Source organism: Puccinia triticina, chromosome 4A (assembly GCF_026914185.1).
Source record: "Puccinia triticina chromosome 4A, complete sequence".
NCBI classification, from domain to species: domain Eukaryota; kingdom Fungi; phylum Basidiomycota; class Pucciniomycetes; order Pucciniales; family Pucciniaceae; genus Puccinia; species Puccinia triticina.
Genome location: NC_070561.1, coordinates 4,225,341 through 4,509,368, shown reverse-complemented (window position 1 = coordinate 4,509,368; position 284,028 = coordinate 4,225,341). Strand labels below are relative to the sequence as shown.

Here is a 284,028-nt window from a genome sequence, read left to right as displayed (position 1 = left end):
ATCCAGAGCCATATTCAAAAGTCCTCCATAGTCAATCAACTTCTTTTTTAGCCACCAATTGACTGCATTGACTGGATTGGATTTGAATTCATCCAAGATAATGTCCCCTGAGAGCCAAATATCTATTTGGTCCAATGCAGGTGAATTAACCACACACACAGTCAATGCCAAGTTGAGAGATGAAACAAGTTTTAGGCTGAAAAGAGAGTCAGCCCCATCTATATAGCACGCTAGTAAATAAATCAACTTACTTTTGCTTTAGCAACCTGTGGTCTTGAGGTTGTATCTTCTTGTGGTTTGTACTTGCTAACCCACAGCTCTTGAGTGAGCCTGATTGCCTTGTTGATCCATTCTTGTCTCCATCCGGCAACTTTAAAACATTGATCTTTAAACAAGGGATGTAGACTAGGACTGAGGGAAATAGCATGATTTTGAGAATCAATCCAAATAGAAAGCCAAGGTTTCAAACTAACTTACTCATTGCTATTTGGTACAGAGGGGAGCAGTCAGTTAAGGTGTAGTACTTATTTGTAAGCTTCAGACCAGCGCAGCAAGCCTTCCTCAAAGCAGGGTGGAACACCTTCTCAGATATGGTGGTTGACAGATGCTTGGTAATTAGGTTGATAAAAACTAGCATATGTGATGATTGCGCCAAGCCTCCAGTTGACACTTGAAGTGTTATCTCAAGAAAAAGCTGTAGGACAGCTGACAGTTCTATGGCCAACTTGATTTTGTTTTGGTTGATTTGGGACACTCTAGGAATCCCGTACTTTTTATCTCACTGCCATTCAGAACTGAAGAGAAAAGTCAGAAAAAGGAACTTGCTGATGTATATAAAATGCTTGCCTTACATTGCAGAGTGACACCCAACAATACCATTGAGCTGCAATAGAGTTGAATTCCACCTAGTACTGACATCTTGTTTGATATTGTGAGGTTTTCCCCACAAATTCTTCTCACACAATTTGACAAACAGAGCCTTTGAGTTAGGTAATTTATTAAGTTTTTGGGCAATCAATTGGAACTGAATTTTTCAGCAAAATTAGTGTCAAACGGCGGTCCACAACAAGAAGATCAATCAAACATGAGAGCTTACCTTTGAAAGAGTTTGCTGACAGATCTTTGAGGTGTATTGATTGTCCTTGTCTTTGTCACTTAGATCATCAATGTTGTTACATTCCAAATCCTCCTGGTCCACCGCTTTTGCCAGAAGCCCATGAAAATCTTCTAGGCTTCCTTCTTTGCCTCCTGACAGCACCGCAACCGCTGCGCTGCCACAGAGGGAAGCGTAGCAAAAGCGCAGCGGTTTTGGAACTGCTTTGCTAAGGCCCCATTTGGCTGCCGCGTTATACGTCATAAATGGTCAAATTTATGACGCGCGACCCCCGGGGGTTTCAAATTTTTGGTGGCAACGGGGGGCGAACTTTGGGTCGCGGCGTCATAAATTCAACCATTTATGACGTATAACGCGGCAGCCAAACGGGGCCTAAAGCTTTTGGCAGTGGGTGAGCTGCTGCGCTTTTTGCTAATTGACACAGGAGGAAAAAAAAAAAAAAACTGATTTCAGCAACGCGCAGCGGGTCTTCCCCTGCGCTAACTGCTGAAAAAGCGCAAAATTGCTGCGCCATGCGCTGAAAAGCAGCAAACTTGCTGAAAAGCAGTGAATTTACCTGAAATTCTGACAATCCTGCCCACAACCTAGGTAAGGTTTGTTTTTGTGCATCTTTTTTCTCCGCTCTTGCCGTTATTTGCAGCAAAAAGCGGCTCAGCGGGCAAAAGCGCCGCAGCGCTCTGTGCTAGAATCGCTTTCTGCAGCGGAAAGCTGCTAAAAGCGAAGAAAAGCGCTCCCAGCCGCTGTGCCGCTTTCGCTGCGCTATTTTGCAGCAAAAGCACAAAAAAATCGCTGCGCTATATAACTATGAAAATCCGTGCAGCGGTATTTTCGCTTTGCTGACGCTGAAAACAGCGTCTACCCGCTGATTCTTTCGCTTTTTGACGCCATGAAAAGCGGATGGCCGCTGCGCTTCGCTATTTTGGCGCTTTTATCAGCGAAGCACAGCGGTTGCGGTGTTGCTCCTGAGTTGGATAGCTCTTGGCCTCAGGGGTAACTGGGGGTGAGAGGAAAGAAGTTATCCAAACAATGGAAATGAAAGAGAGAAAAAGAACTTACAGCTGAATCTGCTTGTCAGAATCTTCTTCAACTTCATCCAAGTCATTGTTGGACACATCAGACACATCTTTGCATTGATCATCTGGCTCTCTGGTCCCGCGTCTCTTGCGCTTCTTGGGTCCAAATGGTTGTAGAATCACTTTGACTATGAGGTTCAGTACACTTTCAAAACAGTGGATCCAATGAGCCTCTCCTTTGAAGTTTGGCCACTTGAGTGTTTTTAAATTTTTTATCATCTCCATTTTGTTAGAAGCATTATCAGAAACTATACAATATATCTGGATCATATAAATCTGTCAGTTTCAGTCAATTAAGGTGTTCAAAGTTGAAATCATAAAATTTTCATTACATAAAATCATAAAATCATAAAACTTTCAAATGACGATTTCATATGTACCATTTTAGAAATGTTGCTCTATTTTGAGTGTTTGGGTGTACATATTTTTTTCACCTCAGAATTTTATGATTTTATGGTGTCATGGTTTTATGAAAGTCAACTTTGAACACCCTAAATGTACAGTAGCACCAATGGAAATAACATATCTTTTTTTGAATATCAAACTTTTCAACTATTAATTGGAGCCTTCCCGTCAAGTACTCCCCTGTGTGTCTCTGAGATAACTTGACAAAGTCAAGGGGCATTGCTTCAAACTTGGGATTCCTGCCATACCCAATGCAAAGATGGTATGTGACTACTCCTTGAATATTCTAGCCATTTGGAGATTGCTAAGCGTTCATGCCAAGATACAGCACTCCAGTATGAATCTGCAGAGTACAAAAATTAAAAGGATGGTTAGCCAAAAAGAGTGAAACAATAGGAGAGAGAAGGGATGATTAACCTGTAATGGTTCCAATCTCAAGGTTTCCTGAACGGCGGTGTAGTTGATGTATTAATAGCCTTGGAGAGCAATTGCTGGTGAGGTAGGTTCTTGAGGACTGTTGGGTGTAAGAGGCTCTTCAAACACCAAAAATGGATGTGCCAACTTGGCACGCCAAAAAGCACACATTTGTGTGATCTATTGAGGGGTGGGACAAAGGTTATCATCTGGTGGTCAGGGAACATATTGGAAAAAATCTCACCTCACGCAAGTAGATCTCACCAGTTCCTGTGATCAACACTGCAACAGCTGCGCTTTGCTGACAAAAGCACCAAAATAGCAAAGCGCAGCAGCCATCCACTTTTCCTGGCACAAAAAAGCAACAGCGTCAGCGGCCGGGCCCTTTTTTTAGAGTCAGCGCAGCAAAAAAACCGCTGCGCATATTTTGATCCTCAGGTAGTCAAGCTTTTTTATCCCGCTTTTGCTGCAAAATAGCGCAGCAGCTGGAGGCGCTTTTCTTTGCTTTTTGCTACAAAAAGCGTTTCTAGCGCAGAGCGCTGCAGCGCTTGTGCCCACTAAGCCTCTTTTTGCTTAGAATAGCGATGATAGCGCGAGAAACACCGCGGTTTTGTGTGCTGGGGAGTCCAAATTTTAAGTGGGAGCAACCACAAGATGCGCAGCAGTGAAAGAATTGACCACTTTTCAGCACTCAGCGCTCTTTTCAGCAAGCTTCACCGCTTTTCGGCGCTCAGCGCTCTTGTCAGCGATGTTGGCCGCTGTTCAGCGCGCAGCGCAGCGGTTTTCCGCTGCAGGCCGCTGAAAAAAGTGCGCTGAAATCTTGTCTTTTTCCTCCCTCAGATCAATCAGCAAAAAGCGCAGCGGCTCACCTGCTGCCAAAAGTTTATGAAATGCCAGAATGGTGGCAGTGAGCTACGGGTCCGAATGATGGGACTGAGAGGAGCAAACAGAAAAAGAAATTGTTTGATTTTGGAAACCAATAAAAGAAATTTTCTAATTTCAAAACTGGGCATCTTAAGAAAATTCTCGATGTCCAAGCTTGGGTGAGTTGCTACCTGTGGGCGTTTGGGGATCAGGGAACCCAGTTGGATGTGTGATTATGTCAGCAGCCCTCACAATTTTCTTCTCTTGACCGTCCCCGCCCACCGGTCGATCGGGCCCAGCCACCAACCACCACGCACCCACCATGAGCTCGACTACGCTCACCACGAACTCGGCATCAACCGTCAGCAAACTCACCGACTTCGTCAAAGCCAACAGACGAGCACTACTCATCTCACTCTCCATCGCCATCGCCGCAACTGCCGGAACAATCTACCTCTGCTCCTCATCGAACCTCAACTACTCATCCAGCTCTGCTTCCTCAAAGAACTCCAAAAAGAAGAAAGACTCCAAAAAATCAAAAAAGAACAGGAAAAAGAATACCTCTACTCCCGCTTCTCAGAAGAACGACCAGCTACCCCCGTCGAGTCAGCTCTCAAGTTCCCAGAAGAGCGAGGAGGATGATAATGAAGATGGTCAGTATTCTCAAAAAAACAGAAAAAAAAACAAGACCAGCTAACCCATATCTGATCTCTGCAGATCCGATCAATTTCACCAAGGAAGTGATCGAAACCCTGCCAGAAGAAACACGATGTCGATACGCATTCATCCTCAAAACAAATGGAAATAAGGCATACCAAGCAAAAAATTACCAAAGGGCGATCGAGTACTACTCCAAGGCGATCGAATGCGAACAAAAGGCAGTCTACTACAGCAACCGAGCTGCCTGTAAGCGCTACATATATGTATCATCCGTCCAACAATACATAAACCAAACTGCTCATCCTGCCTCCCCTCATCCTAGGTTACACTTACCTTAACGATCCAGAAGCCGTCATCAGGGATTGCACAGAAGCCCTCCAGTTAGACAAGCACTACATCAAGGCATTGAACCGAAGAGCATCAGCCCGCGAGCTACTGGGAGGGGAGGAAAACTTGTTCTTAGCCTTGTGTGGTTCGTCCAAATTGAAAATTACCTCTTTGCCTCGCTACTAGTCCTCAAACTGTCTCCCATTTTCTTTGTTGCAGATTTCACTGCCTGTGTGATCCTAGACGAATTCAAAACAGATAGCAAGGGTGCAACGGCCGATCGGGTGATGAAGCGCTACGCAGGGGAAAAAGCAAAATCGATCATACAGGTCTGTCATGCTGAGTCCGCACACATACAGCCTGCTTCGTCAGAGACATCTGACTCTAAATATAAATCCAATTTACTTAAAAATCTGCAAAGGAACGTGGCCCCAGGTTGCCTTCCAACATGATTATTCGGGCGTATTTGGATGCATTCCGACAGAGTAAGTTTCGCCATTCTTTCTCCTGCATTCATCTTTCCTTCCGAGTTTCCAACACAAATTGATTTTTGTTGCTTACACCAACCCAGAGCCTAAACCTTCACTACCACCCGAACCTAACCAAGCAGACAACACCTTAATGATGGCATATGATGCGCTTGCGAATTTTGATTACAACCACGCATGCTCGTTGTTCCACGAGGCAGTTGACCAAGTCCCAAGTACACCGGAGCTACGGGCCCATGGGTTTTTGATGAAGGCGACGTTCCTGTTCCTGATGAGCCAGTCGCAGGCCGCGCTGGAAGAGTTCAACCATGCGCTAGTCGAGAAACCGGATCTGATCCAAGCCTGGATCCGGAAGGCGAGTGTCAATATGGAGCTGGGCTCCCTGGAAACTGCCATGAACGACTTTTCGGAGGCCTTGAAGATCGATCCCAACGACCCGGACGTCTATTACCATCGGGGCCAGGTCTACAACGTGACCGAGCAACACCATCTGTCGATCGAAGACTACCGTCGATCGATCGAGCTCGACCCTTCCTTCATCTTCTCCCATGTCCAGCTCGCCGTCGCTACTTACAAGAACGGCGAAGTCCCTAAAGCTATGGACATGTTCAAGGAATATTTGACCGTGGATGGCCACGAAACTTCTAGCCCCGAAGTCCATAACTACTACGGAGAGTTGTTGTTTGCCGAGCAGAATTTCGATGAAGCTTTGAAACGCTTCGATTCGGCTATTCAACTCGAAGGGAACAGGTAAGAAAGCGATCAAAAGAAGAAGCGCGCTCGTAACGAAGTCCTGAATACGTGTTCAACTTTCTTTTTGTTCAGGACGGGGCCGAAGAACGTCCTTCCTTGGGTAAACAAAGCGTTGGTGTATGCGACGGCGAAGTCGGACATGCAAACGGCGATGGAGTGCTGCATGAAAGCCTTAGAGATCGACGAGAACTGCGAGGTGGCGATCCAACATGTAGCCCAATTCAAGCTGCAATCGAACGAGATCAAGGAGGCGCTCAAATGGTACGAGAAGGGCATCCAGGTCGCTATGACCGAGCTCGGCCTCTCCCAATTCATCCAGTTCCATGTCGCTGCTCAGGCTCAATTGTCCTTCATGGAAAACTATCCTGAGGTCCGTACTCTCTCTCCTTTCTTACTTCTCCACCCCCAAACAGAAATCTCATATTTGCTATGTTTTCCGGATGTCTCTGCCCCATTAGTTCGCTGCTCGATTAGGACTAAAATAAATGACGATATCACCGTTCTTAATGATGATGATGATGATGATGATGATGATGATGATCGCTCACCCACTGCATACTCACCTCACAAACGCCAGACCTCCTACCCCATCTTATCCCCAACACACACATAGAGCTTCCTTCGCCGGACTACCATCCTCGCCCAACCCCTCCTCCCATCCACACACACACTCGCCAAAAAAAATCTAGCTGCTCTTTGTCTAGATTATATACACATCCTTGTTGCGTTCTTTCTTTCCAGTTGCCATATATGAAACCAGCCAAAAGCCCCGAGAAAAAAAAGCATTCAAGTGACTTTGTCTCGCCCAAAATCGACATCAATATAGAACCTGAATGAATATATCCCTTGCTTTCTGCCCTACATAATTCATTTCCGCCCTTTTTGCTCAAGAAAATCTTTTTTTTGTGGCACTAACAATTAGTACATATTATTTCTGTGTTACGTGCCTATATGTGCAAGCTGTGATATCCATGGGATGGTGGGGGCGATACAGCTTGGAAGTTCTGTAAGATTGCTGTGGATATTTATCGCTTTAGTTTCAAGATGTGTTTTGACAGTGGATCATATGCTACAAGCTGTCAATTCTGGTGGTGTGGACAATCTGTCATCTCCAAAAACAAGACATTTTTGGTGGGTTAGTGTCAACAGATTTTTCTTTGATATCTATCTCACCATGCACATTTTTCATGTTCATTTTAATCCTAACTCATGTTCTACATCTACACCAAGGGTGCACTAAAAGTTTTCGGATGTGGTCTGAAAATAATCCGCTGGTTCGTGGAAATATTATGAGGAAAATAGGGAAAGATATTTTCAAAGCCCCTTTGTAAATATTTCCTCCCATTTTTACTATTGAAATCAAACTTTTCCCTGATTTCTGTGGGAAACCAATTTCCTAAATTTATGGAAAATATTTCAGAAACCACTCAGAGTGGTTCCTGAGATATTCTCAAAATATCTCAAATGCAGATGCTGTGACTCGTTCCTGGCGACGTCCGTACTGAATGAGCTGGAAAATATTTTGAAGCCGGATTCAATCCGGCTTCGGAATATCTTTTTGCACCCGTGGTGTACAAATCAACTCTTGCATCCTCAATTTCTTTTTACTGTGGTGTGAAATCCCTTTGTCAGATGGATATCACATCTTCAAAGGAACTGCCAATTAAAACCCTCTCTGGTATCAGCTACAAGCAATGCTGGACCAGCTATGTTCACCCTAGAGAATTCTGCTACAAATTGGTGTCAAGTAGCAGAATGGGACCATCTCTTTGCTTAAGCTACATGCAAAGGGCAAAAACAAGCGCCTGCGCTACAGAACTCTTTAGCCAATTTTAGCCTTCCTGTTTTTCTCCTGCAAGGATGGTTTCAGAGCAACATGCCTTAGCAGGGGTAGCAGCATGCTAACACTGCAAAAGAAAGGTCATGGTGCACTGACACACCAATGCTAAATGACCCTGTATTGACCCATCATTGTTACAAGACAGCCACAGAGTGGTGCAGTAACTGCTAGACTCATTCATGTGAGAACAATGGGAAGTTACAATAAAGTACAATCACAGCCATTATCTGTGTAGAACACTTACTGTTACTACACTCAAATGTTATTGGTATTAGTAACAACCATTTTTAAGCCTGGGAACGTATTTTAACGGGGTACATTTTTTCAGGCTTACTTGTGTTACGTGACTAGTAACACTTTACAAACTGAGTAACACAATAAAGAGGGGTAATTGGCCCCCTCTGGCCCATACATTTTCCAATATCTGCCCCTCTGCGCTGTCAGATATGGTAACTAATGTAAAAACGTAAAACTGCCTGAGGTGTGATATTGTAACACACTTCTGTTACTGTCAAAGGTAACAGTAACAAGCATAAAATTGTTACTGATAACCATACCATATCTACCCGCCATTGCATGTGACATGACAATTCTTTGGCCCCATTTTTATATTTTGAAATGTGAGATGTGACATCAATCCAAAACATATGAGTGAAATCAATTCTTCACACAATTCATCAAAAGTGGTCATAAATGATTTAAAGTGATAGGAGTTTCCTAGAATTTTACCACTAGAATACTATGTAAAAGGGGTGGAAGAACAGTTGAATTCAAGACTGGCTTTTCTGTTGCGCAGTTCAGATTTCACAACTGTTTCACATAGATCAGCCGCTCAGTTGTTTTTTTGTTTTTGTTTTTGCAATTTCCAGATGCATATGCACATGGAACTGTTTTATATTTTGCCAATGTCACCCTATTGTATGCGCGTACAATGGGGTGACAACCGGAGGACAAAAATTCCCTCAGATTGATGGGAGTTTCCTGGAATTGCATTCAAAAAGGGCTAGAATATTATGTAAAAGGGGTGGAAAACTAGTTGTAGTCAAGATTGCCTTTTCTGTGCCAGAGTTCATCTAGAGGTTATAACTGCTTCACACAAATCAGCCTCCTAGTTTTTTTTTTGTTTTTGCTAGTTTCTTTTGCAATTTCCAGATGCATATACACATGGACCTGTTTTACATTTTGCTAATGTTTGTGCGCACATACAATGGGGTGACAAATGGAGGGAAATGATTACCACAATCTACACTACACTGATTTGTAGTGGAACTGTGATAAACCACCCTAATTGATACATTGTTCCACTTGAGTTACACAGTGTTTGTTGGAGTGTAAGCTCAAAATAGTGGATGATTTTCACTTATAAGAGGGAAAATCAGACTAAATACTATCTACAAAGATCTGTGACATGTGTCACATTCAAGCTATCAAACAATGTCACAACAGTGGTTACAAAGATGTTTTATTTCTTTGCTCCAATTTAGTACCAATTGAGTTGCAGATCAGTTCCAGCTGAGTTTTGGATACTTTATGTATAGTTGTATATCATTTCATGTTTGATTATACATATGTTGTAGTAGAAATTGTTCCAAGTTATGAAAAAAGTTCAAAGTGAGGCACTCCCTGGGGAGTGCCCCCAAAGCTTCCCTGGTGTATACCTGGCTTTTGTTAACTTTTTTCCTTTTTTGTAGATCAACTGTCAGCCTGCTGAGGTTCCCCTCTGGACTTAAGAAGTGCTTGTGAGTGCACTTCTTCTGATGCAATTTAGGCCTTGTAGCTGCCAATATAAGGCCTGACCCTTGCGCTCAAAGTTTTTAACACCAAGAAAAGCAAACCATATTGAGAGAAAAAAAAAACATAAATTGTACATATGGCTTTGTATCAAAAGCTGTTTCATTCATGTTAGGAACCTCACACCGTGGCCCCCGGCAGGCAAGAGACTTGTGCTACACAAGTTTGGTATATCCAGTGATTTACATGAGGAGCATTTTGCAAAGAAAAATTTCGCCTGGATATTGTCTTTACCAAAAAGCTTGGACCTCTGTCCGCTTTTCTATGGATATATCACAAGTCCTTTAGCTATTTGAAATCAGTTTCTGCCTTGGATATCCCACAGCTGCCATGCTCCCTCTCTGTTCGGAAAGCGGCCCGGCTCTTGGTTGGGAGGGGAGCGGGTGAGCATCATGGGGGGCTGGATAGGACCCTGGAAACCCCGAAAGTAGGTGGGTAACCTAAATGTATGAATTTTTACATTCTTTTGCAAAATGTTAGGCACAAAATCTGTATGAATGGGGTTTGAAACCCAAAAGGGTACGCACCAAACATGGCATTTATGTATGAATTTCTGCTGATACTCAGTTAAATCTCCTAAAACCCGCAGAACCCCGCTTGACTTTGGGGAATTCAGGTTCCCCGGAGCGCTTTTGCCCCGGGCATAGGCACAAAAATGTATGAATCAGCCAAAAAAAGCCATTGCCTGGTGCCCCCTGATGTATGAATTTTGCCAAAATCTTGGATTTTTGGTTACCCGCCTCTATACGGGGTTTCCAGGGTCCTGGCTGGATCCAGGGTCTCCATACAAGCTGTCCTGGTTCCAAATATGAACTCAGATTCTCACTACACCACGGGTGCACTAAACGTTTTCGGATGCGGCCTGAAAATGATCCTCTGGTTTGTGGAAATATTATGAGAAAAATTGGGAAAGATATTTTTGAAGCCCCTTTGTAAATATTTCTGCCCATTTTTATTTGAAATCAAACTTTTCCTCCAATTTCTGTGGGAAACCAAATATTTCCTGGAACTTTTCCATAGAGGTTTCACAAAATATTTTTCAATCCGGCTTTGGAATATCTTTTTGCACCCGTGGTGTTGCTGTACTCCGAGATCATGTACTGGAGAATGGTGGCCTTGGGGATGATTTTAGGCTTTGGCCTTGTCTGACAGTGTCAGATGTCAGGATAAAACCCAGAAAAAAAAGACGGTACACGCCGGGGGTACTTCCTTGCAAGCAGGTTTGTGGATCCAAAAAGGAGCTGTTGATTTGATGGAAAATCAACTCGCAAACGGCTTCTTGAGTAGGTCAAATATTTGAAGACCAGAGGCCCTCACAATCTGGAATAGCATAGCCCCACTGCCAGCAAACGGGTGACATAAACCGGATTTTGTTGCGCTGACGTAATCCAAACGCAAATTCAAACTCAAGCCCCAAGTCAGTTGTCACCTGCCATTCTCAATGGCAGGTCCAAGAGGAAAGCACAACCCCCTTGATGGCCGGTGCTAACCGGTCATCAAGGGGACATACACACCTCCCTTGATGGTCCGTCTGTACTGGCCATCAAGAGGAACACACTACACTCTCTCAATGGCCGGTCAGTACCGGTCAACAAGATTAAAGCACTAGTTATACTCTTGATGGCCCCCACTGACCGGCCATTGAGAGGTGATATGCATACCCCTCGATGGCCCGTCAGTACACTGGCCATTGAGAAGAAAACATCAAACTCTTGATGGCCTGTACTGGCCAGCCATTGAGAGCAGGCCGTCAGTACCGGCCATTCAGACAAATATACTACACTCTTGATGGCCTGCGCTGACTGGCCATTGGGATTCCAGTGCTTTGCTCTTGATGACCAGTTGGGTCAATGTTATATGTACAAGGTGTGCATGTCCTCTCGATGGCCAATCATTTCAGGCCATTGAGAGTGTATTATGTTCCTCTCAATGGCCCGTACTGACAGGCCATCAAGGGTGATGTGTATACACATCAACAAGAGAGCTTTGCTCTCAATGGCTGGCCAGTACGGGCCATTGAGAGTTTCATGTTTTTGTCTTGATGGCCAGTGTACTGATGGGCCATCAAGGTGTATGTGTATTGCCTCTCAATGGCCGGTCAGTGGGGGCCATTTAGAGTGCAAGTAGTACTTTACTCTTGCTGGCCGGTACTGACCGGCCAACAAGAGAATTTAGGGTTTTCCTCTTGATGGCCGGTACAGAAAGGCCATCAAGGGAATTGTGTATGTCACCTTGATGACCGGTTAGCACCGGCCATTGAGGGGGTTGTGCATTCCTCTTGCACCTGCCACTGAGAATGAAAGGTGACAAAATCCACAACAGGTGACAACACACCCGGGGCGCAAGTTTGAATTGGAATCTGGATTAAGTCAGCGCCACAAAATACAGATTATGTCACCTGTTTGCTGTCAGTGCCACTAATCAACAATGCTGGGCTTGCCCTGGCACGCAGCTCTGGTTCAAATCCCATCAGCATCATTTTTGGGTGCAGGCCTTTTTTCACCAGCTCGGTAACGTGCTCCACGTGGATTCCACGGCGTGCAGAATTGGCATCCTCAGATGATCATCACAAGGAGCCCCCGTGATCAATTTGGTGGAGAGCACGTGAACATGTGGACCAGCAGCTGCTGGTCCAACCTTGCGCAGGGGCACTATGGGGAATCCTCGAGGATTCCTTGGGATATCCTTGTCACAGGACTCCCCGGGTGTATGTCTTAAAAAAATACCAAGTCAAGGCAAAATAGGTCCAAGCTTTTTGGAAAAGACAATAAGTGCTACATAAGGCGGCTTGGTACTGGTAGGGGCTCTCCGGGTCCTGAAGTCACCCGCTGAAATGTTCATAGTGTCAACAATGGGAAGTTACTTATGTTACGTTATCCAGCGGGATTTTTGTAACATAACTTCCTACTGTTACCAGATAAAGCGTTATCATTATCTGGTGAAATGTTCCTGTGCTTGTTTGGATAATGTAACAGAGGGGACTTTCCAAATAACGCCGATAACGCACTAACTGCGTTATCTGGCGTAAAAGCACCGTAAAATGGGAAAAAACCCGTGTTATCCGCATGTTATCCTCCTCAGATTGCGGGGGATAACGTAACGGGTCTAATAAAATAGAAAAAAAAATCAAAAAATAACGTAACTAAAACAACGCTGCTGTTAGTGCAACAATAACGGCACCAATTCAGTTACGTTATCCATTACTTTTTGTTACAGATAACATAACTTCCCATTGTTGATAGTGTGCAATGGGGGGGTTCATAGTTGACTCCTGCACTGTTTCAGGAGCTAATTCAGGAAAAAAAAAGTCCCAGCCAAAAATCTCCAGAACTTCCTGCAACTTTGAATCCCCCAAAATCCCAATATCTGTTGTTGCAATCAATTCAGGACCCACAAAAGCAGTCCAAAGGTAAGTCCAAAACTTGCCCATCTCATCATGACAGGATGGCCTGCCCAGAGTCTAGACTGGCCATCAATTGCATTGGATGGCTGGTAAACATTTTCCAAACATTGTACATACACCCCACTTGATGACCTGGTTGGGTCATCAATTTGCGAGTGGGTAACCAATACCCCACCACTCAATGACGCGCCTTGGTCATCAAGTGGGTACAAACCCCACTCAATGGCCTGGTCACCCGGTCATTGTGTGGATAAGACTCCACTTGATGACTGGGTGGGTCCATTGAGTGGAACTCAATGAACCGGTCAACTTGATGACTGGTTGGGTCATCGAGTGATGGATGGGTCAGGCCATTGAGTGGATACACACCCACTCAATGATCAACCAGGTCATTGGGTGGATAAAAATCCACTCAATGACTGACCCGGTCATTGAGTGGATAAACATCCACTCAATGACCGGGTTGATCATCAAGTGGAGTGGCCGTTTGGGTCATTGAGTGATGGATGGGTCCGGCCATCGAGTGGATACACACCCACTTGATGATTGACCCGGTCATTGGGTGGATAAAAATCCACTCGGTGACTGACCCGGTCATTGAGTGGATAAACATCCACTCAATGACCGGGTTGATCATCAAGCGGATTTTTGAGTGGCCGTTTGGGTTATCAAGTGATGGATGGGTCCGGCCATCAAGTGGATACACACCCACTTGATGATTGACCCTGCCAGTAAAGTCCATCCGCCAATTCTGCCGATTCTGCAGTAGTAACCCTGGATCCTCAGTTACTTTGTGATTACATCAAATTTGTCCAAATTTGTCCCGGCAAACGCAAAGAGGTTTTTGCAATCCTTGATTGAAAAGACATCACCCATCCAAAGTTTTTCAAGTCCAAGTGAATTACCGACAAGAAGATGCTTCAATGGGGTTTAAGTGAGGGGATAATATATCAATTAAAAGAAAATGTCTCAAAGTGAACAATATTTGGCCTCTCAATAGCGTGCTTTTTTGATTGTTGTAGCCTACTTTCTCCTTTACCCCTTATTCACACTAGCTTACCAACTTCCAATCTTGTTTTAGCCCAAATAACCCAACTACTCTTTACCCTACGCCTTATCAACACTAGCTTAATGACTTCCAATCTTGCTTTAGCCCAAATAACCCAATAAGAATTCCATCCAATGGCGCCAATGATTTTCATCTTGATTGTTCACAAGATTGACTTTTGTAGCTCTAAATATTACCTGGCTTGTCTGATTTTGGTTGAATTGTAATAGCCTACACAAGCCGGTATTCAGAATAGCAATCCTAATCAGTTTTAGACATCTTGTTGGTTTTTTCTACCAGATCCTGAGCGCTTTGATTGGACAAGCTTGCAAGAAAAAGAGTGTCTTGAGGGGTGGTACCCATCAACCAAAGGGCCAAGACTCCTTTGAAAATTGGCCCGACTATGGCAGGCAATTCAGACAAGTCTTGCTCACACTTGCTAGGATCCACCAAGGATTCACTAGAGCTCACTAGAAATCACCTGGACTCACTCATGCTCACTGAGATGGCTCAAGATGTTGTAACTGTTTGAGTTGATTTAAACCCTGGCAGCTGATTTTTTGGTAAGAAGAACTACAAGCTTGGTTATACAATTTAATATGGTTAAAATAATAATTTGATCACTGGGATCAGAGGATTAAAAGATCATACAAGAGTAAGATCAGTTGTTTGGAATGCAGTAGCCACAATGTTTGTAGGCATTGTAGGCCATCTCCGCGGTCAAAACCTCTCCAGTGATGCAATGGATTGAGCCTTCAGGATCCAGAGAAAAGTTGAGTTCTTCAAATGATCTCAACTTTTCTTTTATATTTGCAAAGCAAAGTTCAATTGGGTTGAGTTTGGGACAGTATGGCCAAAGGTAGAAGATCCTGACTCCCGCCTCACTACAAAGCTCTTGAACGTGATTGCCTTGATGGATTGCCGCGTTTTCACAGAAAAGAACAGAGTTCCAATCAGTATATTGGTTCATCCTGGGAAGCTGTCAAGTAGCGCATTAGTATTGCTACAAAGTCTAAATTGGTAGATTTGTGCAACTTACCAAGTCAAACTCAAGGAAATGTTCAAACTTGCAAGTGGTGTAAGTTTCCAAGGTCATTGTAATGGCCAAGAGTCCATCAATGGATATTGCAGGTAGGAGACTGAGGCGCTTGGGGTTCTGATTGACAACATGGTGGTCCGCAGGGGTCCCTATTTCCAACCTCGCAAACATTTGCAATAGATCATTGGCGCAAAAAAAGCTCTTGTCTGCAGGAATTGACCAGAGTCCGTTCAGTCTTTCAAATGAGAAATAAGAAAAAGAAAAACTTGCCGGTAAAGACAAGAAAATCAGCTGGGAAGAACTCCATCTTCTCCATATAGGAGTATTTGGCAGTGAGTGACTTTTGAATGTTCTTTGTCTTTGGTTTCTTCAAGGTTATCAACAATTGTTCAACGAGGTTTTGGTGAACAGCCTTGGTGCTGAGCAGAATACCAGACAAGTCATAGAGACGCTCCTGGATCTTGTGAAGAAATAGACCCGGTTCCCACCGGACCAGTTGGATCATGAAATCACACTCAACTGTAGTCAGGCTTGCCGGTTGGCCCCACCACTCATACAAGCTTGGATCCTTGACAACACATTGTGTTTCTTGGAAGAGGTGGATCCACCAACAGAGCAACTGCGGAGACACCGTAACCTCCAGTAACCGGCGGATGTTGGCCAACAAATGCCCTTGTTGCGCCAGGCGGTCCACAGTGGCCTTGATTTTGGGGGTGTAGGGCTGACAAACCATGATAGAAACCTGCAAGTTTGCCTGTCCTGTCGCAAAGGGGAGAGAAAACAGGGTCAGGACGCAAAAAAATGACCGTATTAAAATAGATTCAATCAGAGGAAGAATTCACACTTACAGATGTTGAAGTCAATCCACCTACCGGCAGCAAAGAAGCTGGTTGGTCGTTCTTGTGGGCTGGTGAGCCGTCTGGGGAATTGGCTGCTGGCTCACCTGCCTGATTTCTTCCTGGCAGGTGGGTTTGAGTGGGATTGATGGCGGTGCTGCATTCAGGTGGTCACAGCCGGCAAGCTGTGCGCGGCAGAAAACTTGGGTTTAAAGGGGTGCTGAAACCCCATAACTTTGTCATCATGAAACCATGGAGAAGTCCTAACTTAACTAAGTCGCTCTCTTTGTGGAGGGGGGGCGCCGTCCCGCATGGACCCTCCAAAGGAGGGACTTATACACTAAGTGGACCCCACGGCCTGAGAGAATCAGGAACTTGGCCTTTTTCAATCCTGTGTAACTTCATCAAATCACATCATGTGATTGAGTTGTAGGGGAACCAAAGATGCAGAACATCAAGGAGAATCTTTCCACCTATTGTCCTATTTTCAGGGATATAATGTAACAACATTCAAATGTCTTTTTTTGCAACTTCATCTAGTTGGCTATATCCCGTATCACACATGTTGCACTGTACAGAATCTGGAATCCATGATGTTACAACTCTGATTACAGCTCAACAAGAGGTGTTGAGGATGGGAAAAAATAGTAGAAAGATGGGGACAGCTTGGGCCATCCCAGAAATGTAAACAATTTCGAAAATGGTGCAGAGGCTCATGAGGGAGAGTGATTCTAAAAAAGTCCCCACCAAAAGTCATAATTCTCTCAGGCCGCGGGGTCCACATAGCGCGTAAGTCCCTCCTTCAGAGGTCGCTTTGCTCCCCCAAGGAGGGAATTAGCTAAGTTAGGGAGAAGTCCAAGCTTTTGTAAAAAGACAATACCACCCAAACACTCAAATTAGAGTGCCATTTCTAAAATAGCACATATAAAATCATATATTGAAAATTTTATAGTTTTATGTATTGAAAATTTCAGAGCATCCGCATCCGTGGCTAGATTAGCCTGGGCTAACTAGCTTGGATTACAATCAGAATAGGCTAATCTGATTGGCCATCCGCATGGGTGGGGATTAGCGGGTCCGAGGCTGTCGGAGGTTATGTGTTTAGGTGCCTATATGTTATGTGTTTGGCACCTAAACACATAAAGCTCATGCTAACAAGCATGATGAATATTCATTTTGGGATTAGTCCCAGGATTAGTGGGGGCTAGATTTATACCGAACTTAGCACAAGTCCCTCGCCTGCCGGGGGGCAGGGGCGCGAAGCGCCTTGCACGAAGTGCGACCTCCCGTCAGGGAGGGACTTGCGTGCAATCCATGATTCCTGGCGTGAGAGCCCCGCGTGCAGTTGGTGTTTTTTGCAGGTGGCCAACTTTGTGCCCCCAAATCCCCCACTTCCCAGAGGGCATGTTGCCCGCCTCTTGAACCGGTGAAAGACCTGCATCTCTTCTTCAAATTGGTGGTAGGCCTGCCACCATTGCCCTCCTCCCATGAGCTGGAGATTGGCTCAAAGGAGCTCACTTTCCAAGAATCCTTTGAGATGACTAATAGAGTTGTACAGTTCTGTACAGTAAATCTCACTCCCTACACAGCCACTTTTCCTCCATGATTGGAAATTTCAACCGGGAGGATCAGGCCTTATATTGGGAGCTACAAGGCTCAAATTGCATCAAAAGAAGCGCAATGCTGAGCACTCCTTAAGTCCCGAGGGGCAACTTCAACAGATGAACGGTTGATTTTTAAAAAAGGAAAATGTGAAAAAAAGCCTAATACAGGCAGATATTCCTGGGGCTCTCAGGCCAGGTACAGGTTTTTCCAGATAAGCCTCTCTGTGAGACAGAGACCCTGCGGGGCTTCCCCTTCGGGGCTCTCACAGTGAGGCTTTGTTAGGCTCGGATTTATACCCCACTAGCTCCAAACGGAGCTCCGGGTTAAGTTGATCCCCGGTTGATCCAACCCGATGCGGGTGCGGGGTCGAACTAAGTGCCCTAATCCGGGCTAACTTAGCACCCGGTGCGGATTTATGATTTCAACTTTGAACACCTTAAATACAAACACACATTATGAGAGACAAGATATATTTGTGTTGCTGCATGTCCAAAAGTACTCTCAGTCTCGCCTTTACTTCGACATTAAAAACCTCACGCAGCTGGCTCAAGATAAATCCCAAGCGACACGAGTGTGCTAGGGATCATAATCCAAAGAGCGTTCAACTGCCACCTAGTGGGTATTGCGAGTCAAGTAGGCCTTGACTCGGCGAGGTTTTTTGGAACAGACTACCAGTTTAACATCATCGAGTACTTCGGACATGACTGACTGGCGTAGTAGAGAGCAGCAACATATCGGGATTCGTAGGCTAGGAGGACTGGGGCGCAGAAGTGATCATGATTGGTTACTTGAGGATATAGAAAACAGTTAGTGGTAGAACGGTACAAAGGCCAGCTGAGAGAATGATGAGAAACGTCGGTCGGAGATGAAATGTGTGATCCATCAGGTCATCGCCTAAAGGATTCGCCAAGAAATTCAGAGAATTCAAGTCCCTTCCTACGGGGAACGAGGGCGCCTGTGAGCAATGGTTTTGGGGATCGACATAAGAGAAGTGGGCGAATCGGAAGCCAAGATCATCAGCGGAAGCCGACGGTCAACAGCACCTTCATCTACCCGGATCGTTCTGCCGCAATGTCTGGTCGCCCCCAGCGTGTGCAGCGAAGGCTGACCAAACGATCGAAAAAGCCTGATCAGCGATACTCTGCAAGGGTGCCAAGGGGGAGAAATTTGTTTGCGGTCTGGTTGGAGCCTCCGAGGCGGAGCAGTGTTGAATTTATACCAGGTGTGCCGGGGTCGAACTGTGGTTGGAGGTTTTGAATATTCATTTTACAAGGCTGTTCATTATCGATGACACCTACAGAACATCTCGCCTGCACGGCAGAACCATGTCAGATACATAATCGGACCGACAATCCCCTCTCAGCGTACAACTCACCACGGACCAGAATTTGCCATGTCAACATCGGCTGCGAGATTGGGGCATGTTCCGGGAGCGAAGTGAGTGACAATGCTTTCATAGATTGATTATCTCTATCGACGGCTGAAAGTAGATGTGCTGAAAGAATGTTGAACGAGTCTGAAGGGTGATAACCTACTATGCCGATGCCGATGGCCAGTATTCTTCGAATAAAATCGGTTACGATGTTGACTTGTTTGAAGAGGCCGTCCGTAACATCGCCTTCGGGGAGCTTCGGACAAAAAAGGATGAGCGCCAAGTCGATGATCTCGGCAAGCTAGAACAACTCAGTATTACTGAACCTGAAGGATCAACGCAAGACGTTCAGCCGGTCTCGCTTAAGAAAGAAGATGTACAATTCATCGTAAGTTTCTTCAAGAGCTTTTCGTTTGATAATCAGTCCGAACACTCTTGACTAACTACATTCCCTTCGATCCTCTCAACGCAGTGCGTACAGCTCGAAGTATCTAGCAAGGTAGCTGAGAAAGCACTCAAACATGCCAAAGGTTCTTTAGAAGATGCACTCCTTCATTTGATTAATCAAGCGGATCTGAGATGAAGCTCTCAATGCCGCCAATCCAAATCTTTGTTTTGATATAGTTTCCTGACCCCAATACCTCATTAAGACAATTGTAATATTGCACACCTTCTCTTGGCTAATGTTATTTTTAGTTAACACCCTCGAAGACTAAATTTGAGCGTCACCGTCTCGCAACTCCCATCAGAGGAACGTGGTTTCTCGTCTGTTCATTAAGAGATCCCGAAACCACTTGAGGGTGGGTTTCCGCTCATCAATATCACCCGTGAACCCGATAATTGTGTCCAAAGTCGAGTCGACACAATGGCGTAGAGTCCAGAGCCTCAAGGATCGTCCCAGCTCCGTTGGAGATAGCGTCGCACGGAAGAACACCTCCCCCGTGGGTTGCAGCCTGGTGTAATTCTGATTACTACTCTGTTCCAACCTTCAACCTCTTTATCGCGGGGGTTCCACTTGGTGGATTCTGGGATGGGTATCTAGCTATCTTACTTGTGATAGTGGTACACATAGTGCAAATTGCGTAAATCCTCTTTCTCGGCATGTTTGTAAAGTTCTTGCTTAATCTTCTTGGTCCCGTCAAGATCTTGAGGATTAAGCTTCCTCGCAGATTTGAAAAAGACTTCCTACTATTTGTTGAGTCCCAAGTCACACATTTCCGTTGGTTTAGGTTGGTTTGATTGAATTCTGTTCGCCCTCAGAGAGAGTGACGATCTCAAGCTTGTTAACAACCCTACGGCGGTACCAGCCGACTTTCTTAGGGCCATCGGGTTGTATAATGCGGTCTAAAATAGCTCTTTCTCGATATATTATGGGGTGGTTTCCCCGAGGGGATCAGGGGCCTTGACCTGATCATGATGCCTCTGCCAGCAAATGTCAATTTGCCACTACATACTGCGCTTAAAGCTGACGTTGTCTGGCAAATATTTCAATATAAAACTGATGTGAACCCCTTTACCTTCAAGTTCAACCACTACACGTCTTACATAGCTACCCCGTTATCAGATTTCAGTTGTGTTAGCTGAGACTTTGTAGTCATTTGTATTTACTTTCATCACCTGCATATTCATAGTACGCAATGGTATAGGAAGCACACTTGAAAAAAACTAGTAGACAACTACTAGACACTGTGTAAAAATGGTAGACAATTACTTTATTGCAACAGTTATAATATAAAACTCAATAAAAGAAAATAAAACTTTAAAGAATGAAATGTAAACAGATTAGTTTTTTAAGAACAAATGTAATAATAAAATGTAGATAAATACCTTTAAAGAAAACGAATTGAATCAAAGAAACCTCAACACAATGATAACGACAACGACGCGCAAACACCAGGAATGTCACAACAAAACAGTCTAAAAACGATTGATTATAAAAACAAAAAGATGTCAATAATGAGTTGAACAATGCTGGTTATCAACTAAGGAATAAGACTGTATACCTGCCCAGAGACTGGTTCTAGCTCCTCCTGAGAGTTTGAAGTTGGCAAGAGTTAGGATTGAGTTTTTGGTTTGATGATTGATTTGATGCGAAGAAGAATGTCTTCGAGTAAGGTTGAATCGATGAAGGTTGGCGGGTTGACAATGAAAGCGATGATGATTTGATAAGAAGAAAGGAAATGGAACAGAAAGGGGAATTTGAGTTATTGGCGAATAATGTTGTAGATGATCAAAGTTTTTGAGCAGGGTTCTGATTGATCATCATCACTATGTAGATCAGATCAATGACTCATGCAGATTGGTATGCATAGGCGCATGCATAAACTAACATAACTCAATATGCGCGTTTAAAAACCCGACACACTGAGGTGTGAACCCGGCTACTATCCACCACTAGAAAACCTGGGTATAGTTTGCGCTTATTCTTAAACTATTGGGATCTTCAAATTGGCAAAAATTACGGCATCGCCTTGAAGATGAAAGAACCGTTGTCTGTTGGCTAGATACCTGAACCATTTCAATTTTTGACATCTGGTACAGCTTCTCTATCTCCCAAGTCTTGTAAAGACTGCTGGACACAAACCACCGCAGGATCATGAGCTATGTATTGCTCAGAGGTCAAACATTAAGCAAGTCTTAGCTTAATAGGGGGTATCAAATATAAGGAATCCACAATTAGAAACCAGTCAATTGTCCAGAAGTGAAATTTGTCACCAGTGCATCCAAAAATGGGGTAGGTGGAGAAACAGAATGTTTTAAAAATGGTGAGTTTCTTCAAACCAGTCAATTACATGATGGTGGATTTGCTCATATTTGATACCCCCTAATAAGAACGTTTCTTTTCGGAGTAAATTGAGAAACCTTTTGGATCTCAGAATTCCAGAACACGTGAAGCAAGCTTCTTGCAAAAAGAATCATAAAGCGGGTAATTGATAGCCGCAGCGCAGTGGACGGGATTCCACGAAGATTTAAACTTTACCCAGTTCATACAAAAACTTTTTTGAAGGATTATAAAATGGTTTACAGCCTTTTACAGCTGCATTAAACGTGTGGATGGATGGGAAACCAACTGTATGTAGTATAAAGCTCGAGATGGGAGGCAAAAATTTTAAAAACCATCATCGACAGTCCAGCCGGCCATTGCTACCAAGTGTAGCTTCCTACATTGTCTCTAATGTATATTGGACCTCGTTGTTCCATTTGCCCATCGGACTCTTCTTCACTTCCATCAAGAGTATCTGTCAGGTTATCGCAGATCACTTTCACCCCGCTTTTTGAACCAAAGACTTTCAACCTTTCGATTTCATCGTCACTGAGTATTCGACCGTGCGTTTCGACCGTCAAGTATTTCAAATTAGGCCAAATAGGTTCACGATGGTCCATCAATCGTTTGAGCTGTTGAATCGAAATGTGCGCGTTGTTTCCCAAGAAGATTGACCTTATCGAGAAAGCATCCCGAAATAATTCTAGAGATTCGAAAGGAAGGCTACTGTCCGTTGCCAAGCATTCCAACCGTGGCAAGCAGAAATGATATCGAAGTTCGAGATGCTGCGAGCCTGAGGTATCTGAGGGTCCTTCTTCTTGTTCTTTCCTGAGGGCGGGTATACTGGAAACGCAGAGGCTCTTCAGGCTGTCTTTGAATAGCATACAAAACGAATGAAGGGTCCGAATGGTTGCTCTGCTGGAATTATCAATCGTAATGTGACACATTGCCGCCTTCCACTTTATTTGACTCCAGCTCCCATCAAAGCAATGCACGAAAGTGAAATTGATGGTCTTGAGGGAAGACAGAGAAGATAGATGGAGGGCCAGTGGTGATACATTAACTCCCTTCGAACATTCGTGAGACTTGAACTCTGGAATGGTTGCATCGATGCCGTTGCATTCAAAGTGGACTAGATGTACCATCCCTTTTATCAACCTGACCACAAAATCTTCTTCAAACCGGGTATCAATTATCGGAGGTCTTATGGTTAAGAAGGTCAGATTGGAAAGCTTAGAGATAGGCTTCAACAACTGCGATGATGGAAACTCCACGTTGAAGGCAAAGTCTCCAAGCTCATCTATTGAGATAGGTTGAGGTTCGATATCCAGCGTAAGTCTAGTCAAACTCGTGCAAGATTGGAGAATATCATAGACCTGAGAGGATCGGCGCTCCTGGAATATTTGATGGGCTTTTATTCTGCTTGGTTTGGACTCCGCTGTTCCAGAAAGGCGAGGGGGAGGGTCATCGAGCTCAAACATGATGTGCTTCACCCGCCCCGAATGTCGATAGATGATTTCATGGTTGAGGGTCGACAGTCGAGGTAAATTTGCATAGTAGAGGTCGAGATGCTATGTGATGGTACACTTTGTCAGGTTACAGGCATGAAAATGCCGAAAAGCTGGAGAAAAGCAAGGAATCAGACCCACCTCCCAGTTCAACTGACTGCAAATTTCATAGAACGTTCTGTCCACCAATGCCAGATTGAGGAGATCGCAAGAGCATGCTTGCCTTTCCACTATTAGCTTTCGAAGCCAGTCAGCAATGAGTGCTTTAAGTTCTACTGGGAGTTGAAACAGGCTGGATTTTTTTGTTGAACTCATTGGAGCGGCAGTAAAGTAGTACGATGATATGATGATGTATGATGATAGTGAGAGATTCCAAAGTGTTGATGGATTTTGTCATTTGGGGCGACTGGTTATACATCCTTATATCTTGATCTCAGGTCGTGCAAGTTAACTGAGGAAAGCTCTTGGGACGGAGCTGAGCTGCCTGCAGAATTAATTTCCGACGGAAAATCAGTGAGCAAGGTAGAACATCCACAGGTTTTCCCCAAACGTATCTCTCAGTTACGTCAACTCAGTCGCAGTGTCTGTTATATCGTAACTGTATCTCAATGGAGCTGATAACATAAGTCCCGTTTGTCCGTCATTTTTACCTTTGTGCCAATGTGACTAGTGTACCACCCGATGCTCAGTTCGGCACAATCACAAATCAGGCGCTCAGTTATGGACTCCCTCCTTAGCTAATATTGAATCCTCCCGACGCTCTCTATGGGGAGGTACGTAGCGACCTGCCACATGGGAGCAGGGCTTTTGTTAAACGGTTTTGTCGAAACTTAGTATTTTCCGCGTTGTGAAGATTGACAACAGTTGTGCGAGTGATTTATTTCAGATGACACCTTGAGACCAAGGGGATTCTACTTCGCACCGGCACCGCTAAAAAATCCCATCCGGTTGAAACGTCCAACACGGCATCGGAAAGAATGGTCCAATTGCCCGACATGGCACCGGGCCATCATGTCTGATGCCGTGTAGGACGAGTTAACCGGGTAAGCATGAGCGGTTAAGCAATGAAAATGGCCTCTAATGAAGGCCTTCTTCACCCCACAAAAAGTTGATGACAAGTAAAGTTACATTCCAAATATGAAAGGAAAGAAATAAACATTCAAGGACAGATATAAGGGGGCTGCAAGGAGATGATTATGAAAAAGTTGAAAAATAAGAATTTACAGCTTCCAAAGAAGTTAACCTTCGAGGAAAATTAATGGGGGCTTCTCAGAAACAAAGTATCATTGACAATCCCGTTGGCCACGATTACCAAGTATAGCTTCCTACCGCTTCCCTAATTTCAGGTGGACCTCGTTCTTCCATTTCCGTTTCGAACTCTTCTTCGCTTCCATCAAGATCTTCTGTTAGGTCTTCGCAGCTCACTTGAACCCCGCTTTTTGAACCATAGCCTTTCAATTCTTCGATTTGATCGTTACTTAATATCCTATCGTTCATTTCGACCGTCAAATATTTCAGATTAGGCCAAATCGGCTCGTGATGATCCATCAATCCTTTAAGTTCTTGTAAGGAAATGTGCGGGTTGATTCCCAAGAAGAGTGATTTTATTGAGGGCGCCTCTCGAAATAATGTCAGAAATTCGAAAGGAATGCAGCTATCCGCTGCTAGACATTCCAACCTGGGCAAGCAGAAATTATACTGAAGATCAGGAGGCGGTAGAGTGATTGCGGTTCCTTCTTCTTCTTCGGTACTGGTGGTGGGTAGACCGGAAACACAGAGGCTCTCTAGGCTATCTGTGAATAGCATGCAGAAAGAATGAAGCGTCCCAACGGTTGCTCTGTTGCAATTATCGATCGTGATGTGACCTAACGCCGCTTTCCACTTGATTCGACTCCAACTCGAATCAAAGCAATGTACGAAAGTGAAAGTGATGGTCTTGAGTGAAGACAGAGAAGATAGATGAAGGGCCAGTGGTGACACATTAACTTGACTCGAGTTCGACCATTCACGAGGCTTGCACTCCCGAAAGGTGGCATCGATGCCGTTGCAGTCAAAATGAACTAGATTTACCATCCCTTTTATCAATCTGACCACGAAATCTTCTTCGAACCGGGTATCAATCATCGGAGGTCTCAGGTTTAAGCAGGTCAGATTACAAAGCTGAGAAATTGGCTTCAACAACTGCGATGATGGAAACTCCTGGTTAAAGGCAAAGTCTCCAAGCTCGTCTATTGATATCGAACGAGGTTCAATATCCAGCGTAAGTCTGGTCAAATTCGTGCAAGATTGGAGAATATCATAGACCTGAGAGGATCGGCGTTCCTGGAACAATTCGCGGGCTCTTATTCCGCTTGGTTTGGGCTCCACTTTTCCGAAAAAGTGCGGAGGATGATCATCGAGCTCGACTATGATGTGCTTCACCCGCCACGAATGCCGATGGATGATTTCATGGTTGAGCGTCGAAAGTCGTGGTAAATTTGCGTAGTAGAGGTCGAGATGCTAAGTGGTACACACCCGTTCAAAAACGAGAAAGTTTCCATCAGTTCACCAAATTTGCGTGCCGAAAAGTCGAAGACACTGCAGAAATCATACTCACTTCCCAGTTTAACTGGCTGCAAATTTCATAAAACGTTCTGTTCACCAATGCCAGATTGAGGAGATCGGAATGCCATGCTTGCCTTGTCATTATTAGTGCTCGAAGCCAGTCAACGACAAGTATTTTGAGTTCTACCGGGAGTTGAGACAGACTGGGTTTTTTTGCTGGACTCATTGGAAGTAAACTACTGGAATGATAGGACTAGAATGATAGGATGATAGCGAGAGATTTGAAAGCGTTGATATATAATCCTGTCTGGGTCAAATGATTCCATTCTTAAATACACATATCGGACTCTTTAAGGCACTTGAGAGAAGCTCTTGGGAGAGAGCTGATCTGCCTTCAGGAATTGTTTTTCGGCGCAACATGAGTGAGCAAGGTAAGCACAAAGGCTTTTTCTGGGGTCTAGGGGGTTCAGCCTTTCCGACTATCTCAAGTATTCATTGGTTACGTTGACTCAGTCCCAGTGTTATGTCTTTCTGAGACTGATCAGTCCGGTCGTTGTGCGACAAAGCCTTGTGGCAATGAGACCAGTGTGAGACCCGCCGCTCAGCTCGGCGCAAGTGACAAATCAGGCGATCAATCATGAAATCCACGCAAGATAAATAGTCCTTAGCTCACCTTATCATGAGGATGCTTAACATTGACGAGAGAACGTTGAACTACATGTTATGTAGGCGGGAACTGAGTTATGCCGAACCTTTCATCCGCTCAGTGTCTGGCTCAACAAACGTGTCACCTCGGCCACAGGAGGGGCCAGCGCCACTGCTACACAGCGACCTCCCACAAGGGGGGACCAGTCAAAGGGTTCGGTTGAGGCTTGAAGCTGCTTGAAGTTTTCGTTGCGAAGTTGGATACACCACGGGTCATGGCCTGTCATGGCGGATGTCAATCGGACACTTTAAGGGAGGCGGGCGGGGTCCCCCGGACCCTCGGCTCAAGAGGCTTAGTCCATGTCTGTCGCGCCTAAGCTGTACATTTTGTTGAGTTGTCTGTTAGTCTGCTACCATGATGTATCACCACAGTATGGAGGGCTGTCGGATCGACCCATGAGCACTACCAACCAACCACCCAGCTGGCAGCCACAAGTGTCTGTAGCCTAGTTGGTAAAGGCAGCACTCTAGTATGTGTCTCAGCATAGCTGAGGTCGTGAGTTTGACTCTCACCAGACACATCTTCATTTTACAGTCTCTACACATTTTTCGGAGGATGCGTGGTATGGGGATTTATTTCCTCATACCCATGCAGCCTCCTAGGGTAGCCCAAACGTTCCACCACAGTGGTTGGCTCCAAGCTACACCACGGGCCGTCGCGGACATTGGTCGGACATGCATTTGGACATGTCCGGGGATGTCCAGCTCTGGCCCTGCAGGAAACGTCCGCTGGATGCCACTTGCATTGCACGATGGCGGACGTTTCCCCAGAATGCATCCGCCGGATGCTTGCGGGACGCCTATCCTCCATCCCAAACCATGTCCCCCGGACAGATACAATTTTCAACACCGCTTGATGTGGCTGTCCATGGGGCATCCATCCTGCGTCCATTGGATGCTTTTCCCACCAGCCTAATTTCACTCGCTTGCATCCACACTGCCTCTGCTGCGGCCATTTATTTTGCTCAGTTAATTATAAACCCAATTTTACTTGGTTAAACCTTTTTTTAATTGTAATTTCAATTTTAAAAAGCAATTAAAATAACCTGGGTAACAATTAAAGTAAGCTAATCTTAGGCTAGGATAAGGGATCAATGCTGGTATTGGTCAAAATTAAGACAACAAAACCAAAAATTGAAAAATCCCCAGAAAAATCACCATCAATAAAAGAAACACAAGAACCAAGAACCCCCACCGCACAAAAAACAGAAGGGACACATTAATTACAAAAAAAGAAAGATAAATTTGAACAATTTTAGTGGGAGGGGCCGCTCGAGCCGCAGGGCCTACCAGCTTGTGATTGGAGAAGTCTGTCAAGCTTAAGTTGCACATCGTGTTCGTCCGGCAAAGGGGTGAGTATGTCGTCGCCATGCCTAACCTCGCCAAATGTCTTGGTGCTCCCCTTGATCTTGCCAAAGATGGCTTCATCCTTAGAAAGGATTGCTTGGCCCCATCTAGAATAAGCAATTGGGTCAATTGTGTTAAATCAAAAAGGACACATGATAATGAGATTGAAGAAAAATGGACTGACGCTGCTCGATAATCGGCGCCACGGGTCGCCAACTCTTTGATTTTCTCACTAATGAGATCCCATTGCGAGGGCTGGCCAAGCGTAGGGTTCATGACGTTATCAATAGTTTGAAGTCGCATGTGAGCGACTCGGGCAACAAAGATAATCTGCTGATTCGAATTACTGGCTTGGTTGCCATTCGCGGACGCCCCATCAGGCTGCAGGTGGTGTAAAATTGAGTCCGCAAGCGTATGGCGATCAGGCACCTCAACGTCGTCGATGAAGGTAATTTTCTTGGCCTTGGGGGGCACAATGTTTGAGAGGAGAATCTCTCGGACCGAGTACCGGACATGCCATTGAATTTCGCGGACCACCTTCACCAACCGTTTGTAGGCGGCCTTGTCTTTGCCGTCAAATGCACCAGGGATCTCCCTCCTGCGGAACTCAAGCGGGAGTTCCTGCAAACTCTTCTATTAAAAATTATAAATTTCAGTGTTGTAATCGATTTGAATGATGAGTGAAGGAAGAAAAAACATACCAATGTGAAGCTGAGCATTGACTTGTCTGCTGCGCGAGGCTTGGCGCGTCCGCACGTGTAGGACAGGAGGTGTGGATGGAGGAAAGCCTCTTTTGAGAGGTCGCAGATACGATCCTAAAAGAAATAAGGAAGAAATTTAGTATTTAATCATAGGGGGGGCTGATGAGGACTGACCCTTAAAGCTTGGCTGTACTGGTCAGCCTTTGGCGCGGGCGCTTCATCCTCGGTGATTGTATTCATTTGCCTTCCGTTTGCCGCGGCTTGCGAGCCCTGCTGTTTGCGCAGCATTTCGTGGTAGACCAGGAAGATGACTGGGGCGCCTGGCGTCTTTTTGAAGAACATACTGAATCAGATCAGCCAAAAACAAATAAGAAATGACTAGTAATACGTACCTTTAAGATGTCCATAGCATCTTGAAAGTGTTTTGCGTCAAGCTGATTGGTCTCGCCGCCAAACTTGGTGAGTAAGTTGGCGAGCATTTCCCTCTCGATGGTCGCAGAAGAATCATCTGTTGTTGTTGCAGGAGGAGGCTGAGGGCTGAGCAGTCTGAGGCCCGGGTTGTCCTTGTGGAACTGATCATCCAATTTTTCGATCTCCGGGTCTAGCGCGAGACCAGATTGGTCGTTCCGAGTGATGCCATCGCTCGAATTTCTACTATGGTCGGAATCCGCAATCCTTAGATCTCTATTGTCATCATCGCTTCCTTCATCACTTGGAGAAAGCGGGAGGGGGGGTGTAGGCGGCGGTGGTAACGGACTGGCCTCACGGCGACTTCGATTTTTGCTGCTGGAAGCGTTAGGGGCTGAAAAAAAAAAAGGATTCAAGGAATGTAGGGTCATTTGTGAGTATATCGGACCCAAAGGAATAGATTGTTTGACTCTGGCCGTTGACTGCCTTGCCTGGAAGATTTTGAGATTTTGCTGATCTTGCAGGAAGCTTCAGCCGCGGGTTTCGAAGCGGTGCCATGTCAGCTTGGTTAAAAATCGGAAATTGGGTTGAGAAGCCGCTCAAGCACGGCGGCCAGGTGGATGTTGATGTGCAAGGGAAATGGTCAAGAGGGAGGATGGTGGTGGGTGGGCGAGCTTGGTGGAACTTAAAAACCACTCTGAGATCACTTTTGGAAGCCGAGCACCGGACTCACATGCTGAGCCCCTATCGGACCAAGAAACCGGCCCCCTGCACAGCCGAGTCCGCGCGAAATTGGAAAGAATTCATTTGCCGCGCCTGGAAGCATCCCGACCAATCCAATCTCAGGCCAATCAGAAGGAAAGTCAAAAAACCCAAAGCTTGCGAAGAAAAAAACCCGCGCAAAAATGGCTGAGGCGCAAAATAGAACAAATAATCGAAGGGATTGTCAGCCCCATTTCTCTTTCCTCTAATCATAGGAATTTATGCTGATTATTATCAGTTTTATAGGGCTCGTACCCACATATTTTCAGTCCAGATTGCGGCCAAGGGATGGGCGGACAGTTTGGCGGTGTGAATTGTGTGAGGGTGGTGATTTCTTGGACTATCATCGACACGCCATGGGGAGGGTTCATCGGGAGAACGTTCGTGGGCACGACGAGGAAATGGCCCAGGAACAGCGTGAAAGACACCAGGCCGAAATGGAAGAGAACTCCTCTCAGCCAGCGGTCCAAGATAATTATTGGGAGACGGAGAATCATGATCAGAATCCAGCGACTTACAATCATCAAGATGACCTTGATGCAATGGCAGCAACCGCTCGTCTTCAAGAATTACCCTTCTTCACGCGGTTGAATCTGGACGACGAGATTAGCCTTCAAGATTTGATTGATGCGGAAATTGAGGAAATCCTTCGCCAGGAAGATGCTGCAATCTTTGAAGGTCCCGATTACGAGGAGGAGGAGGTTGATTTGGGCGAAGCCGCAAGGTGGTTCCCATTTAAGAACAAGATGGTAAGTCCATGTTTTGAACGAAAATAACATCAATAAAATATTAAATGTCAAAATGTCCTTACCTATTAATCCTTCCTGAAATGCAGGAGCTCGTCGGTTCTTTGTTGATTGGGCACACACATTCGATGATCTCACGAGCAATCTACAACAAGATCCGGGCGGTGATGTCTATCTGTGACATCCGACTTCCAGCCTGGGCAACGGTCCGCGGGGCCCGAATCCGCATCCAAAAACTGCTCTGCACTCAACTGAAGACTGAGACCAGCGCCTTTGGGACCCCTTGCTTTTACCTCAGCGTCCAGGGGATTCTATCCCAGGTAAGGCAAGCAATCGGATGGATTGATGATTTATTTTCTTCATCTTAAATTAGATTCAAAATGTTGTAATGGGTGATCATGATGTCTCTTTCCACGTAATTGATATTTATTTTGCCCTCTGAAACAAAAAGGATCTGGCCAACCCCCAAGTGAGCCCCCACATCGATTATTATCCCGAAATGACCCATCACAGCCTTTTCAAATTTTCGCAATCCAAAAAGTGGCTCGAGGAGTTGGCGCCACAGCACCGGGCCCCAATGTGTCAAGTCAACCAAGAACATTTCTATCTGTTTGAGCCTGTAGAATTAACATCTGGCTTAATAATAATTCCAATTTTCTTTTATTCACAAGATTCCCAACTGTATTCCAAATGCATTGCACCAGACTTTGAAACCTACACTGAAGAGGAGAAAACATTATCTAAAATGAAAATCCCTCAAGATATTCAATTTAATCACCCAAGACTTCTCATTATCCCCACCAGTGAATTCAAGAAGTCCTACGCCCATATCGAATTCAACGGTAAAAAAATCTCTGAAGAATGTGGTGGTGCCATCTATGGTATTTTCTTATTTTTCCACCATTTTCTGCTTCATATATTCAATCAGAATCCCATTATCACAAATTCCTGATAAACAATCTTTTGAAAATTACAGAATTTGATGACACAAACAATTCACAGAAAATCAAGTTCACCAACCCTTGGCGCAAACCAGCAAATGGTAGAATCATTCAACATGTTCCAATCACCCTATACTGTGACAATACTTCTGGGAATGTGTCAAAGAAATTCAACAAACATATCTCATTTTATTTTACGCTTTCCGGTCTTCCACCAAACCTATCCAATCAAGAATACAACTGCCATTTCCTCTCTACCTCCAATAGAGCTTCCGCGTTAGAAATTTTGGAGCAAATAGTTGCGGAAATGAAGTAAATCTTTCTTTCCTTTGGGAATTATCTCCATTTATCTGACCCCAATTTTCTCTTTGCATTTATAGTGAAATTACAAGAAACGGTTTCACTGCGTTTGATTCACATATCATGGAGGAGGTTTTGGTGACTGGACTTGTCTTTTGCTTTTTGGGCAACTCCCCAATGCATGCTGAGATCACAAACACACCAAACCCTGGAAGCTCGCTGAACCCATGTAGAATGTGCACTTTACATGCCGAGGGAAAGGATCAGTGGAAAACTTTGGATTATGTGCAACAATTTTTGAGGATTAATCCCGATGGATCTGAGGCAAGTTATTACCTTTTTGGGATTGATTATTGTATCTTAATTATATTTTGGTTTCATTTTTGCTGTTATTCCAGGCAGCAGGCGAAGCCCGGAATTGGTGTGATACAAAGGAAAGGACCTACGAATTATACACTACCGCAATTGACGAAATCCAAGCAGCATTTATTCGAAAGAAGCGCAAATGGGGCCTCACCGACTCGCTCAACAACCGGTTTTTATAAGAATCCAAGAAAAATGCGCAGATCAGAGAATTGATGGAAGATCTTGAGGAAAATAAACCAGAAAGATTGTTCAACTCCATTTTGGAGCTTGAAGGTATGTTCACTGTGACGTGACTCTCTACTTGCATTGTGCTATCTTTTTCTAATTAAAATAATTGTGCTGCTGCCTCTATTTTTTCCAGGATTTGATGGTGTCAAGGATACTCCAGTCGAAATACTACATGTAGCGCTTCTTAGATTTGTTAAGTATCTGGCAAGGGATGTCCTTTCAGCAAAGAACATGAATCCAAATCAGAAATCTCAACTGGCAGCGCGACTTCAATCATTCAACACTCTAGGCTTGAATATTCCTCCAATCAATGGAAAATCTTTTGTCACCCACATCAAGAGTCTAGTCGGAAAAGAATTCAAAATTCTCATTCAAGCCGCCCCTTTTATTTTTTTTGATTTTCTGACTCCCAAACGCAAAGAAATCTGGACGGCCCTCTGTCAGCTTGTCCCGTTTATTTTCACTAGAGGCAAAGGCGGCTGCGCCGCTGCAGGGTTGTAAGCTCTCAAGACCCAGCAGCACCACCTCCATCCAAGTTTACTAAACACACCCAACCATGAAAACAAAGATCAAGGCTTCTCCCTAGATCCAGGTTTTCCCCTGCAGGCACGCATAATCCAATAAATTGGCCTCTCCCCGGGCCTTTGGAGTACAATTCGAGTTGGGGTCCAGACGGAGGCAATATGAAGAGTAATCTTCGGTGAACATGAGGCAAAAAATCACTTGGGGCTGTGTTTATGACTTGGGGAATCCAGCCTTGAGATTGGTAACAAGCAAGCCATGCATTACGGCAACACTGGGTGACTCATTACTCATAGCGGTAGCGCAACGATAAAGTAACAAATATCGGGTTGCTATTCTAGCCGCTGCAAGCTCAATGGGCCTTGACAAGTAGTAAAAAAAACTAAACATATTTAATAAGTACATACATATGTACTCATCTCGCCCGCAAATAAATCATGAATTACGGCCGACACGCGTTTGGGTCACTATTGCCGTTGTCCGAGAGACACGTTCTGGGTCAAGCTTCAGCCACTCGATGCTCGCGTCCCATTGCAGATCTGCCTGGCATTGCTGTATTACTGATTAACTCGACCATTCCGGTCGACACTCATCTTTTGATTAACCCAGGCGAACCCAAAGTTTACACATTGTTAGCCAAACCGGTCGTGCCACGCAAGCCAGATGAAATGACAATAATTCCGGAGGAAATCGTGCCACCAGTTACACTATATCTACGGCAAGTCCTCCCTCGATGACTTTCATCCATCGAACATACGGCAAAACATCCACCCTTGACCTCACACTGCCACCACCAACAAGCTTGCAACATTAAACCCCAAGTCATGCCATATCCTCAACCGGAATTGGACAGCCTAATCGCGGTTACGGACAATGAATCTCTTGATGAGCTGACTTTTGAAGGCGCGGTACAAATTAAGCACATTGTGAGTGATAAGCCCATAGATGCCGACGTGAGCTGACTCCAAATCATCCTACAGGCGACTGATCAATCAGCAATAGGCAAACTGAACAAAAATTACACAGTCTACATAAGACCGCCCCGTACCGTCATTTCACGTTACCTCAACCACCACCCCATTAACAACAAACAACATGTTGAGTTAACTGCTCCCTGCCTTCATGAATTTGGCCACAACTTAGAGGTGGACACAACTTATATTGTCCGCAGGACAATGCACGTTGACCATTTCACGGGCTTGTCTTGGCAGATAAACCCGCTTCTTGCCCGGATCCAATACCCGGTCATTTGCCGATATTTAATGAATCGGCTCATCATAACTGGCGTCGGACGCGTTACTGATGTTATCGAGCTAATGGACAAGGATGACACTGTTGTTGCCCAACATGAACTTGTTGTCAATGTGGGGATCAAGGTAAAGCAAATTCCAATGGTTGCACAATGTCTAGTTCATTGACAACAACCGTACAGGATTCCCCGTTGGGCTTGAAAATCAGAGTAGTGATGGCGCATTGTGACGCCCCATTGGAACTGAGAGGCGGTTTTGAGCCCGGTGTCCGAGTCAGGTTCCGAGGATATCTCACTTCACTTCAAACGGAAAATGAAATGATGAGGATCGAGGTAAGTCTTGGCCACCTTCCCATTGGGTTCATGAATACTCAAGTAAACACTTATTCGGCAGATTATCCGCCACAATCAAGTTCGTCGAGGATGAATCATCTTCCTGTCATGACCCCAGCACGATGGAGGTTACCCAGCTTTATAAATTGCATCATTACACCCCGCCCATTCGCCGCTGTCCACTATCTTTGTTCGCTTTGATTGCTTGTATAACATAATTTGACGCGAACCCAATGCGCCTTTTTGTTCTCCCCAACTATATGTATGATGAACTCCCTACACCTAATGCACATCGACAATAACCTTGCGTATCACGAGGGCATAATCGCCCTCATAACACGACCGGCTTTTTAACCAAAAGACGTACGCCACGACGAGAAGATGCCAGCGGTGTCATGGTTAAGGAGCTGGCACACATATTCTCCCCCTCCGTCCAACACCCGGCAAAAATTTAAGCACCAACTTTATCCGCACCCCCGAGCCGAGCCGGCTTTGACTTGGAAATTGTGCTCTCACCACATGCCATTGCACCTATTTACCCAGATGATGTGATCAGAAGGCCAATTATTTGCCGCATCTAAAGCTTTGGCAAGACACAAATGTTCTCTCACGGGAGAAATGAAACAAAGACGACTGTCAAATAATCTTAAGGTTTGCGCTGTCTTTGCGGCTGTAATCACCAACTCAAGGAAGTGTCCGGACGCCTCCTGTCAACCTGCAACATCTAAGGAACTAATCCCAAGGAGCATCAGTTGATCGCGCGGAAATGATAACTTTGGCAATTGAAAGCCTTACATCACAGTGCAAACATTGAGTTATGAACCACATTCATGACTCCGGCCCTCGCCGCCGGTTTAACCACCAGTAGGTTGCGTACATCAGACACGCGAGATAAGGCAACATAAAGTTGACCATGGGAAAAGACGTCGGTTTCCAGGTAAACACCAACTCTTTTCAGAGTTTGGCCCTGGCTTTTGTTGACCGACATCGCATAGGCAGGGGCAACTGGGAACTGATAACGGAAGAAAGAGAGCCCTGATCTTGCATCCCCTTTGTTATGCAGCTTTGCACGCGGTAGTGTCACGACATTCCCAGCGAACGGCCCCGACATCAGCCTGCCAATTATATACCCGGTCGAGACGTCCTCAACAACTATGCGCGACCCGTTGCAAACACCTTTTTCCATTGCCATATTTCTGATGATGACTAACGGCATTCCAACCTTCATGACGATTTCGTGTTCCGGAAATCCTGATATTGAAATTTTATTTAAACACTCCTCGGGTAGAGACCCAAAGGCGTCAGGGTCCGGCGTGTCAAGAGACTTGACAACAATTGATTTGCCAGGCAGGGCTTGCAGAACATCCTCGTTGATCTTGCGCACGTCGCGATTCAGCGGTGACAATATGCACCGCTTGTTCAGGTAGTTGACTGATCTACTCAAGCCCGAGTCGTGGATCGGCCTCAGATCGCCATATACAAAGGCGATCAATTCCGACCGCATTTCGGCCGCGGTCGCCAACGACTTCACGGCTACGCTGGATAAATCCACAACGCTGAAGTCGGCCTTTTGCCCCCTGCCCTCGCCAAGACACAGTAGATTTCTGCTGAAGGCAACATTCTGTGGTGTCAAGTTTCCCATCCGACCTTGGGCAAGCCGCATATTCTTCGTTAAGCCGTACTTCTCAATTGCGGGCCAGATGGCCGAAGACTTGATCGTGGCAAATTGGGCGGGAGGGAAATCGTTGTACTTCACAACAGGGAGTATCTGCCTGAAGTCGCCGGAGAAGATGACCACTTTCCCTCCAAAGTCCAAATCCGATTGACATAAGCGCTTCAAAGTTTTGTTGACCGCGTCAACTGCATTTCTGTGAATGGTGACAACTTCGTCCCAAATAATTAAGCGCGTATCCCGTAGCCAATCGCCCAGGTGCGTCTCCAATTCAACACTGCATTCAGCATCCTCTGCAACATCGATTGGAATGTTGAAACCGGAATGAGCCGTACGGCCGTTGTGGTGGCCCCTCTCGTGGCCAGCTAGTCAGGAGCATCTTCGCCGCCAGCAACATCAAGATCCTCAAGACTCTCAAGGCTCTCAGCTCTCCCCCATCTCTCCTCATCTTCCAACCTCCTTTAAGATCTTTCCCCCTTTTTCCTTCTTTCCACCTTTCCTTCTCCTCTTCCCTTCTCATTCCCCTTCTGTTTCTTGGTCCTAACACAGCACCTGCTGTGGGTTTACTCACTTGTTTGTTTCTGGTTTTTCTCCTTTTCTGTGTGTTTTGCCTATCTCTTCTTTTCTTTCTTCCTTTCCTCTCTGTGGCTCTTTTCTTTCTGTCTCCTCATGCTGTGTTTTCTTTTAGTTGCCTCTGTGTTGTTTCTCTTCTCTGCTTCTTTGTTTGTTTCTTTTCTGCTGTTTTGTGTGTGTGCGCGTGTAGCGCGCGGAGGATATGATGAAATGTATGTGACATGTGGCTCTCCCGGAGTCCAAGTTCGCCGAACTTGGATGATGGGGGAGGCATGGCATTCTGATCCCCAGAAGACGGTCCATCAAGAGTTTATAGATCCCATCTTCAGAGTTCCAACCTTCGAGCTCTGCTCGCCGATCCTCCTTCATCCAAAGTTCCGAGATCCCTTTCTTTCCCTTCCCTAAGATCACATATCCTTTCCCCTCAAAACAAAACAACCGCCGCCGAGGATCCAAAACCCCGGCGAACATCTCAAAACCACCCCACAACCACAAAAGCTATCACCGATCCCATCCGCACTCATCTTCACGGACCATCACCCCGAGGGCAGCCTAAACAGCACCCATCCCCTCACACGACTGCCGCCGCTTAGCACGGACAGGAGTCCCTCACCGTGTTTGAGCAATAACGCAGCCACGCCAGACGAAGCCACAACCGTCAATTTCACCCCAGCCAAATCCGCCCTGTCAATGATCGTGTTGAGCAGAAAGGTTTTGCCTGTGCCACCGGGGCCATCCAGGTAAAAACATTTAGGTTTCCTATTTTTCATAGCGTCGTCGACGGCATTGAAGAATATCTGCTGACGATGGTTGAATGACGCGAGATTCCGGTCTAGCCTTCCCCGGATCACGTTCGGGTCTTCAAGCCCGCACTTCTCTGCCTCAATCGTCGCAAGCAACCTCCGCTCCTTGCGCGTCGTCTTCAACCCCACCGTCGACATAGATGAACCCATCCCTGATATAAGCGTTTCCACGCGGAATAGCGCTAGTACCCGTCGTTCCGAGTTGTCGAGCTGACGGCTGTGGCGCTTGGTCATGTCGACCCAGCAGCAATCGTCCGTAAAGTTAAGGTAATGGTTTTCGAAGAGGACCATTGGCTCGGATGGCGGCGAATGCACACACATCATCGCGAAGTACATGGCAAGCTGGTATCCGGACTGCACAAACGATGCTTCATTCAAAGCCTCATTGTACAGGAAATCGTTGACTAAGAGGCCAAGCTGATTGCAAGTCAACCGATAATCGTCACACAGCAATCCGTTCACCGTCTTCATATCGTCATATGATGTGAAGGCCTTCCGGTGGAGCAATAAAACTCGAAGGTAGTATTTTTCCCCCACCAGGTAGGAGACGGAGAAGATGCGGCCCACTACGTCGACCTTTGTTTTCCTCGGAGTCCATTCCTTATTTGCCTTACTCCACGAAAAATACACAGGGATTTCTTCATAAAAAAGCGTTCGAGCCCTGCGTCCGTCTGCTCCAACAGCGTCTTCTGCGTTGAGCTTCATGAATTGGGTAAGGCTGGTTTGGATTGCCTTGCCGCTGTTTATTTGGCCTTCAAGTCCTTCTTTGCCGTCAAAGTAGACTAACTGCTCGTCCTGATCGTGGATATTGAGCCGGGTGACCGCGGGTGACCTTCCTGACAAAGGGAACTTGAATAACCGCCAGCAAGCTAATTGAGGTTCAATCAGTAAGAGTTAAGTGACATCGAGAAGAACATTTGCTCACCTTCCGGGGGGCTGATATATCTCCCATCAATATATGATTGGACTTCGTCGTCGCTGCTCAAGGACATTGAAAGCCTGTCATGTCCTTTTGTTATATATTTATATAAATATTTGATGGCTGCTACGTTCACAGGAACTTCAACGTTGATGTGGCAACAAAACGCCCGAGTGAGATAGGGGCAATACGGCACCACTGAGCCGTTGTCAAAGGTTGATGTATGCTTAGTTATCGAACGACCTGTATCCCGCTGGCGATAAGCGGGGTAAGCTCCGTCAATGTTAATTGTCCTATCCGAAAAAGGCTTTGGGAAACCATACTTGCAAGACTTTCCGTTCCAGCATGGTCGGCTTGTACATGGCCCGTGAAGCATGAACTCCGTTACCAAACCGTGCAATATTGGGGAAGATTTTGGGTCAGGAATCTCAGCAGAAACTATTTCGTCGATCGCCTCAGGCGTTGTTGGTCGGTCCCGCTTGTCCAATGTAAGCATCAAGTGAAGGTGAGGCAATCCGCGCTTTTGAAATTCAATAGTGAAGACAAAGGCAATCACTCGACCAAGACGATCCATCTTAATCAACACATAGAGCAAATAACACATTTTGAGGTAAAATACTCAAGTCACCAGTGTTGGATGATCAACCGGACTGTCACCCACCGGGATTTTGGCAATTATCTCCGGCCAGTTTGGGTTGGCGGTCATTGTGATGAACAGTGAAGGTGGGCCGAACTTTTGAGTGATTGCCATTGCGTCATGGTAGAGCTGTTCCATGCCGCGAGGACTGCCGATGAAAGTGGCGGGTAAAATTACGCATTGGCCAGTAATAGTAGCTTGGTTCTCAAGGCTTTTCAACAATCGGGTATAGGTCCCAACTTTGAGTTTTGCTTGGTTGCTAACAATGAACTTCAACCTTTGCCGTTCCACGCAAACGCACATGTCAACCAGGATTTCCTGAAGTAGCGATTGTCCGTACAGAATTGGCGAAAATTGCCCCTTCCTCTTGAATAGCATGAACGCAAACCATTCGAGCGGGCCGACTTTACGCTTCTTAACTATGGGATCAAAATAATAATTTAGATGTGTTGAGTCAAATCAGGCCTTGGAACATTTGACTTACCCCTTTCCGTTGAAGCACAGAATAAGTTATCCCATTGTTGTTCCCCAAAGGGGAAGAAAATTGGGTACCGCATAGGAAAGTAAGAAGAGTAGGTATCCGAGATGCATTCAAGGCTGTTGTCCTTACGGTGAAGCAGAATTTGACGAGGCTGAATAACGTTTCCGGCGCCCTGTACGACCATGGCGACTTCGTTAGCAGTAGGGCAGTTGTATCGTTTGGGATCTACGCCCGACTTCGGGAAACCTTGCAGCTTCAAAGTCATTGCGTTGCGGCGCTCAAGAATGTCATTTGCGGACCGGAACACTTTGGCGTACGGATTGTTCGCCGATAAAAATTGAACAAGTTTCAACATTAACCCAGGCTCCATATTTGACCCTCTGCCCGTGTTCCCAGCACGCCCTTGCGCTTTCTCAATACGATATTGGGCTTCTCCGAGTCCTTTATCGCCTACGACGTAAATTTGCGCGAACCCAGGATCGGTCCCTTTTGCCGGTTCGATGCTAGAGATTCGGTGGGTCAAGGCGCCAGATATTTTGAATACATTGATCCCGAATGGCCCTTGAACCGAGGGATCGACGTTGGCGCCAAGTGAAGTGAAGGAGAGCGCGTTGTTGTACATTCGCAGGGAGCCTTGGTAATCTTTCGACTCTGCTCACAGCCAAAAGTCAGTATAAATTTGTGCAATATCGAGTGGAGGAACTTACTCTTATCAACGGATTGCAGGAGTTTCTGCATGAAGCTTGGATATTCACGAGCTGAGGGGTCCGTCGACGGCAAAGTGACCTTGTCCTTTTGACAACACATCGAGTACGAAGTTTCAGCTTTCAAGCGATTGGCAATGGTGCACTCGTCCTTGAAGTGTAGCGCCCCGCACTTGGTACATTCATGAGTGCATTGTCCGAGACTATGTGGGACGGAATAAGAAGAACAGTTGCGGAGGGACGCTTCATATGACGGATGAGTACTGTTCCGAACTTTCCCTTTGGTTTCAATCATTTGATGCTGTTGGTGTTTCGGTCTCTGCGGTTCAGAAAGTTCGCTGGCGATGGATTATGTAGTTTGGGTAGGAAATCTGGCTGAATATGCGTGCGTGTAGATATTTTAAGTGCTCCCAAAACTGGCAGTTGAACGAGTGGGGTTGAACTTGCAGGTTTTTTTGAAGCAAAGCGCGGTCTATTCCACATTGCAGGCCCGTGCCCGTGGCGACATAGAATGTGAGGGCCGGTTGAATCGAGTGTATTTAGGCCAACGCGTTTGTCAAAGGGTGCAATCAATTTCGCGTGCGATAAAATATTGAGTTGATGATTTGGGTCAGGTCCTCGAGGCCCGGGCTCGTCATGCAATATTACGCCCAATCAACCTATATTGGTAAGGATCGTCATGCACAATTCCGGTCCAGTGGTCCTGTTTGAGTAGGAGCTTCATGGTAAACTTAATATGCCGGGTATAGGGGGCAATTTTGATGATGAGATCACCTTAGCCCCCGTGGCACATTGCGCATTCTAAAATCGGGCGAGGCAAGAGTGGAGTTTGTGATTCAACTCGATACCGCTCAGTGTGGCAGCCTGAGGACCAACAAGGACCCGATTGACACCTTATTCGCGTGCATTGGCGTCATCTTAGGCTGAGCTTGTGTAGGTGCCCGAAGCACAATCCTCACGGCGCACCAGTGAGCTCTGGCATTACGCCGACACCTTCCGTAAGGTGTGGGGCCGACTCCGTCTGTTAAGCATTAGTGGGTGTTGATAATTAGCCACCAGGCGAATCGAATTCGATGGCAGGAAGCATTCAACCATTGAGTACTTGGGGGGACACCAGCATATCGCGCTCGAGTTGTACTCTAAAGCGTTTGGGGCCACGTACATGCAATGCTAAAGCGCTGTGCTATTTACAAAATCTATATACATGTTTGGTGAATTCAGTCAAAGGCCATGAGACTGGATGGCTCATTCCGCCGAAAACATTCGGAGGTATATTTACAAGGGGCCCCGTGATACAAGCTTTAATGATGCCAACCCGTTGGGATTTCGGGTAGGGTGGTAATGGCCGGCGGTCCCTGCGCCATTCAGAACTTTTTCATGCTTTTGGCAGCGTCTTGGAGAATTGATTTTCGGGGACGGCCTCGTTTTGGTCCCGCCGGCGGCGGACTGCTTGGCTTGACGTCTTGCTCAACATCGTGGTCCGGGTCATCGTTGAACAAGTCTTCTTCCTCATCGTCGGAAGGCGCCACGGCTTTCTCTTTACCCTTGGTGGAGGTGGTGATTGGGTCTTGACGGGTGGGAGTTAGGGGCTTTGCCGGCCGACAAGCGAGGGGGACAGCTCCATTCTTTGATGTGCCTGCTGATGGCGACCCGTCCGAGGCAGGGCCGCGGAGGACCGCCTTTGGGGAAAACTTTGTCCTGTATGAACGGAAAAATTGTGTCAGTTTGGGTGCGCAGCTGTGTTGAGTTCAACGAACAATTTTTTTTTCGAGTCTCCTCCTACAGGCGAGGACAGGTTCGTCCCGGTAGGTTTGAATTTTCCAATTTGATGTCCGTTGGTTATGCTCACGTGAGACACCTGTCAGGTTGCAATGGTTAGGTTGTTGTGTAAGAGGTTGAAGAAAACCAGTGTGGTGGCATACCAAAACGACGGCCATGCTGTTCACCATATCAAAATCAACAAGACGGCCAATAATCTTGACCTCTCGTCTGACAACGTATAGACCGTGTGTTTTAATTAAATTTTTAGTGCCAAGGATGACATATTTCATGTCGAAGGTCTTCAGGCAACGGTTCTGATAGGAAGGCAGCAAATGGATATCAGAGTGCGGTAGTCGGTGAAGTTGAACGCAGGACAAATTGCTCACTTCGGAGTCCCAGTCAGAGTGAGATACTACAACTTCCAAGCTGGCACCCGTGTTTGGGACGTCCGAGACGACTTCTTGTCGCGAGGTAATCATGCCGAGGCTCGTGATGAAAGTCTTATTCGTGAAGCTCGGCTGATCCGGACCACTCGGACAGACTTGGGTCACAACCTCATGGTTGTAGGTGAGGGAGGGTGGTGATCCGTCATTAGTGGCAATCATCTTGCCGCTGATAGAATAGATGAACTCAGGCTCCAATATGTTAGTGAGAGTGGTATTCGTAATAAGCTCGACCTCAAAGTTTTCATCTTTATCTTCGTTGGTGCCTCCGCATTGAAAATAGCTCGGAGTTTTAACAAAACCGTACTGATTCGCGCGAACACTATCGAAGGTGGACTGCGCATGGAAATAAGTACAGGTCAGGTATGTGTTGGGAGTGGGGGGACATACCTCGGCCAGCGGTTCCAAATGACTTGAAAAGGTAACGGGGTGGTTGGGTGCCTGTGTGGAATTCATTGTGACTTGTTGAGCGGGGAGGTTTGTATGATGAGATCAATGGTTTAACCGCGTGGTTGATGAAGATGGTAGGGGAACGAGGCAGGCACAAACTGGAGAGGTAAGATGCTTGGTTAACAAGGGGCTGAGGGGGCAGTCATGTCGTGTCTTGCGTCAAAACAGCGGCGGATAGTCAATCACTGCGTGTGATGATTGGACAATTCCGAGTTCGAGTGCTGGGTTGAGGTGGAAGGTGTTAGCCCGGGATCAATGCGGATGTGGTCAATATTAAACTTTGGAACTAACAGATTTTGCCGAACGTTTGGGGCTTCAAGGCTTGGTGAGTTAGTAACAATAAGCAACGTGGTTGGTTTTGTGTGAGGTGGTTTGACAAGAAGGGTGTGTGAATAGTGGGGAAGGCTGACTTAGGGGCAATTTATAGTTGAAACGATGACGGGCAAGCAGTCCGGTGGATGCGCGCTTGCAAACGGGTATGTTGCTAATAACCGATCTGGCCGCTGGGGCCCAGCTGGTCCGGTTCGGCCGCAGCTTCAGGCTGGACGCATGGCAATACCAGTGTCTGGCTGCTGTGGCCCAGCTGGTCCGGTTGAGCGGCGGGTTTGGGCATTTTGGCGGGGCTCGTGGCTACGGGAGGCTTGCGTGTTGGTTTGGGGATAAGCCAGTTGATCTGAGTTGTTGGCATGGCGGCGGTTCAGGCGGGCAAATGTTAAGCGGGGCTGCCAAGGCGGTGTCGAGATGGCGGCTGGTGTACGCTGATACTTGATACTGGTGCTCGCTTGGGTCGGCCAGATACGTGGTGGTTTGGTGCACGATGCGGCGGCGAAATCGCGCGTGGACCCTGGTTTCAAGTTGAATGGGGAGCGTGACTTGACCGGTTACTAAGGGCGGCGTTGAACTTGCGCGTTGACCCTGGTGTCAAAGCAAATGCGGAGGTTGGCGGGCGCAGTTGGAAAGGGCCGTTAGGTGATGCGGAGTCTAGTGAGTAAGGGTATCTGGGCTGATGGCGTCTGGCCAGTTTACCATGGTTTCAGGCGTGGCAAGCCACGCCACGAGGAAGAGTTGGTCGGATGGCGAGGTAGCGAGGATGGGGTCGTCAGGGTTTAAGCATGATCTTCAGGTGTTGGCGGTCGGTAGATGATGCGACCTGGCTGGAAGGGCGGGTATAAAGCAAGGGTGGTTGCGTTAGTTGGTTAGGGCAGGTGATTCCCTCGCTGCATTTCCGGCAGGGGTCATGCTCAAACCCCTCCGCCGTTGCATTTGCACGGTTTGAGGGGCGATATGTGGTGGCCCCCCTTTGCAATTGCCCACGCGGCGCGCTGGGGGTCATCCGCCCAGTACTTTAAGCCTCGCTAGTCGTGGATGGGTGCTGGGCATTTGTCTGGTTGGGGGATTGCGTGATATACTGGGAATGGGGGCCCTTTTTTCATTTGTTATTATTATTTGTAGGGGAAACCCTTGATCTTTGTTTTTGTGATTGGCTGTCTTTAGTAAACTTGGATTACTAAAATTGATAACATGGATGAATACCAAACACATCTGAAGGCTCACATCAAGAATTTTCTTTATCACGCAATCAAGACTACTGCGCAATGGGTGAACAAACCCAAATTCCATCACCTTCTTCACCTCCCAGAATCAATCCTTCGATTTGGCCCCGCAAGTCTGTTTTCTACCAAAAAATTTGAATCTTTCAATGGCATATTACGAAATGCATCAATCCACTCCAACCGACAAAGCCCAGGAAGAGATATTGCTATCACTTTTGATAATTATTATGTCCTTCGATTTCTTCTCTCTGGCGGTTATATGTATGACAATTCAACTCAGAACTATTCACAAGCCGCTCAAGAAGTCCTCAATATTTTCTTATGCAACAAAATCATCCGCAAGTCTTTGGGTTACAACCTCTCTGCCACAAATCCGCTCCTGCCCCAACAGTATCCATTTGCAAAAAAACTCAAAGTCCCTGAAGAAGAACAGCTTGAAGTACCTCAACAATTGATTGAACACTGCTCAAGCAATCAAATCAGACAAGTTTTCCAGGTTCAAATCAACCAACATGAAGTTTTGGAGAGAGACTGTTTTGTTGTGGTGAGTCCTTATCTTGTTTTCAGATTTAATTGTCTATTTCAATCATTGACTATCATGCACGAAATCAATTGATCCTTCCAGATTCCCAAACATGGCTCAGAATTAATTGTGGGATCCGTGAAATCATTGTGGGAACATCATTCAGCCGCGCGGTCCAAGTTCTATATCCATTTTAACCATTTCGAGCTTCTGGAAATGGATGAGGTTTATTCAATGCGCGAAATACGCCGGACAAAGACTAATCAGTACTTTAATGTGAAAGTGAGTTTTGGATGTTAAATAATAATTTGATATGGAAAGAATAACTTGTGAAATTTTTTCCAGCATGTGCAAGCTTGCATCAATGTTCAGCATAATTGCAACAGAGCAAAATGTCGAATCATGAACAACAGACCGGCAATAATCGAACGCCAAGAAACCAAAATCCAAACCGCTCAGCTCAAACACACAGACAACCAACACTTTGTGATCAACACTGCCTCTTTTCACAATCCATTTCAGCACCATCAAATTTCCCAAACTACTTTGCCCCAGATTTCCAATCAAGAAATGGTCCAGTGTGTTTTAGATGGCTTAAAAAACTGGGGCTCACATCACTTTGAATTTGAGAGAAATACTGCAGGGGGAGAAGATGAAAATGATGTTGATGATGCTATTTAGCTTTAACCAATGTGATATTTTTCTAGCTAGTTTTCCTTTTGGTCATATTTTGATCAGAAATTGTGTTAAAGATGATGCGTGCAGTTGTAGCAAAGGCTTGCCAAGGTTCTACTTGTTTTCTCACAAACAAAATGATAATAATTGTACCAAAAAAATTCATGGATGGGTGCTTTTGGTAGACTCACCCATTGCAATGCCCACTTCAAACCTCAAAACAACCCTGTTCCGCTAAACTGTATACCATTATTTTTGGCTCAAATTAACCGCCTGGATCCCAACTTTCAATTGATCCCACTCTCAGATAATTCCGAAGACTTTCGCAGAAGTTACAGTGATTTCTGTCCAGCATTCCGTTCCTACGCGGGGGGGGGGGGGGGGGGGGGGGCGCCCCCGAGAGTTCTTCGGTGTCGATCGGACACTCTCAACTGAGAGCGTCCGGTGGACAGCTTGGTTTGGTGTCCATTGGACACTCTGGCTGGAGTGTCCGATGGATGCTGAGCTTTGTGGACCATCAAGATGTCCATCGGACACTCTCACTTGGGAGTGTCCGCTGGACGGTGTTCTTTGATGTCCAGTGGACATATCCGAGTGCCAAGCATCACTTGGACGCTTCCGGAAGCGTCCAAGTGATGCTCATTTCCCCTTGCGTCCGCTGGATGCTCCCCGGACATCCTCTGGACATTTCTCAGTCAGAAACGTCCGCGGGATGCAGCGCATTTCCAGGAATGCGCCCCGTGGTGTACCCAATGTGTGGGTCAAGTGCATGAGGAAACCTCTCAAGCTGGTGAAAGGCTCATAGCACTTTCCTCCTGCGCGGCGGCGGCTCTTGGCGCCGAGTGGTCTCTCCTCTGCGAGACAGCTTTGAGCGCATAGCAGGTTTCTTAGGAGGGCCTAATGTGAGCCCCAACTCCTCTTCTATTTCTCTGCTACCTGCTTTTTTCATTTACACCTTATCTTCTTTGTGATTTGTTTCACTCTTCTCTCCTTCTTCCCTTGCCTTCCCCCCCCCCCCCCCCCTCTCTCTCTCTTTTTTTTTTTTTTTTTTTTTTTTTAAGGGAGGGAGGGTGGTTGAGAAAATTTCTGAGGCAAGAAGTACGCTTTTGTCAAATAAAATAGTGAAGGAAGGACGCTGGACGAGTGGACAAACCTTTGGGCAAGCTGCTGGCTTAAATAGCCATGAGACTGCCTGTGACCACTTCCTTGAACGGAACTTCCTTCACAAGGGCTGTTGCTGGCAAGTTTGAAATGAGCCGTGCTTGTCTGTCGTAACTCTGGCGGTTCCGTGAGTGCGCGTATCTTGCTCTTGTGGAAAGGATCTGGCCTCGAGGTGCCTTTGGTCATACTTCTCAGCCAACGGTTTCGGACGGCGCTGTTCATGGACCTCGGCCACCTCTGCTGCGCGCCGGTAACCCCCAATTAAGTTAGGCCGCATCCACCCACCCCCAGGATTTTGCGCCGCGGACGAAGTTCACTTCAACAAATAGCCATGAGACCACTCATGACTCCAACATGTAACCTCGCCGGATGGAACCGCCACATCGTCCCAAAGAACACGCGAAGGGCTTTCACACCTTGGATCCGGTCGGCCCAACTATCCCATTCCAACACACACATCCCATCGAATTCAAACCAAAAGCCCAGCCCGAAATCTCAACTATTCTCATCCAACTCTAACTCCAACTCTCCAATCAACAAGAGGATCAAGTACCCCAGCCTGAAAAACCACCGGATCTTACTCGTCAAGAAATCCAATGATGAACGAGCCATGAAAGCATTAGATTCACTAATCTCGTCAGTTTATACTTGTTTCAACAGATAAAATGACTCTATGGGCACAGCAAGCCATTTGGATGCAGGCGGCAGCAAAAAACTGAATTTTCTTCTTTCAAGTGCACCCGATTCCAAAGGTATTTTGACCAACAGCGCCCTCAAATTAAAACGATAGTCGAAGAAGACCTCAATACGTTAGAAACACGGAAAGATATCGACCTGGTGATTGCGCTTGGTGGAGATGGCACGGTACTCCACATCTCTCACCTTTTCAAAAATACTGCCTGCCCGCCTATTCTTGGATTCAACTTGTGCACGATCGGATTTCTATTGCCCTTTTGTAAGCATTGCATTTCTACGCTTCTTTGCAGACCAAGTACAGGCGTTTATCGAATTTATCTGCCTTGTTTTGTCTGTCCTCATAGCTCCCGCTGATTGGTTTAAGGTCATCAACGAGGTTTTAAGTGGAAAAATCGGAGTCGAAGAAAGAATGAGATTAGATTGTTTCATTGGGGAGAGCGGAGATGAGCACAAACGCGGAGGCATGAAAGATACCTTTGAATCAGTTGAGAGGAATTCGACAACATCAAACTCGTTGGTGAGGAAAATTCACTTTTGACACAGCTGGAAACATGAAAAAAACAGCTGGAAACATAAATCTCAAACCGCCGAGTTTGGTAAACTGACAACAAGTTCGATGTATCGCTGTTAATTTGTCCAGGTTGACTTGAGTGCCATGAATGAAGTTAGCCTTCATCGTAACGCTTCTCCTCACATGGTGGCGATCAATATCTCGATTGAGAATCGGTTCTTCACTCAGGCGGTCGCCGACGGATTGATCATTTCCACCCCGACAGGTTCCACTGCTTACTCGTGTTCAGCTGGCGGGCCGATTGTCTATCCAAGCATGGAAGCGATGCTGTTGACACCAATCTGTCCACGTAGTCTTAGCTTCAGACCGCTGGTATTACCCGCTGATCTCCATGTCCAGCTGGCGGTAAGCTTCTTGTGCCAACTACAAATCGCTGTCAACTAATTGCTTTTTCTTTCCCTTCCACCTGCTATCGTCGCAGTTGGATCCCAACTCTCGATCAACCGCTGAACTCAGGGTCGACGGGATCAGTATCAAAACTATCCATCCTGGCGAATCCATTGAAATCCGTCGCTCAGATCACCCCATTCATATCTTTTCGCCCCCAAACTCTAACGCCTTCGTCCACGACCACTGGATAAATGATTTAAACATAATGTTGAACTTCAATCGTGCTTATCAATCGAAAGAATCTCCTTGAAGCAGATATTCAGAACCCTCTTAGCAAACAATCCGACTCCTTCGCGCAGAAGCTTTGCTCTTGAGTCTCTTCCGAAAAGTCAATCGCTATGTTCAGAATATTATTAGAATCGTCTCTCATGTAGAAACATTGGTTAAGACACCGGTCGCAGTAGATAGTGTACTTCATTTAATAAAGGATGTTTCTCTTGAAAAATGATAGTGTAGCTGCTCAACCTGTATCTCGTAACGATCTGACTAGAACTAAACACCCGTCAGCTTCCATTACCAGGAGGAAAGATTTATCGAAGCAAGTCCGGCAATCTCTTCGTTCCAAGACAGTAAGGCTGAAATGGATATGTACCTTTCTAGAAAAACTAGATCACGCACTTCTATCCAGTCTGCCAAATTCTCCACTCTCATGGAGACATTCCGGTTGCCCTGGCGGTCGAGTTAGTCCTGCCATCAACTGTAAGTCCAATAAAGGGAAAGACAAGGACACACCCCTTTGTCATCCAGTTCAACTTGCAAGGACCATTGAAGGTCAACATAACAACGAGTACTCGAAACGACTCCATTCCTATTTGATCTTGCTACGCTGAAACAAAATCAGAACATGAATTGCTTCGCGAGGTCAACGTCTAACTTGATCACCTCATCAAATTGGATAATCAACCGATGAACAGTATCAATGCTAATCTGCTAATCATGGAGAGTAAGGGTGTCGAGTAATTTGATGTCCTGATTGATAAACTCATTGAACCAGCTTGGCAAATTCAGTTGGAGTTACCAGAGGGAATTCCTCAGGCAACCCAAGCCGACCCAAGCCTTTTTGGATTAGCTGTAAATAGAGCCTCTTGAAAGCAAGAGTTTGCTTGACATTTCTTCCACGCCCTAGATATGGGTGTGCCACAATGCATAATTGTGGCATTTCCAGGTAGCAAATGGCTCTGTTTAATAGAATTAGATACCATTGAATACCAACTCATTTTTTCTTTGTGTCCTGCTGTCAGCTTAGAGACACGGACTCTCATCTGTTTCCACGAAAAACCAGATCTGGTATTTAACCAGCAAGTGATCTGCAACAAGCTGCCCCAGCTAATTGAAATCTATGAAAGTTTTCTATAATTTGAGATGCTAGAAGACAAAAAACTAGAAATGTGGAAAAAGAATAACAGAAATAACCCCAAAAAACAAGTAGCCCAACAAGCAAAATCTAAGAGACAAATTGGAGAGAAAATCTAAAGATAGTCTTAGTTAGTTATGAATCACTTTGATTTGGCTGGGATCAAGTGGTAGAAATGGGCTTCTCAATGGAACAACAAGATATCTACCAAATGGAAAGAAGAAAAGTGATTAGAAAAGAAAAGAAGAAAACAGGGGGAATACATTAAGGGAATGAGGAATGAAAACTGCCAGTTGAGATGATGAGAAGATTTGGTAATGAGAAATTAGATTGGTCATCAAGTAGAATGTATACAAACACTTTATTTGTATTATAACCAATCAGTTCTTTCAAATATATCTCTGAGAAATTTGTCCCCGAAGTATTTTTTGATAATCCAATTTGCTGTCCTTGGGCAGTTCAGGGACAACATTTTTACCAGTGTGGTGAATAATGTTTCTTGCTTGTGTTGATTCATATGGATTTGGGATTCTTTCTAAAAGGTCAAAAATTAGATTCTGGTAAGATATCACATTTGAACCATACGGAAGCTTATCCTGGTAAAAAAATGCCATCAATGATATTGCAATCTTGCACTCTTTTTTTCCTGAAGAATTTATTTTGCTGGCTAAATATTTTGAAAAATAAGTTGGAGCATCAAGCTCTAGTTTTACCGATTGAGTTGATGAGGTAGTAGTATCAATCCTTGACAAGAGACCTCTGAACCAGTTCATTAATTCTATTCCGGTGGTTGGCATGATTCTTAGTGTATCTCTGGCTAATTCATTTGAACTCAACATTATGTGTAAGATATTCAAAGTTTTATAGACACCATCAATTCTTCTTCCAAGAGTGGCTATTGAGACCCCTTTTCCTGGAAGAGAAGAAAGGATATCTCGAATAGAAATGTGCAATTTTTGGCAAACATTTAGCTTTGACACAGGCCCTGATGGTTCCAGAAATTTTTCTTTCTGCCATTTTGGAAGTGTCATATACCCCTTCTCAACTGCATTCTTTAAATCCTTTTTTTCTTTGGTAAATGGATGCTCAATATGTTGCTGGTCAGTGATATGTTTTTGATCCAGAAGATTCAACAAGACAGTTGGTTCATCTTCAACTGAATTCCAATGTATTTGCTTTCCAATTGGAGAATTCACTTCATCAATATCATCATCATTATGGCCCATGTTGTGACTGAGGACTGTAAACAGTGTCAAAGCCATATTCAATTACATTGCACCATTGAAAAGGCAATTGAATTTTGTGATCAATCAGTAGCTGGAAATATTCAAAAAAATATTCTTCACTAAATTTATATTCTTTGAAACTAACCTGGTGCATCCGGTGAGCTGCCCTGGCTTGAGTGAATGCTATGTTCTGGCACTGCATTTGCTCTACTAAAACATTGGTTATATTCTGTGTATGGAGAAAAATCAGGTTTAGATCCTGAAAAAAGGTGCACACATATGCCTCAGCCATCAAACTTTGGAAAATTTTAAATAGTTATGACTTGAGCTTACCATAAAAACCCAAACTTTTCACAGAGAAATCATGGTGTGGTATATTCATGGCATTCAATAGGTTTAGGGTGCACAAAGATGTTGTGAGGAGGTAAAATCCTGACCAAGTCATGGTGGAGAGTTAAACTTAAGATGTCAAAATTTTAAAATCTTCAATTAGATTGATATGAAACCTGATGAAGATTGAAATTGATGGAGGGATTGAAGAAGGCCAATTTTCAGCTGAAAAGACTCCATCTTATACCTTCAAAATAGACACTGTACTTCTTAGTTTCAAGGAAGCCCATGTTACATCTTTTACAAGTTAAATGATTTCATGCATACATATACAACAACTACTGCTATGTTATATGTATTGGAATCAGGTTGGCTTCAATGATAGAAGTAAACTGCTGAAATTGGAAACCAGAACTCTTGATTGTGTCCTAAAAATAAATTTAACCTGCCATTGCATCAAATTTACCTTGTAAAAATAGGGAAAATTTATGTAAAAAGGCTGTTTTTACAGCTAAAAGCAAGCTCCTGATGGCTGACAGCAGGTGTCCAGATCAGAAGATATGAGTGATGATACGGAAGCTTGGGTAAAACAGTGATGTGCCATACATGATTTGGCATTTGTTCCCACTCCAAAACAACACAGACAAAAAATTCAATTTCTGATTTGGAGTCCCTAAAACAAGTTTCAGGGCCTTTGTGCATACATACTGAGATTTTGGCGGGTCTTTGATTCACATATATGCACCTTGGTTGTACATGTCACACAATCACCTGAATTTCTGCCTGGCTTGCCAAAATGAAACACTGGGGAGAAAGTTAAGCAAGGCACAAAGTTTCCTATATGTATAATATTATAAGTGGCTTGCCTGTCCAAGAATAGTTTTGTATTTTCCCATCATTTTGTAGCCAATTTGTAAAAATGCTAAGGCTGTGTTTTTTGTGTAATAACTAGCAGACCAAAGGATGAGAGTGAGCATAAGAGGTGAAAGGGAATGGATCATGTGGAATCTGAAGAGCTAGAAAGAAAAGGGAATGAGGCAGAAGGCAATAAGAGGAGGCCGGAGAACAAGAATTCAACAATAAGATATTGACCTTAGTGGTTTATCTTGAACAAATCCCAAATAAGTAATAAAACATTAAACTCCTTGATAGCTCTAATGATTCAACAGAAGGCAGATGATGTATGACAACCATGTATCAATTTAAGATTTTTCTTCCTCTTCCTCTTCCTCTTATTACAAGTCACATCAACAGGGAAGCCGGACGAAAGCTTGGAGTAAGCAAAGGCGCACCTCTTTCCCAGTGCGAGTGCTGAGCAGCAAGCCCTTGGAGACCAGACGACCCAAGTACACCAAATGGCCCTCAGTCAGCGGGTCTGAATCCGCGCCCTTGCTCATCAGCTTCTTCTTGATCTCCTGCCATCCACAGTCCATGACCTCGAGGTGGCATTAGGACTGGAGCTGGTGGATGAATTGGATCATTTCCGAGATCATCAGTCTGGCCAGGTAGAAATTGCGGAATAGAAGTAAGAAAAAAAGGGGGATTTGGTTGAGTGCCATGGGAGGACCACAAAAATGATATAAGAATGGCCCAAAAGCTCTCATCAAATGAAACAATATGTATGGAGAGAGAGGGAGGACAAAAAAGAAATCATTCCATGAAGTACAAAAAAGAGGAGCCGATGGTGCGGGGTTTGCGTCACAGTTTATAGTAGACCACATTCTCTCAAGTATAGTTGAATGATCTAGGAATGCGGGACAGATAGAAATCAGTCCAGAATAAGGTACTTTCCTTCTTTGACAAATACTTACAATATCATTAACGGCGGATAACACAAAAAGGATCTGGGATGTGTCTGTTGCACATGTTAAGTGTACATGGACCTGTTGTTTGAGATAGAGATTGTCAACACAGAACAATACTTAGAGTTGGAGAGAAAAGATGATGACATACCTGCTTCCAAGGGTGGGCAGTTATCCAGATGAAAATCTGGCTGCAACTGACTGTAAAAAGCTGTAGAGATGTGCAACAGAGTTTTTGTTGTATCTTTGTGTTGCTTGATAGTCCTCCTAACATATAATCATTGGATTTACATATTGGCTCACTTGCTGCTTTTTAATTATTAAATCTAGGTCAAAAATTCAGTTATCCGTAACTATTTGGTTGGATAACTAATTTCAGGTTTCTTTTCAGGGATAATATTTTACAGAGGTAAAGCCTATGTCTCCAAAGTTGAAAAAATGATTCATTATAACCAAATAAAGCTTTGTTTTATTTAAATTGCCAATAAACAAAGATATAGGCCACCAAAATCTAACTTACAGATGAAATTAACAGATAACTTGATAACATAACTGCCCACCCTTGCTGCTTCAAGGGACTCTGGTTAACCCTAACAAACTTATTCCCAAAGCAGTCTGCGCCGGCTTGCCAGAGCTCTTGATTGGGGTTGGAAGGCGGCTGGAAGTTATGGAAGAAGTCCTGGATGGGAGAGTACCGAACTTTCTGTTTGAAGAGATCAATCTTGTTGAAGAAAAGGATAATTGAGGTCTTGATGAACCATCTTGAGTTGCAGATTGAATCAAATAGGTTGAGGGATTCCTGCATTCTGTTCTGAAGAATCACACGAGTCAATTTGTTTTGTTTTCCTGAGGGAGAAACAAAGGCTTACCACCGAGTCGTCCTCATAGAGCATCTGGTCGTACTCGCTGAGCGTCACCAAAAAATGATGGCCGTGTTGTTTCCAAAGCAGTGAATCCATTTCTTCCTCTTGCTTCTCTGTCCTCCAACATCAAACATCCAATACTTGAGCTCTCCAATCACAATCACAGTTTCGGTAATTCCGGTGGTTTTTACTCGTGGATGCAGTATGTCCTGATCATCTGGGACGTAATGAGGCTGTTTGATTCGGTCAATTGAATCAAAATAGTAGGCCGCAGAGTTTTTTAACCTGACAGAAGAATGGGACAAGATGTAAGCAAGCAAAGCTGGATAGCAAGGGCAACCCCCCCGCCCCCCGGATTAACTGGTACTCCCGACTGCGCTCAAAACATTGCCGGACACCTGGGTCTTGCCACAGTTGATGAATGGCTGCGACGACATGAGGTTCAAGATAGTCCTTCTCCATCTGGCTTGGTAGGGATTGGATCATCTGGCCGAACAAGAGCAAGGACTGGTTGTTGAGTTCTCCTTAACAGGGAGAGAGAAAGACTGACAGTGGAGGTGGTTGAGGGAACAGTACACGCCAAGGATGGCCACTTTTCAGGCGCGGTCAAGAGATTGTTTGAGCCGGTTTGTCTTCAAGAGAACTCTGGACATCCGGAGGTAGTTCTCCATAGCAGCTACGGAAAGGGTGAGGTCAAGGGGGTGTTCGGTCTTGTATTTGAGCATGAACACGTCCCAGCCAGACTCGTGGAGACTGGGCTCGAGCATGTGTACGTTGGGTCTGTTGAGCAGCAGTCGCTTGTTGCTGATGGGAGACTTGATCTTGAGTTGGTGGTTGAGATAGATCTGCTATATGATTAAGATAAAGCTACTGGTGCCGGTGCTGGTGCCAATACTGATACTGATGCTGATGCTGCTAATGCAAGGTTGAGGATGGAGGGGAACTTGATGTTCTGGCAAGAGTTGCTGATGAGATTCAATGTGAGCTTTGTTTGCTTGGGCGGACAGAATGCGTGTGAGCCAAATTGGGGGAAAAACAGTGAGCCAGCGCTGATCGTAATCAGGGCCAGTACCCCCCATGAATCTGTCAACAACAATTCAACGCATAATCCTTATTTGATTCATCTTGTGAAGGCAAATCTTTGTAACCAATTTGGGATAAATTAATCACATGCTATTTGCAAACCTGGACCTTCCTTCCCTCTTTACTTCATGAGCCTTGCCAGCTCTGGCCGCGCACATTTTGGGAAAACCGTTGCTTTCCAGATGCTGTGTTTGGCACAAGTCGTGTCTTCACAGGATGAGGCCTCAGGTTTATAATCCCCTACTAATCAACTTGTGGTCCTGCCAGATCATATACCCATCAAATTTATCCTTCCCCAGCACACAGGCAGGCCTGTCAATTTTCATACTTTCTCGCATACTGCACACTCTATGCCAACACGTTAAACTTACAACTTTACATCTCCCAGAATCTGTCTTGCTCCACCCGACCTCATGAAGCTCTTTCTCAAATCAACATTAATTTTCTCTCAAGTTTTGTGCTCTATTGATTCTTTATAATCCACCCAACCCCTGAAATCTTGTGGACCTCCCGTTCCAGCGTCAAATTTTTCCTTACAAACACGAAACACCAAGCATCATGCAATCAACCAGCTACCCTTTCATTGGAGATATATATGATCCCTTGCTTGCTCTCTCTCCCTCCCTCCCACTGTCTCCCTCCCACTGTCTCCCTCCCTCCCTCTCCCTCCCTCTCTCTCCCTCCCTCTCTCTCCCTCCCTCTCTCTCCCTCCCTCTCTCTCCCTCCCTCTCTCTCCCTCCCTCTCTCTCCCTCCCTCTCTCTCCCTCCCTCTCTCTCCCTCCCTCTCTCTCCCTCCCTCACTCTCTCTCCCTCCCTCACTCACTCTCCCTCCCTCCCTCCCTCTTCCTCCCTTGCTCTCTCTCAAGTTCGCTCTGTCTCTCTCTCTTGCTCTGTCTCTTTCTTGCTCCTATCGCCTGTTATGTCTATCTTATACACCTGTCCAAAAAGCTATTATACACGCAATGATATTACCAAGTGCTCCATATGGGGCTCTGAGCCATTTGAATGCTAGCAAGGAGAATGGGCAAAATGCGCAGGGGGGAGGGTTGGGGGCAAGGGATCAATTGCCCCAGTCTGCTTCCCAGTCTGCTCAAATTCATTTCGAACTGAGAGCACTTTCCGAGGTACTTTCGAGTTCCAATCGGCTTTGCTTCGATTGAAACTCCAAGGTATCCCGAAGACAACAATCAAATATAATTCGAACACCTCTGAGTTCAAATTATATTCAAATGTAATTCAAAAAATAATTGAAGAGACTTCGCGTTTTGTTCGAAGTCTCCACTCGATCAATATTCGAAGTCATGGGCCCATCGGATTACATCCGATGGGTGTTCGAAAGGACTTCGAACACTCAGTTCGAACTCACTTGGTCAACTAGTTTGACAAAGTTGGCGACGTCCCTTCTTGCTGGCGGGGAGTTCAAACAATCTTTGATTGAACTTTGGAAGGCTTTTGATCTTTTGCGTCTGTGGTGTATCAATCACCCTGTGGGCTAGTAATCTTCAACAACAGGGATGGAGCACCCTTCTCGCCAGCTCACGAGATTCCCCAGATTTCATATTCGCCTTCCAATCTCCGTGGCAACAACAACAACTTCTCGAGCACGGACAGGGTATGTACATGATTGACAGCACGCACAACACCGTTGACAACGCATTGCTTTCAGACGGAAGAAAGTTTAGTTTGTATACCATTGTCATCCGTGATCCAATTGTAGGCAAAGGGTTGCCGGTTTGCTGGGTGTTCACTGTGTCAGCGGCAGCGTAAGTTTACTATGCTGAAATCTACATGATCCGTGAGGTGTAGCTAATTCCATTCTATCTCCCATCCCTAGTGAGCCCGTCAAACAACTTCTGAGATGGCTCCGACAAACCACTGGTATTGTCCCATGTGCCATCATGAGCGACTGTGCTCTTGCTATCAAGAACGGGGCCACTGCCGCTTACGCGGACCTTGGTGCACAAGCACCCAAGATATATTGGTGTGTGTTCCACGTCTTGAAGGCCTTCAAGAGCAAAGCAATCTCGTACCTTCAAGATAACTCCGAAGATGCAATTACCAAGTTTCGCAATGTGCTCTACGAGCAGCGAGTCTGCCCGGAAATCCTTCTCGCACGACTATACGTAAAGTGGAGCCGCATCAACCCGGCTTTTGTCCGCTACGTGCAAATTCAATGGCACACTAATGTGACACATTGGGCTATGTATTTCCGCTTGGTCAGTCGCACAATTTTTTTCTACTGAAGTACTCTTGCAGCTAACTTACAGTCAAACCTGTCTAAGGGCATACCCTTTTAACTGCATAATCTGCCTAACAGCATAGAAAAAGACTTCCCCGTATTCTTGATTGCCCAGCAAAATCACCATCTCTAAGGGCATAACCTGCTTAAAGTCATACCAAAAGTCTTCTCCCAATGGGTATGCCCTTAGACAGGTTTGACTGTACATCCAACCTGACTCTTGTACATAGACCCCCCATCAGGGGACTCATACCAATAATTACGTCGAGGCGTGGCATTGAAAACTCAAAGGGCAATTCTCTGATTCTTGCGAGCGCCGACGGATTGACGAACTCGTACAGGTGTTGACGGACCAGGTGCACACATCGTTTGTGATGACACAGATTCAGGTTGCCCAAGGCATAAAGCGCCAGACGACCAACAAGTTTCAGTCTCTCGCGAAGGCTAGCATTGACGGGTACAGCCCAGCAGTCATGTCACTACTGGGAATACATGTCATAAGGCACGCTAATTATGTGGGTATCTGTGCTCTTTCCTTGTTCATGTTCTCCGAAAAAGTATCAAAACTAATCAACATGAAAAGCAGTTCCACATCTGTTCATTCACGGCTCCAACATCCAAGTCATACACTGTTTGATACGAGGAGGCTCAGGGGGGCACGCTTGGTCGGGTTGCAAGCTGTTCGTGTGAATACTTCAGACACTATGGCAGTGCATGTAAACGCATGTACTACCTCGCAAGGGAGTACTCTCTGTTAGTTGTTAAAAACCCGGTCAAGTTTCTAGCCAGACCGGCTTCCCACCAAACCCACTTGGCAGCGGTGCCCATTGACTCGGGCTCCTACCTGGCGTACTTAGCCATCCGAAGAGAGCCTCCTCCTCCGCCTGCACCCGCGCAGATGCCCGCAAAGAACTTGGACAGGCCTCAGAACAAGAGGAAACGACCAGCCACCAGTTCGGACATCGATGAACGCTTGATGACAGAACAGGAGTTGGCCGACTTTATCCGCCTCTGCGCAGAAGATTTCAATCATCCTGAGCCGTTGTACAAACTTCAAGAACGCCTCAAGACCATGTCTGCACAGGAACAAGATCATCACCGGTTGAATCTCTTGAATTCTCTAGTACGGGCACTCAAGAAAACGACTGACATCTTGAAGACCGTCAACAATCGCCGCCTCATCTCCACTAAATCTTCACATGAGTCGATCTGGTGGTTTCTGAACGCGAGCAAGGAGATAGAAAACGAAGTGTATGGAAGATGTCCAACGGCCTCCAAACCAAAATCGGCAAAGTTCATGGGGATCTCGGTTGTTCAATGCCTCCCTTGCGACGAAGTTGAGAAACTGGTTAATCACATGAAAGAAGCTGGCATCAAGGCGCTGAAAGGAGCTGAGAAACTGCTTAATCACACGGGACACATGGCGGAATTTCTTGCGCGGGCCAATGTGATGGACGTTGAACTTTTGAGGGTGAAATGCTGCGAGTTGTCGGGAAGCGTAGAAAATAGTTGTCCGGGGCTAAAAGCCCGGAAGCAGGTCAGGTAATACAAAATCTGATTTTTGGGTCGGGTACGAGTTTTGTTAATCCGGGAGTTGCAAGATTTACTCTTGTTTACTCTTGCTGTTTCTTCAAGAACCTGGCCCCTTGGGGGCGCAAGTTGGGTCGCGGCGAAGCCGCGTTTGGCGGCGGAGCCGCCCCCTCAACAGGAGGAGCAATTTTGCGGCGAAGCCGCCCACTCCGTTGGAGCAGCAATTTTGCGGCGAAGCCGCGGGGCGGGGTAGAGCTGATGCTCGGCCCCTCGAGGCCTGGTGCTCGAAGAAGTTTTGGACTGAGCTGTTGCTCTGGGTTCAGACGCCAATGCGCACAAACAAGTCTAGATGGGTAGGAAGGCTCACGCTGATGCGCTGCAGCCTTAGCAGACCCGGGGTATCTTGTGGTGAAAATAAGAGCCCTATTTAAGCAAATCAGAAAATCGGCGCAGCTGCTCTATCCCGGTCCTCCCACAGGAGTGGTAACATGGGGTCATCTCCGATGAAGTCATGCCACGATCAGCCCCAGGACCCCCAATCTGGATAGTGACCGCGAGTCCGCTCATCTGCTTGCACTTATTCACGGGCTGCCGATCTCAGCCCGGCGCTTTTCCACAAAGGAAACACACGCACCACCTTATGCGGAATGTCATTCACGAAGCGTCTGACACCACGTAGTTTCAACTGTCCCTAGCCAGAGAGCCAGGATGAGCCCATACATTAAAGACACTGGCCCTCAGAGCCAAGCGACCAAGCATGATTCTTCACCGGCGTGCTGGTGCATACAACAGCTTAGCAAATAAAATCCTGCTTGGCAAGCAGGTGCTGGGTAGCTGCTCTGTGGAAAGGTGTCCTCAACGGCGAGAACATCGCCGAGGAGGAGGCTGCTCCGGCAAGCGGGTCTTTTCACTGCTTGCTGGGGAGGAATCTCTGTTGGAATCATCCCCGGCAAGCGGATCCCCACTTGCCCGGGAGGATTCCTCATGTCCGAGGACCTTGCACCTGCTTGCTGAGAAATCTTCCTCAACAAGCAGGTACAAGTCATGGGGGGAATGGAACAAAATCCATCCCGCCAAGTACAAAGGTGTACCCGTTTGGAAAGCCCCCCTAGAAAGCAGTTACCATTTTTAACTTCTTGGAGGAATCTTCCTTGGAATCATGCCCCAGCGGAACAATCCCCAAGTAATATGTAAATGTACCCGCTTGCCCAAGATGATTCCCAGACCTTGGCAAGCAGGTGTAATTTTTATGCCCAAGAGGAAGCCTTCCGGGCAAGCAGGGGAATCCATCACAAGGTCCTGCAACATTTCACGTCAAAGGTATCAACAGGTTTGAAGCAAGGAAAAGACACACAAAAATGATGAGCCTGGTATATTTTCCCACTGTCAATAAAGGCCAGAAATATTACCTTTGTCTGCTACTGTTACACTGACAAGGTATCACTAGCTTCACAGACATGGACACAATCAACAGAGGGACCTATGACACTTACTGGAAAACAGCAGAGGTCCTCAGACTTGCATTGCTGCCAATGCTGGCACAAAATCGCAGGCTGGCAGACGGGCAAAGCCCTACATCATTTTTTCTGCATCCTACTTATCCACAGCCCACTCTCAAACCCTCAAGAATTGTTCAAACACATTGCTGTTGAGCTCTTGGATGACCTGCTGCACCAACTCCAAACAGTCTACCAGGTCAAAAACCCCTCAGATCAACTTCACATCTTGCTCTGCTACTACCTACTGGCAAGGAAGCCTCAGAAGAGTGGAAAAACTCTTGCCAGTTGGACTCCATACCCCCGCTGCTGGGGAGGGGCAATTATTGAAAACACTATGCATGAAGAAGATGTGTGCAGACCTATTCCAAAAAATGTGACAAACCCTGAACCATAAAAAATGGATCATTGTTGACTTAGCTGTGCATTTGGCGGAAGCAAATGCTGCCAGCATGCTATATGTAGATGAGCCCGGTGGGTGTGGCAAAACCTACACAATTAATACTGTTATCCATTCCCTGAAAGCCATGCACATCCCCGCAGTAGTGGTTTCATCCTCAGATGCTGCTTCCCTAATGTCAGTCAATGGTGCCACTGCCCACTCCCGGCTCAAATTTCAAATAGTAATCCACTCAACCAGCACCTTCATGTTTGCCCTTTGGTCTCAATGCGCTGAGGTATTGAAAGAGGCAGGTGTGAATTGATCATATGAGACAAGGTTTCAATGCAACATGACATGCTGTTGAGGTGGTTGCAGACCGCTTTCTTCAAGATCTTATGCAAGACGGCCAAAATTTTGGTGGCAAGTTAGTCATATTTGGGAGGGGGGGATTTCCAACAGATGCTCTTGGTTGTGCGCAATGGGACTATCTTTGACCTGGAGGCAGCCTTCATGGTCACCTCATCTCTATGGGCCCATGTTATCAAGTTCTCCTTGACCAAGAACTTGAGGCTGAGTGGTGGTTCAGACTCTGCACTGACAGAGCTGAATGCTTCATTCTACCTCTGGCTACTGACCATTGGAAACAGTACCAGGCAGCACAAATATCATACCCCCCAGACACTGGACTTTGGAGACGTATATGCAAGCCTGACTGAGACAGCTGTTCCCAATCATTTTATAACCACCATGTGCCCCAGTTCACCTCTGCACTCCCGAGATTGAGCCACCAACGTCATATATTACGGCTCACGTGTGATTTTGGTGTTGCTCAACCATCAATGATGTTTGTTCCCGGCACCTGCCCGGGAGATTTGTTGAGTTCCTCTCAATTGACGCCATGGCCACCAATATGAATGTGATCAATGAAGAGGAAGCAGTGACAGCAGAAGTCCCCCACATCACCAGGCAAAAAAAAAATTATCACTTGCCTACAAGTGACATGAAATAGTAAAAAGGCCCCTTTTTACTTTGCTGTGTCACCTGCAGACAAGTGATCATTTTTTTTTTCCTGGTGTATGTTCTTGATCCCCGGCCTGCCAGAATCAACCCTCCAAATCAAGTTTGCCATGCCCATAATCCTGCTCTGCAACCTTAACCTGGGAGCAGGACCAGACTATTGATAGATGAGATTGCCCCTGGTGGGCTCAAGTGCACCATACTTACCAGATTGCATGTCAGCTCTACGTGCACCATCCCCAAGATCAAACTTATCCACAAAGCTAATGCCTCTAATGGTGTATTGTTCAGTTGGTTCTGATTCCCGGTTGCAATAGCATTTGCGCTCACAATCAACAAGTCCCAGGGCCAATCACTTGCGTAAAGTTTATGGTGTACCTCCCATACTCTGTTTTCAGCCATGGCCAACTGTATGTTGCCCTCTCCCAGGTAAAATACATCATGGCTCTCTCAATAGGGATTGTCACACAGCCAACACAGCCCAATTCCAAAATCAATGTTTTTAACCTTGATGTGATCAGGAGGCGCACAACTCACCCAGCACAAGCTTGAGTGAACCAGAGATCAGGATTCTTTGCACATGTATATACAATATGGGCCTTCAATGCTATGTTATATGATTTATTTCTTTGGGGGCCCAAGACCTGGAGCCAAATTGACCCCAGTTGCTCTCATCCATACCCTCACCCCTTTTCCTATCACTGATCGCGCGGCGCTATTTACCACGGCCGGTTTTCAGTCACGGGCAACTGTACGTTGCCCTGTCCCAGGTAACGCCTGTCGCGGGTTTGTCAATTGGGATGGTTTGTGAGCCTATGGATGCCCCATCTGCGACTAAAGTCGTCAATCTCGACATCCTCAGACGGGCAGGCGACGGAACCTTACTAGCCAACCAAAGGTAGGCACACACGGTGAATCTCATGTCCCTATCCCATGATCAAACTTCCCCATTGTCTCTTATAATCATCATTCTTCACTTTGTACATAATGTTCTCAACCCTATGCCCTCTCCCAAAGATTCCATTGTACATTCCACTCAGGACCAATTCCCATTTCTTTCCCTTTCCCAAAGCTCGCGGCGGATACGCCGCGATTTCCTCTAGTTTGTAATAGCGTAATCAACTGTGGCAAGACCAAGTGCGATGAACATGAAGTCATTTAATTGAAAGGAGCTGTTGTTGCATCTCATTGTAGAATGTGAGGTTGCTGAGTGAGAAGAACAAGTAAGCGAAATATAAATAGGAAGGTAAGCTGCTAGTGACAGACAAGGTGGGGTCTTATAGGATATTGAGGCTACAGGGCAAACATCCCCTTGCGCATGTCCGGGGCATAGGGCAGGCTGGCTGATCCGCGTGACGAAGCGCCTGGTCATATTAGTACCAGGCAACCACTGTGGGGTGGGCTGATGCTGTTGCGCCCAACAACCAAACTGCCGGTAATCTTATGTACAGAATTTCTTCATTGTGCGTAACGGTTACATACAGATGGGCGACTTCATTATGTATTTTTCCTGGAATTGTTGTTGACAGATTCATGAATGCGCGCTGAACATGGCTGCAGTGACAGCGCGTTAACCACATAGTTTTATTCACCCAATCAACCTCCCCACCACCCTTTTGCCCCCCATTGGACCTCTCCTGGTCCTTATGACCATGCTGGGGCACCACAAAATCAGTGCGCTGACGCTGAAAAAGCAGTCTGCGGTTTTTCCGCTGCGCTGCCGCTGTTTTCAGCGGTTTTCCGCTGAAACTAGCATCAGCGCAGCGGTTGACCGCTGATTTTGCGGCGCTGAAATCTACAGGGTTTTCTGGTGAAAATAATCAGCGGTTAGCGCAGAGCTCCCAAAAACCGTTGCACTGACCGCTTTGCTGCGCTCCGCGCAGGGAAGTGGTTTCACCGTTGTGACAGCAGAGATTGTCTTTTCATCTCTCCTGAGATAGGTATAAGCTCCTTGTCCTTTTCTCCTCCCTCTCATTCTTCCTCATCATCTCTGTAGGTAAATAGACTAACGGAGATTGGCTTGTCATCTCCCTGAGCTAGCAATCCAGCCCTCCTTGGTTTTAGAAATTTGTCACAATGTGCCTCCCGTTCCCAGTAGTGAAGAGTCCCCCATTTAGGACTCTTATAGAAGCGCGGCATGTAAGAGCCGCGCTGCGCCTTATTGTATGATCAGTCCATAATTTGAACTTCGCTTTTGCTATCCACGCGAGATTAGAAGTGTGTCCCCAATGCATGCAGCGGGGCCGCGCTTGCGCTTAAGTTTTTTGAATTGGTTGGGAAGCATGGCCCCGCTGCACTGCACTATGCTTTCTGCAGCAAAGCACAACTCTTTCAACGGTGATAATATGTAAAATAATATCCAAAAAAAAAGGAACTTCAGGACAGAGCCTGTGGTACCCACCCATTTCACTTACATAATTCTCTCCATTCCCAGGCGGAGTAGACTTTCTTCAGGTTATAACCTGGGTGTTGTTCAGCGCTTAGAGGTCCCGCCCATGGCTCATGAACCCTGGGTTTCTCTACATACACAAACCAGCCGTCAAGGGGGATACTCTGTCCTTAACAGCATGCTCAGAAACAGGCCATATACCTATCAAAAATGAAATTCTGAAATTCAATTCCACCCAGGAAAAAAGTTGATATTGTTATCTTGAAAAAAAAAGTATAAAGAAATTTTGTTCTGCCTGAAATCAAAGTTTACAAGCTCCCAACCAAGAGATTTATCAACTAAGATTGTAAGAAATATAACCAAGGGAACTCCTTTTAATATCATGTTCCCCATGAGAAATTGTCAAAAAAGAATTTTTTCAATGAATATAGGAAATTTTGGGGCCTTTCAACATCACTTTCATGAGGTGAAGATGATTTTGATTTGAACCAATCTTTCATAAGCTCTTTCATTTCTGTGGAAATTGTTTTTCTGTTGTTCCAAATTTTCTTTATTGCTTCCTCATCTAGTTGGATATCTCTTTGATTTTGTATGTTTAATTCATAGCCTAACTCCCACATTGTCCGGGGATCCATATGGAATTCTTGCCATTCAATTAAATCTGACAAGTTCCACCATGCCTCCATCCTTTTCAACTTTGCATGGGATTTATTGTTTTTTGGATATAATTTGTCTTTCAAATCTGGGACATGTTGAAATATCTCTTCAGGTGTTAAATCCTGGTCTTTCCATATTTCTTTCAGATGTTGGTATCTATTGTTGTAGAGCTCTTCTCTTTTTCTATCTCTCAGAAGCCAAGTTCTCTCTGGTGAAGAGCCCCAAGGACCATTTGCTTTGGTCCCCCAAATTTTCCACAAAACAACAAAAGCATCTTGAGCTGAGGGAATTCCATCTGAACCTCCAGTAGTCCAGTTCTTCCTACCAAACTGTAACAGGTTACCAACAAGAATGATGAGACTTGTATTGAGGCCTTGTTGATAAGCTTCTTTATAATCAGATTTGCGCAGCCACTTGTAAGGATAATGACTGGTTGATAAGAACTCAATGCTTTTTAGCCTGTAGTTGAATTCTTCTTCCCCCATAGTTTCACATAGTACATTTTTAACCAGACGAATATCTTTGATTTTTGACAACCATAAATTATTCTCCATGGTAGAATCATAAAACATGGGCCAAGGTTCACTTATCTTGAGTACACTCTCTAGTTTCAAAACATGAACCTCATCAAAGATTCTCAAAAGCTTCTTGTTTGTTTCAGCCCAGGCCTGTATAATCATTGGCTGGTTGATTTGCCTTAGGATTGCTCTCCACCTTCTTTCAGCTTCTTTTTCCCCAATTCTTTTGGCCAACCATTTCAATTGCTTCACTGATATTGGATCTTCATGTGTCTTGAGTACAAGCTGAACAATAAATCTTTTGTCAAAACCTGAATCTATTGTGGCAAACAGATCTATTGGAACATATCTTCCAACAGAATTTGCATTCATGATTGTCCCAAAAATTTTCAGTTTTAGAATTTCAACATCCTTGGCAGCATCATTCTTTTTAATGTAATCAATAATGTAGGATGAATCTTTTTGTATGATTGCAGCTAGTGATTCAGGATTCATTGAAGCCTCCATCAATTTTTCTGAGGAAGAATTAATTGTAACCATATCTTCTTTTGTCTTTGTTTGGTCATTTCTGTCTACCAGGTTTATTTTAACAGTATCAAAATGTTTTTGATCAATATGTGAAGTATTTTTGTATCCTAAACTACGTTCAATTAAATTATCCAATGTTGATATGAGATTTTTCATATCTCTCAAACTGAATTTTGCCAGGGATGAGGAGGGAAAGTACCAAAAAACATTGTTTGTAAATTCTTTGATTTTTGATTTCAAGTGCCAGAATGAATCAGTGCTTGGGGTAAAGCTTGAAAGGTTGTTCCATGCATTCAAAATATTGTTCTTTGTAGATGCCAGCCATGCTATTAAAATTGGTGGATCTGAAATGATTCTGGGGGAAGAATCAGTAGCTTCTTCAAAGCAGCCAGTTGTCCCAAGATTGAGATGTGTTTTCTCTGTTTCAAATTTTTTTGTTTCTACAAGAGAATTGGCAACTTGAGTTTGCTGCTCCCCAGTCGTATTTTCATCCAAACCATTGAAACTAGAGAATGAAATAAAAATGGGAATCAGAATTCATCATTTGAAACATAGTGATGGCAAAATGTGTGAATATTGTTGGGCTGTATTGTCTTACTTACACTGCAAACCTATTCTTTTTCTGTGAACCAGAAAAGTTGCAAGCTTTAGCCGCAGCATTAGAAGTGGTTTGAGTACCTTTAAAGTTAGTTCTTGGATCCCTAATCACACTTTTCTTCTTATATGATGGAATGGAGTTGTTTTCTTCCCTTCCAACATTTTTATATTCCTTTCTTTCTTTATTCCTCTTTTGCAAATGTTGATTACTGGTCCCCTTTTGTAGTTGTTGAGTTGCATCCAAATTTTCATGGTCAGAGGCTGGTAAAGGTGATAAAACTGGGGGCTGAGATGCTTTTTCCAATGGCTCTAACCTTTTATCTTTGGAAATGGGGTGGTTTAGATTTGATAGTAGAGCTTCCTTGAATCTGTCAGAGTTTTCCATTTTCTTTGGTGATATGAGATTCTGGATTGACCCAGAAAAGGTTTGAATTGGGGAATCACCAGAATGTTTAGCTTGTAAAGCACCATTCATTTCTGATGCAGAATGTTTAGCTTGTAAAGCACCATTCATATTTTCAAGAATCTTGGGTGAAACTGACCCACTTGGTGTATCCACAGACCCAGGGAATGTCAACCGCAATTCCCCTAATACTGCCCCCTGATCAACAATTTTTTCATCAGATTTGTACTTAGATAGTGGTGTTGGCAATGACTCCTGGTAGAGCTTATTGGTATCCTTTGAGATTGAATTTGCTTCACTTGTTTCAGCCCGTGAGAATTTCTGCAAATGTTCATATAGTGATTCTGTTTTTTCCAATGCATGTTGTGATTTTTGATCCCAAACCTTTGAATTATTATCAGAATTCTCTGGAATGAAATTTTTTATGATACCCACAGCCTTTGGTTTGACTACTGCGGAAATTTCCACCATCTTATTGCAAAAGCTGTTCTTTGTTTTTGACTTGCACCCTGATTTCGCATCCAAATCCATTGAAAGCATGTTTTTTTCACAATCTGATGTTTGAATCAGTTCATCTCCTAAGGAATCGGAGGTTTCTTGAGATGGAATGGATCCAGAGGTGGAGGTGGGAAAGCTACTTGCTGAGTTGAATCTTGGTTTGCCCCTACGTCGGGTAGCTGCTTTTTTTGGCGCAAACATCTCTCTAGGAAAAAAATATGAAGAAGTCAGACCAATCAATTCAATCTAGCAAAAATTGTCTCAAATTATATAATGAAAAAGAGGCCAAAACATGTAGAGTTTTTTAACTTACTGGTTTTGATTTCTGATTTTGTGAAGACTAGAATCTAGGGTGGTTCTACGACCAGGAGGACGATTTGAAAGAGCCAAATTTCCTCGGGACCTACCTCGGCGGCTGGCTGGTGACGTGTACCCAGAGCTCTGCTCCGAAGAAGGAGGATGTATATACAATGATTCGGCATCAGTACACAACTCTTCGTGCATAAATGGTATATTTGGGGTAAGATCGTTCGAAACAGGAAGAAAAGAAAAGATCCGTTCTGGTTGATAGGCCACTACAGGTCGCCAGATATCGAAGTAATGTAATTGGTATAGGTGGAGTGATTGATCCGAAAGTTGTTGCGCGTAGCTCGAGCTCGCCGGATAATGATTATGAGCGAGAAAAGAAGGATGGAATTCTAGTGCATCGCGGCTCAGCTGATGTTGTGAACTTGGAAAGCGGTTTCCGACAGAGGGTATGCATGCATTGTCAGAGGGGCCATGAGTAGCAAGGTGCAGGCTCTTTTCAACGTTCCCAATAGCCACCAGGGGCTCTTCCACCGAATCTTGATAGGCCTGCATCACATCACCAGCAAGGTGCTGGTAGTTCCTGGTCCCAATAGACCCTTCACTGCAAAAATAACTTGGTCAACTGCTTGCAGTTGACATGCAGGATACTCAAGCCAAGCTGCCATTGTAACTCCACATGAATGCAGAAGTGCCTTTGTTGGCACAGTCACTGTGCAAGGTGCACAGTGACTGTGCATTGAAGCTTAGGTTGAGTCAAACCTTGAGTAAGGCTGGTGTAACACCACAAGCTTCCTCAGAGTTGCCGCATGTCAACTGCTCACAGTTGACACAGTTTTTTTTGCAGTGCTTGATTTGTAGAAAGACTTGTGGCTGAAGACACCATGTCGTCGTCCTTTGGGCTTCCCAAGGCCACTCCGCTAGTTGATCCGGATGCAAAGATGCTACCCATCAGCCTAGATCAACGAAAGCAGAAAAATTGAAAGTTAGCGTTGATAATGTGATTTTTTAGAACCAATTACAATGCTTACTCCTCTTTCTCCTTTTTTGGCATCTCTGCTGACTGGGGTACGCCAGAAACGTTCCTCATTTCACTATTGTCCTCAGTTCCTATGCCCTTAAATGAATGGATATTTGATGCAACCGAGAGATATTCATCTGCGAGTCTGTTAAAAACAAAGATCAGTTGGTGATGAATTTGCTTTCGGGGAATTCCCATCAAATGAAGTTTACCTTTGTGTGGCACCTTCCATGCGCTTGTGGTTGTGTGGCGGCAGGATATTGTCAGGCTGTGAGATTTCTTGAAATTTATTTTTGGTCACCTGAGAGCATCCACTGTTCTGAGCTATCATCACATTATCATACTGATTGTAAATCATGTGCGGGATTAATGTGCTTGCTCCGTCTGAAGATGTTTGCTTGATAGGAATTGGCGGAGCTGCAGCCACCGGGAAAACTAGATTCCTTGAATAGGCCAACAAGAAAGCAAGCCACAGAGCTTGTGACAGGCCTCGTTTAATAAAGCCGGACATAGTATCAGTACGATAACTAAATCAAAACAAATCCAACTTGATCAAGGACTATGAGGAGGGGTGAACGGAGGTTGGTCTAATTACGACAGGATGGGAGGTTTTGCCCTTTTGACCCTGGTTATGTGTATATATCTATTCCCTGGGGTGTGTATGCACCAGAAATGGTAGTATCAGTCTCTAAGACAAGATATGAAACAGCAGCGGTAATATTTTCAGTAGACAAAACATCCATTAGTACCAGTTGCAGTTGCCAGTGTCATCGAGTCTGCCAAATTGTCAGCACACCACAGGGCTCATTGATCAAAATTCTGGGGGGGGGGGGTTCCCTGTTGCACCAAGAAAATTAGGAATTTGAACAAGTTTTGCTTGCTTATGCCCAATTTTAGGAACATTTACTCTTGGTCAATCTTTGTATGTTGCTTCCAAAGGGGAACTGACCACCAAACCTAAGCACTTTTGGCAAGTTTGACTGCTGTTTTTGCCATCAGCAGCATGGGAAAACTGAGGTCCTATTAGTAATACACAGCTTTTTAGGTTGTACAGCAACATCATACTGATTCATACCATGCAATTGCCACATTTACTATCTCTTCACAGCCCCAAATCAAAATATTATGTAATTGAAACTTGTATTGTAGCTGCCATCCCTCCCCTTGTCTTTTCAGTCTGCATGAGATGAGACTCGCGAAGTGTAGATTACAATACGGCCAATTTAAATTTTATTCATTCTTGAGTTGGGATTGTGAGTGATGAAAACAGCTATACATATCAATACTATATAGTTCATGAAGGCTGTTTTGGGGTTTGCATTATCTATATCTCCAATATAGGTACCAAGAGTAAATGGCAGATTTATCATTGGCATGACACATTGGTTTTGGACCTATGCAAGTCTCCAAAAATGGAGTGAAGACACCCATCCGCAGGAGGGCTGGAGAGACTTCCGGGCAATGTGGACCATTGAGCTTAACTAAGCCTTGTGATGAGTGTTGAGTTACACATATGCTTATATATCTCAGCTTGTATGCTTCAACCAAAACACCAGGAATCTTGTATTGTCCTCACCAGATTACTGTAGTGTTTTCCTTCCTCAGTGAATTCAAACAATCATCTCTCACTCACAAAGAGTCACAGGCCTGTCAGCCATGAACTTTGGTTTTTCATCTTGCGTCCCTCGCAACAATGAGTGGGTCTGGTCGGCAGCCCAGTCTCATCAGAGAGGCTTATTCCCAAGCACACCAAGCCCGCGTGAGCGTGGCGTGATGTAGACGCCATTCTGTCTCTCCTGGCGGCTGTAATCCAAACCCATGCCCCAGGGGGGGGGTTCAGGGCTCGCGATGGCGCTCTGACATTCTCCAAACCCCATGGCATTGCATTTTCCGGGGTAAATTGCTCAGGACAGGTATTTGAGCAATTTTGTTAGTCATTTTTTGACTTCAAGTGTTTGTGCAGGAATGACCATATGTCATTCACATGTTGTGTTGGTAACTTAGCAGGAATAAAATCAAGGTTAGTTGCCTAAAAATCAGTGGAGAAGGCACAAAAAACACTTGTCCATCCAAGATGGCCAGTGAACTTGCCTAAAAAAGGAGGGGGGAGGCTTTGAAAGCCTTCAGATTCATCTATTGGGTGGTTGGAGGGTTCCTCAAGTGCTCCAGATTGCCGGGCCAGGCCGGGCCTGACCTGTCTTGGAGAAAATGTCATGCCCCGAGGATTGGTGCATATGGGCTTCAGGGTGCGGGCTGAGCACTCATGCCCCAACCCAAACCCTGGGTCCCAGCCTTACTACTGGGTTATATGCCAATATTTGTAAAAAAAAATTGTTTTGTTTTTCTGATGGGTTACCATCCCCTTGATTTTTCATTATTATCTTTATTGCTCTATTCCACCTCCTTCATTTTTCAAGCTTGATAACAAGACTCTTAAAGTCCCTCTGGTTGTGTGTCAGCCTTAGAGTCAACACAGCTGACCTAAAAGCTGCCTTTTCTACCTTTTTACATATGAATTACTTCATATCTTTTTCATCTTAAGAGATAACCTTGTTTTGACTTCATATTCTGTTTTCCCATGCAATTTTAACCCTAGTTACGACTTATCACTTCTTTGTAACTCTATTCCTTCCCTGAGTTCTTGAGTTATGGCGCGCATGCGCAGTTGTGACGTGGCAGCGCTACCAGGCGCGCCAACCACTTGTACATATGTAATTATGTAAGCAAACTCTGAAAATTTTCGAAGTCAGGATCCCCCACAGCCTGAGGAGGATCTACAGACTTCAGCACACCAGAACCATACCCCAGAGACACCCAGGATCACTAACCAGAGGCCACTTCACTCCCAGTATCACCACAGGATATTGACAGTAAGTACCCTCTTCTACTGACCTTGTTTATCTCAGAGGAAACTCTGTTGCTCTTGACTTCTCTCTCCCTGCTTCTGTTTCTCTCTTCTGCTACAAAAGATCCACAGGTTATCTCTTGTTAAGACCTTTAAAACCAGAGCAGAGTAGTCAACCTACTTCTGAATCCCACCACCGTTTCCTTGGTGTGAGTGGAGACTGTTGCATCTCTAGCACAGTTGGCAGCCTACTTTTCCAGGTAGAGCTTGGCCCATATTAAATCATAATTCAAACAGATCAAGTTTCACTCTTCTCAGTTTCTCTCTTCTATTCCTCTCCTCTCCACTGCTTGTATTTCTTTATCCCAAGGAATTCAATCAGTGTCCCCCTTTTTTCTTGTGTACTGCTGTCACATAAGAGACTCAGGCTCACATTGTGGAGGGGGGACACTGTCCCGCAGCCTCAGGGACCCTCCGCGCCAGCCACAAAGGCCCTCTGAAAATACATGTGTTAAGTTAGATAACAAGAAGTGGTGTTACTGCGCTTGGCCCTCACCAACGCTGTAACCAATAAAATACATGTATCTGTATTTGTCATGTATTGTATCTGATAGGGACCAAAAGTATTGTATCTGTATTGTATCTGTTTTACAGATACAATACACTTTGTATTGAATTCTTGTATTGGAATCTCAGATACCATACATTGTATTGCCTTTCATGTATCTGATTTACTGATACAATACAGATAGGTTACATATACATATTGAAATACCTGCCCTGTCCCCCATCTGTCACTTCCTGGCCAGTTTGAATCAGCAGCCTGGCCACAGAGTCACGACTCAGTCAATATCCTCTGCGGCACCGGCAGTCTTCCCCTCCTTCCTTCACTGGGTTTCTGTTCAATCATCATGGCTTGAGCATCTGCATCTCCAGCTCCCAATCGCCCCCATCCCGACAATCAACACATGCAATCACTCCTGTTTGTTCCAATCCTAACTTTGTCAGACCAAACCATGACGGCCGCAAATCCCTTGCTCCAACTCTGACTTCAGCTTCAAACCATGCCAAAACTAAACCCAGATCATCCGCCAGAGCAAGCTCCAAACCAACCAAAAAGTCCAAGAGGAAACAAACCAAAAATGATTCCAAATCTGACCTTGAAAGTTGTTCTCAGCGTCTTGAATTGGTTATGGACATGTGGCAAGACTCCGATAATGAAAACTTGAGATTGAAACCTGACAAGAAGAGGAGGAAGAGAAGGGATGAAGCTGTTGAATTGGATGATGTTGAGGAATACTTCCATAAGCCAACCTTAGCCAATGGTCAGGTATGTGTGTTTTGATCTTGTCATCAAGTCTGATCTTGTTTTACACTGATATTGCTTTAAATTTTAAATTTTATTCATTTGAAAAGAAATCAGGCCCGCCGGTTCTATACAAATGTTGATGGTGTGGAATCAGTTATAAACAGACACCAGGCACGCGCTTTAACCTATACAAGCATTGTGACGGGGATAAAACACAAGGGCCATATCCATCATGACTACAAGCCGATGCAATCAAACATGGTGCCAAGCTACCGTTAACTGCAAAAGAGGTGGAGAAGAAATCAAATGAGAAAGTAAAGGACCTGATTGAACTAATGCCCAAATCAGGCAGCTGCAACACTAGATTATTCAACCACTTGATGCTCTTCTGGCTGGTTCAACATTCCCTTCCCTGGAATTGCTTTGAAGATTTCACACTTGGTGTTGCTTTAAGCTACCATTGAAGGGGTAGTCCTCTGTACTCTTGCGGATTGGTTGCAAAGGAAGCCCACAAGCTTTATTTCAATTTTCAGAGCAAAGTCTTTGATCATCTCAAGGTATCTTCCTCTCTCTTCTCTTCTATTATGACCTTCATCATCTTGGATTTTGACAAGCCGCAATTTGTTTTAGAAGCTAAAATCAAAGATAAAACTTATACACAATTTTTGGACTACAAAGGGAAACCACCAGGCTTTCATGGGAATCTCAGCAGCTTACGTTTTGGACGACTGGCACTTCCGCATTGTCCATTTATCTTTGAAGTATATTTTGTGGACGCATGCAGGGAAGTATTTAGCTATTCCTTTTGTGAACATTTTGAAAAATTCAGGTCTTCATACAAAGATAAGTGATTCTAATCCTGAATTTCCTATATCATGTATCCAAGGATTACTTCGAGAACAAAAAAAGACTGAATGTTACATATTTGTTTTCAAATAAATACATATTAGCTCATACCACCAACAGTGGGCCGCTACGCTAAACTACGCTATTTTAGCCCTAACTAGAGGCCAAGGCGGCTTCGCCGCTGCAAATCCTAGGCTCAATTGCAACACTCAATTGTAAAACTAACACAACACAACAAAATATTGGACCAATTATTGGTATTGTATTGATTTGCCAATACACAAGAGCTTGACATGGGTGTATTTTATCCAATAAAAAAGACAATATCCCTGGATTTTATTTCCTAGTCCAACACAAAAATATGTGGAATATTTTATTGTATCACCACTGGGCTTCTACACTACACTACACTACATTGCTACAGGGGCATGTAGTGATAGCAAAGCCCCATGCGAGTCTGTAGTTTTGGAGCTTCTAAGCTGCTTTGTGGTACTCTAAAGCACCTTTAGTGATGAAAAACCACTGAATAACTCTACAGCACAGCTTAGTGGGAGCTATTGCTATTTTGTGGCCTGTGCATGTAGCGCTAGCACACATCAAGCAAAAATTTGCTACACTACAAAGTCAGATCAGAATTTTGCTACTTTAGGACACACTATTAATATCATTGGTGTAGCTGGCCCAATCTTGGTTTTATTAGGACAGTTAAAATCTAGTAATGGCAACTGCTGCTGGTTTTTGTATGTACTGGAGTGCTGTCTGTTGGTTTTGGAAATTCCTCAATTTCCCAGCCAAATTAGCTTGGTGAGCAACAGAGCTTCAGGTGCTGAGATCATAAAATGAATAAGTAGGTTTTTGGCTGCTACAATCACAGCAGATATTTTGCAGCCTTAGTTTTTTCTGACATCTTCAAAAATTTTCAAGCAAACACATGCACAACTGAACCATACTGAAAATTGGGAGTCCAAAGATTTATAACAAGCACACAAAAATCCATCAAGTGGAAATAGATCAACTGTTAGTTTTTAGGAACTTAAAAGATCATCATGTGTTTGCAAGAGTCATGCTTGTAACCACATGATCTCACTTGAAGACTTTGGGCCAATAACCTATGGAGCTTAGGTCTTAAATCAGGAAAAAAGGTTTGGGTACCCGTGCAACAAAGATACCATTTAGGTGTCATCTGCTCAATTGTGGAATCATGCAGGTTTCAACATCACTCAACATGAATGGAGGAGTTAGATCAAATTCAGTTGTTATTCTACCCCACAAAATTTTGGTGTCAAACACCCCAGGCGTGACCTTAGAGCGTATCCAGAATTCAGTTGTTATTCTACCCCACAAAATTTTGGTGTCAAACACCCCAGGTGTGACCTTAGAGCGTATCCAGAATTCAGTTGTTATTCTACCCCACAAAATTTTGGTGTCAAACACCCCAGGTGTGACCTTAGAGCGTATCCAGTTGAGATGCTGATTTAAAACATTTTTCAAGTTGGAGGTTAAATTCATCAGTCAGGTTTGTTGTGGCGCTTTAATCACAACATGTGAGTACTACTGACTCGTACTTGCTCAAGAAACTGTTTACAACACCAGCCAACACGTTTAAGCCATGATGTTATGAGAGGGAAACTTTTTAGCGGTGCTCGTTCAAACCCGCACAAGTTGCTGACATTCACTTGCCTGAGTTGACCCAAACTTATCAGGTGTGAGTAGGACGGGGGGCGCCTTGGGGTGAGTATGGCCCCGGGGTCGCCCGAGAGTCGGCCACATGCCTCCACGGCCGTACCGCCGGCCTGTTGAGGCGTAGGCCCAGAGAGGCCCCATCGGAGCCTTCGAATCGGGCGAGCCATGAGGGCAGCCCCGAGGGGTGTGGGATGCGGGCAGCGCATTCAACAACCCCCAGAAACACCTTGAAGAGACCCTTGGGGTTCATCATGGCGTTGCCAAGGCTGGCCGCCGGCAGGACGGGGGGCGCCTTGGGGTGATTATGGCCCCGGGGTCGCCCGGGAGTCGGTTAGCGACGGGCTTGCTGGCAGGCTTGGCGGCTTTGGGGGCTGGTTTCTGCGAGACGGAAGCGGAGTCAACAACGGCACCAGTGGGAGCTGCAGGATGAGGATGGACTTACGGGCTCTTTGACTTCCGAGACGGGTTTGACGGGTTTGGCTAGTTTGACCTTGCCGCTGGCGCCCTTGCCTTAGCGGCGGCGACTTTCTTTGTGGGGGCAGTGGGGACCTTCTTGGTTACCTTCTTGGCAGCGGCTGGGGCCTTTACTTTCTCGGCGGCGGGCTTCTTAGCGACGGGCTTGCTGGCAGGCTTGGCGGCTTTGGGGGCTGGTTTCTGCGAGACGGAAGCAGAGTCAACAACGGCACCAGTGGGAGCTGCAGGATGAGGATGGACTTACGGGCTCTTTGACTTCCGAGACGGGTTTGACGGGTTTGGCTAGTTTGACCTTGCCGCTGGCGCCCTTGGGCAGAGCGAAAACACCTTTCTTGGCCCCTCGAGCGATGGCTTTGTTCAGACGAGCAATGTTGGCCGGGGTGTCAAGAACCTTGAAGCGGAAAGCGAGATATCTGCGAACGTGGAGTAATGGGGTCAAAAAACATGTAAAGATCGCGGTGGGGGCAGAAAATTGGCTTACTTCTTGATGGCTGGTCAACTGACGCCACCCCGGAGGTTTTCCTTGTCGTTCTTGATTGCATCCTTGATCATGTCGTCCATGGTAAATTTGATTTCGGTGGGTGCGGCCTGCAGACAAAGATCGAAGTTGGTCAGATGTGCAATGCTTGGACTCTGCCCCGCTGTGTTGCGAATGAAATGCGCGAGGCGAGCGGAGTGGGTGGCGCGGCATGTAGCAACCATCGTGGCAAACCTTTGTAGTAGGGGCAACGCCTTGCCTTGGAGCATAGTGACTGGTACAGCCAGTACTCAACCCTCCATGGTACACACAACATACAGCATGGAGGGCAACGCCACCGCCACGCTGCTGCCTCGCGACTGCCCGCACAGTTCTTGTGGACATACATACCCAAAAACTCAAGGTGGGTGAGTTGGTTGGGGTATATAAACCTGGGGTTTGGATTTTTTTAACCCCAGGACGTTCTCTGCCACTGCACTTCCAGCTGGCAGCTCGTCCTCAACCCCTCCGCTGTTGCACTTGCGCAGTTTGAGGGTTAATTCTCAATGACCCCCCTTTGCAATTGCCTTAAATGCGGCGCGCTGGGGGTTATCTGTCCAATACTTGCAACCTCTCTAGAAGAGGATGGGTATTGGTTCTGGTGTTGTTGTTTGACTTTATTTTTTTTCTTGTTATTATTTTGTAGGGGAAACCCTTGATCTTTGTTTTTGTGATTGTCTGTCTTTAATAAACTTAGATGATAAGAGATATTCAGAGATGAATTTGGGTCAGCTCTTGCCCATGGAAAGCCCAAAATGTGGCAGCTACAGTCTCATGGGTCTCAAACAATCACCAAATTGCCAGGAGAGTTACCCTTCAATAGGTCCAGTATTTATAGACCTCTGCTCTGTGACTCTCAATTTCACCATTGCCTCAAGGTCATACTTGTCATCTTCACAACAACCAACGCCACAGCTGTGGCCCTATCACTGCATCACACTTCCCTGGCAGCCGCCTGCGCATCCTCCACAACATTTTGTCTGGTTGCTTGATATTGGCTTCCCTCCATGCGCCATGCCCCTTGTCATTCCGCATGGCCCCAGCAAACTCTTTACCAGACCCTTAAAACTGTCTAGACTACATACATCAGTTCAGCTCTACCACCACTGCAAAAAAAAACTGTGTCAACTGTGAGCAGTTGACATGTGGTAACTCTGAGGAAGCTTGTGGTGTTACACCAGCCTTACTCAAGGTTTGACTCAACCCAAGCTTCAATGCACAGTCACTGTGCACCTTGCACAGTGACTGTGCCAACAAAGACACTTGTGCATTCATGTGGAGTTACAATGGCAGCTTGGCTTGAGTATCCTGCATGTCAACTGCAAGCAGTTGTCCAAGTTTTTTTTGCAGTGCACCAGACAGTCTTTGCATCTCAAGTGGCACAGGCTACTGCAACCTCCAAGCCAAACAACTTCCCTCCATGCAAACAGCCCACCTCTTACTCGTCATCGCGCATGGCCCCCATGCAACCTTCTCCAGGCCCTCGCACAGTAGCTCAGCTCCGCTGCCAGACGGTCTGCTGTGTGAGGACTAGACTACTACTCAGTCTGCTATAAGTTGGCTATGAAACTATCCAAGAGGATAGTTCGCCAATGCTTGAGTAATAGTTAAGGTTCTAGTTTGATGCAATGCACAATAGAACTATCTTCACGATTATAGATATGTTTTTGCTTGTACCAAAGTGAATTTCTTTGGAGAGACAATTTTTAAGGATGATGATTGTAATGAAAAAGAATATATCAATGAGAAAAGGAAAAGAAAGGAGAGAAAGAAGGAAAACAAAAGGAAAGGTCAATCACAAAAAGGAATCAAAAATGATCAATGTCATCTGCAAAACGAAATACGTCATAGCATCCCTGAAGACAATAAATCAAACAATCAAACTGATTGTCAATCACAAAGTTCATGAAGATCCGATCACAATTAATCAACAGGATGATTAAGCATAAAAACCCCAATTAGCACGCGCCAACCGTTCACAAAATAAGCCTACCCTATTACCTTGAAGTAATATTAGACGTTGCTTCTTTAACGTTCCTTACCTTCATCTTCTTTTGATTTTCAGCTAATGTACAAAATTTATCTAAATACACGTTAGCTGCCAGTGGGGAATAGGTTGGTACAATTCTGATTTCATTGGCTCATAAAAGGGGGCATAGACCACCAGCAGGAACTGTGGTAGCACATCATCTTGTTCTGTGCTGCCACTGCGTAGCTCCAGAACCGCACCATGTTAACAATCCTATGGCAAGTATCAGTGGCCTTTTCTGGAAGAAAATTCCAGATTACTTTACCTTCTTTTTCCAAATAGTGACAATCTTTTCATATGTCTCCCTCCACGCGCACACCCAGCTGTCAACGGGCTCCAAGAGATGTCCTCAAAACTGTTGTGAATGCACTTCACAAAGTTGCTCCAATCGTTGTCAATAACCAGCAACCAAGGTTGCACCGGTGGCCCATTTTCTGTGCGCCGCAGGTGCTTCAGGGGAGCTTTCAGGGGTAGGATGGCGCACACATGCACATTTTAATCATTGTTGATGCGGAATGTCTGACAACAAACCACCCCCGCCAGATAAGACCCCATCTCTGGGCTGGTTGATGACATGCCGTCTCACCCTGATCAAATCAATCATGATCGCCACTTGTCAGATCAGTTTAAATCTTTGGCTGACAGCTTCTCTTGATCAATGTGGCCTTACTTTAAATGGTGTACATCAATCTTGCAGAGGACCGGTTGAAGGCAAGTCTGGGTTTTATATGGAAAATGACCATTGCTTGTGGAGATGTGATGTGTAATGGGATAAAAAAAAACATGGATTCAGTGAGTGGAATTCATGCAGATATCTGCCAATGCATATAAAATGACCCAGAGACAGAGGTATTAACCGTAATCCTTGTCTTTCATGAGCTGTAGGCCATACATCTACAGAGTGACTTCCCTTCACAGCGGAAGAAATTCTAGACCATCACAACAAAACCATTACCTTGAAGTTTTTGGCCCTCTGGGCTACTATGTCATAAGGGGACACAGTCTGGCGTGGCTATTTTTGTTGTCATCATGCGGGAAAAGAGCGCCCAATATGTAGGAGTCCCTCTGCTGTACCGCTGCATATGTTGGTGAAAGTACCTCAGAGACCACATGGGTGTAATGACTAGAGTTATACAGAAATCATTCAGACAGGCCAAAGAGAGGGGTTCTCACGAATGTCGGCAGACTAGCTAATGACAACAACAGGCACTAAGTTTTAACAAAAGTTCTGATGATTTCTGACAATTGTAGGACGGACTATGGTTTGATTTTCACTCTTAAGATGATGATACGAAAGGAACAAAAATATTACAATGAGGGAAAGAGAAATACAACTGGGGAAACTTCATTTTATATGTTACAAAAATCCTTTGCGCTATTCTTTGGTTTTCAGCTTAAACAACATATGAATCGCGGGAATACAAGCATTGTATTTCCTTTTCTTGATACTCAGGTCCTGTCGGAACTCCGAGTTGTTGCACCTCTGCTTATCTGTAAATTAAATGCTTTGATGAGTAAGGTTACGTGTCTTTTAATCTTACTAGAGGCCAAAGCGGCTACGCCGCTGCAGGGTGTAAGCCCACCCCACCCTCCCTTTTCAAATTTAAAGATGCCATCCCACAATTCTGCAGCCTCCACCGTGCAAACAGCAACTGCTGTCCAAAGCTCAACCCTCCTTGTCACACCCACACTCATGATCTGGGGACCGGAGGGGTTTCCGTCAACTAATTTTTACTCAAAATGTGCCCAAACCCGCCCCAAAAGCCATTCAATAATTGATTACCCTCAGAAAAGATGTTCTCAAGTTTGAAGTGACAAAAAACAATTTCCCTTGCATTCTCAAAAGCATATTTGTGGCAGTCTTATAATGTAGGATCACATCCAAATCTCTACCAAGACTATTGAGAAGTGGGAGGACAGGCAGAATTTCAGAAGACGGTTTGGTGAGTGGTCTGTTACTGAAGAATTTTGATTGTTAAACATCCTAATAGGGAAAAGGATCAAGTGTCCCTATTGAGATCTGTATATACAGCTCAATACACCCAGCCCTAATGCCTCATCCTGTATGACCCTTCCCACCTTGGAAGATTTCACAAACTCTCATGCACACCACAACCCCAGTTGGTTGACTTTCACCAGTCATTACAGCCCTTGCAGTGGACAAAGAGAATTTGCGTGGGCCCATATCTTTTTTGTGGCCCTATTTGATTATAGGGCCCGCGGCGTAGAATCTCTAACACTACATCATAATTGGGCTGCGACAAGCGCCGCTACGCTAGCGCGATGTGTCCGTTTAGCGCAGTGCAATGTAGCGGCCCACTGTTGGTACTGTTTGCTGGCATCCTTCACAGCTTATAATCCACATGTAGATCACCATGGACAATGATTTATTTTTTGCTTCAAGAAGACTCAGTTTGTTGTTCACATGGCCCAGGTGGTTCTCTATTTTTTACAGTGAAAAACATTATTTGGGGCTGAAAGTGTAATATTGAGACAAGTCTTGAGAAAAGTGGAGCAATTGATGTAACAGGCGGGGTTTTCTATGAGCCAGCTACTTAATTTGATCAGTTGAATAATGAGCTCTGTAGATCATATTGTTTTGGACATGGGATTCCCTTTGAAGAGATTTTGGGGGTGAGCGGAAGTACGAAAGGATCAATAGAAATTCAATTAAACAATTTTGATAGGAAGTATCAACGTTGCAGATGAATGATATGTTGAACAGACATCATTCTTTCTCTTCATTTTTCGGGTTGATTTTACCTCACTCGAAAGGAAAGGAAGAAAGTCATAATCTCCTTTTTTATCTTTCAGCAAAGCTGGCAAGAATCGGATTCTATCTTCTCCTTAGCTTCTCTTGCTGAGGCTTCTGAGTTCGGCGTCAGTCCTAGTGAACATTCTCCAAGTTAGCTTCAATACTTGGTCTATTTGCGCGCCTTGGGTTCCAAAGCTCACAAGTGCCCCATTCCCGCCTCCATCTTTGCCTTCTGTCTAACAGCAGCTTTAAGCTTTGATCTCCTATTCCCAAACCTGATGCCGAGGACAATCAGTCAAGCAGCACCCTACAGAAAACAAGAGAACGGGAAAGAAGTTAGGAAAGCATCCGCGTACCATGTCCTCAATTGACTTGTTGGTATTTTTAACTTCTCCGCGAGTTCTTCCATCTCACGTTTACTAAGATACTCTTGAACTGCGAAACGCCTCAAGAGTATCTGTTCCTGCTCGACAGTTAACCTTCTTCTCGGCACATGGTTCGTTAGATGATGTATATCAATCAGACTTCCTACTCGTTTTTGATTCGCTTGGTATTCTCGATTTCCAGTCATCTGTGGCGAGTTTTGCTTTTTTCCAGAACTCGTACTTTTATCAGGTTCTCGAGTGCCGCCATGAGCCACGATTTTGGAGGGAGAACCCCCTGATGTACGCAGGGACGAGATGAGAGCTGAGGAGCCGAGGTGAGCAGAAGTGTTCATGTCGAGGTATTTCGCAGGCTCACTCGGATCGTAAGATGGGGAACGGGATGGGGAGGACCGCGTCATCATATCCCATGAAAGCTGGGAAGAGCTCTCACCAGCTTCAGGGAACCTTTTGGTATAATAATTTGAGGTGGTTGAATCGGGCAAGCCGTTAAAATCAGACATTAAACTCGGGCCGCCACGTCCGTCGAATCCAAGCAAGCTTTCTTTGATCTCGTGCGCGTTATGGTTTATTTCTCCTTGATTCAGTATGGGTAGTGATCGTTTCTTTCAGGCGAGCTCCGCCGTGACCAGATGAAGAAGACGAAGAATCCCTTCCACGGCGCTGTCCATTCCCACCGCCCTCCCGGTCTCGAGAATTTCTCGAGCGGCCAGAGCTGCTCGAATCTGGGGTGGGGATGGCTTTGACTTTGGGAGATAAACCTTTGATGCGCCGGCGTTGATCCACTGCTGTGCGTTTTCCAGGTTGATCCCTCCGCCGACCTGGATCTGGCCCGGCCAGGATTCTAGTGCTCGCCGGGCAACCTCGTCGTTTGCTGGGCCTAGTTTGATCAGATGGGTGCCCGTGAGCTGGTGTTATCTGTACAGGTCGGTATAATATTTGATCGGTTGTCTACCCAAAAACAAGCTGATGATTATGCGTGCGTATTTCTTCTTGGAGGATGAGCAAACAAACAATGATTCAAAGTTGGTCTTGAGCTTGTCCGGTTCACGCAGGTCCAATGAGCCACCGACGATCTGCTTGACCTGGGGAAGAATCGGATGAGATATGGTGAGGAGGGAAGAGGGGGGAGAGTGGTGGTACTCAACTTGGCCGGCGTGGAGATCGAGGCAGGCTCGGAAGAGGGTCATCCTGTGCGGGGCTTGGCTGGTTGGTCGAAGTAGTCAAAGCGGGGTGAAAAAAAAAAAAAGAAAGAAAGAAAAAAGCCAGAATTAGATGGCCAGGTCGGACGCACACCTCATCCGCTCCCAGCAAGCAGCAGCCTCAGGCTCAGCCCAACCACCCCCACCAGCCCAGGAAACCACCAGCACCAATACCGAGGAACTCCAGCAGACCATCGACGCCCTCCTCTCTCAGGTCAGCATCCCCCAGATGGCGCAGGGGATGGAGTAACAAGTAACAACAGATATTTTTTGTTGGTCATTGCCAGTGTCTTAGCAACGGGGAGCATGGCGCAGGGATTAAATGGCGGGATTGCTTGATCAGATGTGAGGCAGGGACGTGGCGGTGGCGTTGTTGACCAGGCTGTAGCATTGAGGGTGGGGTTGGGCGAGAGTGGGCAACAGCTGGACGGTTGAGTCCGATGGGTATATAAACAAGGGGGTTGTGAGTGCTATACCCCCAGGGCGTCCTCTGCCGCTGTACTTCCAGCGTGCGGTTCGTCCTCACCCCCTCCGCTGTTGCACTTGCGCAGTTTGAGGGGCTAAACTCGTTGGCCCCCCTTTGCATAATGCCTTCAATGCGGCGCGCTGGGGGTCATCCTCTCACTGTTTTTTAACCCTGCTAGACAGGGATGGACAGTGGGCCACGGTGCATCAGCTTGCTGGTGTTAGGTGGCTGGTTACAGGTTACAGTTGTATTTTTTTGTTGTTGTAAAATTATGTTTTTTTGTTGAATTTGGAATTTGCAGAGGGAAAACCCTTTATGTTTTTTTTTCTAAAAGTTGTAGAGGGGAAACCCTTGATTTTTTTTTGTAATTTTTGGATATTTGTAGGGGAAACCCTTGAATTTTTGTTTTGTGATTCAGAGGCTTTAATAAACTTGGATTTGCGCGTATCACCAGGAAAAAAAAATAGTCACTTGATGACAAGTGACATCATGCCAGCTCCAGCGGGCGGGCTACCTACCATCTACCCACCATCTACCCATCATCTACCCACCATCTACCCACCATCTAACCAGTTTAAGAATTTCCACAGGAGATCCTCAGTTTTTGCTGGGCACCACTGATCCCCATTTCTGGTCAGCTGATACTCAGCTTTAGGTCCCAGCTTATGCTCAGCTTTGGTGCCCAGCTCATGCTCAGCTTTGTTGCCCAGATCAGAACCAGTCCTGGCCCAGCTTATTTTCAGCTTTATTCCAGTCATGGCTCAGCTTAGACTCAGATTAGGACTATCATTGGCCCAGCCAATGCTCAGCTTTGGACCAGTATTGGATCAGCTGATTTTCAGCTTTGGATAAATCTTGGCCCAGCCAATGCTCAGATTCTGAGTCTGACCACTCCTGTAATAGCTTATGCTCATCTGTGGACCAGCCTTGGCTCAGCTGATGCTCAGCTGTGGACCAGCCTTGGCTCAGCTGATGCTCAGCTGTGGACCAGCCTTGGCTCAGCTGATGCTCAGCTGTGGACCAGCCTTGGCTCAGCTGATGCTCAGATGTGGACCAGCCTTGGCTCAGCTGATGCTCAGCTGTGGACCAGCCTTGGCTCAGCTGATGCTAAGCTGTGGAACAGCCTTGGCTCAGGTGATATTAATCTTTTGAATAGCCTCAAAAAATCTGATACTCAGCTTTGGAACAGCCTTGGCTCAGCCAATGCTCAGCTTTGTACCAGCATTGGCTCAGCCAATGCTCAGCTTTTGAAAATTTTTGGCCCAGCTGGTGTTAATCTTTGGAACAGTATTGTCCCAGCTGATCCTAAGCTCTGCACAAGCCTTTTCCAAGATGATGCTCAGCTTTGGACCATTGTTGGCTAAGCTGATGCTCAGATTTGGAATATTCTTGGTCCAGCTGACACTTGGATTTGTTTCAGGCTTGGAATATCCAATGCTCAGCTGTGGCCCAGGCTCAGACAATGCTCAGCTTTGGCCCAGGCTCAGTCAATGCCTACTGCTCAGCTTATGATGAGCATCAGCTGTTCCTGGGAAAAAATTAGGATCAGCTGACTGTGCCACATTGAGTGCTCTGGTGCAGTCCTGCAAGCTCTACAAGTGCTGGTGGAGCAGACTTGGAGCAGCGCTGGAGTAGCTCTGGAGCAGAAACCAAAGCTGCATCATGTCACTTGCCATCAAGTGACTATTTTTTTTTCCTGGTGTATCTGAGTTGGACAGGATTAATAAAACCTATTGCGTAATGAAACGTATTTATAATTTTCACAATGGGTCAGTCAGAGCCAAGCAATGGCAATGGCAGGAGGGGTGGATGTCAAGTTGTGTCCCCCTCAGGACTGCCAATAATTGTTTTGTTCCACTATCTGAACTATGCTCTGTTAATTGGGAAAAAAGTAGTTGGATTGAGAATGATCAAGCCTCAAATATAGGGGGAAAACTGGAATTGATATCCTGGGTGATACCAGCTAACCAGAGTTTCAGAGGAGATAAAATCATAGGGTTAGTGTATTGCTGGGCTTCATCTGTTCCAGTGCAACATCATATGTGGGATGATCATTGAGGGCACTGTGAGGTCATTACTCTGCTCCCCAGCTGGATGATACATACACAGGGTTTCAATGTTGCATGAACCAGCTGACTTGACTAGAATCTCTCAAAACTTGATGAATTTCATCTTCCACATTGCAATGAAGAAATTAGGACCAATTAACAAAGATGAAACTGCAAACATGTTTTCTCATTGTGAGACAAGATTTGAAGAGTTTGGTTTTGACAAGCAGAAATAGGACCACATTGAAACCTTGAGTGGGTTTCACATAGGATGAGAATCAGCGAGCAAGGCAGATCAAGTTGTCCATGTGTATATCCACAGGCCAATAACATCACTGATGGGCATTTTGTATTCACTAAGGGTGTTCAAAGTTGAAATCATAAAATTTTCAATGCATAAAATCATAAAATCATAAAACTTTCAAGTGATGATTTCATATGTACCATTCTAGAAATGTTGCTCTAATTTGAGTGCTTGGATGCAACATATTTTTTCAGCTTAGAATTTTATGATTTTATGGTGTTATGATTTTATGCAAGTCAACTTTGAACACCCTAACTGGGGAATTCCCTGGCTCTCCACTGGGCAATTGATGAATATCAATCATGATGCATCATTTCCTCATTTCAATTGGCATTCATGGCAACCTCTGCAAACAGACACTTAAGAAAACAGAAAAGCACAAGATGCCTTCTGGATTAATACTCCTGTCTTGGACTTCCTCAGCCATTTAGGGTCTACTGCCTTCGATGGAATCTGGATGTTGCAATGAAAGCCACAGATGGATGAAACACTTCAAACCATCCAGATGTTGCTCATCTTGTGCATTGGCTTGTAGTATCTGTGTTCCATGGACCTCCATCCACCATGACTTTTGATGAGCTGAGCATTTGTACTCACACTAGGTGTACTTACCTAGAGTGAGTGAGTTTTGTCTGGTAAATGAAGCTGAAAACAATCAGGCATGATGTTATCCCAAGTTTGCCCCATGCCCTGGAAACAAGGGACCTCATTAATAGATAAATTGGGTAGCACCATCACCAAATTCCGCAATGGCTAGGACCTTCTTGCTCAACAACCTCTTTCTGGAATACATAGTATGTGTGGGTCCTTCTCCTGAAGTGATGGTACATGAGCAGCAGGTACAATCGCCCAACACAGTGGCCCCAAAGGATAAGTTTTGATAGTGGTTGAAAGATGTACTTAACCCTGTCAGTGGCTGTTCTTAACCCACCAAATCAAGCCAAAGTTATAGATAAGTTTTGTCTGACTTCAGCATGACTATATGTTGGGGCAAAGTTGAGTTAAACATGCGGAACAGCCCCGTTATGGCAGACTTACCAAAACAAGTTACCTTCTGGCACTCTCTGGAGAGTGCCACAGATTCCCCCCTGGTGTCTGACCGGTCGATTTATCGACTTACTGTGCATACTATTGGTGACCGGTATTCTATCAACTGACCAGTCATACTATGGGTGACCGGTCATTGTACCATCAATGACCGGTCATCCAATTGAATGACTGGCCATCCAATCATATGACCAGTCATCCAGTCAACTGACCGGTAATCCAATCAAATGACTGGTCATCTAATTGGATGACCGGCTATCAAATTGTATGACTGGTCATCCAGTCGACTGACCGGTCATCCAATCAGATCAAAGGTTATCTAGTCAAATGACCGGTTGTCCAGTATCCAATTGATGAATGACCGGTCATCCAGTCAAATGACCGGTCATACTACACCATGGGTGCAACAAAATATTTTGAAAACCATTTTGATTGGTTTTCAGAATATTTTTTTAATAGAGTCCAGACGTCCTGAAGAACAAGTTGGACTAACCATTTTCAGATATTTTTAAAATATTTCTGGAACCACCTGAGGTGGTTTTAAAAATATTTTGGAAAACAATTTGGTTTGAAAAATATTTCCAGAACCATTTGAAATGATTTTTGAAACCATTTTGATGCTCCTTCTCTCACGGCACGGTTTTTGGGACCTTTTTGGCAACAGAATTTGTCCACAAACGAGATTCAGACCAATTTGGTTCTGAAAACCACTATCCAATCAATTTGGTTTTGACAACCATCCCAAAAACCTTTGGTGCACCCGTGGTGTATCAATGACCGTTCAAACGGCAGTCTTTCAAGTGTGTGGTGGTCTTAATATTTGACCGGTCAACCTATTGAATGACCGGTCATGACTGGCCGTTTTGAGGACTGGTCATCCTATCATGACCGGTTGATTGATGACTGGTCATCCCATTGATGACCAGTTGAGGGGTGGAGAGCTACTGGCATGTATGTATTTATCTGCTGTGTATGTACATGTGCTGGGGGTCTTGTGGCGAGAGCAGTCGGCAGGCTCGCTAGAATGGTCTTACAGAGGCTCTGTAGCCGTTGGTAAATCTAGCAAGCCTTAAAGATTTACCAAACAACTATTTAGCTAAAGAGCCCTAAAGAGGGCACAGGGGTAGGAAATTGGTTTTATACTCGGTAAATATGCCTTACCGCGCGGGTTTACAGAGACGGGGGTGGATGCTCTTAACCATTAGACATTCAACTCACATTTTGTGCTTTGTTTAAAGATATAGTATTGAACTTGACAAATATACATGTTGCAAGCAAGATGATTCAAACATCAAAAATTTCACTGGAACTGAGGTTTAACTTTCTTCCCTTAAAGCATCCACATTGGTTGCAAAAAACTGGAATAATAGTTAATTTCAAACTTTTTCAAGACTGGCCACATTTTCAATAAGTGTGTTTAGATTGTAATGACATGAATATTTTGGAGCTGCCCAATCATATTTACTCAACATCTAATACAACTAATGTTGAGATATGTATGGAGGCCCTGACACGCCAATCATGCCAAAACAAATAAAAAACAAAAAAACAAATTTTTGAAAATGATAAATCCATTTTCGAATGAATCCAAGTGCCAAACTTGCCATACAGGTACAAAAACAGCCTGTAATATTCTGATCCCTCCCCAACTTCCAATGGTTTCAGCAGTGTACTGTGTATGGAAGGCCCCCTACCCAGACACGTATGATATATCACAATCATTAGTTGTGGCTGGCCATCATATACGACCTCTGTTGTATTGCAGTATTATATAACCCCTGTGGACGATGTTAACCCTCCCCAGAATTTATTAGAGCACCAATAAATCCAACACCATTGTCAAATCCACCAGAAGAAGCATATCACCAGCAAGATAATCCCAACCAATCTACTTTGTCATTGATTTTACGCTTCACACATTCCGTCATCCCTCGCTGCAACCAGTAATCAGTACCACACCCATCCCCTCCGCTCCCATACACGGAGCATGATACAAAATATACAGAATACAAGGCTATGCCCCCATTGCTAATGTTACCCTCGGCCCCTCATGGTAGGGCTGGACCCCAACCAAGGCCAGTCAGGTATACCTAACTACCCAACTGAGTCAGTGAGCAGGAGGATGTTTATATATCTCCCCCCGCACCACAGATGCCAACGCCGGCGCCAGCGTTGACTGACGCGTGTCCTGCGGCCCATCCGACTGTGTTGCATAGTCAGGTATACCCGACTGGCGGTCGGGGCTCAGCTGTAAACCTGGCTGCCTTGTCAAGAAGTCTTTCCGGCGAAGTCCTTTCGACGAGTTGGACATATGTACCCAGCTCGAGCTCGCTGGGATCCTTTCGTCCCACCCAGCGAGCTAGAATGACATCCCTTGCCGAGGAGTCCCCCCAGCAAGCTGAATGTGTCCAGCTCTTCGGGAGGACCTCCTTCGCCGAGCTGGATGCACATGCATCCTGCTCGCCAGCGGATCAATATGTATCCAGCTCGCCAGGACCTGACCGGACCTGACGTATCCAGTTCAGCAAGGGAGGTCCTCCCGACGAGCTGGACACGTTCAGCTCGCTGGGTGGACTCTCGCCGGGACCTTCCTTACCGAGCTGGGTGCATGTATCCAGCTTGGCGAGGGAGGTCCTCCCGGCGAGCTGGACACATCCAGCTCGCGGGTTGACTCACTTCTTTGACGGAAGGAATCCCTCCGGTCAGGCAGGTGTACGTACCTCTTGAACGGGGGAATCCCTCCGGTCAAGGTCTGGCATCTTGGGGGCATGGTTGTGGCACAATTGGCGGGCCAAACCCATGAAACCGCAGCGCATCCTGAAACTTGGCATGATTGGCGGTTGAGATCAGTTTGGACCTGGCAAGTATGGCGGGCCAGGGGCATAATTTGGAAGAATTTGAAAGAATTGTGACACTTTTGATGTTTCAGAGGCGTGAAATGTGGTTTTTAATTTTTTGTTGGCATTATTGGCGTGTCAGGGCCTCCATAGATATGCCTCCAATTTATGGCTAGCCTGGTTGAATTTTTTAACTGTTGGATGTTTGGTTGAGAAGGGAAAGGAGGGGCCGGCGTCCGATCGACCGGTCAAGAGAAGGAATGAGGGGAGCTGAAAATCGCATTGATCAATATAGGGTTTCATTAAAGATAACTGTTGCTTATCATCTCGACTCTCGAAAGCGCCCATAGACAATGATTTGAACTCAGTTACGAGTTCTACCATCACTTTGGCTTAGAATTGTTGCTTTGTTCCCGAAGTCAGGAGATGGGCCGTCATGCCAATGACTCCGTCACTGTTACCTTGTCACCGAATCATGGATGTCTTCCAGTTTGAAGCAACACGTATTGGTTGGATGGCATGACACTTAAATCTCCTATATCTGATCTTCATTCTACCGAACATTTATCAAAAGCCTAAGATATTTGATATTCACACTATTGAAGCAGCTAAAATTAAATTGAAAATTCGTACATAGAGTTTAAAGAAGACACCGTTGATGAAAAGCAGTGACTCGTGACCGAAATCCGAAGAGATTGCCCTCGACTGATTACTATACAGCAAATAATCGCCACCAAAATCCTAATTTTTTCTTCGTTTCGCATTTCCTCTCCACTCTGGAAGTGGATAGTGGATGATACACGCACTTAGTAAACCCCAAAAGAAACCGGTCTCACAAAAATCAATAATGGTGTTAACAAAACACACACTTCTCTTCTTAGCTCTGAAGGCTCTCCTATATTTGAGCGTCGTTGCTAAAACACCATCGCTTTACAAAAGAGCCCTTAAAATTGGTAATTGCAGTCCCAAAATAGAAATTGCCAATGGTACGTATAAAACATTCTTCTTTTAGTGTTAGTTTTTTTTCTAATCAGACCTTTCTCAAATCCTTTTTCATTACTGTGGGTCCTAATTACCTATTAACTTTCCTTACAGGATCTTTTGCGGTCACGGATAAGAATTTAAAAAAGGCGGTCGGGCCGCGAGGCGGGGGTAAGGAATTGTTGTAAGTAGATGACCTCACCCAATCGATTTTTTTGAACCCCTTCAATCTATTTCCCAGGCTTTTTTTGACAACTTCGAAATTGAAATAAATAAAAAATCTCCGCAGGGAAGCTATATGTAAAGCATTGGAGGACCCTAAAACGTGTGGTAAGGTCGCAGACAGTGAAATAAAAAAATGCAAGGCTCAAATCAACCAAGCAACACAGGGCGTTTCAGGCAAGGACCTCGTCAAGAAGTGGAACGCTTTGTGTGACAGCAATGGAAATCCAAAACAACAGGGCCAAAAGAACAAAGGTGGTGATCGTGGTAATCGTGGCGGAGGTGGTAGAGGTGGTGGCCGGCGATAAAACAATTCTCCGGGATAACGTGGCGCTCAAACGGAAGAAAAGGCAAAACCTACACAAACAGATCAATCAGAGATTGATTGATGTTTACATACATGCCACAAAAGAGTTAAAGCAATTTTATCATCCGTTTTGATGCCTGTATGTAGACTTTATCTCACTTCCGTGAGATTCAGCTATGCAAGAGGTTGTGAGTTGGACATACATAACTTGAGCAATGAGTTAGGTCATGAAATTTAAAAGGACACAGTTGTGCTTATAAAATATGAACATTAACCAAGAGTGATGTGGGTTACAAAATATTGGATTCTTCTGGAAAAGAGAGAAGTTATCATGTCTATTGTGACTCTATCAGCACCATGATCAGCCCAAGGATCCAAAATATTTGGGTCCTTGTGACATGCACCGAAACCTTTAACGTAGATCCAACCAGCTGATGAGTCACATGTTCTTTTGAGTATTGCTTTCCGCGGTTAAGGCGCCGGTCTGCGGCTTGCGAATACGTCACTTCTTTTTCGCCCAAGAGACGTAAATTGGAGATGATAGCCTTGGCGACTCCTGCGACGACTTTTTGGTTGGAAGGCGCGCTTTGTTGTTGCTTTAACAAGGTTGATAAAGCGCAGACGGACCGAAGGGTCGGAGGGGGTGAGGTCGAGAAATACAAAGACATACGGGCAACAGTATGGATTTGGTGGATAGCAAACTTAACTAAGTCCCTCTCTTGCCTGAGGCTTTGCCGGAGGGACTTATGACTTATCTGGAATTCTTGCGTGAGAGGACCGGATATTTCAGCCCTAATTTTGTTACATCTGCCGTATCTCATGTAATTCTCAATCATCATTCAAGACCAACTTTTTATGCATTGCATGCTTTTTCTCATATTTTACACATTTTTCAGATTCTCTATTTCTTAACTCACAGTATTTAAAAATTTGATTAAGAAAATAATAATTCAATAAAAGTACAGTGCTTTGGCTGAGCGTGCTCGGACGTTTTCTGTGTGATCCGGTTGATTTCTTCAAAAATGGGACTTTTCAAAAAATAAAAAAGGGATGAAGATTGAGGCAAGGGAGTCTGATATTATATGAGAAGGAGGGGCAGTGTGGGCCTGAGTCTCTATAGTGACAGCAGGACACAAGAAAATGGGGGGTAATATTTGAATTTCTTTGGATAAGGAAAATACAAATATAAGAGAGAGAGAGAAAGAGAGAGAGAAACTGAGCAGATATTCAAGGTTATTCTTGTCAGCCTGTATGTAACTAACCGTGTCTGAGAGGGTTGTTACTATCAAGATGATGGTGTAAGATGCCAAGGATGGGCCAATGGGTTCGTGGTAAGACCTGTAAAAGGTTTCACTCTATCAGTAATCTTGACTGAGAGGCTTGCTCAATTAAGGCGCATCCAGATCAACACAGGGTGTTAATAGGCATCCAAGGAATAACTCAACTTGGGTTCGTGGTTTTACCTACAGAAAGGTAAGGGTAATCAAGAGTTGAGAGTATTCCTGAATTGAATGATGGGTGAGAATGAAAGCACTGTTTAACTATAGTATGGGTTAAACTTTGCTGTAATAATATTCTGAGGGATAAACAGTCCTGAGGGGCGTGTTTATATAGAGGGGAAAGAGCAGGAAGGAATATGAGGCGCTTGGAGGCGCTTCAGGACCAGGGGGGAACTGGAAGCGCTCAAGGGAAGCAGATCCTCATGAGGATCAACATTGGAAATGATCAGAGCAGTGTAATGATCAGTACTGATCCTGGATCAGTAGCAGTGCACACTAGCTGATCATAACCAATCATTAATTCCATTCAGTGCTCTTTGAATTGGATTACATCATGTATTGTTTATGTAATTATATCATAACAAATATATTATGTAAATGGGGACTGAGGCGTAACAGGGGATAAATGAGTGATACCTGTCTTGGGGTATTTCACGTGTACAGTAATATTACAATGTATTGTAATCTTACTGTTGCACGTAACTTAACTCTCATAACAACAGTACATTATGGTAACTGTATTTAACTATGGTTATCTGTAATGTAATGTATAACAGGAGTACATTCTTAAGCTTGTATCAAATGATATACATATGTAATAAAGGTGTAAAAGGAATGTACTATATGTAATGTGAACAATTGCAGGTACTTGGTACGTGTAAGGTACTGTGATACGTACTCTGTGGCTGACAATTCTGGTGGGTACTAGCTTCCACTGGCAATGCTACCTCTTTAAGGGAGTGCTGCCAAGCTGTGCTAGAGAGTGCAACAGCCTCCTCTCACCAAAGAAACATGGAGGGCTCCTGGATTAGACAATTTTAATTCAGCCACAATTTTTTAGCTTCCTTCTGGATAGTCAAGGTTCTTTAAAGGGAAACCTATGTGGTTTTTTTCTTACAAAAACCACAGAAAAAGAAGGAGGTAATGCAGCAGAATCCTTAGATTGATGAAGTCAAGATAGGTGCAGACCTGTGATCAAAGATGGGGCAAAGGCCAGCAAAAAGAAGAGCAATCGAGCAGACACAGAGTTGTACCTCTGAGATAAACAAGGTTCAGTGAAAGAGGTTACTTACTGTCAATATCCCAGGCGCCTGTGACAGTAGGTATACTGGGAGTGTTGTAAACTCTTTGGTGGTGATCCTGGGGTTATATGGGGTGTGGTTCTGGTGTGCTGAAGTCTGTAGATCCTCCTCAGGCAAGTTGGATCCTGACTTCAAAAATTTTCACAGTTTGCTTATGTAATTACATATGTACATGTGGTTTGGCGCGCCTGGTAGCGCTTACACACCCAGACCATCGGGGCGCCCACTTAATGCAGTCTGGGGCGCCACCTGCGCCCCACAAGGGGGGAACGCCAGCTGGGTGTGGCTCCCCAAGATACTCAATTGACGTACAGGCCCCACGCCATACGTTTTTTCTGGTTGGCGCCAACCTGTATCAACCACATGACGCCTAGGCCGGGGGGGCGTCAACTTGACATACCGGGGAAGCAGGTCAGGTTGGTGTGGGCAATGGCGGGCGCTAGGCGAGGGGTTTGGCCCTCCTAACAACGCCCGTATGGGCGGCATGTGGTCCCTGGGCGTGTCGTCAGGGTATGACTACCTGAGCCGTCCCCTGGGAAGCCCAGGTGGCCGGTCGGATGCCGCCATTGTAGCATCATTCTTGTCGAGCGCTGCTACTCCGCGCTGGCGTGGGTAGCCCATCATTGAGGGCTTCAGGAGCGACGCCGGGTGGCCGACGCTAGGCCTTCGTGGTGACGCCGGGTGGCCGACGCTAGGCCTTCGTGGTGGCCGACGCTAGGCCTTCGTGGTGGACGACATGGCCCACCGCTGGGGCATCATGGGGGACACAATGTGTCAGCCTCCGTGATGCCAAGGAATACTCCTTCTAGCTACACGTGGTGCAAAACTAGTATAAAAGAGTATAAAACTCTGGAACAAAAGTCCTAGGGATAATTCCAATGATATATTGGTAATTATGGCGTAAAAATATACGGACTTACTTCGCGCACTGCAAAAAACACTTCGCGCACTGCACAGTGCGCGGATTCCCAAACACTTCGCGCACTGCGGGTAAACTACGCAACTTTTTGAAGATTTTTCTTGACAAATCAATAGAAAGGCTTCTCATTGGCCTCTCTGAATTTTTTGGAAGTTTTTCAAAGCATTCTTTTATGTTTAAAAAAATCATTAAAAACCAGAAGAAATGTTGGATTTGGGTGCCTAAAAAACAAGGTTCCCATAACCCAAAAATTTCAAATAATTTGTTGAGTAATGTAACATGTAAGAAAAGCTACTTCAAAACCTTTCAGGCACTTTGTGCAAGCATACAGGTCTGAAAAATAAGAAACTTCAACACATATTAGCACATTGCATCTAAATTATCCTCATTTTTCAGACCTGTATGCTTGCAAAAAGTGGCTGAAAAGTTTTGAAGTAGCTTTTCTTACATTTCTCATTACTCAAAAAATTATTTGAAATTTTTGGGCTATAGGAACCTTGTTTTTTAGGCGCCCAAATCCTACATTTCTTCTGGTTTTTAATGATTTTTTTAAACATAGAAGAATGCTTTGAAAAACTTCCAAAAAATTCAGAGAGGCCAATGAGAAGCCTGTTTATTGATTTGTCAAGAAAAATCTTCAAAAAGTTGTGTAGTTTACCCGCAGTGCGCGAAGTGTTTGGGAATCCGCGCACTGTGCAGTGCGCGAAGTGTTTTTCGCAGTGCGCGAAGTAAGTCCGAAAATATATGAGAAAAATGGTGCAATTATATTAATAAAATTAATATAATTTAAATAAAGAGGGGACTGATAAAATCAGGGGTGTTTAATCCCTCAAAAGTACACACTGGGGCCTGTGAACAGGGGTGGTTTAAATCCCAGTAAGGAATGGCAGAGAATCTCAAGAGAAGGGGTTTAAACTTACTAGTAAAAAGCCCTTATGGTCTTGAGGTTCTACAGGATAGAAACTGGACAGTTGGAAGCGCTTGAAGAAGGTGATTCTAAAGGCTGGATGGACACTGGGCAGTTTCTGGTGAAAAAATGAGCCTAAACATAACTACTAAGGGTCTTACCAGGCTGGAAACAGGCTATTGAGCACATGTTGAAGGCGGGTAAAATATAATAGTGTAAATAAGCATGTAGAATCTCCTTTTGGGCGGAGAAATAGCCCTTTTTATAGCCTAGGCAGGCCTCCAGGGGCGCCCAGGGGACATGGGGACACTTGTGGGCGCATTCTGAGGCAATTTGGTTGCGCTAGAAGGCGCTGTTGGTCGTGGAACCTTGGGGCTTGAATAAAAGGGTTGCCAAGGACCATTTACAGAGGTTCTGCATGTTTTTACACATGCCTTACACGTCATAGGGGCTGGTTTGGGGGTTCTGTGACGCTCATTTCCGTGGAAATGTGCCACAGAAGGTACTAGAACTAGCTTCTGTGCACTTGTACACGTGCAAGCAGTGCTTTATACATGTTCTGGAGGCGCTCATTGAATGCTCCAGTTCATTTGACCCCTTCTACATATTTACTACAGTTGTAATTTACGCGTAGTGAGGCTTAGGAGAAGCTGGGGCGCTTTCTAGTCTCTCCTGTGCATGCTGCAAGAGTCCTCTTTAGTCTAGAATGTTTTTATATTGAATGACGTGGTAATTACATCTTGTTTGGTGATTAATTACATGTGTACAAGACATATAACACATGTAATATTGCTATTGGGGTGTATTCTGGCCCATTCTCACTTACTGGTAGCCTGAGTGCTTTGGTTGCGGGCTAGTTTATGCATTATGCATATATGTACACCATGCGCGCGGGCTTGAGCTCTAGGCAACAGAGCACGCGGGCTTGGGTGCGCCACGCAACAAATAAAGCCATCTTTTAAACTATACACAACACCTCAGTTACGTCACTGAAACTGGGTGTATACATATGTACTTAGATATATACGCATACAAGTGCATTCACGTGGGGCGTGATGCACTTGCTTAAACTTTGAAGTTAGTTTACACAAGGAAGGGATAATAATTAAGGGTATGTGTAAGTGAGGTACCCTAGGTTATTTTACCCGTAGAATCAGAATCTTTTATAATATTTTACTTATTAATTACACAAAGCTAAGTAATTAATTATTTATATATGTATTTAATGTTTTTGCGTAGTTTTACATATGTAAGAGTGATAATGTCTCTTTCATATGTAACACTACTTTTTATGTTTTTATTTGTATTATTTTTATGTCACGGTGGCTCTGCCATAGTAGCCAGCTGACACAATGGATCCGGCAGGATGTTAGCATCAGACGCTCATTGACGCCTGCGGACACTCAATCCCCGTCGCCTGGGCAGCTATCTCTCAGGCGGCGCAATCACAGGGGTTTCTTTGTTTTTTTTTTATTAAAAGGACTAGGCCGCCGAGACAAGGGGCATATTTTACTGGGCCTGATGGGGGCCTCAGCGGTATGGATATTGTGGTATAGACTCTCATTTCATTGCTATAAATGGGTTGGCAAGGAGTGGACGCGAAATAAGAAACATGCAAAATTAAGGCATACCACAGCAGCGGCAGTGATTGATGCCTGCCCAACCATTGCAACCGGTTGGCCTGCAGGACGGACGACTGGCAGGCGCCCAGTTTGGCTTACAACAAACTGGTTTGCGTCCTGACGCCACCTGGCCTTCGGCGCCCTGCCCCCTATCACCGTGACGCCAAGCTGCACTCCGGGTCAAGCTGGCGTCATGTAACGCCCACCTGGCGCCTGTACGGCCCTGGCGTCCTCATGGCGCCGCGGCTTTGCCCGATTTTTCCAGGTGTGTAAACGTCACAACTGCACATGCGCGCCACAACTCAAGAACTCAGGGAAAGAGTAGAGTTACAAATGGTAAGTTGTAACTAGGGTTAAAATTGCATGGGGAAACAGAATATGAAGTTAAAACAAGGTTATATTGTAAGATGAAAAGATATGAAGTAATTCATATGTAAAAAGGTAGAAAAGGCAGCTTTTAGGTCAGCTGTGTTGACTCTAAGGCTGACAGGCAGATGCAGGCGTACCATCCACCAATAACTTAGAAGGTTTGCAATGGTCAGAGTTGAATTCTGGTGGTTCAAAGGAAAACACCACCAAAACAAAAATATCTCTCATGCAAGAATCCCTGATTAAAAAACCACTCTGAGTGGTTTCTGAGATGTTTTCAAAATATTTGGGGGGAAATAACCCAGAAAATATTTCCTAAATTTATGCAAAATATTCCAGAAACCACTCAGAGTGGTTTCTGAGATATTCTCAAAATATCACAAACACGGATGCCGTGACTTGTTCCTGGCAATGTCCGTTCTGAATGAACTGGAAAATACTTCCAAGCCGTTGCACCCGTGGTGTAGTCATAAGTCCCTCCGGCAAAGCCTCAGGCGAGAGAGGGACTTAGTTTGAGCTTAACTAAGCCACTCGTGGTGAGCAGGTCTGGGCGGCAGCCCAGTCTCACCAGAGAGGCTTATGAACTAAAACACAAAGCTTGCGTGAGCCAAGCGTGATATAGAGGCCACTCTTTCTCTCCTGGTTTCTATGCCACTCATCAGATTTTTTTCTTTTTTTGTTTATCTGACAGCTTACCATTTTCTTGATTTTTCAGTATTTTTTTTATTGCTGTACTCTCACCCCTTCACATTTGAAACTTGACAACAAGAAGTAGTATGACTGCGCACGGTTGGTGTCATATGGTGTTGCAAGCTCGTCTGGGCACTCACCAAAGTTTGGCCGAAAAAAGGCCAAGTGCGCGTGGCCAACCCTAAAGCCTGCTTGGCCGATCCTCAAGCCCGCCTGGCACACTCCCAACCCTTGCTTGGCACATCACAAAGTGGGCGGGGTTCGGCACAAAGCCCCGCTGGGCCGATTTCAAGCAAGGGTGCCACGCGCGCCAAATGCTGTGCCGGCCATCAAGGAGAGAAGTTTCCCTCCTTGATGGTTGGTCTACAAACTGGTCATCGAGAAAGGAAGACTCCCTTCTTGATGAGCAATACAAGTATTGACCACCGCGAAGGGAGTCTTTCCTCCCCGATGACCAGCCTACAGACCGGCCATCGAGAAGGAAAAGCTCCCTTGTTGATGTCCCGCCTGGCACACTCCCAACCCTTGCTTGGCACATCACAAAGTGGGCGGGGTTCGGCACAAAGCCCCACTGGGCCGATTTCAAGCGAGGGTGCCACGCGCGCCAAATTCTGTGCCGGCCATCAAGGAGAGAAGTTTCCCTCCTTGATGGTTGGTCTACAAACTGGTCATCGAGAAGGGAAGACTCCCTTCTTGATGAGCAATACAAGTATTGACCACCGCGAAGGGAGTCTTTCCTCCCCGATGACCAGCCTACAGACCGGCCATCAAGAAGGAAAAGCTCCCTTGTTGATGTCCAATGTGCAATGTCAAGAAGGGAGAACATTTCCCCTCCTCGAGGGCACATCGTTCTTGCCTTTTGAGGCAGAGACAAGGGCCGGCGTCTGATGACCGGCGTGTTGCATGTCAAGTCACAGATCCCATCGGCCCAGAGCTTGATTTTGGCCAAGCGGGACTTGGCTGTGTGCCAAGCTCTGCCCCCCACGCAACCTGCCCGATCAAGCCCGCTGGGCACATACCCAACCCCCGGAGGCACTCAGCCAAGCGGGAGTTGGGTATGTGCCCAGACGCGCTTGCAACACCATATGATGCGCAAGCCAAATCCAAGTTTGAAATCATGAAATTCAATGATTTATTTCTAGTAGGAACAATCAAGATTTTGCACAAAAGAAATACTGAAAAATCCAGAACATGTAGAACTATGATGTATCAAAAACTAGAAGGATTATGTTGAGTGTTGAGAGTGGTGATGCAAACAAGGCTGCTACCAGCCAAACCTTGCAATTGGCTCACGTGAGAAAAGTGTTTTAGTATGCAAGGCCCTCCCTCCGGTCAGGGTTGCTTCGCTACCAGCAAATGCTGCACAACCGCACGGAGGCTGGAACTTGTGTTAAGGTCGGACTTAGTTAAGTTTGGGTGGATAGAGCATGCAAGCCAGGCGTGGGATACGGGATGACAAATAACGCTCGGGGAGATGGACGGGTGGCGACAGCCAAGGTCCGTCAAACTCCTCCGGCGACCCCGGCCCCCAAACCCCGCCCAACTACTTTGACTCTCCCAATTCCCAGCTCGAGAACCAAGCGCACACTTCGCCGGTGGCTCTCCGGCTTCACAAGTACTACATGTAAGATTTCACAGAACTAAGATTGGATTTCTCTGTGTAAGTATAGGCCAATCTGACAGACTCAGAGACATAGAAATAAAGAAAACAATGAAGTACCTAAGAGTGGACCTAATGCCGACTCTGATGCAAAAGTAAAAAAAGAAAGATACAGCTAGGCAGCTTAAGACACGGTGACGTGCTGGTTGACACTGTTAGATTTCTAGTCACTCTCAGCCTGAAAGTATTTTATTAACTAGTTATAAATGGGATTATCATAAAAATTATCATAGTTTATTATATTAAGACTTGTAGCTCTTGATGTTTAGACGTGTAGATCTAGCAAATTTATTTACTGTTTGAGACATGTAGCTTCTCAAGTGTTAAGACATGTAGTTCTTTTCTCAAGTTGTATTGTAGCTGTCACAAGTGTGACATGTTATTCTAATTTAAGTAGTACTCTGATGTCATAGTAATAAATCCATCGAGTCAGAGCATTATTTCTTGTTGACCACCTCAAGATTCATCAAGATAAATAAAGTCTCAAGAGCTCCTCTTTCAAAATTTCTTCTCCATCCTGCTCTCAATCCAACGACGGGTCTTTAAATCTAACAGACACAAGGTCTAGTGGAGCAACTGCATTCACATCAGTGCCTGGGCTCTCTTGTTGAGTGAGCTAGCATATGAGGGATTGTTCTTACTTGTGCTTGTTGGGGCGTAATCCTTAAGTGTTGTGACTGAAAACCCATAAGTCTGCATTGCTCCTCCAATCCCACCTCTTGGCTCCCGTGCACTCCAAAAATGGAGTTTGTACACCCCATCCTCCAACACCCCCCCTCAAACTCCACACCATCTAGAACAATTTGAGAAAAGACAGAAAGAAAGAAAAAAAAAATCATTAAAAAAATATAGAAAACATCTTGAGAAGGAAACTGAAAAAAATGAGGATGACGGAATATGAGTCAAGAATGAGAGACATATTATGAAATGTATTTTATTTGAAAATTTTTGCCATTGATAAGTTGTGGAGAGTGGCCCGTAATGGCTTGGTGAAAAAATTGGTGATGTTATCGGATGTTAGAACCCATTTGAATTTGATATTGTTTTCCCGGAGAGCATCATTGACAAAGAAAAAATTATGTTCCAAGCTTTTCATTCTCCCTTTTGATGCATTTTTGTCTGAGACTAGAACCGCGGCTCGGTTGTCACATTTGAGAACTAATTTGGGTTTGATGTCAAGAGAGAAAACTATTGGGATGAGAAATAACAGAAAGTCCACCAAAGAACCAATAGATATAAATTCCGCTGCACATGTTGAAGTCGCCACAACCTTTTGTCGCCTCAAACCCCACGCAATTGGACTGCCGAGAAATGTGATGATAAAACCAGAAGTTGAATGTTGGAACTCCCCCCCCCCCCCCAATTTGCATCCGCTGAAGTAATCAACCAATTGTCCGAGCATTCCAACTTCAATCATTTGTTTCTTGTTGTTGCCAGGTATTGAATAAGGTGTTTGAGAGCATTCCAGTGTGAATCATCAGGGTTAGAGCTAAATCAAGCCAGGTAGTTGACGGCAAAGCTAATATCCGGTCTCAAGCCGAGAGCAATGTAGTTGAGTGAGCCAATGAAGGATTGATAAAGTGTTGGATTCACCAGTTCAGAGTTTGAAGTTACCAAATTTTCACCACCAAGCGGTGTGTTAGTCGGAATGATTCGTTGTTGTACTTCATCCTGGAACTTAGATAGTGTCTGTTCCGTCAGCAGTGGTTGACTGAGATATATAGCTCCATCTTTGTATTCCATCTTAATGCCCACTAGTTTGTCAGGCTTGTTGTCCCATTTAACACGTAAACTGTGTTCCATGTTGTTCTGTAGGATGTCGAGAGCTGCATTGTCATTACTGAACACAATCTCATCGTCCACATGTAACCATATGATTATTATAGATGTTCCTTTCTTATATTGGTAGAGGCACTCCTCCACTTTGTTGCAGTTGAATTCCCATTTCTGAAGTAATCCTTTGAAATGCTTCCACCAGCATCTACTGGCCTGCCTAGTTCCATACAGAGCCTTCTTCAACTTGAGTACCTTCCCGGCCAGCTGAGGAAATAACTCCACTGGCGGGTTGACATAGATTGTCTTGTCTATCGGGCTATGCACAAATGCGCCGGTTATGTCAAATGAGTTGATTTTCCAGCCGTTATTTATTGCAAGAGTTAATAGGAGCCTTAAAGTTGCCAAAGAAGCCGTAGGAGCAAAGGTTGATTTCACGTCCCGCCCAATACATTGTTTAAATCCTTGGACAACAAAGCGTGCTTTTAGCCGGTCAACAGAACCATCCAATCTCCTCTTGATATCAAATACAAAATGAGTCCCAATCAAAAATTTTGAAGCCTTTTCCTCAATCTCAAAAGTATCAATCTCCACCAGTTGGTTCCATTTGGACATGCATGCTGCACGCCATCCGTCCCTCGCTGGGCAGCGTAGCGCATGACACAAACTGGTTGGAATGTCAGCGTCAGATATTGCCTGGATGTTCTCCAGCTGTTTGTGTTGAGCATTACAGGTTTCTGTGGTTTTTTCTTGACCAAGAGTGAGGATTCTACAAACAGAAGACACGTTGTAAGACTCAAAAGTGGTTGTGAAACCCTTTTGCTGAATGGAGAAGGGGATGATGGAGGTGCAAACTCTGCCCTTCTATACTATCAGATAACAAGACCCACCAAGCTAAGCTTGGCAAGTTTTAATCAAGTGATAAGTCTGGTCTAGTTTCGGATGAAGTCGTTTGACAACAGGTATGTGAGAGTTGAGAGTGATTTCAGTGGTTATTTGCAAATATGAGGGTTGTGGTGAGGTATAGATGTGATGGTAAGTGCGAAGGTGGTATGTAAACAACTGGGGAGTACTGAGCTGAGGGAAAAACAACTGGGGGGGAGAGAGCTCCTTATATAGACAAATGTGAGGGATTTTAGCTACAAGGGGGACCCTGGATGAGGGATTTTAGCTGGTGGGCTGCGTACAAGTGGTGTCAGAAGATACTAAAATACAGGCAAAAAGTGGGGTGAGAAATGAAAGATGATGTCATACTAATGCAAGGAGTGCACAAACAAAGCGGGGACATGTCAAATACAGAGGTACTCCATGCAAGGGGTGCATGAGTGGTGTCAGATTAATGCAAGGAGTGCAGAAATGGGGTCAGAAGACTGCATGCAGCTGCAAGGGGTGCATAAATGAGGCGGGGACATGTCAAATACAGAGGAAATGGGGTTGGTCCCCTGAGTATGCAGTGGATTTAAGAGGGATAGAAAGGAGTATGTGTTTGGCTGGGGCTGAGTATGCATATACTTGGGAAAGGTGACTTGAGGGGTGTGACAGGTTGATGACTGGGGCTGGCCGTGTCCATGAGGGTCCAAGAGGGTGTAACTTCCAATCCAGCGGGGTTCCAGTGATGCTTCCAGTGGTAACTAAGGGTGAAATTGGCCGTAGAATCCATTTATGAGGTCTATTTGGTGGTATCTTGAGGCGTATTGTGAGTAATTATGTAGTATAGAAAAAACTTTTGATTTTTCACTTTTCCGTCTACCACAACGTCAGGGATTGGGTTAGGGGAAGGGATCAAAGATTTGCCCTGGAAGTCAAGAAAGTCAGAAAACTCTGAGTTGATGACCTTTTGCAATTCTGGGTTCTAGAAAAACCACCCTTGTTCATTGTCTTGATAGCCAACCAAGAAACCCGTCCAACCACAAAGATCCATTTTCCAATGACGCTCTTTAGGAATATGAACACAGGCCTTTGTGCCAAATGGATAAAAGCTTTCAGCCATAGGTTTTCTGTTTGACCAGAGTTCCAGCGGACTAGTCTTGCAACGGGTGTTTGATAAGCAGTTCACCAGGAAGCAAGCACAACAATAAGCGTAGGACCATAGGTTATCTGGTAGTTGAGAGTGTTTCAGTGTAGTTTGAGCAATGTCCCGGAGTGTCCAATTTAGTCGTTTGGTCTCCCCATTCTGCTCAGGGGTGTATGGAGACGTGAATATGATAGATGTTTGGACCGAAGATAAATAAGAGTGGAAAGACTGAGTGGTGTATTCTTTTGCGTTGTCGCATCTTAAGTACTTTGGTGCCATTTTGAAGTGTGATATGAGCCGCTTAATGAGTGAAATCATTATAACTGGGACCTCAGAACGTGTTTTCATGGGAAACAAAAAAGAATATGTAGTTGCGTGATCCCGGACAGTTAAAAGAAATCGATTGCCGTGGATATCTGCATCTAGAGGGCCCAAAACGTCTGTCACGAGTAGATTGAGTCAATCATTTAGGGATATGACCTCTGGAAGGTGTTGTCGGCGCCGTTCACTCTTGCACTGTATGCACGATTCGCAGATGAACGGGGTCCAGTTTTTGAGATTGAAAGAAGGGACAAATTGTTTTAAGAAATCTTTGACAACATTATCCAAAACGTGGCCAAGCCAGCAATGCCAGTTGTACAAAGGTGTTGTCGGAATCACAGGAGCGGAGATGGACTTGATGAAAGAAGTGGAAGGTTGTAACAAATTGGGAAAAACTAGCCAAGATCTATTGTGGTAAGAAGCCGAGAAAGTCAAGAAAGGAGAGTGTAGCCAGATGTTGTTGTTTGGTAAAAATGTTGACTTAAAACCCAAATCAATGAACTGCCCAAGGCTAAGAAGCGTGCCCGTCATGTCCGGGCTGTACAGAACCTTGGGGACCGCTAGGATACCAGCCCCACTGGTTATCTTGAGGTGTCCACTGTGTGTCGCCGTCATAAAACCGGTTGAAGACGCAAGACTTAGCCGAACTGGTGGTTGTAGAACAGAAATAAAAGAGAATTGTTGAAAAGAGCCGCTCACGTGATGGGTCGCCCCAGAATCCAAAACAATGCCTGCGCCGGCAGCACCTGGCGCATCCGCACCCACTGCTGATCAAACCGCCGCATTCTCTTCAGTCCAAGTGGTTTGGTTGTTTGGAGGTGCTGCCTGACGGGCGAAACCGGAAACGGGGCAACCAGAGGCAGGGGTGTTGGGTGGTTGCAGGCCGGCGTCCCTGCGGAGGATTGGACAAGTCAATCTCCAGTGTCCCGACCCCTTACAGTATAGGCATGGTCTACCTGAGAGCAAATTTGGATTGTTTGGACCCGTGTTACCCTTTCAAATGTTGTTAATGGCCGCTGCAATATCGTCCACGGTTGGATGCCCCGGAGTGCCAATGTTTTGATTTTGTTGTTGGCTGGCTTGTGGGTTAGTGGGCCGTTGTTGGCCAGAGGGTCGCTGGAATTGTTCTTGTTGTTGAGGTTGGGAGGATTGTTGATTTGGGACGCCCCAGCCCATGTTATTTGCGGGAGCCTGATTGTGCCAAGCTCAAAAAATCAATGGGACGGCCGGACCAGATGAGTCAAAACACACCGTCTCCCCATATGCTGATGTGATAATTGTCTGAATATCCCGTGCCGTAATGCCTTCTTTTGATCCAAGCTGAAGGGATGTATTCTGAAAGAGTTGCGAGTGGGACATGGAAGGCGGTGGTGGAACAATGGATTGTAGTATGAGACTTTTGACCAGGGGAAATAGCGAAGCCCCAACCTTCTAAAGGTCGGAGAAAATGTTGAAAACTTTGTTGAACAAACCCGGAATATGTGATGGATTGGTCAATGGACTAGTGACCCATAACTCCAGCAGCTTCTCCATGAGCTCCATTTGACAGAACCAAATGGTACCTTGGAAATTTGATTGGACTGCCTTGTAGGCCTCAGTTCCGGCCGTGAAGCAATCAACAAGGGACAAAAGTTTGTCATGTACAGTGATTTGGATAAGGAACAAGAGACAAGTGTTCTCTTGCGCGGATAGTTTGGAGTAGTTTTCAGCTTTATCAAAGAAATTCGCATGGCCGAGTGTAAGAAGAATGACTTGGGTGAGGCCCCGCTTCCACTTATTGAAGTTGGACCCATCTGCTGACAGTTGCTCAACGTCTGACTTGTAGATACTTGGATGTTGTAAGAACTTGTTTTGTGGGGAAATGTCTAGTGTCGTGGGTTGGGATGTCAAGAGCTGGTTGAGTTGTTGAATCAGGAGGTCGTCAAGATCACCAAGTTCTTTGCCGGACGGACTTTGTGGGCTGGTCAGATAAGAAATAACAGACAAGTCAAATGATGGTGTCAATGGCGCCGAGCCCCGCGTAGGGTTGTCTTGGGGTCGGTATTCAGGTGTTGGTAGTCAAATGTGTCTTGGTTGCGGCTCTTGGTAGTATTGAGTCAGATACTGTGAGAATATGAACAAAACTTTTGAAAGAAATGGAGAAGGGGGTTGATTGGCTTCAGGTATGGGTGTCGGTTCCTCAGTTGGCGATGGTGGTAAGGGAGGAAGCGCCAATAATGCCTTGTACGCCTTAGTTTGTTTTGGTTGTTTAGCCCTTTTTGGCGGTGGAAGGAGTCCTGCAAGTATAGGCTTGTCCCGTTGGGTCTCTACCATACAACGGTCCGGTATGCATTGAGCCTCCTAATACGAGCAGCAAGGGAATTGGGACGACTGATATCTGATTAACAATGCATTTATTGTCTGGTTGTCAGTTTCCAATTCCTCAAGCTGTGGGCTCTGCAAAGACAAACCTACCTCCTGAGGAGGGATCAGTAATTTGGTCGTTGAGGCTGGGACCTTGATGGTCTGAGATGGCTTTGGTTATGATCGTGCTGGAGAGAGAAATACTCATCAGCTCTGATCAACCTTGCTGAGGTGAGGCAAGCCCATAACACGCATCACTAACCTTGTAGGTGCTTTGCTGTGTTTGGGTCGCTTGGGCACTTTGTCTAGTTCTGAAGTGGCTAAAAGATAGGAACAGAGTTTTTCAGCTTAGAGCTTCAAACAACTGTCTGGGAGTCACATGCATATGCATGGACCTGAGAGTCACACGGACTCACTGCTTCCCCTTGCAGGGTTAGGGCTTTGGCCCTTGCGCTTTCGGACCGGAGCTGCGCCCGAGTCTTGACATTACACTTGTCAATTCCCTTGTGGGCATCCTCCGCCTCACATACTTCTAATGGTTCCGATTTGATCTGTGAGTTCCCATGCCTGATTATCCCGAACCCCCCGGGAGAAACATATCGTCCCTTCTCCTTCTTTTCCACAAAAAGGGATCTCACCTCTTGCTACATTAAAGGCGTTATTCATTGCTTGCGGCACCAAGCTTTGATAACTACCAAGGCATGAGCTGAAGATTCATGACGGTCGATGGGGTAGGATTCATTAGAGACGAAGAGAGGGATGAGGAGATGAGGTCAATGTGCGCGGGAGAGGGAGGAGATGGGAAGAGCAGGGAAGAGCCAAGACTCTTGGCTCGAGTCGGAGGTAAGAGAGCTCCTTGACTGCCCAAAGTGCGTGGTCGGACGGCCAACTGTCCGAACGCGCATTGAATCAACGTGGAACCGACCCGGCCATACATGAGGGATCTCAGCCGCCAAGATTTTAACTCCGAGGCTGATTTGTCGGGCCGGTTGAGCACTTGTGTCAGCGGAAACATACACTTGGCAAAGACGTGTTTAGACAGCGAGGGCATGGTAGATGTCTGCCCGTGCTGTACGACCGGATTACAGAGCCTTTTAAAGTACGAACAGATACTTGTCCGAGGTCCATTTGTCGCGTCAACGACCACTTCACTTGTCGCAGGCAAGCAAGCCGATACATGGGCAAGGAAACGTACATACTCATACTTAGCCAAGCTAAGCTTGCCTGAAGGACATCAATGTGTGTTGTTTCACGGTTATTATATCGTTTGGACGATTCGCGGCCAAGATCATACAGAGTCGAGTTTGCATCAAGGACATCGATGCGTATTGTTTCAAGGTTTTCTTACTGTTCCGATACTTGCACCGAGCTCTGCAGATCCCATGACCTTCCTGCCGCGATTGCCTTCTAGCCAAGAAGAGGGAGCCATCGTAGATTATAAATGAGCCTGTGATTCTGTGGTTTTCCTCTTCTCACCATTCCAGTTCACTCCTCGGCCTCATCCTCCTCAGCATCATCCCAATCTACCTGCACATCCACCGAAAATCAATCGGCCTAGCCATTCACAGAAATGCTTTTAACCAAGATCCTAGTTTCCTTACAACTCTTACACTATTATGGTATTTCAGCGTACTCCGTTCCAAAATCTCCAAATATTCTGGTTAAGAGGGCACCCATGGATCGGTTTTTCGAGATCTTTACCGGGTGGAGAAGTGCACCAGACTTAAGCTGTATGCCGATTCTTCGCCTGGTCTTTGTTTCAAATGGAGTGTAAATCTTTTTCAGTTCTGAATATTGATATGTGATGAGTTTTATTCCAGCTGCTCGAGAAATTCAACCTGGTCGAGAAGCTGAAAATATTGGAGAACTTCAAGCTGGAGGATCAGACGGTATGTCAGAAGATTTGAGAGCATTTTTTTGTCTCTTTTGAATGCTGAAAGGTGATGATTTTCATTTTGCAGTCCGTAAAGGATTGAAACTAGCCGACGAGACTCGTTCAGAGAAATTCAGACCCATCGAACCAACCCACGTGATAGAAGAAAGACTCCAGTCTGGTGAGTACAATTAGTTAGAATCAATGATCAGGAGAAAATCATCTATCAAAAATGGGCATATACTAAACCTTGCATGCCAACCTTATTTTAAAAGAGTTTCTTGATAAAAGCCTTGAAGATTTGTGGATAGAAAATTCATCTGAACCAAAAAAAAGAGAAATGTCAAAAATTATGAAAGAAAATTTTGAATATATTCGAAAATATACAAATGGTGAAAGTAGGTCAAGGTTTATATGTCAAACTTCTTTCACACAGTCAGAGTCAGATGTAAAAATTGAGTCTTCATCATTATCATCTCTAGGTGGTGAATATTTAGAAGGAGAAGTCCAGGATTTTTATAAATCAATGTCGTCCAGACAGGGTATCATGGCTTTTTACACCTCAAGTGGTGTGTAGCATTAATTTGAATCCATTGTTTCTGATCATCATAAGCAGAAGACCAATACTGAATCTTTTATCTTAAACTCATAAAAATTGAATGAAATTAATTTAGATGAAAAAATGAAAAAACTTTCCATAGATTTCCTCAATCAAAGTCTTGAATCTTTAGGAAAGCAGTTGAGTAACAAAGACAGGGGGAAAGTTTTGAATACCATACAGGGAAGACTTGCCAAACACATTCAAGAAAAAACATATGATGAACAACTAAGCGGCTTAATATCAAATTTGATAAAGAATAAGAAAGTGAAACTGCATGCCAATGAACCGGATGAAGACCCAATCTTAACTGAAGTGCAAACACAAATGCTATTCAGGATTCGTGACGATAAATTTCTCCCTGATGGCAAAAAAATGAAGACAAGCCAAGGAGTGAATTATCTTGGAAATTATGAAGAGTTACTTCATCAGATGTCAGTGGCTGAATGGTCGTTATTTGGAAAACTTTTGTCATATAGGAAAGACATTAACAAACTGAACAGTGAAGAGGAAATTCGGCCACTAGCAGAGGAATTAATGGAAATTCTGCCAAATTCAGAAGAGAAGAAAGCAATGTTGGATGCGGTGCAATATGTTGATCTTCTTGACAAGACTGAAAATCTTAGAATCATTCCTAAAAACACATTGAAAGATCTCAGTTATGATGATCATCAAATACTTCAGGATTTTGCAGTTGCCCAACTTGGTCATACTATGAGGATTAAATATCAATAGTGGTTTTTATTCACACTTTGTTCCCAAATTCTCTTCTTTCCTAGGTATTTATTTTATGGAATAAAAGGGTATTCATTTTCATGCATTCCATCCTTTCTAGATAAAATTGATGCATGAAATCCTATGGTTTTTTTTGAATTTCAGATATGTACATTTTCCTTGCTTCTTTCTCTCTCCTGTTATGGTTCCTGGGTTTTTCTATTTCTGCATGATGCAAAATATTTTGGGTTATTTGTTCTTGTCTCTCCAAATAAAAACATAAAACAAATTGAATATCTAGGATTGAGGTCCACTTTAAGGCTGGCACCCAAAAAGTACCCCTCGGGTGGAGCCACCCGGGTGCGGGTGGTTGGGATGAGGCCAACACCCCGCCCAAACACCCGGGTGGTTTAGCAGTACATGATGGGCGGGCTTTCAAGGTCATTTGGACGGGCCTGAGCCTTGGAAAAGTCCAATGACCGGGCCTGGGAGGCCAATTGGACGGGCTTGGGAGGCTGCTTGACGGGCTTGGGAGGTTAAGTTAGGTTTTTTTGACCTCATTTCTCTTACAGGGCAAGCACATCCCCATTATGGGTCATCTGGATGGTGTCAAGGACCAATAAATTGAAGATTTCAGCCCAGAGGCGCAGTAAACAAAATAATTGTGACCACCCGGGTGGACCCCGTTCCACCCGGGTGGTTGCGGATCTTGGGTTCCGGACAAGGCTGACCCCCCTCCCAAACACCTGGGTGCCAGCCTTAGTCCACTTTAGCTAGGCTCTTCATATATATTCAAAAATTTCTTTTGGAAATTCTTCTACTTTTGAATAAATGGAAAAAACATCAAATAAAAAGAGGGATTTACCCCTTGAAAACTAGTCTAAGGTGAACTCAATCTCATCAAACAGAGAAAAAACTGTTACTTGAAAATACCATGGGTTTATCCTGCATAAGTTGGCTTGTATAAACTAGCATATAACCTGGCAGCATTTGCCTTGAGCCTCCCACCACTACATTCATCCTCTACAGTGTTGACACACCCTCCTTTCAATCTGATACTATTGCCCCCATGACTCAAAATGGCTACCATACTGGCATGTTTGGCCTCTTGGTATTTGAGTGTAATATCTCCTGGAGTTGAAGGCTATCTACTTTGCAAGGGTGAATGCTCCTTTCACTGTGTGTATGCGGCGTGCCTGAATGTATCCTCCACAAGATCATTAGTAACCGTTAGATACTTGCATACTTGTGTAACCCAATGTCACATGTGTCACCCAATCACCAAGATGTGCAAAGGAATGATGGGCCGTAGCAAATACTTCAGTAAAAATGAATTATGTACATTCAATGAGCAAATGAAATGGGATGACCAAAGGAAACAGGAAGAGCAAACAAAACAAGATGAGCCCTGGTTTAACCACAACACTACCAAGGCAAACAAGATTTTTAAGGGGAAAAAGCAGATGGAGAGGGAACAGTGCAAGATCTTGATGGTGGCATAGAAGAAGTGAATTGTTGTTGTTTCTGCTTGGTTTTGATAGCAATGGCAACATAAAACTTAACACTAGTATGAGGCTTGTTGTGATCTTGTCAACAAACATCTTTGAGTTCATCATAATGGTAGCAGACCTTCAGTGATTGCTGCGTGAAGCCTTCAATGAACTAATGAGTCCGTAGGTTTTGGGATCTGTGATAAAGCTCAACAGTTGAGATATTGTTTGATTTTATTGCAAAAACAAAGACATAGGGATACAAACTGAACTTGCAAATCTCACTAGCCAGACTGTATTGAACAAAGGGATCTTTAGAGACTAAAATCCTGAGCCAAAGTATATACTTGGCAGGTACAAACAATGGGCAACCATGATCCAGTGTATTATCAAACCCAAAATTAAAAAGGCACACCCTGCTCCGGTCATTGTGAAGTAGACCAGGTGTGCATGATGTTATGCATTGGTTGTTTGGGTTTATCTGGTTTTGGTGAAAATCACACCTGTGAGGATACAACCAACCAACCACCATTCCAATTTCTAATGTGTCATCAAGACACTCCAATTAAGAACCAGCAGTTTCAAGTCCAGGTTGAAACACCCACCACCCCTTCCAACCCCTCACTACCCCCGAGCCAGTATCATGTGTGGACTATGCCACCCAGGTTGGCCTGGCTAATAGTGTGTTTGGTACCCTTGCACTCACTTCCCAAGTTCCCAACCAATCTGATGGATAATCATTCATTTTTAGTTCTTAACCAAACTCTGGTGGATCCAACTCACTGGATGGAGGGACATACTCCAATGTTCAAAACATTGTTGGAATATATCAAAGCCAATGGTGGTCAGTCAATATTTTTTCTTCAGTTTGAATGATTGATTTCTAATTGTATCCTTCAGACCCGGAGGTACTCCTAAGGCTGTAACCCAAACCCATGCCCCAAGGTATGCCCTGGGAATTGGACCCCGGGGTTCAGGGTTTGGGATGGCGCTCTGCCATGCCCTGAACCCAGGGGCATTGCATTTTGATGGGTAAACTGCTCAGGACAGGTATTTGAGCAATTTTTTAGTCATTTTTTGACTTCAAGTGTTCATGCAGGAATGACCATGTGTCATTCACATGTTGTGTTGGTAACTTAGCAGGGATAAAAACAAGGTTGGTTGCCCAAAAATCAGTGGAGAAGGCAAAAAACACACTTGACCATCCAAGACAGCCAGTGAACTTGCCTAAACAAGGAAGGGGGAGGCTTTGCCAGCCTTCAGATTCATCTATTGGGTGGTTGGAGGGTTCCTCCAAGGGCTCCGGATTGCCGGGCCAGGCTGGGCCCGACCCGTCTTGGAGAAAAAGTCATGCCCCGGGGATCGGTGCATACCTCGGGGCATACGGGGTTCAGCGTCCGGGCTGAGCACTCATGCTCCGACCCGAACCCCGGGTCACAGCCTTAAAGGACCACATCAAACGCGAAGCTTGTTTTTCGCGTTCAATGGCCCGCTTCTCTAACGCCAGGAGTACTGGGGGAATGAGTATTGTAAACCGTACAATACTCATTCCCCCAGTACTCCTGGCGTTAGAGAAGCGGGCCATTGAACGCGAAAAACAAGCTTCGCGTTTGATGTGGTCCTTCTCGGCTTGGTTTTCGCGTTCAAGGACCAAAAGCAAGCCGAGAAGGACCGCATCAAACGCGAAAAGCAAGCCAAGAAATAGCATCATGATTTTGAAAAGAAGATAAATTACGAGCTAACTATCGTTAAGAAAAACCTTGAGGAGAGGAATAACACATTAAATAGAATTGACTCAGTCATAATCGAAAGCCGCCCATCAATTTCGACCTCCTCTTAGTTTCTCAAACCCGCCGCCAATCAACATGCTCGAGTTCTTAATCTGCTTGAGTTGGCGATTAATCTGGGCTAGGAAATCTTGATTGTTGTGCTTTTTTGAGAAAGTGTTGTTTTGGATCAATCAAAAAGGGAACCTATTAGCCAGTGTCGTGTTTCGTCTTGTGGCTCGGACGGAGTGAAATGTGTCGTACTACTTTACCTTATCTAGTTTGCCGGGAATTGGCTTCATGAATTCGTACCGGATCCAAGAAATCGTTTCCCTACGGATTTGATTTGTCCCAAGATCTGTGGTGGACATATAAAACAAATTAATCTCGACTGTACCTCAAGCAAGACACGCCATGTCAATTCCCAGGGGTTTGACGTGCACCGATGGATCAGGATAACTCCCGCTTTAGAGATATTCTTAAATTTACATCTAGTTTCTCTTAAAATGTTTCGGTACAATGATCTGATCTTGGTCTGAAAGACGAACTGGAATGAGCAAAAGTGAGAAAATCAGTTATGCACTTGTGAGGGTCGGTCTTTTTTCTCGTAGCAGATCTTACATGGCCAAGACTCAATCCATCCGAAGGAATCCGACTTTTCTGAAATTTGATCGTTTGCGAAATCATCGTAGGAAAGTCTGTCGGAGTTTCAATTCCACGATCCTTTCTTCTGGGGTGGTTGGTTAACGGTTGGATGAATGAGCGTGAGTATTGCTCATGATGGCCATATAATTTTCCTTCAATCTGGTTCGTGATGTATTTTCTGGTCCGGTGGAGAAGGCCAGGGCCTCCCAAGCCGCGTCATGGATCGGAAGTGATGACGTAAGCAGGACCATACCAAGTCCCAGTCTCCTTCTTTCACCACCATCGCCATCTCATCTCACCAGAAACTACTAACACAAACAGACGCTGCAATGGACCACTTTCCAGGAACATCGTGGGGGAAACCAAGAGACGACTCGATCGATCCATATGCCACTTTCCCAGTAAGCAGCGCCAAAAACTTGCCCAAACAATCCTTCGGCGATGGCGTCCAACATACTCAGTCAGTCCTCCAATCTCCTCTTGGTTCACCGTTTCATCTTCCATGGGTTTCAATCGACCTGAATTTCTGCCTGCTTTTCCACAGACAACCCATCGTCACCGGTACTTCCGTCCTCGGTATCAAATATAAAGGAGGTGTGATGCTTGCAGCTGATATGTTGGGTAAGCTCCCCTTTCCCGCTTTTCTTCCTCTTCTTTCTTTCAATCAAAAAAATAGATAATTTGTAGAGATCAGCTCTCATATGGTTTGCCTTTTTTTTCTGTCGATTTACGGGAATAAATGAACGATTGTGTGAAAAGCTTCCTACGGTTCACTCGCTCGTTTCAAGGATATTCGACGATTAGTGCCCGTTGGCGAGCACACTGTCATTGGTGCTGGGGGAGATCTCTCAGACTTTCAGTACATCCAAAAAGTCCTCGATGCCCGGATGTAAGTATGAATGTCACGTGATCGGCACGATGATATCTCCAGTCTGAGATATGATGAATTGATATCCCTTCGTTTATAAAAAAAAAACAATTATGGGCTCATAGGACGGAGGAGGTTTTAGCAGACGACGGTCACATCCTCAAGACGCACCAAATATTCGAGTATCTAGCTCGGATCATGTACAACCGACGAACGAAGGGCAATCCGTTATGGAACTCGTTTGTGGTTGGCGGAGTAGACCGATCGACGAAAGAAAGCTTCCTGTCATACGTTGATTTGATCGGCACCACTTATTCCGCCCCCAGTATTGCCACCGGCTATGGTAGTTACATCGCCCAACCTCTCTTGCGTAAGGTCTTGGACGACTTGCCCAACGGCCATGCGGATCTCGACGCGGATCTCGCACGCAAAACTCTCGAGGAATGCATGAAAGTTCTCTTTTATAGAGATGCTAGAAGTTTGAATAAGGTCTGTTTATCGTTTCACTCAGACGCTCCCTCACCCTTGTCTTTGTTGACAGGATTGGCTTCTGGTTCGAAATCAGTTTCAAATCGCCAACATTACTATCGATGGAGTCGAAATTTCCGAACCGATCCAAGCTCCAACTGAATGGGCATTTGCCGAAGGACTTCGCGGGTCAGTAAACGTCACAGTCTCTTTATCTGTACACTCATTTTAGGAGGACGCTAATCCTTCTTTCGTTCGTTTCTCATACATTGTTATGCCTCCTCAGTTACGGAGCACAAACACAATAATGCCCTTGCTTTCTCCCGTTTTGTTGTTATTTTCTTTCCTGTTTTCTAAAAAAAATGAATGAGTGAGTGAATCAAATGTAATTCAATAACATCCTTCAGATGGCCTCCAATCAACATTCAATCACTACTTGCAAGTGTCTGTCGTACAACTGCCAAGATCTCGTGTATTTCACGCAGTTGGCCTTCGGGAACAGAGGCTGGGACAGAGATTAAGAAAGGCTGTAAGAGGCATCAGGGAGTCTTGAAACACAAATTTCAAACACTATGTAGACCCAATGTCGCCTAAATGATCGGCGGGTCCTCGGGACGCGCTGGCCGAGTCACCGGCCATGCCAAGCAGCGGCTGGATTGGGCCCATATGCCGAGTTCTCAAACAACTCATCAACGTTGCAAGCAACGGGCCATCCGAGGCTGTCTGGACTTGTCTACAACAGTCTACGCCATCCCCGTGTAAATAATTATCAAACAAAAACTATAAAATGTTCCTGTTTGTTCTCTGCCCGACCGGAATACTTTGAACCTGTGACTCTCTTGGCCGTCTCTCCAGAAAAAAACAACCGTCTACGCAACAAACGTCCCCTCGATGGGGGGCCCGCAGGGCCGTTGAAACGAGGAGGCTCTCTCTTTACTCTGAGAAAATACTAGATAGGAGGCGTCCAGCAAATCATAGATGGCACGCAGAAACATGATCATTTGTGGCATGTGGGGTCAGCGGTCCCAGCCATGAGAATATGTATGTACGACGTGATACATGGATCTGTCGTCGACAAGTCGTTCACAGCGAGTAACACTGCCTCTAGAGTCTAAATGGTCCTAAGTTCTAACAATTAGGTCTTGCCATAGATATTCTTTATCTGTTGGTTCCACCTATCCCAACTCACCTTGTATAATCAGTCACATACTGCTTTTATCAAGCCAGCCCGAGTCTCAAGTCATGCATTTTTCCAGCATCTTCATATTTCCCTTTTTTCTCTATTTCTATGCGATCTCAGCACATCCTAAAGGACCTGAATAATCTGTTTTATTGATGTGTATTTCAAGACCAGAACTAAACAAGGAGAAAAGAGTAAATAACAAGCAAAACAATATGATAAGAGACTAAGAAACAAACCCTAGAGATGATGTATCGAAAGGAGAGGATGGACAATTGGAGACTTGAAGAGTGTGAAGAAGATGTCGGGTAACTGAGAGTCGGTTGTAAGAATTAGTGTTCTGGTGAGGTCGAGAAAGAGTTGAGAAACGGACAAACCCTAGTATCTAGGTACAATGTTTTTTAACAAATATAATGCGCACAAGATCGAAGACAAGAATAACTAATGATAGAGGAAAGAGTTAGTAAACAATGATAATCGGTAGAAAAAGAAGAAATGCTCGGGCATTTCTCACCAAGTTGGAAGCTAGATAGGCTGTCCGAGTTAAAGCTTCGCAGTTGATACGGAGCGATGATTCTTGATGAGATTGATCTTGACGAGTTGAGTTTGAGCGGTGAGCGACAGCAGTGAGCGATAAAGATGAGCGTCTATGCTGATGGGTTTGCTGAGGATTGGAGTTTGGACAGAGCGCAGGCGATACGGAATTGTGTTAGGTTAAGTCTGGTGAGACCTAATGACTGTGAGTCGCGCGTATGTGGAGGCAGCCGAGAGCACCGGGCGCACAGCCGAGTATGAGATTGAGCGCGGGTTTCAACACATCCAGCTTCATTTCCAGACATCATGACAAAATGCAAACTTGAGAATGGTACTGTCCTAGGTGATCGCGAACACCACCTCAAAAAGAGATCATTATGGTCCAAAGGTGTGTTCATTTTGTTTGCAATGATTTTTGGCTTTGGCGATTGGAGGGTGGAACCGTTCTTTGGGTTGCTTTTGGGACAAGTAATGCATAGAAATGTGATGGCCTCTTGATCAGATGATTTTGCATCAAACTCAACCCTCCCGCCGTTCTTCTGCGTCAAAAACCCCCCACCAATTCCCAAAAACCTGTGGCAGTCTTCAGCAAAAACGAAGTCGACAATGGAGAACTTGTGACAAGTAATTACCAAGGATTTGACGAAAACGCCAACGGAGAGTTTTTGTTCTTGAGCTTCCACAAACCAATGTTATGTTTTTGTTGAAAAATAAAAACTTAGGCTAATATACCACAACCGCATCGACGTCCGTGTGGTGTCAAAGTTGAGAAACTTCTGGAGCATTTAAAAATTGCAAGTAGAGCTCCGAGGGAAGAATCTCAAAAAACTCCTCATACATTTTCAAAAGCTGTTCCAGTTATCAAAAATAACGAGGCCAACAATGGAGAACTCGTGACAAGTAATTACCAAGGATTTGATGAAAACACCAATCGTAAGTTTTCATTCTTGATCTTCCACAAACCAATGTTTTTTTTTTGGTTGAAACAAACTTGAGCTGATATACCACAAACCCATTGAAATCTTATTTCTGTCAAAGTTGAAAAGCTTTTGGAACATTTGAGAATTGCAAGTAGAACTGCAAGGGAAAAATCACGTCCAAACCAAACTTTCAAAAAGAGCATCTCCGCCGCGGGCTCTATACCAAGACCCTATACCACATATAGGGCCCGCGGGCTGCAAAACAACAGTCAACCCAGTCCATATGAGCCCTATTATAGGTTCAAGGGTTGAAAGTTGCTATTGAGCTATGTCAAGTTGCCATAATCGTTAGTTTGTACCAAGTTGCAGGTATAATTTAATTTGTGGATGTGGGTCAAATGTGACAATGTGGCATGAATACCCTCAGATGAGCAAATTTTATGTGTTTTCAGAGGCCTTGCAGGATTCTAAATCTGTTTGAATTTTTTCTCCTTCTCTGCCATCTGGGACCTGTCAATTTTTTTTTTGTGTTAATAATTTATGGTGTTCAAAGTTGGTTTGCATAATTTTACGGACTTACTTTGCGCACTGCGAAAAGCTCTTCGCGCACTGTGCAGTGCGCGAAGTTTGCAAACACTTCGCGCACTGCGCGTGAAGGGCGCAACTTTTTCAAATTATTTTTTGACCAATCAATAGAAAAGCTTCTTATTGTCCTCTGTGAATTTATTTGGAGTTTTTTGAAGCTTCCTTGTATGCTTAAAAATCCCACCAATAAAAAAAACAAGTACAGCCATTTGGGGACCTGGAATTCATATTCCCACCAGTCAAAAAATCCAAATAATTTAGTGAATAATGATACATATGAATTCAAACTTTTTAGAATTTTTTGGCCACTTTGTGCAAGAATAAGGCTTTCAAAAATTAGGAAAGTTCACCACTTACTGGCGCATTTTGGCATATCTTGAGAAACAGTTACTGGTTTTTGAAAGCCTTGTCCTTGTACAAAGTGGCCAAAAAGTTCTAAAACTTTTAAATACATGTTTAATATGATTCAATAAATTAATTGGATTTTTTGGCCTGTGGGAATATGAATTCCAGGTCCCCAAATGGCTGTACTTGTTTTTTTTATTGGTAGGATTTTTAAGCATACAAGGAAGCTTCAAAAAACTCCAAATAAATTCACAGAGGACAATAATAAGCTTTTCTATTGATTGGTCAAAAAATAATTTGAAAAAGTTGCGCCCTTCACGCGCAGGGCGCGAAGTGTTTGCAAACTTCGCGCACTGCACAGTGCGCGAAGAGCTTTTCGCAGTGCGCGAAGTAAGTCCGTAATTTTATGCATGCATAAATCATAAAATCATAAAACCTTTTTTGCAGGGGATATGACTGCCTGATTATGTAATACAAAATTTCCTCATCAAAATGTTCTTATGATTTTATGATTTATGCATGCATAAAATTATGCAAACCAACTTTGAACACCATAATTCTATTGACTGCAGTCAGACTGTAGCCTAGCTAGACATACAGGCAATTAAATTTATCATTTCTCCCTGTCAGCCTCAAGCGCGCTGAGCCAAGGAGTCACCTCCACGCGCCAAGAGACTTCTGCAAGAGTGCGCGGAGGATTTACCTCCACGTGCCAAGAGACTTCTGCAAGAGTGCGCGGAGGATTTACCTCCACGTGCCAAGAGACTTCTGCAAGAGCGCGCGGAGGATTTACCTCCACGTGCCAAGAGACTTACTCTAATAAGAGCAGAGCCTTTCTTTTTAGTGAGGGAAAATGTCAGCCTTGAGCGCGCGGAGCCAAGGAGTCACTAACTTCACACAAGTCCCCCACGTCGGAGGGCCCTGGTACAGCCAGGGCTGGCGCAAAGCGCAACCTCCAAAGGCGGGACTTGGGACTAATGTCCACGTTTTGGCCTGAGAGATTCCAATCCTCAATGAGGTTTGGCTGGTGAGTTTTTGCCTCTCTGATTTTGACCCGGTTCCCAAATATCCCCAGGTGAGGCATGCCCTTTGGACCCTGAGAATCATCCTTCCCTATCTTTTCCCGCTACACATTTTCCTGGAAGTCCAACCATTGTTGCTCCATGACCCTTCAAATTTATGTATTTCCAGGCTTCCTTGAGCTGTATGACCTGTGTGTATTGAACTGACCACAGAAAACAGTATGGTTTTTCAATTCAATTACACAGGAACCAGGCTCTCCAAGCTCTGGTTAAGATGCCTTGGCCACTCCAGCTCCTGCATCCAATCCACATCATGAGTACAGGGACATGAAGCCAAGATGTTCAGCTATCTTGACCCTTTGGGGCTTTAGCAGAGGTTGCCTAGTTTTTTCTGTGTTAAGGGTGAAAGGAAAAAAGGGCATAAAAAGCCACAAAAGCCCCAATCTCTCAGGCAAAAAGTATGACATAAGTCATAAGTCCCTCCTTCAGAGGTGGCTTTGCTCCCCCAAGGAGGGACTTGGCGCGTGGAGGTGACTGCTTCCAGAGTGCACGGGGGAGTTACCCCCACACGCCAAGAGAATGACTCTAATAGAACATGTGGAGCAAATACCTCCCCACACCAAGAGTCTTATTGAGCATACGGGTCCCGAGCACTAGTGACTGTTTCAGCTAGTACTAAGGAACATTAGGGAATTATATTCCCGCATGCATAAGCAAACAGCCTTGCCAAAGCAACTAATATTCTTGGAAAAGGTTCAAAGACAGGGAACCTCCTGGAAGGATGGATCCCCAGATTATTACGAGCAAAAATGTAGTCTCAAGATCTCTACCAAGCCCAAGCAATTACAATGCGGTTTTATGATTGGGGCTTTCTATCCTTTTCTCCCTTCTCATTTTCCCTTTATCCTTTTTTTCCTTAGCTTTCCTTCTCCTTGAGTATCCTATACTTGCTTATCTTACTCAAGTTCTCTCTCTCAGCTCAAGTTTCTTATTCACTGGTGCATCACTTTCAAGACAACCACTGAAACTCCCCCTCATCTTGAACAACTTCCAGACTCCAGAGGTCTCAAGTCTTATCTTGAGACCTTTCAAAAACCTTCTTGCTTTTCTCATCTACACCCTGTGAGCCCCCCTCTTGGGGTGTCACAAACATGTTTCAAAGTCCAAAGTGGGACCCATATAGTCCCAGTTCCTCCCCCTCCTACTTATCTAGCTCAGTAGAGATGATGATCTCTCCCTGCCAAGTATTTCCTCTTTCCCTTACTGCATTCTGATTTGATAAGTAGTGTCAGCCTTAGAGTCAACACAGCTGACCTAAAGTCTGCCTTTTTCTACTTTTTACATATGAATTACTTCATATCTTTTTCATCTTAAGAGATATCCTTGTTTTTACTTCATATTCTGTTTCCGCATGCAATTTTAACCCTAGTTACAACTTACCAATTCTCTGTAACTCTACTCCTTCCCTGAGTTCTTGAGTTGTGGCGCGCATGCGCAGTTGTGACGTGTCAGCGCTACCAGGCGCGCCAAACCACATGTACATATGTAATTACATAAGCAAACGGTGAAAATTTTCGAAGTCAGGATCCCCCTTGCCTGAGGAGGATCTACAGACTTCAGCAGACCAGAACCACACCTCCAGACAACCCAGGATCACCAGAACAAGGCCACTACACTCCCAGTATCACCAACAGGAATATTGACAGTTAGTACCCCTTTCATTGAACCTTGATTATCTCAGAGGAGTTCCTCTCTGTCTCTTTGACTGCTTTCTCTCCTCTCTTGTTTGTTTCTCTCCTCTTTGATCACAGGTACATATACCTCTAGACATCTACTCTCAAGGATCAAATCACTTCATATCCTTCTTTTTCTGTGGTTTTTGTCAGTAACAAACCACATAGGTTTCCCTTTAAAGAACCTTGACTATCCACAGAGAAGTCTAAAAAATTGTGGCTGATTAGACTTGTCTAATTCAGATACCTTCCACGTTTCCATTGTGAGAAGAGGCTGTTGCAATCTCTGGCACAGCTTGGCAGCACTCCCTTAAGGAGTAGCATTGCTAGTGGATGTTAGTTCCCACCTACAGGTCAACAGAACCTTGAATATCATCTCTCAGATCATCTATTTCTCTCTCTCTCTTTTTCTCTTACTGTTTGTTATTTCTTTATCCCAAGAAACCCAAGCAGTGCCCACCCATTTTTCTTGTGTCCTGCTGTCACATAAGAGACACAGGCTCACAAGTAGATTAATCATTACAATTATGATGCTGCAAAAAAAAGGATCTCATTAAGGTCCCTGCTATTTCATCTCGCTTGTCTTCTGGCCTAGTTGATGTAACATGTTACTTTTTCAAACTTTCATACACATTAAATATCCTCACTGGTTTGTGTCTTGACTATCTGCATTCAAGTCAAAATGAAATCTTCTCATATGGCATACTGCCATCAAAAACTTCTTTGCAGGCAAGCACACAGATCACACAAGCAGATGTTTGGGCCTTGCAAGGAGGGCTTTCTGTTTTCTGACATGTGATTGGAGGACTTCCCTTTGGTTTAGAATTCCAGATAAGTACTATTTTCTATTTCATATTTTCAAAGGGTAGCCAACGCGGTTTCTATGCTAAGAAATACAAAATACAAAATAGCCTGCTTTCCAAATTGGCAGAAAGTCCTCCATTCTATGCACCTTCAATGTGGTTTTTGTGAAGGAAGGGCTGATCAAATCAAAAGTGTAATTGATCTCATCCAACCTACAAGCAAAACAATACTGATCAAGTTTGGTCTATCCAATTTAGTCCGGCGCGGAACATGCGGCAAAAATTCATGATACTATTGACTCTGGCCGGGCTCGAACCGACGACAACATGCGGTCGTCCCATAGGATGTTAAGCATGTGCTCTACCAACTGAGCTACAGTGCCAAAGGGGCTCTTCGTGTAATACCGTGAGAGTTCCGGGTATATCACCCCATTTACTCACTCGGGTAGAGATAAGACGCATGGACCGCAAAGAAAGGTCTGAAGAAACGAGAAAGAGGGTCGAAAAGATGATAACACTCAGAGACTGTGACTGGATGCCAAAGGTTCAGGGGAGAGAGCTCCCGGATTGTGCGCATGCACTGATTGTACATCCCTGAGCAAACCATGGCAAAGGGCCGACTGCCCCTGACTCATATCTCAGTGGGAGTCAAGTCTGTGTGGGTAGATAAGGCGGTCTCAGAGATTAGTGACTTGGATGCCACGTGTAACTGATTCCAAGCTCTGAATAGCCACGCGGGTATCATACTTCGCTGATCGGACAGCTTGAGGAGAGATCGTTCAAGGGAATACGGGGGAGGCTCGAGGCCGAGGATCGATCGATCGAGACAAGCAGATGATACCCCCATGATCACTTCACCTCAATCCACACTGGAGAGGAGTGGAAAGAGCCCCCTGATTGACTAGCTCTGAACTTGTCTCCAGTGCTGATGGACTCCCAAGCAGTCAGAATGTACTCGAGTGGCGCAGGGGCACCGAGGGAAACAAGGACTGGGCTATCTGGGGTGTTTTCTTCTTTTCTTTTTCATCAACTCGAAAGGGAAGCACTATGTATGGATTTATAACGGTCAAAGAATGAATTTGCAATCGGGACGCGGGGCTAGCTGAAAATATAGGGGGTTGGGAGCAGGAAGGGTGAAGAGACAAGAGATTTTAAAAATCAAGGCGCAGGGGCTTCGGTTGGTGCTGCTTCAGGGGCAGCGGCAGCCTCGACTGGGGCGGCTTCAGCCGGCTTTTCTTCCGCTACAAGCACGAAAAAAATGAGCCAAGAGAAAGAAAAAAACGTCAGAAATCGATTTGGCAAACTGGCGAGTTGATTTATCTGAGATTAAAATGACTGACCATCATGGAGATCGGAGGTCCAGAGTGTGAGGTTGTCTCTCAAGAGTTGCATTATCAGGGTCGAGTCCTTGTAGCTCTCCTCGCTTAGTGTGTCTAATTCGGCGATCGCATCATCAAAGGCTTGTTTCGCGAGGTGGCATGCCCGGTCGGGAGAGTTAAGAATTTCGTAGTAGAAGACTGAGAAATTCAGAGCCAAGCCAAGGCGGATAGGGTGGGTGGGGGTCAAGTCCGATTGGGCTATTTCGGTGGCCTGCTTGTAGGATTCGTGGGCAGCGTCCGAGGCAGTCTTTCGGCCATCCCCAGAGGCAAATTCAGCCAAGTATCGGTGGTAGTCACCCTGCCTGGAAGACGCGTGAAAGAGAGGAGAGTCTCGTTAGTTGGTTTGGATCTGCAGGGTGATCGTTCGGAGCGAGTAACCGAGGATGAAGAAAAGAAAGACTCTTACATCTTGTGGTAAAACACCTTGCTCTCTCCCGCTTCGGCGCTGGGGATGAGGTGCTGATCGAGGACAGATAAGATGTCATTGCAGACTTCGGCGAGTTCAGCCTCGACCTTTGTACGGTAGTCCTTAATTTTGGCCACATGGACTTCGTTGCCCTTGGTATCTTCCTTCTGCTCGATTGAGGAGATGATACGCCAGCTGGCACGGCGAGCACCGATCACATTCTTGTAGGCAACCGAGAGCAGGTTGCGCTCCTCAACCGTCAGTTCGGCACCGAGCTGGAAGATGATCGGCATGTCATCAGCCGGTCGTTTCCACAACAAACCTATGACGCATACGGCTCAAGTCACTCGTACCTTTGCAACGTCTTTCATAAATGTGACCATTTCATCGTATCGCTCAGCCTGCTCGGCCAATCTGAAGCGCCAATCAAGAAGATTTGGATCAGCGCCCCGTAGCCATGGAGCAAATTGGGAGTAAGCTACTTACTTGGCCATGTAGACTTGGTTCTCCCGCTCCTGCCAAGCCATAACAGTAACGATACGAGATGTCAGAAAGAAAGGCCACTACTAAGGACCAGGCACAGAATAGACCGCGCCGTGAGCAACTAATCAGAATCACTCACGGAGGCCATCGCTTCGATTATGGTTTGTGATTTGAAAGTAGGCTGAATTGACTGGGAAAAACGGCACTGGGAGGCAGGACCTTGGAAAACGCCAGGCAAGTCAGTATCATTTATGATCGGACACGTGTGATGGAAACAAGGAGGTGGGTGTGATTGGAGCGAGGTCTCAAGGACAGCCCTGTTCAGCTTCGGGCGCACTGTCCAGCTGAGGTTCCTTTGAACCCAACAAGCGGTGTGATACGCAAGTCGATCGACTCACTGTGGCTCTGGGAGTGTGGGTGGGGAAGAAGGGCTTTGTTACTTACCGGTGTTGGGGTTTTTGTGGGGGTTCGGTGGGTGTTTGATGGGGTGTATTGGGTTGTTTTGGTGGGTGTTGGATGTGGTGGAGATGGTGGGGGTGGGTGGTGTCGGCCAACAGCCGCTCGCCCCAAGTACCGCCCGCCGCACCCCCCCGCTGGGCACAGACACCTGGCCTAACACCCCCGCGCACGGACCTCCGCCTGACGACCGCTGCGGAACACTTATCAAGAGCCGCAGCCACGTCATCTGTAACACTGCCTCCGAACACTCCTGGTGTGTTGTTACGGCCATCGCCAGAGCCTTTCTGAACTCTTTCTGAACTAAAAAAGAAGAAAAAAAGAAAAAGAGAAAACAGTTTGTCTAGGACTCCTGCAACCATACATGCTGTACGCTTCTCCGGTCCTCGTCGCTTGGGAACCAACCCCCTTCTCCACCATTTCGTACAATCTTCATCGAGCCTATGTACCTTGTTGAGACTGAGTTTGAACGGAGAGGATGATAGCAATCAACCGTTGCACTGTACATATTTGAATGAATAGCGCTGTCTATGTATCATCCTCTTATCTACCAAGATGTGGGCAGTGCATACTACATTGCTGCCAGAGAGGCCAATAAATGGTGTTCGCTGGTTGCCTAATCTATTTGAGTCGGTGTTCGCATACCAAGCGGCCCAATTTCCGGATGATCTCAGGACTGAAGGAGGAATGAGGTGCACGAGGAGCTCAGAAAGCATTGCCCGGGCCTCCAATAACATATCCGGTGTGATTGTTCCTTCGTGGTCACGCCGGCCAGTTTACAGGACTGCTTTGGATTGCTGAGTGGCCCCGCTATCGAGTTGGGCACTTTGTCTGACTTCCTTCAAGTCCTGGACCACGCGCCGGTCCCATTGCCCGACATCTGATGGTGTCAGTAAAAGATGGTAGTGCGAATGTACCACGTGGACATCTAACCGATGCCTTGATGGTGCCAGAAAGACTTTTTCATCGACCCTTAATTTCTGCGCCCCGGGTTCAAAAAGTTCCTAACCCATCGAGAAAAAACACACACCAATGGGCATTGATTCTGATTGTTAGCATACCATGAAGTTGTCGGGAAACATATCTTGGCAGAAGGGATGAACCATCAGTTAGCGTAGCAACTCTTTTTCCTGGCACCGCTCGGGCCGTAGAAGATCAACAGTGGTCGGCCTTCTTTGCAAACGCACAAATCCAATATGATAATCCAAATCCTCTCCAACTTCTCCGCACAGTACTTGTCCACTAACTACCACCTGGATTGCGCGCGTTGAGACACCGGCAGTTGGTCATCCATTGTTGCCTTGACTGGCCTCATCAACTCGGTATGCCTGGGATTTGGACCAGATGAGTTTCCCCCAGTCTTCAAAACATCATTCCTCCAATCCGTGATCCAATTCTTGAAAAATCTATTCAACCTCAACAAGGCTTCTCACTTGATTGGACCTTGTTGGTCAGCTTTCCCAGCCCGGTGTGATGGCTCAATCTGCCCCCCCTCCAGCCAGCCTTCCCAGCCTCATCATCAATGCAGCTAGCAAGCTTGCATCCGGTGAGCCCCCCCCCCCCCCCCCCCACACACACACAGACTCAATATCAAATACTTAAATACCTCTCCTTCTCTTTCACATCTTCCACAGAGAAACTTGGTGCAAATCATATCAAGGAAACCACCTCCATCCTGTCCAAATACTTTGCTCTCACCAAGGTAAGTCTCTCATGAATAAAACAAAGGTCTTATTTTGTCATCCTTCTAACTTTGTTTGCCTCTTTTTTCTGCTTGAAGACATTATGGTGATTTTCATTGCTGTGTTAACTATTTGTGCTTCAATTGGCGACTTTTTGTTTTATTTTGTAACTACTGACACTGCCAGCATATTTGGCTGGGATGAAGTCATCCCAGTTTAACTTGGATGACCTTAACCCAGCTAATTATGCTGGCAGTGTGACACCCAGCATAAAATGCTAACACAGTCTTCATAATTTTTATGCTTCTCCATTCCCATCCAGCTTCTGGTAAGGCTTATACTTTTATCTGTTATAGGGTCCTTAGCTCATCATTTTTCCCCCATAGATTTGCCACTATGTGTTAATAAAGTGTAGGCACAGACTGCCAAAATTGAGGCACAGATTACTGATATGGATGCAATGTTAACTCAAATGTAGGTACAGATTGCTCTATTGGTGGCACTCCTCTCATAAACCCTTGCTGTTCAAGTCACAGGATAACATTCTAATCGCTCAATTCTGGATGCTCCTCCAAAATACATTTGCCAGATGGTCTCCAAGTGCCTGCTGGATGGTATCCAAGTGTCCATTGGATATGTGCTCCTCAGAGTTCCAAAATTTCAGCCTGGCTGGCAAAGCTTATGCAGCAGCAGGGGGTGGTGTTCTGGTGGGCTTGGACAGGATGAGAAGGCGGGGGGGGGGGGGGGGGGGGGAGGCTTCAAGTTTTGGGGAGGAGAGTGGATTTTGGGCAGCCCACCAGCCAAACACCCAACCTGAAGGGTGCGCAGGGGCTAAGGGGGACAGATTTTTTACCAGCTACGTCATACTAAACATCAGGGAAGCTTTGGGGGCACTCCCCATGGAGTGCCACAGCTGAATTTGGGTTTAGTTTTTGTCTGAACTGGGGCAAAAGTCCTTACAATGTGATGGTGATTGTTCAATTACTGGGCAAGAACTATAGAGCAATATAATTTGTAGTTATATGTAACCGTTGGATGTGAACTATCATTCAACTCTGCTGAATTCATCTTGAAGTCAAGTTCATGTCAATCCTAACTTTTCTACACTTCAAAAACAGGTAGCTCTTGCATATCAAGTTTTTTTTACATTGGGCTGGACTGCCTTCATCAAATATATATCACGCCTGAAGCACAACTGCCTAGATTTGGATCAAGAAAGTATCAGAAGTGCAAAAATGTTTAGTATTTGCACAAGAGCAGGAGAACTGTATTTTGGCTGGGTACATGAGGGTGAAACAGTTCATGAATTGCTCAGCTGCAAACACCCCTCTGATCTGAAAAATGTGTGATTGGTTTTAGAATTGAGACCACTAGGATTCATTTCTCTTATCAGTAACCATGATTGGTTATTTACAAAGTAGAAGTATAGACAAAAATAGATATTTTTTTTGTACCTTGAGTCCTTCTCCTGGTTTAAAGTGATAAGAGATAAGGAAAGATTTGAGATTCTGCTTGACAGCTGTCTCTCTAAAAGGGAAAACAGGACGAAACCCATTTTTGGCTTAATCCAAGTGGAGCCTTACAAGTCTGTGATGTGCTGGGATAGCGAGCTGATTTTGCTACATTCTGAACACAAACGGGCTACAATATCAGCTTAGTCTATCTGACTAGGCTCTGCAGAGCCGTACTCACCACCAGTTGATGCCAGGGTTATGCGTCCTCTGAGGCTGGAGCCTATTTGGCCTGAATGTGCTTTGTGGCCATTCTTGCTGTAGTTGAAATCAAGCCATCAGCTGTTGGTCCATTGCTGCATTGGGATCCACCAACACTTATTTGAAGGTAGTTTGTTGTGTGTGATCTGAGTTTGCTCTTTTTCAAATGCTGAAGCCATCTTTTCCCACTTCTGCGCACGCTCAGAGCTTGAATCTTCACAATTGGTGCGTGTTTTTTTTTCACCCCATTGTACGTGCGTTGTTGAGATAAAAGTGTGTCACCTGAAGAGAATAGGCACTATGCCTCCTTCTAAGATAACTCCAAGCTTGAATGGTTTTGGCACTGGGTTTCTGCAATGTACAGGTCTCTTCAGCAATCTGCAATGAGCCTGATATGATCTGCTTACTCCGCATAAGCTTCAGCTGTTCCTTCTGCAGGTACCAAAACTCCGCAATTAAGTAAGGATGTGTTTGGGTGGTAAAAACTCTCCATGTTAATAGCAATGCGCAAAAGCTCCACAAGTAAGTCTCTAACTACAATAATACCGTAAGATGAGTAATAAGATAGTAAGATAGTAAAAACAAAGAAGAGAGAGAAAAGCCCCCCAAAATGTCCCTGTTCCTCCACTCACTCCACCCGCATAACCCTGCTCCCAGCCAACATTGCCTGCATCCTTCCTTTCCCATACTTGTCAAACTCTGCATGCATCACTTCCCAGCCTAGCACATCTCCAATGCTTGTTCTCCCGTACCTTCTGACTAGCCTCCAGCCCCAGTCTCTACCTGGGGCATCCGCTTCTGCTGCCCCAGTTCACCTGGTGCCAGTCCGTTTGTGAGTTTGGCCAAAGTCCTACTCCGACTGTCCTGCTAAGTCCGTTTGTCCAGAGTGTGGCTTGAACCCTGGTTCCCTCGTCCCCGTGACAAGTCACCGGTCCTGCAACTCTCCTTACACCAACTTTCCATGTGCTTTCTCAGCAGTACATTCAAGTTTCCACTCAGTCTAAATATCCAAGGCATAAGCATGCATGCTTATCCCAATCCTATGAGTATGTAGACTGAGAATTTGCTCAGCCGCTCCACTGTATTCCTGCACGTGCTACGTTGAACGGACATTCTACGCTGCTAGCACCATATAAATTGCCACAGCGTACAATAGGGTGACAAATCATAGTCCATCAGGGCAGTTACAGCTGAATTTCTCTTAACTTTTACCCTCATTTACTTGGCAGAAATCCCCCTCTCAACATGAAAAATGTGTGATTTGTCACCCTATTAGTACAGTATAGTGAAAAATCACACACAAGTCACACACTTTCCAGACCAGAGGGAGATGTCCAGCTGAATTGTTTCCAAACCGTGTCAGTTGTCACCCTCATTTACTTGGCAAAAATTCACCCCTGGTCTGAAAAGTGTGGGATTTGGAGGAGAGGCTTATGTGTTATCTCTCAATTTAAGCAGGAGAACAAAGTGTCTGCTTCACAAAAAGGAAAAAATGATTAAAAAAAGTTGAATAGACAGAATCATAGATTCTGTCATTGTGAAAACTTTGTTCTACTCATTGGTCTTGTAGCAATAAAGATGATTCATGGAGTAACAAACCAATGGAGTCTAATCTGGAAAACTTGCACATTGTTCATTTTTTCAAAACATTATTCAAGTTCAATGATTAGTGATAGAGGAAAAGTTAAAACTGAGTACGCCAAATTGTAGAGGCACTGAGGTAGCACAGGGTTTAGTTGGGGCAGACCTTTGGAGAGCCTGGGGGAGGAGCTATGAAAAATCCAGAAACCTCCCAGCCAAATGAACTGTCTGCTCCTGCATAATATATGTGATAATATGCAAGTCTGTCCCTGCGGGAGAGGCAGCTTTGCTGCCAGCCCAAGCCTCCCACCAGGGGGGGGCTTGTGTTAAGTCAGGATTGGTTGTACAGTGGGTGAGCTGAAATTTTCACCCTCAAACTTTTCATTGCAGAACCTCAGGCAAGCAACCTGAAGTCAAGGGGTTGGCTACAGCAACGTTGTAACCGCTGCGCTTCGCTGCAGGAAGCGCAGTTTTAGTGATGCGCAGCGGTGCTGCGCTTCCTAGCCAGACCAAAAAGCGGTAGCGCAAGCGCAGTTCCGCTGCGCTACCGCTTCACATAGCGGGCCGCACTTTTTCGGTGGCATGAAAAGTGAAAGTGAAGTGCAAAATGTGCGCTAGCGCTGCAAAAAAGCGCAGCGCAGCGCGTTAGTGGCAAAAACCCGCTAAATACCGCGCTTTGGCGCTTTTCGCCCCAAAGCGCGCTGCAAAGAAGCTAAGCGCAGCACACTAGGCCCCACTTTGGCCCCTGCGCCAACCACAAACTGGCCCCAAGCATTCCCATATAAGTACTAGTAATGGGATGTAGTACACATGTATACCTACGGGTCTTCAGTCGACTCACCCCCCCCCTTTTTCAATTTTTGCCCAAAATGGCCAATCCTGAAGAATCCATTGAAGAAGTCCCGCAGACCCCTCCTAATATTATTGATGATGCTACCAATGTCCCTCAATCCACCCGCCGGGAGTCTTCTCGTCTTCGCACACCTATATCTCAACCTGGATTTGTAGTTACCCAAAGCGACTCTCGGCGTGCTCTCATTAATGTTCCAGCACCAAAGCCAGCCCGCAAAAAAACTGCCGCCACGAAAATTGTTTCCGTGGAAGAAGAAGAAGAAAGTGATGATTTGTCGGATGCCTCGATTGGCATAATACACGCAGGAAACACCTGCAAAGTCAGTTTGGATCCCGTTTCTTTCTCTCAATTTTCCTCTTAGTCTGGTGTCTGATCTGATCATCTGCTTACTCCTTTTTGAATCAGTCGGGTTTGAAACAACATTCCAAACGCACCGGCAAGAACGTTGATGTTAATCTATCACAGGACTCAGATGACGACAACAAACAAGTCACCAAAAAAAAGCGTAAGGACAAGACCAAAGACAGAGACGGTTTTGATCATCCTCTTTTATACTTCTATGGACCTGGAGAGCCTCCAAACAAGGTTAGACTTGTTTCCCCAATCTCTCCTTTAGCCTTCCTGAAAATAGACTTATATTAAAATTTTACAATCACAGGACTCAAGCCCAAATGCATATTTGTGTTGTTGGTGCCCCAATGTGTTCAAAGCCACCAGCCGATCAAACTATAATTTGAAGAGCCGTCGCGACAGTTCATTCTACAAAGGATCTTTCCGACCCGCATGCCCTGGTTGTTTGAAAGCAATCAAAGCTAAATGCATGCTTCCCCCTTCAGCTGCCAACCTTGCTTCCACTGAGGCCAAAGAGAAGGAGCCATCCACCGGAAACCTCATTGCTTATACTTTGAAAGGTCGGTACAATAACAATACCCTGAACAAGTTGACAGTTATCTGGCTAGTTTGGAATTTGCTCCCATGGTTGCGTGTTGAAGACTTTCTTCTACGGGTTTGCTTTGATTACGCCGTTCACAATTCGCAACTCCATTCTTGTGTCTGGGTTGCTATGCAAGCCCATGTCCTCTACCTGGAACAACAAAAGCAGGTTTTAAAGCTAATCAAGGTATATTTTCAAGTACTTGTGATCAAGCATAGTCGATCACAGCTCATTTTTTGGTTGAACTCTCGCTCAGGCATCTGAATCAAAGATTTCTCTTGTATCCAACGTTTGGACGACTAAAGGAAGCCACAAGGCCTTTGTTGGGATGGCTTGTTGCTACATCAACAAGGATTGGACATATGTATGCAAACATCTTGCCATCAAGTATGTTTCATGGCATCATAACGGTAAATACCTGGCGTCTCCATTCGCAAATGTGCTGATTAAGCATGATCTCCACTCTAAGATAAGTTTTCACTTTAATTATCACTGTAACATCATTATCTCATCACACAACCTGCTAATACATTTTTCCTTTCCATCTCCTTACGTCCTTGCCCAGACCACTGACTCTGGCAGTAACAACTTCACAATGGCTAAAGCAGTCACTGCAAAATTCCAAACATTTGATTTGACTATGTGGGATGTCTCCCACAACCACCATTGCTGCATATGTCATGTTATTGCGTTAATCTTGGGTGCCGGACTGAAAGCATTGAATATCTCCAAAGCCATGGTCAGACCAGAAAAGACTGACCAGTACTTCCCAATCCTCGATCCCATTGCCAAGGCCAATGAAACCCAAGCTGCAGATGACATTGTTGCGAATCATGGGGATCTAACTGACAATGAAGAACTCAATCCTGACAATGCAGAGGCTGCATCACGCAAGCCAGGCTGGGAGTGGGACAGTGATGGCGAAGATATTGAGGAGGCAAAGTCAGGAATTGCATTCACTTAAGTAAGTTGACCACCGGCCAATCTTTCTCCAGTGCAAAATTTTGCTGACATCTGATCTGACCACAAAACAGCTGGACTACATCTGCCGTCGAATCTCTTCCTCTCCTCAGAAGCAGGCTGAGTGGAAGCTTTGGGCCGACAAGCTTGAGTATAAAGGCCGTGGTTTAATTGGTGGCTACGGAATACAATGGAACATTGCATACAACAGCCGTCAGCGGGCTTATGAGGGCAGACGGGTTAGTTGTTTTTTTCTTGTCATGTTTTTTTTTTGGCTCGCCTCCGGCCTGATTCCACTTCCCCCACAGGTGATCAAGCAACTCTTGGAAAACGAGTCAGACTTGCATGCTGGGAAATCTGCCAACACTCATTACGAGTTGGATAAATATGAGTCGGAGCATGTCAATAACTTGAACCAAGTTTTAAAGGTCAGTTTTTTACTTCGCACTCGCATGAAAGAGGATGCTGTTGAATCATCTGACCAACTTTGATCAGGAATTCCTTGAAATAACAAAACGAGTCGAAGGCGATGGGCCCAAGCTGCCCATGGTCCTTTATGAATACGTCCGATTACTTGACTCGATGGAAAGAAAGAAAGTCAAGAATCTCTTGACGCCGCTGAGGATAATGTTTGACCCCATGATCAAGATTCTCAAGAAGTATATTAACCTTGCTTGCCTTGAATTGTGATACTGTCATCCTAGCCACCTATCTTCATCCAGCATGGCGGATGATGCTGTTTGCAAACCGCTTCTCATCTGAAACTTCCCGGATTACACAATTGGTCACCAATACATTTGACGATTGACTCCAGCTTCTTGAATCTCTCAAACCTCAAACGCCTCCTTGCGAGCGAACTCAATCCAACCCCAACACCAATGCTACTTCCGATTCCAAATCCGATGGCGGGGAGTTTAACTACTACCCAACCAATCCCGAGGCAAGTGAAGTCAACACTGAGATGGATAGGTACAACAACGGCGATCATCCTATGGATAAAAAAGGTGACTTGCTGGGTTGGTGGAAGGTAAGTTTTTCCATTTTCTATTTCTCTACATGTTATTCATTACTGATCAGCCTCATTCCCCTGTGCCAGGTGCACAAAAAAGATTTCCCTGTATTAGGATCTTTGGCAAGGGACTACCTTGCTTGTGCAGCCAGCTCAGCCAGTGTGGAACAGACCTTTTCTGCCGCCGCCGGTGTTTGCGCCACTGGTCGAACGGCATTGGCGATTCAAACAATTGAACGCTGCATCAGCAGCCACATGTGGCTCAGGAACTCGGTTGAACTCAGTGGAGCCTTTGCCGACTGTCAAGACCTTATCAACCAAGCCAAGAAAAGCCCAAAAATACACAAAGAAATCCGTGCAAAAGTCTCAAGCTATCCAAACGTAACCTCTCCCCTCCTCTGCTCCATATGCTTGTTTTCCAGTATTTTCTTTTCTGTCTGCTTGAAATAAAAAGCGGTATTTTCCGCTATGAAACCCGCTTATTTAGCGTGTAGCGCGCTTTCCGCCGCTATCCATAGCGCGCTTCCCGCTTCGCGAGCGCTAAATCAGCGCGCTAATAAACCAAAAAATACCCTCTGCCCGCCAGAAAGCAAAGCGGTAGCGGGCTTCCGCTATGCTGAAGCAAAGCGCAGTGCACCCAAAACCCGCTGCGCTGTTCGCAGCGAAGTGGTTTCAACATTGGCTACAGGGGTGGAGAATAAGTCACCAAGAATGATTATGAAATAAAAGAAAAACAAAAAAATGAACAGTGCAAAAATTTAACAATTTAATGCCAATTGCTCAGAATCTTTATTATTGTTCAAACCAAGAAGAGAAAATCAGAGAGCACAGTATGGCATGTGACAGGAATGATAAAAAATGAAAAAAATGAAACCATTTTTAATGATTTTTATTGGGTCAAATACATTTGGTCAAGTTGGTGTTGATTTGGCCTACAGCTACCTGAATTCTACTTCAAATTGGTGGATAACCCATTCAACCAAAATATCATTGAAAAGGGTTTCATTTTTTTCAATTTTTATCTTTCCTGTCACATGCCATACTTTGCTCTCTGATTTTTTCTTCTTGGTTTGAACAATAATAAAGATTCTGAGCAATTTGCATTAAATTGTTCAATTTCCACACTGTTCATTTTTTCATTTTTTTTCTTCTTTCATAATCATTCTTGGTGACTCATTCTCCACCCCTGTATCCAACCCCATGACCTCAGGTCACTTGCCTGAGGTTCTGCAATGAAAAGTTTGAGGGTGAAAATGTCAGCTCACCCATTGTACAAAAGGCACTAGGTGAAAAGGCCTGGCCATTTTTGGAATACATAATTTGTGTTGCAGTTAGATTCCCAAAGGGAGGACGAGGGAGGACGAGGGAGGACGCCGTCCCACAAGGACCCTCCGCCACCCTCCGGTCGAGACCAACGCAATGCGACCAGTGTTACTACTCTGTATGTATGGGTGTTTCGAATCCCTGCTCAACATTCACCAGAGGATTGCTACATGAGCTAGCAGATAATTAAGCGGGCATGAACAACAGATACATGAATACATAGAGGGCTACCAAAACTGAAAGCAACAAAAGGTTTGAAAATGAAAACTGCTTCAAATGGATACACAACACCTTTGAAATCTGCAGACATCCATTTTTTCGGTTTGCATATGGCACATCTTGAACAGGATTCGTCGCCGGCGATGAATGGAGCCTGAGGTCACAAGACACTAGATCGGTAGTGGTGGGTTGAGCCTGTAGATACATGTGCTAACCAAAGCAAACAAACCAAAAGGAAAACCTCGAGATCAGGAGACGGAAGCATCACCCGGAAAAAGAGAGGCGAGAGGGGTGGGGATCAACAGACGGTATTGTGTAGGCAGAGATCTAATAATTTTTCTTTTTCTTTTGTTTGGGCTTGAAGAGAATCGTTAATATTGAATGACAGACACTTGGACCATGACATGTAACACCTACAGTTATATACATCTATCGGGTAATAGAAAACACCTTTCGAAAGCAGTTTATATTCAAAGCAGATAGAAGGGGTCAAATGATCTATTTCTTCTCACTCAAGTTGGCGACACCAGGTAGGTTCTAATATACGTATGCGGGAGGATGACACAAAAGCGTACGAGAAGGAAATGCGTTAGTGATTAAATAAATGGCACATTTTCAAGTACAATACGAGGTAAGATGTGCGTACCTTTCCCTCCAGAAGCTCAAGACTGGCGCCTCCTCCGGTACTGACATGAGACAATTTGTCTTCAGCGCCATACTCTGTGACAAACACATTTTATAACACAGGAACAAATCGGCAGTCAATAATAGATTCCTGAAGGTTTGTTCTGAAAGTGAAAGATCACTTACTTTTGCAGACAGTAGCGGTATCTCCACCTCCTATGATCACGGTAGCACCCTTTTCACAAGCTTCAATGCAAGAGTCTAACATGGCCTTCGAGCCTTGGGCAAAGTTGTCGAACTCGAAAACACCGGCGGGGCCATTCCAGAGAATGGTCTTGGAGCCTAGGAGAAAGTTGGATTCACAGCCGAATGACTCATGATCAGAGTCACGCGACATATCTTTCGGAGACAGACTTGAAGAAGAAAAAAAAACGAACTGAGAATAGCTTTCTTGAATTCTTCTCGACTGGCTGGACCAGCGTCAAGGCCCATCCATCCCTTGGGAACTCCTTCGGCATCAGTCACGGTCTTTCGTGCCGCATCCTTGTCGAACTTATCACCGCAGATATAGTCGATGGGGAAGATCAATTCGACGTTGTTCTTTTTGGCCTTGGCTACCAAGTCGTGCACCTTCTTGCTCCCATCTTCGTCAAAGAGAGAGTTTCCTATCTCGACCGAGTTGATGATCTTCTTGAATGTGAAGGCCATCCCTCCACAAACGATCAACTTGTTTACCTACACACATGTCCAATTAAGAAATTGAGAACAATTTTATCTTGTTTCAAGGCACAAAGCGCGAATAATCGTACCTTATCAAGTAAATTCTCAATCAATTGGATCTTATCGGAAATCTTAGCGCCACCTAAGATGGCCAAGAAAGGCGGTTCTGGTTTCTCTAACACCTTGCTGAAGAATTCCAACTCCTTCTTCATCAAGAAGCCTGCCAGTCTAGGCTCGCCCTTGAATCCAACGACTGAGGAATGGGCCCGATGGGCGGTCCCGAAGGCATCGTTGATGTAAAGGTCGGCAAGTTTAGTTAAGGATGATCGGAAGGCATCGACGGCCTCCGGGCTAGCCTTTGTCTTCTCCCCAGTCACATCATCCTTCTTCGAGCCTTCCTCCTCCAAATGGAATCGAAGGTTCTCCAGCAGGAAGACTTGTCCATTTTTCCCTGCCCCGACCTTCTCTTCTACCTTGGTTCCAACACATTCATCAATAAAACTAGAGAAAAAGCGGCGTTCTTTTCAGTCAGAAATTGGGCAGGTGATATAGGTATAGGAAATGATGAATGTCTGGCTGGAAAGCAAAGCGCTGGCTCATGAGGACAGGAGTGACTCACGTGACATCCTTTCCCAAGACCTTTTGGAGCTCCTCGGCCACGGGGCGGAGGGTGTATTTCGAGTTAGGGGCGCCGTTGGGACGGCCGAGGTGACTGCAAAGGATCACAGCTTGGCAGCCGTGTTCGATGACGTATTTGATCGTGGGAAGGGCGGCAACAATCCGGGCATTATTGGTGATCTGACCGGAGGTCTTGTCCTGTGGGACGTTGAAGTCCACCCGAATCAGCACTCGCTTCCCTTTGATCTCTCCTGCTGGGAGATCGGTAATGGTTTTTTTGGATGATAATCTGCTTACTCGAATGGTAGAAGATCGTCAGCCTGAACCATTCAGAGTGTCTGAAGTCCCGACGATGTAATCAAAAAACGAATTCAACTGACGACATCTTTTTTTTGGTTGGACCTCCTTCGGGATGTCTGTTGCGTATCCACTTCAACCCGGCCATCGCTCGCGAGATATCCGGTAGACCATCCGGGATATCTAGTAGAGGACTGCAGATCACACCAGATATCTGAGATCCGAGGTTCCCAAACCTGCAGATATCTCTGGATACCCACGGATATTGCTGAATCCAACATTTACATCAGTGAAGGATTGGATCCGAGCCCTGACGATCCGGAGAAGCCGGGTATTGGGGTCGGGTATCCGATTGCGAATACCGGAATTCCAATCAGGTATCCAACTGGGTATCTGGAGCCTGGCATGTCTCTCTGGCCTCTGGTGTGTCAGTTTTCCGCTGTCAGCCATCTGCCAGCCCAGGCGGCACAAAGACTGACAAACCACGGGCCGCCATGCTGGATAGCGGCCCTGTAGCAGCCAAGGTTTAGATCCTGGCTGAGAGCTGAAGCTGTTGAGTAGTGCTTGTCCCTGGGCTGCCACAGGGTGTTGCCCTTGAGTAAACACACCTCATGGGTATGATCTAAAGGACTTCTCACAAAGTTCTCTGAACGCCAACTAATGGTCCGCATACCACAAGCCAGCCAGCTAAGGCTGGGGTATCAAGTATGAGGGACTTCTGCGCCAAGGATGGTCCCCCAGATCATTCACCTACCAAGCCTGACTACATTGCTGTATCCACATATACACCAATTGGGGCTATCTGACTGATCCACATTTCCATTTCCTTTTTTTTGACCTACTTTGCTACTCACTCCGCTCCCACCCGTAAGTCTCTGCCCTCTTCTCTCCATCTGTCCTAGTTAGGACCTTAGCTCTATGAGTCCCTTGGACTCCGGTTTTATTTGCTCAACCAACCCCTCTGTTATGAGCTGCGCCCGCGCGCCTGGCCATCCCTAGACATGTATTGTAGTTACACACACATGTCACGCTCCTCACCGTAAGGAGGAGCCGGGGGAAGATCCATTCTCTTTCCCCATCTAGCAATTTACTTCATAGCTAGACTCGACAGACCAGCGCCTCCAAAACCCCGAAGCCAGGCCGTTACATATTGCTAGATCACAACACGGGGGACGAGGCCGAAACCTGACGGAACCAAAAACAGAACTAGAACAAAGAACGAACCCCGAACCGAACGAACCGAACTGAAAAAAGAACCACACAGAACAGAACAAGACCAACCTGACAAGAACCCCAAACCGAATACCCAAGCCCACCCGCCAGCTCATAACCAAATGGCAGACGAAGCAGCGTTGCTCCGTGCTTGAGTTGAGGAACTAGCAGTGTCAATCCAGGAAGAACGTGGCCTCTGCCAACGGGCCGAAGCGGAACTAGCGGCAGCCCGGGCAGGCATGGTCGCACCGGCAGTCGTACCCATCGTACCAGGACAACCCCAGAACGCGCCCCAGGTACCGGACGATGCCATGGCGAAGGGACCCAAGATAGTCCTCCCCGACAAGTACGACGGCACGCGAGGACCGAAGGCCGAGGTGTACGTGACGCAGATCGGGTTATACGTTCTCTCTAACCCCCAAATGTTCCCGGACGACCGCAGCAACATTATATTCTCAATCTCGTACTTGACCGGCCAGGCCAGCAAATGGGCTCAACCATTCACGACGAAGCTGTTCGCCGGACAACCTGTGTTGTACCTCAAATTCGCCACGGCCTTCCAGATGATGTACTACGACACCAAGAGGAAGTCCCGAGCTGAGAAAGCACTCTGACAGTTGCGGCAAACCAAGTCGGTGGCACACTACACCTTTCAGTTCAATCAACACGCGTCAAATACGGGCTGGGAGATGGCGACTCTGATGAGTCAATACCAACAGGGGCTCAAGAAGGACATCCGATTGGCCCTGGTCTTGGTGAGGACCCAGTTCATCGCGCTGACCGACCTCAGCAACCTCGCCCTGAAGATAGATAACGAGATTAACGGAGCGGACCAGTACACAACGGACCTCACCACCACCACGGCCGACCCTAATGCCATGGACGTATCGGCGGTACGCGGACCGCTCTCGAGTGTCAACAAGGCCGGCATGTTGCGAGCGGGGCTGTGTTTTTTTTGCGGCGAGAAGGGCCACATTGCACAAGGCTGCCCAAAGAAGGGGAACGGCAAGGGCAACGTGGACGCGAGGATTGCCGAGCTGGAGGACCAAGTACGATGTCTGACCATGGGGGAGGGGACAAGCGGCGGGGCAGGCAGGGCGGACGAGTCAAAAAATGGTGATGCTCGGGTGTGAGGGTTGTGCCTCACCCAAGCGGAGGGATTGTAGTAGCAAAGATAGGGGCTTGTAGTATTGTACAACTTAATGCAATCGATAATAGGCTGTTCGTCAGCACCCCCATTTCTCCTTCCTACTCTCCCAGAGCCACAACCACCACCCCAATTGCCACTTTCCTTATAGACTCGGGGGCAACCCACAACATCATCAGTGAGACGTTTGCGGCCAGAGCGCGCTTAAAACTCATACCGTCAAAAGCCAAAAGAACGATCTCAGGCTTTGATGGTTCAAAAAACACATCGTCAGCTGAAGTCAACCTATTCCTCAACACCAATACGAAACCGACGACCTTCATCGTCACACGCCTCAAGGACACCTACGACGGGATCCTAGGGATGCCGTGGGTCAGAGTCCACGGGCACCTCATTGATTGGAGAGGGCGCCGATTCAAGCAAGCCGTCCAGGAGATTGCCACTGCCGAGACAGTGTCGTCAGTTCCAAACAAAACCTCAACAGACGGGGAGGAGCCCGGTTTGAGGCACGCAAGGAAAACTGACAAGGGGGTGCGCGCTTTATGCCGACTAACACCCCCGCGATGTGAGTCTAGTTCTCCCCTATTTCATTCCTATCAGGCAGAGAGTGTAGGAATATCTGGCAAGTGGATACCCCATTTAGGATTCACACCACAGGCCCTACAGACAACGACCGAAATACTGGAACCCAAGCACACGGGAATTGCCACCGTTTTGGCGGTGTCGTCAGGTCCGAAAAAAACCTCAACGGACGGGGAGGAGCCCGGGTTGAGGCAAGCAAGGACAACTGACAAGGGGGTGCGCGCTTTGTGCCGACTAACACCCCCGCAATGTGAGTACAACTCTGTCTCCCCAGCGCCCATTGCCTTAGCCAGTGTAGGGACAACTGGCAAGCAGATACCTCTCTTAGAAAGACCAATCCAGGAACCCGACGCAAGTGCAGGTCGGTTGTGTGTGGCGAAGACGGTGTGGTCCACATCGGCGAAGCTGGCGGCCAATGCTAGAGATAGTCATTTGGTACCCGCGGCGGGTACCCCCTTGCACCCGCCTTGCACCCGCGCAGCGGTGCCGGGTGCGGTACTAGGTACCGGCTTTTGGCCGGAAAGCGGTGCGGTACCCGGGTACCGCCTACAAGTACCTCCCACCCCCCGGGGGATTGAGGGCCTTGACTCGGTAGATCCAGCTCGGCGAAGGTCCCCCAGCAAGCTGGGAGGATTCCTCTCGGCATTTCCAGCTCGCCGAGGGGACTCCTCCCGGGGAGCTGGATACACATATTGTATCCAGCTCGCGGCCGCCGAGGAACCTCCTGATGAGCTGGAGAGGAGTCCCCTCGCCGAGCTGGATACATATGTATCCAGCTCGCCGAGAGGAATCTTCCAAGGGAGCTGGATGTGTCCAGCTCGCCGTGAGACCTCCTTAGCCGAGCTGGACATTGTGTTTTCATCTCGGCGAGAGATGAGTCATCTCGGCGAGCTGGATACATATGAATCCAGCTCGGCGAGGGATGTCCACCCGGCAAGCTGGACGCATATCCAGCTCGCTGGGTGGCCTTGCCTCTTTGACCGGAGCCATTCCTCCGGTCAAAGAGGTGTACATGCCTCCAATCGGATGGAGCAATTCCTCCAGTCAAAGAGGAGAGCCAGTGCTTGCCAGGAGGAGTCCCTCCCGGCGAACAGTGGTCTTTTTGCCCTCCAGCATGTCGCAAGGGCGGCAACAAACTGGATGGAGCAAGCAGGACAGCAGGACGCTGCCACACCAAAAAATATCACGGGTGGTACCCGCGGTACCCTCCAGCGGTACCCGCGGTACCTCCCAGGCGGTGCCGGGTGCGGTACTAGGTACCTGAAATTGGCCGAAAAGCGGTGCGGTACCCGGGTACCGCTTGGTACCCGGGTCCCAAATGACTATCTCTAGCCAATGCTAAGTCAACAGAACCGAGTAAATCGCCTGAAGAACTAGTGCCAAAGGTGTACCACCGTTACTTACAAATGTTTCATAAGTCGGAGGCCCAAAAGCTACCCCCTCGACGAAAATACGACTTCCGGGTCGAACTACGCCCCGGAACCCTACCACAGGCCAGCCGCATTATCCCTCTGTCACCAGCGGAAAACAACGCGCTGGATAAGCCAATTCGGGAGGGCCTTGACCAGGGCACTATCAGGAGGACAACATCACCCTGGGCGGCGCCTGTACTTCTCACAGGGAAGAAGGACGGTAACTTACGGCCGTGCTTTGATTATCGGAAACTCAATGCCGTCACCGTCAAGAAAAAGTATCCCCTACCTTTGACGATGGACCTAGTGGATAGCTTGCTGGACGCCAACCAATTCACAAAGCTGGATTTGCGCAACGTGTACGGCAACCTGAGAGTGGCCGAGGGGGACGAGGAAAAACTCGCGTTTATCTGCCAAGCGGGAAAATTCGCACCATTGACAATGCCTTTTGGGCCCACAGGGGCCCCAGGATTTTTCCAGTTTTTTGTGCAAGACATTCTATTGGGACGAATTGGAAAAGATGTTGCGGCGTACTTGGACGATATTATGATCCGCACTCAGCGCGGATCAAACCACAAAGAAGCCGTACTAAGCGTCCTCGAAACACTGAGCAAGCAACAGCTTTGGTTAAAACCGGAAAAGTGTGAACTCTCCTGGAGGGAGGTCAAATACCTAGGACTCTTGATATCCTGCAACAGAGTAAGGATGGACCCGGCTAAGGTGAAGGCCGTGACGGATTGGCTGGCACCAACTACAGTGACAGAGCTGCAGAGGTTTGTTGGGTTCGCAAACTTCTACCGCAGATTTATCGGCAACTATTCCAGGACCACCCGACCACTACACAACCTCACACGCGCGGACGCCCGGTTCGAGTGGGACAGGCGTTGACAGACAGCTTTTGACGAACTGAAGACCGCATTTACCACAGCACCAATACTGAAGATTGCCGACCCTTACAAGCCTTTCTTGTTAGAGTGCGATTGCTCGGATTTCGCGCTAGGGGCTGTACTGTCGCAAGTATGCAGTAAGGATGGACAACTACACCCGGTGGCTTTCCTATCGAGATCCCTCATTCAGGCCAAAAGGAATTACAAGATCTTCAATAAAGAGTTATTGGCAATTGTAGCGGCGTTCAAGGAGTGGCGCCACTATCTAGAAGGGAACCCCAATCGCCTGAAGGCAATAGTGTATACCAACCGCAGAAACCTCGAGACCTTCATGACGACGAAGAGCCTCACGCGTCGACAAGTACGGTGGGCTGAGATGCTTGGGAACTTCGACTTCGAGATTGTATTTCGCCCGGGTCGGCAGTCTACCAAGCCGGATGCACTCTCCAGACGCCTGGACCTGGCCCTGAAGGGAGAGGAGAAGCTGACGTTTGGACAAATACTGCGACCTGAAAACATCACCCCGGAATCCTTCGCGGCAATCGCTGAAATCAACGAGTTGATTGATTTGCCCGACGCGGACCACTGGTCCAAAGTAGATGTCATGGGGGCCGCGGAAGGTGGACAGTTGCCGGGGGAAGACAAAGATCTGATCCCCTCCAATACAGAGCTGATAAGTTCAATCAGAAAAGCCTCACGTGAGGACAAAAGACTAATAAGTTTGTTGGCCAATTGTGGGAAAGGAACCGCGGCGGACGGAGGGTGGAGCTCCGAGGATGGTGTGCTGTACCGCGACAGACGAGTGGAAGTACCGGCCAACAACGAAATCAAAACGAGCATACTAAGGAGCCGCCATGACTGCAGTATGGCGGGACATCCGGGCAGGGCAAGGACCCTCGCACTAGTCCGGTGTTGCTTCAACTGGCTGTTGATGAAGAAGTTTGTCAACCGGTACGTTGACGGGTGTGACTCATGCCAGAGGGTCAAAGCAAGAATCCAAAAGCCATTGGGCGCCCTAGAACCCCTACCAGTGCCTGCGGGCCCGTGGACAGACATCTCTTACGACCTGATCACGGACCTGCCGAAATCGCAAGGAAAAGATAGTATCCTTACAGTAGTGGACCGGTTCTTGAAGATGGTGCACTTCATTGCGTGTCGTAAGGACTCTTCATCCGAGGAACTGGCCGACTTAATACTCAGACACGTGTGGCGGCTACATGGGACACCTAAAACCATCGTGTCAGATTGCGGAAGTATCTTTATCTCGCGAATCACAAAGGAGTTGAGCGGCCGGTTGGGCATCAGGCTCTGTCCGTCAACGGCGTACCACCCTCGGACGGACGGCCAGTCTGAAATCACGAATAAGGCCGTCGAGCAGTACATCAGGCATTTCACAAACTACAGGCAAGACGATTGGGAGCCCCTACTAGCTATGGCGGAATTTTCGCACAACAACAGCGCGCACATGTTGACGGGAATGTCGCCATTCAAAGCAAACTACGGATTCGACTTGACGCTAGGGGGGATACCGTCACTGGGACAATCCCTGCCTACTGTTGAGGACCGCCTTCAGACGCTAAAGTCGGTACAGGACGAATTAAAGGCGGCTCTGGAAGAGGCACAAGACCGGATGAAGGCTCAGTTCAACAGGCACGTGGGACCGACGCCGGATTGGAAGATTGGCGATGAGGTGTGGCTCAATAGCAGGAATATCTCGACAACGAGACTGTGCCCAAAGCTAGGTCACAAGTGGCTAGGGCCCTTTCCCATCTGCGCAAAAACATCTCAATCCCTGTACAAACTGACGCTTCCCCTCTCAATGAGAGGGGTGCATCCGGTGTTCCATGTAGCAGTTTTCAGGAAGCATATTACAGATACAATCGACGGAAGGAAAACAGAAAGACCGGCGCCGACGACGGCCAATGGAGGGGAAGAATGGGAGGTAGCGGAGATCTTGGACAACAGGCGAAGGAAAAAGAAGAGGGAATACTTGGTCGCGTGGAAAGGATTTGGACCTGAGGAAGATTTGTGGGAGCCGGCGGAAAATCTATCAAATTGCCAGGAACTAGTGAGGGATTTCGACTCAAAATTTCCCGACGCGGCGGGACGACACACCAGGAGGAGGCGGATGAAATGAGGGTGAAGCTTTTTCCCTACGGGGTTTTTTATTGCTGCCCAGGGAGAGGACACAGAGCCGGGGGCTTGGGCGTTAGAGGCGGGATGATGTTATGAGCTGCGCCCGCGCGCCTGGCCATCCCTAGACATGTATTGTAGTTACACACACATGTCACGCTCCTCACCGTAAGGAGGAGCCGGGGGAAGATCCATTCTCTTTCCCCATCTAGCAATTTACTTCATAGCTAGACTCGACAGACCAGCGCCTCCAAAACCCCGAAGCCAGGCCGTTACACCCTCCCAAAGGAGGTGTGGCTTATCTCCTTGTGCTGCGGCTGAGTTGACCTCCAACACGGCCATTGTGACAGATGTGAACAGCTGTAAACCTTGATCAAATCCAAGGTTTAGATTTGGGGCATGGCCACTCTAGAGACCCACCCTGACACCTGCCAATCAAATTTGCACAAGTTTAGTTGGGACCCAAAACCTGCAAAGCAGTGTTGTGCAGTTTTGTGGGGACCCAAAACCTGCAAGGCAGCATTGTACAAGTTTTGTGGTGACGCAAAACCTGCAAAACAGCTGTGTGCAACATTTGTGGGGACCCAAAACTTGCAAGGCAGTTTTGTGCAAGTTTTTGGTGACACAAGACCTGCAAATCTGCTATGTGCAACTTTTGCGGGGACCCAAAACCTGCAACTTGAAGGCTGTTTTGTGCAAGTTTTGTGGTGACACAAAACCTGCAAAGCAGATGTGCACAACTTTTGTGGGGACCCAAAACCTGCAAGGCGTCTGTGTGCAAGTTTCTTGGTGACAAAAAACCTGCAAATCAGATGTGCGCAACTTTTGTGGGGATCCAATGCCTACGAGGCAGTTTTGTGCAGGTTTTGTGGTGACACAATAGAGATGGCAAACGGGTACTTGTTGCCAATACCCGGGTACCTCCCATGGCGGGTGCCGGGTGCGGGTGTGGGTGTGAAAAATTTGTGAAAAAACAGGGGGGTACCTGGGTGCCATATGCCATCTCTATGACACAAAACCTGCAAATGAGCTGTGTGCATGTTGTGTGGGGACCCAAAACCTGCAACGCAGTTTTGTGCAAGTTTGGTGGGGGCAAGAGCAGCATGAACACTTATATCACGTCACCTCTAGGAATCTCCCATTGTCAAATCACTTGTGAAAAGGGTGGCTTAACTAGATCAACAACAGCCTAAGTCTCATTTGGGGTATCTGTTCCACATTGCCACACCCACTTTCTTTCTTTCTTTCTTTCCTCATTGCTTTGCGCATGGTGAACGAAAACGAAACTGAAAGATAGTGGGGGTTACCCTACCATGCAGATTGACGAAGATCTTTGGCTATGGTGTGGGGAGTACATTTGCATTGATTGGGATGGTTTTTTCTTTTGATATGTGTACTGGCCGGTGGCTGCGAGGGGGAAAGGAAGTCCAAGGCAACAAGGAAGTGAGGCTATGAACGGAAGCACGAGAGAAAAGACGCTTGATGGTAAATTTGGTTTACGGGTGGGGGAGGAGTATGGGTGGTGTGTGAAGGAAGGATATGGATGATCAGGCGGTTCTCAAGATGAGATGGACGCCGGATTCGGTGTCGATGATCTGGGACAACTGGCCGACCTCGAGAGCGTAGGTGGCGTCCTCGAAGGGCTTCTGCATCTGTCCGCGGGCGAAGAAGCCGAGGTCGCCGCCGCTGGCGTGGGAGGAGCAGTCGGAATGGGCGTTGGCGAGCTCGGCGAACAGGCTGGCCAGTGCGGCCTTCTCCTCGGAGACCGCCGCCAGCTGGCCTTGGTAGCCCTTCAGGATCTCCATCGCTTCGTCCTTGGTTCGGGTGATGTTGGCCTATATGATCAGAATATGTCCGATCATCATCGTCATCAGTGTCTCCTCTCTTTCGGAAAAGTGGAAAGATGCGGTTGACCTCTTTCCAGCTCGCCGGCCTTCGACTTTGTGCATGCTTGACCAGCAGGTGACTCGCTCTAACTTTGTTCGAGTTGTCCAGGGCGCCACCCAGCCCTTGCGAGGTCACGGCGCCCTGGAGGAGGTGGGCCCCGGGCAGCTTCTCGGCCTCCTCGGGCGAGATCTCCGCCGGTCGGTCCCAGCACGACTTCTTGAGCTGGTTCGAATAGAAATACTGGGCGTTGTCACGTATAGGGTCGTGTTTTGTTTGGTCAGTTTTTTTCTTGTGTGAATGATTGGAAGAGAAAGGGTCGGAAGGACTTACGGCTCTGTGTCTGGATTGCGAGAAGCGGATCTGGGAAGGAAGAAGAAGCGGTGGAGGTGAGCGCGGAGGGAGTGAAGTGGATGGACAAGGTTTTAGGCTGGTGGACTTACTTCCCAGTCGTGCGTTGCTTGAGCCATCGTTCTGTTTTCGTTGGTTCTGGTGCTGATCGAGTGTGGATCCACCCTTTCACAACCTCACACTCTCCTCCACTACCCCGCGCCTGCAGAACCCATAACATCTGCAATTCACCCTACAACCACATACAGACATCTTTGAGCTCGACGGAGCTTGTAGACTAGAAGGGAGTTTTATACATGTAGCACATCCCCCTGGGATTCCTCAATCCAAAGTTATCATTTTTTGGGCTGTCCCGGACAATTCTGCAAGTACTTCATTGCAGTTTTGACATTCATGGATGGGTTTAGGACTTAACCAGGAAACACAAGTATGGGTTTAGGACCCTGTGCTTGTATATTTAGGCCCACATTTGGGAGGCTGCGTCCCAAAGTATGGGCTTTCAGAATAAATAAAAAGATGTTATCATTTTCTCTCAATTTCTTTCCATCCCACTAGCGGTTGATGTAGTTGTGTTTGGGTATTTTGTGTTTCTTTATTTTCACAAAGATGTTAAATACTATTCATAGTGTGCAATGCCATAGGCCAAATTTCACTTACAGCCATTCCAAAAAAGCTTGGCTTTGTTGGAAGGAATTTCCACCCAAACTTTGTCTTGGATTTGCCAATAATCACTGGCAAGGTTGGAGATATGTATATTCATGCCCACCTCATTCTTATATGCAGGGTGCATATGCAGCAGCCAGATGCCCTCAATCATCTCCTTCCTTTCATTTTTTCCTAATTCTGAGTTCAGAATCAAGCGATTTGGCTGATTTTACCCTGGATAGTATACTGATCCTGTTCGCGAGGTTGGATGGTGCTGGTCCCAGCGGCCGGCGTGTTTTTTTTCCGCTACCAAACGGCTTGATTGGTGGGATCCTGCAAGCAACTGCGCTTGCAGGTCTGGATATCATGTGTCCAACCTTGATGTTGGATGCACATACATTGGCAAATCCAGAAGGAATTTCCACTGGAAATTCCTTCCAAAGAAGCCAAGCTTTTTTGGAATGGCTGTAAAATTAAGAAAAGAATGGAGGACTTCCTGTCAATCTGGGAACTCCAATTTTTCTAGATTTTGCAGGGAAATCTGGGCTTGATCATCCCAAATCCTAGATCTGCCTAAATTTCCCTGCAAAATCTGAGAAAATCTTTTCCAGATCAAAGGGAAGTCCCCTCCAATAAAACAAAAAAGATGGCTGGACCAAACTGGTTACCATTTTAGATTTGGAATCTACACACCCTGACACATGTAGACTCTAAAAATGTACTTTGCTGGAGTGCTGGACCCCCGAGCTGGGTAGGGTTTTCCCCCAATCATCAGCAAAAAGCCCTCTCCCCAAAAGCTTTGTTGGATTTTTTTTCCAAACACCTCTGTGGGGGTAGTGAAGAAGAGGTGCGGGGCACTGTAACCTCAACTTTAAAATGTTCCATCTTGGACAATGTACAAACCACCACAATTATTTAATCAGCTCTATTGAAGATCTCAAAGTACAGCTCAATACATGCATTTAACAAACACTCGCTGAGCAGCCAAGATTTCTATGATTGCATCCTGTCAGGTTTGTTTTGATAGTACTCTTTTGATTGGAGCCAAGCCTAGTCACGATGAGAGTTTCTACAGCACTGATTTCTGAGATTCTTGAGAAACTCAATTTCTCTCAAACTCCAAAAAGAATGATAAATAATTTTCAACCTGATGAATTTAAAACTGTTCATAGTTTGTCCAAGAGAAATAGATCCAGATATTCATGAAGCTGGTTGTAATGTATGTGTCTGGGTTTCACCTGTTTGAGGAGATGAATGCATCAAGCTATGAAAAACATCAACCCAATCCTTGTGTGACAGTTAATCTCCGGCTCGATGCCACTTAGGTTTGGATTGTGTCCGGTTTTTGAGTTTGACCAAATCCGGCTGCAGCGGATTCGGACTCGGGCTGGGCCTGTTGTGTCCCCGGGTGCCCCCCGGTGGCAGCCATACCGCCCATTCTGGTCTCTTCTGTTTTGGAAAAACTCAACCTCAACGACATCGACGCCGACGATGTTCGCCCAAGTGGAAACCCAGAAGCAACAGCAACACTCCGAAGCATCCAACCAGCTCAGACTGCTCAAACGGTCCATCGAATCCAGCCAGCCACCGGTCTCCAGCAGCAGACTCACCAACCAGAACCAGAACCAGAACCAAAACCACAACCATAACAAGAAGAGAACCAACAAGCACCGACTCATCTCATCCGACCCCATCCAGCACAAAACTAACAAACTATCGAAAACATCCAACCCCAACAGCACTCCCAACAACAGCCACACCACCCCTCATCGGGTAAATCATCGTCACCAAACTACGCTAACCAGCCATAATAACATTATTCTTGCAATTTCCAGTCGCGACAGGTCCCTCGTCGGTCCACCCTATCCAACAGACTATCCTCGAATCGATTGCCAAGCTCGACTCATCGCCCAGCCCGAATCACCGGAACCCACGCCTCTCAATCCGAATCAGCCATCGATGTGCTCCGTAAACTGCTCCAAGCTCGCTGGGATCCCGTCACCAAACTCCTGGATCTTGCTGTCCGTCCCCCCTCCCCCACCACATATGATCATCACTTTCCTCAGCCTTTGATCACTTCCCTCCCCCCATCTCTCTCAGAACCTCGCCCAGGATAAGATCCTCAAGGCTGTCGGGATCGCTGCCCCCGGTCAGAAGGGCGCACCTCAAAGGACTGCCGGCGCCATCTGGAAACTGTGCAAAGAGATCTGTCCAAACGTCAGTTTATTTTTTTTGGTTGTTTTTTTTTTGTCTACAAACAATACATCTCACCATCAACTATCGACTTTTCCTTAGGTGCGATCGATATCCTTGGCAGATAACCAGCTACAGACCTTGCAGCCAATGTCCATCAGCAACCTGATCGCCACCTTGCCCGAGCTTGCCAATCTCTCCCTAGCAGGAAACCGACTCGCCTCGTTCTCCGATCTCAACGCGCTTTCACCAACCACCGCGCGAGGAGGCGCAACCACATCCTCCACTGGATTCGTCGCACTCCGCGAGCTGATCTTGACCGGAAACCCACTCAGGGCAGATGCGGAGAAGGCTGGACCGCCCGGCTTGCAGAACTATCTGGTCGAGGTTGTCCGGCGATTTCCCAGCTTGGAGGTGCTCGATGGAGAGGCGATCGATCCGACGGCCAAAGCGACGATTGCCGCGAATGCACCTCAGCCGAGCGCGATGCTCCAAGATCCCAACAAGCACGTCTCGCTGAATACCATCCCTCAGCCAGCCCTGCCAATGTCCATCAAGCCTGCCTTCCTCAACGACTCTACCACCTCGAGCTTTGTCGCCGGCTTCTGTCTCCAGTTCTTCAACGCCTTCGACCAGGACCGCAGCAGTCTTATTGATGTATATGCTACCAAATCTTCCTTCAGTCTCTGCGCCTCGCCCTATATACCCTCCCGCTCCAAAATGGCTGGGTTGACACGCAACCAGCCCCATATGCCTGCCCAACAAGTTCCCTCTTGGAACGAATATATCAGCATCAGTCGCAATAATGCTCGGCTGAAGGGACCAAGTAGGTCACACCACTTTCAGCAATCCGAATCCAACATCTGATCTCACACATCCCAACACCAAAACATTAACAACATACTTATATATACAACTACCTCCCACCACGAATGAAAAAACCTCGGACTTGGATTGTTTTTTTTAAACTTTAATTATCTAGAGCTTTGCGATAGGCTGGCGAATGGACCAGCGGAGATCGTCGAGTACATGAAGCAGATTCCGGGCACCAAGCACCCGCTGGACGTAGCAGACAAATTTGTGGTAGATTCGTGGCAGATGCCGGGGCTGGTGCACGAGAGCACGTCGCCGGGCGGCGCGGTGATCTACCTGACCATCCACGGGGAGTTCCAGGAGTTCCCTTCGCTGACGGTGCGCAGCTTCGACCGGACCTTTCTGCTCGGCGCCGCCGGGCCTGCTTCTGCGTATGTTCTTCTCCCTATATCGTTTTTTCCCGCAGGTCAGGTAACTGATGCGCTGCTTCGTGCAATGATAGAGCCGCGCTGAAAGGATGGCCGTGTGTTATCCTCACTGATCAGCTGACCGTCCGCGCGTACTCGTCTCCTCAAGCGTGGTCCACCGTGCCTGCGCCTGCGCCTCAACCGCCCGTCTTGGCACCCACTCAGCAGCCGCAATCGGCGCCTATCCCCAAACCCGAGCTGGTCCGTCCCTGCCCCCCTCTCTCTCGAAACTCTGAAATTTTTGACTTATTTGTGGTGTGTGTGTGTGGCAGACGAGTGACGAGAAGAACGAGCTGGTGAAGATCCTGATGGACTTGACCAAGTTGAATGTCCAGTTCACCGTCGACTGTCTCACCCAAAACCACTGGAACCTCGACGCTGCTCTCAAGAACTTCAACGAGATTGTCAGCAGGGGCGGGCTCCCTTCCGACGCCTTCTTGCCCTCCTCTTAACCTCTTTTACTCCCCTCTTCCATCTCTCTCTCTCTCTCACGATCTTTCTACGATTTGTCGTTCTTTTCTTCTTTTTCTTGGCCTTGCTCTGTCCCCCCCACCCCCCCTCTCTCTCTCTCGTTATGGCACCATTGCCCAATGTGTCTGCTTTTCGATATGTGTGCCCTGTATCCCCTCAGCCCACATGACCTCTTCCTTACACTGTTTAAATTTCCCCCAAAGAAAGCCCCCCAACTCCAAAAAAATCAATATAAACCCTTACATCTCTATATCTACCATCCCAGAAATATCCCTGTATTCTCTTAGCCTTCCTTCTCTTTTGGCCTTTATATATATATATATATATATATATATAGTGATATAGTCAATCTTATGTGCCTTGTTCTTGACCCATTCCAAACCCTCTTTCTTTTGTGATGAGGTGGCCTTCCCTCACCAGCACCATTTATTTTATTATAGTAATGTTTTTTTTGGCTACTCAAAAGTCCATGCTCTTCTCAAGAAAGAAAAAAAAAAAACTTATGTACTTGTATGGACATGAAGAAAGAGTGATTTCAGATGTGTAGCATGCAGTTCTGAGTTGACAGAGAGAAATTTGAGACTGATAAAGTGAAGACTCTGGGATGAAGCGTCCCAAAGAAAGGCCAATACAAACTGTTGGGTAATTCTTGGCCTGAGGTATAATTTGATAAGATATTTCAGAGGGGTTTGGTGCTTATAGAGGAGTACTAGTGTCCAGCATGAGGAATAAGATGAAATTAGTAGTCTCAATATTTATATATTGTATTTTTGGTAGGGAGGAGATCTTTATTATCCACAAGTCCAGTGTCTGAGTGGGTGCTCTGAGGGTCTGAGGGAGTGCTGAGGTTTCTTGACAGGGTGGTGGGAGTTCTGCTTGAGGGGTCATTTGGGTGGATGAAGTTCATCATGTTGATCTAGAAGCAATAAAAAGGTGCTGGTGTGCTAGGAAAAACACCTGCTACACTTCCAGAGATGTAGTTGAGCGGAGTAAAGCTTGAGCTAACAGTGCAGGTCTTCTAGAGAGAAGAAATTTCTGCTGCACTAACATTGCAGTTACAGTTATGTGGTAGTCCAGTGTAGTGGCCAACTGTTGGCAGTGAAGCTTATACATCCAAGCACCAAGATCATATTTCTTTTAGATCTAATTCTAAATCACAAAACTCACAGGAAGTTTGGTATGTTGAAACTAGGACTTTTGATGGCCAAAGTTGAAAGCCAGGAAACCAGAGAATCTCACAAGTGACAGAGACACCACATGCAAAATTGATTCATGAAAGTGGGACAGGTTACACTGTTGGTGTCCTGTATGAAGTGTGTGAAATGGATGACCTGTCATTTTACAGGTCTCCCTTTCATGCAGATGTCATCTAAGCAACATGGGACAGATTTCATATGTGCAGTCACTGCGCAGAGAGGTTCACAGGGCTGTCACTCTCTTGACAGCTGCATGGCAACATGCCATGTAAAGTTGACATTTTGTGGCATGTGTACACGGCGGACGCACTTTTTGAGTTTTTATCCGAAAAACCTTTGAAGTGACAGATTTCTTTTGGAGAACCTCCGAAGTCGCCACCCATGACGACTCCTGCATGACTATTGAATAGTGTCGAGCGCGCGCGCGAGCAGGCTACACAATAGTAATCGCCGCCTCTCATTTCATCTCACTTTTTCTTGACGCTTCTCAGGAATCTCACCACCAAAACTCACCAAAGTACCGGCTCCAGCTGGCCTTTGCCTTGTCACAAGCTGGCTCCCACCCTTTCACGTGCAAGACCGACTGCTGTTTGATTCCCCTCCTTTTCAATTTGCATGCTGCCACCGGCTGGCAACTGAAAAATTGGGCTACACAATCTGCCTGTTGCGGCATTGCTGGCGCCGGTCCTCCGCATCATCCTCCGCCCACACTGCTAAGCCAAAGCTCACAATCAATTCACCAAAACATCTCACCACAGCCAACCGGAATGTCTCACTTGCCGCTCACCAACAACGGCAATCCCATGCAACTGGCCGACCCCAATCAACACGGTTACTATGCCAGTCCTCCAAACCCCACACCCTCCGCAGACCATCGCCAACAGCAATATTTCAGTTCTCCTGCTTTCCAGTACAACCAGCCACATCCAGGATCAACTTTTGAACACAGCAGTCCAGGACTCCAGCTTTCCACACCAGGACAGTTCACCAGCCTCCCAAACTTGCAACACTCCACTCCGTTACAGCGCAATCAGAATCAAAGGAGTATATTAATGTCTTCCAACGGATTGTACGTCCCGGACAGAAATCTAGCCACCAGCGGGTATCGTGGAGCCACACACGGAAACCAACCACAGTTCAGCATTTATAAAAATCACAACGCCCCAGCGGCACAGCCAACTCCTCGACAGGTTCTTCCACAAGAGTATCTTCCCCCAGCTCCTATGCCGAACCCCCAAGTCCAGCCTCCAAAGAAGAAACCCCGCAACAAAACCAAACGTCCGTATGTGGAGGCTGATACCCAGGCGAGCCAAATCAAAATCAACCCTGCCCAAATGCCTGCTCCACCAAACTCAACCAATCCTGCGACCGAACCCACTGCCCGAGATTCTGTTACACGATTCTTGATGGTTCCCAACCTCAACACTGTACCTGCCGCGCGTGTCCCTCCAACACTAGAGGCATATGCAAATAAAACATCAGATGAACTGCGGGCCATTGCCCTTGCAAAATCAAAGAAGGTGATGACACGTGAGGATGAGTTGTACTTCTTCCAATACTATGAGCTACAGAAAGTCAAGTTAACCTTGGCAGCAATCAACTGTCGTGTATCCATGAGCATGATAGAAAATCTCATGTATGTATTTCATTTTCCCCTGGCAAATCTGTTGATTTCTTATACCGGTGTGATTTTTTTATCTGCACAGGGGTAGGAAACAGGCTGTGCGAGGAGCGTCGGGGTGGAACAACTTTCAGGCAAAAAACAATGATGTTTTCAAAGGCAGTACGTGTTTTTTGCCATTATATCTCACTGTTTTTTTATTATACTGACTTTATGCACAATATTCAAATAGAAGGCCAAGGAGTTCGGAATTCAGGTGGTATGAAAAAGCTGTCTCCCATGTGGTGGGACTTAACCTCCGAACAACGTGACACGTACAAGAATAAAAAACTTCCTGCAATCATTGAAGAAGACGAGTCCGATGCTTCGACTGATGCACCCAATCTTGCAGCTGTCACGGGCCTCAGAGCACACTCCAAATCTCTTAAACTAGCCGAGAAGCGAGTTGATAAGTTCATGAAAGAGTGGAACCAAAAGGTAACATTCAACAGGACTAGTGTTATTGACATGCATGCCAGCTGACACGAGATGATCATGTATTAATTAGGCCCTCAACATTGCTGCTAGCAACCACTGCGAGCTGGTCATGTTTGCGGTGTCAAACCACCTCCAGAGTAACAATTTTCAGCTGGCATACTCCACACCCGGGGCGGCCGAATTTGTCAAACAAATGTACGAGGCAGATGGCATCCAAAACTACCAAAGCCGAATTCAATCTTATTGCACTGGCGCCAAATTAAATGCGATCAGTGCCGCAGTTACTCAGAAAAAAACTAAGAAAGGTGTTAATAATGAAGCAGTCACTCAAGCCCGAGCCAAGCTGGCTGAGTTTGTTTGTAAGTACTGGTACCGTCTTTGTTTAATCTTCCTGTCATCTCCCTTTCTGAATAGAGGCTTTATTTAAACCACACTGGACGTGTACAGCTCGCGAGACTGAGGGCAGGAAGACAAGCTGGTCGTGGCAGGGTTGTGACAAAGCGCTTGGTCGTCTTGGATACAAGGTCGTCTTTCTCCCTGGCACCCTGTCAAACCCTGAATGGATCAAAAGTGCAAGCAACCGCCTCCTCAATGACGAAGCCAAGCTAATCACGGACGATATAGACCAAGATCTCATTCGCATTGTTAAAGACAAGGATGCCTTAATGGGCCATATCCGCCAACCCGTCAAACCAGCTGCGTCAAGGATTAGCCAAAAGAAAACCTCGGTCAATCGCAAAGGGAGCCCAGATGCCGAAAATCAGAATACTACCAACCCTCAATCAGGCTCGGCGGCAACCAAAAAACGCAAGCAAAACAACGCAGCTCCGCCCAAGAAACGCAAGCAACGCAAACGTCTCCCAAGCCTCACCCTTTCCGAGCGCGCACTGGACAGCAACACCTCGGACGAAGATGCTCAATCAGACTCAGGAACCACATTCCCTGCTCGCAGGTTTCGACCTACTCGTCTGGCTGCAGGAGGCTTCATGTTATCGGATCACAGCCTTGCCAATAACACCGATGAAGAGGAAGATCTTCAAGCTCGTGGCCAACAAGTATCGAGTGTCCCTCACTCTGATGAAGAAGAAGATTGCGGTCCCTCATACAAACATACCGACCCACAGAAATCAGCAACCCATTCAACTCTCCACGCTTCCAGGGCCGGGCCTGCCGCCAGCCTCTACCTCCAGGCATGCAACTAACAATCTGCTCACTTTTTTCTACACTTTCTCTCTGCTCTTGTCAACTTCTCCGGTCAAATAAATTACAACTCAGACTCTTCAATGTTTATATCGTGCCACTCATTTTCTTTCTTAGTCTTTCTCATGATTATAAAAAAAATTCTGCCCGGTCTCCCTTTTACATCAAAATTGTAAGAATGACGATGGTTCTGCTGCAAAGTGATTGCGCACTGCTCCTGTTTCCAGACCCACAAGTCGCGCGCGGGCCCAGTGGATGATTGCAAAGTGATGATGTGCAGATAGTGGAGGGGGATTCATTATTATGCTTGTATTGTCACATTAAGTGGTCACAAAGCATGGCGTGTTGATTCCGGGAGGATTTACAAGGAGACTTGAGAGAAGCACAGAGAACCACAGAAAGAACACTTGCATGTGCTGGATCGGCCGATGGGATTGACTCAATGCTGCGCTGGATGGATCATTCCAATTGTTGTCAGCCATCTGTTCCTTTTCGGAAATATCATCAGGAAATTGTAACCGCAATAGCTTGTATGCCGTCCCATCCGCATATGCTTGATTGGGTCCGCCATACAAGCCGTGAACAGCATAACAATTGAGTTGGGGCCAGTGTGAATTGGACTTACCAGGGGTTGCGACCCGGTTATGATTCAGAGCGAGCAAAAATGGAAGCGAGACCGGCAATCAATCGTTCCAATCGCCGGGCGGGATCAATTTGTCTGTTTCCAATCACAGTCGTGGTGGCCTTGACGTTGGTGTTGGCGGTGGTGGGTAATGGGTGTAGTGGGTAGTGGGTCGAGGGCGGTGGTCGGCGGTCGGATGGGTTGGTGGCAAGCTACCCCAGGATCCCCCGAGCACGGTCCGCGCGCAGGGCCGATTTCAGCTGCGCAAAGCTTGGCAACTGCGGCCAAAAGTTTTCAGTTCGCGGCAAAAGTAGCAAGCCTTTTTGGGCCTGCTGTACTGAAACCTAACCACCTCATATGCATATTCAATACTCTTACCGCAAAAAGAATGGGTCCGCCAATGGGCAGTCACGCCCTCGCGCCCGCTCCTTCCTCTTAGTGCTCTCGCCAGTTTGCCGCTGTGCACGCCCCCATGCGATCGGTATCCTGCTGTCAACCGGCCATCCGAACCCCCATCATCATCGCCGGTCTTTCACAAGTTTTCCTACCGCCGGAACTACTCAGCATAGCACCCCGACTCGTCCTCAAGCTCAACCCATCGGTCTTGCACAAGATTCCCGCCCTCCCGTGAGTTATCAACCACTTGCCGTCAACCTCCGCACCGCCCCATTGCCGACTAACCAACATCCTCATTAGCAATCCAGCTTGTTTGCTGCCTTTATCGAATCCCATTCACCTTCCCGACGTCTTGTCCTCGCCACATTGTCACACTAAAAAGAACTGCTAACAATCTGTATGCTTGAGCTGGATTCTGTAAATTTTTGAATGATTGGATTGTGCTCTGCCGACCACTTCTGGTCCCTCCCCTGTGTACCGATATTTTCCCTTTCGTAACACCCCATAAATTATTACCCTTGTCGAACATGATCTACTCCACTTGTTGAACATGTCCTAGAATTTGCCCTTTGACCTGCCCAAGATTTTTCTGTTGTTCGTCTTGGTGAAAAAGTACATTGCAGTCCAGACAAATAACCGTGTCCAAGACACAATTCCCCCTGTAGAAAGAGGGGCCAATTACTTTAGTAGGACAAAATTCATTTCTACACAGCCCATGTCCTGGAACACATGGGCGGAGATTGAGCTAAGGGTACGTGTCAAAAGAGCCGAGCCAAGTGCGAGGATGTGTGAATATATGGGACCAGAGATCATTCTCAAGTCACCTGGGGACATGCTGTTATGGGAAGTTCTTCTGAGTAGTTTGTACAGAGGGAAGTTAGAGTAGAAGACTCCCCCAAAGCTACTCCGGCTCTATGTGAGAAATTACATTTGCCTCGGTGATTCTATGCAATTTAATCAAATATTTAAGTCATAACAAAAAAATTAGAAAGTTGTAAAACATTCCACAACACTTTATCATGATTCCAGGAATGGGGATGGTCTTGCTGGTCTTGCTTAATTATTAACTGTTTTATAAAATCATTCAACATGTGATATACTTATAGCACTTTGGAGAAGCAAAGACAGGCATAATAAACACAGGCATTGCTGAGCTGGCTGCAATCAGGTCAACTCAATATAAGGTTATTCTAATGATCTCAGGGTAGATATTCATCATGCCCTAAACATTTGATGATGTTTGGGGAATTGAAGAGATCACTGTCACATGCTTAGCAAGCTTCAGTTCAGGAGAGATCAATACAGGACCAATCATCCAAAGCATTTCCTAATGTGTCTTCAACTTGAGAATACCTTCCAGCAAATTGATGTTGATTAAGATTTATATGTGTTTATACAATGGGGGTGTTCAAAGTTGACTGCATAAAATTATAACACCATAAATTCATAAAATTTTAATCTGAAAAAAATGTGTAACACCCAATCACTCAAAAAAGAGCAACAATTCTAAAATGGTACATAAAAAATGATCACTCAAAAGTGTTATGATTTTATGATTTTATGATTTGAAAAAAATATGATTTCAACTTTGAACACCCTTAATATTAGGTGTCAGCTGCCAGAGCAAAACCAGTCAGTCCACATCCAGCTGTAGCTATATGTTAGTTGAAATTATTAAACATTGCACCAGGTGAATAAGTGGGTATGTTTTAATCACTTTCAACATGAAGAGCCCCAACTCACCCGCATGGAAAAAGTTTAGCATCCTTTAAAATGTCAGTTTTTTTTTTCCACTCAAAGGGGATTGCTATGTCCCTTTAAATATTTGGAAATTGCTCATACCACCTTGGATGGATAAACCCTCATTCCTGTCACTGAGAATTTAATGATCACTCTGAACTTATTGAAAATCTGGCCATGCTGAGGAATGAGGGGCTTGATGCATAAGGGAAAGGAAGACACAGTAGATTCCACTAATTTGGTTAGATTCAAAATTAAATGAGATTGGTATGTATCCAAAAATACCATGTTAAGAAATAGCAAAGCTTTGGCACAGTAGCGCACCGATGCGCTATTTGCCGCTATTAGCAGGGAAATCCCACTACACCGCTATCAGCGCCTGCACGCCCATCGGGAGTGTGTGGCGTTGTCTCATGACATGATGCTGGGCCACATGGCCACAGCGGCAAATGACATATTATACAAGACCTAAACCATTCAAGCCCATGACCTGTGCCCGGAATTGCCCTGGCCCCGGCCCCTTCTGCAGACATTGAAACTCTGAGACGACAATAGTGCCCAAAGCCTTGAAATCAGCACTCTTCTTGTAGCAAAAAGCGCACTAGTGCTCTCCGCACGCTCCTTAGCGGTACAAATCCGCTAGAAAGTGGCTCTTTCGCAACGTTATCGCTATTACAGCGGCTAGCGTAGCAGTGCCCTGCTCTTTGCCGCTAAAAAATAGTGCAATATTTTTATCTGCCTCCCCTTCCATTCGTGAACGTAAAAGCGAAGCGGCCCACCCGCTTTTGAAAGCTTCAGCGAGGCGGGCCCAATATCCTGCTTCCTATAATTATCATACTAATGTGTGCAATTTCATGGTAACACAGACATATTAGTTGATTTGAAGGTTTGCTACAAAAATATGATCCAGTTCATCTGCCTCTAGGGCCCTCTCAAAATCATCTGGCCCGATCAGACCCGTGTTGGGTTGGCCGGGTATGTTTGCAGGAAGGTTGAAAGCATCATCATTGGGGTCGTTCTCATTGTGCGTATTTGTCGGACCGGCGGTTGCATCAAACTCTTGAGCCAGAAAATCACGCATCACTGATTCATCAATGTTGTCCAAGCTGTTACCGATGGCATTTTCAAAGTCCCCGGAGACCATGGATAAGTTACCGGTTTGTTTTAGAAAGGACAACCGGAGCACCTGTTCGTTCCAATCTCTCAAGAGATCAGCATCGTTCTCGTAAGGACCTGTGTTGGAAATTATATGCTCGACATTTTTGTTCCATTCAAGTTGCAGTCTGGATAAGAGGATGAAGTGGTTGTGTAGAATGGCTTTCATGCAATCCAATTGATCCTCGAGCGATAGCGTTTGCAGCATTGGATGATTCAACACAGGCTGAAGTCGAGTCTTGACCCATTCCGATTCTGTCGCTAGTCCGAACATCAAAGGGATAATCCGTTGGTGCTCTGTGACAGCCCAGCGGATTGCCCTACGCATCTCCCGACCTATTCGACGAGCCTCCTCACGTGCTCGCTGCTGGCGGGCAACAAGTCTCATACCATCTTGAGTGTCAGGATCAATGGCCCACGGTTCTTCGTGGTTCGTGAAAACGCCATCCTTCCAGAATATATCATCAGGTTCCATGCGCAGTATTGAGTCGTAAACTGCTCTCTCCAGGATAGGTCGATCGGGGAAAGCGACATGGAAAGCGTCAAGATGACGGTTGTAAGTGTTGACCACAGCTTGTAGTGCATGTGTTTTTTTGCGAATCGAAGCTATCAGGCGCTCTTTCCCATCGGTGCCTGAAAGCGGGGAAAGGAAATAAGTAGGTTAGTACGCTGGTGGAAGCAATTTAGCAGATAGTTCAACAATCTAACCTAGCTTTGAAGCTGTACCCATCCGCACTGCATCCAGTGGTCGCTTCTCCTCAAGCAGGGCCAGGTATTTGCGCCTCAAATCTGTTTTGGCCCACCAGACTTTCAAGAATAAACCCTCATGGGCGCGGGTGACCCCTTCAAGAATTTGATCGGCTCCAATGCGTTGACGCTGTTGCTCTACTTTTGCCCGAGTTTCACTGATTCTATTCACTCGTGCCAGTGTATCCTCGGGTGTATTGGGAATAGTTTCCCTGTGAGCTCGTACAGAAACAATCAATATGTGACACAGGGTGGAGAGCACAGGATTGGACCAACCAAGCTGCATTTAGGTCTTCTTCTAATGTAAGCAAACGGCCTAGTTCTAATTTCTGCTCAACTTTTTCATTGTTTCGATCACGATAGTAGGTGCGCTCAAGAACCCACTGCTGCTCAAAAAATGCCTGCGAGTAACACTCGCCCTCTTCGGCAAATGGATTGGTTTGATTGTAAATTTCATTGAGTTTAACTTGACATTCATTCAAGTATGCATGCGCTTGGTCAAGGTGTCGATTCATCCACTCGCCTGCATTCAAATCATATCACATCAGGTTACCGGGTGAGCTAGGGTCTTGGCAGTAAAAAAACAAGTAAAACAAGAATGTTGATCAGGAAGCTCACAAAGTATCAGTTTGAGCATTCCAGCATAGTAATCACATTGGCTGCCAATGGCTTGAAGGCGATGGATGCGAGTAGCATTCCTTAGGGGTCCCACCATGTCAGATAATTGGGACCACAGGCGCTCTGTTCCCTCCCCATCAGACATTCCCCAATTCGAGTTATACCTGGGATTGTACTCAATTTGGCAGTCCCAGTTGTGTACATATGCGTGAAACACAGAGGTACCAAAAGCCACTCGATCAATCTGGTTTCCTAACAGATTGCGCTTTGTGAGGTGATTCAGAAGGAATATTTATTCAGGTGCATTTTCAAAGACACTCCAAACCGTATGAATCAAGCTCACCTTTCTGATATGTGCGTCCAAGTGGCATCCGATATCGTAAAGTATTCCAAACTTTTTGGTGGGAAAAGCCTCTAGTATATTTGCTATGATACTGACCGGGTAGTAAAGCCTGTTGGAGAGAGAAATTTCTTTTTCTTACTATTTTTGAAAAGGGTCTTGGAGATTGGCCTGCTTACTTCTCGCCACTTTGCTCGATGTTAATAAGTTTGAGGGGAATATCGTGGCGGCAACAACTACCAAAGAGCCCGGTATCATCAAACTTGTCCCAGGACACAGAATTGCGCACATCATTTGCAGCCTTGTGGGCATCGGAGCATGATGTCTAAAAAAGCAGGAGAATTCTAAATCAGCAGAGTTTTTGCGGAAAACATCACAAGGAATGACACTTGCCCTAAGCCCAGCGACATCTTCGTCAGTCGATTGGCATCGAACCTCATGAGTGACAATTTGGGAAGTAGGGATAAAGTTTGACGGGTAATCAGCTTCGGTGGGGACATCGGTGCTTGCAAACTTGTGGTGCCGATGTTGAAAGTTGCCATCCATTGCAATTATGGCATAGGCTTCGCCGGTCCTAGGCTGACTCTCTTCATCGGGCTTTTCAGGCCCAAAACATGCAGGGCATTTTGCTGCCCAATGATCCTGGTTTTTTAGGCCCAGAGAAATTGTAATCAAATCTTTTTGGAGTGTTTGGATCTGGCTGTAGATATCAATTGCTTGTGAGAAAGGAATTCGCAAGTCACGTGGGTTGCCACTTGGGCCGCGGGCATACAACTTGTCCCTTGATCTGGTATCTTGATGGTACATGATGCCGGCAATGAATGAGGTGTAAGGAATTGCTGACTCATGCCATAAATGCTGGTACAGCTGAACAAGGGGGATAGAGAACGCTGTCCGGGGTGCTGAGGGGGATGCAGGGATATATCCAAGGTGAATCAAGCGAATAGCGTCAGGAATGCAAGAACAGAACTCTACTTCTTGGCGATGAAAGCGGTCTACAAACAGAATCAATGAATCTCCTCATCAAATGGTTAAATTTGTGGGTCACAAAGAATCCGTGGCTCAGGTACAGTACATACCGTGTGTATGTATCAAATCAACCGATCGTTTACGATTATTGCCACAGTCACATTCTTCGAGTGGTTCCAGGTAGCTGGTTGAGGTTGTCCAGTTTTTTGTATGATACTGGCATACGAAGAAGGCGGCGCACATTGATTTTTCGATTGATTTCCAAGCCGACTTAAGACGATCTCTTCTCATGGCATACTGGGTAATGAATTCATCAGGAAGGAGTGCGGTCTCGTGCTGAGGTGGTTCGTGTTGATGGAAATGGTCAGCAAGTTGTTCAGTTTGAGATGATAGGTAGGGGTCCTCGTGAAGATGGTCGCGACTGGGATTGATAACAATTAGTCCATGCCTCAAGGCCATAGCAACAGCCGTGTTCAAGTCCGCAGGCTGATTTGAGATACCACTGCGAGGGTGTCGTATAATTGTGGGGCCCCGTCGCTGGATATTTCCGGTTCGTCTTCGGGCCATTGTATGAATCGATTTAGCTATTGGGAAGGGAAAATCCAAAAGGACAAGGTCAGTAACCAGAATGAAAATTGTGAGACTGGATAGCTTGCTGTGATGATGACTTGAGCTTTGAACGGTTCCCAATTTTCTGATTGACCAGCGTTCGGGTTTGCAGCGGCAGAGCAGGTGGGGGCAAGAGGTGTACTGCAACTTGTGGATCGAAAAGTAGGGGAATTGAACGCCAGTCAGTTTTGCACGTGAAAGGGTGGGTGCCAGCTTGTGACAAGGCAAAGGCCAGCTGGAGCCGGTACTTTGGTGAGTTTTGGTGGTGAGATTCCTGAGAAGCGTCAAGAAAAAGTGAGATGAAATGAGAGGCGGCAATTACTATTGTGTAGCCTGCTCGCGCGCGCGCTCGACACTATTCAATAGTCATACAGGAGTCGTCATGGGTGGAAGTCGCGCCCCTCGGTTAACTTTCGAGAATTCTTCAAACTTTTTCCGAGTTGTTTTGAAAAACTTCGAATATCTTTCAAATGTTGGAATTTTAAGGTTTTTATCCGCAGGAGATCGGTTCAGAAAGCGGATATGGCCGGATCCATTCTTCAAACTTTGCAGCCGAATACACTTTGAAAAACCTTTGGGGGCGCAACCCGCCCTCCGAAGGTATTTTGAATATTTTTGGGAGGTTTCTCGAGAGTTGTCATGAAGGTTGCCCAACTAATAATATTTGAAAGCGTTTCAAGAAATGTTCGAAGCTGAGCGCCGCCGACATGGCGGACATGACCATTGACATCCCCCAAGGACGCTTCAGATCTCTGCCAAGATCTCAATCCCGCCGTTCCAGTCGCAACCTTCCAGCCAACTCGCAAGATATGGACCAAGAATCGGCCAAAGATCGTAATTACACTGCGCATCACCATAATAATGTCAGTTTATTGGTTTTGTTTATTTTATTGGGCCCTTTGCTTAGAGCTGATCGATTGATCATTGTTTTCCACCACAGGCTGGCCAGGAGACCTACAACAAGTCAACCACTCCCCCCAACGGAGAGTTGCTCACTGCCCCCAAAAACGATTCGCGCGCTCCACCCAACAAAGAGTCGCACCCTTCCCCCAACAACGGGTCGCAACCTGCCCCGAACGACAACGACGAGTGGTCACCTCGCCCCTCCGGGTACGAAAGAAACGCGACTCTTACTTCGACCCAGTGTTGCTCAGCCGACTGTTTTCCGGGGAGTTGTCAGGCTTCAACTCAGAGGTGCAGCCGTCGTCGATTTCAACACAAGACCTGCCTCCAACCAAGCGGATGAAGACACACAGCGCACCTTGCACCCAGACAGCCGACCTTGAAATGGACGACTACCTTGCATTGTGCCATATTTTGCCCAGTGACACTGTGACACGTGACGCCATCGATAAGCACTCATTATACCACTGGTTGATATTCAAGAAAACCTCAATCAGGAGGCTTTGCAAGCTTGGTATTCCCTACACGCAGTGTTGCTCACGGAGGGGGTACATGAGGCCACGAAGCGACTCAATCAAGCCTCCGAATGATCCAAATGCACTCAACATTGCAATCAATGAATTGGAATCCTGCTTTCAGTTTTCATTGCCCCCCCCCCCCTTTGATTTCCCTTTGACTAAAAGCTCATCTTATTTTCCCGCATTCATGATGTTTGCTTTATTATTTTTACACTCCATCGGGGAATTTATTGACCTGCAAAGTTTGTTTTGTTGGCTTGCCATTTTTGACACTTTTCTTATAACTTATCACCTATCAGGTTCAGAAGTCCATACTTGTTCTGATGTTTAAGTGGAATTTTAGTTATACCATTTCACTGTGAGCTTCTGCATCCAAATAGCATTGACTGTGCTTGAGTATTCCAGATTCTGAATCTTATCTGGCAGCTATTAATTCATTCATGCAGTCTTACTTCATGTATAAGGAAAACACTGCTTAAGATGCCAGAGTCTGAATCTTATCAGGTAGCTATTCAATCAATCATGCAGTCTTACTTCATGTATAAGGAAAACACACTATAACCAAAACACACACCTCCATGCTATGCTATAACCAAATAAACATGCCAAAGCCAAAAAAATTGAAACCCACTGCAACCAAAATCCACTCTACAACCTGTGGTCAAGCCTAAATGTGGTGTACTAGCTTTAATCACCTGGGTAACACTTCTAGTGTATTTCTACCATATAAATGTATGTTTTGTTAAAAATATCATGGCTAAACTGTATCTGATTTAATCACTGATGCCATCATCATCATTTTCTGAGCGCCACTTATGGAGGCCCTCATGCAATGCTTGCATCATTTGCCATTCTGGAATTTGCTTAGGTTGTAAGTTGGAGTAATGGTGGTGGATTTCAGCCTCATGATGCGCAAATGTATTTAACAGATAACTGTTATACTGTGTGTGTTGGATGTGCCCTCATGTCGCTTGTTTACTGGGACTGCACCTTCAATTGCTTTACATCCCCCCTCAAAGCAGTTATGTTGTACATTGAGGCAACACTGGATCATCTGTTGATAAATGTTTGCAATCAATTTTCATCTTACCTGACAAGGAAGTTTGAGACACTTCTCAGAGGAAGTTTGAGACACTGCTCAGACTTACGTGTACAGGTACAATACACAATGTGGCCCTTTTGGTCAGTGTAGGCATCCTTGTATGAGTGTTTATGTGTCCTTTGGAACATTCCACACGTCACACATAAAAATGATTTCCGGGGGTGACCTCCCAGATTGATTGAACACATGCTATTACACTACGATTTTGAATTCCTTTCTCCTATCAGAACCGCACACAATATGGGAACATTTTTGGATGTTAGTGGGTGTATATGGAATTTTTCTTCTACCAGCTTATAGCTCACCAAATAAAACATCCCCTTGTGAATGTTTTCCTTTGAATTCAGTTTGATTGCAGCTACTTGCCTGATGCTACTCCTTGGATTGACTGATCTGAGGGCTTCTGGTACGGGTTCAACTTCCAAAGGGTCCACTTTTGTATTGTGTAAGCAGGGGTATGAAGTCATTGGGTAGACTAATGTGGAGTTGTAACCAAAAAGACGTTGAATCAAAACATTTTTCTGGAATATATTGGTAACATCTGAGTGTGGTTGAATGTATTCTCCTGTTTCTAAATTGTAAAGATAAGCACCAGAGAATAAAAGCCTCTCTGTGTGGTAATTGCTGAAGCTGATTGCCAAATCATGACTTGGTGCTTGTCTATTTTAATGGATTGATGTGGTGCAGACAATTCCATTGAAACTCTCATATTTTTCAGTGGCAAACAGGATTGGAGGCCCCAATCTTCTGATTGATTGAGGGAGGTGTAGAAGCATGTGTATCTTGGGTTTATTTGACCACCTGCCAGACATCTTAGAGATGTGATACATAAATGCCCGGATTACAGCTTCCATATCTTTTAAATATTCCTCCATGTCAGGGATAGTGGTCTGAAATGCCATACTTGCTATATAGCACATTGAAAACCACAGATCCTTCATTTCTTCTGTCATATAAGGAAATAAGACAAATGGGGCGACTTGCAATATTATTCTGAAATCTTTACCAATGAATGATGCATGGTGGGCCATCATGTATGTTGCTTGAAGTGGTGGAAAATTGAGGGCATCGGTATTGAAGGATTGTAATCGGGCCTCAACTTCATTTAGGTGCCTCTTGGGTAGTCTATTTTTCATGAAGTCAGCCAAGACATACTTGACACACCCAAGGAGGATTACGTGTAGTATCTCCACTGGCGTGTCATTACAGCCATCAAATGCTGCTAGTTCCAAATATGAATTGAATATTCTTGGTCAAAATTTTTTTGCAAGTTCAGAAATTCTTATTCTTTCATGTACCTTCTGTGACTGGAGCTCAATTAATCTATGGGTTATTTGGTCCTTCAATCCATACTCTGCTGTTTTATTAATAAATTGATTCTTGGGTTTTGTATCATATATGTCCCAAAGTTCATGAGATCGACTCCTTGTTTCATGCCACTTTCAAGCAGGGGGTAAATCTGGGATTCCAAAGAATGATCTGAGAAATTCTAAGGTGCACCTCTGGTCTCTTGATTGGACACTGAGATGACACATCCGGCACGGATTATTGGCTTTCCCTGGATTGGGTGTGCTTGTTATTTCAGCTGCCATGGGTGAATCAGCCAGGAATGCAAGAGGGATAACCATAAACATCACTTCCTCTTTAATACCCGCATCAAAGGCAAAGCCACCGTCATTTGCCAATAAACTTTGTTGAAACAATAGAATGTCAGATTCTAGTATACTACATAGTCAATATGCTAATTCGACTTACTTTATCTCATTCACAATTGGCTCTCCAATCTCCAATGCAGATGCAACATTGGATGTTGCAATAAAATGACAGTTGTATTCCATGTTGGTCATTTCAGGTGGTAGACCTCCCAATGTGAAGTAGTATGATACATGTTTATTCCAACGTTTTGACTGGTTGCCTGAAGTATCATTGGAATAGAGAATGATAGGGACATGTCGGATGATCTTCTTGTCAGCCTGTTCTCTCCAGGGATTGGGAACAGGGATGGGTTCAGATTCTGGGGCCCCAAATTCTGTCAAGAATAAGTAATCCATCAAGGTCAATTATGTTGATTTTAAAATATGTGGAACTAAATTTTATATTAAGAAGGCCTACCCCATATCTGATTGTCACACTTTTCCATCAATAAGGTTCCATCTTGATGGTATATTTCTTCATATGTCTTGTTGAAGAGTCTAACAGGAATCTCCATTAAATCTTGGTCATTATACTGAATATTTGAGCGTATGTACAAAGCCATTTGGCCCGATTCATCTGGATTGGTAAATTTTGCTCAAAATACAATTGCCATATAATGTGTTCTCTTTCTGGTAAAAGAATATTGGAACCACAATGTACCTATCTGGTGATCCCTTCACTGTGATGGGTTCAAAGATATAGTAGTGTTTCCCTTCCATGGCAGCCATTTGGACACGGTGCTGTCGGGGAAGATGTTCACACCATTTTGCACTTTGGTATAGACCTCTGATGTTCTTACCACCGGTGTCATGTGGGTAGAATTTTAAATGTGGGTGGACTATTGGATTACCCAATTCCTGGAAAGTGGGATATGGAATTCAGCACACATTCAATTTGGTCACTGGTGAGAGTCATGATCAATGATTAATAGTAATACTTACATGTTGAATTATATCTATCAGACTGAGGTAGTAACATGTATTATCAAATACAGACACATGCTTATGGATTTTAATATCTAAACCTTTTCGAATAAATTCCCGGTTTCTCTTTATGCTATCCCAATGTGGGAGTTCTATGCCCAACAAAGTGAGAATGACCCGGAGCTGGTGATACATGGTCCGTGACAAACGATTGTGAAGATGTCCCAGCATGAGAGCAGAAACTAAATACTGGGGTTAAGTATTGGCATATCATCCAAAAAATCAGCCACTTACCCCAAATAAACTATTCAGATGAAAGAGACAGCTAACCTCCTTGGATCTGAAAGGAAACCAAGATGAATTATTGACTGCTTCCACAAATTGATGATTTGGCAGATCAGCATCACCAGGGAATGAAACTTCCTCATCCATCAATCCTGCAGCCAATGCGGTGTGAAGCCACTCAGCCATACCCTGTGGGCCACCCATAACATCACCAGTATAATCTGACCCAAAGCCAAATCCTTCAGGGTTGTTCACATCCACATCCACTGTTTGAGCTATGCCAGTGGCAGGACCACCAGTTGGCCAGTCTGTTTGGTGGGGAGAATCATCAGGATTTATTTGCACCTGGGGCTCTGAGGGATCATGGTTCCAATTGTGAGGTAGTGAGGAGGCCTGTGTTTGTAAATATTGGGATGATTGTGCTACCTGGTTTTGAAAAGCTTGTAGTTCATTCCACTTGTTTATATGTGTGCGGGTTTGAAGATGCAAAGGAATATTGTCCTCCTTTGCCCATTTGGATTTACACATAATGCATCTGTATCTGTATGTGCCATCAGCATACAAAAGGGGCTCAAAACCTGAAGCAGTTATAATAAACCCAACAAAAATCATGAAAAATCAGATCACAATGTGCAGACCACATCATTCATAATTGAACCCAAACCAAATAAACATATTCTTACCAGCATGAATGTTTGGGGGGCTGATGTTTGGGTCACCCGCTGGCGGTCCTTGGGGGGCTTGCGGGAATGGAAACATGGAAATGCAAAACTATGTGATTCAACAATATCTGGATCTTTGGAACATCCAGGTCAAGATTTAAGACTTATAAGAATTTGGACACCCAAAAAACTTATAGATGAGCAGAAATGTGTTTTTTTACTTGTTTAATTTGAGGAATAAGTTTTTGGGGGACTGCTTGATTTTTAGGATGGAGAAGGGGGAAGATAGCTTGAATGAAACCAATCTAAAGATAAAACTACTGGTGTGGTAAGCCAATCCTGATCTACCCAGAAAACCAGCAACCATCAATCACAATGCTGTCACACCTCAAGAATAAATCCCATACCTCTGGCCCCCTTGTCAGCAAAGCCCAAGCCCCTCAACATCCCCACTCAATGGAAATACCCTGGATAATAGTATTCCCTCTTCCCACACTCTCCCTCTCTTGGATAAACCCTCTTCCTAGTCTCAAACATCTACCCAGATCACATTTTACCCCCTTCTTCTAGTGTTTCCTTAGAACCATGTGCTCAAAGATGTATAAGCACCCTTGAAACCCTTCACCCTCCAAACCCAACATGATACACATTATGCTAGACATAGCCCCAAACCCCACCTAGATTATTACTTCCTGAAACACTTCATGAAACACCTGACTCCTCCTATCTTAGATCCTTAGATTACTTCTTCCTGAAACACTTCCTGAAACTCATAACTCCTCCTATCTTAGATCATAGAATATTCTACCCCTTTTATGTCTCACATATCCCCTCCTCCAACTAGGAAGATTGCACCATAGCCCCCAGAAGATGGCATCATCCCCACCCACTATTACACCATCATGTGACTCCTTGAACCACTACTCTGACCACATGGCTGTTTCATCCTATAGAAGTAGAATGTTCTATGCTTCCCTGCAGGTTATCCTTGTTTCCTCATGGCTCCTCTTTCTTGTGTATATAAACTGGGTTGTTTTCCTCTTCATTTATTCCCCATCAGATCCTGTCAAAGTAATTCAGATCACTGGTCACCATTCACTAGCCTAGCTTATGCCATTAAATCAGAGTGGACAAGCTTGATAAGTCTATGCCAAATATATCAGGTTGGACAGACTTTACATTACCTTTAACTTGCTATTAGATTAGTAGAAAGTAAACCCTTAGACAAACCTCAAGAATCCTCTATAGCCACACCTTTCCATAAGAGTCCACACTCTTATATTCTTTTTCTTGTTCCCAGAGAGGCAGCCCATTAAAGCACCATTCCCTCTCCAGCTCTATTCATCCCAAGAGTAGTTCCACACCGGCAAGGTGGCTGCAAATTTTTTTGCTTGTGATTTGTACAGGCCAGAAGGCAGAAAAGGTCTCAAAAATATGTTACCATCTGGCTGTTGTTCAAAAGGCAGGAACAAGGCTTCCCTTTTCAACCTGGTTCAAGTGGTGGGGAATCAGGATGTGTTGGCCCCCCCACTTTGCCACACAGTCCGCAGCACATTCCAGCACTTTCCTTTCTTATCCGACTTGATCGGAAACTTCATTGTCTGCCCTCTCCATCCGCTGTTCCCCGCCTCTTCAATCAGTCAAATCACCACCCCCTCCCTGATCAATTGTGCTGCCTTGTATCAACATGTAAGTTTTATCTCCGATGGATCATGTATTCTTGACAATCTATGTTTATTTGTGCTGAAAACAACCCAAGCTCCTCCGAATCAGCTGAAACATTACCATCAGCTGGCCCGAGTTTGGACACTTTGATATAACTCAAGGCAAGTAACATCCTATAAAGCCCCCTAATTTACCCCTGTTTCACTGATAGACCTTGCTTGCACACAACAACCCAAATAGATGTCGCAGCCTCATAGTGGTGGGCACGTTGGATGGGAGCAACTCAAGAGCAATTATGATCCCTTGGGGACCAATCAGGCATCACCGCCTTCCCCGCATGCGGGTCAAAACATCCAAAACAACCCCGCCCGCCTCGCAGGTGTCAATCCAAATGTTGGTCCAAATCATGGAAACAACCCCGCTGTCTATCATGGGATTGGTCACCCCATCGGAGATAACCATGCCGGGCTTCCAGGTGAGATTACAAACTTCAGTCGCAACCTCGGAAACAACACCTTGGGCTACAGCTTATCCGGATCCCGCCAAGTTGGAGATCCAGTCTCACTTGCACCAGCGGCTGGCCAATCGACCAGTGAGTTCATCAACCCCAACCAATCACTCGAAAACCCAGTCAATCCACCTCGTCCAAGCCAGATTGGGCCAGTCCGTACTCCTGCTCTCTCACGGATTGCTCCCTCGCCCTCCCCTTATCCGATGTCGCCTTTGCCTGGAGGCAACCATCAGTTGTGGTCTCCGAGCCCAACCCGCTCTGATCCCCGCAATAGCAGCCAATCATCTCAATTGAGTACGACCAAGTCTCAGGTTCCCTCGCATGAAGACCTTCAAGTGATGCAGGATGCTCTGCAAGCAATTGAGGGCACTTTCTCTCTCAGCAATGAGCTGATTCAACGGGCTCAGCCCCTGTTTCAGGTGAGTGCTACGCTCATGAGCCCCGTTCAGATAGACTGATTCCTTCTTTCCTTTTCCAGATGACCCCAGAAGCCCAAAACATTGCCGTTCTCCTCTTGGCTCTCCACAACGGCTCCACTGCCCGTCAGCCCTTGCTGATTGCACCAATCACCATATCTGACCCATCTCCGGTCGTGACTTTCAACAATCCCATGAAGAATTTTGTCCGTGAAACTGCACGCGAGGTCCTACTTGAAGAAAATATTCAATCTTATGGCAGCCGGGCAGCTACGCGGTTGCGTGTAGCTGACACACCCGTTAAAAGGGTCAGAGTAAGGATTTCTATCTAGATACAAGTGCTTTTGGGCTTTTGACACCAAAACTGACAGGAACATGGTTCCTCAGTCCACCATTGATAAACGGAGCGGATCTGAAGAGTTCCGCGCGGTCCATTTGCCGCCCAACTACGACCAAGGCGATGCTCTTGACAAACTCGTTGCTGATACTGTCAAATCTGAGAAGGCCTCTCTCGCAATTCTGCTCAAGACAGGTTTGACCAGGGAGGGACCACTAGCGAAGGTCCCCAACCTTTATTCACTGATCGCAAATGTATACTCGAGCTTCCATCCACTTTTCAAAAAGCTCGATGACCAACAAATCCACTTGCAAATCAGCAAAGGCGCCAAGATCCGTTTGTTTTACATGCGCTTCATGGCCAACTACAATCGAATCAAACAGCGCAACAAACAAATATCATTCTGGGATGATATGGACAAGGATCTTGCAAGACTTAGGAAGAAGTCAACGGCATACGGTGTTGCTTATTCCCAGCTCATATTCAACCTCGACAAACAGACATGGGACGGTGAGAAGGCAGTTCACAACATTCCACCCGAGAAACAACAACCCCCATCCAAAGAAGAGATTGAACAGCAAGTGACAATCATCAATGCCCAGCGCAGCTAGCAGGTTAACATTGACTAGTCTGATGCCCTCCCCGATTGTCTCTTTTCCTTGCTCCCCCCCATATCTCCACTTCTTTCACATACCAAACTATCTATACTGAGTGCCCCTTTGAGTGGCACTGTTAGCCATTCTCTCTCTTCTCTCTCTACCGTTCTCTCCCCACAAACACTCTCTCTGATTCTAAACATCAAATACACGTATTAGCAGGCTATGAAATCTTATTCTATTACTGTTTGTTTGAATCTGAGAAATATATACATGAAATATCGAGATTCCAGTACGTGGGGGCAGCCCAATATGAGTCGGTTGGGATGGTTACGCAATACATGCGCGCCGGGTCAAGCAGCATTTGAGCCAGTCTATACTTCAAACGGGCCGGGCCGAGCAGCATTTGAGCCGGGTCTGATGGGTCCCCACTTGAATATTCTTCAAACAAAGGGCCCCTGTTCAAATATTATTCAAACCTCTTTTGAGTATTGTTCCAAGTCCGCACTCGAAGAACATCCGAAGTCTCATGTTCTTCGAATCTGCTTTGAATTATATTCAAATCTATCTCAAGGGGCCTTTTGGGGAAAACTGGAAGGAGGATTTTCCTCCGGAGAAACTCCGAATGGCGTTCGAAGGACTCCCAGGTCTCACTTCGAAGCTCCTTTGATTTTCAGTACAACCAGGGTCTGCGACGTCCCTGCCCGCTGGCGGGGAATTCGAAGATTTTCCAAGGTTGATTCGGATATCTTTCAAAATTTTGCGTCCGCCGTGTATGTCTGTCATGAGTGGTGACAGGACTGTGCAATCATGAAACATTTTTGCATGTGGTGAGAGGAAGAGGGGAAATAGTATCTCCAGATGTGGTTCAAAAGTGTCTGCAACCAAACAAAGGAGAACCAGTGGCTTTGATTTGCACGGCTGGGCTATGGTATAAATAGGTTATAAGTACATGTGGCAAAGATATGGTTGAGATAAATTGAATAAAATACTATCTAGGAGACTCGAGATGAAGATAAAATGACTAGCGAGCTCTACTACTCAGGTTTCCAACTGGGTGTGAGAATGCTGTACTAATCAAACTTAATAGTGATGCTTCAGATTGATTCTAGATGTGAAGGAAAAGATTCTGAAACAACATGAAGAGGAATAAGTAAGAGGGTAAATTCAGAAATCAAACAATATATATATATATATATATTTTTCTTGTGTTTTTGGTGCCCCTATTGTCCCCAAGCCTAAATTCCTGAATGTGAAATCCCAGCAGATTTTGGGCCAAGAGTAAAATATGTGAACACATTGCCATTCTTTTGTTGAAACTGCTGTATGTACCAGCTATTGTGATGATCAGTTTTATGACATTATGTTGGGGAGGTTCACAAATAGAAGCTTACAAAACTTTAAAGCCCATTTTAACGTGTTTATCAACAAAGTTAAAAAACAAAGAAGTTGTCATGGTTGCCAAGAAGCACGCTGTGTTGTGAAATGGTTAAAAAGTTGTTAATCACTGCCTTTTAGGTTACAGCTGGTTGATGACCGGGGAAGTTCCCTTTGGCCCGGAAAACGGTCCGGGGGAGCAGCTTCCTGTCAATGGGCCGAGTGGCAACTTGTTCCGGAGAGAACGACTGAGTTCATGATGCCGTCTCTTTCTTGTTTGTCTGGGTTTGCAGCAAGAGTTTATCGGATACGGAGCCTTTGCATCGCATCGGCAGTGGGCCCAAGTCGATGCTTTGCTGGGGATGCAGGAATCAACGCTTTCCTCTCCAAGCTGACTCTCAACAAACATGAAAACGGGGTCTTTTCTCAGCCACCCTTCTCTTTCCTTCGCCCTCCTCGTCCTCCATCAGTCATCCGTCTCGCTAGTCAAGCACTCCCGGACACCACCATCGCCCAGGAACGACGGCCTTCGGGAGACGGACCATCTCTACAACCCAGCAACGGCCATCTTTCTCACCGAAGCCCTCAAAGCACTCATCAGCCTGGTGATCTTGCTCATCCAATCGCCTCCAGCCCGCTCTCACCGAAACCAGCCCTTAACCCGTCTTCGGCACCTGGCCTTCTTGGCCCTCCAACCACAGCATGTTCACCAAGTTCTTGAAATGTCCATCCCCGCACTCCTGTATACGTACGTAGCGTGCTTGTCATCTAGAGAGATCCGAGTTAGCCTGAAATATACATATCTATGAAAACTGAATCGCATTGTAACGTATTACGCCAAACCTGGAATTGGCTCTTCTAAAAAAATGAACCCAATCGATTGTTTGTTGCTCACAAAATGAGCCGGTCGTTTAGATTACAAAATCACTTATTATACATCAGTTTGGCCGAATTGGATACCCCGATATACCTCATCACGTCCCAGTTGAAGATCCTGACGACAGCCTTGAGTTCCGTTGTGATCTGTCAGAAGGTGCTTGTGAGCCAGCAATGGATCTGCCTCTGCGTCTTAGCCCTGGGGGTGATGATGGTCCAATTCGAGCCGATCGAGGCCACCACGGGCGACCGGCGCCGACTGTTTATCCCAAGACCCAACCACCTCAAGGGAATCGTTGCGCTCGTGCTCTCTTCGTTAGCCTCCGCTCTGGCCGGCTCCTGGTTCGAGCGCTCTCTCCAACTCAAGCGATCTACCCTCCAGAAACCTCGGCCCCTTACAGCACCTGGCCGTACCTCAGATGATGACGAAGACAAGGATCTGAAGGGTCGCACAAAGAAGTCGGGCTCGGATATTTTGCCTCCGAACGAGCCGCGCCGGGACGCGACTAAGGAGCCGAATCTGTGGGCCAAGAACCTTCAGCTATCAGTGCCGAGCCTTGCGATCTCGTATCTGATGATCTATCTCGAGCCCCACTCGCGTCGACACACGCGCGCCCACGGCTTCTTCCACGGCTTCCTGCCCTCAGCCGATCCCCATCCCTCGCACTCCTTCTCATTCGGCCAGCTCGGCGTGGTCTGGCTCATCGTCATCTACCATTCCCTCGGCGGCCTCCTCGTCTCCATCATCGTCAAACAGTCCGGAAGCTTGGTCAAGAACTTCGCCACTTGTTTCTCCATCGTCCGTCAGTCTTTTCTTCCCCCCTCCCCCCCCCCCCCCCATACACTCCCAAATTAGATCATCTATACGCCTAGCTGACCCTCTCCAAATTCCCGCCTTCTGGAAACACACTGGCTCATAGTATCCGTCTTGGTTTCGTCCTACTCGAATCAAACTCGACTAGGATTCAACTTCTATTTAGGCAGCTTGTTGGTCTTGATCTCGATCAAGACTTTCACTTCATTCTCCTACTAATCCCACATTTATCTGCCCCCTCCTCCTTCTCCGTATCTTGATATTCTTTCACGACATCTGATTCAGAGCAAGTTTGTACTCTTCCCATGTTGCAGATTGTACATATTTGATGTCTAAATAGTAAAAAAGACTTCTGGATCCTTACCCAAGATGAGCTCAAGTTCATCAACTTGGTACCAGAACTGTGAGCTCAAGATACTGAAAGCCAAAATGGGTACGCCAAACTCACTGGGAAAAATGTGTCCAAGAGACAAGCTTCACGCGTTTGCACTTGAATACAAATAAGATTTCCAAAAAAAGGGATCCCAACTGTGTGCACTTCACTTGGACAGTCGCGTTTCTACCATGGTTACCCATCCTATTGCCTCAGTTACAATGGCAGGTTATTGGGATCGACAACTGTTCTGGGTTCAAGTATTTAGGGTGTTCAAGGTTGAACTGCATAAATTCATAAATGCTTCTAAAATTCATATTTGTAAACTTAATGGATGTCTTCCTGTGGGCTAAAAAGCTAGATCTAGAGGGAAGAGTTAAACCTTACTAGCTGGCAAAAATAGACCGAGATCGAGTTTTCACCGGCAAACCAGGTTGAGTGCCTCCCGCTAAATCTAGCCAATCAGGCTACGGGAAGTCGTCCAATTTGCAGGCATTTGCACATTTGAAATCCAACTCTTAAGGTCCAAGGATGATCATTGGGCGGGTTGGGGCTTCCTGCGGGCTAGCCCGGCTTAACCCGCCTGAATTCTGGACAGGCGAGGCCCAAAACCCTCCAATCTTGTGTTCAGCCCGAGTCCTAGGGTGGCACCCTGTTGCCGGACAAAGTCGGATCCCTAGCGAGCTTAACTAAGCCTCTCCGAGGAGGCGCGAAGCGTCTCCGAAGGAGAGGCTTAGGACTAATGTCCCATATTTGGCCTGAGGCTGACGGGTTTTTTCAATGAAAATGTGTGATTTTGTGTTTACAACTCTCCTAAAACTTGGTATCACCTCATAATCCAAATCCCAGTTGGCCATGTCTAGCCCTTGATCTCAGCTGTCTTGTACATGTTTTTTCAAGTAAATTCATCAAGAACTGGCCGCTCAGCAGCCATTCTTGTAAGGGCATTTTCTGAGCAATGTGACAGACCCGCCGGGCCATTTGCAGGTCAAGTACAGACACTTTCTCACGGTTTCAGCCTTGCAAGGCCTCGCAAGCCATGCTTTTACAACAATTTTTTTTTCAAGGGATGGGGGTAGGTGTTGTGTTAAACACACCAAAATATGTAGAAAGAAAATCTGATTCTAATGATGCCAGAGGCTGTGAAGAAATCCAATGGGTATACGGTGATATGGGGGATATAAGGAATTTTTAGATGTTTGGCTGGGCAGCCTCAGGCCAAATATTGGACATTAGGCACAAGTCCCTCCCGCAAGCGGGAGGGTGCTCGCGCCCCGCGAGCACAGGGAGGGACTTGTGTTAAGTTCAGATCCCTAGTGGCTTGCTCATTCCCTTGGTCTCCTGAGACGTGAAGATGCCACCTCGGCCTGATATACGTAATGGTTTTAGGTGCTCACTTCAAGGTCTCCACACGTCCGTAACATGAGATCTGTTATGTAGTTTCTCAGCAACCCATGTCCGCACTGAAGCGGACACAGGCGGACACAGGCCAGCTTTGAGCAAGACGAGCCAAGCGGGAAGCCCAGTGGCACAAGAGCACAGATGATGGTAGGGAACCGGAGCGGAGAGAGGTCTTGTTGTCCTGGGCTCAACCTGTAGCAACAGGCCTTGAGACGCGTAGCTGGCGCCTCCTTCCCCCCAGGAAGAGGCAAACCTCATGTTTGCTAGGGACCAGGGGCCCAAGCCGTGATGGAAGAACCACCCATGTTACATGTGACAGCGCAAGCGGCCCAAGGCCAGCCAGTCCCGAAGAAGCTGCTGGGAGAGAGCATAAATGAAGGTCCTCCAAACCCTCCTTCTGCTTGTCATGTAACGTTTTCGTGTGATGACTAATCTTTTCATTTAGATGGCTAGCTATTTTATAATATTACTAGTTGTGCGGTTCGGAACCGCTATCAGATTTTAATTAACATTCTTAGATTTTATGGTTTCGTGGGTTTTGTTGTTGTCGTCTGATTGCATGTTATATTCTCCTTTCCTTGTTTCTCTTTCTCGCTCTTTTTCCTTTTTCCTCATCCCAATATCTTTGTTCATTATCATCATTATCTGAAACCCTTATAAAGAAATCCTTAAACATAATTCCCTTCAAGAGTTTATTCTTCGTTCAAAGATAAACTACCTTTACTACATCTGAAAGATTGGTGATATTCTCTCTTGAGAATATTCATAACCACTTGAGAAGTAAGAGTAGTAGAGGGGCCCTCACAATTATATCGGGATCTTTTTACCTTGAATCTCCTCAAATATTTTGGCAATCTCGGGGGTTTTTTTAGCTATATTCACGAAATTCGTCATCTTACATAGAGTTTTGAAAATTTTCGCCATCTCTCAATCATCTCGTGGTAACTTTTCAAATTATCTCGCTAGAAACGTTATTGATCAATCAATACTTTGTCACAGCTTTAGCAAACATACGGATTTGATCTCTTCTTCCCTCAAATTTTGTGGATTTCAAGCCTAAGTTATCACATTTGATTTTTTTTTTAATTAAAACATGTCCGATAATTCTTCTCCGATTGTTCCTTTACGCATGTCTCTCCCTGCCTCACCCATTCCTCATACTTCCTTACCTACTTCTCCAATCCCAAACCCTAACACGTTTTTTCATCAAGGGACTCAACAATTTATTACTCCATTTCAGAGCCCCCTGCCAAATCTTATGGTTTCAGACACGGCTCAATGCTCTCTTCCTCCTCTTGGTCCGGTTCCGGCGGATTTTGAACCACGCCCGATCGAATCTATTCCAATTTTGACCTCACCGTCTCCTCAAACTGGTGGTGACGGGACTTTTACTCGTGGTCGACCTTTGCCGTCTGGACAGGAGGACGCAGTGTCGGGTCTTATCGCAGGGTTGGATGTCAATAGCTTGCCGGATTGGGATCAAACTATCGTGGCCAATTCCCAAGCGATTGCGAATCTTCAAGTTCAGGCAAGACGACAGGAGGATATTATCCGCCGTAATGACGTCACTATTAAGGAATTGTCTCAACTTTTGGTCTTTGCTAATTATTTTACTCAAATGAAGACTCATCACACGCAAGAATTCCTTCAGATTTGTAACTCCATTGACACGGCCTCTAATTCGACGAATTCTCGTTTGACGGTTTTAGAAGATCCAGCTTTTCATCACAATTCAGTAAAGTCAAACCCTCAGCCCCCACATTTTTCTCATATCTATTTTTCCAGAAATATTAAAGAGACTTACCGTTTTTGCTCTAAAATGAGGGACACATTTGCACAATTTCCCAATCATTTTACGTTGGAGCGTCAGAAGATTCTATGGATCGCTTCGTACTTTCGTTCTCCTTTGGGTAATTTGGGGGAAGATTGTCCGTCATACAATTGGTGGTGCGGTCTTTTGAAGAAGAATGCGGAGGAATTGGGGTTGCTGGCGGGTCGTGCGTCTTCTTTGGCCAATTTTGTTCTCAAAACCCTTGCGGATGCGGAGTCTTTTCTCCAGCTTTTGGAACACGTCTTCTCAAATCATAAAGAAAAGGAGGAAGCTCAAGAGAAACTTTTGGCTCTTTGTCAGGGATCGAAGTCCATCACGGATTTCAACATTGAATTCAATTCTTATTTGTATCTGTGAGATTACACGCCTAGGTGAACGGCCGCATTCCCATAAATTGGGAAAGCGGCCGGGATCTACATTAGCTGCGGAAAATGGTAAGCAAAGCAAACCATCTCCACAGTCCAAAACTGGTTCCGCGGGGTTGCAAAGCTGACACATCAATTTGATGTTTTGCAGATTCAACTCCAACGACCAGCAGACTCAGGCTTGCGGAAAATCCCGGCTCCCAGTCTTTAAGAGCAAGAATATCAGCTAACACCAAAGGTGAGCAGCTGATGCTTAAACTCAAAGACCAGGCTAAATGCTAAACCCAAACTATCCCTAAAGACTTAGACTCTCAGGAAAAAACTGCTCGAACCGACTCCACTCAAAGAGAAAGGAAAACAGTCGGTGGGTAACGTTGTCCGAGCTAAGCAAAAGAAGTAAAAGGTTGATAAGGAGCGTGCTTATTCTTCTAGCAGGAAAAGCCGAAATCCTCAGCCGCTTCGCGAGTAGATAATCGCAGGGATCCTAAGGGCCAAAAAGGCAAAAGGGTGTCACTCTGGCACAAGTTGATACCGGCGCATCTTACACTCCTCATTTCTCATTATTCTCAGTAGAGAGCGGTCTATTGCCTGCTCTTAGGTAATTCTCAACTACCTTTTCTCTCTATTTGTTTCTACGCTACAGTATCATGTTTAGATTCTGATAGAGAAATAAATCTTAGTTGCTTGAGTTCTTTCAGTATCTGGTTGATTATTCAGAGTCGACTTTGGTTGCGCTTTATCAAGCGGGTGTCAATCCCAAAATTCATGAATGTGGTGTGATTCAAGACGGTTGGACTTCCATCAAGGCGTTAGAAGAAAAGCAAGAGCGCGCTGTGGAATTAGCTCCGGACGCCGGTGAAGTCGCTTCATTAAGCCATTGGAAGTCGGTCCCAGCCCCGCCTCCTCGAATCGAGTATTGAGTGACAATTCCGCCCACTTCGACAGTCCCGGTGGCCCCGCCACCCAGGAACAATCAACAGACGCCTATGGACATTGATGTAATGTCTGCGGATGCGGGTTTCACTTTTCCGCTTTGGAGAGAAGAGGCGCGTCGACGCGGGATTTGTATTTGTTGTGCAAATAACTTTGATGAGGATCATTACAAGAAGAGAGGATGCCCTTTCCCGGAAGAAGATTGGTTAAAGAAGGATGCGGTTTTGGCAATTTGGAAGAGTTGGGGCGGCTCTTTGCAAGAAGATCGGAATCGGGCGGACTCAGCTAGGCCTTGTTTTTCGGAGAAAAGTAAGAAGAGGGAATCTCCCTTGGAGGTCATCAACGAGCCAATCACCAAGAAGAGGACTCAATCGGTCCCCGATGGTTCGACTTCCGCTCCTTCTATTTCGATGAATCGAGGAACGGGTGCTGAATACGGAGGGGTCCGATATGTCAATTCCATTTCCAATGAAACTTTATCTGTGGCGGAGTTGTCATTCAATCAAGAATTGAGTAAGGAAGAACACAATGAATGTAAGCCATTTCATCGAGTAAAGGTATCTCAATCTAGCAATTGTCCAACTTTTGACGGGAAGATGGTGGTTGGGAATAATGCTACCGTTGATGTTTCAGTTTTGGTTGATTCTGGGGCTTCTAATTCTTTTATTGACAATTGTTTTGTCATTTCTCAGAATCTGAAAAGTTATCCTCTAGCGCAACCTTTGTTGATCAGGTCTTTCGACGGATTGGTTGCGGTTTTGGGCGATGTTATTTCTTATGTGATTGTTGTTCTTTTCATTCCAATTATAGATGGGAAATTTTTAGAGTCGCGGGTCCGGTTGAACGTTACTCGGCTTTCTTCTTCACGGGTTATTCTGGGTAGCACTTGGCTTAAGGATACGAATACGTTCATTGGAGGAAGAAATAATGATATTGTGATAAATGGTTGTATTTCTTTCAATTCTACTATAGACGAATCTCCGGGTGTCATTTTGTTAAAAGAGTTCTCTGATGTGTTTGTTACGGACAGTTTAGGATTTCTTCCTCCTCATCGTGTTGGATTTGATTTTGAAATTAATCTTAAGGATAATTGTACTCCTCCTTTTGGTAAGATGTACAATTTGAGTAAAAGTGAAAGAGATGCGTTGAAGAAATACATTGATGAGAATTTGGAAAAGGGTTTTATTAAAGTCTCTTCGTCCCCAGCTGCAGCGCCCATCTTTTATGTAAAGGTGGATGGTAAGGCGGACCGGCCTTGTGTCGATTATTATAGGTTATTGAATGGTATGACGGTTAGGGATTCTTATCCGTTGCCGGTTATATCTCACCTGTTAAATAATCTACATGGATGTAAGTTTTTGTCAAAAGTAGATCTGAAGGCTGCCTTTAATCTTTTGAGAGTAGCGCCTGGACACGAATGGAAAACCGCTTTCCGAACGCCTTGGGGATTATATGAATATCAGGTTATGCCATTTGGGTTGGCTAACGCCCCGGCATTGATTATTTCTTGCGGCATTATACGGATCAGGATTCTTCTCTCGCCATCTTCATCCGTCCGAGTACATCATCCCTTGATTCGCCGACTTTCCTCATTCGTTTTGACACCACCCGCCCACCCACACATTGTACACGCACGGGGGTCATGCCTAGCCCGGATTTGGGTCTAGCACTGATCCCCCAATAGCGTGCTTTTTCTCTTTTTCTCCGGGGGATTTTCAGCCTCCTCTCGAGCCACCAAGACCCAGAATAACTCTTGAATTTTAGCTGGCTTGGGGGACACGGGGCGGAAAGCCCCCCCAACCCACACACGGCCTGCTGGGAGCACCTCTATGTATTTGTTCGGACTGACCTAAAGCAAGCGCAGAGGACTGTATCCAACGTGCATGCTTGCAAGTTGAAACTGAAGAGAAAGTGAGATGGCAAAAGGAAGCCTCTTGGCCTCCTCTGTGGGACAAGAGCCCCTCATGCGTGCCCACAAAGATCCTAGAGGGAGTTCAGAGACTTGCGGCGGTTGCATTGAATGGAAGATTGGAGAACGGGCTCTCCGGGGCTCTGACACTGCGTTTGGGATGTAAGTATGTAGAGGAACAGTCTTCTGTCCAGTCTTTACAGCCGCCGAAACCCTGTACAAACCACAATTTTATGTGGGGACGTCTAATGGAGAAATTTGTCGGGAGAAGCTTAAACCGTCGAGTTGCTGGCACTGGTAACACGACGCAGGTGGAGAGGCTAGTCAAGCGCATCGGCAATGGCTCTGAATAAATTCGGCAGAGACATTCGGTTACTCAATCTTCTTATGCTGATAGTCCTCGTCGGCCAACTTTCAGGTTCGGAAGAATGGTCGGATTACTTTCATTGGGCAGAACGCGTTCCCAAGATCGACGATATCTTCTTGCGCCCTGGATCATCAGTGGTCACGGCGGCTGGAAAAGCTGAAGACTCGACCGATCATTTACACCCTAACGGCATTCCAGTCAGGCCATCAGCTATCCACCCCCACCCCCCACCAGCCTACTATCCTCCCCAAACTACTGCTGAAGAACTTCCCGCTCGCTCCCTGGCTAGGCTAGACCCGTCGCTTGGCCCCGACAAACCCCATGGTCCCAATTTGGGGGATACCCACGACCTCGATTACCTACAAGAGCTTTCCAGAGATGGGACACCAGGCTCGGATGGCCCTGTGGCTGCGGAGGCCTCACAGGTTCATTCTGGTATGCCGCATGATATGGACAGCCATTGTCATACAATCATAGACGCTGGTCCGTCAGACGTGCCCGCCGTCTCCGACGATTCCTTCCCCCCCTCCTCCGAGGCAACCTCCGAACTCAATCAAAGAGACCAGCCTGCGGTGGAAAGTCTCAAACCTCAGACCGGTCGTGGTACCCGAAAGAGGAAACATGGGGACAACCAGCCTGCGGCGGAAAGCCTCAAACCTCAGACTGCTCGTGGTAACATTGCGACAACGGCCTATCCAACTTGCAAATCCCACAGCCTTCCCAAGAACCCCAACGGCCACAGCTCATTCGAATGACAGCTCCGCAGGGAGGACTATTATTTCATTGGAGTTATTTTGTACCTGATGATTCACGTGATTTCATCCAATCTTGGGAAGTATGTCAGATCAGGAAAAAACTAATCCGTTACCCCCTACTCGTCATCCCCGAGGACAAATTCCTCGCGAAATTTAAACGTTATATCGAGGTTTACAAACCCGCCCACGGCAAGGATGTAACACATCACACGAAAAGAAGGGCTAGAATGGCAACAAAACTAGACAATTTTTCGCTTGATGCTAGGGATTGGTATCAACATTGGTTCGATGAAACTGGGATAGACTTCGAAGAAAATCTGCTTGAACTTCGCGATTTTAACCGCGCCCACCTCATCTTCCCGCTCTTCCTATTTCATGTTGAGATGATATGTTCGATTGTCCCAAGAAAAGAGGCAATCACCATGCGCACTGAACTCGAAGACGCCCAAGCTTCCTTTAACATCTTGACGGTAGAGTCGAAGTCTGAGAGCTTGGACGCCAATCCACAGTTGATTTCAGAAATTGCCAATCATCTCAAAAGACAAATGCGTGGCTATGGAAAAAGTGCTATTCAACCTATCCTCTGGAGTTATTTGAAGTTTTGGATGGCCACTCGGAGGAAAGAAGTTTTCCTAGACGCAAAATCAGAGAAATCGGCTAATACGTTCAAGAAGGTCAAGGAATTATTCAATAACATCTATTATTATTCCTATTCATCTCAGCATCAAATGTACAAACGCAGGCTCTACTTCGCTCGTCGTCAAATGTACAATTCATTTAGAACTTTGACTACCTGACAATCTAGGTATGGTGTATTGATTGTCTTTATAATAGTATCAGCGTGCTAATTGGCTCATTGTTTCTTAAAATATTTAGGCAGATATATTAATACCAGCTTGGCAAGATAATCAGCATGCTCTAATTTAATCCAACCAATCTCGTTACATTAATGCATATCTATTGTCCACCGGGTACTCATCTTTGATTACTTGTCTAAGGAACTTTTACATTCTTTTTCATTTCCCTTTCCCATCAAGTATCAAGTCAAAAGAATTCTCCTCTTGCCTTTTCAAAAAGTACATCACTCCAATCTCAAAATACTCACTGGCCAATTTTCATTTTGTTTATTTTTCTCAATTACTCTCTGGTTCTGAAACCTGTTCCCCTTCCTTCAAGTATTAAAAGGGTAGATCTTTTGGTCAAAAAAGAAATGAGAAACTTTCAAGTAAATGACTTCCTGTTGAGTCTGGGAGCCTCCCAGATCTCAATTTACACACCCAAACTCTCAATTTTTGTTAGCTGATTGCTTTCATGTACACTGTTTGGGGTTTTGGTAGGTGTCTTAATTTAGGATTTAGAGGGCATCTAGAGCTCTCCAAATACCATCAGGAAGTCATCCAGTGTACATGTGCTCTTCTATTTCAAGCCTAATACCAGAAAACCCAACCCCAAAATCCTTGACCACACTTACACTACAAGAAAAACACTCAAAACTGCCAGGAGTTGAGATGCAGCAACTCGGAAGCTTGAGGTATACTCAATCCTTTTTCAAATGTTATTTCAACCAATCTCCAATGCGCAGGGACTTGTAATTATGTGGAGTTAAAATCACTAGAGGTGGCCGCACCACATCTGCTTTTTGCCCAAGTGGGACACCTGCAGAGTGGGTCTGAGCAGGTATTGGAAGGACTTGCACATGATGATGTACCAGCAGGTGTATGCTACTCAAAATGTGCTTCAAAAAAAAAGCATTTTTTGAGTAGATTAATTCAGGGGTTTTGTTCACTGCCAACACCACCGTTAAATATGTCAGGAAAAGCAAGGAGAAACTGATGGAGCAAAAGAGGGTTGAGGTTATGATTTTTGTGGATTTCAATACCACCCAGAATTTTGTCATACCCATTTGGGGTGTATAAGCTAGACAATGCAGAAAGTGTAATTTATTATTGTGATTATTCTCCATAATTGGGCCCTAATCAGACACCCTCGAGGTTGGAGAGAGTAGAAAAGGATAAGAAAAAAACCTGTAAGTTTCAATGTTCTCAGCATCATCAGCGGGATGGTTGTACTTTCCCAATTAGCTCTGGCCACGATGCAAGTAGTGATCCAAATCCCGTTCCCCAATGCGGCTAAAAGGTATTTTGTGAGATAAATCAAGCAATTGTCTCCTTGTGGCAACCTTTGTTGGGTTTGCTTACGTGCTCGGGCCATTGTTTGGGACTTGACGATTATGAGGCAGCAAAGAGGATCGGCGGAGGGGAAGCCTGTTTGGAGATCCTGTGGTGCGCAGCTGCGTCTCACAGGCGTACAGCTGTGCGCAGGGGTGTTTAAAATGCCTGGGTACCTGCCAGGATTCCCCCAGAATATCAGAGATCCACACCCAAACACGCACATGCTGGGGGGTGACCACCTACCCTGGATGGGTACCCGCCAGCGGATAGCAGGTACCCACAAAATGTTTGTGGGGGCCATCTCTAAAAATAGCAGTTATACTGGTGTATGCCAGATTTCAACTGCTGGTAGTTTCTAGAGTTTTTCTTGTAGTTTTTCTTTTAGGGATGAAAGCAGGTACCTGGGGCTCATTTCAAGGTACCTGCCTTTGAAAGCAGGTATGTACCCAGAACTATGTACAGTAGAGATGCAAAATGGGTACCCGTGGGCCGTTGGGCGGTAGCTGGCACCCACCAGTGGATACTCACTAGGTTGGCCAAGCAAAAACACCAAAAAATCCTCCCCTCTCTGTTACTCTGGCCATTGTGGGCCTCAATTGAGAGGGCCACCATCCACTCCAAGATCACCATCAGTTTCTCCTCTTCTAGGCTCTTGGGCCACCTTGGGCACCTCAAGCACACCCCCAAATAAAAATTCTTTAATTGCTAAAAAAAGGGCCTGAGAACCCACACATGCTGATCTTGCAAAGATTGTCCCACTCAGTCCCTTCCCGGTGCAAGAATGCCTCCTCGGCCTTCATTAACCCCTCCCAATTGCCGCCGATGTAATAGGTCATCAAAGGGAGAAGACAGTGACCATTTAGAGGACTCTCCTCCTCTAGATGTGCAGTCGGACCGTCCATTGAAGGGAGTGTTTACTCCATTTGATAGCCAGTCTCCTTGTCAAGCATGTACAAGCGCCGAGGATTCTGCCCGGTGGGAATGAATCATTCTTGGAATGCATATGTGCAGGTTATTGCCGGTGTGGTAGACAGAAAAGTGAAAAATCAAAAGTTTTTTATCATACATATATTTAGGGGGTTACTAAAAATACCCGGTTTTTCCGCATTTGTACCCGGATTTTTTATACCCCCTTTTCCGCATTCATTATACAGTTAGTAGGAATTTTTGTACTAAGCCCACCGCGCACCCCCTACATATCCCAAAAAACTCAGGAAAAGCCAAAAATGCACATGTGTAAGTGCCCTGAAAATTTTATGGGGCTGGGATGTGTAACAAAAAAGTTATTCCCATAGTATATACCCCAGAAAAGGGGGTATGCAAAAAATAGTTAATTAATTAAGAGTTGGTTTTTTTGGAATTTTGAATGCATGATAATTCTTTTCAGGATTTTAGATGAATTTTAAGCCTATTTGCGTTGCGTAGAAATGAGTAGAAAAAATCCGGGTGGGAATGCGGAAAAGGGGGTATAAAAAAACTGGGTACAAATGCGGAAAAACCGGGTATTTTTAGTAACCCCCTATATTTACTCACCCTAGGCCTCAAGATAAAGCCAAATGGACCTCAGAAATGGATTCTACGGCCAATTTTACCCCTAGTCACCACTGGAAGCATCACCTGAACCCCCCTGGATTGGAACCTACACTTCTTTGGACACTGGACACCCATCACATGTTCAACATACCCAGTCACAAGCCTCAAGTCAAGGATCACAGCATTATGCTTATACACATCACAGGATACAAACATACATCTCCCCATCAGACTACAGTCATTACATATTATCAAGTACTCTTCTATTTCCATATTATGATGTCATCACACACTAACTCTGCAGCCTCAGACTTCATTTATGCACCCCCTGCATCCACCTGTCAACTCATGCAGTCTACTGTCACTTTACGCAGCCTTCATGCGGCTCTACTGCACTCTTCTGACATTTTTTTATGTACCCTTGACATATTATGACATCATTTGTATCTACTCCCACCAGCTAAACTCCCTCACACTGTTGTCTAGATTAGTTGAAACCCTAACCCACAAGCCCTCTGGGGCTCCACTTTTGTCTATATAAGGAGCTCTCTCCTCCCCAGGTGTCAGCTCCTCAGCTCAGTACTCACCAGTTATTTACACACCACCTTCACACTTACCATCACCACCATAAATCACTACAACCCTTATATTTGCAAATAACCACTGAACCAACGGTGGGCCGCTACGCTACACTACGCTACAGGGCCACTTAGCGTTAGCGTAGCGGCAAAAAGCGCCCGCTCATTTTGAGTAGCGTTAGCGCGCTGTTAGCACCGCTACGCTGCGCTACGTTTCAGCGGCGCTAACAGCGCGCCAATTGTATGTTAGTGTTAGCGCGCCGCTACAGTCACAACGCTACGCTACGCTGCGCTACAGCGCTTTTAGCGGAAAAAAAGGCCTTTTTTTCAGCTAAAAGCACTGTGGCGCACCGTAGCGCGCGCTCTTTTGCGCCCTGCGTGTGTAGCGTTAGCGCAATTGCGCGCATCTGCGCTAACGCTACGCTAACAGCTAAATTAGCTGCGCACCCTTTGCGCGTAGCGTTAGCGCAGAAAGGCGCAATTCCGCTAACGCCACGCTAAAAGTTAGCGGAATTCCGCAACGCTACGCCACGCTAACGCTACGGTTAGCGTAGCTGGTCCACCGTTGACTGAACTCACTCTTAACTCACACATACATGTTGTTGAACAACTTCATCTGGAAGCAGACCAGACCTATCACTTGATTAAAACTTGCCAAGCTTAGCTTGGTGGGTCTTGTTTAGCTGATAGCAGAAGGGCAGAGTTTTGCACCTCCATCATCCCCTTCACCATTCAGCAAAAGGGTTTCACAACCGCTTTTGAGTCTTACACCGGGGGCCTGGCAAGCAAAGACACCTTCTGCCATCTGGCCAGCCAATACACATAGCTGCTGTCCGCCTGGAGCAGCCTTCCTTGGCTAGCTGGTATGGACTGCTCCATAGTGGAATCCTTCCCGATGTGCAGGTGCTCACCAAAGAACACTCTTCCCGGTGTAGATAAGGTGTACCCGCTGGCCGAGCTGCAGATTCCATTTACCTTTTTTTCACATGGTTGTTGTTCTGGTGGAGACTGTTGCTGCTTTGTCCTTGCAACTGGCTCCCTTTTCAGAATTAAAGAAGTTTTATCCAAGTCCTCGCCTCAAGCCGGCGGCTTGCTTTCTCCTTCCGTTGACCGGGCTGGCAGGGCTGTGTTGGCTTGGTGGGCGGAAGGAAAGCCATCTGAAAGATCACATTGGTCCATTTTGTCTCCAACACCTTGACTCTGTTGAATTGAACAGACTTGTTGGCAATGTTGTGCTTCCCAGAGTGTCAAAAGACAATTCATCCCAACCGCGCTCCACAACCCTGAAGCTGTTAGCTCACTGGGTCCAAGAATAGCAGTGCTGGTAGCTGGAGGAGGTGTGTCTGGGTCCGGGTCCGGGTGTCTGAATTGGGCATAAAATCAGCCAGTAGCCAGACCCGCCGCTGGTACCTGGCTCTGCGTGTTGAGTATCTAGGGCGCAGGGTGCTCACTACCATATCATCTGCATTTTCTTCCCCCAGAAAAATCTGCTGTTCCAGTTATGTCACTTCTAACAAAGTGGCACAGTAACAAGAATCAAGCTCGACATCAGCTGACCTGATTCAAGCACCATCCAAAAGCCTGCCACACTGACCCCAACTTGATTCTGCTCAGGATGGTTGAGTTATTACGTCTGGCAAAAGTGGTTAATATAGATTTTTCCCACCCCACATTCTGGTTTTAGTTTTGGGGAAGAGCTGCAAATGAGTGGATTTGGATGTGTCCAAACAAGTGCCCGCACCAGCCCCAGATACCTGGACTCTTTTCCTACAGGGTATGTACAGGGATGGTACTGGGTATCAATTGGCGGGTGCTGCAGTGTAGATGGTTTTGAGATACTTATATAATTTTATGCCTCTACTCTACAGCTAATCCTGCACAGTGTGTCTATATGGTCTGGTTATTGCTTCTCTCCTCGCTGAATGATTATTACACTTTGAATTGATGTGCCTAGTTAGCCTCAACAGATGTGCCTTTCTGCAGTTGGCCTGCCAGTGCTGGGTGGAGGTGTGGGTGTCTCTTCAATCTGTTTTGACAGTACCTGCACAGTGGAATTGCTATATAGAGGGTGTGCCCATTCTGTGTGATGTGTATGGTTGGGCTGTGTGCAGGGGTGAGTGTGTTCCCCCGGGGGAGTGCTCCCTCAGCCTCCAGCCTCCAGCTGGTTCGATCGGCCGATCCATCCCCACCCACTCCCAGCCCACTTCACTTCACTTCACTTCACTTCACTTTTATTTATTGTCGAGCTCCACCGGCTGTTGCTCCCCCACACTCCTTCCCCACCCTCGCTCGCCCTCATGCACCCGCACAGCCCCAGCCACGGCCCGCCCAGCCCCGCACCCGCCTTCCCGCTCGCCGAGCTCACCCTCCACGACCAGCCGGCCTCGCCGCCCAGCCAGCGGCCCCCACGCACCCACATCCCGCCCCCGCTCGCCCTCGCCGCCAAGGCCGCCGAGCCGCCCGCCGACGAGCTCATGACCGCCCGCGGCACCCAGTTCCCCGGGCTCGACACCGCCCGCCACCGCTTCCAGCCCTACGCCGCCGCCGACCCCGCCCCCAAGCCCGCCGGCGCCCTCTTCCTGCACACCCATCCGCCCGGCGCGGCCGCCTTCCGGGCCATCGACGACGGCTGCTCGCTGCGCTCCAGCTGCTCCAGCCTCGCCTCCAGCTCCAGCCACTCCTCGGGCTACTTCCCATCCCTGCCCTTCGACGACCCCTCCCCCGGACCGGGGCCCCGCGAGCCCCTCTTCGCCCCCTTCTCCTCCCAGCCCGCCCTCTTCCCCCCGCTCTTCCCCCCCGCCTCCGCCGCCCCCAGCAACCACCGCCCCTCCCTGCCCTCCGCCGGCCTCGCCTACCCCGCCGCCGCCTTCACGCCCTCCGCTGGCTCGCCCCCCATCGCCTCCGCCTCCTCCGCCTACTTCCACTTCGACTCTGCCGGCGCTGGCCGCCGCCATACCGTCTCGGCCTACGCCTCGCCCCTGCCGATCGAGCTCAGCCTGGTCGGCCATCCCGAGATCGGCGAGTCTCTGATCAAGGAGGAGAAGCGGCGCAGGGTACTCATCCATCTCCCAACATCCCTTGTTCGCTCTCTCTCTCTCTAACATGCGCTTTTTTTCTTTAGAATAAAGAGTCCAGTCAGAGGTTCAGAGACCGCACCCGGGAGCGCCAGCGCGAGAAGCAGGAGCGACTCGAGTACCTGGAGCGCCGGACCAAGCAGCTGGAGGAGCAGCTGAAGGGCCGCCGGGGCTCGATGCCCGACCATCTCGAGCACGCCCACCAGCCCGCGGGGGGAGGTGCGGAGCGGGAGATGATCGAGCGGCTGCAGACGGAGAACGAGGCGCTGCGGAGCTCGCTCAAGACGGCCACCGACGAGGTACTCTTCCCCCCTCTCTTCTTCTTCTTCTTCCCGCAAAGCGCACGCTGATCTGGGGGTGCCATGTCCAGATCAACAGGCTCCAGCAGCTCGCCGGGAGCCAGTCCCCGCACAGCCCGCTCAGCATCGGGCCCTACGCCGCCGGCAGCAGCGCCACCATCCCGCCGCAGCCCTCGCCGCCCACCTCGGCCTCCGACCTCGCCCCGGGCTCCCAGGCCTCCTCGCCCGCCAACGACCCACACTTCGCCGCCCACCGCCCCGCCAGCCCAGCCCCGTTCGCCCCCGCCTCCGACGCCCCCGCCCACGACCCCTTCGCCGCCATCCTTCCCCAACACCAGCATCTCTTCCACCACCACCATCTCGCCCACCAACTCAACCCCCCCGCCGACTTCTGGGAGCTCCACAGACTCCCCAAGCCGCCCCTCGACCCCGCGCCCTCCGCCGCCGCCGCCGCTGCCGCCGGATGGCAGCCCGCGCCCGCCCCCGTCGACCGTCTCCAGTCCTGACCATCTTCCTCTCTCTCGCCCAAAAATACTCCCCCCCCGGGATCCCCCCCCCCCCCCCCGGTCCCTCGAATGAGCCTTGTTTCGTCTCCCCCACTTTCATACCGACGGCGCCGGCCTGGGCCGCGTCGGCCTCTTCCTCACCCCATACACAGCCGCTCTACGAGCGTCCCTGGTTCTTCGTTTCGTTGCGCGCCGCGTCGCCCGGGCCCTCTTGCCCTCTCTCCTTCTTCTTCTCTCTTTCAAGCACACTTCATAGACTCCCTCCTTTCCTGCTCACATACACACGCACAAACCCGCGCGCGCCCCTGGATTGCTTTCCTTTCATCCCACTCTCGTTCACCTCCCGCTTCCTCATTCTTGGCCTCTTCTTGGTGTGTTTGTGATGGACCGGACGCGTTTCTTGTCTGCAAGCCCGGCCGCCGCACCGCTGCGCTGCGCCCACATATCCTGCTGCCTTTGTTGGCTACTTTTGTCCTGCTGTTTGGTTGGGTTGTACAGGCCTCGTGGTTGTGCGCCGTGGCGGATCCCGGAAGAGATCTGCCCGGCCGGATGTAAATATACTCTTTCTTGCTCACCGTCCGCAGCTTTCGTCGCCGGGTGCGCAGGCACGTGCACAGGGTGCAGCGACGCGCTTGGGACCCATGCACTGCTGCTCCCCATGTCGGCGCCTCCTGGTCGCAAGGGATCCGCCTAAACAGCATGGCCCACTTGGTCCTCCCTTCGCAGTTGGCAGGCGGGGGTTGGGAGGACAGCGGCCGCTGTGGGCGCCCAAGCCGGGGACCACGTCCCAGCACGTTCGGACTCCACCCCAGCATCCTGTGCGGCGCATCGGCGGGCCCCAGCGGCCGTGCCCTGCATCGTGCCGTCGAGCCTACATAGACCGCGTTTTTTTTTGACTCGAGCGGTCTTCAAGCGCTTGGAACATTGGGTCTCCAGGGTTCTTGGATCGGTCATGCATGCATTGGTACTTCTGTGGTACATAAGTAAATCAAAGTTGGCCAGATGGGACTTGCATGCACTTTGCAAGTCGGTGTTCAAGAAACACCGAGTTGCAAAAGTGCATGCAAGTCACACTGTACTACACCCCCTAAGCCTGCTTGAATGTATTTTGGAAATTTGGTGTTCAATAAAAGCCTGGAACACCAACTTGCAAAAGTGCATCCAAGTCGTGCATGGCCAACTTTGAATCCCCCTAAGGTATATACACGGCGGACGCAAAACTCCAAAGTATCTCCGAAAGTGTTTTGGAGAGCCTCCAAAGTACCCGCCAGCAGCAGCGGACGGTCGGCACTTGGTCAAAATATCTGACGAAGTTCCTCCGAAGGAAGATTTCAATGGAACTTTGAATGTACTTCGGAGAGCCTTCGGAGGAAAACCTTCCTCCAAAGGCTCTCCAAATGTCATTCAAAGATCCTTTGCCAGGCCTTCGGAAAAACTTTGAAGTATTGCTACTTCGAAGCCCCTTCGAATGGCGACTTCGAAGAGGCTTCGAATGCATTTGAACTGGCCTTCGAAGGCACTCGGAAGATTCTTTGAAGGCCATTCGAAGTGTGCGTCCTGTTGGGCTCCCCAGATCGGCCCCCCCAATCGGGCTCCTCTGATCGGGCTCCCCCGATCGGGCTTGATTGGACAGAATGCTCCGGGATCGGGCGGGCCCTTGGGCCCGCCCCTCACAATTGCTTGGGATATTGCTGCGTGTATTTCTCATTCGGCTAATATATCATTATACGTACAGAGGAGAGACAGAAGGGGGGGAGAGAGACAGAAGGGGGAAAGAGAAAGGGGGAAATAGAGAGAAGGGGGAAAGAGAGAGAAGGGGGAAAGAGAGAGAAGGGGTAAAGAGAGAAAGGGATAGGGTTTTAGTTGGGAGGTAATACAACTTCCGGGGGGGGTGGATTTTCAGCAATGGAGGCCACGTGCTCCATGATTTGTTCTTCGGAAGGGGGCTCTTGGTTCTCGGCCGGGTTGTTGTCGACATTGCGGACGGTCTTCTTACCGTCCCAGAGTTGTTGGTTGAGGTCAAGGATGAGCTTAGAGTACGCCACGCCGTATGCGGGCGACTTCTTCCTGATTCTAACTAGGTCCTCGTCGATATCGTCCCAGAAGGAGATTTGCTTCCGGGTCGATTGTCAACGTTGGGTGATTTGGTTACGGTTGGCCATGAAGCGCAGGTAGGACAAGCGGATCTTGGCGCCGGCGGGAACTTTCTTATGAATGAATTCGTCGTCCGCCTTTTTGAAATCGGGGTGGAAAGTCGAGTAAACGTGCGCAATGAGCGAATAGAGGTTGGGTACCTTGGAGGGGGCCCCCCCCGTGAGACCGACCTTGATGAGCAGAGCCAGGGCGGTTTTTTCTTGCTTCACGTACTCGGTAACAAGTGCTTTCAATTCGGGGCCATCGTGACCCGAAGGCGGTAAGTGCGCGGCGCGGAATTCTGCCAACGCACTCTCGATTGCACCCTGTTGAGAGATAGGTGAGAAAATGTACTGCAATATACTGAGAGAGGAGAGACTTACGATGGCTTTGGAGACCGGGGTCTCATTGACTCGCAACCGAGTTGCGGCGCGGCTGCCGTAAGATCAAAGGTCCTCACGGAGTAACACTCGTCGGACGGTCTCGCGGAGATGGGTCTTGAAGAGGTTGCTGAACTCAAAGGGGGAAGCGGTTTCGTCCGGAATAGTGATCGAGCCAACGGATGTTGAGCGCGGATTGAGGCCATTATGGAGGGCCAATAGGAGTATGGCCATGTTGCGGGCTTCTGGCGTCATCTGCAAATCTGGAAGGCTTCAACAGACTACCTGACCCAAGTAAGAAGGTCGATCACTCACCTGAAATAGGGGCTGGGCCTGTTCCATCAGCTCGGGACTGAGGGAAAAGGTGCCCTCGATGGCTTGTAGGGCCACCTGCATCTCCTCAAGGTCTTTGGGCGAAAGGGCCGCAGACCGTCCGGCACTTGATTGCGAGGATCAACTCAGTTGCCTCGAGTTGGCGCTGCTTGGCGACCACGCTTGATGGGGTTCGGGTGGTAACGGATTCATGGCGTAAGGGGACGCCGGTGCGCCAGTTCGGGCCACTGTGGGCGTGCGTTGGGGTCCTGCCTTGCTTGGTTGGTTGTGCACGTCTGGGGGGTTGGAACCTGACACGCTTTCAGCTGAAGGGGAGGGGGTTGGAGATGAGATGGGGGAAGGAGTGAGTGAGTGGATCAATACTCACCAGGAGGATGATTGGGCCCTCTGAGGGCAAGGGAGTTGTTTCCAACGGAGGAGGCGGGGTTGCTTCCAAATGGGGGGCCTGGGTGTCCGGAGAGGTTGTTACCGGGGATGAGGCGTGGGTCATGTCCGGGGGTTAAGCTGTAGTCTTGATGGGTGCCCAAAGGGTCGTAATTACCTTGAAACTCGTCCCAGGATCGCTGCCCACCAAGGGGCTGCGACACTGGGGTTGCCTGCGACATCGAAAGCGGTTGCGCCAAACCGTTCGGGTGGGGCATCGGATTGGGTTGCACCATTGGGTTTGGTTGTGGCGCCATCGGATTTGGTTGCGCCATCTGTTGCGCCATCGGATTTGGTTGCGCCATCGGGAAGACTAGTGTGGGTGAGGCCCAAGGGTCTGGGATGGTGTCGGTGCTGTGGAGTCCGAGGGGCGTTGTGGAGTCCGATCGAGTTCGAGTGGCGGTGATGGGTCGGTCCCCTGGTGACGTGGCAGTGTTTGGACTCCTTGAGTCCGATGGAGTCGGGGTTTCATGGCGGCGCGGCGCTGCGGACTGCGCGGCTAAGAGGGGCGGATCGTGCATCAACTGAAGTCCAGGGGCTTCCCTTTCTTATAAAAGCAAGCTCTGTCTGAATTATGATAATGATAAAATACAATTTTCAAAGCACATTTTCATAAAATAAAGGCACACAAAACACATTCAAAAACACAGTCAAAATAAAGGCATTCATTCCTCCCAATTCCCCACATAAATACCGTATATCATTTGCCCCATTTCCACTATCAAATTTGCATATAAGTAAAGCTTGCTTGGGAATATCCTAGTTCTGTTTTTGCCATGCTACCACAAAGTCCCTGGGGTCGGCCCACAGCCCCCCCAAACATTCACACTGGTAAGCAGGGTTGGGTCTGATTGCACCAATTGGGTGAACTTGCTGATATTTTCTGGTTTATGATCAGGTTTTGAGCATCACATGTATCCTGATGGTACATACAGGTACAGATGCATTATGTGTAAATCAAAATGGGCCAAGGAGGAAAATATTCCATTACATCTTAAAGCCTCCACACATATAAGAAAGTTCAATGAAGTACAGGCTTTCCGTAATCAGATGGCACATTATTCACAAAGTTCACAACAACCTGCCTCATCAATACCGCACACTTGGACCCAGGACCCCCCCGAGCTGCATGTTGACATTGGTCCAGAGTTTCTGCCTCCACCTCTGCCTGAGGGCTCTCCACCTGGCCATTCCCAAAGGGTGGAGGTGGATATGGATAATTCAGATGCTTTTGGTTTTGGATCGGATGCAAGACATGAAGTTGTTTGTGGACCCCAAGAAATGGAACGCTGGGTCCACAATGCATTGGCGGCTGGATTGATGGATGAAGAGGTTTTATTCCCTAGTCAAGATGCACCTCTCCCTGATCATCAATTTGCAGAAGCATGCAAAAATTCCTCTTGGTTCCCTTTCAGATCCAAGGAGGTAAGCTGTCTATTTCACAGCTATGTCTCATCATCATCAATAGTTTCAATAGATAATGGCTGATTTTTTGCTTGGCATGGCCATATATATCAATACCTTTCACCAGTATGCAGTCTCTGCTCTCATGCTTGGGCACCTTCATAATTGATTGTCACGGACAATGTACAATCAGATACGTATCATATTGACTGTGTGTGGCATAGAACTCCCACACTGGGATAGCATCAAGAGAAACCGGGAATTGATTAGGAAAGCGTTAGATGTTCAATTAAAACAGCATGTGTCAGTGTTCAATAACACCTGCTATTATCTGAGTCTGAGGGATATTATTGGACACGTGGGCCTCTTTTGATTTATGACTGTTGACTGTTGATGAGTTCTGAAATAGTGACCTAGTGCTGACCTGCCTTGTCTCATCTTCCAGGAATTGGCTAATCCAATAGTACACCCACATTTACAATTCTACCCACATGACACCAATGGTAAGAACATCAGAGCATTGTACCAAAGTGCAAAATGGCGTGAACACCTCCCCCGACAACACCGTGTGCAGATGGCTGCAGTAGGAAACCAACATTACTATATTTTTGAGCCAATCACATTGATTGGATCACCAGATAGTTACATTTTGGTGCCAATATTTTTCTACCAGAAGGTCACTGAGGTAGAAAATGATTTATACGCAAAGTGTATTAGGCCCAAATTCACTCATCCAGATGAAGAAGGAAAATTCCATTGCTACATACGGCCAGACATCGGGTATCATGACCAAGATTTACAGGAGATACCTGTCAGATTATTCAACAAGACTTACCAGGAGATCTTTCATAGATCTGGAGAATTGTTGATGTCCAAGTGTGGCAATGTGATATGGGGTAAGCTGCCTTTCACATATCATGCTTCACATGGTTGTGCATGTTCACTAATCACCTCATTTGAATCTGTATCTAATGACAGAACATGGAATGCCAACTTATTCCAAACCAATCCCAGTTCCCAATGAATGGAGAAATAGGGCAGACAACAGGGTCATCCGCCATGTTCCCATCACCCTATATTCGGATGACACCTCAGGTAACCAGTCCAAACGATGGAACAAGCATGTTTCATACTACTTCACATTAGGTGGCCTGCCTCCAGAAATGACCAATATGGAGTATAATTGTCATTTTGTTGCCACCTCTAATGTTGCATCAGCCTTGGAAATTGGGGAGCCAATTGTAGCAGAAATAAAGTAAGTCCAATATATGTTGAAATGTTGAAGGCTTTTCAGGAAGGACATCTGAATCTGAAATTATACCAAATGCACATAGCACATTGGCAAATGCAGGTGGCATTGCATATGACGCGGGTATGAAACAGGAGGTGATGTATATGATTGTCCCTCTGGCATTCCTGGCGGACTCACCAATGGCAGCTGAAATTACCAGCACACCCAATCCTGGCCAAGCAAATAATCCTTGCAGAATGTGCCATCTGAGCGTGCAATCCAAAAGCCAGAGGTGCACATTGGAATTTCTACGATCTTTCTTTGGCCTCCCAGAATTACCAGTTTCCAGACAGTGGCATGAAACTAGATCTCAATCTCATGATCTTTGGGAAACATATTATACGAAGACCAAGAATGAATTCCTAACCAAAACTGCACAGTATGGGTTGAAAGACCAAATCAACCATAGATTGATTGAATTGCACACACAGAAGGTACATGAAAGGATCAGAATCAATGAACTTGCAACAAATGCACGACCACGAATATTCAATTCATACCTAGAACTTGCCTCCTTTGATGGTTGTAATGACACACCAGTGGAAATACTACATGTAGTCCTACTTGGTTGTGTGAAATACCTTTTGGCGGACTTCATGAAAAATCGGCTAAGCAAGAGGCACCTCAAAGAAGTGGAAGCCAGATTACAATCATTCAATACTGATGCACTCAATTTCCCACCTCTTCAGGCCACTTACATGATGGCTCACCATGCATCCTTCATTGGGAAAGATTTTCGAATAATATTGCAGGTGGCCTCATTTGTCTTTTTCCCATATATGACAGAAGACATGAAGGATCTATGGTTCTCAATGTGCTACATAGCAAGTATGGTGTTTCAGACCACCATCCAAGATATGGAAGAGTATTTACAAGAACTGACAGCTGTTATTCGGCAGTTTATGTATCACATATCTAAAATGTCAGGCAGATGGTCAAATAAACCGAAGATTCACATGCTACTACACCTCCCTCAATCAATCAGGCGATTTGGACCACCAATTCTGTTTGCCACAGAGAAATTTGAGAGTTACAATGGCATAGTCCGCACTGCGTCTATTCATTCCAACAGACAAGCTCCCAGTCATGATCTGGCTCTCACATTCAGCAATTATCATGTAGAGAGGCTCTTATTCTCTGGTGCCTATATTTATGATCGTCAAACAGGAGAATACTTCCAAGCATCATCAGAAATTACAAACATATTTGCACAGAATGAACATATTCAACGCTCTTTTGGTTACAACTCAAAATCAGTGAACCACATGATTTCATACCCCTACTTACACAATCCCAAAGTGAATCCATATGATGAAGAGCAAATCCCATCCGCACTGAGGTTAAACTTCCCAAACAGTAGAATCAGGCAAGTTTCTTCAATCAAACTTAATTCAAAGGAAACCATTTACAAGGGAATGTTTTATTTGGTGAGCAAAGATGCAAAAAACTCATAAAATACTACCACTGATAACCAGTAATAACAACACTATCCATTTTATGTGGCTAATAGGAGCAAGGATCCCAAAATAGCCATGTGATAGCGTGTGTTCAATCAGTTTGGGAGGTCACTCCAGGGAATCGATTCTATTTGCGTCGAGTGGAATGCACACGTGGGCAGATAAATCATCATACACGAATGTGGAAGCTGGCCAAAAGTTCCACATCAACCATTGTACCTGTCCCTGTAAGTCCCTCTGATATAAAAAACACATGAGGATCCACTGAAAATAATCAAGAAGTTCAAGAGAAAGCTGATTCCTGACAATTACAAACAGGTGGTCAAGTGTTGTCTCAATGTACAGCATAACTGCTTTGATGGAGGCTGCAATATGTTTGAAGGCGCAGTGCCAGTCAACAAGCGACAGGAGGGAACATCTGTGTGTCATCACATCCAACACACAAACTATAACAGTTATCTGCTGAATTCCTTTGCACATCATGAGGGTCAGATCCACTGCCATGAATCTTCTTTGCAGCCAAAATACATTCCTGAATCACTCATGATGAACGCATTACATGAGGGACTCCAGAAGTGGCGCGGAGAAAATGAGCCTGATGATCTCAGTGATTAAAATGTCTTTGTTTATTTGAATGGATGTTCCTCTACTATGTAGAATTTTTCAGCCCATCCATTTCATACAAGGGACCCCAACCATTTCATCCAAAGGATGTAGCTGTTCACCACATACATTTCATTAATGGGTGTAGCATGTTTTATGTCAATCATTATTTATGAAGCTAGCTTGGGAATTTCTCTCCATCATTGTTGTGCAAGCAAGTCTGAATGCTTTTGTATAGCCCAATTGAACTTAGTTTTTTTGGTTGACTTCTTTATTTTTCTTCAGAGGTAATTTGGATAAGTATTCTTCAGAGGGAAATTGTATAAGCATGATATTCCCATCAGAGTAATTCACAAGAAATCAATAAATAAGACACAGAGATTGCATCAGCTTGCAGGAGATTGCAGGTCAAACCAAGAGAGAGCAGGATTGGTAATAGAGGCAAGCACAATAGAATAAATCAGCAGAAATAAATACATCATAAACACACAAGGGGGGCATGAGCTTATGGCACAAAACAAGAATTGCAGGGGGTGGGTCACAGGGGTAACAGGACATTTTAAACAAACAAATGAGCAGTGGGGGTGGTGGCGGGTGCGGGAGGGAACACATCAGGTCTGGTTGAGTCGTTTCATGGCCTCGGGGACGCCGTCTGTAAGCAAAACCGCAGGCCCGTAGCGCATCCCGAGGTCGCAGAGGGTCTTGACAGAGGTGGTCTTGAAGATAGTCCAGTGGTAGAGCGAATGATTCTCGATCACAGCTCGAGTCACCTTGTCCTCGGCCTCGATGTGGCACAATTCGAGATACTGGTCCATTGACAGGTCGTGTGGTGAGGTTGGAGGGGTTGGGGTCGCAGGTTCGGGTTGACTGTTGGTCTTGACTCGCTTCGGTGTCGGGGGAGATTGAGTCAAATGAGCCGACGAACCGGACGAAGCTAGTTGATCGACCCGTGACGACCGCTCCTCCTTTGGCGAGTGGATGTTGTCGCCTCCATTGTTGTCGTCACCAAAGTCGCCGGAGAAGAACCTGTCCGTCTGTTCGACGAACTTATCCAAGAATGACTTGCGTTTCGGTGGCCGGGGGGGGGGGGGGGGTTGGGGTCGTCTTCTTGCGACGCCACATCGTCTTGTTGGGGGCCGGGGTCGTCTTCTTGCGACGCCACATCGTCTTGTTGGGGGCCAATAGGCGGCGACCCGTCGCAGGACTCCTCGCGAGCCTATCGGGTCCAATCATGTAAAGAACGTGAGTTCTTTCTTGTCAGCAAGGAGGGAAGAAAAAATAACCCGCTTACTGTTGGGTGGGTGTCCTCCTGCTGAGACGACATTGGTGGCTTCGTTGGCGGAGGGGAGCTGGTGGGGGATGTCGAGGAGACTGGTCCAGGTGAGCGATGCCCTTCGCCATGGATGTTGGCTCCACTCGCCTCCATTGAACGGGTTGACATTCGAAGGTCCTCCGGAGGTCCATCGAAAAATAATCGGAGGGGAGGGCTCTGCCTCCAAAGATCCATCGAAGTCACCGGCATTCGAAGGGCCTCCGGAGGTCCTCCAAAGAATATTGGGAGGGGAGGGCTTCGCCTCCAAAGATCCTTCGAAGTCAGCGGCATTCGAAGGTCCTCCGGAGGTCCTCCGAAGAATATTGGGAGGGGAGGGTCCTTCCTCCCAATGTACTTTGGAGTAGAGTGAGATGTCAAAAAATTAGGTTTTATCCGGTCCAACCCGGTGGTCGGACAGATATTTCTGTCACCTTCGAATGTCATTCGAAGTTTTTGCCCCACCTTCGGAAAATCTTCGGATTTTCTTCCAAGATCATCCGAAGGACGGCGACTTCGGAGGTCCTCCAAGTGAGAACCCTCACTTCAAAGGTTTTTCGGCGAAAAACCTTAAAAGTGCGTCCGCCGTGTACACTTGCCAAAGTGCATATCACCAAACTCTTGCACATACTAGATTTGAACAATAGAGAACAATGGATGACTTCTCTCTTCACATCTGAGACCCTCGCAGCTGTGGATATGGACCCAAAAAGTCCATACTTTTTTCTGGGAGGCCCTCAGATCTTGACGGGAAGTCACCCACTGGTCACGGTGTAGGAAGGATACAGCTGTACAGGAGCAAAAAATTGAGTTTTTTGTTCTCCTTGGGAAATCTGAGATTTGCTGGCCCAGCTCTGAATTTGCAGATTGGCAGGATGCCCAACATCCAACCACCCAAACAATAGTGGATGATGTCGGACATAACCCCTGCAAGTTTGGTGGTGAGTTCTAAGTTTCATGCACAGTGTGTGTTGTGGGGCATCCCAGGGGAACCTGGGATGCATATCCCCACCAGCTCACCTTGCATCCTCCATCAACAACCACCTTCCCAAACCACCACAGAAATGTCATGGGTCTTACTCAAGCCAGAGGACGCCGTCTGCAATTGGGTCTGAGTTCAGGTGTGCATAGACACCCATCTAATTGCAACCAGTGGTCAGCAGCCCATTCATAGGAAAAATAAAATAATTCATTTATGATTATTCTTCCCTGCTCTTCCTGCATTTTCAGCTGCTTAATATCATGACAATACCAGTAAACAAAAGATAAATATTGTGTTTTCCAAGAAGCTTGGATTGGGCCTGTTCAATTTTTGGCTTTGTTTTGGTAGATCCTGGCATTAGAGAATAACGATTTGGACCGGTTGCTAGGTACCCGGCACCCGCCGGGCGGTGCCGGGTGCCGTTTTTTTGTGAAAAGTGGGGGGTACCCGCTCAAGTGCCTCCTGATGCAGCAGGGGCTGGAGCCCGTGCCTAATACATTGCACCCGGCGAGCCGGACTTTGACCATCTCGCCGAGAGAAATTCAAACCTCTCAGCGAGATGGACTTGTACCAGCTTGCCAAGAGGAATGCATCCCTCCTGGCGAGCTGGACTTTGACCAGCTTGCCAAGAGAAATCTACACCTCTCGGCGAGAAATCCATCTTGCCAAGGGGTGTGTCTCTTGGCGAGCTGGTCAAAGTCCAGCTCGCCGAGAGGAATACACACCTCCTGGCGAGCTGAATTTTTACACCAGCTCGCCGAGGGTGTTCTTCCTGGTGAGCTGGTCAAAACCCAGTCCGCCGAGAGGTGTGTATTCATCTAGGCAAGCTGGACTTGACCAGCTCGCCAAGAGACATACCTTCTGGCAAGCGGGACTTTGGGGAATTGGTGTCCCCAGTCCCGTATGCCAAGTATGTGAAAAAAGGCACAAAGCACCGCTGGTACCCACCCCAAGTAACACTGGTACCCGCCAGGCGGTGCCGGGTGCGGTACTTGGTCCCTGCTTTGGGAAAAAAATGTACCTGGTACCCGGTTGCCAACCGTACCCGGGTCCAAATTGTTATTCTCTACCTGGCATATACCATATGTTTCATATATACTTCTTGACAGGTGTCAGATACAGCCCAAGGCTTAATCTAACCCCAGAGCTATCATCCCCCAGAAGACAGTCAAGGAGTAGACTGTGGTGTAAACAGTGAGCTCATATTTGGAACCAGAGATGCTAGATTAGCCCTCCCACCGCTCCTCATTGTGCCGGACAGCTGGCCTTAGCCTGAAGAGACGGGCCAACCAAGCCTACAAGCACAAGAGAGATGTGGGATAATTGAGCCCAAATTTAATCTTGAAACTAACAGTAAAATCATAAACTGAAGCAACAAAAAAAACCAAAACAGTCCAACCTTCTTGAAAAACACAACACAACAAAAAAACTTAAAATATATACAACCTCAGCATGCCCGCAGCGCACAAATAGAGCACACAGAAAATATCCCAAGCTGCCAGCTTTATGCACTCCAAAGAATTACCACATGCATTCCAAAAGAGGAGTGGACAGAAGTTCAATCCAAAAAGTGTCCTAAATTGGAGTAAAAATTTGTGCACTCCAAAACACAATTTATGTTTCATTTTGATAATTATCACTTGATGTGCTCAGGACCCAGTAACAGCTAATGGGGATTATTTTGGAGTACACAGTGTTCCACACTCAATTGTGGCACTGCACTCCACAGATCCACATGTTGGAGCGCACCAAAAAAATAATTGGAGTGCACAATTCTCACTGCAATAATTTTGGAGTGTCAAGAGGTTCACTCCATTAAATTTTGGAGTAAACGTCTTGAAACTCCAATTTTGGACTCTTTTTGGAGTGCATGTAGTGATTCTTTTGAGTGCATAACACCGGCCCCTTTCTTAAATGTGTAAAACCCGCTGATAGAAACTTCTATCACATCCACACAAGAGTAGATGACACTGGACAGGTGATCGCTGCGCCTGGGATTTGCTAAGGCGCAGCACAGGCACATCAAACCTTACAGGTAAAGCCCGCACGCAATACAAAAAATGTAGCAGGTGACAGGGAATACACCCACATTAACAAAGCCTTAAGAAAGTTGACAAGTGCCTATCAACATGCAACTCAAAATCACTCAGCTCTCATGATTGAGTCCAATGAGAACCAACACATTCAAAATCCACCAGAAAAGCTGACTTCAACGCCTTCCAGCTGGAGCATCAAATACCTTGATGGAAGATGGAAGTCCCCTACTACCTAAAAATGAACCAAACAAATATTCAAGATGTTTGCTTCTTCCTCTCTTTTTTGGAGTCCCCAGCTTTTTACACCAGAACAAGTTGATTTATCTGACCAACTTTGCCCAGCCCTTTGCTACAAATAGCCAGCTTTGCCGTCTGGGTGTCTTCTGTATTGAAGCTTTCAGTTTCCAAATCACCTGTTAGCTCACCAATAATAGCAAGGATTTCATCCCAGGAAGTTATAGATTGCCCAGCTGTTCCTTCTATATCCTCAATCCTGGGATCAAAAACATTCACCTGTTTTTGGATATACTGTGTGGAACAACATGTAGGCCAACCACCACCATCATCAAGAACCCAGTCAAGAAAGCTCCTGTCAGCCCCAACCCACTGTGAATCTGTGCCCTCTGGGAATATGGGATCACTACCAGCAGCAGGTGTCTCCAAAAATGTCATTTCACGGCTTTGAAGAGACACAGTGGCTCAGATTCTTGGGAAATACCACCCATCAATCCTTGGAAGAATTCCAGTGGCTCTCAGAATAACGATGGGAAAAACTTCAGCAAGATCCTATTTGCTTTGGGGAACTGGTGGGCATGAATTAATAGCCCAAGTAATCCTCAGTGGCCATTGGAATGTATCAGCTTGGCCATGGGGCTACTTATTTCAACATTGGGCATGCAAGTAAGATAGTCCTCAGACAGTGTATCATCATCTTGGGGTAGCAGCAATGAGAGCACACCAAGAAAAAAGATGGAAATATGACATTTCTGAGATCAACCCACGATGAGATGTGAACAGCATGGGCATGGAAGTGAAGAAAGGACTATGATGGAAATATTTATGTGTATTATGTTGCAACCAGTGGCAGGACACATGAATACAAATAACACCGTGGGGAATCTCTGGGTAAATTTTATAAAGATGAAATTGATTGTTCAAGTATGTAATACTCTTGATAATAAAATTCATCTCAAACAATATCTTCAACAAAGGTGGCTGGGGTTTTCCTGTGATTGGGAAATTTGGCAAAAATCAAGTGCGCGGAAAGATCAATCATTCATATGTCCAAGTTACCTGCCTCACGACACGCAATAACGACGTTGTCATGGTTGGCGATCCTTTTTCGGATTTCTAGAAAACAGAATTCAATCAGAGAGGTAACTGGTGATGTCAATTGGAAACGTTTGGGATCTGGAAGCATAGCTTACCAGGTAGTCTGGTGTCACAAACGGGCAGAGTGAACGCGCAATCGCTATTGATTCGGTTCGAGGTTTCACTGGAGAAAAACAAAAAACATTTTGGCATCGAAGACGGCAATCGATGGGTGGGAACAAATGTCTTACGCGATCGTGGTCGTCGAGTTAGTTGGATGTGAAGGACCACTGGTGGTAGACTTGAGATGAGCTTGGCATTTCTCTTGACAGCTCCAAGCTGTGGAGATCAGATACTTGGTCTCAAATCCATACTTTTGCGATAGCAAGTTCCCGTTAGGGATCTTCTCGTTCATCTTGTCGCCATCGGCTCGGACGATGTTCATCAAGCTGATCGAACACATTAAAAATCCAGTCGTCTCAATCAAATAATGTCTTGAAGAGTTATTCAATTGTCGGGTTGAGTTGGCGAGGAAAAGAAGGCTTACACTCCGTCATCGCTGCAGTATGATACAACGTCATTTCCTGATAGCGCTCCATTGGGCCCGTCTCCAGTACATGGTCCCTAAGAGGATTAACGGAATGAAAGCGTTATTGTTTGTACTCAATTTCAGCCCATGATTATCTTCACTTGCTTACAGTTCCCACGACCGCAAACATTTTCTATTCCAAATTCAATCAACCACGAGGAAGGCTTTGTTAGTTAAGAAGTTGATATGGCCCAGAGAAGCAGACCCAAGGGACTGACCAAGGATTTGAACAGCTCTGAGATCATCGTCAACTGGGCTAATTTTTTTGCACTCTGTTGTAGTTCGGACTGGTTGGGATTTGGCATGAGGTAGGTAGCGTTCTTGACAACATTGTAAACTCCCAAATCGGAGCTGATTGCGGAAGTCAGTACAGAGTTCATGTTGAGCGAGATCACTTTGTTTAACTTGGACTGAAGACGTCCGATGTCGTTGTCCAACTTCGCGTACTAAGATTTCGGAAAGAAGAAAACGAAAACAAATGTAAAAAACATGGTTCGTTAGCTTGTCCAGCGGATGAAAGCACGTGGGAAGTTAGATTTTAAACTCAACAGCCGCGAATTTGTCCGTAGACAATGTTTCCTTGTGGTGCCGACGGCGAAGAGCGGGTGCACTAGCCGCGGTTCCAGCAGCGGCAGTGCCTGAGCCGGTCGCCACCTGAGACTCGGCCAGCACAGGGGCGCTAGCGGATGCTGCCCCGCTAGCGGCCACCTCGCCCTCCACCAGGACAGCCTCTTCTGAGATGGCAGTGAGCTGGCCGAGGGGAAAGAGCATCATGGCCCCCGCAGTGGCCAAGACAATAGCGGCTAAGACACCGGTGGTGATCGTGAGCCCCATCCATTTCACCGGGTCGTTCGGGGTACTAACGGGAAGAGAAAATCAAGTTAATGATCTTTGTCTGTCGTCTTTGGATAGCGGAGGGAAGCGTAGTGAGCGCCGGTTGCGGAGAGTGGGCTTACAAGTCACTGACGGCCGATGCGGCAGACTCTATGCTTGGCCAAGTGGCGAATACGTTAGCACAAATTCACACAGAGATCAATGAGGAAAGTCAGCAGCTAACCTCGAACCATGGTGATAGCCCCTTGGACGGCTTCGTAGAGTGAATTCATGTAAAAATTCCATTGTTGGACCGAATAGAGCACGAGCCAATCCAGCTTTGCAATTGGTACACATGGCTAAGCGGAGGGGCCAATATAAAATGATTGGATAAGATTGAGTTGTCTTCTTCAAACGTCATGTAGTGGATGGAGATTCTTACCTGGCCTGCCAAACAATGCCGCCCAATTCCGCAAATGAAGTTTGCCGCGTGAACTTCTCTCGTGTATTGCTAGAGATGTCCGGGAAGGAAGAGCGGGTTAGGTCCTGGAAAGCGTTCAAATTGCAGAAATGGTATGTAACTTACAGCTAAGGTCATGTTCTGTCCACCTGGGTAGTTTCTCAGATAATGATCCATTCCAAGACTTTGCCATAATTGAGGAGTTATGGGGCCCTCAATACAGCTAGAAAGTGGGATTTGTGCGGCCATTATCTGTGTCTTTCGTCTTTAAGCTTGATCCAAAGGGTTAATTGGGCTTGAGTTACGGGAGCTAGGTTGGAAAGGATGAGCTGAGAGGGTGGGGGGGCTAGTGATATAGCGATAAGGTACACTAAGATCAACAAATGTCTAGATATTTTTGTACAGTTGGTGGGGATTTTGATCAATTACGATTGTTCCACTGATTCAACAGGAGAAACCCTTTCGGTAATCACTGTTCCACCGGTTGCAAAAGCCGGCGAAATGAGGAAGCACGACATGCGACTTCGGCCACACCGCAACTCGCTGAAACAGATTCGTGCCAAGAATGCAGCTCAAACGTCGAATTATATCGGACGTCCCTAGTCAAAAATTGATGGCTACTTGGTCATAAGGCCGGTTTTAGGTGCATAAATACACCATTGAGGTACTCACTCTCCGGTATTATGGGCGAAAGAGCTGAGAGAAGCACTGGGAAGATTGCTCGAGCCGGGCTCTCAAAGTGGAAACACGACAAGGGAGGTAAGCCTGAGGTCAGTTCAAACCGACCCAGTTGCGTTCGCCCAGCGCAACGAGCATACGAGCATTTTGTTCTCCAGCCAAATGCACGTATCATCCGGAGAAGCAGTACGCACAGGATGGCTGATGCCCAGTGGTGCCCTCAGCTCAAGGGCACTCACATAGTAAACTGAGTCACCTTCGAAGGAGTACCACTGAATCACACTCGGTACGCGTTTCAGTCTGAAGGCAGGTTTGTGTCGGCATCTCGCGGAGGTGTTTCAAGGCTCCAAGAGTAGCCCACCAACGCTTCCACCTCACCAGGCGGGAGGTAGTCACGCGGATCCAAGCGGCCCTCAAGCAGAGGGGCTACCCTGGCGTCCTCGGACGCAGCTTCCGCGTTAGTGGAGCCTCGCTTAGACACGCGCTGGGGATGACCGCCGAGGACTTATGCGCCCTGGACGGATGGATGTCGAGGTGTTAAGGCCGTACGACGCGGGGGATCTGGAACGCACGAAAGCCATTCTTGCGAATGTCAGGGAAGACGGGGTGGATTTGGAATGATGAGGATAGTTTCGGTGTTTTTCTTTCCTGCAGCCTTTTCTCCACAGTTTGGGGGTTCACGCGTGGCTCAGGTGTAACGACGCGGAGGTTTTTCATTAGTTTTTGCTTTTCTATTGCATAATAGTGGAGGACTTCCCATCAATCTGCAGCCCTCTGCAGAACCAGATCTGTAGCTAGAAAACCTTAATTTTTGCGGAGAAATGCTGTCCCAGGGGCTGCAGATCTGGTTCTGCAGGGTCTTTGGATCTCAATGGGAAGTCCTCCAGTATGCGTCTCGATAGAAATGATGTCATTTGGTAAGAAGAGTCATGCGTAAAAATGTAATAAGGACTATTAATTAATAGTTTCGGACTCAGCACGCTTTATACTTAAAAGCTTGTTAGATAATACTCAGTTGCATGGCAAATTGTGTTTGATAGATGGTTATAATGGTTCTTCCCTCTTTCCTTGTGATTTCTCTTTTCTCTTTTCCTTATCTCGATATCTTTGTTCTTTATTTCTCATAAACATTTGAAATCAAAATCCTAACTTCATTATACTGTACAAGTTCAATTTTCACTAGAGTTCTACAAGATTAAGCTTCCCCTCTTGCTTATGCTAGGCTATCTTGCCAATTGAGATAAGACAAGTAGGTGGGTCTTCACATCAGGCTCCTTCGAAAACCCTGAGACCATCCGCACCGGGCGCTAATTTAGCCCGGATTAGGGCACTTAGTTCAACCCCGCAACCACATCGGGTTAGATCAACCGGGGATCAACTTGACCCAGAGCTTGGTTTGGAGCTATGTAGTGGGGTATAAATCTAGCCCCCACTAGTCCTCGGACTAACCTCAAAATGAATATACATCATGCTCAATGGCATGAACGCTATGTGTTTAGGTGCAAAACACATACAGGCACCTAATCACATAATCTCTGACAGCCTCGGACCTCCCAATCTACACTGATGCGGTCGGCCACTTGGATTAGCTTCAACCGTAATCCGAGCTAGTTATTCCAGACTAACTTCGCAACGGATGCAGATGCTCTGAGTTGTGGGTACACACCTGAACCCTACGCCTGCCCTTTGTTGCAGTTGCCGAAATGAATAAGCATCATTTCTCTAACTTAACACAAGTCCCCCTGGTGGGAGGCTTGCTGTGGCTGGCGGCAAAGCCGCCCCTCCCGCGGGGCCTGCAATATCCCAAATTTTACGCAAGAGCAGAAAGTTCATTTGGCTGAGAGGTTTTTAAGATTTTTATAGCTCCTCCCCTAGCCTCTCCACCAATGTGCCCTACCCGTACCCTATGCTACTTTTCTTTCTCTACAATTTGGTTTACTCAGAGTTTTTCTATCACAATCTGTTGACATTTTCAAAAGATCAAAAATGCACAAGTCTTCCAAATGAGGCTCCACTTGTTTGGGACTCCAGGAGCTGTTTTTCTGGCTACAAGATAGATAAGTGGCTCAAATTCCTTGCAAGAACAGAACCTACAACTCTGTGTATTCAGTTTTTTTATATTAGTTGGGGTTTGTAGTGTAGTAGATCCTTTCTGCTCCTGCTTAAACCAAGACATAACTCATAAGCCTCTCTGTGGAGAGCCCTCCGGGCGGGGTCCCCCGGACACTCTTCCCAAGAGGCTTTGTTAAGATAGATCATTTCTCACACCCTGGTTGAGGCTAGAAGAAGGGAAACCCCTTTCTGCCTCTCTTCCCACACTTGCTAACGGCTGCGCCACAGCAGCCTGTAGCAAGTACCAGGCAAGAAAGGACAGCCAAATGGAAACTCCTCAAGCCTACCCAAATGCGGGAAAAAACTGATGCTTCTTGAACTTTTTTCCCTTTGATGTGTTATTGTTGTGGGAGGAGCAAGAAACTCAGCCAGCCTAGACTTGATTTTTTTTTCCCTTTTGTGAGGAAGGAAATGAATGTAGTAGAAAATAGTTTGAGTGCAAAATATACCCCCTCAAACTCCTTATTGTTCTTTTTTTTTTGTGGGGGGGGGGGGGTGGGGGATTTTAATAAAAAAATATTTTTTTCACAAAGATTCAGGTTTCTGGGAGAAGAAAAGGTGAAAAACGCAAGTGTGGGTGTGCACTGTGGAGACAAGAGCGGTTGTGGGGGGAGAAGAATTTTCAACAACCCTCAGACTGTTCTAGTCAGCCGCCCCCGCACTGAAGAGGCGCAAAGGAAACAACCCTAGCCCTGTAGGGCAAACGGTGTGACCCCTGAACTAGATCCATACATATGCATGTGAGTCCCAGGCAGTGAGATCAAGCAAATGCTCATACCTCTCAAGCTTAAAAAATCCTCCCAGTGAGGGCCCCACAGGGTCTCTGTCTCACAGAGAGGCTTACCTGCATTTGGCCTGAGAGTCCACTGTCCCAGGAATCTCAGCCTGTATCAGGATTTTTTCTTCTGTTTTCTAATTTTCAAGACAATTTTTGAATGGTTTGAGAAGCCCACCAGGATGAGAGAAGTTCTTGTTGGTGCACTTCTCCTCATAGTTTCTTGGCCTTCTAGCTCCAGATCAAAGACCAGATCCTGCCACTTGACACAAGTAGAGGAAAGGGAACCATGGCATTCAATCAAGCCATGTGCATTTTTATTCAAACATGCCACTCCATTCATGTTCAAAGGAGAAGGGTAGTTTTTTTATTTGTTTTAAGTGTAATTTGGCCTATTTTGGGGGGAAAAATTATTGGCCTCCTGCAAAAAACTCAAACTGCATGTGGGGCACTCACGCCGGAAATCAGGGATTGCATTCAAGTCCCTCCCTGACGGGAGGTTGCACTTCATTCAACGCACTTTGCGCCGTGCCCCCCGGCAGGCAAGGGACTTGTGATAAGTTTGGCGCTCACGGGCCTCCCATCAAGGGACTTACAAGCCAAGTTTGCATCCATTGGTTGCTCTCAAGTCCCCTGGTATCCCGCATGAACTTTGCAGTTGAAGGCGTCCACCGGCTTTGGGCCAATTCCAGGAATGCACCCTGTGGTGTTGTATGTGGCATGACATTTAGGGTTCTCAAAGTTGAAAACATACAAATGCGACATACTGCCATAGGACCCAGGAAACCCCCCATAAATCAACGGTGGGCCGCTAAACTAAACTACACCAAACTACACAAATCTACGCAAGTAAAAACTGCTAAAAAGCTAGATGGGTGTTATTGTAGCGCCACAAACATCCCTCTGGAGTAGTTCTTTGGCTGTAGTGGAGCATGGTAAGGAAAGCTACGCTGGTAGATTTGTGTAGATTTATTTAGTTTAGTTTAGCGGCCCACCGTTGCATAAATGACCGTAACCAAAATGTATGGATTTTTGGGAAAAAACCAAAAATGGTACGCACAAAATGTGTATGAATGACCTTTTTTTTGGTCAAACGTACACACCACAAAGGTATGAAAAAAGGCCTGGGGATGGGAGGGTAGTAACTTAAAATGTATGCGAGTCAACAGGGAAAAGGTCCTAGTGCTCCTCTTTGCACCCCCCTGCACCCCCTCCCCCCCCCCCTTGATGACCGGCACACACCAGCCATCAAGTGGGGTTCAGCTCACTTGTGTGCTGGTCATCGAGTGGGTTGTGTACCCTCTTGATGACCGGTGTGTGCCAGTCATCGTGTACCCACTTGATGACTGGACTGTGCCCATTGAGCAGGCTGAGACCCACTCAATGACTGGTGTGTGCCGCTCATCAAGAGGGTTTAAAGATCCTCAATCTGAGTTTTTTTTCCCTATGTTTATACAGGCCCGGTGCCCCCTGCGGGGCAAAAAATGGTAGGCAAGAAGAATGTATGGAAAGTTGGGAAATACTCTGAGCATACGCGCAAAACGTGTATGAATGAGGTCAAAAAATGTATGAATTTTGGCCAAATTCTGGATTTTAGGTTACAGTCATTTATGGGGTGTTTCCTGGGTCCTACTGCCATACACACCTTTTTTGCAGGGAAGCGTTTGACAGCCCCTGCAAATAAAGTTGTATGTTTGCATGACATATGCCGCTATGTTGCAACTTTGAGAACCCCAATTGTTGAATTGGATTACTTGATCTCTCCCTCTATACTTTCCATTTCCTCTGCTTTCGGATACTTCAAACGGCAGGTTCAGATGTCTAATCCGGAGCTAAAAGGTCAAGATACTATGAAAAGCATATTGACAATTAGGCTTTTCAAACCATCCAACTATCATCATAGGAAAACAGAAGAAAAAAGCCCAATAAAAGCTTATATTACAGGGGCTCAGGCCAGATTCAGCGTTGTGTTGGCAAACCTCCCGGTGAGACCGAGACCCTGCGGGGGTGCCCCTTCGGGGCTCTTACGGCTCTTACTGGGGGGCTTAGTTAAGCTGGGGTTTTTCGTTCAACTGCATCTTGGGTTTCATTGCGAAAATGGTTACATCTCTGGAGCCTAGTGTGGTGGAAATTAGCCTACCATCCTTACTCGTCCTTGTCGATGGTTGTTCGCTCTGAAACGTAGACACCTGAAGAGTCAAGGAAAAACAGATCAGTCCGAAGAAGGTTGAGGAAAGATGGGTTCTGATGTTGGCTGACCGTCAAGGAACTTTCGGATATCTTTATTTTTGACCAGGCATGAAGTGTGAATGGAAGCGGCCGATTGGGAAACCTTCTCAATGTCAAGACCTGCCCAGCGACAAGGAGAGTTGCAAAGGATAAGTATCTACACCCAGGGATGAGCAAGATCAACAGATAAGGCGCCGACCTTGGATGGTGATTTCGTCCTTCTGGGCCTTGCTTTCAACGACAGTGACGCCTTCCAACATGGGTACGTGTCGGACACGCTTTTCACCCAAGAAGTTTCGGATTTCCAGCGATTTGGCGTCATCGGAGATAATAATGTTGATCGGGAAATGAGCGTAGACCGATCGCATCTTGTAAAGGAAACCTTTGGTCACACCGATAATCATCTGTAACGAGGTCGGGTGAAGAACAAGAACAGTGGAAGCAGGGATGAGCGGGTCGGATAACTCGGTTGGGGAGTTCGTGGGTGTGCCTACTGACGTTTTCGACCATTGATTTGACAGTTCTCAAGCAAGCAACGTGCTTGCGACCCCCGTGCCAAACGATAAATTTGACAATGTAGCCTTTAGGGCCAGAGATGAGCTTCAAGTCCATATTGATATGCTTGACATGCTGAATAAACATAAACATAAATAAAACGGCCAAAAAGATCAGCACCTTGGGGAGCCATTCTGACCGAAAAGAAAAGAAGGGCGTCCAACATACTTTGCATAAGGTACCCTTGGGACCCTCGACAGTCACTGTTCGAGCTCGGATGCTGACCTTGACGCCTTCGGGCACAGCAAGTTCTTCATCCTTGTAAATGTCCTTCATCGTTGACCCGAAGTCTTGCTTGACGGAACGTTTGGTTCAGCGGATGGAACCGAGGTGACGCTACATGTGATGAAAAGACTTACAAAGTGATGCCGGAGAGTGTCGCCGAGGTCGTGGTTCGTCGTTGCCTTTGGGGTGGAGGGTGCTGTGCCAACGCTGGGGCTCACCGAACTAGGTCAAGTCCACCCGGATGGTCTCCCGGTGGTAAACGAGGTTAGGTTTCAGGTCTCGAGAGTGCTACGCCGCAGCTGGTATCAGGCTGGCCACCCTGGCTTTCGCGAACTTAACACAAGTCTGCGGCTGCGGGGGGCCAGCCACGCTTCGGCGTGGCGGGTCGGTTCGCGAAGAGGAGACTTGGGCCATAGGTTGGCGAACTCGCGCGATGAGTTTCCCACTTTTGGTGGGTCCATTCATACCTGGACGCCGGGGAGGTCGCCGGGCCTGGTCTCTGGGCAATGGCCTGGGGGGGGTTTCCTTACCCGGCCATGCCCTAGCAGGCGCTGCGGCGGATCAACCCAAGGTCTCTTTGTCTAGTAGCGCTGGCACTACTTAGCTGCTTACATGCTGAGAGCCCCGGAAGTCAGGGAGTGGCTTCCCAAGGCTCTCGTGTGTGGGACGGGGGAAGGATGGTCCCCGACCCTTTGTGCTGCGTTCTCGCGGTGCTTCTCCAGATCTCAAGTCTCCCGGGAGGGGGGACCGGACCAGGAGAAGTCCCAGAGGAAGGAGAAAGGCAACGGATCGGATCCTTCCGGAGCAGAAAGCCCCCGGAGGGTGTGTGGGCGAAGGCGCTAGACCCATCTCTCTGGCTCGGGAGAGCACAGAGCCGGGCGCCTGATTTGGAATTCTGCTCCTGCCCCGTAAGGGTGGTGAGGGCTAAGTGAAATGGGATTGTGATGGAAGAGAGGCATACATCAATTGGCCCAGGACTCTTGTAGTTCCCGGAGGATCACTTTGGTGTTGGCTGATTCCGCGTCGGAGTATTCTCTGATGTAGAGCTTATAGCAGTCCGAGTTCCAACGTCCGAGCCAGCGTAGTCCGTCGTGATTGACACCGGCTGCGTGGAGGAAGGAGGTTCCGCCAACTCTAAAGGAATGACCGGAGATACCAGAACATCCATTCTCGTTCCAAAACTGATTCAAGGCTCGAACCGCAGCTGTCTTGGTGAGGTGTATCCTGGAGCCTGATTCCCAGTATCCAAAGAGAGAGGTGTCTTGCCCGGCGGCATTCTGAATCCTTCTATCAAGGGCTAGAAGAGGACAAATCATCATTTTCTTCGCAGCCACGTGGATCTCTTGAGTCTCGCCCGGGCTCGCCGTTTTGGCTCCTCAAACGGCCAAAGTGGCCCTTCTCTGGAGGTTGACCGTTTGGAAGCGGACGTCTCTGATCAGCACTGAAGCTGACTCTCGGAGGGGACCTGTCTTGTTGTTGTAGGTAAGTTCTCCTAGCCTTGCTAGTCCCCAGAAGGCGACGATAACTAAGTCGAGAAGTGCCTTTTGGAACTCAGAGCCGTTGATCCACGCCGAGGTGAGCATAACGAGATGCCTAATTGACACGGCTTTCTTCTTGGGCTTGGTAGATTGCTCTGCGTCTATATAAGCGGAGGACTTCAGGAGAACGTTAACCTTGTTCTTGGTCTCGTAGGGGTACGGTGCGTTGTGCATAGTGTGCCACATTTGGAGGCCGGCCAGGTACTTCGCGAGGGTTACGGAGGAAACCTTGTGGGCCGCTTGGCATTCGAAGGTTCTGCCGGCCCAGCAACAGAAGTCATACACGTCTTTAGCGGAGAGGGGAATCTGGAAGGGAGTACGGTTTGTGCACTCTGCGAATTTAAAGTATTTCTTAATTGCTGAGTTGTAGCAAGCAAGAGTGTTCCAGCGATAACCTAGGAGGAAGTGCTTGTCTTGGGACAATAGCTCACGGGGGAGAGAGCCCTTCTTGGCGAGGGTTGTCAGACCCGTTAGGCGATCAGGGGAAGTCATGAGAGATGGTGCTGGTGCTGGTTCCTTCCGGAGAGGAGGAGGAAAGGGGGAAAACAGGGGGGGTATTTATTTATTGCTGAGGTGCGAGAGAAGAAAACACATGGGGGAATTAGGAGGCGGAATGTGTGGAAACAACAGAAAAGAGTGAGCAGGGGGAGTTACACTTGATACAGTCTGTATTCTAAGTCCCACGGTACTACGACCGCCACCTGAAACTGCATCTCATGTTTTGTTCTATCTCCTCGCGACAGAGCGTCCGCTGCGTTTTCCTCCGATGTGACACGTCTGGAGACGATGTCTATCTCCATGTCTACTAACATTTTCTGAATGATCTTCCATTCATCGTTGACGGCCGGGTGTCTCGACTTCCGTTGGCGGATTACCGTTTCCGTGGTAGTGTTATCTGTCCACACAATCAGAGTCTTCCCCGGACGGATGCCAAGCTCCTTCAAAATAAGGAGGCCGAGTCGTATCGCAACGGTCTCGAGCCATGCGATGTCCCTTTTGGGTTTCGGTCCACTACAAACATGGATGAATTTGGGAAGGCATATATTGATCAATATGGCATATATTGATCAAATTATATTGATCATTTTTTTTTTTTTTTGAAATTTCTCTTTAATTTGTTTCCTTCCTGCAACATCATAACCCTTCTATCATCTCTCTCTTGATTTCCTCCTTTCTTAGTTTTCAACCATAGTAAAAGCTTCATTTTGTTGCCAGATCAAATAGGTCATTTTTACATACTAATATGAATTATTCCTGAGAAAAAATAGTCTGTTAAGTCAAGCAGGGAGGGGAAGGGGGGAGGAGGAATGGGGAGGCATGAATTATTGTCACTTGAGCCTTGCAGAAGTGTTGAAATCTACTTTCCAAAAAAAAAAAAAAAAACAATCAGTCTCAATATATCATGCTACATCAATTTTGTTCAAATGTAATGGCTTGTATATATGACTCATTGTATCCAATATCTTAAATTTCTACTAGGCCTGAGATTGATTTAATGTTTGTACCAGATTTGAGTAAGGTGTCTTACATCATGGAAGAACTCCCACGCTGCACTGAGATATAGTGGGAGAAACACCAGGAAACTACCAAATCAGTGATATTTGGCAACTGATCACATTGTGGTTGTTACATTTGGAGGTTTTGAGGTCATTCAAGGTACACCATGATCCGTTGAGGGCATTTGATCATTGTTGTACCAATATTATGGACAAACTCCCACGCTGCGCTGAGATATCTTGGCAGAAACACCAAGAAACTACCAAATTAGTGATATTTGGCAACCGATCACATTGTAGCTGCTACATTTGGGGGTTTTGTGGTCATTCAAGGTACACAATGAATCTTTGAGGGCATGTGAACATTTTGGTACCAATATCATGGAAGAACTCACACGCTGCGCTGAGATATAGTGGCAGAAACACCAAGAAACCACCAAATTAGTCATATTTGGCAACTGATGACATTGTGGCTGCTACATTTGGAGGTTTTGAGGTCATTCAAGGTACACCATGATCTCTTGAGGTCATTTGATCATTTTTGTACCAATATCATGGAAGAACTCCCATGCTGAACTGAGATATAGCGGCAGAAACACCAAGAAACTACCAAATTATTGATATTTGGCAACTGATCACATTGTGGCTGCTACATTTGGGGGTTTTGTGGTCATTCAAGGTACTCAATGACTCTTTGAGGGCATGCGAATATTTTGGTACAAATATCATGGAAGAACTCCCACGCTGCGCTGAGATATAGTGGGAGAAACACCAGGAAACTACCAAATTAGTGATATTTCGCAACTGATCACATTGTAGCTGCTACGTTTGGACGTTTTGAGGTCATTCAAGGTACACCATGATTCCTTGAGGCCATTTGATCATTTTTGTACCAATATCATGGAAGAACTCCCATGCTGCATTGAGATATAGTGGCAGAAACACCAAGAAACTACCAAATTATTGATATTTGGCAACTGATCACATTGTGGCTGCTTCATTTGGGGGTTTTGTGGTCATTCAAGGTACACCATGAATCTTTGAGGGCATGTGAACGCTTCATTACCAATATCATGGAAGAAATCCCACGCTGCACTGAGATATAGTGGGAGAAACACCAACAAACTACCAAATTAGTGATATTTGGCAACTGATGACATTGTGGCTGCTACATTTGGGGTTTTTGTAGTCATTCAAGGTACACAATGAATCTTTGACCGCATTTGATCATTTTGGTACCAATATCATGGAAGAAATCCCACTCTGCGCTGAGATATGGTGGCAGAAACACCAAGAAACTACCAAATTAGTCATATTTGGCAACTGATCACATTGTGGCTGCTACGTTTGGAGGTTTTGAGGTCATTCAAGGTACACAATGAATCTCTGAGGGCATGTGAACATTTTGGTACCAATATCATGGAAGAAATCCCACTCTGCGCTGAGATATGGTGGCAGAAACACCAAGAAACTACCAAATTAGTCATATTTGGCAACTGATCACATTGTGGCTGCTACGTTTGGAGGTTTTGAGGTCGTTCAAGGTACATAATGAATCTTTGAGGGAATGTGATCATTCTGGTACCAATATCATGGAAGAAATTCCACGCTGCACTGAGATTTAGTGGCAGAAACACCAAGAAACCACCAAATTAGTCATATTTGGCAACTGATCACATTGTGGCTGCTACATTTGGGGGTTTTGTGGTCATTCAAGGTACACCATGAATCTTTGAGGGCATGTGAACATTTTATTACCAATATCATGGAAGAAATCCCACGCTGCACTGAGATATAGTGGGAGAAACACCAGGAAACTACCAAATTAGTGATATTTCGCAACTGATCACATTGTGGCTGCTACATTTGGCCGTTTTGAGGTCATTCAAGGTACAACATGATCCCTTGAGGCTATTTGATCAATTTTGTACCAATATCATGGAAGAACTCCCATGCTGCGCTGAGATATAGTGGAAGAAACACCAAGAAACTACCAAATTAGTGATATTTGGCAACTGATCACATTGTGGCTGCTACATTTGGGGGGTTGTGGTCATTCAAGGTACACAATGAATCTCTGAGGGCATGTGAACATTTTGATACCAATATCATGGAAGAACTCCCACGCTGCGCTGAGATATAGTGGCAGAAACACCAAGAAACTACCAAATTAGTCATATTTGGCAACTGATCACATTGTGGCTGCTACATTTGGACGTTATGAGGTCATTCAAGGTACACAATGAATCTCTGAGGGCATGTGAACATTTTGGTACCAATATCATGGAAGAAATCCCATGTTGCGCTGAGATATAGTGGCAGAAACACCAAGAAACTACCAAAGTAGTGATATTTGGCAACTGATCACATTGTGGCTGCTCCATTTGGGGGTTTTGTGGTCATTCAAGGTACACCGTGAATTTTTGAGGGCATGTGATCATTCTGGTACCAATATCATGGAAGAAATCCCACGCTGCACTGAGATTTAGTGGCAGAAACACCAAGAAACTACCAAATTAGTGATATTTATCCTCTATGCTTGCTGCATCTCCAACTCAAATTTCAAAGTCAGTTGAGCTTGTCATTTTATATATCATTCAACAGTAAGTTCTTTTTGTGAATTACCTGTTGAATCTTAAAACTACCCAAATAATAATACCTTCAGAGGATTAATAGTATACAAAAGAATGAAAAAGTAAAGAGATGAGGCAAAAGGCACGACACAGAGAGAGAGGAAGCGGAAAATCATAGGAGACCAAAGAAGGAGAAAAGGGGCATTATCAAAGGAATAGAAATCACTCTTGTCTTATGTTTAGTCATCATGAGCAAAAAGAAAAAAGAAACCAAGCAGAAAAACTGAAAGAAAGAAAAGAGAATACAAGCTGTAGACATTTTTACTTTGACTTGGTCTACTTCTAGTGCCTTCTTGATATCCTTTCACAAATAAATAACTCAAGAAAATCAAGGGGCAAAAAAACAGGCTTGGATAACAAAATGATCTCTGCGCGCTGCTGCAACAATGATATATGTTTAGGTTTCAAAATGCTTCCTGGGGTCTCTTTTTGAGGATTTCCCCCTCTCCCAATACCTTGTTTTGTCTTCTTGGGATTGGCTGGTTTTCAATTCAGCTGGTCAAGACATGCAAGACCTTAATCAAGTGGCCATCATTTTTTCACTTGTCTTTGATTTCAAGTCCTTTGACTTGTTGCAAGATAGTCATGGGTTGCTGGTCCATGGATTTGCTAGATTGTTCTTCCTTTCCCAAAGATTGAGGTCCTGATGTATGCAGGGGTAGCAGTCGCATTGGCGGCGGCAGTCTTAGAAAGCGCAGCAAACAAACTGCCTTCCTTCCAGAAGGACGACAGAATGGGAGACAATGGAGAAGTATCACTTTAGAGGTGGGTGGGGCGGCGGCTGCGGGAGCGGGGGCAGTGGCGGAAGGTGGAGAATTGCCATTTGTAGCCGGCTTGGAAACGCTCAATTTCAGTTGAGTTGCGCTCCGTCATTGGTGCTCTTCTTAAACTGCCGCCGGACGCGCTGTGACCATCTTAGGATCCCACCGGCGTGACCCGGCTTGGAACGCAATTGCTGCCCCTTGGAGGTGGGCCTATGTCCTTCCGAACTGGCTCGTCTTATCGGGACTTGGATATTCCGGTCTCGTCGTGTGTCTTGCCGCTCCGGCTAATGGCTGTTGATAAAATTGGAGCAGGGGCCTAGCTTCCGAGGCGTCCTTGGTCTGATGACCAATTCATTGAGACTCTAGATTAAATTGTAAGATGTGACTGTTGCATTTTCTCTGAATGCCGAGTTGCCGACCACCAAGACAACATCTTCCTTGACCTGTAGGCATTCTGCCTTGCAATAAAATTACATCCAAAAACGGTGAAGAACTTATATTCCTCGATAAACTGATCCACGTTTGCGTTGTGGAGAAGCATCCACTGGGAGAATTCTGTCTGGAAAATCGTGAAAACTGCGCAGCGCTGATTTCATGATTGTTCGCCACTGCTCCTGTAATCTTCTCTCAAATGAAACACGGTGGACCCCCCGCTCTGGCCCAGCTCAGTATGCTTGCGTGCTTGGACCTTGGGGACCTCCCCTTGCAGTCCGGTCACCTACCATGCCAAGATAAAACGAATGGCCGTGAGGGCCTCATCAAGACAAAGGCAGAGGCGATGCCAGCATGGTACGGCGAGCCCCTGCCAGAAAGCCAGGGAATATTGGACTGGTTACAAATACATACCAAGCTGTAAATATTTGGGCCTGGATAAGTCATTTGGGAAGGGACTTACGAGTACGCAATAGAGTTATGACGTCGACATCTGCCCTGAGTTTCCTGACTCGGTGGCAACTCCCTCATTGGGTGGGAAGGAAGGCGTGTTGGGGGCCGGATTGGCAAGGCAACGGGATCAAATGAAATCGCGTAGTGGTCGCCATGTGGCTAGGGTACCGTGGCTTCAATGTATTGCCACGGCGCTGCAAGTAATGGATGGACAATTCGTGGCCAGACAGAGCTGGGGCAAGGGTATAAATAGCTTCAATTGGTGGTTCATCATCCCCCCAGGGCAGTCGAGGATGCTGCACTTCCAGCTAACCTTTGCCCTCAACCCCTCCGCTGTTGCGCGTGCGCAGTCTGAGGGGCAAAGAGTGGGCCCCCCACGGGTCTGCAGCCTTTGCTGCAGGCCGGGGGCCTTCACGTCCAACCTTTTTGACCCGCGCGCTTGACGCGGGCTGGAGGTTGAGCCTGGGTGCACAGCACTGCTGATGTTGGAAGGCTAGGTTGACAATTTACAGTGCTATTTTTTTTTTTTTTTTTTTGATTCATATTGATTGAGGAAAATTTGTGGATTTTGAATTGGTTTTTTGTACAATGGGGAAACCCTAGATTTTTTTTTCTTCTATTTTGTGTGTTTCCAGGGGGAACCCTTGATTTTTTTTTTAGGGTTCTGGGAAATCTGTGTCTTCAATAAACTTGGATTTGGCAACTGATCAAATGGTGGCTGCTACATTTGGGTGTTTTGTGGTCATTCAAGGCACACAATAAATCTTTGAGGGCATGTGAACATTTTGGTACCAATATCATGGAAGAACCCCCACGCTGCGCTGAGATATAGTGGCGGAAACACCATGAAACTACCAAATTAGTGATATTTGGCAACTGATCACATTGTGGTGCTACATTTGGCCTTTTTGAGGTCATTCAATGTACACCATGATCCCTTGAGGCCATTTGATCATTTTTGTACCAATATCATGGAAGAACTCCCATGCTGCGCTGAGATATAGTGGCGGAAACACCAAGAAACTACCAAATTAGTGACATTTGGCAACTGATCACATTGTGGTGCTACATTTGGCCGTTTTGAGGTCACTCAAGGTACACCATGATCCCTTGAGGCCATTTGATCATTTTTGTACCAATATCATGGAAGAACTCCCATGCTGGACTGAGATGTAGTGGCAGAAACACCAAGAAACTACCAAATTAGTGATATTTGGCAACTGATCACATTGTGGCTACTACATTTGGGGTTTTTGTGGTCATACAAGGTACACAATGAGTCTTTGAGGGCATGTCAACATTTTTATACCAATATCATGGAAGAACTCCCACGCTGCGCTGAGATATAGTGGCAGAAACACCAAGAAACTACCAAATTAGTCATATTTGGCAACTGATCACATTGTGGCTGCTACATTTGGAGGTTTTGAGGTCATTCAATGTACACCATGATCCTTTGAGGCCATTTGATCATTTCAGTACCAATATAATGGAAGAACTCCCACGCTGTGCTGAGATATAGTGGCAGAAACACCAAGAAACTATCAAATTAGTGGTATTTGGCAACCAATCACATTGTAGCTGCTACATTTGGGGTTTTTGTGGTTATTGAAGGTACAGATTGAATCTTTGAGGGCATTTAAAGATTTTGGTGCCAATATCATAGAAGAAATCCCACGGGGGGCCGAGATGTAGTTGCAGAAACACCAAGAAACTACCAAATTAGTCATATTTGGCAACGGATCACATTGTGGCTGCTATATTTGGGGGTTATGTGGTCATTCAAGGTACACAATGAATCTTTAGGGACATCGGATCATTTTTGTACCAATATCATGGAAGAACTCCCACGCTGCGCTGAGATATAGTGGGAGAAACACCAGGAAACTACCAAATTAGTGATATTTGGCAACAGATCACATTGTAGCTGCTACATTTGGGGTTTTCATGGTCATTCAAGGTAAAAAATGAGTCTTTGAGGGCATTTGATCATTTCCATGGCAAATTAGTTTCAAAAGGCCTTGTATGCATGCAGCATATCAAAGATGATATGGAATATCTTTGAAAATTCTTGAAGGATGGTATCATGAGAGAGGTGAGGGGTCAATGATTTTCCATTTTTGAAATAAAGTAGATTTGGAAATTTATGGAAGACTTCTGATAACATCAATGCGACACACACCATTCTTTTCTTGCTGAAAAAAAGACATTGCAAGTTTGAGGATTAATCCAGGAGTTCTTCCATGATATTGGTACCAGAATTATCCAATGCCCTCACAGATTTGTTGTGTGACTTGAATGACCACAAAACCTCCAAATGTAGCAGCTACAATGTGACCGGTTGCCAACTATCACTAATTTGGTAGTTTCCTGGTGTTTCTCCCACTATATCTCAGCGCAGCGTGGTAGTTCTTCCATGATATTGGTACCAAAATTTTCACATGCCCTCGAATATTCATTGTGTACCTTGAATGACCTCAAAACCTCCAAATGTAGCAGCCACAATGTGATCAGTTGCCAAATATGACTAATTTGGTAGTTTCTTGGTGTTTCCGCCACTATATCTCAGCGCAGCATGGGAGTTCTTCCATGATATTGGTACAAAAATGATTGAATGGCCTCAAGGGATCATGGTGTACCTTGAATGACCTCAAAACGTCCAAATGTAGCAGCCACAATGTGATCAGTTGGCAAATTTGACTAATTTGTTGGTTTCTTGGTGTTTCTGCCACTATATCTCAGTGCAGCGTGAGATTTCTTCCATGATATTGGTAATAAAATGTTCACATGCCCTCAAAGATTCATGGTGTACGTTGAATGACCACAAAACCACCAAATGTAGCAGCCACAATGTGATCAGTTGCCAAATATGACTAATTTGGTAGTTTAACTTTCTTGGTGTTTTGGCCACTATATCTCAGCGCAGCGTGGGAATTCTTCCATGATATTGGTACCAAAATGTTCACATTCCCTCAAAGATTCATTGTATGCCTTGAATGTCCACAAAACCCACAAATGTAGCAGCCACCATGTGATCAGTTGCCAAATATCACTAATTTGGTATTTTTTTGGTGTTTCTGCCACTAAATCTCAGGGCAGTGTGGGATTTCTTCCATGATATTGGTACCAAAATATTCACATGCCCTCAGAGATTCATTGTGTACCTTGAATGACCACAAACCCCCCAAATGTAGCAGCCACAATGTGATCAGTTGCCAAATATCACTAATTTGGTAGTTTCTTAGTGTTTCTGCCACTATATCTCAGCGCAGCGTGGGAGTTCTTACATGATATTGGTATCAAAATGTTCACATGCCCTCAGAGATTCATTTTGTACCTTGAATGACCACAAACCCCTCGAATGTAGCAGCCACAATGTGATCAGTTGCCAAATATCACCAATTTGGTAGTTTCTTGGTGTTTCTGCCGCTATATCTCAGCGCAGCGTGGGAGTTCTTACATGATATTGGTACCAAAATGTTCAATGCCCTCAGAGATTCAATGTGTACCTTGAATGGACACAAACCCCTCAAATGTAGCAGCCACAATGTGATCAGTTGCCTAATATCACTAATTTGGTAGTTACTTGGTGTTTCTGGCAGCTACAATGTGACCTGTTGCCAAATATCACTAATTTTGTAGTTTCCTGGTGTTCCTCTCAATATATCTCAGCGCATCCTGGGAGTTCTTCCATGATATTGGTACCAAAATTTTCACATGCCCTTAAAGATTCACTTTGTACCTTCAATGACCACAAAACCCCCAAATTTAGCAGCTACAATGTGATTGGTTGCCAAATATGACTAATTTGGTAGTTTCTTGGTGTTTCTGCCACTTTATCTCAGCGCAGCGTGGGAGTTCTTCCATGATATTGGTACAAAAATTATCAAATGGCCTCAACGGATCCTGGTGTACCTTGAATGACCTCAAAACCTCCAAATGTAACAACCACAATGTGATCAGTTGCCAAATATCACTGATTTGGTAGTTTCCTGGTGTTTCTCCCACTATATCTCAGCGCACCATGGGAGTTCTTCCATGATATAAGACACCTTACTCAAATCTGGTACAAACATTAAATCAATCTCAGGCCTAGTAGAAATTTAGGATATTGGATATGATGAGTCATATATATACAAGCCATTAAATTTGAACAAAATTGATGTAGCATGATATATTGAGACTGATTGTTTTTTTTTTTTTTTTTTTTTTTTTTTTGGAAAGTAGATTTCAACACTTTTGCAAGGTTCAAGTGACAATAATTCATGCCTCCCCATTCCTCCTCCCCCCTTCCCCTCCCTGCCTGACTTTACAGACTATTTTTTCTCAGGAATAATTCATATGAGTATGTAAAAATGACCTATTTGATTGGCAACAAAATGAAGCTTTTACTATGGTTGAAAACTAAGAAAGGAGGAAATCAAGGGAAATAGAGATGATAGAAGGGTTATGATGTTGCAGGAAGGAAACAAATTAAAGAGAAATTTCAAAAAAAAAAAAAAATGATCAATATAATTTGATCAATATATGCCATATTGATCAATATATGCCTTCCCAAATTCATCCATGTTTGTAGTGGTCCCTTATCCCAGTCCTGGGCTAGTTGGAATTGGGCCCACCTCTTGCCGATGAGGACCCCGATTCCAAAGCTGGTAGAGGCATCACCCACCCACCCAATTTCGATGGGGTCGGGGTTTTGAATCATCCGAGTTTCCTTATATTGTAAAAGTGTCGATAGCCAATATTCCAGGTCGGCACGAGCGTCTTTTGGGAGGGTGCGCTCTGTTCTTCGGTGAATCCATTCATTCATCCACCGGTATAGGCCGTTTAGGTAGCATCGCAACTGAGGGAGAATATATGAGACGTGGTTCAAACGTCCGGCTAGCTGTTCAACTTGCGCATATGAGAATTCAGTGCCGGGAACGAGGAAAGCCTTCACTTGCTGTACCCTCTGGTACTTTTTGTCATCTGGGAGGCGGACGGTTTTCTTCGTAGCATTCCAGACGAAGCCGATGTACTTTTGTTCTTCTTTAAAAGGGGAGAACTTGGTAGAGTTCGTCTTGACGCCTAACTGTTCTGACCGAGCCACTATATGGTCCATTTCTACCTTTGAATGGGTTGTCTTGACAAACAAGTTATCGTCGACCCATCGGAAGATGTTGACTAGATCGAACTCGTTCTGCATGAGCTCCTTCCAGGCGTTGGCCGGTCTGCCGAACGACCCGCATCCCGCTACTCCGCCGAAAGCAATTCGCGTGTCAATGAGGATTCCCCCATTGAAATCTTTGACCATCAGATAGCGCCATTGGTCTTCAGACGTCGGGATTTGGCGGTATGCCTTCTCCCAGTCGAAAATTGCTAGGAGGAGTGGCTGGTTCTAACTGCGGAAGAACCGTGAGGTGGACTCGAAATCGTCCCATGTGGTCATGTAGTCTAGCTTGTCCACAAACGAGTTTACTGATGGGATTCTGGGGTTGTTCTTGGGAAAGAATAGATCGTTGATTGGTCTGATTGAGCCATCGCCGTTCACCGCGGCCCCTAAGGGATTAGTTCTGAAGAATTCGTACCTCTCCATCAGCTGTTCGTGGGAGAAAGGTCCGAACATTCTTCCGGCTGCGATTTCTTTTGCGATTGTGGCTTCGATTTTCTCTCGAGCTAGCAACACTCCTTGATGGTTTGGTGGGGTATAGTAGGGTATTCCGGGTCCTAGGTCGTGGTCAGGGATACCCTGGTGAAAACCCTCTTTGAAACCTTTTATTACGTCTCCGTATTTCTTCGCTAGGCCCGCTCGGAGTAGGGCCTCTTCCCATTCTTGTATATTCATCTCACATGATATTCCTGCCGGCCATCTTGGGTGGATTGGGAGGCTTCTGGTAGGCCCAGGTGCTTTCTCTGGCTCTTGGTTGACCGGGTACTCAGGTAAACCGTCCCTGTTAAGGTACCCAGTGGATGGTTCATGTCAGGGAAATTCTCTTATGTAATTACTCAGACGGGTCTGTAGTACAAGAGTTTGTATAATCAATAAGGAATGAAGTGGGGATAGAGGAGAGAACAAGACTAGGCCGGGGGAGGTGAGTGGAAAGTAGGACTCGGAAGATGGGAAATGGGGATGTGGGGGTGAGGGTGTAAGGGAGGTTGTCACCGAATTCGGGGGATCTAAAATGGGGCCGTTCTGACCGGGGACATAGGTGCGTTAGGGAGGGGTTGGGGTGTGTGAGGGAGCTGTGTGAGGGAAACGGTGGGGGGAATCACTTACTGGTCGCGGTTGCGGTTTCGCACGCTTCCTCCAGTGTGGTTGGGATTAAAGTTATTGCCTTTATATCCGCTTCCCGGAGGGCCTCGACTGTGGTCGGGTTTGGCGGGGAGGGAAGCGTGGCTTGGGGACGCGGACGAGGGTTCTTCTACGTTGGCCTTTTGCCCGGCTTTTGCTTTTGGAGGGTTGGGCTGGCTCGGTAAGTTGGTACGGTTGGGTTTCGAGGGGCGAATCCCTTTCATCGGGTCGCCTCCAACCTTGCCATCGCCGATGGCGTAAGGATTGTCTTGAAGGCCGATTTCGTTGAAGTCTCGGCAAGTCGAGATGGCCTCGTCGGCTGTCTCCTGCTTGAACTGGGAGATGTTGGAGAACGACTCTTCTCCGTTCTCCTCTACTCGAAAGGCAAAGGCATTGTTGCGGATTCTGATGTCGTACCGTAAGGCGACCATGAACCCTCTTTTGCGGTGGAGTCGATCGCAATGTTCCTTATGGGCTAGGATCCATTCTGCGAGGACAGGGTAATGGTATCTGTCCCGCATGGTTAGGTGGAAGACTCGATGGTTAAGGGTCCAATCCGAAAAATTTTGCGAGAACTCGTCCGGGACGGGGAAGACGTGGTAGCGGAGGCCTTTCTCGGAGGCTGTCTCTTCGATCTTGGGTCGATTCTTCGAGTGTTCGGCTAGAGCCTTCTCTTGCCACTCGCGGTTGAAAATGGTAAGAGGGAGGGGGCCTTTACACTCGAGGAGGAGCTTGTGAAAGTATGGGGGAAACCCGCCGTCGTCGTGGGAGTTGGATCTGCCCGTGATGAATTTGACGTTTCGGACCTGGGTTGTCTCGCCTAGCGGGACCGGTCTCTTTTGGGGGACCGTTAACGGTTTGAAGATGACCTGGTTGTCGCTCCGTGTCAGTGTCCTTTGAGTGGCTGATTTTTGGTCTGCTATGACCGATTCGTACATCTTCATGTAACGGTCGATTTTCTCTTCATCCCCGAACTTCTCGGCCTTGATTAGCTGAGCCATCAGGAACGCTCTTGCCTCTTGGTCTGACTCTTTGGCAGAGTCTTCGTCTTCTGCGATGGCCACCGGTTCGTCTTTGTTTGTGGCTGGTTCTAAGGGAACTTTGGGTAGCAACTTTGTCAGTACCCTCCTTCCGGTGTGCACTGATTGATGAGCGTACCGTTTATCGGACCTATTATCTCCGCGATCTCTGGGTCTCTAAGCTGAGTCGTTGGTCCTTCTGGGGAAGGTTCCACCCTTGGAGTAGTCGCGGTGTTCTTGGCTGCTGCCCGGGTTGTGGGTTTGGAGGTCTTCACCGGCTTTGACGCTTTGGGTGGTTTGGGGTTCGGACCTGAGGCCTGTGACGACACCGCCGGTTGGCTGATGTCTGCGTCTGGCTCTTGGGTCTGGGGGTTGGGGTGTTGGGCCGTTTGGCCCCCCTCATCCGCTTCAGGAGCGGTTTGTTGGGAGGCGGCCTTTACGGAATTGGTTGTGTCATGGATATTCAACCCGGACATTCTGAAACTAAGGTTATAGATGGATAGATAGGCTTTAGAGAGGGGACGAAGTGGGAGTTTGTGGTGTCGGATAAATTGTGGATTGGAATTGAGTCGTAGTTATGTAAAGGGTAATGTTTCCTGTGTGTATGTGAATTTCTTTTATAAGGGAATTCGCGAAAATGGCTATGATCCAGGTGAGGGGGGAAAGAGCGAGAAAGACGACGCTGCTGGAGATCGGAATGGGGGAGAGCTACTCTTAGGACGAGGGGGGGGGGAAGGCTCTGAGGTCTTTCTGGCCTCGAGCTTCCTGCCTAGGAGCAGGCGACCTCCCTAGTCCCTGTACGCCGTTATCTCCGCCGGCTAGGCGCTAGATAAATCGAGCTGGTGATTGAACCATACACTAGCTCTGGCTGCAGCGTACAGGGAGAGGCTAGACGGTCACATGGACTCTACCCACCTCCCGTTGCACTCCCGGTAACACCACAAGAAAACTTCAAGCTGCACTCACCCGGCATCCTCAAAACTTTGAGGACTCTTGGTCAAGCAATTCTGAAAGAGCTGCATCTTCCTGTTCATCCAACCCAAACTCACAAGGAATACATAAACTTGTGATTTCATACAGATTTTCTAAAATCTAAGGTTGAACTTTTTTTACGCTCAAGAGTGGATGACTTCCCGTCAAGATCTGGGAGTCTCCCAGAAACAATCTAGAGCCCAAAAAGCTAGATTTCCCTGCAAAAATCTAGACTTTTCGGGTCTAAAGCGGCATCTGGGAGGGTGCCAGATCCCACGGGAAGTCACCCAGTGCGGTTCGAGCAACCCGCGTGCGTCATACCAAGTCCCCAAACACTGAAAAGTCATACTTTTCAAAAATCATTATAAAAATAGTGAAGAGTGACATAAAAACAAGCTACATAACACCAAAAGAAAGACAAGAAGCAGGCCTTTATGACCTGCAAAAGGAATTCAGTCAAGACAAGGAAGTAAGCGGCTATAGGAGGAGAAAGGCAAAAAAGAGGGCTTTCAGGCGAAATCAAAAAACTCATCACGCGGGAATTCCGACTTAAGGCATAGGCCTCCACTGGCGTGGACAACTCCGCTGCTCGCTCCCGCTCCCGCCCGGAGGCCTAGTTAAGCTCGCGGCTTTTGCAGACCTGTCAGGAGTTGCGCCCTCAAGAAACCGACTCAAGTCCCACAACCTTATCTTCAAGCTGCAAATTGTTTATCAATGCAAAGTTCAAACATCAGTTTCTTAATCAAGCATCTTGGTGATTCAATTACGTGGGGCGCAAAGCGGCAGATGGTTAGTGACTCTTTTGACGTGGGTGGCAGAATACAATTTTTTGGATGGTGCTCAACAACTTGTAGGACTCTCAATTTTCCTTGAAAAAATAAAACATGTACTCAAGATGAATCTACTGTGATAATGAAGCAGTTGCTTTTATTGCTGGTGACAATATGTCAAAGAAGAAAAAATCATATCTCATTTGGGAATTTTATTAGGGGGGTTCACATTAGCAAAAATCCACAGCTGATGTTGTCTGCTCATGCACCTTTCAGTAAGGTTTATTTATGGTGAATTTCTTCCAAAGGGGAGCTGCTACATCACAAGTGAGGTTTTAAAGTTCCAATCAAGAAAATTTACTGGATGGTACAAAAAACCAAAAACTAGGACCAAAAACCAATTGGAATGCTTCTGGTGTGGTCAAAGGACTGGAACCATTACAATTGAAATTTGGGTTAAAGCCAAACCCAAAAAAAAGGGTCCAAATTGGAATGAAGTCAAAATTGATTTGAATTCATTCTGGGATTTTCACAGAACATTTTTGAATATCACTGATCAAGCCTCACAGAAGCAGGCTCATATACATGAAACAAGGCTATCACATTGTGGCCTGCTTAGTGCAGTTGGCAAGGAGCAAGGTGAATCAGCAATATGTTGCATATTCAAGCCCCTCTTTTTTCTACCTAACTTGCAGATTTCCTTTTTTGAGCCTTCCACAGCCTGCAAAGGCCCATAGCCATTCCAAATTGCAAGCAAAAGCAATTAATAAGGGGGATGGAAATCCAAAGATATATTGGATTACCTTTCAGCAGGGTTCCTGGAAATGCCCAGTGGAATTGCCAAATGTCTGACAACAGTCCCCCCTTGCAGGCAGACACCTTGAAATGATATTTGTTGCCAACCAAAATCATTTCAAAGAACTTCACATGTGGTGTAGACATAGCAATTGGGCGGATTTGGTCTGCCCACAGGCTGCCCGTGTTGGGCGGGTCAGGCCGGGTCAATCTGCCTCAAATTGCCGCCTGCTCCAAACTTGTTTAGCTCAAGGGTTGCAAAGAGGCGACCCATGGGCCTCTGAGCCCAATTAGCCCACGTGCAGTCCGCGGGTCGCAGCCAAATAACCAATAAACAAATAATTTGAGGACTAATATCAATGCCAATATCCCCGGTGTTGGAATGTGCCCTGTCCACAGGCCCCAAAAGACTTTGAAGTCAAATTTTGGATGCCAGAGGGTGCTACAGGTTCAAAAACTCAGGCCATGTCTGACCCCTGACTGGAGGGCTGCCAGTGCAGACCAGGGGTTGGCTCGGTGGGCTACCCAAACCCGCCTGGCCTCAGTTGCGGAGCTGTTGGGTTGGGCTGACTTCACAAATTTCTCCAAAAAGCCACCCCAAACCGGGCCTGAACCTCGCCAGGTTTGGGCGGCTTGCTGGCCTACCCGTCCAATGGCCATGCCTAGGAGCTGCCCACTGGAACCTTGTAGATTTCTTAGGATAAGTGAAAGATGCAGGTGATGTTTTTGACGACTGATTTCAAAATCTGCATCAAGGGAACCCCCCTATTTAATCAATGATTTTTTCAGAGAAAATAAAATCAAAATTCAATGGACCAGCACAAATGCACAGCAAGCAGATTTTTTTACAAAGAAACCTGGAACCAATAAGATGGAAGTGGCTTTGGGAAATCTTGGGATGATGGGCTGAAGTTTGTAATCATGGGGGGGATATAATTAGGAGTTGGTAGGACCAATATTACAAACTTGGGTAGTTGTGGATAGTTTAGCTGAACTTTAAAAAGGCTGTTCCAATTTGAACTCATAAATTTTAAAAAGCATAAAATCATAAAAATTTTGAGTGATAATTTTCTATGTACCATTTTAGAATCATTGCTCTTTTTTGAGTGATTGGGTGTTGTATGTTTTTTTCAGATTGCAATTTTATGATTCTCCAGTGTTACAAGTTTAAACAGGTCAACTTTGAAAACCCCTAATATTATCCATTGATTTTCTACTAGCTTTACTCACCAAGGGAGATTTTGACGCGCTCTCCAGACAGTGCTATACTGTACCCTTTTTCCATAACTTTACTGCCCACCTGACCATCCTGCATCCTGCCCCCCCCCCTAAATCCCCCAAATTCAGTTTAAATCCCAACATCACTCATGCTTCAAAAACCTGGTCATATTTTACACTTGAATACACAATCCTCATAGTGGCCAGCACAGACCACTATTTGGGATGATTGAAAACTGCATTCAATTCCCATTCCATGACAGCCATCAAGTCAAAATTGCTGCCTTCTTGACGTTAGCAGAGCCATTCATCAAAAAGAGGACAAAATCCCCTCTCAATGGCTGGTAATGACCAGCCCTTGAGTGTAGTTTATTTCTATGCTCAAAATGACTGGGTTTTTTCCAGACCCATTATACTTAATCCTCTCAATTGCAGGGGCCATCAAGGGAATTCAGAAGTCCTTTCAATGGCTGTTATGTACCTCCGCCCAAGAGGATGACCCTGATGCTCACTGATGTATATCTCTTGATTGGGGGGGTGGTGGTTCAAAGTTGACTCCTGCACTGTTTCAGGAGCTAATCCAGGAAACAAAAAGTCACAGCCAAAAATCTCCAGAACTTCCTGCAACTTTGAATCCCCCAAAATCCCATCTGTTGTTTCAATCCATTCAGGACCCACACAAGCAGTCAAAAAGGTAAGTCCAAAACTTGCCTATCTCATCATGCCCCCCTGTCTGTCCCAGAGTCCATACCAGCCATCAATTGCATTCAATGGCTGGTCAGCACCGTCCATAGATTTTACATCCACCCCAATGGCTAACCAATACCCCACCACTCAATGAACTAACCCAGTCATTGAGTGGATACACACCCCACTTGATGGCCCAGTCACCCGGTCATTGTTTGGATACATAATCCACTTGATGACTGGGTTGGTCCATTGAGTGGAACTAAATGACCCAACCAACTCAATGCATTGAGTGGATGGGTCAGGCCATTGAGTGGATACACACCCAATCATCAAGTGGATAAACATCCACTTGATGATTAACCTGGTCATTGAGTGGATACCCACTTCACTTGATGGCCAAGCCTATCAGTGAAGCGGGCGTCCACTTGATGACCCAACTGCATCTGGTGATTGAGTGGAGTACAGTGCCCCGCACCTCTTCTCAACTACCCCTACAGGGGTGTTCCAAATTTTTGGGGGGAAAAATCCAAAAAAAATATTGGGGGCGGGGGCTTTTCTCCGATAATTTCTGATGTTTCTGGGGGAAAATGATGCAGTACAACAGCTGTCAACTTTTAGCCTGAGAAATAAGTGTTATACATACATTGTAATACATATTTGAATATATTACATAAGTGTACATATCATGGTTGTTGTGAGGTCTCCTGGCATCCTGGCTTCGCCAAATCAAGAGACCTTCAAAAAAAACAACTCACGATGGCGCCTGCTAGCAAAGTTTCTGAAGCACAAAGAGCCCGCCGCGAATGTGAATCAATGCTGAGGAAGAAGGTTGGCCGCACGATCAAAAAGCAAAAATTGAATTCCAATCAAAGCTGTCCTCTTGAGATTTCCGATGAGGGTGAACAGGCTGATGAGCAATTTTTTTGCAATCCCGACAAAGATCAATTCCCACCGGCAAGAACTCAGCCAATTGCACTTGCCAAATGCCGCAATCATATGGTTTACAGTGTTTTATATACATGATAAGTCCGTTAAATACATAAAACATACTTTATAAACCCATATTACATACATTTAAACCCATAATATAGGCAAGTGTTCCAAATTTGACCACCCAAAAAATGATAACTTTTGAAGGAGACATCTCAGAGGGATGTGCTATATAAAATCCTTTTCTACAAGATCCATAGAGCTCAAAAATGTGTTGTATGGAGTTATAGGGTTTATGGTCAAAAAGTTATGGGGGGTCAAAAAGATTTGCGGGCGCGGGGTAGTCAAGAAGAGATGCGGGGCACTGTATGCACCATCCACTTGATGAATGGGTGACCGGGCAATTGAGTGGAGTGATTATCCACTCAACAATCCAACCAAGTCATCATATAGATACACACCACTAAATGACCCGGTCCAGCCATCAAGCGGAGAGTGTATCCACTTGCTGACTTGTTTGTCCACTCAATGACTGGGTTGATCATTGAATGGGGTGCATGTGGGAGTATCATGTGGAGTGAATATGTTATTGACTTGATGGCTGGTAATGATTGGTCATTGATTGAGAGGTACAGATGCCATTGATGCCTGGACTCTGGACCAGCCATGGCTGCAAGGGGCCATGAATCTGGTGAGGTGTGTCCACAAGGCATAGCACATTGAATCAAATTGATTTGAGTAATTGTATTTGATTTCAAATCAGGTTGAATAGTGGCCTGGCAAATTTCATCTCAAATATTCAAATAAGTTTGAATATCTACTGAATTTGCCACTTGGGGCCTTTTGGGCCCTGGAGGACTGCCGCCCCTAAGTACCGCCCAGCAGCTATCATGGTCCCGCAGGGGGCATCAAATGCGCTGCAGTTGTACTGTCAAATTAGCTGCGAGTGTGCAAGGCAGGTCCAAGCGGGGACTCACCAAGCCAGGAGTATACCGTACTGACCACCACCACCAACTAAGACCCAAAACATCAAACCATCAAATCTCAACCAAAATTGTTCTCTGACTGCGACTCCTGAGTGGCCAGAGGTAAGTTTTTCTTTTCCTTTAATCTCTACTAAATGAAGATCAAATGGTATTGGCTAATCATGATCCTCATTTCTGTTTTTTTCCAGCTAGAATCACGGATGCCACCAATGGAGATGATCCCCCGCCAAAAACCAAATACACAGGCCAATCTAATCCGTCATCATTTCCAGAAGTTCTTCTCAATAAAAAGCAACGTAAATCAACCGGTGGTAACCAATCAGAGACAGCGGTCTCATTCTTTGCTCCTCCTGATTCCAAAGGAAAACATCTCTGCTTGATTGATAAATGTGGCGAAGCGCGCATGGCAAACAAGACAACAAAGGCAAATTTTGTGAACCACATTGCTTGTAAGCATCCTGGCGAATGGAAACTTGCCCTTGAAGTTGTCAAGAATACCAAAGAAGGCATTGAAACTCCTCAAAGCTCTGGTTTCCCAGCCCTTGTCATTGATGCCAATATCTGAATCCACAGGACCTCTTCAAAATATCATGCTCAAGTCTTGGCAGTCCAATTTCAACACTCATCTTCTTGACTGGATCATTGAAGGCCAGCTGTCTTACTCAAAAGTAAAAAGTCCAAAATTCCTCAAAATTATTCAAGGACTTGACCCAGGGATCACAGTCTGTAGCAAACATACATTTTCTTGGCGAATCAAGGCACTTTATGCCAATAGTAAGCCTGCAGTATTTAGATTCCGGCAAAATGAATCTGATTGCTTCTCTTTCACAACCAATATCTGGTCCTCAGCTGGCGGAACCCCTTATATCTCACTCACATGCCATTTCATCTCCAAAGAATAGAATCCAATTTCAGCAACCATTGGATTCAAACTCTTCCAAGAAAATCACACCGGTGCCAACATCCACAACAAAATCCTCCAGATCTTGGAGGAGTTTTTTTTCCATCCCAAACTCAGCTCAACTTCAAACAAAAAAAAAATCAATCCACATTGCTGATACTTCTGACAACAAATCCGGTTCATCCAATGCCTCCAACAACAATTCAAATAGCTGATCAGGATCTCCTGTGGACGATGATGCTCAATCAAGTGAAGAAGTCAATCTCTCATATCTAGGGAGGTGAATTATATCCATCACTTTGGAAAATGCTTCAAACAACAACAAGTTTATTGAGACTGCCCTCACTAAAAAACTCTTGAATTCTCCTGAAGCTCAAACCCAATTTTTCACACACATCCTCAACCTTGCGGCAAATGAAGTTCTCAAAGTTGTTGAGACTTCCTTGACTAAACTCCAAACAGTTATTTTACATATCCAAGTGTCCAATCAAGCCTTTAGCATCTTACAAGGTCTATGCAAGGATAAAAATTTCAAACAATCAAAACCAATCATCAACAATGCCACCCGCTGGAATTCAACATTTGATATGCTCAATCTAGCTCTTGTTCTGTAGAGACTGTAAAATGAAGATGTGTCTGGTGAGAGTCAAACTCACAGCCTCAGCTATGCTGAGACACATACTAGAGTGCTGCCTTCACCAACTAGCACTGCCCGCAAACGGGTGAAAAAATCCGGATTTTGTCACGCTGACAAAATCCAAATTTTGCCCTGAGTTCGAGCCCCGGCACTGTCGTCACCTGCTGTGGATTTCGTCACCTCCAACAGGTCACCCACGGATTTTGTCAGCTGAGCTCTGGCAGATTCAGATCTCAGGTCAACGCTCCCTGGCAGCCAAAAATCACCTCTGGATGGCCGGTCAAACCGGTCATCAAGAGGAATACACATCACCTCAATGAGCGGTCAAACAGGCTTCAGTCACTGAGAGGAGTACACACCCTCTCAATGGCCGGTCAAACCGGTCATCAAGAGGAATACACATTGCCTTGAAGAGGGGAACACACCCCCTCCATGTCCGGCTTGGCTGGACATCAAGAGAAATCCTCTCAATGGCCAATCAAATTGGTCATTGAGAGAGAGATTCTTGATACAGTTTTCATTCCTGTCATACAATACGTAAGTTCTCTGTACTCTTATTTCCAAAAACCAAGCGAGGGTCCTGACTTATATTTTGTGTGATCTGGATAGATTTGAGAGAGGATCAAAGGAAATGCTGCTGCTGTTGCGGCCATTGATAAGTTACAGTTGGCCATTGAAACTGCCAAACAAGAAGTGCCCGGGCTGCTCAATGTCTTTGTCTCCGAAGTCATTGATTTGGTTGAACAGGTTGATAACAAAGTTGCTGACTCTTAATCATCCTCCTTTCCTTTCCTATCTACATTGCTTTGTCAGTCCTCCCTTCTACCCATTCACACAACTTCCCTTTGTTTTTTTTGATTCATTTGAGTGCAGTTTGGCTTTGGTTTTGAGACAAATCAAAAGCGACCCATCCACTTCACCATGAGGAATCCTCTTGATGGCCAATTGAACTGTTCATCAAGAGGAATCCTCTTGATGGCAGATCAAACCAGTCATTTAGAGGAAAAGAAACCTCACAATTCCCAGTTTGACCGGCCACGGTCATTAAGAAGAATACACATCCTCACAATGACCATTTTGACCGGTCATCATGAGGAGAAAACACCCTCTCAATGACCGGTCAAACTGGTCATCTTGATGAATATTGATCTGCCATCAAGAGGATTCCTCTGGATTCCTCTCAATGACCAATTTGATTGGCCATTGAGAGGATTCCTCTCAATGTCCGGTGTGGAACTTCTACGCAGGGCGTGATCTGAGCTTGGAAGGGAAATAGCAAAAACTAGGTAAGTTTAGGCTAAAGGTGCTTGAAGGGCTGCCTTCCTGTATTAAACTCTGGGAGAAATTTACACTAAGAATTTAGTGTGGCTAAATCAGAAGAAATATTCTTAAGTATTTTTACTACAGACCCTAAGAACCAGGACTCTGTGCGTGGGATGAGAGGTGTTATAGTTTGACGTAAGTGATTTTTTAGAAGGGTCAATTTATATTTGTTATGTTATCAAGTTCTCAATTTATGATTTCAATTTATATTATAATTATTACTATTATGATCTTACTATTAGATGGGTGATGGAAGCGGAAGTAATTTCTTAATATTACTATTTATGCTGGCATGGGGAAGAAAGGGAACAAGAAGGGGCAGAAAAGACCTCCTTATATAGTAAATAATCTAGTCTGAAAGTGGATTTTACAAGTGTGAAATAGAATACTACTTTGGGATGCTGTACAGTTGTAGTGTTGAAATACTAATCTATATTGGGAAGCTGTACATGATATTTGTGAAATAGTATACTACTTTGAGTTGTGATCACTTGGATTGTTCCTCTTTGGGGTGAAAACATGATCTAAGAGTAGATTTTCTAACATGTGATAATGGAATCTTTCAGCAGCGTCCCCTTCTGTCCTAGAATAAATTTGTACTATGTAAATGTGTGTGATTTGTACGTGAAACTAGGATTCTACTATGTAATTAAATATGTAATTAAATAGCCTAGTACTGGGTGATGTGCTAACTGACAATTCTGTGTGATCTGTAGATTGTATTTTAATTTGTACTAGAAGGGTTTTGTTTGTACTTTATAACATACTATTATATTAATTTTTCCTTATTTTTGATGTGTTTACAAGTGGTTTAGTCTTACCACACCGGCCAAGCCGGCCATGGAGGGGGTGTGTTCCCCTCTTCGAGGGGATGTGTATTCCTCTCTATGACTTGTTTGACCGGCCATCAAGAGGGTGTGTACTCCTCTCGGTGACTGCAGACGGTTTGACCAGTCATTGAGGGGATGTGTATTCCTCTCAATGACTGGTTTGACCGGCCATTGAGAGAGTGTGTACTCCTCTTGGTGATGTTTGGCTGCCAGGGAGCGTTGACCTGAGGCAGATTCAGCTCAGCTGACAAAATCCGTGGGTGAACTGTTGGAGGTGACAAAATCCATGGAAGGTGAAAACAGCGCCGGGGCTCAAACTCGGGGCAAAATTTGGATTTCGTCAGCGCGACAAAATCCAGATTTTGTCACCTGTTTGCGGGCAGTGTAGGCTACAGACGCTTGTGGCTGCCAGCTGGGTGGTTGGTTGGTAGTGCTCATGGGTCAATCCAACAGACCTCCATACTGTGGTGATAAATCATGGTAGCAGACTAACAGACAACTTAACATGTTCAAAGACCAGCAATCACCAAACTTCTTTCTTCATAAAAGAAAAACCACCAAGGTAGTCAAAAGGATCAAAAAAAGAAGTCTAAATCTAATAAGAAGAAGGCAAAAACAAGCTCTGGCAAACATCAAGTAATCAATGTGGTGTGGTAGGCTAACAATAAGACTCAAGAGATGGTCAGTATTTGTTTTAGACTTTCAGTTAGACCTTGCTTGCTAATATGATATATTATGTTCTATATAACAGGATCAAATAATTGACAATGATTGGAACCTGTTTGAGTGGATTCATGATTTTTTGGAGAAGTTTCAGCAGGCATTGGTTCACACCCAAGGCGAATGCTACGCAACTCTGACAGTTGTAATCTCATGGTACAAGGCCCTGATGGACCACTTATGGTATTCAAAATTGCATATGTCACTGTTTACATAAAATCATAAAGCCAATTTTGGTTGGGAGATGTCAGGGTGCATAAAACTTAAAGCAACATCTCCCAGCCAAAATTGCAGTTTATGATTTTATGTAAAAAAATCTTATGCAACTTTGAATACCATAACTGCAACAAAACATTGAAGAAATTCACTAAATCCCAACGTCCATCAAGATCAATCATGGTTCAAGCTGCATATTTTGCTCTTGAGAAGCTTCAGGGATACTACTCCGTCCACTCCCACCACTCTATCCTTGTGGTTGTTTTGGATCCGCGCTTCAAGCAAGGGTGGGCCGTTACGTTACCCGTAATTGGGAACGTAACTGTAACGTAACTTTTAAAGCTACGTTACCCAGTAGTTACAGATACCTTGATTTTAGTTACGATATCTGCTGCAGAAAAAGGGCTGTTTATTTTCTAGTTACGTTACCCAGAAGTTTTCAACAAAATGGGTTATGTTACAGGTTTGCCCAAATTTGGGTAACTTTGCCGTAACTTTCCAAGAGAAATGACTATCTGTGGGTTTTTTTGTTCAATATGAGTACGTATTGGGCTCAAGTTGATGTAAAACAGCCACTGATGCCAGTTTCTGCCCAGGGTGTGAGGTCAAAATAGGTGCACAGTGAGGATTGAACCCACAACCTGAATGTTGCAAAACATACAAGAGGCAAGCACTAACCATTATGCTAAATTAATTATTCAAATGAACAATTTTTTGGAAAATGTTGAACAAAAAATTTCCACCCCAAAAAAGTTACGTTATCCAAAACCTCCAAAACTCAAAAATAAAAAAAAGTTACTTTACGTTACGTTACTCAAAAAAAATGTTACGTTACCCAAATGGCTAATTTGGATAACTAAAAAAAAGTTACGGTATCCAATTAGCCCTCCGTAACGTACCGTAACGTAACTGCCCACCCTTGCTTCAAGTTCACTCTTTTTGAACAAAGAGGATTCAACGCTGAAGATGATGATGTGGATGCAAATACCAAGACCCAGATTCAGTATAAAGACAAAGCAATGAAGGTTTTACGAGCAGATTTACAAGATTACTCTGCAAGAAATTCAGTCAAGAAGGCCAAAGCAAGCTCTGAGGCGACCAGATCCAAATCAGTTTCCAATCAGAACAAAGGGAAGTATCAATTCCACCCGTTACAAAGCTACAAGAAGATTTTGAAGCCATCTGCAGCCAACAAAATCTTGGCCTATCTGCAAATGCTCCAACCGTCATTTGAGAAAGATATTATCACTTGGTGGAAGGAGAATCAGCATCTACTTCCTACTTTTCAGCAATTGCAAAGGACTACCTCTGAAATTGCAGCCAGTTCAGCAGCAAAGAAGCTTGTCTTCTCTCAGTCCGGTAATTTGGTTACAGTAAGAAGGGTTTCTCTCTCAGGTGACTCTGTTGAATCAAACATGTGTATGAGGTCTTGCCTCCGTGGCAATCTGGTTGATATAGCTTACAGTTCTCTCAAAATTTATGAGTAGTTTCCACTTCTACTATGCTTTTTTCTTTCATTTTTTTTTTCTCTTCAAATGAATATATGTGTCAGATCATTGATTGGCTGAAAATCATACATAAAGTATGAGAAACTTTAAATAGCTATGAATAAAAATGAAATACATGACCATGAAGATAACTACACAATCCTGGATTGTCAGAAACAAACAAAAACACCAAAAATGTGTGTTTTTGGTGTATATTGGAAGTTTATCAGTCAAATATCTCCAAATACTTGAATATTTGACAAATCAGTATTCGAGGTGCCCAAAAAATGTGTCAAATAGTAATACCACCGTGCTATTTCTTGTGTGTCCAAAAGAGATTTTTCTCTGTTGGAGGCAGTGGATTCAGGAATTTGGGGTGTTTCCTGATTCAGGAAGGCCCTTTCTGCATCCCCTCCTTGTGAAGGAAATTGGGTTTGCATGAAAGAATTCAGGTCCATTTATTTCCTGGATTTTGGTCCTGAAAAAGCGCAGGAGTCAACTTGGACCCCCCCCTCCCATTGAGATAACAACAAAAATTCTGTTACATTACCATTATCTATGCGTTACGTGTAGCATAACTACCCTTTTTTGCCCTCAATAGCTTCTTTCTGCCTGCCATTAAGGAGTACATTGCTTGGCTCTAAATGTTCAGTTAACATCAGTTACAAGCATCATCCCTGTTATGAGCTGCAGGCGCGTGCCATAGCCTATGCCTGGGACATGTTGTTGTTCACTTACATGTCATAGCTTCCTCCCACAATGGCAAGCCAAGATCCTCACACCCTCCCCATATAGCAATTACTTACTTTGCAAACACAAGTGTTGGACCCAGATTCATCCTTCCCCATCAACAACCATAACAATCCCCTTAATGGACAGTCTCTTCTGGCCATCTAGAAAGTCAGATACTTCTCTCATTGTGCCCTGCAGGCGCCATCAAGGCAATTTGACACAGTTTTATTTATTTATGCACTTCTCTCACTGAGTTTTGTGTGCAACTAGAGGCCAAGGCGGCTCCACCGCTGCAGGGCACCAATCCAGTCTCCTGTTCTGCCACATAGCTGCCCAAGCCACCTCATTAGCCCTTTAATAGGTAGGTCACCCTTCAATAGGTAGGTCACCATTCACTGATATCACGACTTGCCAGTGCCTGTTGGAGAATGATCTCAACAGCAAATCTTCCTGCAGCAGGGCAAGCAGGAACTGGGTGTGTCAAAATTCAGGAGGATTGAATGCAATAGTGTAATTAATGGTTCTTGTGATTTTCAAACTTGGCCATATAGCAATAGAGGAAAAAAGAAACTGCTTCACCTCTGAAATTTTGCATGTTTGCCCTCCCTTGCTATCCAATTCTCAATCTCTATCACCTCAATCACACCAAAACACTCCTCATATTGTATTTAGATTTTACAAAGTAGCAAAATACCAAGTTATCCATATATTTAATTCCAGAGATCAATGTAGTTCATACTTAAGTTTCCAATCAGCTTGTGGGTACATCCAAAATTTACCTCCTTTAAAATTTTATTACGTTCTGAGTTATTGAAATGTTGTCAATAAATGTGCTGCCTAATCTCTAACAGTACAATATTTGAAAGTTCTTCAAGATTAAAATAGTAAACTAGAGGCGAAGGCGGCTAAGCCGCTGCAGATTTCAGGGAAAGTTTTCCAGCTCAACCCCTGCTAGCTAATATCACCCACAATCACATCCCCCCCCTTCAGATGACAACCTGGAATTACATTTCTCTCCTTGCTCCTGATTTGTCATTGGTAACCCATGCTGCTCATTAGTTAAAATGTTTGGGAAGAATATGTTGGTAATGGACTCAAACACCATGATTTTTACCCAGATCAAATCTTCTCAGAATTGGTTTATTTTGGGTTTAACCGTGGTCAACCCTGCAAGACTATCATATAAGGCAAACTCCAACAAATCTGGACACTGTTTAGTTTGTGGCATATCATGCTATTATGGGGGTTCACAATAGGATAAAAATAAAAATTTTCTAAGGCCTTTATCAACAAATTTTTAAAAATATGGCAAGATGTGCAGGACTGGGTGTCCCCTGAGAATCAGAGCAACTTCTTCATTTTTTAAAAAATTGTTCATAAAGGCCTTAAAATTAGCTCCAAATTTTTATTTTTATCCTATTGTGAACCCCCCTATTGCTAAGCCCCTCCATGAGCATCAGTTCTTGAAATTCAAGCAAGCTGGAGACTTTAAATACATTCAAAATTTTATTACTCATATTGCACAAGGCACAAATCAAGTAGAAATTGCAGTGCCTACCAACAACTGTGGGTAGATAAAACTGAGTATAGAGAAGAGCAGATGAGGGAAGGTACAGTAGAATTGGAAATGTCATGATTCAAAGCAAGAGGTCAGAGAGAGAAAGGAGGTGTGTAGACTCCCACTCCCAAGAAGTGGGACTTCTTGGGGGTGGTCACGCGAGTTGAGAGCAGCATTGCAGATTGGGTTGGGTGGCGGTCAATCTGTCGTTGGGTGATAGAGAGTATTAGTAGATCATTCCGCAGGAAGAGAAAGAAGGGAGGAAGGTAGACTTCCACTCCCAAGAAGTGGCTCTTCTCGGGATTGGACACACACCAGATGAGTTGAGGGAGTATGCTGCGACTGATCTGCCATCGTTGAGGTCAGAGAGAGAAAGGAGGAGGGAAGACTTCCACTCCCAAGAAGTGGGACTTCTCGGGGGTGGACAAGCACCACACATAACAGATCGGATTGCCCGGCGAGTTGAGGGAAGCATTGCAGATCGGGTTGGGCGGCGGTCAATCTGTTGTTGTGCGATAGAGAGTATTAGTAGATCGTCCCGCAGGAAAAGAAAGAAAGGAGGAAGGCAGACTTCCACTCCCAAGAAGTGGCTCTTCTCGGGAGTGGACACACACCAGATGAGTTGAGGGAGTATGCGGCGACCGATCTGCCATCGTTCAAAGTGATAGAAGCTGTTGGTGAATCCACATGGTAATGGTTTTCTCTTGGGGTGTGTACCAGGCAATTTCATGTGGTGTGTTGTTAGAGCTGCAGGTGATAGCCACACGTTTGGTGTCAGTTGAGCTGGTTTTGAACGTTGAAAAGCTTGGATATGCGTGCACCTGCGGCTCTGGGGAAAAGGATGGGGGAGGTGGCGGCCTGCTTGGGAATGATGGGCGGGCCTCATTGTGTGCCAACACGGGCAGTGCTGGGCAGGAACGGGCTGCTCAGCGCGAAGGCCGGCTGGCGGGGGACAGCGGCGATGGTGGAGGGTTTAGGCTTGAGTTTCTGGCGTGGTTGAATTTCAAATGCTCGGGTGGCCCGCCGCATTGTTCAGTTGTGGTGGTGGTGGGCGGGTGGGGACTGAAAGGCAGAAAAAAAACATAAAAAGGGCTCAGTGGTGGTGCTGACCGTTGTGAGGATAATGATGAGTCACGAGACGTACATACTGCTGCTGAGGCGCGTGTTTCATGTAGGTGAGATTGGGTGAGCCTTGAAAATGGCAAGTTGGCACGCAGGTTGGACCAAAGGGAAGAGTATCGTGGCGGTGGCCATAGTTGCCAAGGCATGGCAGTGTCAACACTAACAAATGAGGGTGCTGGCGGATTTTGGACTGTGTACGACCGCATATCTAATATAAAAGACGGCTGTGTTGGGCTTGATGAATCCCCAGGGCGTCCTCTGCCGCTGCACTTCCAGTGTGCGGTTCGTCCTCAACCCCCTCCGCTGTTGCACTTGCACAGTTTGAGGGGCTCTACTCGGTGGCCCCCCTTTGCATAATGCCTTCAATGCGGCGCGCTGGGGGCCATCCACCCACTATTTTAAACCCTGCTAGACAGGGATGGATAGTGGGTCCAGTTTGTGGGTTTTGGATTTTGTGTTGAGAAGCCTTGTTCATGTGATCTGTTTTTTGAAAAGGGGGAACCCTTGCATTTTTTTTTGTAATTTGGTTAATTTGTAGGGGGAACCCTTGATCTTTGTTTCTGTGTTTCTCTGTCTTTAGTAAACTTGGATATTTCTACACAATACACAGGGCAACATTGTAGAAAGCCAGGAAGAACTTCTATTTATCGTCAGATGCATCAATAAAACAAAATTTGGAAATTCTGAATCAAATACTGAGAATAGATACATGCAATTGACATTAGTGAATACCAAAGGATTGATAAGAACGGGATCAATCAAAATCAGTTGGTCCACCTTGAGAGGGGATATCAAGAACTTGAGCGTGTGCATAAGCGCCAAACAGGGTTTGGGTTTAAACCCAACCCAACCAGGGAGCAAGGTCAGTGACTACTCCTCCAGACTATGCGTATGCATATGTCCCCCAGGCGGGAATAGAAGCTTCAAGCTGACTTCTCCACTCCAACCCACCCGTGGCCACTACTATACCCCATACTATACACATACACAAAACCCGCGCGCGGCGGTGCCTATAGTACACAACTCACGGTTATAGAAATGCCCTCTGAGATCCTCCAAACCTCTTGAGCCTCGAACCCTTCATCCCCCCTGAAATCCGACAAGTCTTCAAGAACCCCTCCCAATGTATCCTCCCAGCCAGACCCTTACATGATCCTCACAACACATCACCCCACCAAGTAACTAAACATCACCCGGCCTCTCAACATCACTCCTCAGCCCACACCGGCTGCCGAGCTCACATCGTGCTCCGGAAACAGCATCAACGCACACTCAGCTCAGCTCAACTTCAATACAACACATCAATTTGAAGCTTCCATATATTCTACACACCACCCAGTTGCTTTCTTGTTATTTTGTATTAGTTTGTTACTCTCATTAAATGCAAATTGGAATTGAAAAATAAGTTCAATATTGAGACAGATAATATGGTGACAAAACATGTGGATAGATTTACAACCAAATGTTTCTGCCATACATGGAGATTTAAGGGTTAAAAGAAAAACTGAGAGGCCTGAAAAAAATGGAATTGAGAGAAGAGAGATGTAAAAAACAGAAGAGAGATGTAAAAAACAAGTGCAAAATGTGGACCAAGAAAGACATGAAGTATAATCTAACATCATCGCAGTGTTGCTATGATTCATTCGGTTTCCCCTTTGGTGGCAGATATGAGGGCTCCGTCCGCTGCATCTTCACCATCGTCCAGTTCCACACCAAGGATTGTTTCCTCCATTTCTTCATCAACACCACCAAATAGTTCAGCCGCTAATGGATTACCATCCTTTACCTTGTCAATCATTTGATCCCAGTCTGATATGTAGTCCCGGTTGGCCAGAGGTTGACATTGCTGCCACAGCCAGTGAATCTTATCCGACCACTGGTGCATTAATGCACCATGAGCTTCCAAGCGTCGCATAATCTCTTGCTTGATTACAATATACTTGTATTTTTGCGAAAAACCGCCAAACGACAATTGATCCACGTGATCTGGGGAAAGCTCTTGGCCACCGTCTGCCAAATAGATATCCAATTGAGAAATACCTGTTGAAGGTTACATTGTCAGAGCATCTTTATCTAAAAATAAATCAATGGCACAAACACCTGAACTGACGATCTGCAAGGTAGGCTACTGATTTTTCCAGTCGATTGTAGTGAGCCACTCCCCATCCCACAGCCCGGCACAATTCTTGGGCGAGAAGCTGCAATTCCTCTTGCACCCGGCTGAGAGTTAATGTTGCAGTAATCCCCGCACGAACATCGCAATCAATTGCCCAAGGAGCTTTGGAATGGTAGTATAGACCATCATTCCAAAACCGATGATCGATCTCGAAGGTAACAAAATTGTCACACGTCAGGGGATAGTCAGCTGCATCACTCAGTTTCTGATCGGGGAACTTTGTGACATAATTGGCAAAGCATCGATTGAAGGCATCAATGTACTTCTTGACCGCTGGTCGGCGCGCCTGTAGGGCTTTGTATATTTTCTCCTTGAGCTTTGTACCCAAACGTGCACCGATCGATTTTGATTCAAGAAGAGGGCGCTTTTTGGCTTGGATGTGTACTGCCTGTACAAACAGGTCTGCTTTGGCGCTCCAGAGGAGCAAAAGAAGTTTTGATTCTTCATCTGTTCCAAGCAAGAAAGTCAGATCATTCACAAATCACCGTACCAGTTATAAGACATATGAAACATACCATTCATCACACCACGCATGTCCTGTTCACCTGTTAATTCATTCAGCTCCTCCCGCAGATTTTCTGAAAGCTCTAAGATGGAAGCCAAAAGATTGTTCACTTCTTCTTCAGTAGCTAAAAATATCTCAGGTCCGCGCAAGCGATTCCTAAAAATATGGGTCTATTAGACAAGTAAACGTGGATTGAATTGATTCACAAACACTTGCCTCAAGAGTTCTAGAACAGCCTCTTTCTTGTACAACAAGACCAACTTCATACGACGTTCTTCCTCATCCTCTGTGTGATTAGTTTGAAAATTCCGCTGTGCATTCCACTGTTCTTTGAAAAATTCAATTGTGTAGTTTGTGGGCGTTGATGAGTGCGGGTTTTGAATGTTTTGCAGGCCAGAGAGAATTGCTCGAGCTTCGTCACGGCGTTTCAAGGCTTTTCGAAATTTCCTCTCAAGCCACGAAGCTAGAATTTTTGAAGAGTTAACCTTTGGAAATTTTGGGGTTGGTGAATAAATACTTACGTAAATTTGTGATACCTGTTAAATTCAGATATGTCAAACAGTGGGCGATTGAACCCAGTCGGTGGTTCCTTGTTGCGTATCGTAGTGGGCTGACTAGTTTTGAAAGAGAAGACCATAGGCGTTCAAGCCCCTCGCCATCTGAGAGACCCCATCCTGTATTGTACCGGGGGTGATAATCAAGCTGACAGACCCAGTTGTGAACATAGGCATGAAATACGGAAGTCCCAAACTTGATTCGATGGCGATGTTCCGAAAGCAGATTTCTCTAAATGACTCAGACAAATAAGATGTAAGTAGAAACACAAGAACAGAACAGAGAATAATAAACTCACCGCATCCATGTATTTATCAAGAGAGCATCCGATGTCGTAGAGAATTCCAAACTTCCGTTCCTCGCCACACTCCGAAATTAGCTTGTCGATAATAGCAATGGGAAGACATCGTTGCTCGCCAGACTTGAATATGTTACCCATATATATGGCTGAGTCATGTCAACAGCAGCAGCCCATGAGTCCTGTATCATCACAGCCCTTCCAAGTAGACTCATTGCGCTTATCATCTGCAGCCTTATGTGAATCAGTACACCGATTGGCCTGATGATTATCAATTCAAAATAGTTTTTAGTGATTGGGTTTCATGAAATCCTGACAGGAAAGTAGTTGAAATGACCTTTGAAGGGGGGCTGAGCTCGATTTCCTTTTCCCTTATGACCCGTTTCATATCATCAAACTCCTGGGGTTTGAGGAATATTCGAGGAGTTTGAAGAGGTCAGTAGTCCTTGCTAGCATTTGCGTGATGTCGATGTTGGAAATTACCATCAAGGCACACAATTAGCTTGTCTCGTGTGGCGTCCGGGTAGTCTTCGGTGTTTGGTGGACGGGGGCCAAAACAGGCAGGACAAGACTCAGTTGCAAGGATCTCTTGCGGTTCCAGTTGTAGAACATTATATACGAGCTCGGTTGACTTATTTTCCAACGCACGATAAAGATCAATGGCCAAAGAAAAAGGCTTCCGCATCTTGCGAGCCTAAAAGTGTGAGGAGTGTGAGGTTTGAGGTTCAGATGACAAGTACTGCACCGGAAGCAGTAATACTGAAAAGTACTCACATGTTTCTGTTTACGAGCAAATAATCGTTCGGACCGAGGTTCAAGCCAATCTCGCAAGGCAGTCGTGAATGGAAAGGTGCCAACTTGGCAGTTATTCCATAAATGATGATGAAAAATGAGCAGGGGGAGGGAAAAAGCGGTTTGAGGTCTGATGGGTGATGCTGGGAGGAAACCGTGCTTGAGGAGACAAACAGCATCGCTTGTGCAGTTGCAAAATTTGAACTTAATTCGATGCTGGCCTGATAATTAGAAATTGTAAAAATCTGATTCTGACCCGAGCAAGCAGACATCATGGGGACTTACTGAATATATCCACCATGTCCACAAAGCGACTTCTCTTTTCTTGTGGAAGACAGTTGCATCTAACAAAAGGAGTATACGCATTTTGACCAGACCAGTTCTTTGTGCGGCCCTTCAGGTCGATGTACACCGCAAACAGTTGGTCCATAACGCTTGTCCAGTTGAATTGCTGGGCTTCCTGTCGCCAACGCTCCTTGTCTGCTTCGATCGCTCGATCAAGGTCGTCGTCTTCATCAAGGGGCGCAACTAACGTTAACCACTCGTCATCCAGTGTGTCGGGGCTTGTGTGATTGCCACTGGTACCTGATTCGGGCTCGTATGGGTTCTCCATCAGATGTTCAATGACCTCTTGATCGCGAGACAGTTGTTGGTTCTCAATATCACGACGAGCCAATTGCAGACCTAGAAATCTTGTACGTGCGGCAGCAATCCGTTTGGCGTTTCGCATTCTTCGAAGTCGTTGAGTGAGGGTGCCGCTCACAGGAGCCTTGTAGAGTTTTAATGCCATCCTGTGTGTATTTAAAAAAGCAAGCGTTTCACATGCAAAAAGAGAATAAGAACCTTGTGCAAGTAAGGTGAATGACAGTAAGCTACGTGCCTGGAAAATATAATGGGTGATTCTCATTCGGCGCCGGGCGGCCAGAAGACTTGTGGTTTAAATTCCAAGCAGTATCGGATGCATTTAAGTCTTTCGATTCATGCGAGATGGGGAGTCGGGCAAGGGCCTGGTAAGATTTGAGTTGGTTGTTGGAAACGAGCAAAGGCGAGTCGACGAGAATGTTGGAAAAATGCCGAATCAAGCTGGAATCAATGGAGGGTTGAACAATTGATCATGTAGAGAGTTAAATGATCAATTGCAAAGTCGAAAACTGACAGCCTAACATGTGGAGAAATGAATGAAAGCGTTAGCAAGAAGCAAGTGCCCAAGCAGATGAGACTAGTATTTCCTTGATGCAGCTAGCATGAAGAAGCTATACTTCAAAGAGTGTCCCAACCAAGTTCTTAAGTAGATCGGGATCACTCTTTGAAGGTCCAGCTCCAAGGCAAGTGCATCAAGTCAAATTGGCAATGCGTACAATGCGGAAAGACTTACTCTTTATTTGGGTGAGATGCCGATGGCAGTTGGCCACGATGGAGAATAATTGCTGGCAGTTTGCAATAGGGGGCGGCGCGTCAAGTTGGCGAAGCGGTGGGTGGAGGGGGTGCCAGTCAAGTGGGTGAAGCGGTGCGTCAAGGTGATGCCGGTAACGTGGGTGAAGCGTTGAGTGGAGGTGATCCGTACACCACGGGTGCAAAACAATATTTCAAACCCGCTTTGACTCCGGCTTCAAAATATTTTCCAGCTTGAGTGGGGATAAAGCATTATTCCTATCCCCAAGTGCAACTTTTTGGTTATAAGAACTGAACATGTAAAAATTTGGGAGCAAGAAGCAATCAATCATATTTTAGATGTGCACTCTGATGTAAAAAAAATTGGGAGCATGGAGTAATCAATTAATGTTTCTTTTTTCACATTATGTCCTTATTCCTTAGCACAAAAACCCTTTCTGAGTTATTATGGGAAGTCACTGGGAGGCTGAAGAGCAATTGGCAACATATGCCCTATAGTTGTAAAAGTTTTAGAATTAGACTGGTAGATCTAATTCTATAGACTGGACATGGTGAAAAATCATAAGCGTGAAGAAACATAGTATTTATTACCACAGTTGAAATTCATTCCTTTTCTCAAAGAAAGCCTTGCTGAGCTATTTATTATATTTACTTGGTATGTATTTTTGTTAGGTGCTCAAATAGATGTGTACACTGTTTGATTAAGATATTGATACCCAAATTTTCATATTGGAAGTGGCAATTTATCCAATTTTTAACAATTTTGTAACAATTGAATTGCATTCTTAGTGGGAAGTGGAATAGATGTGTTTCTCCAAAATACAAGTTATTTGTAGTGAACACTGGTCATTTCAGTGGTGATGATCAACATGTTTGAATGATTGAAACATCAATTGGTGGTATTACTGTATATTATTCACCACTTTCAATAATAAATTGTGGCAAAAAATGTCCTTGATAAATGTCCAAAAATTATAATTGGCAAAACAAATAATTTTCTCAGTTCTTCATTTTTCAAAAAGGGTATCCCAACTATAAGTGCCACTGACTTTATCACATTTCTACTGCTGGTCTTGAGACCCCCTTAATGAATCATAAGTATTTTACAGCCTAAGTATTCAGAATTGAAATGTTCCCTAATTAAAGGCTCTGGAAATTCCTCTTCATGTAATTCTCAGACCAAAAATATATCTATTTTCTCCCATTGCCAAATCACAATTATCTCTACCAATTATACTGCCATGCAATCTGGTCTAGCATCATTCCAAAAATCCTGTTAGCATCACACTAGCCCCTTCCTGAAAAGACCAATGATATCAATCAACTGCTGGGAAAATTTTTACGTCATTGATTTGTCAAACAGAAAAGGTTTATACCAATGTGTTGCTCCACCCTACTTTTACCTCCCGAGCAAATGTTCTCATGAAATCTGAAAGATGTTCTGGCCCACTCCCTAAACTTTTCACCATGAAAATAGTACCCTTTGGAAGGTGCTGTGAAAGTATCTGATTATTGCAAAGGTATTAAGTAGACAATTTTTAATGTCAAATAATGCTAAGGTGACCTTTTTTTGGGTACCTGGTAGAATTTGATGGGGTGGATACGGGTGTGGGTCCTGCTTTCAGTGCTACAGTACAGGTCCCCGGTATACACCCACCCTATGCTGATGCGGAGGATTGCACCGTAGCCATCAAACGGGATGGTGCCACAGCCCGCGGCTGGCCAATCTCACTCGCAGCACCGCAGTCCTACTGTTGGTTTACGTGTAATCCGACAGTAAGACTGCGGCAAATCACAACACCCGCCTTCGGCAACTTGCGCTTGACTCTCCGCGGCGCGTGCACTTGCGCTTGACTCTTGGCGGCGCGTGCACTTGCGCTTGACTCTTGGCGGCGCGTTCACTTGTATGTATCTCCGGGCTTTTTTGCTTCTTCCTCATCTATTGGCTATTCATCTCATTGCTTCCTCTCAGGTGATTGCTCTAGAACTGTCCTGGAACAAATGTCTTATCAAGGTTTAGGATCATATCCGAATGGCGGAAATCACAGTGCAACATTCTTTTCTAGTGCTCAGCCCACTAGGGAATTTCAAAACCACACGGAAGGCCAGAGGTGAGCAAGTCATGTTATACCCTCTTTTGCTAATGATTATATTACAAACTGATCAAAATCCTCAATTATTTTCTATCAGTTTACCGTTTACATTTGACAGACGTACATTCAATCCAAACCCTTACCGAAGTCAATGTAGAAGTACAGATCTGAACACAAACATTAACACCTATAATAACCAGAATACGGGGAATTACCAACTTCATCGAGGCTCTGTTGGGATAGGCCAGACCAATTTCAACAGCAGCAGCCGCCAAGATCATTCAACCCCCTCTCAAAACAACTTTCTAGATCCTCGGCAAGCTCCCGCTCATGTAGAACCTCTTCAAGTTTCTTCGCATCGAGCTCCAGTTCCATCTTCTCATCCGAATAGGTTCGGCCAGGTCAATTTCAACCATCCAACCAATCAGCAAGATAACTTTTCCCACTCTCGGAATGACTTGATGGATCCTGGTCAACTGTCTTCACAATGTCACCCTTGTGACAGGCGTTCAACCCAGCTGGATCCTTGTTGCGGTCCTTTAAAACAGTCAGAACAGCGTCTTGGTCTTTCGCAGTATGACCCGACTAACCCGGATCCTTTTAACAGGTCCTCGCAAGATACCTCTCCGTCTACGCCGCAATACCGACATCTTGAGTCCGCAGTGACTCCAGCAACCCGTAAGACTCAAAACCGCTCAGATGTTTCCACTTCAAATTACCGCTCGGTGGCCGCGCCACGTGTATCCACACTTCCAAATCTTCAAGAAGAGCTCCGACGCGGTGAAGAACAGCTTCAGCATGAGCGTGCCGAGGCAGTCAAAAATGGTAAATGTTTCAATTTTTCTGATTTTTTTACTGCCGGGCTCTGTTTTTTGTGCTGACTGAAGTGGATGTATGTGACGGTTGTGGTACATATCAAGCTGCCAAGAAACAGGCACGTGCTGATGCAAAGAAGAAGAAGTCCCAGGGAGCCGCAAGCAACACAAATCTACTTGATCCAGACGTATCCCTTGGGCTTGACTTCTCACAGATGGATCGGAACAAATCTAGGCTTGTCAACCATGAGGTTCAGAGCGAGCTCGACGACCAGGGAGAAAACTATTGAGATGGCGAGAACACGGCTGAAGGAAGCTTTGAAAACTCTGATCCTAGACCCTTGAGCAACCCTGAACCCTCAGCTCCACCAAAATCCAAGTCACAAATGATGTTGGCACCTCACCTGGTTGAGGAGTTGAAGACAATGGATATCGATGAGCTTCAACAATGAGTCAATAAGCATGCTCATTATGTCCGATTGTGCTCCGCTGATGAGGTGGAGATCCAAGAGGCTTACAAGGAGTTTCAAAGGCAGTTGCTTATTATTGCGGCAAGCAGGAGACTTCAATTCGATTCGGTGCAGTCCTATTTGGGTGCAGAAAACCGCACACGAGGTTCAAACATGTATACCAACTTTTGCCGGTATGATCCCGAGGCTATCAAGATCCGAGACGATAGTGCGTGCTTTTTTCATTCCCTTTGCACATTGCCAGAATCTTAGGCTAACTGATCAATATGTTATTGCAGAATCTCTTTCAATTCAAGAGAAAGGCTCAAAGTACGGAGCCTTATGGCGCGAGCTAGATGAAGCAGACCAGCAGAAGTACAAGGACCCAGAATTTCTAGCAACATTTCCAAATCCTTTTGTAAGAGAGCCCAAAACAGCCAAAGAAGCTTCCGAAGACGAGAATATTGAACTCTCCGACGCTATCGATACTGCTAAGAACAAGTCACGCAAAAGACGTTCTGGGAAAGGGTTTGACGCCAATCGTTGGGCTCGAAAGGTACTGGTTGATGTGAGTAGTCCATCCGCAGTATTTCTGGCATACCCCTCCCAGCTTCAGTTGATATTTGCTGATAGTTTGACTCGTTTCCAGTTAAAAAACTTGGAGAAGTCCCATGCTATCGAAGGGTACTTAGTTGTAGTATACCCTCACCTGAAAGGCAGAGCTGTACTGAGTGGGGGAAGTAGAATGGGCGAGTCGTTCCTTGACATCTTTGAAATCAATCCAAACCCAACTGGTGCGTTTCTAGATTTTGTCAAAGGCCAATTGGCTTTGGGGAAGGTTATGGGGGGAGAAGCCTTTCTCCCCCCTCGAAAAAGGAAACGATTGGCGGCAAATCCTCATTTGACCATTGAGAATTGCGCAAACGACCTGGGTAAGTGTGTGCAATCAGGTTACAGGCAGATGCAAAGCATATGAACAATGCTGATGTTTTTTGACCTTTATCTAGCCTCGGGGACTGTTAATCCCATACCTGGGGGGGAGGACATAGATCACTTACATGCAGTTCGAACAAAATTGAAATATGCTCTTTGTACGTATCTCAGTATCTGCACTGTTTTGTGTAGTGCTGATAATTTGCTCTTCAGTCAAAGCTACAAATGGTGTGGCACGTAGGGGATGGCCTGGCGAGAATACCCAAAAAAAATTGGCAAGCTTGAATGTTATATTGCGGGTCCAGCCAAATCCTCTTCAAGTTACACCAGCCTGTTTCTGTGGAAGGTCTGCAAATATTTCGGAGGGGGGTGCCGAACGACTTCATATTGCCATTGAAAATGGTTGGGTTGAACTTCTAGGAAGCCCCACAGCAGATGTCACTCAATGTCTGGGTGATACAAACAAAGAAACACTTCTCGATGAATCGAATCGAGTTTGCGTCCCCGTTGGTGCCATGCCACCTTCAGAAACTACAAGGTCTAGGAAAATACAAAAGAAACCGACTATAAAAGGTGCGACCATCAAATCTGCTAAGCCAACAAACTCAAATTCAAGAAAAGAGGCTTCATGCTCGAAATCCAAGGCAAGTAAACCATCCGAACGTCAAGTGGTGAAGGAAGCAAAGAAAAAGAAGCAGAATTATGTCTCATCTCACCATGCTGATGACAAGTCAGCTAGTTCAACTGAATCCAACAGTGAAGAATTGGAAGATGATCTTTTCAAGGGAAGCAGCGACAACGAGGACGGTGAAGACAATGCACCGGATGAGGGCGACAATGAGAGAGATAACTAAACTTTTGTCTCCACTATGGTTTTTTTATCATTGTTCAATTCCAAGTTTTTTTTTCCTTCCAAGCGCATGTCGTTGTAAATCTCTGGTATCCACATGTTTTGTCACCATTTTATCGGTCTCAATGTCAAACTTATTTTTTTTCCAGTTTACATTTTATATGAGTAACAAACTTATAAGACACAATCACAAGAAATGAAGTTAAAAAACTTAAGCAAGTCTGTGGTGTGAAGGAAATATAAAAACTTCAAATTGCCATGTGTTGTATTGACATTGAGCTGATCTGAGTAACGGGTGAGTGTGTTTTACATGGGGCCTATGCTGTTTCCGGAGTGCGATGTGAGCTTGGAAGCTGGTGTGGGCTGAGGAGTGATGTTGAGAGGCCGGGTGATGTTTAGTTACTTGGTGGGGTGATGTGTTGTGAGGATCATGTAAGGGTCTGGCTGGGAGGATACATCGGGAGGGGTTCTTGAAGACTTGTCGGATTTCAGGGGGGATGATGGTAGCTTACAGGAGCGTAGCGGATGTGGGCCGGTCCATGGAGTGGCGACCAGTGAGCCCCACCACGCGCGCGTGCAGGCGACGCAGCGCAACCAGGGAGGTGTTGCGGCTGCGGGCGAAGAACCACGGCGTGGCTATCAGCGCCAAGGTCCCGGCAGCTGAACCTAGAAGATCTAGGACCCAGCGCCGAGGACTCATCGCCGGTTCAGCATCCTTCGCCGTCGCCAAACCGCAAAGAGGAAAATTTTGCCCAATGGCCAACCGATTATCCAACCTCGCAAACCTCGCCAGATCATCAATGACCGGAAGTTGCCAACAACCAGAACCGGAGGGGGAGCCGACCCAAACTCAGCAAGATCCGCTCACCCAACAACAAGACCAGGAAGGCCTGCAACCACCTCACCAACAAGGCGGCGAAGAAGCAAACCAGACCGAGAAAGGGAAGAACAAAGCCCCTAAGAAGACCATCCCCCCGACGGACCGCTCAACGAGGTCAACCTCCAAGACACCAATGGGATCGAACACGCCCAGAGACGATCGCGCCATTCCAGAGGAAGGTCCGTTGACCAGCGGCGCCCCCCCGATAGCAACGCTCTACCAAGGCTTGCTGGGGGATAAGTCGCAGGGACCAAAGGCGAAGGGAAGCGAAGCCGGTAAGTTTCCAATAGGAATAAGCCGACCCAGAGGAATACTGAGCGCATGTTGCTACCACAACCTAGCTGCCCTTCTCGTCGACCACGACGAGATCGAATTGTTGAACCCACAACGACCCCAAAACCCAGAGGCCGGGGTGCAGACGAAGGTGTCCTTGATGGTCGATCGTGCGCTAGCAGCAGAAGCCGCAGGGAACGCCGACCTGGCGTTGATGTTCTTCAAGATCAGCGAGAATCTGGGGAGGACCGAGCACGCGGTGGACCACCAACAAGCCCCTCTGACCGACCCAGTCAAGCGCTTGTCAGAGAACGTCAAGACGCAATCCGGCGGCAACAGGCCAATCACCGGGAACCCCACATTGAGGCCCACAGACGCCCAGACCGGGGACGCAATTCCAGCAATCGGCCCAGTGGATACCATGCCTTCGGGTATGGTCTTCGATGACGCGGCAAGACCGACGAGCGGTGACGTCGGCTTCACGCCATTTTTCGAACACAACCTGCGGGAGCTGAGGAGCCCGTTGCCCCTGACAATCTTTAATGAAGTCTGGCAAGACAAAGCCATCATCCACTACGCGGAAAAGCGCCCCAAGGCAGACGACAACAACACCGACAAATATCGGTACACCGGGTACCCATACCCGTGCGAGTATACCCAGACGTATGCCGAATGGTCCATCAACCATCAGGGTTTCCAGGCCGCCTTGATAAAGGTCTGCAATTACGTCAAATTCGCGGGGTGGGTGCAAGCCCACAAGAAGATTTGCGATCAGCTTGTCACCCAGCACGGGTTCATGACGGGGCTCAGATATGACATTAACGTTTGGATGAACGCATTCGCCCACCGTGTCGTCATGCCTGACGGACGGATCTCAATCAGCAACATCTCGATCAGGAACGAAGAGATCGCCCAGAAGATCATTGCTTGAACTAGGAAGTTCGACGAAATTGACTTTACCGAAAATCCATACGCAAAAGGAGGCGAGAGGAAGACATGGGATCCAGTTACGGCCCAAGACCCTGCCAAGGCCGCCAACTATCCGAACCTCAGCGTAAACCAGAAGAATGGCAACAATAACCAGGCAAGACAGCAAACATACTCAAACAGGGCGCAATCACCGGGCGATCGAGGACCAAGCGGAGGCAGGCAGAGCCGAACTCAAGGCTATAAAGGCAATCGCTGGGACGGCGGCTACAACGACAAGAGTCACGACCGCAGTAGAGACCGCGAGGACAGAGGGAACGAACGAGGGGACACACGAGGAGAGTGGCGCGGTAGCGGGAAAGGCAAAGGCCGAAATAACCAGTAAGGCCCAGTTCGTTGATACCATCATCGTCTGGCGGGCTTGGTCGTGTGAGCAAGACTACGGGCGTTGCAGAGATTGATATCCGGTCTCCTGCCCCCAGCCCCTCATTAATTTTGGTCGATCACCCCCCATCCATAGCGGAGTTACCCCCCCCCCCCCCCTTTCTTTTTTTTTTTTGTCCACGCATTGTACATCCGGGTCACCAGCCCTTCTTGTCCAGCCCAAGAGTATGTTAAGAGGCCTAATGAAGTTGAATCGATTTCTCATTCCTTACCCAATTTAAGCTTGATAGGTATTGAAGGCATGAAACCCTACCCCTGTGAGACTGTGAGAACCGAGAGAAGTGGGAGAATGAGCAGGGGCAGAAGGTGCAAAGAAAGGAGAGGCAGAGACAGTGCAACGTGGCCGACCTCAGTGTCCTGCGAGATGAATGTGGCAGAATGGACAAAGGCGCTCAAAAAGTGGGACCTGCTACCCGAATACAACGACGTACTACAAGGCTTTGTTAGAGGTTTCACCCAAGGAATCCCTCCACACTTCATTGAGCTGGCCGGGAGCTTCTACTCACCACCAAACCACGACTCGGCATGGCAGGCGAAAGCTAAGATTGAGGAGTCCTTCCAGAAGGAACTAGCGGCAGGGAGGATGTTCGGGCCTTTCGAGAAAGAAGAAGTAGCACAACATTTCAAATTCTTCCGAACAAGCCCGCTGGGCGCCGTGATAAACGGTGACGGATCACTGCGCCCAATAAACGACTTATCCTTTCCGCACGGACGGCAGGGCATACCGTCAGTCAACTCGTTCGTGGACTCAAACAACTTCCCAACCACCTGGGACGACTTCAACACCGTGGCCAAATTCATCCGTGAACTGGAAGAACCAGTCCTTCTCGCCATCTTTGATTGGGAAAAGGCCTACCGCCAAATTCCAACGGCGCCGGACCAATGGCCATACCTAATGGTAAGGACTTTTGACGACAAATTCCTGCTAGATACAAGGATAACCTTTGGTGGAGTCGCGGGATGTGGGTCGTTTGGCCGGCCAGCGGATGCGTGGAAGTCGTTAATGATGAAGGAATTCGACGTCCTCGCCATCTTTCGGTGGGTGGACGACAACTTGTTCGTCAAAAGCGCACATTCAGACCTGGAGATGATGGACGTTGTGGAACGCTCGGACCAACTAGGCGTGAAGACAAACAAAGAAAAATTCTCTCCGTTCTTAGAGGAGCAGAAATACCTCGGTTTCATATGGAACGGCCGGCACAAGACGGTCCGACTACCGGCAGACAAGCTCAGCAAGAGGATCAACCAGATTCAAGCCTTCCTTGAACAAGGGGCAAAGTTTGGCTACGGGGAAGTCGAGATATTGGCTGGTCGTTTGAATCACGTGGCTTACGCTCTACCGCAACTACGCTGCTACATCTGTAGTCTGTACAAATGGAAGATGGAATGGCAAGACAAACGGACACGCCGACCAGTACCCAGAGACGTCAAGGAAGACCTACACGAATGGATAACATCCCTGAAGGAATTCCAATCGACCAGGCTCATTGCAAACCCAGACCCAACGGAGGTCGGTTGGGTAGGAGACGCATCAACAAAATTTGGGATAGGGGTTCTGATCGGCCGCAAGTGGGCACAGTTCAGATTGCGCTCAACAGAACTGCTGGCAAAGGGCCTGACCTCAGACTCGGAAAAGGAGCGCATTGCAAGGCTAGAAACTATTGCCGTGCGACTAGGTCTACTGATGCTCATCAAGCTGGGTGCTCAGGGCAGCAAGACGTTCATTGTGTGGACCGACAACTCGACCACGGAATCAGTCATCCTCCGGAGGAAGTCCGGAGACCGCTTCGTGAATTCTGAATGGAAAATAATTCAGAAGATACTAATTAAACACCAGATAAATCTGGTGGCCAAACGGGTAGTATCCGCCGAAAACCGCGCAGACGCGCTCTCCAGAGGACGGCGCGACGGTCACAGGGCAAAGGACCAACTTCTCATAGAGGTCCCACGCGACCTAGAAGAGCTTATAGTTCAAGTCTAAACACTAAATTGATGATTACAATGACAAGCTATACAGTTTGACTGACGCAAGACAACACGGACAGGCGGGTCCAACCGCTGAGGGATAGGCATAGGCGCGGAGCCAGGCTCAGGATTTCCCCCCCCTGAGTTATGGGTGCGGGCTCCGGCCTTTTCAAGTGTGATCCACGCCAACGCGTGAGATCAACCGCCTAAAGAGGCAGGTCTCACTGTAAGAGGGAAGCACCACTTCCCAAAACAGCTTCTCCCTCCTCACTCTTGAGTACAGAGAGAAGGAGGAGAAGGAAAGACCCCCCCTCTCCCTCAGCCCGTACGGGGTAGCCTTGGGGACCTACCAGAGTAGCTCCCGGGACTACCCACGCAGACCAGAAGTAATCTGGAAGCTCCACAAAGGGAGAACGCCGCCCCAAAGGGGGCCCGGCAGTGACCACACATGTCAAACCAGCGAACGCCCAGCCAGGGAGTGGAAGGGTTCGAGGCTCAAGAGGTTTGGAGGATCTCAGAGGGCATTTCTATAACCGTGAGTTGTGTACTATAGGCACCGCCGCGCGCGGGTTTTGTGTATGAGTATAGTATGGGGTATAGTAGTGGCCACGGGTGCTCCAACCAGCCTCGTCAGCAATTGGCGCAGAGAAAACTCAGATCACGCACAACAAACTACCTTCAAGGTAAGTGTTGGCGGATCCCAATGCTAACTTAACTAAGTCCCTCTCTATGTGGAGTGGTGACGCCGGGGACCCTCCAGGTCGCAGCGCTCCCCCAAGGAGGGAAATTAGCTCATTTATATCCCAAGGCAGCAATGGTTTGGCGGCTGATAGCTTGTTCGCAACTACAGCACGAACGACCACAAAGCGCATTCAGGCCTAACCGGCTCTAGCCTCAGAGGACGTATAACCCCAGCATCGACTGGAGGTGAGTGCGACTCTGCAGAGCCTTGATAGATAGAGGAAACTGATATTGTAGCTCGGCTGTATTCAGAACGTAGCACAATCAGTTCGCTATCCCAGTGCATCGCCGACTTGTGAGGCTTTACTTGGATTGAGCCAAAAAAGTGAGAGCAATGACGCCCATCCAAAACAACCAAGCTGGGAACCAGATACTGATAAAATCTGGTGTTGTTCCTCCGGCGGTTTTGGTCCCTGCACTCTTTCAGAGTGACAGCTTGCAAGCAGCACATCAAATCTTTTCTTCTCTTTTATCACTCTAAACGTGGAGTCGGACTGGACTCGCTCCTAGGTACAAAACAGTCTCTATTTTTAGTTACACATACTCATTTTAAATAACCAAACACGATTACTAATAAGAGGAATAAAATCCTAGTTATCTCAATTCAACAGTTGAGGTTGGGAGGAACTAAAAAGGGAGGATGTGGGAGCAAGAACAATTAGGAAGGGGCGATGAAGAATGCATGGGGGGGAGGAGATCAGAGCCAGGCAGGCTGGAGAGAAGAAGATGAGAGCAAGATAGAGAAGAAGATGAGAGTGAGATGGGATGGGGAACCAGGCAAGGTAAGAGAGGAGGACATGATAGAGGCAAGGGGATGGGGCTGGGTGGAGGCGAGGGGATGAGAGCGAGATCAACAACGCTGAAGGGTCAAGGGGGGAGGAGGGGAAGTGATTTATATGCAGAGACACCTGAACCAGGTGACATCACCCCCATCTTAGAGTCATCGGGCTGAATAGGTCTGCAACGTTGACTGATTTCAATCAGTGATGTCGGTCTTGCTGATTCAAGGTGACCCAAGACATATCATATCGACCGAGCTCACCGTTTAATGACCATGTCAGTCGCTGATATCAGATTTTGACTCTGGGCTGGCTTTAAAGCTGACCAAGCTGTGTTTAGCTGACCTCCCGCCAACCGATTGACCTTGGCGGTTCTGGTTATTGCTTCCGTGATCAACTGCCGGATTTGTTCCTTGTCTGTCTAATGCAAGGCACTCGCTTCATTCAAGGTAATTGCCGGATTAATCGACTCCGATTCCGTCGCAGGAGCCATGGGTTTTGTGACTGCAACCTGAGCCATGCCCTTCGTCACTACGACATCATCTCCGGTTCTCTCGAACTGCGGGATGTTGCCTAGCAGGGCTTTGTATCTGGCAGTCGTCGACTCTGGCCTAGCAATTGATTCGGCTGGTCTATTGGTAGGTTTATCAACCGTCACCGCGCCAGCCGGGTCTGGTATTTCTGTGATGATTGCAAATGAGTTGTATATTATCAAGATTCAATACCTCTCACTTCATCTCAACATCTTTGAGGAATGCAAATGAAAAATAAGGGCATCTCAACAACTTAGAGAGCTAACCTTTAAAAGCGTCCTATCATCGCTCTCACTCGCATCTAGAACCGCTCCTATGTCATGTTCTTTTGATCCCGTATTAACGTTACCGACTTGCGTGTCTATTAGTACCGTGATTTATCAATTATCAATCAGCTAGCCAACAACTTAGGCTGCTCCAGTAGTTGACAAAACTAACCAGAAATCATCTCGCTGGTTTCTGCAGTGTTTTTACTTGCGGTTACGTCCGTCCCTTCCGTCGCTGGCGTATGTTTTGCTAATCTTTGAGTCGCCCATTTGACCATTTCGTCTACCATCTTGTCGTATTCTTGATCCTTGTTGTATTCTTGAGCTTTCTGAAAAAAAGAGGTAGTGCACGTCGAAAGTGGAGGACTTCCCGTTGAGTCTGGGAGCCTCCCAGATCTCAATTTACACAACCAAATTCTTAACTTTTGACAAAAAGGGAATTGTTTTCCTAGCCCTACAGTTCATTACTTTCATGTGCACTGGTTGAATTTTTGATAGGTGTCTTAATTTAGGATTTAGAGAGGCATCTAGAGCTCTCTAAATGATGACGGGAAGTCATCCAGTGCGCGTTGATGAAGGCGAGTCAGGGTGACCTGTTTCTGGCCAAGACAGCTTGCCAACCCAATACAAGTTCAAAAATCGCGCCCGCCGTGTATGTACCAGAAAAAAAAAACAAAGTCAATCTATAGTGTGGAGAAGAGCTCTGAAAAATAAACAAAAAAAGATCAAGCAAGCCAACTGAGAGGAATAGGGAAAGAAAGAGAGGGTGAAGTGGCTGACCAAGCAGTAATACAACTAGGCAATATTGATGTTGTATTCACCACGAGTTCTACCATTAACAAGCGGCACTGCCACTAACAAGCGGCACCACCACTAAAAAGCGGCACCGCCACTAACAAGCTGAGGTTGAGTTCAGGGACAGGAGATGCTGGAGGGATGGTCGAGGTTGTTGCATGGGTGGGTGCTGGACAAGCCTCCTCTGGAGTCGTGGTGGACCTTGTGTGCCTTGGCCTGAAACATTTGTGCTGAGTTGAGGAAGCTGGTAGAAGGCCTGTGAAGTTCCACATAGCAACAGACTGAGATTGCCGTGTTGAGCAGAGTTGAATCTCAAGGCTGAACCATTCCGAATAAAAAGATATATGTACAACAGGGGTCAGTGCGGGATGGCCAAGCAATGAGGTGGTGGGTGGCTAGGATGATTCACCAGTTGCAGACACTTGGTGCGGCAAAGGCAAACAGGGGCCTGGGAGTAGGCAAACAAATATTTGAAACTCACAAGAAAAAATGAAACCAGCAACGGGGTAGGAGCAACATTTGGCCAGGCAAAAGTGGCAGTGATTTCAACATTGAGTGGGATTTGTAGATTGTGGTGGGTGGTGGGGTGTTTAAATGGAGTGGGATTGTGAAGGTTTGTCCCCCCAGGGGTTCCGGTTTTGTCTGCCCCCTCCCTGGAAGCCCCCTAGTTGCTTGATTAGGCCCCTCCTTGTCAACTCTTTCACAAAGTTTTTCACCACCGGCCCTTTTTTGCTTGTTGCTTTGGCACAGCTGGAGGGTCATCCATAGGGCCTTTGGGTCTTTGGGGATATTTTCAATGGCTGGGATTTTCTGAATTGTGTGCTCTTCTGTTGTGTTACTTTTTAATTAGAAATACACCAAAACTTAGATCTAGGTTTCCATGTTTGTGTGGATTTAATAAACTTGTATTGATGACTGGGGGGGGGGGGGGGGGGGGGGAATAACAAGATATTGTAAGAATCTGTTGGGTTTAGAGGTTGCTTGTTCAAGCAATGGCACAAAAATGTGCTACATTCATCACATTGGACAATACAGTGAATCACATTGGCAGGCCATTACATCCCATCTGAAAAAGGATGAATCACATTGGCAGAAAAATGTGTTACCAATGCAATACAGCATGCATGAAGGCCAATACCACCAAATCTGCATTGCATTGCATTGGCAGGCCAATTCATCCAATCTGAGAAAGTCTGCATTGAATTTGCAGGCCAATGCAATACCAATGCAATGGATCACCAATTCAAACTAACAAAATACATCCCAATGCACAATAAATGCATTGCATTGGTTGCACCATTGGTTCAAGTACCACTTCTAGCTGAATATTCAGTCTTGGCCAATTCCTTCAATTCCTCAGGAGTGCTGCTTGCATGGATTGAAAATTATTCCCTGTTAAAAACAATACAATCATGCTGGTTGATGAACATGAAGGGCTGAGGCTTGGGCTGTCAAAAGTTGGGGCTGGGTGGTAAATCATTAGCTGGATTAATATGCCTGGTTGAATTCAGGCTTCAAGTCCAGAGGAATAGGGGAAGTACTCTTGATCATTTTCTGGGACACATGCATATCTTAGTTATTCAATTCAGACTTTGATGCTTCCATGAATGATTTTAGATCTTTCAAGGAGGTTCTTCAACTTTCTGCAAAAGTTTAGGGATTTTGCTGAGGTGGATTCATCCTCTTGGTGCATCTTCTCCTTGAAAAAGTGCATTTTATTGGGATTTAGTTTTCAAATTGTCTTTTTAGATTATGTGGTGAAGTGGTGGAATAGGTTGAAATTTGAAATTGGTCGTTAGAACACCTGAATTCATTAATGATTAAAGGTTGTGCTACTCTTTGCGCTAGAGATGAAGGAGGAGTGATTGATCCTATCCTATTCTAGGGAAGCATTTGTTGAAAAGAATCAATGTGCTTCAGAGTCACAAACTGGTTACTGATTGCTCTACCAAATAAGGATCACCAATATTTTGGGATATTGAGGCTTAAATTGAAGATGTTCATTTTCTTGAGGAGATTTTCACTGCTACTAGTACTAATTTATCACACCAAATGTTGTGATTGCTGGTTTAGCCCATTTCCCAGTAATGTTATCCAAGTTTATTAAAGACACAGATTTTCCAGAAACCTAAAAAGAATTCAAGGGTTCCCCCTGTAAATAAACAAAATGAGAGAAAAAAAATCATGGGTTTCCCCATTGGAAAAAAAACCATTGCAAAATCCACAACAATCAGTGTGAATCAAAAACAAAAAAAATGTAGCTCTAAATTTTCAACCTAGCATTCCAAAATCAGCAGTGCTGTGCCCACAGGCTCAACCTCCAGCCCAAGTCAAGCACTGTTGGGACTACTGCGCGGGACAGAGATAGCTGTGGAGGGGATGAGTGCGTGAAAAGGCTGCCCTCTGGGTGAAATGCTAAAGAGTAGAAGACACCAATAGATCAATGAAACTCAAGAAAAGGTGTGGCGCAGAAGATCAAGATGATATCAGAGTAAAGTGATAAAATGGCGAAGTAAGTAATGCTCTCACGTAGAATGGTTACTGGATGTTGAGAAGGTAAGATAATATATTTTTCAAGGCAGAATGGCTACTGTAATTGACTATAAGGTAACTATGAGACTATATAACCATTGACCAACTACTATCTGATGAGCTGATGGGGGAAAAAAGGGTGGACAAAGGGGCAGTTTATATAGACAATCTGGGGGGCAGTTCAGTTGTGGTTGTGAGAAATATGAAACAGGGATTGATGTTTGATGCATGTCTGGATTTGGTGATGATGGAGTGTTTGATGTTGAGGCGCCTGGATCCTGTGTCTTTGGCAATACCCTGGCTCTCTTGAAGGTTGACTTTGTCCAATTTTTCACTGCGTCCTGAGTTCTGTGTTGTTGTCCTAAGTGATTGGTTGCCTTGAGAGTTTATTCCTAGAGCCTGCAGAGTGTAAAGTTGTTTTGATGAGGCTCATCACATCCACCCCCAAATTTGATGATGTCCCCATCATCCAAAGTGAGAATGAGCCGGTCTTCATATAGTGTATGATGAGAAAAAGAAGAAGAAAAGGAAAAGAAAAAGAAAAAGGGAAAGAAATGAGGAAGAAAGAGAAAGAGAAAAAGGAAAAGACGGGGGCCGGCTGGTAGTATTTTTAGGTTTTTATATTATGCAGGGAATTTTCTTAAGCATTTTTTTTTTTAAATATTTTTAACATGTTTTATATGTCTTTATGATTTTTAACCTATTTTTGTAGCTTTGTATTAAAGGAAACTTCAATTATGATTTTTCCTTTGGTTAATCTCAATGAAGAGTTGCCATTTCCGCGCTGGGTTGGTTTCAGGAGATTTGTGACAGGAGGGCTTGTGTGACAGGTACCTCTGCAGTGTTAGATCCGACGTCCTGCGCTGCGCCATCAGTAGTAGTAATTTGCGCTTGGGCCTTAATTTATTTGAGTTCCACAACCAGTATCTGTCCATCAGCCACCGCGCCATCCATTTTGCGTATTGCATGCGCTGCTTGCGCTTCAGATTCCAAAAGGATTAAAGCCAATACTTGTAGCAGCCATCCGTGGTAGCGCTGCTTGAGGACGCAGTCCAATATTTTGCCAAAGTTGCCAAAAACGGCTATTAGGGGGGTTCACAATTGAAATTCACAAAAGTTTGGGACACATTTTAAGGTGTTTACAATTTTTTTCTTAAAAAATTGATCAATTGGACTGAATGACCAGCAGCACATGCTGCTGTGCATTTTACCAAATTTTTCAAATTTTGTTCAGAGGGGCCTCAAATTTAGCTCCAAAGTTTTGTAAATTTCAATTGTGAACCCCCCTATTACATCATCCAGGCTGGTTCCGGGCGCAAATGCAGGAATATTCTTTTTCTTGATGGAAAGAACTAGAAGTAGAATCAAAAAGAACAAGTTACAAGGGGAGCTGAGGTTCCATTTGCCAGTGCGCTTGGTGTAACGACTAGCACGTGCTAATCGGGGTTTTTATGCCTAATCATCCGGTTGATTAATTATGATTGGATCTTCATTAACTTTGTAATTGACATTCGAGTTAATTGTTCAATCTATTGTCTTTGGGGATGCTATGACGTATTTCATTTTGCAGATGTCATTGATCATTTTCAATTCCTTTTTGTGATTCATATTTCGTTTTGTTTTCCTTTCTCCTCTCCTTTCCTTTCCTTTTCTCATTGATATATTCTTTTTCATTACAATCATCATCCTTAAAATTGTCTATCCAAAGAATTTCACTTCGGTAAAAGCAAAACATATATATAATTGTGAAGATAGTTCTATTGCGCATCACATTGAACTAGAACCTTAACTATTACCCAAGCATTGGTGAAATATCCTCTTAGATAGTTTCAAAGCCAATATATAGCGTACTGAGTAGTAGTCTTGTCCTCACACTTGGGCAAACACTGATGCTTGCAGAGTAAAGAGCAGGTAGGGAATATGTCCCTTTCAGGTGAGGTATCAGAGAAACCAATTTGGGTACGGCGGTGCCTCTGTGTTTCATAGTATCCAGGCCCAGGCAATGTGTGAAGTCCAGCCTACTACTTAGTTTGCTATGTAGCTATGAAACTTATCCGAGAGGATAGTTTGCTGTGTGCTTAAGTAATAGGGGGGTTCACAATTGAAATTTGTAAAACTTTAGGACCCATTTTGACCTGTTTATGAACATATTTTTAAAAAGTTGATAAATTGCACTGATTGATCAGTCACACCTTTTTCAGGACATCTTGCCAAAATTGGAAAATTATGTTCATAAAGGCCTTAAATTGGCCTCCAAAGTTTTATAAAATTCAATTGTGAACCCCCCTAATAGGTAAGATTCCGAGTCAATGTTTGTAATTTATAAGCTTTTTGATTTGTATGCTTCCCGAGAATTAGGATTACTTGGATAGATAATGATAAATAGGATTACAACTATAATGACAAATAATATCTCGATGAGAAAAGAAAGGAAAGGAGAAGGAAAGAGATACAAGGAAGGAGAGTAGATAACCACCATTGGCAAAACTCCGATGACGTCACAGAATGAAAACTTATCATCCTTTTCATGAATCAAGATTGAAGAGCTACACCGCTCGGGAATTCCCGATCGTCAATCGAACTAAAGACAGGAACTAAAGAAACACTTGACGAATAATTGTTAAATCATCAGTAACTTGTCAGTAGAATCAAAAGAAGTCGTTACACAATGACGCCGAGCTCGTTTCATGGGTTCTTCATTGGTCGGGAGGCTTATATCTGCTTCAGGTAGTGTTTCAGGAGGAACCCAAGCCGGGCGCAAAGTCGCCGACATCTTGTTTCATGTGTCCCGTTCCGTTGAACAAGCGAGGAAGGCCCTCGCCTATTTGTGTTTCATTTGATTCCAAAAGCAGCTGAAGCTCTCGGCTGGGCGTCTGCCTACTAAAAATCTTGAAGCCGGGCCGAGTTGTGGTTCCATTTGTTGATTCCAGGTCTATAAAGCCGGCCCTTCGAGCCGGTTCTATAGAATCGTCATCCGCCACTCTTCTGTTCCGCGTCCATAGCAGTACCTCCACCCTATAGTCTTATTAGAAAAAAAAAACTTTCTTATCATTATGTTGATGCCTGGCTAACTCGCGCCCTTTCAGCCCGGCCAAATAGTACCTTCTAATGATTATCTGCGCGAACCTTTCGCCGACTTTAATTCTTCTTCCGACGTAGATGGCGAAGTTACTAATGTACCTAGTGAATCCGATGCGCGAGATCCCGCGCCAGCTTGAGCTAGCTCTCTATTTATTCCTAATGACTCCCCAAATGAATTAACAAACCCTGGCAGTCCAATCTGACCGCATATGAATGGTCCCAATGACAATCCTTATAGCTTTTACGCTGCTGAGGCTGACGAAGAACAGTGGATGCCGCCGAACGGCTGCCAAGCCAACCCATACCACATACTTTCTGAAACCACAGACAATTTCCCTACTACTCCTACTAAGTACGGCCCTGAACTCTATGGTTTCAGAAAGTATGCGTTATGGGTTGGCTTGGGAGCCGTTTGGCGGCATCCACTTGTCTTCGTCAGCCTCAGCAGTGTAAAGGTTATAAGGATTGTCATTGGGACCATTCATATGCGGCCAGTCTGGACTTCCAGGATTTGGGAATCCATTTGGGGATTCATTAGGAATAAATAGAGTGCTAGCTGGCGCGGGATCGTGCGCATCAGATTTGCTTATAGGTATTGTCTTTTCTGCAAAGCTTGGACTATTTCTCAAATTTTCTGTTTTTGTTGACCAAGGGGAATGCAATATTTTTCATATCCCTCTGCATGCGGCATCTTGACAGATGTCAGATAAGGCCCAAGGCCAAATCCACCCGCAGGGCCAACATCCTCCAGTAGGTGGTCTACACGTTGGGTTAGAGAAAAACCAAGTTCATATTCTGAACCGGAGTGCCATCCTTACCCCACCAGCCGGTGCCCATTACCATTGGCCGCTGCCCTCTGCCAGTATGGGGGCCAGGAAGAGGCCAACATACCCCACCAGCCGGTGCCCATTACCATTGGCCGCTGCCCTCTGCCAGTATGGAGGCCAGGGAGAGGCCAACAGATGGCTGGGTTGTCATCCCAGGCAGAATTAAATCTCAAAGTGTCATTTGAAGTTGAGTGATGATTTCTGTGTGCATGTGCTTAAAAAACCTTGAATGTAAGGTTTGGCCAAAGTTTGGTGCAAACTGTGATTTTAGGTTAAGTGCATAAAAAAAACAGAATTTGTGGAAAAAATCCAAGCATTCTAGAAAAGACAATACATTAATAACTTCACCATCTACGTCGGAAGAGGAATTAAAGTTGGCAGAAGGTTTGCATCAAAAAGGTTTTGCACGTGAAGGCCCCTGGCCTGCAGCAAAGGCTGCTGACCAGTGGGGCGCCCACTCTTTGCCCCTCAAACTGCAAACGCGCAACAGCGGAGGGGTTGAGGGCAATAGATAGCTGGAAGTGCAGCATCTCCAATCCCCCTGGGGAAAGAAGAACCAGCCAGCCTGTCCGTGTTTTAAGCTCTTGGCTACACCACAACTTGACTCAGGCACTCTCACCCTCAGGCCAGAAATTGTGTTGCCTTCTATGTAAATGCCACGCCGCGGCGCTGTAACTGTAAACAATTCCATGGAGACCGCACCAATTCAGAATCCAGACGCAGGACACCTCTATACTCTTGCCTCCAAGCAACTCACCCTTATCTGAATCTGTTGCCCCCTTCACAAGCCCAAGAGCATTTTTGTGGCCATCAACAACATTGAGAAGAATACCCGCGCCAAGCGCAACGACCCCGCCAGGAGCCTGCACGGCACCAAGACTTTGTGCCCCTTGCTTGCCTCCCATCTCAAGACCACTCGCCTGGGAGAGAATGAGCAGCTTGAATACACCATCTCTGTCAAATTTGTGACTTTGGAAACAACCCCTTGACCAGAGATGAACCAAGCTGGATAGTCCAGAGCCCCGCGTTTTGCACTCCCAAGGTGATCATTGAGGCTGCATGGGATCACCAAATAGATATCTGGAGCTTTGGTTCTCTGTTCAGTCCTTGGGTTTTCCATCCTTCTCTAACTATCTTTCCCAACTGCTAAAACAACACAGCTGACAGGCTGCAGAAAATGTGTGCTGTTGTGCACAGATGTTTGTGCTCTTTACCAGAATCAACCTGTTCCACACCCCAGAGCCGTAAAACTGAGCCAAGCATCTGAACCAGATCATTGAATGGTTAGGCAACTGTCTGTTCCACATTATCACCGTAGAGAAGTACATACCAATGATGATCTTCAACATGGGTAAGCCACTCTGATCTCTGATATTGCCAAGAGTTCCGTTGTGGAACTACTCAAGGGGGAGAATAGAGCTTGGAAGGGAAATGGATAGCAACACTAGTACTAATGTAAGCTATGCAAGGGTGCTGATGAGGCTGCCTTCCTGACTAATGCTGAGGGGATGAGAGTAACACTAAGAAAAAGAAGAAAAAGGTGTGGCTGATTTCTGCTTGATCTTAGGAGCTAGTACTATGAGCTTTAACTACTGACTACTGAGGGTAAGAGAGTTGGAGGAGTGATGAGAGTGGGGAATGCAATGGCAAGGTTTAATGGCAAGGGGTTGATGAGAATGGGCACTTATAATTTCTGTATCTAAAATTATCTATAAATTCTGCATGAGGTACAAGTGAGGGGGGGAAGACAGTTCTTATAGTAAGGAGGGATGAGCACAGACAGTGGAGGCATTCTGGCTATGGGAATAAAGGAATGTACAAATGGGGAAGAGTGATGTGAAAATAGTAACAGTATGTAATGATGAGCAATGCTGAAAGGGGAATGCTGGTTATGGGAATAAAAGAATGTACTAATGGGGAAGAGTGATGAAAACATAGTAACAACTTGTGATGATGAGCACTACTGAAAGAGGTAAGCACAGATCCAATGATGTAATGTGTAAAATAGGTATAGTACATAATGAGAAATGTATGTAAAGGGTTTAGTATGTGAGAATAAATATGTAAAAGGAATTTACTGTAATGATTCAAGTAGGTTACTAATGAAATGAGTATTGTAACTAATGAAGAATGTAGGTTGTCTGTAAGTCTTATATCCTTTATAACTACTGAACCATTGAAGATAAGGGGGTACTATGTATGAGTGACTATAGGTAAAATTTGGCGTAGAATCTGAATATGCAATAATAATGAAGTATTTGTGAAGGGTTATGGGGGGAAATGGGAAATGTAATGATGAATGTATGTAAAGAAAAGCAATAAAATACTACTTATGGTTTGGAATGGAGCACCACACCGTTAACAAAGCTCTCCAGCCACAAAAGAGCCATAATAGCACCGCACTGATGTCTCTTGTTTTGGTCTGCTTACGACGCGTCCTCACTCAATGTCCTAGATATAATCAAGAAGATGGAGGGAATGGAGGACTGGTGTTTGCGCAAGATGATGGCATTCAAAGGATTCAAAACAGAGCTCATCAACCATTCTTGTTCCCTGGTGCTGAGCCTCAGGATGCAAGTGGGTCGGGTCGACTCAACAACGACCCAAGACCCGTCAGGTCTTGGGGCGGGTTTGGGTAGCCTATTTGTGATTTTGACCCAACCCGCCCCAACCCAAGGACTAATTGGGTTTGGGTTTGGGCAGGTGTTTATCATTTCGGGTCGGCCCAAAGACCCGGCTATGACCCAATTAGGAGCTGTGACTTGTGAAATTTCTTGACATGTCTCTTATTGTCGTGCAAGCGCGGGCCGTGCTCGGGGAATCCCCGGGGGGCCCGCAGGAAGGCGGCCTGCTGCCAATCCACATCCAGCCTGCCACCACCAACCCATTACCCACCACCGCCGAATCCATCGATCCACTGCTGCCGAGTCCATCAACGCCGCCACCGCCACCCGCCAAAACAACAAGGGGCGGATTCCTTTGAGACGCCCGCGGTGACTCAGAGCAAATCCGTTGCAATCACCCTCAACTGCCGGCCGCCTGCAGCTGACCCAAACCAATTTTGTTTTTTGTCTATTTCTTTTCAAATTGTTACTCTCTCATGTTCTATCACTCAAAATTACCGGGTCAAGCTTGACCCAACCCGGACCCGACCCGACCCATCTGCTCCTTAGTTGGGTTCGGGTTCGGGCAGTCTTTTGGAAATTCTGCCCCAACCCAACCCAACCCAACCCAACACTTAATCGGGTTCAGGTTCGAGCACTGTTTTCCGACCCAAACCCGACCCGTTTGCATCCTGAGGCTGAGCCTACAACCAATACCTACTCACCCTGTCCCAACCTGCAGCGCGCACAGCCAGGGCTTCAGCTACAACCCCCAGCAGGCACTTCTGGCGACCAGCAGCATCAGATCCACCAGTTGCCCCAGCTCTCCTCACTTGAATTCACCATCTTCATCCACGAATACACAGGTGCTGCCAACCAACGCACACCATTTACTTTGTGCCCTTTCCAACCAGAAGAACCTGCAAATCCAAGGCAATGATCTCAATTGGGCCCCTTACTACCAGTTCTCTGTGGTCGCCACCAGATCCAGTATCAGTGGAGGGACAAGAGCGAGGTTGCAGACGTCCTTGTTGTTGGGAGGTTCTCAGAGGGACAGATGTGGGATGCTTGCAGATCAGGCGCACATGCATATCACCAAGAGTGAGCTCTGGGAGTTGTCCCTTTTGGTTTGATGATTACATGCTACAAAAAAAACCTGGTTCATGTCTTGTTTGCCTCTGTGGTGGGTGAATTGGCTGCCTTGTTGATGGTACTGGTAGAGTTAGAGATGGGCGCTTCGCATCCAGGTGCCCGTGTTTGGATATCCGTGGCTGATTTTAGCCATTTCCTGGCATCTGCATCCGACAGCGGGTACCTGTGCGCCTGGGCAGATACCCGCCCCTCAAAACGTGCTTACCGGTTGACTGCTGCATATGTCAGTCAACCAGGAGGCACTTCTCCTGGCCGACTGCTCCATATGGCTGTGGACCGGGAGGGACTTCTCTTGGTCAACTGCTGCATAAAGCTATTTTCCAGGAGGGACGCCTCCCGGTTGACTGCTTGATATGGCTGTTGACCGGGAGGGACTCTCCCGGTCAACTGCTCAATATGGGGAGGGACTCCTCCCGTTTGACTGCTTGATATGACTGTTGACCGGGAGGGATTCCTCCTGGTTGACTGGTGTGTATAGTCGTCAACCAGGAGGGATTCCTCCCGGTTGACTGGTATGTCTAGTTGTCAACCAGGACGGAATTCTCCCAATCAACTGCTCGATACATATGCCTGTTGACCGGGAAGGACTCATCCTGGTCGACTATTGTATGTTGCTGTTGACCGGGAGGGACTCCCCCCGATCAACAACAACATAGAACAGCTTTATGGCTGCCAACCGCCGCAGCTCCCATACCCTAGGAAGAGCGGATACCCGCCGGAATACACAGGTACCCTCTGGATTCTGCCGGAATCTCAGACATCCGCTGGCGGGTACCTGAGGGCCTCCAGCGGATAGTGGATACCCGCAACAGGTTCTGTGCGCCCATCTCTAGGTAGAGTATGCTTCAAGTCTATTAAACCAGACACCCAGAAGCATTTGATGATAGGATTGGCTTTATTTGCATCAAGAAATCTGAACTGCCACATCCAATATGAGCAAAACCAATTGAATGGTACATTGTATATCTTTTCTTTTCTTCCTGCACCATACTTGTTAATCTAGCAGAAAAAACAGACGAATATTTATTCTTATAGTTATTGTCATGCAAATCTTCATAAAAAATCAATTGGAATACCCATTTTCTTGTTCCTTATGATATGGCAAAGTCTGAAGTCCACATATTCAACAATTTTGATAGTTTTGCCATTGGTGGGTGTTTTTGCTTAGGCCCCGTTTGGACGCCCCAATTTTGGTTATAAATCGCGCAATTTATAACCGGGGGTGCTCGGGGTATAACACCTCATTTATATGTGTTTGGGCCGGCCAGTTATATCGTAAAATTCATTACTCGGTATAACGGGAAATTTATTCCCCCAGCTATCCGGAAATAGAGGTCCTGACCTCTATACCCGGGTGATAAATGGCTGGCCCATGGCTACATATATGTACTGGCCAATCTAGGGAGTACTACACAACCTCCCGATGACCGGTCAACCGGTCATCAAAGAGCACGCATCAACTTCTGGATGGCTGGTTTGACAGGCCATCCAGAGGACACCCTCTCGATGACCGTTCAACTGGTCATTGAGGAGGACTTCACCTCTTGATGACCCAACCAGTCATTGAGAGGGACTCTACACCCTCTCGACGACCGGACAAGTCATCAAGAGGGATTCTAAACCCTCTCCATGACTGGTTGAAACCAGTCATCGAGAGGGACTCTACACCCTCTCGATGTCCGGGCAACCACTCATCGAGAGGGTGAGTCCCTCTGAATGATTCTACACCCTCTCGATGAGTGGTTGACCGGATATTGATAGGGTGTATAGTCCATCTCGGTGACCGGTCAACCACTCATTGAGAGGGTGAGTCCCTCTCGATGACCGGATCGAGAGGGACTCTACACCCTCTCGATGAGTGGCTGACCGGATATCGAGAGGGTGTAGAGTCCCTCTTGGTGACCGGTCAAGCAGTCACACAGTCATCGAGAGGGTGTAGAATCCCTCTATGACTGCTTGATCGGTCCCTCTCGATGACTGCTTGACTGGTCACTGAGAGGGACTCTACACCCTCTTGATGTCCGGTCAACCACTCATCAAGAGGGTGTAGAATCATCCGGTCATCGAGAGGGACTCACCCTCTCAATGAGTGGTTGACCGGACATCAAGAGGTTTTAGAGTCCCTCTCGATGACTGGTTTCAACCAGTCATGGAGAGGGTGTAGAATCCCTCTTGATGACTTGTCCGGTCGTCGAGAGGGTGTAGAGTCCCTCTTGATGACTGGTTGGGTCATCAAGATTCATGAGGCGTTAAGATGCTATCCTTGTACGGATGTTTGATTGTCTTCGACCACTGACGGAGGCCAATCAGGATAATGATGAACAGTGCCATCCTCTTTCGTCCAAGCTGGTACTGTTTTTTTTTTTGAAGCATGCTGGGAGGCAACATTGTGAGGGATGGTGATGAGTGTGTATGACACCAAGTGAATTTTGGTTTGCCAAACAGACTTGTAATAAATGAGTACTATATGATTATTAGCCCGGTTCACGTTGGGCCGCGACCAGCAAAATTTTAGTTACAACCAGCTGTGTAAAAAAAACGTGCATAAAATTTTATGCATAAAATTTTATCACCACATGTGCCATCAGCAGATGGAAACACAACTGATAGTGAAAGCCATCACCGCCAAAGCCATCACCACCGCCAAACCTACATAACCCTCTCCAAGACATCAACACACCATCATCCTGGTAGGTACTCATCCCCATCACTTCTTTTCTTCCTTGTCTCACTAACCAATCCTCTTTGTTTAGGAATGCGGGGATACTCAGAACGTCAAACTCTCATCCATGACCTTTTTTTAATAATTGTTTGGCTGGAGATTGAAGACCTCAATGCTCTTTTGGACAGGAAACCTATCCCCTCTGATGCCCAGCTATTGTTTCCACAGAACAGCTCCTTACAACGAGCGTACGACTTGCTCTTTAGTGATCGGACATTGTTTGAAGACATCCTTCAGTATACTTTGTCAAGCCAATATCTCAAACCACGACCAACTCCCAAAACTCAAGACGAGTTTGACCTAGAGAGGCTTTTTTCAATGTCCAACAAAGATTTCCGACAAGCTGCAAGAACATTGAAGTCGGGATTCATAGATGTACTTGACCTGATTTGTGCAAATCCTGTATTTCATCGCGGAGGGGTTTGACCACAGCTTCCAATAGCCCATCAACTAGCCATTACTCTGGAGCGACTTGGCATGAATGGCAATGGAGCCTCTGTTGGACGATTCTCACGAACGTTGAATGTTGGGCGAGGAACTGTTATCAAAGTCACTCACAGAGTCATCGAGGCGATTATCACAATTGGACGCCAATATGTTGTGTGGCCGGATGCCAATCGCCGTGCAGAAATCTCGGATGTGATGCGAAAAGAAGGATTTGAAGGCTGTGTTGGATTTGTGGACGGTGTGGTAGACGCTTTAGTTCTGGATGGAAAAATTCAAAAATTTCCAGTTTACATATGTAGTGTTACATTACACCATTTTTTGATACACACACTCCCTTCAGTTTACATACACAGTTTTACAAAACTGCATGTATATAGCTTACAAACTACCCTTTTACATATATATGTGGCTGCGTAGCAACCAGCCAGCCTCATATGCAGCTGTGTAGCAACCACAAGCCACTTATTACAGTAACCCAGCAACCACAAGCCACATTAATAAAGCGGCATAGTAACCATGGGGCTGTGCAAGTCAATCAAGCAGACTACACAGCAATACAGAAAGCTGTGCAGGTCACTTGAGAAGACTCCATAGCAACCAGAGGGCTGTGTAAGCCACACTTGTAACTAGATCACCAGCTAAATTTGCTCATGTATACACTGCCACACTGTACATAGCTGTATTTGCACAGCATTTGTAAAGGCACACCAGCCAAAACCCCTCATGTACATAGACCACCAGCATAAATGCCTCACATTTTCCTATATAAGGAGGGGCTCTCTCTTCCTTTTCCCCCCATGGAATCCAAGGAGGGAGATCATTCCCCCCACAAGATTCAAATAAATTATCACCCTCACACTCTCCGCCACATAATAAAATACTAGCTTTATATTTTGAAATACACAGCACCAGGGAAAATGTGATGACAGCTGGTGGCAGGTGACATTGAGTAAAACATGTTCAGACACCTGAGCTACTGTGGCAAGACTCCACTATCAAAACAATGGCCCCTTTGTGGTCATTGGGGAGTCCCACTCAATGGGTTTTGGAGTATGATTGGAGACTGAACAAGAGTCTTCTTCACATCACATGCCCTCAGGTGACCTCAATTTTTCCCTGGTGCAGTCCATTGTGAGCCTCTTGTGAGAAAAGTATTCAACTACACTAGACCACTGTCTTCTTGCTTCCAGCCTAGCTGGGGGTGTTGTCAGTCTTTGTATTTCAGAGAAGCAGGGGTTTCCCCACACATACTTCTCTAAATTCAGCCATAAGAGGTGCAAACCGCTTTTGGAGTCTCACAACTGGTGTCCCAACAGTGGCTTAGTTAGTTGAATACTTTTTTTTTCAAGCAGCATTTGGTGTTATACCTTGTTATATTATTGTTATTGTTCAAGAACCACACTTTTATTACAGATAAACACGTATTTTATAGAAGATCATTGAACAAGAAAAAGAGCAACTCTGAGGTATAAAAGAGATAAATTTGGGTGTAATTAAAGCTTTCTGTAGTACTCTCTAGACAAATCATTTGTTTCAGGCTAGCTATTCCTTTGCAGTTGAGACTGGGGAATAAGCTAGATTTTATATTATTTAAGGATAAATCAGATCTGCCTTGGTTAAAGAGAACCAAAGACTATCAGTTTATTATATATTTTGATCATTATGATCTTCAACCTTGTCTAGTGGTATACATGAGCCTGCATTACAAACCAAAAGTATTCTTTTTTATACTTTTGTAGGAACTTCTTGTTCTGAGAACAATGTCTTTTTTACTATACATGGTGATTTTGATAGAAATATGGTTATCAAGGAAACAATCATACAGCCTGGCATAATCCACATTTTTTTTCTCATTCAAACCTAAATCTGTCATTATAATATTCTTCTTTGCCTGGAGCTGAAAGGACAGGGTCCTGGAATTTTTTCAACTTACATGGAGAACAACCACAGCAATACATGGAGAACAACCACAGAAATACATGGAAGAAAATCACAACTGAATCTAGAACCAACCCAGTGAATAATTCCATTCTGTACATATCATCAAGACAATGAAGATAACGATTTCAATGCTCCTCAGTAGGAGGGTAAACTGCTTACGGTTGTCTCGAAACAAATCACCTGATCAAGCATTGATTGCCATGGACTCTTTGTACTCGGACATATCCTTGTCAAGATCTTAGAGGCCCGATTCGTCACCTGATAAATAGACTGAATAGGATAGAGGCATTACCTCGTCGCTTCTTACAGAATCTTTTTCCTCGGCTTCATGTGATCATAGATCAGCGAATCCCTTGAGCTCGATCCATCGCGTTTAATGTTGAAATTGGAACCAGACAACAACTTTTCAATGACGACAATTGCATCTTCTTCGCTATCGAGACGGGCTGTTATTGGACGGCGAGGGATTGGATGACAGAAGAAAGGAAAGGGGGAACAACGGGTCATCAACACTACCTGTCGGACTAGCACTATTGGAAGATATAAAGATGACAGATTGATGAGCCATGCTGTCTTTCAGCTGATAGTGTTCAGAGTTTTTTGGTTGGCTGAAGAACTAGACTAGGAAGAGGGACGAACCTGGTCCTTAAATACCTTCACCCGGCCGCCGCGCAGATCGAGCTCCGATCAATCGGAGGTGGCAATACCCTGGCCATCGGTGCAAATACAGGAAGTACAGTCGTTAGTGCACCGCCTGGAGGACTAGATTAAGAAGATGAAGGGAGAACTGAAATGAGTTGCCATGGCGATTGAAGTTTCCTGGCGATCAAACTTTGAAGTGTCCTGGCAATCGCAGAAAAGACTTGGAGATCCGTGGCAAACTTCCCCATCCAATCTGCCGAGGATCCTTGATCGGCACGCAAGGAAGACCGTGATCGATATCGAAATGTTTTCGAGGATGGTGTAGCTGTTTGGCAGAAGGGAGGCCGAGCACTGTTCACACTGCCGGCTGAGACCCACCAGGGCCGAACGACTCGAGCCCGAACTTGTTCCTAAGCCCGTGCCCGCACTTGTGATGATGTAACCCTCAACTTTCAATGCACTAGACCCCCCGCGCGACTTTAGGTTTACTTACCATAATAAAACCTATTTTTTATGGCGTTTGGGCGCAAAATTTTTATGGCAGGAGTTGCACAATCTTTTTATCATCTAGCCCTGGCTATTGAAAGCCAGAGAGCAATAAAGAATATTCACAAGGTAAAAGAATGTGTGAACTAGTCATTTCAGATAGTATATATTTATGAAGAAACTGGGCAAGTTGGAAAAAGCATCATCAATAAAAATTACTGTTTGGATATACTTCAACATTTTTGACCAAGTAAAGAGGCGGGAAAATCAGCAGCTCTTCAATCCATTACGCACAACTCTGGCACATTGTCTGGGGACAGACAATAAGTTGGGGGAGGATGTGGTAGACGCTTTAGTTCTGGATGGAAAAATTCAAAAATTTCCAGTTTACATATGTAGTGTTACATTACACCATTTTTTGATACACACACTCCCTTCAGTTTACATACACAGTTTTACAAAACTGCATGTATATAGCTTACAAACTACCCTTTTACATATATATGTGGCTGCGTAGCAACCAGCCAGCCTCATATGCAGCTGTGTAGCAACCACAAGCCACTTATTACAGTAACCCAACAACCACAAGCCACATTAATAAAGCGGCATAGTAACCATGGGGCTGTGCAAGTCAATCAAGCAGACTACACAGCAATACAGAAAGCTGTGCAGGTCACTTGAGAAGACTCCATAGCAACCAGAGGGCTGTGTAAGCCACACTTGTAACTAGATCACCAGCTAAATTTGCTCATGTATACACTGCCACACTGTACATAGCTGTATTTGCACAGCATTTGTAAAGGCACACCAGCCAAAACCCCTCATGTACATAGACCACCAGCATAAATGCCTCACATTTTCCTATATAAGGAGGGGCTCTCTCTTCCTTTTCCCCCCATGGAATCCAAGGAGGGAGATCATTCCCCCCACGAGATTCAAATAAATTATCACCCTCACACTCTCCGCCACATAATAAAATACTAGCTTTATATTTTGAAATACACAGTCCATTGTGAGCCTCTTGTGAGAAAAGTATTCAACTACACTAGACCACTGTCTTCTTGCTTCCAGCCTAGCTGGGGGTGTGGTCAGTCTTTGTCTTTCAGAGAAGCAGGGGTTTCCCCACACATACTTCTCTAAATTCAGCCATAAAAGGTGCAAACCGCTTTTGGAGTCTCACAACGGTACAACTATCCCCTTGTTTCAGCGGCCAGGTTACAACGGCGAAGTATTCTACAATCAAAAACGACAATACTCAGTCAACGCTCAGATTATCTGCAACTGCGACAAGTACATCACTTTTTTCATCACTGGCTGGGCGGGTACTTGTGGGGACAGCCGAGTTTACAAGCGAATGCAGCTGCACAATGATCCATCAAACTTCTTTGATGAAGGTATGTAACAGTTTTTTTCCGATTGCAGGGGTAATATGTATTTCCTAACCCAATGCGGCTGTCCTCCTGCTTTCCCAAACTTTCAGGACAATACCTCCTGGCCAATTCAGCTTATGAATTGACAAGCACCGTGATACCGGCATACAAGGCCCCAGAAGCCTACAAACAGATCAATACGGAGTTTAACTATTGCTTGGCGAAGGCCCGCGTGCGCAACAAACACACAATTGGAATCCTCAAGACACGATGGAGCTCACTACACGAGATGCGATTGCAGCTATATAATAAAAACCACATGCGTCAATTTGCCGCTTGGCTGTACACCTGCATTATACTTCACAATGTCTTGGCTCAGCTTGGAGACCAGTGGATCGAGCTTGACCCAGATGACCAAGGTTTCTCCCAGGCCAACAATGATGAACCTGAACCAAACCCATCTGCAAAGGATTTCCGAGACCGTTTGACTGCTGATTGTGTAGCTTATAACTACAAACAAGGTATTTTGCCTCTTTAGCTATCATATGTGGTTTCTTTTTTTCTCATAATGAAACCAATATTGTTCGGGTTTTCTATTCTCAATAGTTCTTCCAATTCATATCAATCAGCCAACTTCTCTTATGTATTTATTTTATATTTGCTATGATGTCTAACTAAACAAAATGTTGATCAATCAATCAATCAGATGAAGAAGAAAGCTCTGATGAAAACTAAACATAATTTTGATTGATCAATTGATCAGATGAAGATCGGACAGCTTTCCTTATGTATTTAGTTCATATTCTCTATGTTATCTAACTGTAGCAAGATTGATTGATGGACCAAGATTGAAGGCCAAGAGAAGGATTGATGTAGCAAGATTGAATCATGCACCAATATCAAAGGACCAAGAGGAGCAATATCGATGGACCAAGATTGATCCTACCCATATATCATATTGATGATAGTTTCAACCTCCGCTGTCGACTTTCCCTCACGAAGGAGCTCCCTGACCATCTTCTTCTTTTTGTCTCGCAGTTTATCAGCTTTTACCTCTCAATCTGTGACCAACTTTTCCTCACGGTTAAATTTTTTGCGCTCCCATTCAAGTTGATCGGCATGTCCCTGGTTGTCCTTCCGGTCTCGTGATTTTTCCCGCTTGTCTTCACGTTCAATACAATCCCTCTCGAGGTTGGTCCGTTCAGTCTCTCGCCTATCTTCACGTTTAACCAATGAAGCGCTCTTCATCAGCCGCAACTTGCTTCTCAAACATCTGCAATGTAGTTTCCGTTGAGCCATTAAAGGCGTTTGCTAAATGAGACCCAGACCCCTTCAATGATTGTTGGGGGCTTGATGACTGGCTGCGACGAAGAGTAGAACCGGGACTGGCGTGTGAAAGAGCTCCCCGGGACACACGTCTATGCTGACAAGAAGAGATGTTTGGTGTTAGAGCTTTGGCCTGTGTAGATGTAGACGATCCCGGGTTGTTTGGAGGGACCATTGGCAGGTTGTTTGGAGGGACCGTTCCCGATCCAATTGGATTAGTCAACAAGGAGGGCAATGGTGGCAGTTCTTCAATCAGATGAGAGTCAATAGGTTGCCGACTTTGAGGGCCAACAGGATTCTCCAGCAACATATCAGTTTGAGCGTGGGACAAGGACTTGTCCAACTCCATCGATTGACAGTTGGCCTGTTCCAGAGCTTGAGGACCTGCCAAATGTTGGGATTGAGGATTGTATGATGGGAGAGATTACTCCCATCCCAAGTAAGTTATCTCCTCCGATTCCGCTTTGCTGTTGCTATCTTCTTCATCGGGTCGTTGTAAGGAGCTTTTTAATTGGGAGTGGTCGTACTTGTGCATTGAAGTTACATTTGGTTTTTCGCCTAGGATTTGGTCGAGTCGGTAGTAGCAGGGGCACATCGGTTCTAGTTTCTCGGCAAGAGTCTGAGGACCATATTCTTCTTCAATACCGGCACCAGTCCCGGATTCAAAGTCTTTTGCGGGCTGGTATTGCTTCTTGAAGTAATAAGTCATACATTGTTGGAGTCAACAACCACTAAGAAGCAGCTGATCATTGTGTTTGTTCAACCAAACTGCAAAGACTTCGAATGCCTGAGACTTTGTCATCTTGTGCGTACCAACCGAGGTCTGATGCCCACTTCCGTAGAGGTTGTCATAGTTCTTTTGAATCTCGAGGTAAGTACAGATATTCTCGTAATCCTCCTTAACAAATGACTTGCCACGGTCTTCTTCTTCCGGCTGTGATTGGGAAGCTGATTTAGATGACCGTTATGATTGAGACGGAGTCGCACGCTTAGACCGTTGAGATTGAGATGGAGCTGAAAGTTTCCTTTTCAATTTGGCTTGTTCTTTCTCTTGCTGCTTCTGCAGCTTTAAGAGTTCGCGTTGTTGATCCTTTTCAAGTTTTTCCTTCTCAAGAGATGCACAATATTCCTGCATCTGAACCTTTGTCCGTTGTTTTTGTTTTGGAACCACACCTGATGCAGGAGGTGATTGGTGGGACTGGCCGTTAGGGGTCTGAGAAAGGATTGTGAGAAAAAACCAGACATAGATAGATAGAGAGAGAGAGACTTACAGAGCTTGAATCATCCATGTCAAAAGGTTGAGTGGGTGGCGTTGAGGTTTTGAGGACAATGTTCTGTGCGTACGTGAGTTGAGGTTGATGCTGTACTTGTGTGTTCAAGAGACCCTTAAAATTTTATGCTAAAATCTGATCTTTCAGCAATCCAATTTTATGCTAAAATTTTATCATTCAGCAACCATGAATTTAGCCACGAGCATAAAATGGTCCAACGTGAACCGGGATATTGAGTGGACGCGCCAAACAGACCTGTCATAAATGTGCTGGTTGCATAATTGATTTTATGACAATTGGCTTTTCACTTTTGTGTTATGTATATTATTATGTGATTTATAATATCACACCGGGCGTCCAAACGGGGCCTTCGAAAATGTGTTGAATTTATTTCATATTTTGATCTCCAGACTTGTTGAGGGAGGAACCTCCCTGTGTATATGTGGCAATTTTTCACAGCAAGTATACCAATGATTTGACTACCCAATTTTGCATATAATTTGTGGGGGTTGAGAAATCAACTCCCATAAATTACAAAATCAACTCCCAAACAGAGTTTACGCCGTGCGGACGGCTTTGAGATGTCTCCCCCGGGTCCTCATGACTGAATTTTGACCCGGGGGTGATTTGTTCTGAGGGAAATCAAATTAGCCCCCCACTTATAGAAGGCTTTCCTGATGTGTAATACCTCTTTAGAGCTCAAAATATCTTATAGAGAGTGTATTCATTTGGCAGAAAAAATCTGGGGGTGTTTGGAGCACTGTAGCTAAGGATTTGGCGGATTGCCTTTGTAGGAAATCCGCCAAATCAGCCCCCGGCTACACATGAGGTGTCCCTGAGGTGTGCTAATGCCGTGAAGCTCAAAGTATGTTTTCGGACCTACTTCGCGCAGCAGCAAAAAACTCTTTGCGCACAGAATCAACCATCCCTTGACGTCAAGCCCGCTGTGCGCG

The 284,028-nt window shown here is 45.9% G+C and overlaps 41 protein-coding genes across 41 annotated transcripts; 19 read left to right on the top strand and 22 right to left on the bottom strand.

Moving 5' to 3' along the window:
• Positions 1–4,192: 4,192 nt before the first annotated feature.
• Positions 4,193–6,583, top strand: PtA15_4A530 (uncharacterized protein; the record flags this gene model as incomplete). Its single annotated transcript, XM_053168424.1, has 8 exons — positions 4,193–4,523; positions 4,588–4,776; positions 4,853–5,002; positions 5,077–5,186; positions 5,279–5,342; positions 5,429–6,095; positions 6,171–6,468; positions 6,557–6,583. The coding sequence occupies 8 exons, from the start codon at positions 4,193–4,195 to the stop codon at positions 6,581–6,583; spliced, it is 1,836 nt and encodes a 611-aa protein (XP_053019634.1).
• A 12,470-nt stretch (positions 6,584–19,053) lies between these two features.
• PtA15_4A529 (uncharacterized protein) lies at positions 19,054–19,615 on the top strand (the record flags this gene model as incomplete). Its single annotated transcript, XM_053168422.1, has 3 exons — positions 19,054–19,097; positions 19,183–19,420; positions 19,505–19,615. The coding sequence occupies 3 exons, from the start codon at positions 19,054–19,056 to the stop codon at positions 19,613–19,615; spliced, it is 393 nt and encodes a 130-aa protein (XP_053019633.1).
• A 2,561-nt stretch (positions 19,616–22,176) lies between these two features.
• PtA15_4A528 (uncharacterized protein) lies at positions 22,177–23,474 on the bottom strand (the record flags this gene model as incomplete). The annotated part of the gene is made up of 3 exons (XM_053168421.1): positions 22,177–22,471; positions 22,547–23,367; positions 23,463–23,474. The coding sequence occupies 3 exons, from the start codon at positions 23,472–23,474 to the stop codon at positions 22,177–22,179; spliced, it is 1,128 nt and encodes a 375-aa protein (XP_053019632.1).
• A 1,138-nt stretch (positions 23,475–24,612) lies between these two features.
• PtA15_4A527 (uncharacterized protein) lies at positions 24,613–25,990 on the bottom strand (the record flags this gene model as incomplete). Its single annotated transcript, XM_053168420.1, has 2 exons — positions 24,613–25,803; positions 25,901–25,990. The coding sequence occupies 2 exons, from the start codon at positions 25,988–25,990 to the stop codon at positions 24,613–24,615; spliced, it is 1,281 nt and encodes a 426-aa protein (XP_053019631.1).
• Positions 25,991–41,609: 15,619 nt separating this feature from the next.
• PtA15_4A526 (uncharacterized protein) lies at positions 41,610–42,905 on the bottom strand (the record flags this gene model as incomplete). The annotated part of the gene is made up of 3 exons (XM_053168419.1): positions 41,610–41,943; positions 42,003–42,103; positions 42,840–42,905. 3 exons carry the CDS (start codon positions 42,903–42,905, stop codon positions 41,610–41,612), a joined length of 501 nt encoding a protein of 166 aa, XP_053019630.1.
• A 478-nt stretch (positions 42,906–43,383) lies between these two features.
• PtA15_4A525 (uncharacterized protein) lies at positions 43,384–43,587 on the bottom strand (the record flags this gene model as incomplete). Its single annotated transcript, XM_053168418.1, has 1 exon — positions 43,384–43,587. The coding sequence occupies one exon, from the start codon at positions 43,585–43,587 to the stop codon at positions 43,384–43,386; it is 204 nt and encodes a 67-aa protein (XP_053019629.1).
• A 3,555-nt stretch (positions 43,588–47,142) lies between these two features.
• PtA15_4A524 (uncharacterized protein) lies at positions 47,143–48,718 on the top strand (the record flags this gene model as incomplete). The annotated part of the gene is made up of 5 exons (XM_053168417.1): positions 47,143–47,447; positions 47,564–47,766; positions 47,852–48,024; positions 48,148–48,423; positions 48,500–48,718. The coding sequence occupies 5 exons, from the start codon at positions 47,143–47,145 to the stop codon at positions 48,716–48,718; spliced, it is 1,176 nt and encodes a 391-aa protein (XP_053019628.1).
• A 5,241-nt stretch (positions 48,719–53,959) lies between these two features.
• PtA15_4A523 (uncharacterized protein) lies at positions 53,960–54,529 on the bottom strand (the record flags this gene model as incomplete). Its single annotated transcript, XM_053168416.1, has 4 exons — positions 53,960–53,986; positions 54,050–54,086; positions 54,185–54,328; positions 54,405–54,529. The coding sequence occupies 4 exons, from the start codon at positions 54,527–54,529 to the stop codon at positions 53,960–53,962; spliced, it is 333 nt and encodes a 110-aa protein (XP_053019627.1).
• Positions 54,530–54,639: 110 nt separating this feature from the next.
• On the bottom strand, positions 54,640–55,284 carry PtA15_4A522 (uncharacterized protein; the record flags this gene model as incomplete). Its single annotated transcript, XM_053168415.1, has 2 exons — positions 54,640–54,891; positions 55,252–55,284. The coding sequence occupies 2 exons, from the start codon at positions 55,282–55,284 to the stop codon at positions 54,640–54,642; spliced, it is 285 nt and encodes a 94-aa protein (XP_053019626.1).
• A 2,979-nt stretch (positions 55,285–58,263) lies between these two features.
• Positions 58,264–58,911, top strand: PtA15_4A521 (uncharacterized protein; the record flags this gene model as incomplete). Its single annotated transcript, XM_053168414.1, has 1 exon — positions 58,264–58,911. One exon carries the CDS (start codon positions 58,264–58,266, stop codon positions 58,909–58,911), a length of 648 nt encoding a protein of 215 aa, XP_053019625.1.
• Positions 58,912–75,870: 16,959 nt separating this feature from the next.
• Positions 75,871–76,566, bottom strand: PtA15_4A520 (uncharacterized protein; the record flags this gene model as incomplete). The annotated part of the gene is made up of 3 exons (XM_053168413.1): positions 75,871–76,044; positions 76,109–76,255; positions 76,369–76,566. The coding sequence occupies 3 exons, from the start codon at positions 76,564–76,566 to the stop codon at positions 75,871–75,873; spliced, it is 519 nt and encodes a 172-aa protein (XP_053019624.1).
• A 4,691-nt stretch (positions 76,567–81,257) lies between these two features.
• PtA15_4A519 (uncharacterized protein) lies at positions 81,258–82,051 on the bottom strand (the record flags this gene model as incomplete). Its single annotated transcript, XM_053168411.1, has 3 exons — positions 81,258–81,297; positions 81,366–81,440; positions 81,522–82,051. The coding sequence occupies 3 exons, from the start codon at positions 82,049–82,051 to the stop codon at positions 81,258–81,260; spliced, it is 645 nt and encodes a 214-aa protein (XP_053019623.1).
• Positions 82,052–90,245: 8,194 nt separating this feature from the next.
• PtA15_4A518 (uncharacterized protein) lies at positions 90,246–91,129 on the top strand (the record flags this gene model as incomplete). The annotated part of the gene is made up of 4 exons (XM_053168410.1): positions 90,246–90,438; positions 90,548–90,617; positions 90,723–90,763; positions 91,110–91,129. 4 exons carry the CDS (start codon positions 90,246–90,248, stop codon positions 91,127–91,129), a joined length of 324 nt encoding a protein of 107 aa, XP_053019622.1.
• A 162-nt stretch (positions 91,130–91,291) lies between these two features.
• On the bottom strand, positions 91,292–91,630 carry PtA15_4A517 (uncharacterized protein; the record flags this gene model as incomplete). Its single annotated transcript, XM_053168409.1, has 2 exons — positions 91,292–91,297; positions 91,373–91,630. The coding sequence occupies 2 exons, from the start codon at positions 91,628–91,630 to the stop codon at positions 91,292–91,294; spliced, it is 264 nt and encodes an 87-aa protein (XP_053019621.1).
• Positions 91,631–106,852: 15,222 nt separating this feature from the next.
• Positions 106,853–107,212, bottom strand: PtA15_4A516 (uncharacterized protein; the record flags this gene model as incomplete). Its single annotated transcript, XM_053168408.1, has 1 exon — positions 106,853–107,212. One exon carries the CDS (start codon positions 107,210–107,212, stop codon positions 106,853–106,855), a length of 360 nt encoding a protein of 119 aa, XP_053019620.1.
• A 519-nt stretch (positions 107,213–107,731) lies between these two features.
• On the top strand, positions 107,732–109,367 carry PtA15_4A515 (uncharacterized protein; the record flags this gene model as incomplete). Its single annotated transcript, XM_053168407.1, has 6 exons — positions 107,732–107,891; positions 107,982–108,050; positions 108,123–108,215; positions 108,310–108,432; positions 108,517–108,603; positions 108,709–109,367. The coding sequence occupies 6 exons, from the start codon at positions 107,732–107,734 to the stop codon at positions 109,365–109,367; spliced, it is 1,191 nt and encodes a 396-aa protein (XP_053019619.1).
• Positions 109,368–112,655: 3,288 nt separating this feature from the next.
• On the bottom strand, positions 112,656–113,289 carry PtA15_4A514 (uncharacterized protein; the record flags this gene model as incomplete). Its single annotated transcript, XM_053168406.1, has 4 exons — positions 112,656–112,766; positions 112,875–112,960; positions 113,092–113,149; positions 113,224–113,289. 4 exons carry the CDS (start codon positions 113,287–113,289, stop codon positions 112,656–112,658), a joined length of 321 nt encoding a protein of 106 aa, XP_053019618.1.
• A 71-nt stretch (positions 113,290–113,360) lies between these two features.
• Positions 113,361–114,891, top strand: PtA15_4A513 (uncharacterized protein; the record flags this gene model as incomplete). Its single annotated transcript, XM_053168405.1, has 8 exons — positions 113,361–113,366; positions 113,443–113,484; positions 113,550–113,707; positions 113,792–113,868; positions 114,007–114,136; positions 114,241–114,604; positions 114,681–114,772; positions 114,870–114,891. 8 exons carry the CDS (start codon positions 113,361–113,363, stop codon positions 114,889–114,891), a joined length of 891 nt encoding a protein of 296 aa, XP_053019617.1.
• Positions 114,892–122,863: 7,972 nt separating this feature from the next.
• Positions 122,864–124,865, bottom strand: PtA15_4A512 (uncharacterized protein; the record flags this gene model as incomplete). Its single annotated transcript, XM_053168404.1, has 9 exons — positions 122,864–122,946; positions 123,046–123,386; positions 123,491–123,765; positions 123,844–123,904; positions 123,977–124,005; positions 124,113–124,178; positions 124,311–124,326; positions 124,418–124,727; positions 124,835–124,865. 9 exons carry the CDS (start codon positions 124,863–124,865, stop codon positions 122,864–122,866), a joined length of 1,212 nt encoding a protein of 403 aa, XP_053019616.1.
• Positions 124,866–125,902: 1,037 nt separating this feature from the next.
• On the top strand, positions 125,903–126,221 carry PtA15_4A511 (uncharacterized protein; the record flags this gene model as incomplete). Its single annotated transcript, XM_053168403.1, has 3 exons — positions 125,903–125,975; positions 126,064–126,131; positions 126,210–126,221. The coding sequence occupies 3 exons, from the start codon at positions 125,903–125,905 to the stop codon at positions 126,219–126,221; spliced, it is 153 nt and encodes a 50-aa protein (XP_053019615.1).
• An 8,979-nt stretch (positions 126,222–135,200) lies between these two features.
• On the bottom strand, positions 135,201–137,049 carry PtA15_4A510 (uncharacterized protein; the record flags this gene model as incomplete). Its single annotated transcript, XM_053168402.1, has 7 exons — positions 135,201–135,239; positions 135,349–135,422; positions 135,513–135,668; positions 135,764–136,061; positions 136,136–136,547; positions 136,666–136,953; positions 137,045–137,049. 7 exons carry the CDS (start codon positions 137,047–137,049, stop codon positions 135,201–135,203), a joined length of 1,272 nt encoding a protein of 423 aa, XP_053019614.1.
• An 8,832-nt stretch (positions 137,050–145,881) lies between these two features.
• On the bottom strand, positions 145,882–146,688 carry PtA15_4A509 (uncharacterized protein; the record flags this gene model as incomplete). The annotated part of the gene is made up of 4 exons (XM_053168400.1): positions 145,882–146,169; positions 146,249–146,461; positions 146,552–146,581; positions 146,662–146,688. 4 exons carry the CDS (start codon positions 146,686–146,688, stop codon positions 145,882–145,884), a joined length of 558 nt encoding a protein of 185 aa, XP_053019613.1.
• A 1,840-nt stretch (positions 146,689–148,528) lies between these two features.
• Positions 148,529–151,139, top strand: PtA15_4A508 (uncharacterized protein; the record flags this gene model as incomplete). The annotated part of the gene is made up of 7 exons (XM_053168399.1): positions 148,529–148,987; positions 149,050–149,235; positions 149,315–149,431; positions 149,510–150,233; positions 150,390–150,651; positions 150,723–150,888; positions 150,960–151,139. 7 exons carry the CDS (start codon positions 148,529–148,531, stop codon positions 151,137–151,139), a joined length of 2,094 nt encoding a protein of 697 aa, XP_053019612.1.
• A 1,982-nt stretch (positions 151,140–153,121) lies between these two features.
• PtA15_4A507 (uncharacterized protein) lies at positions 153,122–155,654 on the top strand (the record flags this gene model as incomplete). The annotated part of the gene is made up of 6 exons (XM_053168398.1): positions 153,122–153,990; positions 154,061–154,137; positions 154,208–154,452; positions 154,523–154,811; positions 154,900–155,152; positions 155,318–155,654. The coding sequence occupies 6 exons, from the start codon at positions 153,122–153,124 to the stop codon at positions 155,652–155,654; spliced, it is 2,070 nt and encodes a 689-aa protein (XP_053019611.1).
• Positions 155,655–156,631: 977 nt separating this feature from the next.
• On the top strand, positions 156,632–157,048 carry PtA15_4A506 (uncharacterized protein; the record flags this gene model as incomplete). The annotated part of the gene is made up of 2 exons (XM_053168397.1): positions 156,632–156,901; positions 156,971–157,048. The coding sequence occupies 2 exons, from the start codon at positions 156,632–156,634 to the stop codon at positions 157,046–157,048; spliced, it is 348 nt and encodes a 115-aa protein (XP_053019610.1).
• A 2,233-nt stretch (positions 157,049–159,281) lies between these two features.
• On the bottom strand, positions 159,282–160,949 carry PtA15_4A505 (uncharacterized protein; the record flags this gene model as incomplete). Its single annotated transcript, XM_053168396.1, has 4 exons — positions 159,282–160,198; positions 160,274–160,524; positions 160,589–160,835; positions 160,931–160,949. The coding sequence occupies 4 exons, from the start codon at positions 160,947–160,949 to the stop codon at positions 159,282–159,284; spliced, it is 1,434 nt and encodes a 477-aa protein (XP_053019609.1).
• A 220-nt stretch (positions 160,950–161,169) lies between these two features.
• PtA15_4A504 (uncharacterized protein) lies at positions 161,170–162,806 on the bottom strand (the record flags this gene model as incomplete). The annotated part of the gene is made up of 4 exons (XM_053168395.1): positions 161,170–161,195; positions 161,274–161,382; positions 161,706–162,265; positions 162,350–162,806. The coding sequence occupies 4 exons, from the start codon at positions 162,804–162,806 to the stop codon at positions 161,170–161,172; spliced, it is 1,152 nt and encodes a 383-aa protein (XP_053019608.1).
• A 749-nt stretch (positions 162,807–163,555) lies between these two features.
• PtA15_4A503 (uncharacterized protein) lies at positions 163,556–164,094 on the top strand (the record flags this gene model as incomplete). The annotated part of the gene is made up of 2 exons (XM_053168394.1): positions 163,556–163,711; positions 163,789–164,094. 2 exons carry the CDS (start codon positions 163,556–163,558, stop codon positions 164,092–164,094), a joined length of 462 nt encoding a protein of 153 aa, XP_053019607.1.
• A 10,151-nt stretch (positions 164,095–174,245) lies between these two features.
• Positions 174,246–175,747, top strand: PtA15_4A502 (uncharacterized protein; the record flags this gene model as incomplete). Its single annotated transcript, XM_053168393.1, has 3 exons — positions 174,246–174,586; positions 174,754–175,517; positions 175,635–175,747. 3 exons carry the CDS (start codon positions 174,246–174,248, stop codon positions 175,745–175,747), a joined length of 1,218 nt encoding a protein of 405 aa, XP_053019606.1.
• A 6,932-nt stretch (positions 175,748–182,679) lies between these two features.
• Positions 182,680–183,462, top strand: PtA15_4A501 (uncharacterized protein; the record flags this gene model as incomplete). Its single annotated transcript, XM_053168392.1, has 1 exon — positions 182,680–183,462. One exon carries the CDS (start codon positions 182,680–182,682, stop codon positions 183,460–183,462), a length of 783 nt encoding a protein of 260 aa, XP_053019605.1.
• Positions 183,463–183,689: 227 nt separating this feature from the next.
• On the top strand, positions 183,690–184,259 carry PtA15_4A500 (uncharacterized protein; the record flags this gene model as incomplete). Its single annotated transcript, XM_053168391.1, has 1 exon — positions 183,690–184,259. One exon carries the CDS (start codon positions 183,690–183,692, stop codon positions 184,257–184,259), a length of 570 nt encoding a protein of 189 aa, XP_053019604.1.
• Positions 184,260–190,041: 5,782 nt separating this feature from the next.
• Positions 190,042–191,623, top strand: PtA15_4A499 (uncharacterized protein; the record flags this gene model as incomplete). Its single annotated transcript, XM_053168388.1, has 3 exons — positions 190,042–190,797; positions 190,866–191,117; positions 191,189–191,623. 3 exons carry the CDS (start codon positions 190,042–190,044, stop codon positions 191,621–191,623), a joined length of 1,443 nt encoding a protein of 480 aa, XP_053019603.1.
• A 13,627-nt stretch (positions 191,624–205,250) lies between these two features.
• On the bottom strand, positions 205,251–206,941 carry PtA15_4A498 (uncharacterized protein; the record flags this gene model as incomplete). The annotated part of the gene is made up of 9 exons (XM_053168387.1): positions 205,251–205,324; positions 205,402–205,469; positions 205,537–205,734; positions 205,833–205,909; positions 205,984–206,007; positions 206,093–206,320; positions 206,424–206,588; positions 206,842–206,858; positions 206,932–206,941. 9 exons carry the CDS (start codon positions 206,939–206,941, stop codon positions 205,251–205,253), a joined length of 861 nt encoding a protein of 286 aa, XP_053019602.1.
• Positions 206,942–212,857: 5,916 nt separating this feature from the next.
• Positions 212,858–213,772, bottom strand: PtA15_4A497 (uncharacterized protein; the record flags this gene model as incomplete). Its single annotated transcript, XM_053168386.1, has 5 exons — positions 212,858–212,901; positions 212,972–213,061; positions 213,141–213,345; positions 213,440–213,571; positions 213,665–213,772. 5 exons carry the CDS (start codon positions 213,770–213,772, stop codon positions 212,858–212,860), a joined length of 579 nt encoding a protein of 192 aa, XP_053019601.1.
• A 32,081-nt stretch (positions 213,773–245,853) lies between these two features.
• On the bottom strand, positions 245,854–247,161 carry PtA15_4A496 (uncharacterized protein; the record flags this gene model as incomplete). The annotated part of the gene is made up of 4 exons (XM_053168385.1): positions 245,854–246,254; positions 246,325–246,837; positions 246,906–247,051; positions 247,112–247,161. The coding sequence occupies 4 exons, from the start codon at positions 247,159–247,161 to the stop codon at positions 245,854–245,856; spliced, it is 1,110 nt and encodes a 369-aa protein (XP_053019600.1).
• Positions 247,162–248,811: 1,650 nt separating this feature from the next.
• Positions 248,812–249,447, bottom strand: PtA15_4A495 (uncharacterized protein; the record flags this gene model as incomplete). Its single annotated transcript, XM_053168384.1, has 1 exon — positions 248,812–249,447. The coding sequence occupies one exon, from the start codon at positions 249,445–249,447 to the stop codon at positions 248,812–248,814; it is 636 nt and encodes a 211-aa protein (XP_053019599.1).
• A 2,486-nt stretch (positions 249,448–251,933) lies between these two features.
• PtA15_4A494 (uncharacterized protein) lies at positions 251,934–253,130 on the top strand (the record flags this gene model as incomplete). The annotated part of the gene is made up of 3 exons (XM_053168383.1): positions 251,934–252,043; positions 252,123–252,850; positions 252,946–253,130. 3 exons carry the CDS (start codon positions 251,934–251,936, stop codon positions 253,128–253,130), a joined length of 1,023 nt encoding a protein of 340 aa, XP_053019598.1.
• A 333-nt stretch (positions 253,131–253,463) lies between these two features.
• On the top strand, positions 253,464–255,076 carry PtA15_4A493 (uncharacterized protein; the record flags this gene model as incomplete). Its single annotated transcript, XM_053168382.1, has 4 exons — positions 253,464–253,518; positions 253,589–253,857; positions 253,939–254,221; positions 254,643–255,076. 4 exons carry the CDS (start codon positions 253,464–253,466, stop codon positions 255,074–255,076), a joined length of 1,041 nt encoding a protein of 346 aa, XP_053019597.1.
• A 2,216-nt stretch (positions 255,077–257,292) lies between these two features.
• On the top strand, positions 257,293–257,645 carry PtA15_4A492 (uncharacterized protein; the record flags this gene model as incomplete). Its single annotated transcript, XM_053168381.1, has 2 exons — positions 257,293–257,581; positions 257,635–257,645. 2 exons carry the CDS (start codon positions 257,293–257,295, stop codon positions 257,643–257,645), a joined length of 300 nt encoding a protein of 99 aa, XP_053019596.1.
• A 3,857-nt stretch (positions 257,646–261,502) lies between these two features.
• Positions 261,503–261,858, bottom strand: PtA15_4A491 (uncharacterized protein; the record flags this gene model as incomplete). Its single annotated transcript, XM_053168380.1, has 2 exons — positions 261,503–261,753; positions 261,825–261,858. The coding sequence occupies 2 exons, from the start codon at positions 261,856–261,858 to the stop codon at positions 261,503–261,505; spliced, it is 285 nt and encodes a 94-aa protein (XP_053019595.1).
• Positions 261,859–281,534: 19,676 nt separating this feature from the next.
• On the bottom strand, positions 281,535–281,777 carry PtA15_4A490 (uncharacterized protein; the record flags this gene model as incomplete). The annotated part of the gene is made up of 1 exon (XM_053168379.1): positions 281,535–281,777. The coding sequence occupies one exon, from the start codon at positions 281,775–281,777 to the stop codon at positions 281,535–281,537; it is 243 nt and encodes an 80-aa protein (XP_053019594.1).
• Positions 281,778–284,028: the final 2,251 nt, after the last annotated feature.